General features: G+C 37.6%; 7 protein-coding genes, 3 long non-coding RNA genes, 1 other non-coding gene and 1 pseudogene across 12 annotated transcripts in view; 9 read left to right on the top strand and 3 right to left on the bottom strand.

Annotated features, from left to right (window-relative positions):
* LOC145110883 (uncharacterized) overlaps window positions 1-581 on the top strand; it is a 1,307-nt gene extending 726 nt beyond the window's left edge. The window contains exons 3-4 of the long non-coding RNA XR_013710084.1: window positions 1-68; window positions 354-581. The exon at window positions 1-68 is cut by the window's left edge and continues 26 nt beyond it. This is a non-coding gene — a long non-coding RNA (uncharacterized LOC145110883). The remainder of the gene's footprint in view (window positions 69-353) is intronic.
* Window positions 582-2,338: 1,757 nt separating this feature from the next.
* Window positions 2,339-4,114, bottom strand: LOC145112092 (glutamine synthetase leaf isozyme, chloroplastic-like). Its single transcript, XM_079048307.1, has 6 exons — window positions 4,067-4,114; window positions 3,945-3,999; window positions 3,724-3,819; window positions 2,766-2,819; window positions 2,634-2,671; window positions 2,339-2,489 (listed from the first exon to the last, which is right to left on the bottom strand). The coding sequence occupies exons 3-6, from the start codon at window positions 3,775-3,777 to the stop codon at window positions 2,339-2,341; spliced, it is 297 nt and encodes a 98-aa protein (XP_078904433.1). The 5' UTR covers window positions 3,778-3,819; window positions 3,945-3,999; window positions 4,067-4,114.
* A 19,022-nt stretch (window positions 4,115-23,136) lies between these two features.
* LOC145114546 (uncharacterized) lies at window positions 23,137-23,721 on the top strand. Its single transcript, XR_013711072.1, has 3 exons — window positions 23,137-23,359; window positions 23,449-23,580; window positions 23,663-23,721. It is a non-coding gene; the product is annotated as an uncharacterized LOC145114546 (long non-coding RNA).
* A 67,641-nt stretch (window positions 23,722-91,362) lies between these two features.
* On the top strand, window positions 91,363-107,650 carry EMB2799 (NAD(P)-binding Rossmann-fold superfamily protein). Of its 2 annotated transcripts, none has more exons than XM_079053265.1 (9): window positions 91,363-91,632; window positions 92,117-92,229; window positions 92,488-92,660; window positions 92,773-92,866; window positions 92,965-93,076; window positions 93,418-93,506; window positions 94,483-94,568; window positions 94,661-94,725; window positions 107,538-107,650. In XM_079053265.1, the coding sequence occupies exons 1-9, from the start codon at window positions 91,428-91,430 to the stop codon at window positions 107,645-107,647; spliced, it is 1,047 nt and encodes a 348-aa protein (XP_078909391.1). In that variant the 5' UTR covers window positions 91,363-91,427; the 3' UTR covers window positions 107,648-107,650. The 2 variants fall into 2 exon arrangements, with proteins under 2 accessions (XP_078909391.1, XP_078909390.1); XM_079053264.1 differs by lacking the exon at window positions 107,538-107,650 and adding an exon at window positions 95,093-95,448 and having other exon boundaries at window positions 91,366-91,632.
* Window positions 107,651-110,959: 3,309 nt separating this feature from the next.
* LOC145112090 (uncharacterized) lies at window positions 110,960-184,656 on the bottom strand (annotated as a pseudogene).
* A 2,240-nt stretch (window positions 184,657-186,896) lies between these two features.
* On the top strand, window positions 186,897-190,132 carry LOC145117655 (ABC subfamily C protein). Its single transcript, XM_079053960.1, has 4 exons — window positions 186,897-187,983; window positions 188,053-188,225; window positions 188,373-188,579; window positions 189,768-190,132. Exons 1-4 carry the CDS (start codon window positions 186,957-186,959, stop codon window positions 189,903-189,905), a joined length of 1,545 nt encoding a protein of 514 aa, XP_078910086.1. The 5' UTR covers window positions 186,897-186,956; the 3' UTR covers window positions 189,906-190,132.
* Window positions 190,133-191,135: 1,003 nt separating this feature from the next.
* LOC145112429 (uncharacterized) lies at window positions 191,136-191,909 on the top strand. Its single transcript, XR_013710526.1, has 2 exons — window positions 191,136-191,326; window positions 191,440-191,909. It is a non-coding gene; the product is annotated as an uncharacterized LOC145112429 (long non-coding RNA).
* A 2,255-nt stretch (window positions 191,910-194,164) lies between these two features.
* On the top strand, window positions 194,165-195,436 carry LOC145112089 (uncharacterized). The gene has a single exon (XM_079048304.1). It carries the CDS (start codon window positions 194,165-194,167, stop codon window positions 195,434-195,436), a length of 1,272 nt encoding a protein of 423 aa, XP_078904430.1.
* Window positions 195,437-196,714: 1,278 nt separating this feature from the next.
* Window positions 196,715-198,523, bottom strand: LOC145112578 (ARM repeat superfamily protein). Its single transcript, XM_079048728.1, has 5 exons — window positions 198,026-198,523; window positions 197,713-197,819; window positions 197,471-197,618; window positions 197,184-197,378; window positions 196,715-197,105 (listed from the first exon to the last, which is right to left on the bottom strand). Exons 1-5 carry the CDS (start codon window positions 198,260-198,262, stop codon window positions 196,854-196,856), a joined length of 939 nt encoding a protein of 312 aa, XP_078904854.1. The 5' UTR covers window positions 198,263-198,523; the 3' UTR covers window positions 196,715-196,853.
* Window positions 198,524-226,430: 27,907 nt separating this feature from the next.
* On the top strand, window positions 226,431-229,038 carry LOC145112088 (uncharacterized). Its single transcript, XM_079048303.1, has 5 exons — window positions 226,431-226,446; window positions 226,530-227,258; window positions 227,361-228,142; window positions 228,260-228,337; window positions 228,607-229,038. Exons 1-5 carry the CDS (start codon window positions 226,431-226,433, stop codon window positions 229,036-229,038), a joined length of 2,037 nt encoding a protein of 678 aa, XP_078904429.1.
* A 15,172-nt stretch (window positions 229,039-244,210) lies between these two features.
* On the top strand, window positions 244,211-246,236 carry LOC145112085 (uncharacterized). Its single transcript, XM_079048300.1, has 4 exons — window positions 244,211-244,499; window positions 244,779-245,091; window positions 245,658-245,947; window positions 246,055-246,236. The coding sequence occupies exons 1-4, from the start codon at window positions 244,211-244,213 to the stop codon at window positions 246,234-246,236; spliced, it is 1,074 nt and encodes a 357-aa protein (XP_078904426.1).
* Window positions 246,237-261,337: 15,101 nt separating this feature from the next.
* Window positions 261,338-261,444, top strand: LOC145117858 (small nucleolar RNA R71). Its single transcript, XR_013712852.1, has one exon. It is a non-coding gene; the product is annotated as a small nucleolar RNA R71 (small nucleolar RNA).
* The last annotated feature ends 26,914 nt before the right edge of the window (window positions 261,445-288,358 follow it).

Genomic DNA, 288,358 nt, shown 5'->3' with positions numbered 1-288,358 from the left:
TCTTCCTGCTTGTAAAATGGGTAGATGGATCAAGGGAGTTGAGTCTTATGGTGCTTGCATTTCTGCAGGTACTTACCTCATCCTGTTATCTTTTTGCTTTCCAAAAAATAAAAAAGAAATGTTTTTTTTAATCTCCTGTCGGTCATAAACAAAAGTACGTTGCTTTTATGGTTAAAAGTTAGATAGTTTGTTGATAATATTGATTTAATTGATAATAAACATAATTACGTTGTTGTTATTGTTAAAAGTTAAGTATATTGCTATAAGTATTCTAAACAAAAATGCATTGCTTTAATAAACTAAAGTACATTGTTAATATTGTTTAAGTATTGAATTGTGTTGCCATTTTTTAGGTTGATAGGTTGAATGCATAAGTTTCTACCATGGAACAACAACAACAAATGAAAGAACAAATGGAAATGGTTATGAGGATGATGAATATGTCTGGACAATTGATAAGTATTTTGGAACAATTGAATTTGTAAACATTTGGTATTGTTTGTTTTGTTAATTAGTGCTTACTTTTGTATGATATTTTGGAACAATGGAATGGAATGTGTCAAATTTGGTATTAGCGACATTTTTTGGTGTATTTTTTATGGTATTTGGGATAAATGTGAACTGAATGTGACATTTGACAAAAAATTGGAAATTTTTAATTTTTTAATTTTTTTTTTAAATAAAACGAAGTTAGCTACGGAATAGCTACCGATTTCTGTAGCTATTTAGTTCCATAGTTATTTTGTAACTATTCATTTCCGTAGCTATTCCGTAGCTATTCAATTTCGTAGCTATTCTGTAGGAAATCCGTAGCAATTTATTTCCGTAGCTATGATAGTAGCTAATCCGTAGCTATAATTTAGCCACGGGCCATTATGCTACAGACATTTTTCCGTAGCTATCCGTTTGTAGCTACGGAATAACTACAGATTGTGCTGTAGCTATTGCACTAGTTTTCTAGTAGTGAAGAGCATCTATATATTATATTTTATTGGTGAGGAGACAATATACACCACCCCACAATACTATAGTCGAAGTTTAGCACATGCCACTTTTATAATACCCTCATCCAAGCTGGCACCTCCGCTAGTCGAAGTTTTGCACATGATACTTTTATATAATACTCATGTTGCAAGCTGGCAGCTCCTGATTTTTGAAATAAACCACCAACCACGTAATGAGGAGAGAGAGAGCGGGAAGAGAGTTGACTAACATTTAAGCTCTATTATATTAATACACTACTAGAAACATGGGTTTTTGCGACGGTTGAATCCGCCGTCATTCCGTCACTAAAGGTCATTTGCGACGGATCTGTGACAGAGTTACTCCATAGCCAAATAAAACGTGGCTAATGACTTAGATAGAGATTTAGCGACAGACAAATTTTTCCTTGCGACGATTTTAGCAACGGAATATCCATCGCAAATTGGTCCCATAATACCGTTATTTAGGACATCAACAACAAAAATATTCTGTCGCTAATCCCTTGCAAAGCTCTATATTTGTCTTTTTATATTCCGTAGCTGATCACTAGCAAATTTTAGATGTGATTTTTTTGTTTCCGTCGTTGATCCCTCGCAAATGTATAATATTAATTTTTTTATTACAAAAAATACTAAAAACATCAAATAATTATACAATCCCAAACTAAACAATAACAAATTAATACCAAAGGAATCAAATAATTATACAATCCAAAACCAAACACTAATATTAAAATGCCAATATCAAATATCAAAGTTTAACAAAACATCCAAAAACATCAAATATCAATGTTTACCATATTCTCAATTTCGTCTCATATTTTGCATTTCCACATACATATACTCCATTGCTTCATAATGGAATTGGATTCCGATTCCCATGGAATTAGGCGAACTAAATACAGGACAAGAATGGAATTGAATTCCGATTCCGACCAAAAAATATATAAAAAAACAAGGTATTTCTGAGCAGCAAGTGCTTCAGCCTCAAGAGTAGGCTCCCACAGGAGAGTATTTTATGCAAGTAATCCAGTCACTGTGTATGGATCCATGTTTGATGCTGGACGCCTGTCTTCCAAATAACCTACACACAACAAACCATGAAAAAACATTCATTAAGTCGTTCTCAATTTAATTACTAAGCTATATATAAATGTGTTTCTTTTTGACTTAATACAGAAAGAACAACTTAATAAAGAAGATTGAGTAAAATTATATTTTACCTTTGCCTGCCTTCTTAGTGTCACGCCCCACACGGATTAAGCAACCATGGTTAGCAACACCCTGTCAGATGAATGATATTTAAAAGAATGAATTTTTATTGGTTTTATATTTTTTGAATTTGGTATAAATTTTTATTTTATGGTTTTAGATACCCATGAAAATGTGTTGATGTTGGCAGTTTCGTGTTTTCCTGTCAATCTTCTTTCATTTCCTTCACCATAAGCGCTGATGTGGTCTGAGTGGCGAAGGGAAAGGTTGAGAATCGCCTTTTTGCTTAGTGTGCTGTAAAAATTGAAATGAAAATGGAAGTGAATTTTAATGTAAGAAAAATGGTAGTGTTTGGTATATGATGGAATCAGGGAAGGAATGGAATGGAAAGGTTCATTCCATTCCATCCAACCAAAAATAAATTTAAAAAACAAATACCTGTAGTTAGTGTGGTATCCTGCTCCATTCCAGTCTCCCTGCCAACATAAAAAATAAATAAATAAATAAAATGTAAATTATAATATCTGATAAAAAAAAAAGTCAACACACAAAAACTCGATTACTGATTACCTCAATTGGCTTAGGGTCAAGTGTCAAAACAACACCAGCTTGTTCAGTAATTCTCTGTTTAAAAAAAAAGAATATTCAAAAAACTACTCTCCTGTGAAAGAAGCCCAAAAATTATACTATATTAATAGGGAAACATCAAAAATTTCTGCAAAGGGCATCCCATTATTTTAATTATCATATTTAAAGATAATAGTCATCATAGTCAAACCAATAATTTGACTACTTTCTTGTGTCTTTTTTTATTTCTATTATGCCTAATTACTTTTTGTTTGTATTGAACAGAAAGTTGATATGGAATGCTAACAAATTACTCCCTTTGAGTGTGAAATTTGTATGCATACATGGAACTTTTAAATAGCAGGAGGACTGAAAATGTAGTTAACATGAAAAGATAAAGACAACATGGTTAATTGGTTATATAAGTAAAGGGTGCCTTGAAGAACTTACTTTTGCTTTAGTTTGATCAAGAAAAAAGTTGCAAATGGTATAACAACAAGAATCCCTTCGAACATTGCATACAACATCAAGGAGGGGTGAATGAATCAATGAATAACAAATTCATCATAAAGTTTTATAATAAAGATAAATTGTTCGATATACAAATGAAGAAGTTCAATTTGCATTGAATGATTTTAAAATGTGCCCTAGAACAGATAAGGTTAATACAAGGTACTCCCAAATATACAAGATTATGCATGTGAACTATATATTTGGAATTAAAAGATGAAAGAAAGCTATGCTAATATAGAGCATAACATAATAAATTCAAAAGTCCAACAATCCCAAAATTAAAAGCAGATAACTTTATGAAACTAAAAAAATTCAGTAATTATTGAAAGAAAACAACCACTCAACATATGGAGCACATTGGAAACCATAATAATCATAAAAATATTTGTATAACTAATTGCATGAAGTTACTAATGATCCTAAGAATACAAAATAGCATTTAGCTTACCTTTCCGAGTATAATTCCAAGAAAATGGAAAAAATGAAGATGTTCATGTATCATTCCTTATCCAGGATTAGGATAGAGTAGGTGGTCAATCCTCTCCTAGTTATATCAAAAACAAAAAACATTAGACTATTAGTACTAAAACATAAAGAATCCCAAAAAGGGTAAACTGGGAAAAACTAAAAATTAATGAATACGAATTTTACAATCTTTAATGGAATTACCAGCAATTGCAAAAGTAATGAAACCAATTCCACAATGCCCTTTGGTACTTGGATCCTAAAGAAATAAAATATTAAGTTCCTATAAAACAAATTAACAGAAGAAAATATAAAAAATTTTGTACCTTGGGCATGTACAAATCCGTAATTTCACCAAATTTATCAAAATGGCTGGAAAAGAAAACAATTTAATAACAATTAAGGTCATAGGATTGCAATGTACTTTTTTGATTTGTCCTACCTTTTTTCATACGTACTAAGTCATTGTACTTACAGGAATGTTACAAGTAGGTCACTTCTTAACAGGTATACAACTAAGTTTTGCTGACATGGCGTCTATGTGGCATGTAAGTGTAATGACTAGCATCTACAATATGGGAACTACACAATAATTAAAAAAGCTCATTGCAAGAGCTTGTTAATTAACAAGTTCTTTGAAAAAGCTCGTCCAATAGCTTTTTCATTTCTCAAGAGCTTTTTGGTTTGCAAAAGCTTTATAAAGCTACTATTGTGGTTTCTCTAGTAAGTAATATTCTGTGATCTTAACCCATTTGTATACTCAATATGTATACTCAATATGACAGTATGTAAAAGCATCATACCTGGTAGACTCTTTCAAACAGTTGTCTGTAAGTTAATGAGCCATCAACATCAGGCTCATTTCCTTCCTAATGAAGTGCAACTTTATCGCAATTCCCAGACTCTGTTTTTATCCAAGCAGTTATAACAGATGTTGGTGATGCCACCCTTGAACCACTGAGTAGATAGATAGGAATGACCAATGGCTGATTAGGTGTGTGATACAAGATGAAAGAGGCAGATGTTAGAAAGATAAAAGTATTGTTTACCTCAATTTTGATGTTCCCTTTTGTAACATCAAGATTCTCTGAGTAAACCTGTTGACCACATTTCTCTTTCCAATAGAATTCTGATGCAATATCAGACCAAAAGCCACCAGGATCTTCAATTGATCTGTTGTACACCTCCAAGTACTGAAATGGTGCCCCAAATCATCGATTATATGATGGAAATGTTTATTAAAAAGAACAGCGAATAGGACCTGTTTCCTTCTTGTGATTAAAGTTCACTTCGTATTTTGAAAATCCAAAGTAGAAGACTTCAAATTGAAATAGGAATTCTGTCCTCTTTGTTCTTGTTAGGTCAAAATATTTTCTCATTGAAATAATAGTTCTACATGTTTATGTAGCCATCAATCATTTCTCAATAATCAAAACTAGACTATCCCCTTTATAGTTCAAAACTTATGTATTTGACTCGACACCGACTCTATTTTTCCGTCGAAATGAAACAATGTATGCAGATGATCTGCTATTGATCATTTTTGAGGATGATACCTTTTGAAGAGAGGGTATGCGTGCCTGTTGGGAGAAATTGTGTGTAACACCCCGTTTCCAAGAGAAACCCTAAAATCCGAAGATGTGTTTTAAGTATTATTTTATTCTGGTTCATGTTTATATTTTTTTTTTAAAATAGGAATAAGTGTGTGTCTGGCATTATATTTGGTTTTGGAGGTGTAAGGAGTACCTTCGGGATTCGTAGTGGAAAGAATATTTGAACGCATGGCTAAAGGATAATCAATTGGGATCGTTTTGTAGTTTTTGGACTTATATCGAAATTGCTTTGTAGAGGAGGGACTATTTGGGTAAACTTGGATGTAATTTGAAAGGAAAAAGAGGAGGGAGGACTAAACATGTCATAATTGAGAGTTTGGGGTTAAAAAAGGTAATTTCTGGATTTGTAAAATGAAAAAGATCTTGAAGAGAGGGGTTGTTTGGTAACTATTATACTTGATTTGTAATGAATTTTAAGGCTAAGGGCTGAAAGGGTAAATTAAGGGGTTAGTTTCAAAAATTATTCTGAAGTGAGGGGCCATTTGCGTCATTATGGCAATAAGTTTGGAAGTGTCGGGTATTTAAAAGCACACGAAACCCTAACCCTAAGGGAACCATATCAGCCGCCATCTCCCCACCCTTATGCCTCCCACCAGCCGCCGCCTTCCCTTCTCTTATTTTTCGGCTTCACCACCACCGTGTCGATCTTGCTAGCCGTCGAGCCAAGTGCCGTCGTCGCCCTTTTTCCATTGTGACTGAAGATGAAGACCGGCGGAGGACATTGTGCAGTCCGTCGTGGAGAGGGCCGAATCACAGCCACCATGCCGATGTGGTTGCTGCTGCTGGAATACGCGCCCACCGCTGGACGCCGTGACCTTCCTTGCCGTAGAAACGAGCCATGGAGGAGTCGCTGCCACCATTTCTTCTTCTTCTTCTTCTTTTTCTGTCGTGGTTCACAGCCACACCCGACTGTTGTCGGTGCCGTTCCAACCAGCGCCCGCTTCGGAGCTCATCCCGCAGCAGCTAGCTGCCGCCGCCACCGCTAGTTCAACCTATGTTCCGATTATCCGGTCGAGATCCACCACCGAGAGGAGGGACCAGCAGCGGTTACGTTCACGTGAAGGTGTTTTGGTATGTGTGCTTGTATTAGTGCGCGTTGTGTGTGTTGGTCTAGCCGGAAAAATCAAGATCAGCCACCACCACCACCGTGAGGTGGGGGCTGCCGCCATGCGCCACCGCCGGCCACCATTAGGTGGCTGTGTGTATGTGTGTGTGTGTTTCGTAGGGTGTGTGTTGATTTTTGGGAATTTCATTGTAATATGGTAACCGGTAAAAGAATAATGAAAAGAAACTCAAACCACCACCGTAGGGTGGTGGCTGCCGCCTCCTACCGCCACCAACTGTCGTGTTGGGTGGCGGTGTGTTTTAGCTTGTGTGTAGTTGATTTTATGATGCTTGGACAAAATGGACTAGAAACCCTAACCACCACCGTGGGGTGGTGGCCGCCGCCGTTGACCACAACTACCTGAGGTGGTAGTAGGTGGTGCCCGACTAGTGAAACCCTAATGGGCCTAGCAAAACCCTAATTGACCTAAGGAAACCCTAATGGGCTTAAGGACTTGGTTTTGGGCCTATTGGGCTATGAATGGGTTGGAAACCCTAATTAGGGTTGAGAAAACCCTAATTTTGGACATATGGGCTTTGGACCTATCGGGACCCACATTTGGGCCATTGGAAAGGGATTGGAAATTATACCCATTCACACCATATGACTTATCTAGTAGAGTAATGGACTTAATGGATTAAGTCCTTAATGGGTTAAGTGAGAAACACTTAACCCTAATTATCATTTTATGCGAAACCCTAATTTCACTTGGGCTTTGTGTTGGGCCTTTCTATTGGGCTTTGGTAATTGGATTATTAATGGGCCATCCAAGAATAATCATATGGACTAGAATATGTTGATAGGCTTTAGGGTGAGGCTCATATAAGGGTTTGGGTCTAATTTGGAAAATTGGGTCATAGATGGGCCATAGTTTGGGCCTTAATGATTATATGATATTGGGCCATTAGAATGTCAAATGTTGGATTGGAATAAATGGTTAGGCCTTAGAATGAGACCATGTGAAGCTTTGGGCCCAATTTGGAAAATTGGGCCATATGTTGGGCTTTGATTCACAGTTTGACCTTTGGGCCTTTGGATTAGGCTTTGGACCTGAATCAAGCTAAGTTAGGGGTAAAGTAGTCTTTTACCCCAAGCATGGACTTATGGATATGAGTTGGGACCTAACTATTAATTGGATGTTATTTTGATTTTGACAGATTCGGGAATCTGTCAGCCAGCTGTAATGCCCGCGTTTCGGGGCTAAGCATTATTACATGATGTAATAGTCTAGGTCAACTATTGTAACTCTTTTTGAGGTACTAAAGATGATTTATTTGAGTATTATGTGAATTATATGCATTTATGTGCTTATTACTTATTTATAAATATCTAATAAATAAAGAATAAAAATAAGCGTCAAAATTAAAGTGTGAGATAAACCCGATGTCTTCACATAAAGTTGTAGTGGTCGAAACAAGGATTCTGGATATATAAAGAACGCCGAAATCCGAGTTATAACGAAGAAGTTATGACCCGTCGAAGTTTCGCGACGGAACCGGCGCGACACCGGGAAGCGTAAATAGTGAATTTACGAAAGAGCAACTTTTACCCTTAGTGATCTAAACGAAAGTCGTAGAATACGTTAAACCGAGAGCGTCCATAAAAAGAACGCCCAAATCTGACTTCGTATGAGGAAGTTATGATTTTTCGAAGTTTCGGCTTAGCAGTGTACAGCCCGAAGTTCGAATATTAGATCGAGCGGTTTTAGCCGACACAACCTAAATGAGAATCGAAGATCTCGTTAATAGTAGCGTAACGATAAAAAGACAGACGAAAACGGACGTCGGATGAAGGAGTTATGAGATTTTAACGGACCAATCCTGTCCCGGCCTATTAATAATATAACTTTTAAAATAAATTCAAAATTAGCCGACGGAGTCTAAACGAAAGTTGTAGAGTACGTTCCCGCCTACGCGTGGATATAAAGAACGTCGAAAACGGAGCCCGTATGAGGAAGATACGAATTTTTGAAGTTGGAACTCAAATTTGCGAAGCTTGTGCGAATAGTGATGACGTGGCTCGATCTGGGCCGTCCATTGCTGATCGGAGGCTCGCTTCGGATTGCGACACGTCGCCTCGCAAATTACGCCACGCGTCCGAGGTCGAGTACGCCCAGCGTACCTCGGTCTTATCCGGTTCCGAGACAAGCCACCGAAACCATGACACGTGCGAGGATAGCTGGAAGTCTTATCCGAACTACACCCAACGTAGCCTTCCGAACGCCCAGCGTAGTCCGAGATCAGGCCCTATATAAAGAGTACGAAGTTGCTCGGATTTCCACACCATTCTCACTTCTCTCTCTAACTTCTTTCTCTCTCTAACCCATTCCAACCCCTCTAAACCCTAGGGAACCCCCCCCCCCTAGCACCCGAAGGAAGCCCCGAGGCTCCCGGAGTCCCAATAAAAAGGGTCTTTCGGTTCAGAAACGCTGCTCCGAGCGAAGCCTGGTTTTCTATAAAACCCGCTGTAAGTTAGCTACGCCTACGCTATTTTTAATATAGCTTTTATTTAATTATAGTAATGTTATTAGGTCCTTAGAATAATTAATTGAGCTATTATTATGGGTTATATAATGTCGTTATAATATCTTTTTAACCACTCGCGGTACGGGGAATCTGGTTTGGAGGGCCGGTTGGGTTGCTGGATTTCAGAAGTGCTTTAATGCCAAAATGATCCTGCCCTCCGGTGTTCCATGTCTGGCCCCTGTCTGTACATAGTGGGTGAAAAGTATTGTGTCGCGCTTATATAATAGTAGTAATAGCTAGACTATTAATTAGTCGCGGTTAACGTTAGACTAAACCCTAGTGATATTAATACTAGGTTTTGTCGAGGGAAAAATTGTTTTGAGATAACGAAGCGTTGTTCGAGTGCAGAGTCACCACCTTTCAGGTGAGTGCATAGTCTCTTTCATCTTACACATAGATATGAAGTATTTATTATAAACTACGTGCTATGTGTGCATATTGTCTGAATACTTGTTGTCTATGCTGATGAAAGATTTTTATACATGATTTAAATGATTTAAACTGTATATGTATTTTATATCTACAAAATGTTTTGGGTAAAACATGGGTAGATGTAATAGTCGCTGTGTGACAAAATAAAATGATGAGAGGCCTTGATATAGATGTTATTGATGATCCAGTCATCTAGCGGAGTATAGATGACGACCACGGACTATTCTAGACAGTCTAGTGGAACGCTAGCAGGCTCGTAACCTGTAGGTGTTTATTTGAACTGTGTGCTCACCAACAGTACTCCATCCCCCACATGGTTGCCTTATTTGACATGAATTGCTGAGGAACCCCCGAAGCATGTGTTGTCGCCCCGATGAAAATCCTTAGACTAGTTCCCTTGTGTTAGATGTTTTAGGGACGTAAAGTGAGGATAACGGGAACGGGTAATCGGGTTTGTTTGATAAAGTTAATAAACTTATTTATTATGGGTTGAAAACCCTATGTGCTCACCAGGCTCCCAAGCCTGACCCACTCAGTTTCTTGTATTACAGGTAGTGGCGCATGAGCATAGATGTTTGGATGAGAGATAAGGGATTGTAGGCCTGTAAATATGAAATAATGTAGTAAGACTTACTTTGTACTGTTTATGCTTATGATCTGTATCGAACATGGCATCTTGAGTCTTTTTAATGAAATACATTTCTATGGAAATGCTTTGATAAATCTTTATCATATTTTGTTTTGGGAACAAATTCCGCAACTCTTTTAATTCAAAATGTTACTCTGATTTTCAAACAAAGCATAAACAAAATCGGTCTTTTCTGGCCGTAAAAATGGGGATGTCACACTAGCAGCCACAGCTTTATCCGCGGGACTTCAGCCGTGTGAGATGAGTCTCCTCACTGGTTGTATGGGTCTAAGGCACCAATGCCGGCCCATTTAGTTTATGTATGATAGGAAGACCCGGGGGTTAGCCCTAGGCATTATGCATGAAAGACCAGGAGGCGGCTCCTGGCACACAGTATGTTATTATGTATGGTAGGAAGACCTGGGGTTTAGCCCTAGGCAAACTGTATGAAAGACCAGGAGGTGGCTCCTGGCACACTATATGCTGATTAGCTAAGTAGAGTAGTATGTATGCTAGTTGTCTTTGTGATGCTTGCATGGAAGACCAGGAGGTGGCTCTTGGCACTTGTCTGTGAGGCCGAGGGGGTGGCCCCCGGCTTGGCAAGAAAGACCATGTGGCGGCCCGTGGCATAATGGCAAGACTATGTTTGGCACATAGCATTTTTACTGATTATGATATATGTATGGCTCATGGTTATGTATGACAGTATGCGAGTATGTGCTTATATGCTAGACTGTATCCTGTTGAAAGAGACCGAAGGGGTAGGCCAGCACCCAGATATGCTAGGCAGTATGTTTATATGTATGGTATGTGGTATGATGGGGGAACTCACTAAGTTTCGTGCTTACGGTTTTCAGTTTTGGTTTCAGGTACTTTGTTTTTAAAGGAAAGGAGTCGGCTCGATCGCAGCGCATCACACTATGTTTTCCGCACATGAGATCTTTGGGATTACACTTTGATATTATTTTATGATAACACATTGACTATTGATAATTTGGTTTTGACATTAGATGTTAATATGGATGTTTTTATAATAACTTATTTAAAAATGAAATTTTTGGCCTTGAATTTTGGGATGTTACAAGTTGGTATCAGAACCTTGGTTTGAGGGATTCGGGCACACTCACGGGGGTGTCTGGAATCAAACTAAGGACTTGGTATGAAAATTCTCAAAAGAAAAATAATTAAAAAAAATAATTCGAAAAGAATTTGAAAAGAGAAAAGAACTTTGAAAAGAACAAAGTGTGTGATGCGTGCAATCAGCCGAGCTCAAGTAAGTTTTCCCCAAGATACCCATACATGTTATGTTATGATATGATATGTTTATAAGAACTGCATGCTAGATTAGGGCTAAGGATCTATGAAGGATGCCTTATATGCCTATTGTATGTACTTGTAGACCTGCATGCTAGTACTTATCAGTCAGTGATAGGATAGCTTGTTTAGGTTATGCCTGATTGTATGAGCCTTAGAATCTCATGCCAGTATAGATTCCTGATAAGAGGATAGAATGATTGATAGGAATATGTTGGTTAGATTTTCCATTGTCTGAATGCTGCTTGATTTGTGCTTTGTGGGTCTCTTAGTAATGTGAGCTAGCTATTAAGTGAATATGCTAAGTCACATGTGGCACAAGCTGGATAATCTCAGAGTGATGGATTGGACCCTATTGCGCAGCTCTCGTTTGAGTCTAACCGTTCTAGGGATGAGTCTTTTACTCGAAGGATTATCTGATCTTTGTTGCATGTGGCTATATTCATGAGGTAGCCAGTTGACATTACTGGGAATCTTTCAGCAGCTGAGGACTGGGCGGGTTCGGGAACCTAGGAAAGCCTAGGATACATTTCAGTGGGTTAGTAGTGAGGTTCAGTGAGACTTAGGTGTACCAGTTTGAGGAAGTGACTTGGAGGATTCGGGAGGATTGCTGAGGAAAGTACGGATACGTGTGGAAGGTAGTATTGAGCCCGTACTACTGAAAGCACAGGATCCATACTCAAATCGGTGAGAGTCTTGGAGAATCTGAGAAGCTTCGGGGAGAAGTTTGTGACCCGGTTGGGGACAGTGGACGTTCCAGTTGTTGCAGCTTAGCCATTGGCAAGTGAGCTAGTGAGCGTGGTAGGGTGTCAGACCCTGACGGATATGATTTCCAAGAGGTTGCAAATGCAAGATCGATTTGGAGCACTTTAAGAAGAGAGGTTCGTGCTAGGTGCGTATAGTAGAGGGTCCCGGGAAGAGACCCATAACTTCTGATCATCGGGTGAAAGGCCAGCAGAGCCGGAGTCAGTGCAGTACGTATGAGAAAGTGCACAAGGGAGTTTGACATTCCAAGGGTTTAGGTTGCTACAAGTGTAGCATGGTCGGTTATGTCGGCAGAAGGTGATCAGGATTTCTCCAGATGTTACAGGTATGTCATCTTCTACTACTATTAGGTGGATGTTGGGAATATGTATCGCTTTGGAATTGTGAGTGCGTTTGGATAAGTCAGATCTCGGGTCGGTTTTCTGCTAGTGTTTGGGTTATCAAGGATCATATATACCATCCTGCATGCCGAAAAGCCTTGATGAACCCACAGAGGGACGGATCTTCTTTGTCGGGATCTGTGCAGGAGGATTATTTAGAGGATACTCGGTCGGGATTAGAGGGATAGTTCTTCAGTGAATTCAGCGTTCAGTGGTTCTATCATGGTTCAGGTGTGGTCGACAATTGTCTGTGGATGAACTTTGGAGTTCAAGGCACTACCGTTGCTAGGACAGGACTGGTAACATGAACAGGGTAGTGTCAGTTGCGGGTGTTAGATGCATAAGTGGTTGGTCATCGGATGTTCAAGAGAATTGTATTTTCGCATAGGTTATGTTGGTTAGAGTTCAGTGATGCTGCGAGATTGGAAGTGGGAACGGGAACTTGACAGCCAGAGTGAAGATTAAGGCCTCTAGTTGCCAGCATGGGAGGTGGATTGAGGTGTCAGACTAGACCAGATTTCAAGAGTACTCATCAATATTTTCGAGGATGGGCGATCTTAGGGTTTAACCGGTAAGTGATCGCTAACAATGGTAAGCATAGGTTGTCATCAGGGGATTATTAGAAGGCAAGAAGGATTAGGAATCCTTCAATTCTCACGTGTTGTGCAGACTTAGTCGAATGTAAGTGGGGGAGAACCGACCAGGTATTCAGGAGCAGAAATAGGTATGGAATTAGGATGAGTTTCACATCCCCGTTAGAGATGAAGACGGTTGAGTGGCCGTCTAGGTTGGGTATTCGGTGAGTCGGGAGTTTAGAAAACGTTCCAATTTTTGGTTCGTGCTTTTCCTTGGCATCAGATAGTAGGTTTCGGAAACCGGGTTAGAGCTCCAGTTAGGACTCAGGTTTAGTTGAGTGTTAGGTCGTGTTCGACCAGTATGGAAAGTGTTATAAGACTACGGGGGTAGCCGTAGCATTCACTGACAATCAGATAGTATGGAAAGTGTTGTAAGGCTGCAGGGTAGCCGTAACATTCACTAGTTGTCAGATGGTGATAGAGTGGCGTAGGTATGTGGGTGTAGCCGCAGCATTCACTAGGTTGGTAGATAGAATTAGCGTGTTGTTAGGACGCAGAAAGAATCATAGTACCCGCTAATTCGGGTGTAACGGTGAGAATATGGGAATCCACGGATTAGATTTCGGAATTACCCATATGGATTAGATTTGGTTGAGCAAGTGACGAGACTGTAGGAGCGCCACTACAGTTACGAGATCAGGGAAGCAATGGACTGCTCAAAGTCGTTTGTGATATAAGGCTACCATTGGTCAGGTAGCAATCAGTTTTAGCTTTGGATTTGGTAACGCCCGAACTCGAAGTATGGGACCGATCAGGTAGACCAGGAGGTTGTTAGAGCCACAATGGCATGATAACTAGTGGCAACTAGTTCTAGAGGAGGATTTCGTTCAGAAGTCGCATGGAGAGACCGTGTGTGAGTCTTTTGGCTCCGTAGTTGGGTTGGAACCCGATATTTCAGATGATTGTCGAACGAATTGAGACCAGGAAGGCCTCGGTAGATTTTGGAAAGCAATCATGTAGCAGCATGCTGTTTCAGGCAATTTCAACGATTGGGCAGTATTAGTAATGGTGTTTTAAGGTACATATACGAACGGAATAGTTGGTTGACTGGGAAGTGACAAGTCACTCACAGCGGGATTATCTGAGCCTTGGCCAAGTATAAGTGATCTGCAGTGATAATTAGGTCTGTGAACCTGTTTTGAAGTGGGAACATCGAGCTATTAGAAGTTGAGTAGTCAGTTGAGAGATAAATGGACTGGACTCAACGATAATGAGTCAGTATGAGCGGTCTGTCAGGTATTCAGACCATCTCGAGACAGCAGATTTCAGACGGAGTAAATGTGAACTTGTTGCGAGGAATTTGTTCACCTGTGGATCTTAGGGCCTTGCGAAGGTTGGCCACGGTTACCCTGAAAAGGCTAGGCGTACCCAGGATTGTAACCATGTTACTTGAGTGGTTTGGCGTATAAGAAATGGTAAGGAATGATTTCGAGGACGAAATCTAATTTAAGTGGGGGAGAGTTGTAACACCCCGTTTCGAAGAGAAACCCTAAAATCGAAAGATGTGTTTTAAGTATTATTTTATTCTGGTTTATGTTTATATTTTAAAAAAATTAGGAATAAGTGCATATCTGGCATTATATTTGGTTTTGGAGGTGTAAGGAGTACCTTCGGGATTCGTAGTGGAAAAAATATTTGAACGCATGGCTAAAGGATAATCAATTGGGATCGTTTTGTAGTTTTTGGACTTATATCGAAATTGCTTTGTAGAGGAGGGACTATTTGGGTAAACTTGGATGTAATTTAAAAGGAAAAAGAGGAGGGAGGACTAAACATGTCATAATTGAGAGTTTGGGGTTAAAAAAGATAATTTATGGATTTGTAAAATGAAAAAGATATTGAAGAGAGGGGTTGTTTGGTAAGTATTATACTTGATTTGTAGTGAATTTTAAGGCTAAGGGCTGAAAGGGTAAATTAGGGGGTTAGTTTCGAAAATAATTCTGAAGTGAGGGGCCATTTGCGTCATTATGGCAATAATTTTGGAAGTGTCGGGTATTTAAAAGCAGACGAAACCCTAACCCTAAGGGAACCATATCAGCCGCCATCTCCCAATCCTTATGCCTCCCACCAGCTGTCGCCTTCCCTTCTCCTATTTTCCGGCGTCGCCACCACTGTGTCGAGGTCGCTAGCCGCCGAGCCAAGTGCCATCGTCGCCCTTTTTCCATTGTGACTGAAGATGAAGACCGGCGGAGGACATTGTGCAGTCCGTCGTGGAGAGGGTTGAGTCACAGCCACCATGCCGCTGTGGTTGCTGCTGTTGGAATACGCGCCCACCGTCGGACGCCGTGACCTTCCTTGCCGGAGAAACGAGCCATGGAGGAGCCGATGCCCTCGATTGAAGCCGCTGCCACCATTTCTTCTTCTTCTTCTTTTTTTGTCGTCGTTCACAGCCACACCCGACTGTTTCCGGTTCCGTTCCAACCACCGCCCGCTTCGGAGCTCATCCCGCAGCAGCTAGTTGCCGCCGTCACCACTAGTTCAACCTACATTCCGATTATCTGATCGATATCCACCACCGAGAGGAGGGGCCAACAGCGGTTACGTTCACGTGGAGGTGTTTTAGTGTGTGTGCTTGTATTAGTGTGTGTTGTGTATGTTGGTCTGGCCGGAAAAATCTAGATCAGCCACCACCGTGAGGTGGTGGCTGCCGCCATGTGCCACTGTCGACCACCATTAGGTGGTTATGTGTGTGTGTTTATTTTTGGGAATTGCATTGTAATATTGTAACCGGTAAAAGAATAATGAAAAGAAACTCAAACCACCACCGTAGGGTGGTGGCTGCCGCCTCCTGCCACCACCAACCGCCGTGTTGGGTGGAGGTGTGCTTTTGCTTGCGTGTAGTTGATTTTAGGATGCTTGGACAAAATGGACTAGAAACCATAACCACCACCGTGGGTCGTGGCCGCCGCCATGAGCCGCCGTTGACCACCACTACCCGAGGTAGTAGTGGGTGGTGCCCGACTAGTGAAACCCTAATGGGCCTAGCAAAACCCTAATTGGCCTAAGGAAACCCTAATGGGCTTAAGGACTTGGTTTTGGGCCTATTGGGCTATGAATGGGTTGGAAACCCTAATTAGGATTTAGAAACCCTAATTTTGGACATATGGGCTTTCGACCTATCAGGACCCACATTTGGGCCATTGGAATGGGATTGGAATATATACCCAATCACACCATATGACTTATCTAGTAGAGTAATGGACTTAATGGGTTAAGTGAGAAACACTAAACCCTAATTGTCATTTTATGTGAAACCCTGATTTCAATTGGGCTTTGTGTTGGGCTTTGGTAATTGGATTATTAATGGGCCGTACAAGAATAATCATATGGACTAGAATATGTTGATGGGCTTTAGGGTGAGGCCATATGAGGGTTTGGGCCTAATTTGGAAAATTGGGCCATAAATGGGCCACAGTTTGGGCCTTAATGATTATATGATATTGGGCCATTAGAATGTCAAATGTTGGATTTGAATAAATGATTGGGCCTTAGAATGAGACCATGTGAAGCTTTGGGCCCAATTTGGAAAATTGGGCCATATGTTGGGCTTTGATTCACAGTTGACCTTTGGGCCTTTGGATTAGGCTTTGGGCTTTAATCAAGCTAAGTTAGGGGTAAAGTAGTCTTTTACCCCAAGCATGGACTTATGGATATGTGTTGGGACCCAATTATTAATTGGGTGTTATTTTGATTTTGACAGATTCGGGAATCTGTCAGCCAGTAGCCACAACTTTATCTGCGGGACTTCAGCAGTATGAGGTGAGTCTCCTCACTGGTTGTATGGGTCTAAGGCACCAATGCCGGCCCATTTAGTTTATGTATGATAGGAAGATCTAGGGGTTAGCCCTAGGCATTATGCATGAAAGACCAGGAGGCGGCTCCTGGCACACAGTATGTTATTATGTATGGTAGGAAGACCCGGGGGTTAGCCCTAGGCAATATGTATGAAAGATCAGGAGGTGGCTCCTGGCACACTGTATGTTATTATGTATGAAAGACCAGGAGGTGGCTCCTGCCACACTATATGCTGATTAGCTAAGTAGAGTAGTATGTATGCTAGTTGTCTTTGTGATGCTTGCATGGAAGACCAGAAGGTGGCTCTTGGCACTTGTCTGTGAGACCAAGGGGATGGCCCCCGGCTTGGCAAGAAAGACCACGTGGCGGCCCGTGGCATAATGGCAAGACTATGTTTGGCACATAGCATCTTTACTAATTATGATATATATATATATATATATATATATATATATATATATATATATATATATATATATATATATATATGGTTATGTATGACAGTCTGCGAGTATGTGCTTATATGCTAGACTGTATCCTGTTGAAAGAGACTGAAGGGGTAGGCTAGCACCCAGATATGCTAGGCAGTATGTTGATATGTATGGTATGTGGTATAATGGGGGAACTCACAAAGCTTCGTGCCTACGGTTTTCATTTTTGGTTTCAGGTACTTCGTTTTTAAAGGAAAGGAGTCGGCTCGATCGTAGCGCATCACACTATGTTATCCGCACATGAGATCTTTGGGATTACACTTTGATATTATTTTATGATAACACATTGACTATTGATACTTTGGTTTTGACATTAGATGTTAATATGGATGTTTTTATACTTATGGTTTTATAATAACTTATTTAAAAATGAAATTTTTGGCCTTGAATTTTGGGATGTTACATCGTGACTGGGAAAAACGAGATCGTCCTCCTCGGATGCAAGAGAGTCGCCAAGTATCACCACATTCAGCTTTGGTATCTTGTCGGCACCCGACGGGCGAGTCGCCATTGATTCCAAATGACGGAGGTGATTAGTTGTAGTCAGATTTTCCTAATTGCCATGATCGGAAACGTGACTCGAACGGATTTGAGAGTCAACTGTCCTTCCTTTTTGGTTGGAGATTGCTGAGCAGTTATACTAGGAGATCTGATGAGACAATACAGGATTGAACGGCGCTGGCTGGGAAACGATGAGTCAATGAGGGATGGAGACGAATCGATAGGGAAGCCAAAGAGGATGTGAGAGGGATTTGAGTCAACATAGGGTCAATTACGGCTTTGGGAAAGAAATCTGTGGGAATGAAAATAAACCAGGGAACGAGAAAAGAAGAAAAGCGGGGAATGAAAAAATGAGGCGTCAATTTTCTGCGAGCGATTTGCGAGGGCCAGGCTGTGATTTTTAGCAATCCATCGTTATTCCCTCGCTAAGAGGTTTTAATTTGAGACGGATTAACGATGAAATGTTTTTGTCAATAAATTATTAGCAATCAGTCGATGATCCCTCGTTAATACCTCTCTAAAATTATATAAGTATGTTAGTCGAAATTTTTGTGCATTCCATCGTTGATCCCTTGGTAAGTCGCCGTTGATTAGCTACGGATAGAATCCGCAGCTGATTCCGTCGCTAAAGGTCAAGTTTCTAGTAATGACTGCACCAGAATGCCAATGCTACTCGAGCCACCACGTCCAACTAGTCCACCACCAAAGATCATCAACTGTGCCTGCCATCTCTTATATATAACTATGCCAAAGCTATAGCAATTGCTTCTCTCACTACTACAAAAAAGAGCATTACCGACGGCCAAAACCGTTGGTAATCCATCGCTAATGCTCTTTACCGGCGGAATTGTAACACGCCGAAATCCGTTGCTATATTCTTGTCGCTAATTGTTTGTAACGGATTTCCGACGGCTATGGCTAATTTTTAGTAACAGATTTTTCCGTCAGAAATAGTAAAGGATCACCAACAGAATATAGTTGAAATTCTCCCATTTTTTTATAATGCCAAAATCCGTCGCTAATCTGTTACAAAAAAATATGTAGTCATTTCGGGACTCCGTCGGTAATCTGTTAGTAAGTTATTCCAAATTCCGTCGGTAATCCGTTAGTAAGTTATTTAAGATTCCGTTGTTAATCTGTTAGTAAATTTTTCCGTTGCAAAATATATTCTGTCTAAAAAAATTTACTAGTTAATGAAGAAATTAAAAACTAAAAATAATTACATATTCAACACAAATTTTTTAAACATACATTAAATTTATATTTTAAAACCAACAAATATAAAAGTAAATCCAGAAATTTCAATCATTTGACATACATTAAATCTATAAGTTTCAATCCATATTGTCAAATACCATAAATCTCGATCCATATTGTCAACAACCAATAGAGAATTCCTTCTTGATTAGCTTGTTGATTCCACACCTATCATTGAGATTGAGAGTTGTTAGGTAGAGAGATATTTATATATTGTCAAATACCATAAATGTCCTCAAATATTACCTTTTATCTTCGGGTGAATTGCTTCAAAAGATGATTCATTTTTCCAAGAAGACGGCTTTCAATGTCCTCTCATAACTTCACCTCACTATCAAAAAAGCTTATAAAATAAAGACAAAAAATTATAACAGTAGTAAATGTTTGTTTCATTTAATCCTCAAATATCGTAGTCTGCATGTAGTAGCAATCACCAACAAATAACAAATGTTCTAAAGAACCTTGATGGCATGAGCAAAATACTATACGATATACTTTTAGAAAAGTAAAAAGGTAATATGAATGTACATATATATATATATATATATATATATATATATATATATATATATATATATATATATATATATATATATATATATATATATATATATATATATATATATAAGAAGACTTACACTTCAAAATTTAACCCATATCATATAATATCCATATAGTCAAAGCCTGATTAACCTATTTGATTCAATCATACCATACTTAACTGAACTAAAAAGATCTTCATAACGTGTTTTCAATGATGACCCATTCTACAGTTTTTCATTGCAAACTCTCGTGCACCTTGTTCCCTTTGAGGAGCTGTAAAACCTGCATGCATATACACCATTGTATTGTATTTCTCAAATGGGTAAAATTATAAAACTAGAAAGATTCTTAAATGAGCAAACAAAGGAAACATGCCTGGTTTATATCAGACCTTTGAATGGATGATTGCTGTGTACATAAAGATGCAGCCAACACCATTTGATGCAATTCTTGTTTATTGCAATTCTCAGCAATTGTTCTTCCTCAACAATGGTTTCGCCTGTTGAAGGAAATCAAACAACTAAATGCAAGAAATACCAATGTACTTTTAATCCTTTCCTTATTAAGAAATTCTATTATTATGTCAATTTTTCAAAGTAGAAAGTTGTAATAGGAACAAATCAATGTTGCATACCCATAAAACAAGACTTTGTGCGAGTAATCTAGAGCTCTATCCCGAAAACATCAATCATTTCATTGACAACCTCGTGAATCAAATACTCTTGAGCTAAATGTCTATAAAAAATATGATAAAATTTAAGCCATTTATGATTATGAGTAACAAAACTAGTATTATGCACGTATTGGAGTTTTAAAAACAATAATAAAAGCATACAAACATGAAAGTTCCTTCAAATCTTGAAAATGTGTGGCGAGTCCAGTGCTCCGGAAGCAAGCCTAAAATCACAAATCTGAGTTGAAAATGGTTTACCTTAAAAAGTTGCATATTTTTCTACTTTAAACTTATATTTTGTGATTTTCTTCCAACAATTCCATACGATTATATAAGTATTATATGATCCATTAAAATCATAATCATTCAAAACTAATAACTAATTTCAAGAAACTAAATTAGGGCTTACTTGAGGTTCAAAGTCTTGTGTAAGCAATATATTTGCAGCCTTGATGTCTCTATGAATGATTCTCCTTTAACATACTTCATGAAGGTAAAGCAAGCCTTCTGTTGTTCCTAAAGCAACCTTGTACCTAATACCCCAATCTAATTTCTCCTTCAAAGCTGTAACAAAAAATGTAAAATTCAAGAACTTTTTAAACCTTTCGATTCAAGAAAACAATAAGATTACTGACAGGGCTAAATGCAACAAGTAAATCTGACACAGAGGAATTATCATCACCATTATCACTGATCATGGCTTCTCATGTAACACAACATCTTTAGAAGCCTAAAATATATTACAAAAAATGACAACAATTTCAAATCCTAGTGTGTAAATGAAAGAATTCCAGCAAAGAGTTTTAACCAGGAATACAAAAGGGAATGCATATCAAACAAGTCACTGATATCAGCCACACGCAAAAATGGACTAATTTTTCTAGAAACACATAGAAGATCAAAGCATTTCAATGCTATAAACTCATATCTAAGTGCTAATGGCATATTCGAAAACATAGAACCGCCAAAATACTACTAATTCTACCATATAGAGGTTAGAAACTTTTTATAGATTAAAAAAAAAAAAAGAAAAAAAAAAACTGTCTGAAGCACAATGTAACATTTGCTTAGCAAAAAGACAAGTAAAAGAAAACTTATGCACACACAATAACACCTCAACTAAGCAGATAGACTCGTGACAGTATTTGGAATTTTAATCGATGAATTTGAGTGAACAACATCAACACCAATCCATATAAGAAATCAAACATACCTGAGGTGAGGTAAGGTCGATTGAGGTCGAAGATTGAACTATGAATGTCGGAGATTGAACTATAGATGCCGGAAGTCGAAGCTGGAGATGGAAAGATCGAACACGATGGGGTCGATTGAGGTCTGAGAAGATCAAAGGATTGAACAGGATCGAAGGTCAAACTCTCTACATCTGGAACAAATGTAATTACTGGACACAACATCTCTACACGATAAAGACGCTACAGCTCCGATAGCTTCGGGGCGGCGACGACGAGAGAGAGCGGGGCCGTCTGAAAAAAGTTATTGTGTTGCTAATACGTCGCTAGACCGTCACCAACATCTTACTAATTATGTTTTCTTAGTCCGTCGGAAATCTGTTGTATTCCGTCACTGTTTCCGACAGGTTTTTTCCATTGCTAAAAATATGTCGGTAATACTCAATTTTCTAGTAGTGTCTGTTAATATTGTTGTCATCCACATGCAAGGTCAAAACTTGTGCATTTGCATCTTTCCATTGACCAGTAAGCATGTTCCTATGGGAGAGAAGCACTACTAGAAAACAATTTGTTTTGCTACAAAAAATAGCTACGGAAACAACTCTTTTTGGACATCTTGTTCTTTTAAACATTTCTTTTGTCATGACTTATTAATCTTATATTATATATCTAACCATTCTTGTTCTATTAAATGCAGCATGTCGGGTAATGGACGCAAGGATAAAGGCCACAGTAACAACTCTTTTTCTGGTAGTGGGAGGCATAGGGTGGGGAGGGCATCCCCTAATTCTACCGACGATCCACGTTATAGGATGTCGCTCATACCGATCGACATGCCGATAGTGACAGGAGTTGCAGGCTCCAACAGTCAGTGTGCTATTAGTCAGCAAACCAGCATGGCTGATCCTCTAGCAGACTTGGCTAAGATTCTTCGCCGTCGGGCTCGAGAGACAGGTCATATGCCCCAGCTCCAACAGACGGATTATAGGCCTCAGCTCCCACAAACGGATTATAGGCCTCAATCCCCACAAATGTTTTTGAGGATAGGTGGTAATGATGGGTTTGAGGACTATTGTTTTGAGGATGCAGATGCAGAGGTAACCTTTCGGTCACCACATACCCCACACACACCAATGGCACCGAACACGCCATTGACGTCGCATGGCTCCGCCTCTAGAGGTATTTCAGGAGGTCACGACTCACTCAAATGCGAGTGATTTTCACGCCTCGTCGTTACCCCTGATCAGCCGAGATGGGGAAAAGTTAGTGTTTTCATCATTTAAAACTTAATTTCTTGATGTTATAATTATACTTATATAGTTTTTTCAATACTGTAGGTTTGGGGATCAAAAATCCACAGCGCGTGTATTCGTCTCTTTTGGGAGAATTTGGATCGTCCGTGGGTCCAATTCAGTGATATTCCAAATGAGGCTCTTATACAGATGTTTTCTCGTTTCGGGGTAATATATTAAATACTTGTTATTGTATCTTATACTCATTTGTTTTTAGTTTGTATTTTTAAATTTATTTTTTATTTTTTACAGACCAAGTACAGGTGGCATTCACAAGAGAATGAGAACATATTTGATGCATTCAAGTGTGTCCTCAAGGATAGATACAGAGATAGGATGAAAGGTATCATGAGACAATCTGCCAACATGGCACGAAATGATGGGAAACCCCTCCCCCTAAAGTTTTATAGCTACTATGATGGGATGCATAACTACCGCCCCGAACGCGTACCGGAGACTGTGTGGCAACGTTTGTGTGATGTAACGGATACGATACATTATTATTTTTTGTTAAGTTTTTTATTTCTTATTATATTATTGTACTTATATATTTTTTTTTCTTTTCAAAGCATTCGTCCACAGAGAAGTGGCAAAAGAATTCAAAAATCGCTCAGCAGAACCGCAACACTGCAGATTCTAATGGGTCAACAGCAAGACACACTGCGGGTAGTATAGGATTTGACCAGCACCGTAGGAAATTAGTAAGTATCACAATAATAAATTTTATTATTCATATTTTGTTATAACACTGACTACATTAATTGTACGTTGACTTTTATGTAGGAAAAATTGATGGGTAAACCACCCACACATTATGATGTTTTCATGTAGACGCATGGCACTGTTGAATCGAAGAAAAAATATTTTGAGGGAAATCATGAAAATCTCGAATATTGCTCACAAACGGCTAAAGAAGCACAAGTAACTTATCTTTATCATTTATGTATATTGATTATCTCATTTTTATATATGGCAATCGTGTTGTTTTGGTAATTTGTAGGAGGCATATCTGTAGGGGTTGGTCAAAAAATATGGTGAAGATCCTGCAAACCATAAGGATGATGTAGATGTATGGGACGAAAGCCAGCTTAGAAGAAAAGGAAAAAAAAAAGGTGCTACCTATGGGATAGGAGCATCAGATATATATTTTTTCGTTTAGGGACTCCATCTTCCCAATCTACCTAGTCCACCCAGTCGGATAGCACGCAACAAGAGGTATGTTGAGAATATTGATTAAATTGATAATAAACAAAAGTATGTTGCTATTATGGTTAAGAGTTATGTAGTTTGTTGATAATATTGATTAAATTGATAATAAGCAAAAGTACGTTGCTATTATGGTTAAAAGTTATGTAGTTTGTTGATAATATTGATTAAATTGATAATAAACAAAAGTACGTTGCTATTATGGTTAAAAGTTATGTAGTTTGTTGATAATATAGATTAAACTGATAATAAACAAAAGTACATTGCTATAATGGTTAAAAGTTAGGTAGTTTGTTGATAATATTGATTAAACTGATAATAAACAAAAGTATGTTGCTATAATGGTTAAAAGTTAGGTAGTTCGTTGATAATATTGATTAAATTGATAATAAACAAAAGTATGTTGCTATTATGGTTAAAAGTTAGGTAGTTTGGTGATAATATTGATTAAATTGATAATAAACAAAAGTACGTTGCTATTATGGTTAAAGGTTATGTAGTTTGTTGATAATATTGATTAAATTGATAATAAATAAATATATTTTGCTATTATGGTTTAAAAGTTAAGTGTATTGCTATAATTATAAACTAAAATGCATTGTTACAATAAACTAAAATACATTGCTATTATTGTTTAAGTATTGAATTGTGTTACCATTTTTTTGGTTGATAGGTTGCGTGCGCAAGTTTCTATCATGGAACAACAACAACAACAAATGAAAGAACAAATGGAGATGGTTATAAGGATGATAAATATGTCTGGAAATCAACCCCGTGGTCCCCCCGATAATCCACCCGAGGACAATTGATAAGTATTTTGGAACAATTGATAAGTATTTTGGAACAATTGAATTTGTAAACACTTGTATTGTTTGCTTGTTTTGTTATGCTTAATTTGTATGGTATTTGAGACAATGGAATGGAATGTGTCAAAGTTGGTATTAGGGACATTTTTTTGGTGTATTTTGGACAAATTGAATTGATATGGTATTTGACAAAAAATGGAAAATTTTAAATTTTTAAAATTTTTTTTTTTTTCATAAAATGAAATTAGCTACGGACTAGATACGGAAATCCGTTGCTAAATAGGTCTGTAGGTATTCCGTAGGAAGAAAGTCAATTTTAGTCAAACTTGAGTTATGTCGTTAATTCGTAGGAAATCCGTAGCTAAACGGTTTCATAGCTATTCCGTAGCAAAATACTTGCGTGGGCAATCCGTAGAAAATCCGTAGTCATATGATTCCATAGCTATTCCGTAGGAAAATAGTCAATTTTAGTCAAACTTCACACCCGTCGACAACCCGTACGTATTCCGTAGTAATTCGTGTCCGTAGCTATTCCGTGGGTATTATACCTACGGAAAAATCCGTAGCTATTCTCTAGTTAGTCCATAGCAATTCCGTAGGTAAAAATTTCCCACGGGCATTTATGCTACAGGGCTTTTTCGTAGCAAATCCGTAGGTATCGCCTTATACCTACTAAATAACTACAGATTGTGCCGTAGCTGTTGTCCTAGTTTTCTAGTAGTGAAGTGGGATAAAGGTTAAAAACCATGAGAATTCGAGGAGTTATTGAGTTAAAAAAAAAAAAAAAAAAAAAAAAAAAAAAAAAAAAAACGGATGAAACCCGCAATCGAGAAAAATTGGAGCCAAAACCAATTGAACATACTAATATCCAAGTTATTTTTAATTAGATCATCTCAAACCATGACTTGGTCCAAACCATCGGAATTTGGAAGTAGAAAGTATGAAGTGATTCCTCAAATTAATTCATTCTATTGCATGTGGAGTGCATATATAATAATTGTTTTTAAGGCTGTTATGTGCCGATAGGTCCAATCCAGGTAATCTTCTTATAAAGAATTCATGAATGGTCTTACCCTCTCTTAAAAGCATTTTTTTATTACACTTGCCTTGAAAGATGAAATGCTTCGAGAATCATTCCAATTTAAACCAACCCCATGAAATTGTAATCACTTCGTGCAAAATGTGAACAAAAACGCTTGTTGTATCTCTAAATCGTACCCATCATCATTCGATTCTAAACTACCACATCTTTTCAAAAATTCTCATCAAAATTTCCACAGAAGAAAGATAATGTCTTGCTGGCTAAATAATAAGCCATAATAACAGACGTGGAAATGGGCAGATGAGCACGATAAGCAACCATGAATGCTAGAACATGGAACTTCACAGCATTTCTTACACTAGGTCTCACCTTACAAAACTCTGCAAGATCAAGAACATTGAAAAAAAAAAACAATAGCTCAAGGACCTATATAGAGTTCTTTAAGGCATTTCCTCGAACATTTAATATTATTATTTTACAAGTATTATACATTCATCAGCCATTTGTTTGTGAGTGACTGCTTTTCTCATTTCGAGATTCCATCACCAGATTCTAGCTAGCACTTCCTTCTAGCTTGAGATTGCCCTCAAAAAGTATAAAGAGTCGATACTTGAAAGTCAGTTGTATACTTGTATTGTATTCCCGTAACAAATTGATTCAACGTGGATACCCAATGACCATTGGAATAAAAGACGATTTCTACCATATCTTTGACATATTAATAATATTTAAGACAATACAACCCAAGAATAATGAACATGCCTTTTTCTTTTAAACCAAGATTTAACTCTAGAATTTTGAAAAACTATTAAAATCGAAGACAAAACCGTAAAAAAATCAACGTTCATTGTTTAACCGAGTGGAAAATAGTAAAATTTTCAAATTCAAACATGAGACCAGACTATACAGCACTTACTGCAGATCACAACCGGATATTCATTATTTTTTGAAAAAAATACATAAATGGTTCCTATGATTTTCCATATTTTTGTTTTTTTTGGTTTTCATTCCCAACTTCTTTTCGTTACATGGACGGTCCTTGTGGTTTAAAGTCCTTGTTTACTTTTCTACTTAGTCCCTACCCACCTTATTATTATCATTTATCGTTCTGATTTTACAAAATTACGATTTATACTAACTTTTACATTATTATCACAAAATTGCAAAAATAGTCCATATGGTATGCATTTTTTTTCAAGGTTTAGTCCAAACGTCGATTTATTTTGGCTTTATAGTTCTTTTAGCCTAGTTTTGCCGTTAAGTTCAACCCCCTCATGAGGGTATATTTGTCTTTTCACGTTTTATGACCATTTTTTACACCTGAGGGTAAATCTAAAGAAAAATTAAATTGGTTCCTACTTTTTATGGTTACAAATGTTGCTACCCAATAAAATTATGACAAGTGTCATCATTTCATATTTTTTTAACTAACTCATTAAGGCTGTATTAGGAATATGTCAAATACAATTAAATTGAATGGTGATTTGTTATAATTTTATTGGGTAGGAATAATTGTAGGTATAAAAGGTAGGAAGTAATTTAATTTCTCAAATCTAAATAGAGGGGCCCACCTCCCCCCCCCCCCCCTTCTCTTTCCACATAAGCATTCTTCCCTGTCATCTTTCTTACTCTGGACCTCCATTAATACCCGAACAAAAAACCTGCAACGAATCTAAGAAAATGCAACAACCTATAGCTTGGATGGTTAACATTTCCCTTGTCTCCTACACCTACGTCTATAATCACACGCTAACACCAGTGTGCTGAAAACATTAGACTCGAAGTACCCTCTCTATCTTTTTTTGGAATCTTTCAACTTCCACAGCCATTGTTGCCTGGAGAAATTCACAATCGATTATTTGAGCTTTCTAATGGCCTCTTAAGTTCTTAACCTCCCAGCGCTGTAATCACATATGTTCCAAGATAATGGAGAGTACAACTTACAGAATAGAAAGTACTACTTATTCTTTTTCTTTCCTTTTACCTTATTTCTGTTTGATATTCGATCCATCATTCCATCTTAAACCCAATTCTCAGTTGTCATATTGGATTCAACATTAATTTTGATTTCAACTAGAAGTGAAAACAAAGTCTAATTGTGTATTCCTTAATGCGCACACCAACTGCTCGTAGAAATGCTCCAAGACAAATCTTCCATGAATTTGTATCTATTCTGTTTTTCACGACGACTTCAAACCACTAGAAGACAACTGTAACACCACCCTTCTTTCTCCGTTGTAAGAGCCTCATCAAACCATAAACCACTGCCCCTGTTCATTTTTTTAACATAACTTGGAAAATCAATAAAAATGTCTCCTGCGTGACAGAGAGAAGAGAATGCAAAAACCTTTTTTCCCTTTTCCTAATTTCTTACCAACGATTGAAGAAAAAAGGGGGAGCCAAACGAGTGATGGGGTGTACCGGCGATTACTCACGTCAGAAACTCTTGTGAGCGTTGACGATGGTTGAGTGACGAGGGGCCAATCGAGCCTTAACATTGTACCAGATGAAATCAAACATATGTGGAAGTGGTTTTTGTTGCTTGTTTTCTGGTATCAGGCGTGAGTTCAAGAAGATTAAATGAGGGTGTTTTTTTTCCTATAATATTTTGTTTAGAGATGAGAGGTAGGGGTGAGTGGTGATTCTCGTATGTGTGTGTGAGAGAAAGAGAGAGATAGGTGGGGCCCCGTCTTATTAAATAAGTATTTTGATTTATCCTCGGGTGCAAAAATGGTCCCTAAAAGGTGAAAAAACAAATATACCCTCACGTGGGAGACACATGAGGGGGTTAACAACAACAACAACTTAATGGGAGTTAAGTCGGGGGACCATTTCCACGTACAAACTAGGCCAAAAGGACTATGAAGCCAAAAAAGTCAACGTTTGGACTAAACCTTGGAAAAAATGCATACCATAGGGATCATTTTTGCAGTTTTGTCTATTATTATTAACCTAGAAATGAACCCACCATATCAACTATCACAACTAGCATTTGGGCTAGGAAATTTTGTCTATATGTAATCAACTCTTGTTGTAGCTTGTAACTCTAAGTTGATGTTATACATAATATTCATTCAAAAACAACTATTCAAATCAAAACTCATTCGTGTAACCCTAATGTCCCGGTTCAAACTCAGATTGGACCAGGATCCTCTTATTGGGCCTAATGGGCCAATAAACCCATCAATTTGATTTTTGGGTCAAGGAACTTCATTTGGGCCCTAAGTGGACCCACATTCATTAAACTATAGCATTTTGGGCCATATTGGGCCTAAAATGTCTCACTTTGTTTTCATGGACCTTATTGGGCTGAAAATCACATAATTAATTGTGATGGGCCGAAAACCCATTCTTTTTGTCATATTAGGCCGTAAACACATAGGTGAGCCACATGGATCAAAACTCCCTAATGGGTCAATGCAAGAACAAGCCCAAGGTCCATATTTTTCTTTATTTCCCTTAAATTCTCGGCCCTATACAAAAAATAAATAAATAAATAAAAAGAGAGAAGATGGGATAATTCTAATGGAGACACCTCATCTTTACTTGGTGGTAATCCATGTGATATATCTCACATGTATCTAAGCACCTACACTCTAAACCACCATGTATTAACCAAGCCTAATCACCTCTCTTTCTTCTCTTCATAACTCTCGACCATAAGCATCCTCACCACCACCTTCATTTCGCTCTCAAACTCACCAAAAATTCTCTCTAAAACTCTCAAGAAAATCTCATTTTCCATCTCCAAATTCGTGTGTGTGAGTTCAAGAGCACTTCATTAAATCCATTCATTTTGGTAAGCTACTTCCACTCAAGAAGTTTAACTTCATATTCATGCTAACTTATCACTCTTAATCACTCCATTTTATGATTTTTGCTTCTTAGAACCCCATAAGTTCGAGATCTACTCAAAGGAACTTGCTAAATCGCAAACTCCTTCCAACTTCTTCCAAAAATCGAATCCATCAACCAAAGTGAGTTCATACCCCATATTTTCGGTTTTATTTTATTTTTGGGGGAGGATACAAGTTGATTTGTGTTAGATCTATGTGTTTATGCATGTATATGTGTGTTTTATGTTATGTGTTGTGATTTATACCATGAAAACTTGTTGAAACATCATAAAACTCGAAATATTTACTTAACATGGTGATATTTACAAACTAAAAACCATTACATGCAACTTACCATGAAGTGAAAGGAGAAAACATGTTGAAGAACACTAGAAAACTAAATAAATTCATGTGAAGGGTCATTTTTGACAAAATAAACAAAAAGTGAGGTTCTTATGTTAACTCACGGTTTTAAGAGGTCCAAAAAGGGTCATTTTTAAATAAAAATGGATCTTTATGATATTCATTGTTTAAAAGGGCCAAAAGTGTAAATTTTCACAAATTGGGCCTTCACGGTTCATGGGCTAAATATGTAAAATTTTGACTTTTGTGGGTTAAATTTTCATTTTAAACAAATTTTAGCCAAAAATATAAATTTTTGGTTAAATGGGCTGAAAATGACAATTTTATTTAACTTGGGCCAAAAAGGTTAATTTCTATGCATTTGGGCCGAAAATGTCAATTTTCATACAACTGGGCCGAAAATGTCAATTTTCATAAAATTGGGCCGAAAATGATATTTTTAACAAAAATGGGCTAAAAATGTTATTTTAAATGAAACAAGCTCTTAAACGTAAACTTTTGGTCTTAAGGGACCTCAAGTGTCATTTTTACCAAAAATGTGCCTAAATTGTAAACTTTCGGTCCAATAGACCAAAAATGTCATTATTACAAAACGTAGGTTTTTTATGTCATTTTGGTAAATAATTGAGCTAGAACAAACAATACATGTTTAGTGGGCCTTAGTAGTCAATTTACATGCTTATTGGGCCTGGAATATAATTTACATGTTTAGTGGGCCTAAGTTGTCCTTTTACATGTTTATTGGGCCTCGAATATACAATACATGTTTAGTGGGCATTAGTTGTCCATTTACATGCTTATTGGGCCTGGAATATAATTTACATGTTTAGTGGGCCTTAGTTGTCCTTTTACATGTTTGTTGGGCCTGGATTATACCTTACATGTTTATTGGGCCTTAATAGTCCATTTACATGCTTATTGGGCCTGGAATATATCTTTCATGTTTAGTGAGCCTTAGTAGTCCTTTTACATGCTTATTGGGTCTGGAATATACCTTACATGTTTATTGGGCCTTAGTAGTCCATTTACATGCTTGTTGGGCCTTATAAACTTTAAACATACACGGAAACATTATTTACCACGTCACATAATGTTATTCACGTAAATTCAGGTAAGACTCTTGTGAGACATTTAATTTGTTCGTACCTATCTAGTGTGCAACAGTAGTCTGTAGTTATAACCAGAGTCTCCTGGAGGGAGACCGAGAGTTTGTGTATAGATCTATACGGGGGTGACACCCCACACCTGAGCTGTTCGCTACAGTTAGACTAGGCCGGTCTAGGGTGACAAACCTTACCTTAAAAAAGTCGGCGTCTGAAAAACGTGATGACAGGCGGATCAGTCATTATCAAGTATGGTTATAACCACTCACATAGAGATTAACTCCATTATAAATTTACGGAATACACATACGGTTTTAACGATACAAAAACATACACACACTGGTACTCGGTCTTAGGGTTATTAAGACCACAACATTTTTATAAACAGAAAATATCGGATTTTCTGGGAAAACATACAATTATACCAAACCTTCTACTTACAACAGAATATATATAGGATTTTCTGGAATACTCACTTTATACATTGTCAAACAGTAACACACATGCATTAATACAAGATTTGACACAAAACTTTCAAACCATTTTTACAGAAAATATCGGATTTTCTGGTGTTCACAAAGCGATACAAACTTTTTATTCAAGCATGCTTATGAACTCACCAACATTATATATATTGACGTTTTCAAAATAAATTGTATTCTCAGGGAATCCTTAAGCAGGTGGCTTCAAGAACATGTGGATTTTTGTTGCATTTGTTTGCTATCGTACACTTTATGTTTTTGGGATGTAACTTTTATAAACAATTACAATGATGTAAACCATGTATTGTTGTATTATTGTATGTGTGATGATGATGTTGTCTTGTTTCAATTATGCACTGTGATGATATTACAAGATGAAGTCACCCAACCCCCGAACGTTCCAGCCGTTTTCTTCGGTTCGGGGGTGTGACAGATTGGTATCAGAGCAATGATTATAGTGAACTGGCATATCTAATCATACAAGATATGCAACTATAAACACATTGGGACTAAAATACTCTGAAAAAAATAAAAATCCATACCTATGTGTGCATTTTACGGTACTGTCACAACAAAAACAGTAAAAGTCTTTGGAGGATTTAAACATCGCGGTTAAACCCGGGCAGTCATGTGGTCGTATTGGTGATAAATAGAGCATGGTCAACTATATTTATTCAAAATACGACCAACATGTGTTTGGGAATGATCGTGGTGGGCAATCAATCTAGAAACTTACCATCTAATCATCCAAAGAATTATAAAATCAAACCTAAATAATTAAAAACACTATAGGAGAATTTTTTTGTATGCTATCTGTTTTCTGGTATTTATACACTTTTGTGCAGACGCTATGGCCAGGTTTCACTTGCCAGGAGACCCATATTTCCCCAATCTGGGGAATGCAGGGTGGCTTGACCCAGAGGAAGACCCCAAAGAGGACCCAGAGGAAGACCCAGAGGAAGAACCAGAGGAACACCCAGAAGAGGAACAGGAAGTGGAACTTAAAGATGGACCTGCCGAGCCAGTGGTGGACTTCGAAGCAGAAGAGCTCGAGGATAGTGACGAGGATGATTCGGATGTAGAGTCTGAGTTCATTGATCCTCCGTACATGGCCAGGGTGTCGGCTTATCGGATGGGCCCCGATGACCCCACGCCCCCGTGGGCACACGAGATTTGGAGGTGGAGCCGGCATCAGGGGATGCGGTGTAACGCCCGTAGATCCGGGCTAGTCAATTTAGAGGTAATAAGCATCAAAAATGAGTTTTTGATGGAAGATTATTTAAAAGGATTAATCTTAACTAAGTTATTATATATGCTACAAGGGTTCCGAACATATAAAGAACGCCGAAATCCGAGTTATAACGAAGAAGTTATGGCCCGTCGAAGTTTTTCGGCAAAATCAGCACGACACAGCGCGACGTAAATAGTGAATTTATGATAGAAGACTTTTTAGCCTTAGCAATCTAAACAAAAGTCGTAGTATATGTTAAACCGAGAGTGTACATAAAAAGAATGCCCAAATCTGACTTCGTATGAGGAAGTTATGATTTTTCTAAGATTTGACATAGTAGTGCACGGCCCGAAACTCGAATATTAGATCGAGCAGTTTTTGGCCAACGTGACCTAAATGAGAATTGAAGATCTCATTAATAAGAACTCAATGACAAAAGGACAGACGAAAACGGAGTCCGTATGTAAAATTTATGAATTTTACGCGGATATTTAACAGTGTAATCACCTCCTACTGTTAAATTTAAGATCGGTCGAGAATTAGCCGACATAGTCAAAAGGAAAGTTGTAAATCTTGTTTTTACCTACGCGTGGATATAAATAACGTCAAAAACAGGGCTCGTATGCGAAAGTTACATATTTTAGAAGGCGGAAGTGTGCTATGCGAAAATGGGTGACGTGGCACAATCTTGGCCATTGCTTTCTCCCCAAGTCTTGCCACCAGATGGTGACATGTGGCACCAAGTTCAGCCATATTTCACCCTATAAATAGAACCTCTCCCACCCTCATTTTCTTCACACATTTCCCATTCTTTCTTCTCTCTACACTCTCTCTAAACCTCCCAACCCCCCCCCCCCCCCAAAGCCCTAGGGAACTCCCCTAGCGCTAGAAGAAAGCCCCGGAGCGCTCGACGGCTCCGAGAAGAATAGATTTCGGCTCGGAAGTTCTGCCCCTGCAGAGCCTGGCTTCTAACCAAACCCCCTTGTAGGTAAGATACGCCTACCTTATTTTAAATATAGCTTTTATTTAAATATAGTAACGTTATTAGTGTTGGATTAGTGTCTAAGTCCATAACTATTTTGGTATGTACTTGACCCGATTTTGAGCATGGTCCTTTTGGGTTGCCTTCACCATAGCAACTTGTAGGATGAATTATGGAGAGAGAGGATTAATTATGATTTATTAATATATTATGAGAATAATATATTAAAAAAGAAATCATATTGTTTGATTAATATTGATCAATAATTAATTAAGAATTAATTTTGTGGTCAGAAGATATTAATTAAACTTAGGGTATTGGAATTGTAATTATAAGATAATTGCAATTGGGCTATGGATCATCTTGGAATATAGGTTGGACGAATTCTATAGGAAGCCCATAAGGAATTCGTCCAAGGGATATTCTAAAGGAGTCCATGGGCTGCTTGGGGCCTAAGCAGTCAGATTAGGGTTTCCTAGTTGAAAATGTTGGATTAATGTCTAAGTCCATAACTATATTTGGTATGTACTTGACCCGACCCAGCATGGTCCATTTGGGTTGCACTTCACCGGCACAATTTATATGGATAGTCTTTTGAGAATAGTATATTTATGATTTATATTAATATATTATAAGTTATAATATATTAATATGGAATCATATTATTTAATTAGTATTGATCAAGAATTAATTTAGAATTAATTAAGTGATCAAAAAGAACTAATTAAATATGGACTCTTATATATATGGAATGGGCCAAGTTCATTTAGGTTGGGCTAAGCTTTCATGGATGGTCCATGGAGCTTTTAACCCATGGATCCTATGTAAATGAAAGGTCATGGGTATTAGGGTTTACATGGATGTAACCCTAATCCTCCATAATATATAAAGGGGTCTTTGGCTCACAAAATTGGCACAAGTGTGTGAAAATAAGAGTGGGCCGATTTTAGTGTGCATACATATTCTCTCAAGTTCTTCCAAGGTGTTTTGGTGATTTGTGATTCCATTTGAGGCTTCCACACTATTGGGGCTAAGCTCTTAAAGCTTGAAGACATCAAGCTACATCAAAAGGTATGTCATCTAACTAGAACTTTGTAGTATAGGTGCTTCATAATATGCTAGTTAGGATGAAACCTTGGAATAGTTAATATTTGCATGTATAATAGAGAAAACATAGATCCAAGGTTTATAGGGTTGCATGTACACCATAGGAGTGTTAGAATGCTCAAAACCCAACAGTGGTATCAGAGCCATGGGTTGTTTTCTGTTATATTGATGCAAATGTTTTATTTTCAAGTTGAAAAAAAAAAAGAAAAAAAAACATGACGTTTGTCAAATTTTAAGATAAGTACTTGTTTTATAAAAAACGAATTATTTGTAAAATTTGAATCATTTGTTATATGAGTTGAATTAGGTCAAATTTAGTAAAAGATAAAATGATATGATTATTTTATTAGTTTTAAAAGTTTGATCTAAATGTTTTAAGGAGTTACATATTTTGTCATAAAATTTTGGAGCTCAAAAGTTTTTTTTAAAGTTGTGATCTTAAGGGTTTTTGAAACTTCCATAAGTTATGGATATGAAAGTTTTTTTTTTAAAAAAAAAATTTTGATTCAAAGTTTTTATGGAGTTACAAAATTTGGTGTTAATGTTTTAAAGAATTCCATAACTTATTCTTAAGTTATGGAACATGAAAAGTTTCATCATAAAACACCATTAATTCCATAAGTTGTGGAATCCAAAGGTTTTCAAGAATTACAAAACTTGCCCTCAAGTTTTGGAATTTGAGAAAAGTTTTTTATGGAAAAAAAATTGAATTCTAAAACTCTTGGGTTCATAACTTAAACAATTAATTAAATGGTTTTAATTTTGAGTTTAATAATTGGAATTATGATGTTTTGTTGAATAGTTCAAATTAACTCTTATGGACTTTATTAATAGTTAATTAAAGCGTTTAATTAAAAGAGTATTATTAATCCATAAATATATGGTTTGAGTTTAATTAAATTAAAAGTCTAGTTTAATTAATAGATTAAACCACCAAGTATTTTAAATGTCTAAAATACACCCTTATACTATTATAATATTAAAAGTTTAATATATTATATGTATAAGAGCAAGTCGTCTTACCATTAGTAGGCCTCATTCACGAAGCCGGTCTATAAGGGGGGTATAAGGTTACTGCCTATAAAATGGCAGTTTAATGGATGTCCACTCTCACTCACCGCTTCCTTGACCGGTGGAGGGTCGTTAGCCGAACAGGTAGGACAAGGACTATAATTCTCCCTTCATTATAAGTATAATGATAAATACTAAGTAACTAAACACTTATAAATTCCTAATCTTAGTTACTTAGGAAAATGTGAATAAGGTGCTAATCCATGAAATTACACTTTGCACTTTGTTTAAGCTGTTAGTGGAGCGTGTGTGGTTAACCGGCACACTAACCTGGACTTAACAAGGTAGGCAAAGGGTAACTTAATGTTTATCATAGTATCGTTGGAGCGTGTGTGGTTAACCGGCACATCGATTGAGGGGTAAATATTAAGGGTACCAAGTATATTTGCATGGTTACTTCACACCTTGTTTTGTGATCCTCGGCATCCCAGTCACAAAACCTGAAGGGCACACTCGAGATTGAAACATGCCATTGAAAAGTTCAATGAATCTCAAAAGAATCTAGGAGTTTCAAAACCAATTAAAACCTAATAATACATTTCGTTTATCTTGGTGGAAATTGGTGAATCGTCATTCACCTACCTTCAAATATTTTATAGCTTGGATTACGGCATCCCTCTTCCAAGTTATAAAATAGTTTGTTGGGTCCTAGCCTTAATATATCATATTGGGTGTTATATTAAGGACTTAAATCAACTTTACGTGAATTTCTCCCATTGTTGATGTCTGGTTTAGACAACAATTATCTTCCCAAATCAAGCTTTCCTAATGAATATGACTTCCCGAGTTTGGCTCATGGAAGTCATACTTCTCTTCCTCCACCTCCTCCAATTATTTTCCCTAACCCACAAGTTCAAGGTCACTCAAGCCCTAATGGCAAGCAAGGTCTATGTGTGATCACATCTTAGAGATGAAGTCATATATTGACAAGCCGAGAGAGTTGGGTGTCAAAGTCTTGAGAAAGTTGGATGTTCAATCACTTTTTAAGTCACATAGTGAGTTCCTTTGGGACTACTATGAAACAGACTATGACATGAACCTTAATGATCATATCTATTTGCTTGGTGCTGCTGAATCAGCAATGATTTGGAACGATAGTAAAGCAAATTTGATTAGAAGATCAACTTCCCAAAAACTTTATGGACAGTGACAATGGTGACATTGGAAATCCAGAAAAAGCATTCTCTTCCCAATGGAAAGGGATTGGCCATAGTGAACCCGGTTGACCAAATGGTAAAGAGAAAGGCTAAGTCTGAGATAGTCCCATTACCAAAGGGTCCATATGTTTATTTTGCCAAAGGAAGGGGCGTTGATTGCAAAGCTGCCAAATTTACCTAAGGATGTTAAAGTCAATAAGTTTGACTCTACATCAGGTAGAGCCCATTATCTAACTCTGTTAAGTTCTATTCTGAGATCCTCATTACATGATGTGACTGGGTCACATGTTGATGTTTTAAGAATCAAAGAATAGAGAGAAATCTTAAAGGAAGTATATGCTGATTCTGATCGCTAAGGTGGATTTCGATCGCATCAGAATTTTGAGCAGTTGCTTAAGAAGTTATGATATATTGCTAAGGAATAGATAACAACAATTTTCCATGTGGATTGTAAGGATAAGTTTTTCCGCAAAGTTTTAAAATAAAAGAAAATTGTTTAATTTTATTTATTTGAAGTATCTTTACAATGGCATTTGTCGAAAATTGTTGCTTATATGATTCCACTGACAGCAATATTGGAAAATGGATTTGATTCTTTCATTTGTGGTAGTGTCTAAATTTACCAAATCAGGAAAGTTCCTCATCGTCCAAGTTTCAATTGGACCGAAACTTGGAATCATGAAAGTTGAATAGTATGATGAATGAGAACTTTCAAGCATTGGAAAATCAAGACTAATTACTTGTTCACATGGATGTGTGAGTCAAGTGAAGGACTAAAGGGATCGAGTACACATTCTTGTGCACTGGTCATGTCCACCACAAAGCTCGTTAAGACTATTTGATTTACTAAAGTTTAGTAAATATGGTTATACTTACAAGTTTAAGTATAATTCTGAAACATTGGAAAAGTCTCAATGTATGGCAGAACGAATGGGAAGAATCAAATTAGGCAGAAAGATAAAAGTTTCTCAAATCTGAAAAGATGGGAGAGTACTTTAGTATCATGTTTGTGATCATCTTAATGATTTAGAAATCATATCACAATTAGTCCTCTAAAGGTCATCTTAGTGCATTCTTATGACTAAGAAGAGGAGTCATGAATTGTTGAAATGGTTAGATTAGGAAGATGAGTCATACTTCGTTCCAAAACAATTCTTAGAGTCATACTCCAAGATTGTAACTTGAGTGACATATCTTAAAGAAAGGTTTAAAACACTTGTCAAAAATGTAAGAGTAAAAGTGTCCTACTCTTGTACATTTGAAATTGGTAAGTTGTGATGTTTTGGATAAAACAAAGACCAACTAAGGCCAATTGTGTGAAGTGTTTGTCTTGATAAAGAATCTGCACTATCTCTTGAATATTTGGCAAGATAGTCTTATATGTCAAGAGGATAGTGGGAGTCTTAAAGATCCTAAAAAGAATTTCAAGAACTAATCAAGAATAAAACCTGAGGTTCTTCACTAGCACACGACTTGAGGTTTATAACCTATCGTGTTGACATATTTTGTGCCCATTCCAGTTAAAGTTGGCTTTGCATAGGAGTTCTGAAAGTTCTCAATTGGTTGCATAATAACTTGGAAGCAATGGCAGGCCCTATACTGCCAGGTGGCAAGAAGTTAAGATTGCATAAGTTCAGTCCATATGAGTTTGGATTTGTCATTATCCTTGTCTTGTGACTATGGTTTTGACGATTCACATGGATAAGAACACATACACCATAAAATCTAAGGGTCATAAGGTTTCTCTCCGATTCATGAAAATGATGGTGAGGAAACACTTCCACCAAGTAGATTTGAAGCAGATGGCAAAAGGTCTAAACAATTGAGACTATGATTACGACATCCCTTTTCATAGTTCTGAAATTGTTTAGACACACATGCATGCTATCTAAGGAAAGGTGTATGATTTTGATAAAGTTTTATCAAAGCATCTCATATCAGAAATCTGAACTTTGGTAAGAAAGTCAATAAAGTATTGATTTCTAGAAGTCCAGCTGATTTCTGAGTACATGTCAAAGCTAGTGGGAGCATAAGTGTTATGCTAATAATCATCATGTTAGTGGGAGCATGATAATTATTGTTAGTGTTGCAAGTTAGCAATGTTAATTATAGAAAACAAAAGTTTCAATTTGTGAGGCTGCAGGGATTGAAAAAGTTGTTTTGCTATAATTAAGGGAGAGGATATACTTCATTTCAGTTCTAAAGGCTTAGATTGAGACCTTAATCATCTTTAGTCAAGAATATATATATGAATTTCATGTTAGCTTGGTTCAACTTAAGGAAATTCTATATATTGCATTCTCAAAATTCGATTATGATTACGGCATCCCTCTTCATAGTCAAATTTTGAAAACATGGCAAATAAAAATATTGTAGCAAAAGACTGGTCTAGAATCATGTCTTTATGTGAGACATCATGAATCCTGTACCATTTGCTTTGGGTACAGGATCGATTGCATGTGCTATAATATTTGTCGTTTTCTAAATTTTTCCAAATGCCCAGCGGCATTAAGAAGGGAAAAGGTCTAGAATTGGATATGACTAAAATGATTAAGCAATTGTCGAGGACAATCTGAGGTTTACCAAAGATTGGTTGCTCAGGGACAGTTGGAAGTATAGTGCTAATTTTGGAAGGACCATATTGACATATTCTGAAAAGAGGCATCTCTTATTCAGAAGTGATAGTCAAAATGAGAATATGGAGTTCTCTCCATAGGTGGAAGTTATCTGTGTAAGATTAGAAAACTTAATGCAAGAAGCATGTCCAAAGCAATGTACTTTGAATATGAGACTTAGTTTCCATGGAGTTGATCTCCATTGGAATACCTTATAATGACTGTTGACAAGTCTTTGTGACTTTGTACATATTCATTACAGGAGGGTCAGTGCATATAAGTTTAAGATCTAAACAGATTTCGATAAATGATAGGAATTTGAAATTCTCACATTTTTCGATAAGGATTTAGGAGTGTGAAATTGGAATCATTGAAATTATGTTCAATTGGTTTATTTCACAAAGTAAGGATCATAGACAAACATAGAGTGCATACTTGGTGTATGGCAAAGCTATTGCTTAAGAAAAACATAGTGTACATGCTTGGAGCATGGGACAACTAGTGTTTTTAATTCAAGTATAAAGTTGATAAAACCGAAACAATGAATAATGAGTAATCAGTATGGTGATAAATAAAAGTGTTTATTTATATTCATAGGGTTTGATACCATATTTGATTCATTTATTCTTGTGTTTCACTTTGCATGTTTTGACTTCCAGAATAACTAAGTCGCTCTTCCTAAATGATTTAGTTATTCAAACTATCCACAGTCGGTCATATGTTGGAAGTAGATATGAATCAAGACTGTCATGGGTTGGTTTGTAGAGGTCCAAGTTGGTGGACAAAGTGGTGCTACAACACTCATGAGTGCTCATAAGTTCTGAGTATTGGACTCAACTCGCGCTCATTTGAATCACTTCATGGATTTTATCACGAGTGATCATGAGACGATAATATCTTATATTCTTCAAACCTAGAGATATGAGTTGTTACTATGAGTTGGTTATACATTGATTGCACGAAAACGCATTTGGTAACTCGATGTTATAAAACGTGCCTTTGTGTATGATTCAACAAGTAGTAGAACAAGCCATATGAGTCAAAGTTTATCCATTCCTTTTACCTTCGTTGTGGGCCCCTCGATGATTTAGCGATGACACATGTGAGTGCTTGGCCAAGACAGGACTGATTTGATTTGTTCAATCAGTCAGTCATCATAAATCGAAAATCGGGAAACAACAAATGGACAGAGAGAATGATTATAATCCATGTCTCAGTCCATATGATATCTAGAATGGAGGAATATATGATCCCTTATCTAATGGACAAGTCATTGACAAGGTCAGAGTTCGACAGCGGCTTTAAGAGCTACGATTGCCAGTTAGGTTTTGAAGTCATACTCAATAATAGTTTTAGACTTATCCAAGTGGGAGACTGTTGGATTAATGTCTAAGTCCATAACTATATTTGGTATGTACTTGACCCGACCCGGCATGGTCCATTTGGGTTGCACTTCACCGGCACAATTTATATGGATAGTCTTTTGAGAATAGTATATTTGTGATTTATATTAATATATTATAAGTTCTAATATATTAATATGGAATCATATTATTTAATTAGTATTGATCAAGAATTAATTTAGAATTAATTAAGTGATCAAAAAGAACTAATTAAATATGGACTCTTATATATATGGAATGAGCCAAGTTCATTTAGGTTGGGCTAAGCTTTCATGGATGGTCCATGGAGCTTTTAACCCATGGATCCTATGTAAATGAAAGGTCATGGGTATTAGGGTTTACATGGATGTAACCCTAATCCTCCATAATATATAAAGGGGTCCTTGACTCACAAAATTGGCACAAGTGTGTGAAAATAAGAGTGGGCCGATTTTAGTGTGCATACATATTCTCTCAAGTTCTTGCAAGGTGTTTTGGTGATTTGTGATTCCATTTGAGGCTTCCACACTATTGGGGCTAAGCTCTTAAAGCTTGAAGACATCAAGCTACATCAAAAGGTATGTCATCTAACTAGAACTTTGTAGTATAGGTGCTTCATAATATGCTAGTTAGGATGAAACCTTGGAATAGTTAATATTTGCATGTATAATAGAGAAAACATAGATCCAAGGTTTATAGGGTTGCATGTACACCATAGGAGTGTTAGAATGCTCAAAACCCAACAGAAAACCCTAATAGCCTACCTATATAAAGGACCCCTATGGCCCCAAAAACGTGGCTGAGCTTCTAAGGAAACCCTAGAACGTTTTTTGTGCCTCTTCTCCTCCTTCTTCTTCACCCTTATTGCTAGTGGTGTTTGTGACTCCATTAGAGGTGCAACATTTGAGGCACTAAGCTTTCTAAAGCCAATCGCAAGAAGGAATAGATTGTTATTTCTACATAACAATCAAAGGTAAGATCTAAACTCTTTTATATGATAATATTGATTATTGTATGCTAGATCTAGGGTTTATGGATTTCGATGATTATGGCACGTTCGTTAGATAAACTAGATCCAAAGCTTTAGGGTTTACATGTACACCATAGGATTGATGTAGTGCTCAAAACCCATCAGTGGTATCAGAGCCTAGGCTGTTTGTATAATGTATTTGATGCTCCCATGACCGTTCAAGGCTGAAAAATGCGAAAATTCACATTATGGAGCCTGAACTCGCCGAGTCCACTGGGTGACTCGACGAGTCCACTGTGAACTCGACGAGTCCATCCCTGACTCAACGAGTCAGCTGGTCAGAAAGAGGGATTTTCGGGTTTCTTGCCTATTTTGTTGTGGGATAATTACCAAAAACGTTTTTTATTAATAAAATCCGAATTTTATCAATATTTGGTGATTATCCTTACCAAAATAGAAGATAAGTGTCAAAATTTAGATAATCATTTGTTTTATTAGATAAAGATTGATTATTTGTAATTTAGATTTGAATTATCTTGTGAAAAATAAAATCTAGGTCAAAATTAGATAACCACCAATTAATTGTTTAATTGAATTATTTGAATTTTGATCTAGAATGTTCTTGATAAAGTTTTGAAAAGTTTCAATACTTGCCCTCAAGTTTTGGAATTTAAATTTTGATTAAAAGTTAATTTTGAAAGATTTAAATTCTAAAACCCTAATGTTTTGAAAGGTTTCAAAATTTTTCAAGTTTTGGAATTTAAAATTTGATTAAAAGTTTAATTATGAAATATTAAATTCTAAGACCCTTGTACTTTGAATAGTTCAAATTACACCCTTATGGTTTTATTAAGTTAATTAAAAGTTTAATTAAAGGAGAAATTAATAAAATGACCTAGTATTTTAAAAGTGTAAAATACACCATTGTACTATATATATATATATATATATATATATATATATATATACCATTAAAAGTCTAATATTATGTATGTATGAGTAAAAAGTATGTGTTACTGTTAGTAGGCCTCATTCACGAAGCTGGTCTATAAGGGGTGTTTAAGGAAATTGCCTATAAAATGGCGATTGAATGGGTATCCACTCTTACCCACCGCACTCTTGACCAGTGGAGGGTTGTTAGCCGAACGGGTAGGATAGGACGCAACCTTCCATTATAAGTACAATGAATACAAAGTAACAAAATGCCTTTTACAAATTCCCAAATCATAGTTACTTTAAGCAAAATGTGAAAGTGTATGCTAATCCATGGAATTACACTTTGTACCCTTGCTGAGACATTAGTGGAGCGTGTGTGGTTAACCGGCACACTAATTTGGGATTGGCATTGGTAGCGAAGGGTAACTCGATGTTTGTCATAGATCGATGGAGCTTGTGTGGCTAACCGGCACATTGATTAGGTGATGGTAACATGAGGGTACCACGTATATTTGCATGGTTATTCACGCCTTATTTGTGATCCTCAGCATCCCAGTCACAAATGAAGGGCATAATCGAGATTAAACATGTCATTGAAAAGTTCAATGAATCTCAAAAGGTCTAGGAGTTTCAATTCATTTAAAACTTAAACTTCTTTTCGTTTTTCACGGTGGAAATTGGTAAATTGTCATTTACCTACCTTCAAATATTCTGCAACTAGATTACGGCATCCCTCTTCTAGGTTGTAGAGTATTGTGTTGGATCCTAGCCTTGATATTTCATTTGGGTGCTATATCAAGGACTCTTATCAACTAACTTGAATTTTCTCCCATTTTGTAGATGTCAAACAACTATGGTCTTCCTGAATCCTTTGAAGATGATGTTCCACGATTCGATCGAGGAATAAGAGATCATGCTTCACTTCCTCCACCTCCTCCTATTGTTCTCCCTGAACCACGAGTTCGAAGGCTTGAAAAGTTCAAGCTCACTTAAGCCCTATTGGCAAGTAAACACGAAGATGGAAATTCTGTGTGTGCACACGTCTTAGAGATGAAGTCACACATTGACAGGTTAGGTATGTTGGGTGTTGTTGTCTCCAAGGAGCTGGTTGTTGACTAGGTTCTTCAGTCGCTTCCTGAATCATATAGTGAGTTCGTTAGAGAGTACTATATGATGGAGCATGACGTGACTCTCATTGATCTCACCTATTTGCTTATAGCTGCTGAATCAGCAATGATTTGGCGTGCTGGTCAAGCAAATTTGTCTGGTGGATCAACGTCCCAAGCTTCCATGGACATTGAAAATGGCAACATTGGAAATCCAGATAAGGCTATATCTGAGATAGTTCCTTGTGTCATTCCCAAAGAGTCCATTTGTTTTTACTGCCAAAAGAAGGGGTATTGGTTATGAAGCTTCCTTGACTACCTGAGAGATCAAAGAGATGGGAGAGTCAAGATGTATGGCTCTACTTCACGTAAAATCCACTATCTAACTCCTTTTAAGTTCCTATTTTAGATTCTTAATACAAGATGTGATAAGATTACATTTTGATGTTTTGTAGGATCGAAGAAAATAGAGGAAGCTTAAAGGAAGAAGTGAGCTGAATCTGATCGTCAAGAAATGGATTTCGATCGCATTGGTTGAAGATTGGATTCTTGAGCTGCTACTTTGGAGTTAGAATAGATTGCTTAGGAATATTTAATAGCATAGTTTTCATTTGAATTGCATTGTAAGGATAAGTTTTTCCGCAATAAAATAAATTTTGAGTTTTATCTTATTTATTTATCCTTGCAATGGCATGTGTGAAATTTGATGTTTGAGTATTTCTATTCTTAGCAACGTTGAATTGGATGTGATTCTTTATTATGTTATTTGTGGCAATGTCAAAGGTTTACCAAATAGGGAGAGTTTCTCATCACCCAAGTTTCAATTGGATAGAAACTTGGAATCATGCAACCTGTATTATATGATGAATGAAAAATTTTCATATTTGGGAAATTGAGACTAATTCCTTGACTGAGAGTCAAGTGAAGGACTAGGAGATCGGGTACACTTGGTTGTGCGTTGGTCAAGTCCACCACAATGAGAGATAAAATATTCGTCATTATTTACTAAAGTTTAGTAAATATGGTTATACTTAAAAGATTAAGTGTAATTCTGAGTTGATTGAAAGAGTTTCAGTGAATAGCAGAACGAATAAGAAAAATCAAGTAGGCAGAAAGATAAAAAGTTTCTCTAATCTGAAAAGATGGGAGAGTACTTTTGTATTGTGTTTTATGATCGTCTTAATGATTAAGAACCATATCACAATTAATCATCTAACGACATCTTAGTGCATTTGTATGGCTAAGAAGAGGAATCATGAATTGTTGAAAATGGTTAAGTCAAAAGGTGAATCATACTTTGTTCCAAAAATCAAGTCTTAGAGTTATACTCCAAGATTGTGACATTGAGTGACACGTCTTTAATAGGTTTATAACACTCATCAAATGTGGAATTTGAAAAAAATTTCTTATTCCTGCACATTTGAAATTGGTAAGTTGTGATGTCTTGAAGAAGACAAAGACCAACTAGGACCAATTGTGTGAAGTGTTAAACTTGATTAAAGGCTACACTAACTCTTGAATGTTTGTTTGTCAAGGAATGTTTCTTGACAAGAGAACCTTATATGTCAAGAGGTCAGTGGGAGTCTTAATGATCTTGAAAAGTTTCAAGAACAAATCAAAAATAAACCTAGTTGATCATCGCTAGCACACGACTTGAGGTTTACAACCTATCGTGGCTGACATACTCTTTTCTGTGCCATTCTAGTTGAGTTAACTATGCATGTGAGTTCTATGAGTTCTCATTTGACTACATAAAGGCAAAGCATCCTGATCAATGCAAAGTGGATTGATAGGTAGGGGTGAGCTGCCTAACTACCTGGAAGCAATGGTGGGCATTCGTGCTACCATGAGGCAGGAAATCAAGATTGAACAAGTTCAATCCATATGAGTTGGATTTGTCACGAACATTGTCTTATGATTATGGTCATGACAAATTCACATGGATAGGAACACATACACCATAAAATCTAAGTGTCATAAGGTTCCTCTCCTTCATGAAAATGATTGTGAGGAAATGCTTTCACTAAGAGAGATTTTAAGAAGATAGCAATTGTGAAAAATTGTATTCTCAAATTCGATTATGATTACGGCATCCCTTTTTACAGTTCGAATTGTGATATTTGGCAATTGGTCTGAACATTTGGGACTTATTGATATAAGTTTTGAATTAGTTTAGACACACATGTGAGCTATTTAAGGGAAGGTGTATGAGTTTGAGAAGCTTGGATAAAGTTTTATCGAAGAATCTAGTATTAGAAAATAGAAATATGAACTTAAGAAATTCAACAAGCATTGTTTTCTAGAAGTTCAGCTGATTTCTGAATACATGTCAAAGCTAGTGGGAGCATAAATGTTATGCTGGTAAGGAAATAATCATCATGTTAGTGGGAGTATGATTATTATGGTAAGTATTGTAAGTTAGCAATATTAATTACAGAAAAAAAAAGAGTTTTCCTTTGCAAAGTCGCAAGGGTTGAAAAGTTGTTTTGCTATAATTAAGGGAGAGAATATTATACTTCATTTCAAATCTAAAAGCTTAGATTGTGAGATTTTAGTCAAATTTAGTCAAATATATATGAATGTTATGTTGGAATGGTTCAACATAAGGAAATTCTATATATGGAAAGGATAATTGCGTTCTCAAAATTTTGGTTATGATTACGGCATCCTTTTTCACAATCAAAATTGGGAGAACATGGCAATTAAAAACATTATAGCAAATGACTGGTCTAGTGTCATGTCTTTATGAAAGACATTATGAATCGTGTCCCATACCTTTGGGTATAGGATCGATTGCATATGCTATAATATCCGACCGTTCTGATTTTCCAAATGCCTAGGGCATTAAGAGGGAAAAGGACCAGAACTGGATTTGACTAAATTAACTAAACAACTGTCAAAGGACAATCTGAGGTTCGCTAAGGATTTGTCACTTGTGAGTAGTTGGAAGTATAGTATTAGATGGACCATATCGACATTATTATGAATAGATAAGAATCTATTAAGAATGAGTTGTCATATGGCAAACATGGAAATGTTTTCATAAATGGGAGTTGGATATTAGGAATCTATGTAGATTAGAAACTTTTATGCAAAGAAGGATGTTCAAAGGAATGTACTTTGAATGTGAGACTTCAAGCACTTTGTAATTTCATTGGCCGAGTCTTGGTGACTTTTGTGCTGTGACATTACGAAAGGATCGTTGCATAAAATGTTAGAATCTAACATATTCTGATAGTGACAAGAATTTTGCATTCTTACACTAACAATAAGGATTAGGAATTGTGAAATGAGCATCATTGGAAAAGTTTTCAATTGATCTATTTCACAAAGTAAGGACCATAGGCGAACAGAGTGTGCATGCTTGAAGCATGGGACAACTGTTGTTATAATTTAAGTAATAAGTTGATTATCCGAAACATTATACAATGAATAATAAGTAATCAATATGGTGACTAAATAAAAGGTGTTTTATTTACACTCAAAAGTTTTGGGGCCATATAGGATTAAGTATTATTATTGTGTTTCACTTTGCATGTTTTGACTTCCAGAATAACAAGGTTATTCAAACCTCCATAGTCGGTCATACATTGGAAGTAGGTATGAAGCAAGGCTGTCATGAATATGTCTGTAGATTGTCTAAAGTGTTTAGACATAGCAAAAGTTTGCTGCAGAGTTCATGAGTGCTTTAATAAGATTAAAGTATTGGATTAAACCCACACTCACTTGAATCAGTTCATGGATTTTATCACGAGCGATTAGTGAGACGATAATATTATATATTCTTGAAACCAAGACGTGTGAGTTGTTATTTACTGGTCGGTTGCACATTGATAATTAGTAAACACACCAGTAACTTGGTGTTATAAAACTTATTGTTGTGTGTGATTTGATGAGTAAATGCAAGAGAGCATTTGAGTTGAAGTTTATCCATTCCTTTTACCCAAAGTTGGATAAAAGCGATATCTGTGGGCCCCTCGATGGTTTAATGATGACAACCCAAAGTGTTTGGCCAAGTCAGGACTGATTTGATTTGTTCAATTAGTCATGGTCGTCATAAATCGAAAATCGGGAAACAGAATATAGACAGAGAGAATGATTAAAATCCATGTCTCGTGTCTATACGATATCTTGAGAACGGAGGAATATATGATCCCTTATCTAAAGGACGCGTTTCTGATAAGATCAGAGTTGACAGCGGCTTTTGAAAACTACGATTGCTGATCAGGTTCTGAAGTCATGCAAAATAGTTATTAGACTTATCCAGGTGGGAGACTGTTGGATTAGTGTCTAAGTCCATAACTATTTTGGTATGTACTTGACCCGATTATGAGCATGGTCCTTTTGGGTTGCCTTCACCATAGCAACTTGTAGGATGAATTATGGAGAGAGAGGATTAATTATGATTTATTAATATATTATGAGAATAATATATTAAAAGAGAAATCATATTGTTTGATTAATATTGATCAAGAATTAATTTTGTGGTCAAAAGAGATTAATTAAACTTAGGGTATTGGAATTGTAGTTATAAGATAATTGCAATTGGGCTATGGATCATCTTGGAATATAGGTTGGACGAATTCTATGGGAAGCCTATAAGGAATTCGTCCAAGGGATATTCTAAAGGAGTCCATGGACTGCTTGGGGCCTAAGTAGTCAGATTAGGGTTTCCTAGTTGAAAACCCTAATAGCCTACCTATATAAAGGACCCCTATGGCCCCAAAAACGTGGTTGCGCTTCTAAGGAAAGCCTAGAACATTTTTGGTGCCTATTCTCCTCCTTCTTCTTCATCCTTATTGCTAGTGGTGTTTGTGACTCCATTAGAGGTGCAACATTTGAGGCACTAAGCTTTCTGAAGCCAATCACAAGAAAGAATAGATTGTTATTGCTACATAACAATCAAAGGTAAGATCTAAACTCTTTTATATGATAATATTGATTATTGTATGCTAGATCTAGGGTTTATGGCTTTGGATGATTATTGCACGTTCGTTAGACAAACTAGATCCAAAGCTTTAGGGTTTGCATGTACACCATAGGATTGATGTAGTGCTCAAAACCCATCAATTAGGACCTTACAATAATTATTTGGGCTATTATTATGGGTTATATAAGTGTCGTTATAATATCTTTTTAAGCACTCGCGGTACGAGGAATCCGGTTTGAAGGGCCGCTTGGCTTGCTGGATTCAGAAGTGCTATATGCCAAAATGATCCTACCCTCCGGTGTTTCATGTCATGCCCTTGTCTGTACATAGTGGGTGAAGAGTATTGTTTAACGCTTATCTAATAGTAATAATAGCTAGACTATTAATTAGTCTCGGTGAATATTAGACTAAACCCTACTGGTAATGATACTAGGTTTTGTCCGAGGAAAATTGTTTTAAGATTAATGAAGTGCTGTCCGAGTGCCGAGTCACCACCTTTATAGGTGAGTGTATAGTTACCTTCATCTTACACATAGATATGAAGTATTTTATATAAACTACGTGCTACACGTGCATATTATCTGTATACTTGCTATCTATGATGGATGAACGATTTTATACAAGTTTTAAATGATTTAAACTGTATGTGTGTTTATATCTACATAATATGTTGGGTAAAACATGGGTACATGAAATATTAGTTGGATGATGAGTTGATAGGTGATATAGACCATGAGATAAGGGTGAGAGGTGAATAATGAGGGAATCCTTTTACCCAAGCGTCGGACCCGTTATCTAGCAGAGTGTGGATGACAACCACGGACTATTCTAGACAGTCCAGTAGAACACTAGCAGGCTTGCAACCTGTAGGTGTTATGAACGATGTGTTCACCGGTGTACTCTAAAAACCCATTAACATGTATTGTGAGTGGAATTTCGAAATGATACTGTCAATAAATGAGATAAACCCTGGTGACTATGAGACTTAGTGCCTAAATGTTGGCGACTATGCGACTTAGTGCCTGTTGTATAAACCCTGGCGACTATGAGACTTAGTGCCTAAACCCTGGCGACTATGCGATGTAGTGCCTGTCGAGTAAACCCTGGCAACGATGGATTTCGTGTTGACTCCTTAGGATGATCCTTAGGAATGAATGAACAAGGGATGGCTAATTCTTAGGGTAGAACCTTAAGAGTAAAGAAGATAATGGGGATGGGTAATTGGGTTGATTGTTTGATGTTTAAACATAATAATTATATTATTGTGGGTTGAAAACCCTATGTACTCACCAGGTTTCCCAACCTGACCCACTCAAGCTTATTTGTACAACAGGTGTCGATACGAAGCTATTTTACACTGAGAGATTTAAAAGAGATGTAGATCACTAGTGTAAATGAATGTAAGTTCTGTTTATGCTTATGTTTTTGTATTGACGATGACATCCCAAATATTTTAAAATGAATAAAAATACATTTGTTCGGAAATGCTTTGATAATGTATTTATCATGTTTTTTCTGGGAACAAATTCCACAACACTTTTATTTAAAATGTTACTCTGATTTTCAAACAAAGCATAAACAAAATCGGTCTTTTCTGGCCGTGAAAATGGGGATGTCACATGCGGCCACCCTTTAGTATGAACCGAGGTTTGTATGATCTTAGTCATGGAGGACCAGCTGACCAGTCCCTTCCAGTCATGGTCCGGCGTACCCGAGACATTGGCAACCAAGCTTAGGACACTGCCAATCAAATGGACCAAATGTGGGCTGCTGTTGAGAGAGCTGAGAGACAAACACAAGAAGTAATCAGGGACTTCCTAGGGAGATAGGCAGTTTGGGAGGCACGACTACGAGACACTGAGCGACAGTTAGCTCGTCTCCAGGGTGCATCCACTTCGTCTGCACCACCACCAGACACTTCTCGCCGCGACTAGGATCAGCTCCACCCATCACCACTATTGTTATGGTTCTTATATATGTACTACTGTATGTGGGATCGGCTTTATGATTAATTGATTACACTACTCATAAAGCCGTAATGCTGTCGGATTATAGATTTTCTCAATGTACTGTATGCCTTTTTAAGGCAAATTTTCATGTACTAAGATGATTATTACTAGTGAAACAATTATGTGTTTTATCGTGATGTTGTTATCTGCTATGTGTTCTATTTTCCTTATTTCATTTTATTGTATGAACTCATTTATATGCACAACCAAATCACCGAAACCGTTAGATACTCAAGCAATGGCGGAGCCAACAGGGGGGCTGTCGGATGCTCTGCCCCCTCAACATCTTTTAAACCTTCAGCCCATAAATAATTTATAGCCCAAATCGTTTATATAATATTGTTGAGCCTCTTCCATATATTTTAAGAGAAACAATTATTGTATAAAAAACAAGGGGTATAAGATGGACACCAAAAATTGAGCCATGATTTGACTTAAAATACTCCGCCTCTTCCCTTATTTTATTTTTTTTTGCCTCCACCCAATATTTTTTAGTTTAATCAACTTAATACCCTCATTTATGTCAATTTTTTTGGTATCAATTGATTATACCAACATTTGTTCATAAATAACTTTCGTTAATTGATGAGTCACCAAAATAAAGTATGTAGCTATTTTTATTCATTTTAACGATGTTTATTTTCAATTAAAAATTGTCTCCCGCTACATTGTTATATTTACAAGATTTCAATTCTTTAATCAATAAAAAATTTAATCAATTAATATTAGTTAATGTTTATAATAGTTATGAAAACTTTTTAAAATTGATATTAATAGATGAATATGAATAAATGCTTATGGTCTTTTCAAAACTTTTTAATATTGATTTCTTATACAGATTGATGTAACATTTACTACTGAAGATTTTTTCTTGTGAAATTTTAGACTCTACATCATTTGGATATAACATTATATTTTAATATGTTAAAATTACGACGCAAGGCTGTCAGCCCTCCTTATTCTCAAATCTTGGCTCCGTCCCTGTACTCAAGGATCTTGAAACCAAAATAACCTATGTGCTCACCATCTTTCTATTCCATGACAGAAGATGCCTCGAAGACCGCCACGTAGGAACAACAACACAGCCGCACCACCACCACCTCCACAGCCATAGCCAGAGATGAACTCTGCCACTTTTCAAGCAGCAGTTTCAGCTTCCGTCACAACAGCTCTGGCACACATTCACAACGGGAATAACGGTGGCAGTAACCGGCAAGGAACTGGAAGCTCGAATCAAGGAATGAACCAAGGACCTGCAAAGTTCAGTACCTACAAAGACTTCACAAATGCAAAGCCTCGAACATTTAATGGAACTGGAGGCGTGATAACTTTAAAGCGGTGGATGGAAAAGATCGAATCAGTTTTTGAGATCTGCGGATGTCCTGAGGAATGCAATGTGAAATTTGCAGCTTGCACGTTTGTCGACCAAGCACTGTCATGGTGGAATGGTCATGTGGAAGCCATGACACTCCCAGTGACAAATGCTATGACATGGGAGGAGCTCAAAAAAATGATGATGGCAGAGTACTGTCCCCGTGGAGAAGTATAGAAATTGGAACAAGAACTGTGGAATCTCACAGTACAAAATTCAGACATCGATGCTTACATCTCAAGATTCAGTGAGTTAGCACTTCTGTGCCCGGGTATGATTACCTCAGAAGGGAAGAAGATTGAGTGGTTCGTCTAGGAATTAACTTCTCCAATCCAAGGAAACATTATTGCAACGAACCCGGAGACTTTTGACAGTGCAAAACGGCTAGTTAAGAAACTATATGATCATGGCAACAAGAGAGGTGCTAAAGTTGTAGAAAATGAGGGTAAGAAGGAGGGGAATAACAAAAAGAGTTAGGAGAACAAGAGAAAAGGGCGACAGAACCAGGGATCCTCTAAAAAGAAGCAAACCGTAGCAGTCCATGCTGCTACTGCTCAGGTTGCTGCAACACCATCTGCTCCAGCTTCATCTGTGCAAACAACTACCAAACCATATGCTGGAAATTTCCTGAAGTGTAACAAATTCAATTGCCACCACTATGGCGAGTGCAAGGACATGCAGTATACCAACTGCAATCGCAAGGGTCACATCGCCAGATATTGCAGATCCCAACCTCAACCAAACCCACAACCCAAAAACAACAACAACAACAATGTTGGGGCTAATTATACTTGTTATGGATGTGGAAGAACTGGTCATTTCAGACGCAACTTCCCTAAGGCCAATGCTCAAGGTGCCAGAGGATCGGGCAGGGTCCTCACAATAGGGCAGGGAGAAGTGGTTCAGGAACCGACCGTTGTCACTGGTACGTTTCCACTCAACAACACTTATGTTTGCTTCATGTTTGATAGTGGGGCTAAACGAAGCTTTGTGAGTAATAAATTCAAACACTTACTAAACTAACAACCCCAGAAGCTAAGCGAAGCCTTCACGGTGGAGATGGCTAATGGGAAAATAGAAACAACAAAAGATATATACATAGGGTGCAATCTCACGTTAAATAATCATTCATTCCCAATCAATTTGATTCCAGTAGATATTAGGAGCTTTGATGTGATTATAGGCACGGATTGGTTAAGCCCCCACCATGCTTACATTATGTGCCACGAGAAGGCCATTCGCCTTCACCTCCCTAACAAGAAACCCTAATCATCTACGGCGACAAGCCTGACATCAATCTTTATCTTATCTCGTACATCAAGGCACAAAATTGCCTGCACAAAAAGAATCATGCATTTCTCGCTCACGTGGTGGATAAGCAAAAAGAAGAGACGAACATCAATGATATCCCGAAAGTGCGGGACTTTCCTGATGTATTCCCTGAAGATCTCCCAGGAATACCTCCCGATAGGCAGGTTGAATTCCGAATTGATCTTGTACCTGGGACAATGCCAATTGCCAAATCACCCTACAGGTTAGCCCCCGCCAAAATGCAAGAGTTATCGAGCCAGCTAAGCGAGCTTCTGGATAAAGGATTCATCAGGCCGAGTTTCTCACCATGGGGAGCTCTGGTTTTGTTTTTCAAGAAGAAAGACGGATCCTTCAGAATGTGCATCGACTAAAGGGAATTGAACAAACTTACCATTAAGAACCGGTATCCACTTCCACGAATTGACGATCTATTTGACCAGCTCCAAGGAGCCAGTTATTTCTCAAAAATAGATCTAAGATCCGATTATCATCAGCTCCGAGTCCGGAAAGAGGACATTCCAAAAACTGCTTTCCAAACTCGATATGGCCATTTCGAATTCGTTGTTATGTCATTCGGTCTGACGAATGCCCCCGCACATTCATGGACCTCATGAACCGAGTTTGCCGCCCATTCCTTGATAATTTCGTAATCGTATTCATTGACGACATACTCGTATATTATCGAAGCAAGGAAGAGAATGGTCAACACCTGCGACAAATTTTGGAAACACTCAGAGCAGAGAAGTTGTATGCGAAACTCTCCAAGTGCGAATTATGGATTCGCTAGGTAAACTTTTTGGGTCATGTGGTTAGTAAAGAGGGGATACATGTGGATCCTGCAAAGATCAAAGCTATTGAAGGTTGGGCAACTCCGAAGACGCCAATGGAGATCCGACAATTCTTGGGTCTTGCAGGCTACTGCAGAAGGTTTATTCAGAATTTCTCCAAGATAGCCAAACCTCTCACCACTCTAACCCTGAAAGGTGTACTTTTCAACTGGAGTGACAAGCAAGAAATGGCTTTTCAGACTTTAAAGCAAGCTCTCTGCAGTGCTCCGGTGTTGTCTCTGCAGGAGGGAACAGAAGACTTCGTGGTGTATTGTGATGCATCGAACCAAGGGCTAGGTTCTGTTTTGATGCAGCGCGGAAAGGTGATTACATACGCATCCATGCATCTAAAAACCCACAAGGTAAATTATACTACGCATGATCTCGAGCTGGGAGTTGTGGTCTTTGCTCTTAAAATATGGAGGCACTACCTTTATGGTACTAAGTGCACCATTTTCACATACCACAAGAGCCTTCATCATATCTTGAACCAAAAGGAACAGAACATGAGGCAGCGAAGATGGGTTGAGCTGCTAAATGATTATGCATACGAGATCAAGTATCACCCGGGCAAGGCTAACGTGGTAGCCGATGCATTAAGTAGGAAAGAGTACTCGGGCCGCCGAGTGAGAACACTAGCAATGACCATCCATTACCACATGACCTTACAAATCAAGGAAGCTCAATTAGAGGCATTGAATCTGGAGAATGCTACGAATGAAACACTGCATGGGATGGATAAGAACCTTGAAGCCAACGAGAACGGAGCCTACTACTTCATGAGCCGAATCTGGGTCCCAAAATTTAGGGGATTTAGAGACATAGTCATGAATGAAGCTCATAAGTCACAATATTTTGTCCTTCCAGGTTCCGATAAAATGTACCTGGACATCAAACAACATTATTGGTGGCCAAACATGAAGGCAGAAATTGCCACTTACGTGGGCAAGTGTCTCACTTGTGCCAAACTCAAAGTGGAAAACCAGAGGCCCTCGGGATTACTGCAACAACCTGAAATTCCCGAGTGGAAATCGGAAAGGATTACAATGGATTTCATAACCAAATTACCAAAGACAACAGACAGATTGGATGCTATCTGGGTGATTATCGATAGGTTGACAAAATTCGCCCATTTTCTGCCAATAAAGGAGACATATAAAATGGAAAGGTTAACACGAATCTATATAAAAGAGATCGTGAGACTCCATGGGGTACCGATATCTATCATCTCAGATCGAGATAGTAGATTTACTTCAAGATTTTGGCAGTCGCTCCAGAAAGCTATGGGAACACAACTAGACATGAGCACTGCCTACCACCCCCAGACTGACGGCCAAAGTGAGCGGACCATTCAAACACTAAAAGACATGCTCCGAGCCTGCGTGATTGATTTTGGAAAGGTATGGGATACCCACTTGCCCTTAATCGAATTCTCGTACAACAACAACTATCATACGAGCATTAAGGTGGCTCCTTTCGAGGCCTTATATAGCAGAAAATGCAGATCGCCTCTTTGTTGGACTGAGGTGGGAGACACTTAGTTGGCAAGAGGACAAACACCAAACAACACTCTCACAGGACCCGAGATCATTCGGGAAACGACGGAGAAAATAATTCAAATCAAGGCACGACTCCAAGCATCGCGTGACCGAAAAAAAAACTATGCTGACAAATGGTGAAAGCCTCTGGAATTTAAAGTCGGAGATCGGGTGTTGTTGAAGGTCTCTCCCTGGAAAGGGATGATTCGTTTCGGGAAGCGGGGTAAACTAAATCCGCGATACATCGGACCCTTCGGGATTCTTGCCCGGATTGGTCCGATGGCATATAAGTTGCAGCTACCTGCGGAGCTCAGCAACGTGCACCCCGTGTTATACGTGTCGAATCTGAAAAAGTGCTTATCAGATGAAACCCGCGTCGTTCCCCTAGATGAGATCGAAGTAAACGAGAATCTACTATTCGTCGAAGAGCCTGTTGAGATAATGGACAGGGAAGTGAAGCGTACTAAACAAAGTCGTATTCCGATTGTGAAGGTTCGATGGAATTCTAAGCATGTGTCACAACTGCATTTTTGCTAAGAAATTTTGTACTCATGTAAACATCATCCATTGTAATACTTGTGACTCTAATTCGATATCATGCATTATGCTCATCCAATGACAACAAATTCAATCAAGGTTCACACGTAAAGTTCAAAACCTTATACAAAACATTTCAAATAGTTAAATATGGGTTGAAAACCCTAAAAATCCCGGTTCAAGTTTATTATGGGCTAGGATTCTCTTATTGGGCCTAATGGGCCAATAAACCTCACTTTGACTATTTTGGGCCTAAAAACCCTAAGTGAGCTCTAATTGAGCCCATGTTCTTGAAACTTTAGCATGTTGGGCCATGTAGGCCTAGAATAATGCATCCTATCCATAATGGGCGATGGTGGGCCATAAATGGTTTCATTAGCCCTAATAGGCCATAAACTCCAATTCTTTTATACTATTGGGCCGTGAAACATCATAAGGGCCCAATGGGCCGAAAAATATTATTGGGCTTTATGAGATTCGAACAAAGCCAAGAATGGGCCCAAAACCATTTCATCTTCATTTCATTAAGCCCATTCTCGGCCTAATGTATCTATACATATAAAAAAGGGATTTTGTACATATGACACCTCATGTTTGCATGGTGGATATCTATGCAAACATCACCTCAAACTTCTTCTCTCCTCTCTTCTTATTATCTCTCGGACGAAACTCCATCACACCACCATCTTTATTTTTTTTCAAACACTTTCAAGAACTCACTCAAGAACCTTGTTTTCCTCTCAAAATTTTCGTGAGTTTGGAGTAAGATTCCAAGGGTTTTTCATCAAGGTCTCAACCTTTTGGTAAGACACCATCATATACTAGTTGTTATCTTCTATTTTTATGCTAAAAACTCTTTCTCACATAGCTTTATTTCGTGTTCTAACTTCCTAGAACCCTTCTAAGCTCAAGACTCCTTCTAAAGAAGCATCCAAGGCTGAAAACACCTTTAAATCTCCTTCATTTCTTCCTCAAGACCGAATCCATCATCATTGTGAGTTCATACCCCTTTTTTTGGTTTTCATATGATTTAGGGGAGAGTACAAGTTACATATGTGATAGATCTAAGTATTGTGCATGTTTTGTGTATTTTTCTTGTGAAAATGTGATAAAACATTATAGATCTCGAAAACTCTAACAAGAATGGGTGAGATTTGGAAACTGATGAAAGTGTTAAACATGTTTAGATGTTGAAAGAATTAACAAAACCGTGTATAAGGACCATATTTGCCAAATAAACAAAAAGTTGAGACCCTTATGACATTCACGGTTTCCATAAGGACTAAAAGGGGTCATTTATTTTAAAAATGAGCTTTTATGATATTCTTGATGTTAAAAGGACCAAAAATGTAAATTTGTACATAATGGGCCTTACCTTACGGTTTCTTGGGCCTAAATTGCAAAAATATCAATTTTATGGACCAAAATGTTATTTAATACATACTTGAGCCAAAAATGAAAACTCACGGTTTTAGGGGCTGAAAATGACACTTTATTCAAATTTGAGCCTAAAATGTTATTTTCACAAAATTTGGGCCGAAAATGTCATTTTTATCAAATAAGGGATGAAAATGTAAATTCCTACCAAAATGGGCTGAAAACATCAATATATGTATTTTTGGACCAAATTTGTCAGTTATTAGATATTTGGGCCGAAAATATAAATTTTCATAAATTAATGGACTAAAATGTTATTTTAACCAAAGTGGGCCAAAAATGTCATTTTATTTGAAATAAGTCCATAAATGTATATTTTAGGTCTTGAGGGGCCTAAAGTGTCGATTTTATTAAAAATGAGCCCAAATTGTAAAGTTACGGCTTAATGGGCCAAAAATATCATTATGTCATTTCGATAAGCGTTCAAACTAAAGTGAACAATGCCATAACAGACAAACAAAATACATTGATTTTATGCTTAGTAAGCCAATTTATCCATTTACATGATTATTGGGCCCAATTCATTCATTACATGTTTATTGGGCCTTAGTGGTCCATTTACATGCTTAGTGGGCCAATTCATTCATTACATGTTTATTAGGCCTTAGTGGTCCATTTACATGCTTAGTGGGCCAATTCATTCATTACATGTTTATTGGGCCTTAGTAGTCCATTTACATGTTGATTGGGCTTGGACTATTCATTATATGCTTAATGGGCCTTAGGTGTCCTTTTGCATACTTATCGAGCCTGGAAATAACTTACATGTCTAATGGGCCACAGTTGTCCTTTTCCATGTTTGTTGGGCTTCATCCATTCATATTCATACTTTATTCGGTACTTGCAATTCTAAATACATAGACCTTCGGCTGATCGTACACCCTACATCCTCCTTTACTTATTTTGAAAACCATTTAAGAAACCATTTTGAAAACCCTTCCTTGATTTGAGACTGGATTCACACGAATTTTCCTCCAATTCACTGAAACCAAGGCTCTGATACCAACTTGTAACACCCAAAAATTCAAGTCAATTTAAACTTTTAAAAACATTTCAAATCCATTAACTATTACAAACTTGTTTTCAAAATGTATCATATCAGAGTATCCCAGAAACAAAGTCATAAAAAGTGAGGAGTTGTACGATCACACCTTTGCCTTGCCACGATTCCCTGGTGTACCTGAAACAATAAACTAAAAGTGTAAGCCCGAAAGCTTAGTGAGTTACCCCCCAAAATACCGATACACATACAGTCCACATAACCATGTCAGCAATAACATAACAAACTGAACAGCATGTAACGGGTCCACAGCTTTACAGACTGGATTACCCCTGGGCCCACAGTGTGAGTCTGGATTGCCTACCGGGCCCACAGCTCACATCTGGATTGCCATCGATCCCACAGTACGAGTCTCCCTTAGCCCGTAACTGGAATGCTCCCGAGCCCACAATACAAGTCTCCCATAGCCCGTAACTGGAATGCTCCTAGGGTTTTTTGGCTACCGCACGAAGCAGTACAACCTCAACCCATCCCACATAACATATAACATATAATATATAACATAACTACTGAGCATGCGATAATCATATAACATCACAGGTAGTCCTATAGATCTACCTAACTGGCATAACCACTAGCATGCAACACTAACTCATACTCAACATCTAACACTGATAGGATACCATATCCAATGGGCCGGCCTTAGTGCTTTAGACCCCTTAGTATAGTGAGGATAACTCACCTGACACTGCTGAAGTCCCGCAGATACACTCCAGCTGCTGGTTGACAGATTCTCGAACTGTCAACATCAAACAATACCCAATTAATAATTGGGTTCCAAGCCGAAGGTCCAACTCACACTAGAAAAGTCCAAAAGTCAATAATGGGCCAAAGCCCAACATATGGACCAACTTTCTAAATTGGGCCCAAACCTCTACATGGTCTTTCCTTAAGGCCCATCCAATTATTCCAATCCAATTCCCATGGCCCAATATCACATAATCATAAAGGTCCAATTATGGCCCATCTATTGTCCAATTTTCCAAATTGGGCCCAAATCCTTACATGGGCCTTATCCTAAAGCCCATTTAATTTCTTTGCTCCATTAATTTGTTCTTGGATGGCCCACCAATAGTCCAATCGCTAAAGCCCAATAGAAAAGCCCAATTCAAGGCCCAAGTGAGATTAGGGCTTTCACATGAAATGATGATTAGGGTTAAGTGTTTCTTACTTAACCCATTAAGGACTTAATCCATTAAGTCCATTATTGCCTTAAGCTAGTTTGCCAATGATTATTAATTATTATTTTAGGTTTAATAATTAATTCTCGTGTGTGTCCCAAACGATTCCCACCATTAGGGTTTTCCAAACCCTAATTAGGGTTTTCCAACCCAATACTAGCCCATTAGTCCATTGGTTGGGCTTTTAAGTCACAATGGGCCTTATTGGCCCATTAGGGTTCCATTGGGCCCACTAGGGTTTCTTTGGGCCCATTAGGGTTTCATTGGTCCCACAATGTCCAAACATCCCCCAAACGAGGTCCAAACGCAATCAAAACACACCGCCACCCGACACGGCGGCCGGTGGCGGCAACCACCACCCTACGGTGGTGGTTTGAGCTTTTCTTTTCATTATTCCTATTCTATTACATTTTTACAATGCAATTTCAGTAACACCCACACACTAAGCTACACACACAATAATAAAATTACACACACACACAACCACCTTGAGGTGGTCGTCAGTGGCACGTGGTGGTGGTGGCTTTTTCCGGCCAAATAAACACCCAACGCCGCTTCACTCTAATGAACACACGTATACACACGAAAATAACACCATACAGCAACATGCACACCCTACCATGGCTGTCTTGAGGCGGCAGCCACCATGGCCGGCAGCCATGGTGGTTTTTCTTGGGTTTTCCGGCAGCAGCAACCCAAGATTCCCACAAGCTTACGAGACACGACTGAAGCACACACATTACCCACACCCACACTTAACAGCGTCGGTAAACGGCGTCGAAGAATGCAGGTCACCGCGGGACAGCCTTGTGGCGGCAACGGCCACATCAATCCGACGATGGCAGGTCCGATCAATCCCTCCTATGGCCACAACACCGGCTCAACACTCTTCCGATGGTCTCCGGTGTATAGCGACTCGTGAGCAACAGCAGCGACGGCTGGACGACGATGCCCTAACGGTGGTTCTCCGACTCCAACAATTAAGGAAATGGCGGCTGGAAGTGTTTGACGATGGGGCACAACGGCGACAGCAACACACGTATGTCGTTTCCTTGGCGTTTGATGGCGTTTCTCTTGGTGGCCATCGCTGATCGAAATGGCGAGATGGGAGTGAAAGGGTGGCAGCGGCGGCGGTGGGGAGACATAAGGTGGTGATTGCGGCTGATAAAGGATCCATAGGGTTAAGGTTATAATGCATGCATAATGCATTTATATGCACCATCCCTTCTCAAACTTTGTCCCACTTGACACTTCCAGTCCCTCCTTATCCTTCTTCTTTCAAGTTAAATCCCAAAATTTACCATTTCTACCTTGGCTTCAAGAATCCTTTTCAAAATAAGCCCGCTATTTACTCTTTAAGCCTTGCTTCCATAAATTCTTTTATATTAGGTCCAAATGATACCAAATAGCCCCTCCTCTTACAAAACCTTTTCAAAATAAGTCCCTCAATTACACTTTAACCCCCGAAGCTAACATCCTGGTAATTATTATTTGTTTTTGGGCTATAATAATCTAAAATAATAATAAAATTACCTCTCGGGGTTCCGGCTTTATTCTTTAATTATTATATTTTAAACGGGATGTTACAACTCTCCCCCACTTAAATTTGATTTCGTCCTCGAAATCGTTTCTTATCATTCCTTACACGCCAAACAACTTGAACTACTGGGCTACAACCCCGAGTGAAACTCTAGCCTCCCCAAGGCAACCATGTCCAACCCTTGCAGGGTTCTAAAACCATTAAAATAAACGAATCCCTTACAATATGATCACATTTACTCAATCCAAAATTTGGAGTCTCGAAATGGTCTGGTGTCTTGACAGACCGCCCACCCTGGATTATTGTCGAGTTCATGGCACTTATCTCCCAACTAGCTACTTAACTGCTAAAACCCTGGGGTTCCCACCCGAAAACAGAATCACAATCCCACACTGCTACCTGTAATTCTCTTTTCACAAGAGATTAGGTACTCCTTCAAGAGAAATTTGTCTTGATAACTAATTCCTAGTGATATAATAAACAACAAGATGTAAACTGGGAGATGAACCCTTTTGGATTAACATAACAATGTTTCCTTTGGTTCCTGAATCACAAACATATAATGACCGGCTCATAAGCTCAAACACTCATACCTGGCCTAATCAGCATCGGGCTGGAATACCAGGCATGCCCACGACGGGTCTAGTCATCCTCAGGATGGAATACCCTCGTATCATGCACATGTTTGGCCCAATCAACCTTCGGGTTGGCATACCAAACATATCAGGTCCAATCAATCATAGGGTCCGGTCATCCTCGGGATGGAATACCCTAGATCAGATTACCACTATATATGAACTCAAGTCTAAACTCACAACTTGGGGTTCAGGGACCTACCCTTGTATTTCACACAAAATCTTCTGATTCCTCGCAGCCGATTACGGCTCGCTCGAGCCTCAACAATGTGTCCATTCCGAAAGCGCTCCAACAGATGAATGGACTACTAGGATCACTATGTCCACAACCTATGACCGGAATGCTCCTGATAAACTATCAACCTTGTCCAAAAGAACAACCTAACCAACGTCCTTCACAACACCAACCAGCGCCACAATGCTGAAATCCCACTATGCACGATCTACCTGTAGAACAAATTGCTTATCCAAGCAAAATCCTACAAACCATGGTCGCACACGACCCCAGAATAGAATGATAGCCGAACTCTAGATCCAATTTGCAGACTATAAGCCAGACTTGATCACACGTAAGCCGAACCAACCCTATTGCCACCTTAAATACCCACCGATACACACAAAGAATCACTACCATGTACATATTTTGGAATCTCTAACTCCACAATCCCTCGCCACAAAGCCCATACTGGATCGAGACTGGTCCGATTCTACTAATACCAACTAGTCCGAGAAGACTTCTACAATTATTCCCAAGGTACCGAAATCCGAATCCGATATGAATCAAAAGTCTATTCCACTATTGAGGGGAAACATACCCCAGAGACTTAGGAAATGTAAGCACACTGCACAAGGAAATTGGTGACGTGTTCCTAGCTTCTTAACTGTCGCCTCTTGGATTCCTTCGGAGAATTTCCCGCTTCCTGGGAGGTTCACCGATTAACGCCTGTCCGACTCTTCTTGAAACCGCAATCTGAATAGCAACAGACAGAACTTTCAATGGCTGACGAACTCGTAATGCCCATAACGAGTCCTGAATGCTGTCTTCTGGATATCCTCCTCACGCACTCTCATCTGATGATATCCAGACCTCAGATCAATCTTGGAGAACCAAGACGCTCCCTGCAACTGATCGAACAAATTGTCGATCCTCGGTAAGGGGTAACAGTTCTTGACCGTCAGCTTGTTCAACTCCCGGTAATCAATGCACATCCGGTGTGAACCATCCTTTTTCTTGACAAAAAGGATCGGCGCTCCCCACGGCGAGCTACTCGGCCGAATAAACCCCTTCCGCAGCAGCTCCTGTAGCTGTGAGGATAAATAGGTGAAAGAACACATACCAGCCACAACATCTGGCGCTGCGCGGACCTCCTCCGCTGTCAACTGGAAGGCTCTCCCTCGTGCCTTCGGTGCCTCGGCCTTCACCCGCTGACTCTCGGTAGCTCGTACAGTAGCAGGGGCAGATCCCTGCGATGCTCCATGTGCTGACCCCCGCAGCTGCGGACACTCGGCCTTCCGGTGTCCGGTCTGGTTGCAGTGGAAACAGACTGCAAACCCCTTGGGGCAATCCTTGGCCATGTGCCCCTCTTTTCCACACTTGTAGCAAGACCCTGCTCTACAAATCCCCTCATGACCCTTGCCGCACTTGCCACAAGTGCGGCCCTTCTGGTTCCCTGATCTCGAATCGGCGGGCTTGGCCCGCTTGGCTGCCGGCTGGGACTGTGCCGGTCGCCGATCCCTCCCCTGAGACTCCGCCTCCTCCCTGGCCTGAGTCTCGAGCTCAATCTCCCTCTTCCGGGCATTTGCCTGAAGCTCGGCAAATGTCCGGTACGACGAGTTCGCCACGAACTCGCGGATGTCTCTCCTCAAAATGCTCAAATACCGACTCATGCGTGCCTGCTCGGAAGACACGTGCTCAGGGCAGAACATCGACCTCTCATGGAACATCCTGGTGATCACTGTAACAGACTAGGTACCCTGCTTGAGGGTCAAGAACTCCTGGGCCAAACGTTCCCTTTCCACCGGGGGAACGTACTCATCACGAAACATAGCGGTGAACCTCTCCCAGGTCACCACGGCAAGCTCTGCAGAAGAGTAGTGCGTTGTCACAAACTTCCACCAGTCCTTTGCTCCCAAGCGAAGCTGGTTCAGCGCGAACCAAACTCTCAGATGCTCCGGGCAAGAACACGTATAGGAGCATCCCTCAATATCAGAAATCCATCTCATCGCAGCGATCGGATCCTGCGTCCCATCAAACTCTGGTGGCTTCGTGTTCCTGAACTCTCGGTACAGCAACGAGTCACCCCCCTGCGGCCTCGCAGCAGCGACGGCTGCGGTGGCTGCAGCAACAGCAGCATCAGTAAGAGCAGCATAACGCTCGTCAAAAGTCTCGATCAAGGTGGTCTTGATAGACCCAAACATCTCTGGTATCTCAGCTCGGATGGCAGCAGCCACCTCCTCATGAATCAACCTGCGGATCTCCTCATCACTAACACCACTGCTCTCCGGTGTGTGGCGTGTCCCAACCATGATGTCTCTTTGAAATACAACACAAAATATCAGAGACTCACTCGAGTGTGCACACACTCGATATCCCATTCCTACTCGATCCCTGGTACCCTAAGGATTCTTACTTGGGCTGCGCACTGATCCGGTGTCTTCGGTAGTACGGGCCCAATACTTCCGTCTGCACCGCATCAGTGTTCATCCCAAGTCCTCCTCCTAGGATCCCAAATCCCAAGTACTCTACTCTTACTATGCATAGTCTACTCTCTAGCAGATCTCTCATAAGCTCCTCGCTGCTATCTACTCACTCTCAAGCATCTCCTAGCAGCAAAACCCCTAGGCTAATGCATCACAAATTAGGCCACTCTAGTCCTAATAAGAATACCTAGCCTACTCTAGCATGCATAACATATTATCTCATATCTCATAACACATAATATAAGGGTATTTTGGGAAATCACCGTTCGGGCGCTGGCTGATCGTACACACTGCTCTGCTCTGCTCTTTTCAAAATCTTTTTACTCTTTTAGAAAAATTTTGTTTTATTTCGAAAAAATCCTCAAATCCTCAGTTTGAGTTCAAATGCGCTCGAAGATGCATCCGAATCCCTCAAACCAAGGCTCTGATACCAACTTGTAACACCGAAATTTTAAACAATTTTTCACATTTTCAAAAAAACATACTTTCATTCATAAATATTATAAAAATGTCATTGTATCACATATCAATCCATAGAAACACAATCCCAAGATCATAATGTATAAAACTCCTCGTGTGTGAACTGATCATGCCGGCGCCTTCCCGCGATCCTCATTGGTACCTGAAACACATAACACAACGCTGTAAGCATAAATGCTTAGTGAGTTCCCCAAAATACCACATATAGCACATATAAGCCACTCGAGGCTGTAACTCTGTGGACCCTCCGGTCCTAACTCTGTTAACCTTCCGGTTCTAACTCTGTAAACTCTGAACATACACGGCATGAATCACATAGAAATAATGCAGTGTATCACAATCACATAAATAGCATACAAGATACTCTGTCACATAACTCTAATTACCACTCTAGGTAAAGTATAGTGAGAAGACTCACCTCGGGTAACTCGGTAAATCTCTAGCTCGGTAAAATCTGGTCTAGCCCCCGCCTAATCACATAGAATAAGCACTCTAATCAATACAACCCTCAAGGCTAGACTAATCCCTCTCTTAGCACTCTCAGAAAGGTAAAAGGCCATTTTACCCCTCTCATGGCTCAAAGACCCTAACATTGACCAAACCCTAAAAGTCAACAAAAGTCAACGGTCAAACTTTGACCAGACTCGCCGAGTGCACTCGTGTGACTCGGCGAGTACATGCATGTCCTCTTCGCCCCTGGTCCTCACTCGACTCGCTGAGTCAACCCTACACTCAACGGGTCATCAGAGGTCGCGAATCGCGGGGCAACCCGACTCGACTCGTCGAGTCCCTTATGGGCTCGGCGAGTTCCTTCCATGAAAACACTCAAACGATCATTTGAGGTCAGATCTGCTTCACCAACCAGTAGATCCAACCTTCTAACACTCAAAAGTCACGTAAAGGTTCAAACTTTACGTTCATGCAATGCTTATAAGACCAAAAATGAAGAAATAACCTTTAAAATGGGGTTCTACTCTCAAGGCTCACATGAAACCTCATAAAGCTGGAAGCTTGGGACCTTTTGGACCTCTCAAGGTCTAGATCTATCATCTATACCCAAAGGGACCTCATATGCTTCACAATCTAACTCAAAATTGTGCAAAGGAAACCCTAGATTCAAGGAATCTATCAAATACACGAAATGGGAAGGAACTTGTACCTCAAAATGTGAATCTTAGTGTGAACACCACAGATCCAAGCTCCACAATCGATCTAGCTAGGATTTTCCCACTCCTTCTTGCAAGTTCACACCAAAGGATGAAGAATTAGACTCCAAATGCCCTCTAAGCTCTCTTTTCTCTCTAGGGTTTTCACAGGGGAGTAGTGGCCGCAAATGATGGCCATAAGGGCCTTTAAATAGGGCTTAGGCCCTGAGATTTAGGGTTTCACTTTACAGCGCGGACTCGCCGAGTCCACGCATTGACTCGTCGAGTCCGATCATTAATCCAGACAAGAATTCGCGATCCTACTTGGCGAGTCTGAGCGCCTACTCGCCGAGTCCCTCCCTAAAACTCAAGATAAATACTTAAAATAAGATACCTGGGAATCCGGATGTTACAATTCTCCCCCACTAGAATCAGACTTCGCCCTCGAAGTCTTACTCTGCAAACAACTCTGGATGCTGCTCCCGCATCTCTACCTCCGGCTCCCAAGTCAGCTCGGACCCTCTCTGATGTTGCCACTGGACCTGAACCAGGGGCACCTCCTTGTTCCTCAGAACCTTGACCTTTCGATCCCGGATCGCGATCGGTCTCTCAACATAATTCAGGCTCGCATCCACCTGAATATCCTCCAGCGGGACCACCGCCGACTCGTCGGCTATACACTTCCTCAACTGAGAGACGTGGAAGGTATCATGTATCAGGCTCAACTCCGCAGGAGCTCCAAACGGTACGCTACACTGCGCACCCTCGCGGTCACCCGGAACGGACCAATGTACCGGGGCCCCAGCTTGCCCCTCTTCCTGAATCGGATCACTCCTTTCCAAGGAGACACCTTTAGGAGTACGAAGTCTCCCACCTGGAACTCCAGTTCGGATCGTCGCCTATCCGCATAACTCTTCTGGCGGCTCTGAGCTGTCAACAACCTCTGTCTAACCTGTTGTATCTGCTCGGTCGTCTGAAGCACTATCTCAGTGCTGCCCATCACACAATGCCCTACCTCTCCCCAGCAAATGGGAGTCCGACAACTCCTCCCATACAACAACTCGAAGGGAGGCATACCAATACTCGAATGGTGGTTGTTATAGGAAAACTTAGCCAATGGTAGGTATGTGTCCCAGCTTCCTCCGAAGTCCAACACACACGCTCGAAGCATGTCCTCGAGCGTCTGAATCGTCCGCTCACTCTGTCCGTCCGTCTGTGGGTGGTATGCGGTACTGAAATGCAGCCTCGTACCCAACTCCTCATGGAATTTCTTCCAGAACCTGGAAGTGAAACGCACATCTCGGTCCGACACGATCGAGATCGGTACTCCATGCCGCGATACCACCTCTCACACATACAACTCTGCCAGCCTCTCCGCAGAAGAGCTTTCACTGATAGCAAGAGAATGAGCGCTCTGCGTCAGCCGGTCAACGATCACCCAAATTGCATCGACACCTCTCGAAGTCCTCGGCAGTTTGGTGATAAAATCCATGGAAATCTGTTCCCACTTCCACTGGGGAACCTCAAGTGGCTGCAACTTGCCATGCGGTCGCTGGTGCTCGGCCTTAACCCTGCGACAGGTCAAGCACCTCTCAACAAACCATGCAACATCCCTCTTCATACAGGGCCACCAATAATCTTTCTTCAGATCCAAATACATCTTAGTGGCCCCGGGATGGATCGAGAACCTCGATCTGTGCGCCTCCTCCATCAAGGTGGTACGTGTCCCGCCTGCGTATGGCACCCAAATCCGACCCTGAAAGGTCATAAGCCCTCGGCTATCGGTCACGAACTCAGATACCTGCCCAATCACCCGCTCTCTCTTGCGGTTCTCCGGTCTCACGGCCTCTGCCTGGGCCTCCTGAATGGTGTTCAACACCGAAGTCATCACCGTCAACCGCATACAAATGTCTCGAATCGGGGCACTCTCCGCCCTGCGGTTCAGGGCATCAGCTACAACATAGCTTTGCCCGGGTGGTACAGGATCTCACAATCGTAATCCTTTACCACATCCAACCATCTCCTCTGGCGCATATTCAGGTTGGGCTGATCCATCAGATACTTCAAGCTCTTGTGATCCGTGTATATGGTACACCGAACCCCATACAAATAGTGACGCCAGATCTTGAGGGTGAACACCACATTCCACAATTCCAGATCGTGAGTAGGATACCTCGTATCATGAGGCTTCAGCTGTCTCGATGCGTATGCTGCCACATGCCCTCTCTGCATCAGCACCGCACCCAATCCCGATATCGACGTGTCACAATATACCACAAAATCCTCCATCCCCTCCGGGAGGGCTAACACCGGGGCTTCGCAAAATCTCTGGCGAAGTGTCTTAAACGATGTCTGCTGCTCCGGACCCCATGAAAAAGCAACACCCTTTTGGGTCAACCTGGTGAGAGGCACGGCGATCTTGGAGAAATCCCTGATAAATCTCTGATAATAGCCGGCCAATCCTAGAAAACTCCTGATCTCGATGGGTGATCTCGGCACCTCCCAACTCATCACCGCCTCAATCTTGGCCGGATCGACCAATATCCCATTCTGGTTGACGAGGTGTCCTAAGAACTGGACCTCTCGTAACCAGAAATCGCACTTGGAGAATTTGGTGTAAAGCCTCTCCGATCTCAGAACTCCGAGGATCTCCCTCAAATGCTCCTCATGCTGCTCTCTGGATCTCGAATACACCAATATGTCATCGATGAACACGATCACTGAACGATCCAGCATCGGCCTGCACACTCTGTTCATGAGATCCATGAACGCCGCTGGTGCATTGGTGAGTCCGAAAGGCATCACCACGAACTCGTAATGCCCATAACGAGTCCTGAATGCTGTCTTCTGGATATCCTCCTCACACACTCTCATCTGATGATATCCAGACCTCAGATCAATCTTGGAGAACCAAGACGCTCCCTGCAACTGATCGAACAAATTGTCGATCCTCGGTAAGGGGTAACAGTTCTTGACCGTCAGCTTGTTCAACTCCCGGTAATCAATGCACATCCGGTGTGAACCATCCTTTTTCTTGACAAAAAGGATCGGCGCTCCCCACGGCGAGCTACTCGGCCGAATAAACCCCTTCCGCAGCAGCTCCTACAGCTGTGAGGATAACTCCTGCATCTCTGGTGGCGCAAGGCGATAGGGCGCCTTGGCGATAGGCGCTGCCCCCGGAACCAAATCGATACGGAACTCTACCTGCCTCTCGGGAGGCACACCCGGCAACTCCTCGGGGAAAACATCCGGGAACTCACGCACAATCGGGACCTCATCGACCGACCTCGGTCTCTCTGCATCTACTCTCGTATCCACCACATAAGCCACAAACCCACTACAGCCCTGCTGTAGTCTCTGCCTCGCTCTAGCGGCCGAACAAAATGCTGACCCAGAACGGGTACCCTCGCCATAAACCGTAAGAACTCTCCCGGTAAGGTCTCGTATGGTCACCAACTGTCGCTCGCAGTCGATAACCGCTCCAAACCTACTCAACCAGTCCATGTCAACGATGACACAGACATCTCCCATCGTAATCGGGACCAAATCGATCGGGAACTCAACGCCGAAGATCTCGAGTACACATCCTCGAATCACATCAGTGGCATACACCGCTCTCTCGTCAGCTATGGAAACTCGCAAAGGTCGACTCAACGCCTCTCGACAAATACTGATGTGCTGACTAAAGGCTAACGACACAAAAGACCGACTCGCACCCGAGTCAAATAACACTAAAGCAGGTACAGAACTCACAAGAAATGTACCTACGCATATCATAATATAAGCATAACACCATAAACTCAAAATAAATAGGTGAAAGAACACATACCAGCCACAACATCTGGCGCTGCGCGGACCTCCTCCGCTGTCAACTGGAAGGCTCTCCCTCGTGCCTTCGGTGCCTCGGCCTTCACCCGCTGACTCTCGGTAGCTCGTACAGTAGCAGGGGCAGATCCCTGCGATGCTCCATGTGCTGACCCCCGCAGCTGCGGACACTCGGCCTTCCGGTGTCCGGTCTGGTTGCAGTGGAAACAGACTGCAAACCCCTTGGGGCAATCCTTGGCCATGTGCCCCTCTTTTCCACACTTGTAGCAAGACCCTGCTCTACAAATCCCCTCATGACCCTTGCCGCACTTGCCACAAGTGCGGCCCTTCTGGTTCCCTGATCTCGAATCGGCGGGCTTGGCCCGCTTGGCTGCCGGCTGGGACTGTGCCGGTCGCCGATCCCTCCCCTGAGACTCCGCCTCCTCCCTGGCCTGAGTCTCGAGCTCAATCTCCCTCTTCCGGGCATTTGCCTGAAGCTCGGCAAATGTCCGGTACGACGAGTTCGCCACGAACTCGCGGATGTCTCTCCTCAAAATGCTCAAATACCGACTCATGCGTGCCTGCTCGGAAGACACGTGCTCAGGGCAGAACATCGACCTCTCATGGAACATCCTGGTGATCACTGTAACAGACTAGGTACCCTGCTTGAGGGTCAAGAACTCCTGGGCCAAACGTTCCCTTTCCACCGGGGGAACGTACTCATCACGAAACATAGCGGTGAACCTCTCCCAGGTCACCACGGCAAGCTCTGCAGAAGAGTAGTGCGCTGTCACAAACTTCCACCAGTCCTTCGCTCCCAAGCGAAGCTGGTTCAGCACGAACCAAACTCTCAGATGCTCCGGGCAAGAACACGTATAGGAGCATCCCTCAATATCAGAAATCCATCTCATCGCAGCGATCGGATCCTGCGTCCCATCAAACTCTGGTGGCTTCGTGTTCCTGAACTCTCGGTACAGCAACGAGTCACCCCCCTGCGGCCTCGCAGCAGCGACGGCTGCGGTGGCTGCAGCAACAGCAGCATCAGTAAGAGCAGCATAACGCTCGTCAAAAGTCTCGATCAAGGTGGTCTTGATAGACCCAAACATCTCTGGTATCTCAGCTCGGATGGCAGCAGCCACCTCCTCATGAATCAACCTGCGGATCTCCTCATCACTAACACCACTGCTCTCCGGTGTGTGGCGTGTCCCAACCATGATGTCTCTTTGAAATACAACACAAAATATCAGAGACTCACTCGAGTGTGCACACACTCGATATCCCATTCCTACTCGATCCCTGGTACCCTAAGGATTCTTACTTGGGCTGCGCACTGATCCGGTGTCTTCGGTAGTACGGGCCCAATACTTCCGTCTGCACCGCATCAGTGTTCATCCCAAGTCCTCCTCCTAGGATCCCAAATCCCAAGTACTCTACTCTTACTATGCATAGTCTACTCTCTAGCAGATCTCTCATAAGCTCCTCGCTGCTATCTACTCACTCTCAAGCATCTCCTAACAGCAAAACCCCTAGGCTAATGCATCACAAATCAGGCCACTCTAGTCCTAATAAGAATACCTAGCCTACTCTAGCATGCATAACATATTATCTCATATCTCATAACACATAATATAAGGGTATTTTGGGAAATCACCGTTCGGGCGCTGGCTGATAGTACACACTGCTCTGCTCTGCTCTTTTCAAAATCTTTTTACTCTTTTAGAAAAATTTTGTTTTATTTCGAAAAAATCCTCAAATCCTCAGTTTGAGTTCAAATGCGCTCGAAGATGCATCTGAATCCCTCAAACCAAGGCTCTGATACCAACTTGTAACACCGAAATTTTAAACAATTTTTCACATTTTCAAAAAAACATACTTTCATTCATAAATATTATAAAAATGTCATTGTATCACATATCAATCCATAGAAACACAATCCCAAGATCATAATGTATAAAACTCCTCGTGTGTGAACTGATCATGTCGGCGCCTTCCCGCGATCCTCACTGGTACCTGAAACACATAACACAACGCTGTAAGCATAAATGCTTAGTGAGTTCCCCAAAATACCACATATAGCACATATAAGCCACTCGAGGCTGTAACTCTGTGGACCCTCCGGTCCTAACTCTGTGGACCCTCTGGTCCTAACTCTGTTAACCTTCCGGTTCTAACTCTGTAAACTCTGAACATACACGGCATGAATCACATAGAAATAATGCAGTGTATCACAATCACATAAATAGCATACAAGATACTCTGTCACATAACTCTAATTACCACTCTAGGTAAAGTATAGTGAGAAGACTCACCTCGGGTAACTCGGTAAATCTCTAGCTCGGTAAAATCTGGTCTAGCCCCCGCCTAATCACATAGAATAAGCACTCTAATCAATACAACCCTCAAGGCTAGACTAATCCCTCTCTTAGCACTCTCAGAAGGGTAAAAGGCCATTTTACCCCTCTCATGGCTCAAAGACCCTAACATTGACCAAACCCTAAAAGTCAACAAAAGTCAACGGTCAAACTTTGACCAGACTCGCCGAGTGCACTCGTGTGACTCGGCGAGTACATGCATGTCCTCTTCGCCCTTGGTCCTCACTCGACTCGCTGAGTCAACCCTACACTCAACGGGTCATCAGAGGTCGCGAATCGCGGGGCAACCCGACTCGACTCGTCGAGTCCCTTATGGGCTCGGCGAGTTCCTTCCATGAAAACACTCAAACGATCATTTGAGGTCAGATCTGCTTCACCAACCAGTAGATCCAACCTTCTAACACTCAAAAGTCACGTAAAGGTTCAAACTTTACGTTCATGCAATGCTTATAAGACCAAAAATGAAGAAATAACCTTTAAAATGGGGTTCTACTCTCAAGGCTCACATGAAACCTCATAAAACTGGAAGCTTGGGACCTTTTGGACCTCTCAATGTCCAGATCTATCATCTATACCCAAAGGGGCCTCATATGCTTCACAATCTAACTCAAAATTGTGCAAAGGAAACCCTAGATTCAAGGAATCTATCAAATACACGAAATGGGAAGGAACTTGTACCTCAAAATGTGAATCTTAGTGTGAACACCACAGATCCAAGCTCCACAATCGATCTAGCTAGGATTTTCCCACTCCTTCTTGCAAGATCACACCAAAGGATGAAGAATTAGCCTCCAAATGCCCTCTAAGCTCTCTTTTTCTCTCTAGGGTTTTCACAGGGGAGTAGTGGCCGCAAATGACGGCCATAAGGGCCTTTAAATAGGGCTTAGGCCCTGAGATTTAGGGTTTCACTTTACAGCGCGGACTCGCCGAGTCCACGCATTGACTCGTCGAGTCCGATAATTAATCCAGACAAGAATTCGCGATCCTACTTGGCGAGTCTGAGCGCCTACTTGCCGAGTCCCTCCCTAAAACTCAAGATAAATACTTAAAATAAGATACCTAGGAATCCGGATGTTACAATCCTGGGCCCCAAACCTACTCAATCCTTCCAGCTCGAAAAGCTGAAAGGGCACAATCCTTGCCTTGGAAAACGACATTCATATCCATCAATTAACCATTCTACTTCCAGTTGCAAAACCCCAGCTGAACATAATCACCACTCCTTTCTGGAGTTCCTACAACTCGCATTCCGATCCCGAGCAAAACCCGAAACCTCAAATCTAGAAACTTGGCACCATCATTTCCCGCTCACCCGCGGAATGCATCGAGTACAGGACATCTCCCTGATCCCAAGTAACTACAGCCCTCTGCTAATCAGAATATGTCCCAGTGACAAGTCCCGGTACTGGAAGCTCGACCAGCTCATCCCCTTGCCGTCGTTACAACTGCTATAGCTTCCGCGACAACTGTCCATACAATAGTTGCATAGCGCTCGTCGAAATACTCAACCATGGCGGTCTTAATAGACCAAAAACATCCCCGGAAACTGTTCCCGGACAACCCCGATCACCTCCTCCCGGATGATCTCACTAACACGGTCCTCTGACAATACTGGCCTATCCTGGCTGCCAGCTCTCGATCCTGACCTGGATCCAGTCTCAGGACGTCTCGTAACCACCATTCTGGTAATACACCAGAAAGATCTCTGATAGCCCATATAACGACAGGGAACCTACTCCCAACCAAACCCTAGGGGTTGTGACTTCCTTGATAAGCGTATGGGTCATGTGCTTTCAGTAGTACGGGCCCATACTACCTTCCACACCTACCCATATTTGTCTCAAGTATCACCACAACATCCTAACTGTATACATAACCTGGCGAGCACTCAATCCTTACTCCAAGAGGAAGGCTAACTGTCTCACAACTCACCTACCGGTCCCATACAATCCATCCATCCATGAAACTTCCACCAACCCTGTAGCACCAGTGTATGCTAGCCATACATAACGCTAGACCCTATAGACTTTCGAATATCCAATCCTACCCTAAGCTCCCAATCAAACAAGAACAGAACATAAGGCCAAATCAAACATTCTGAGGCTATAAGATCTTAATTATGTATAACCGTGGTGCATACACCAAGCAACTACAATAATGATGTCAATCTCATATAAAGGAAACCCTAGGCTAGCAGGCATCATGTAATCAGGCAATTCTATCATATAATTCTTGAAGATCCCTACCCTAGTACTAGCATGCTGTTCTAACATATCACAATATCAATAACTGTATGGTATTTTAGGGTCTACTTACGGGCTTCGGCTAATCGTACACCTTCCATCCTCTTTTACTTATTTTGAAAACCATTTAAGAAACCATTTTGAAAACCCTTCCTTGATTTGAGACTGGATTCACACGAATGTTCCTCCAATTCACTCAAACCAAGGCTCTGATACCAACTTGTAACACCCAAAAATTCAAGCCAATTTAAACTTTTAAAAACATTTCAAATCCATTAACTATTACAAACTTGTTTTCAAAATGTATCATATGAGAGTATCCCAGAAACAAAGTCATAAAATGTGACGAGCTATACGATCACGCCTTTGCCTTGCCACGATTCCCTGGTGTACCTGAAACAATAAACTGAAACTGTAAGCCCGAAAGCTTAGTGAGTTACCCCCAAAATACTGATACACATACAGTCCACATAACCATGTCAGCAATAACATAACAAACTGAACAACATGTAACGGGTCCACAGCTTTACCGACTGGATTACCCCTGGGCCCACAGGGTGAGTCTGGATTGCCTACCGGGCCCACAGCTCACATCTGGATTGCCATCGAGCCCACAATACGAGTCTCCCTTAGCCCGTAACTGGAATGCTCCCGAGCCCACAGTACGAGTCTCCCTTAGCCCGTAACTGGAATGCTCCTAAGGTTTGTTGGCTACCGCATGGAGCAGTACAACCTCAACCCATCCCACATAACATATAACATATAACATATAATATATAACATAACTACTGAGCATGCGATAATCATATAACTACTGAACATATAATACATGGTCTTTCCTTAAGGCCCATCCAATTATTCCAATCCAATTCCCATGGCCCAATATCATATAATCATAAACGTCCAATTATGGCCCGTCTATGGCCCAATTTTCCAAATTGGGCCCAAATCCTTACATGGGCCTTATCCTAAAGCCCATCTAATTACTCTGGTCCATTAATTTGTTCTTGGATGGCCCACCAATATTCCAACCGCCAAAGCCCAATAGAAAGGCCCAATTCAAGGCCCAAGTGAGATTAGGGCTTTCACATGAAATGGTGATTAGGGTTAAGTGTTTCTTACTTAACCCATTAAGAACTTAATCCATTAAGTCCATTATTGCCTTAAGCTAGTTTGCCAATGATTATTAATTATTATTTTAGGTTTAATAATTAATTCTCGTGTGTGTCCCAAACGATTCCCACCATTAGGGTTTTCCAAACCCTAATTAGGGTTTTCCAACCCAATACTAGCCCATTAGTCCATTGGTTGGGCTTTTAAGTCACAATGGGCCTTATTGGCCCATTAGGGTTCCATTGGGCCCACTAGGGTTTCTTTGGGCCCATTAGGGTTTCATTGGTCCCACAATGTCCAAACATCCCCCAAACGAGGTCCAAACGCAATCAAAACACACCGCCACCCGACACGGCGGCCGGTGGCGGCAAGAGGCGGCAACCACCACCCTACGGTGGTGGTTTGAACTTTTCTTTTCATTATTCCTACTCTATTACATTTTTACAATGCAATTTCAGTAACACCCACACACTAAGCTACACACACAATAATAAAATTACACACACACACAACCACCTTGAGGTGGTCGTCAGTGGCACGTGGTGGCAGCCACCACCTCACGGTGGTGGTGGTGGCTTTTTCCGGCCAAATAAACACCCAACGCCGCTTCACTCTAATGAACACACGTATACACACGAAAATAACACCATACAGCAACATGCACACCCTACCATGGCTGTCTTGAGGCGGCAGCCATGGTGGTTTTTCTTGGGTTTTCCGGCAGCAGCAACCCGAGACTCCTACAAGCTTACGAGACACGACTGAAGCACACAGATTACCCACACCCGCACTTAACAGCGGCGGTAAACGGCGTCGAAGAATGCAGGTCACCGCGGGACAGCCTTGTGGCGGCAACGACCACATCAATCTGACGACGGCAGGTCCGATCAGTCTCTCCCATGGCCACAACACCGGCTCAACACTCTTCCGATGGTCTCCGGTGTATAGCGACTCGTGAGCAACAGCAGCGACGGCTGGACGACGACGCCCTAACGGTGGTTCTCCGACTCCAACAATTAAGGGAACGACGGCTGTAAGTCTTTGACGATGGGGCACAGCGGCGGCAGTAACACACGTACGTTGTTTCCTTGGCGGTTGAAGGCGTTTCTCTTGGTGGCCATCGCTGATCGGAATGGCGAGATGGGAGTGAAAGGGTGGCAGCGTCGCCGGTGGGGAGACATAAGGTGGTGATTGCGGCTGATAAAGGATCCCTAGGGTTAGGGTTACAATGCATGCGTAATGCATTTATATGCACCATCCCTTCTCAAACTTTGTCCCACTTGACACTTCCTCTCCCTCTTTTTCCTTCTTCTTTCAAGTTAAATCCCAAAATTTACCATTTCTACCTTGGCTTCAAGAATCCTTTTCAGAATAAGCCCGCTATTTACTCTTTAACCCTTGCTTCCATAAACTCTTTTATATTAGGTCCAAATGATACCAAATAGCCCCTCCTCTTACAAAACCTTTTCAAAATAAGTCCTTCAATTACACTTTAACCCCCGTAGCTAACATCCCGGTAATTATTATTTGTTTTTGGGCAATATAATCTAAAATAATAATAAAATTACCTCTCGGGGTTCCGGCTTTATTCTTTAATTATTATATTTTAAACGGGATGTTACAACCTCTTACCTACAACAGAAAAATACAAAAAAATTATGGATTACAAACTTATACATATTTTCTACTATAGAAATCACACATGCATTTATACTTGATTTATACATCATTTTCAAACTATTTTACAGAAAATATCGGATTTTCTGGGTTTTATGAATAATACAAAGTCTTTCATTTAAATATACTTGTGAGCTCACCAACATTATATATGTTGACCGTTTTTCAAAATAACATGTATTCTCAGGGATTCGTTAAGCATGAAGGTTATCAAGAATTTGTGGAAGTTGTTTTATTTTGTTATCATCGTACACTTAACATTTTGGCATGTAATTTGTGATACTATGATGGATGTAAAACAATGACAGTTATTATATTATATGCATGGTGATGATGATGTTATGTTTCATTTATATTCATTGTGATGATATTCTAAAGAAAAGTCACTTAAGCCCCCAGACGTTTCCGCCGTCTGGTTTCGGGGGTGTGACAGCGTGGACCCGAATTCACATGGGAACGCGAAGACCAGATGAAGCAGGAGTACCCTCACCTATTCTCTAGTTCTTAGAATTATCATTCAAAAGAATTTCGGGACGAAATTTTGTCTATATGTAATCAACTCTTATTGTAGCTTGTAACTCTAAGTTGATGTTATACATAATACTCATTCAAAAACATCTATTCAAATCAAAACTCATTCATGTAACCCTAATGTCTCGGTTCAAACTCAGATTGGACCAGGATCCTCTTATTGGGCCTAATAGGCCAATAAACCCATCATTTGATTTTTGGGTCAAGGAACCTCATTTGGGCCCTAAGTGGACCCACATTCATTAAACTATAGCATTTTGGGCCATATTGGGCCTAAAATGTCTCACTTTGTTTTCATGGATCTTATTGGGCCGAAAATCACATAATTAATTGTGATGGGCTGAAAACCCATTATTTTTGTTATATTAGGCCGTAAAACACATAGGTGGGCCACATGGATCAAAACTCCCTAATGGGACAATGCAAGAACAAGCCCAAGGTCCATATTTTTCTTTCTTTCCCTCAAATTCTCGGCCCTATACAAAAGAGAGAGAGAGAGAGAGAGAGAGAGAGAGAGAGAGAGAGAAAAGATGGGATAATTTTAATAAGACACCTCATCTTTACTTAGTGGTAATCCATGTGATATATCTCACATGTATCTAAGCACCTACACTCTAAACCACCATGTATTAACCAAGCCTAATCACCTCTCTCTCTTCTCTTCATAACTCTCGACCATAAGGATCCTCACCACCACCTTCATTCCACTCTCAAACACACCAAAAATTCTCTCTAAAACTCTCAAGAAAATCTCATTTTCCTTCTCCAAATTCGTGTATGCTAGTATGTGAGTTCAAGAGCACTTCATCAAATCCATTCATTTTGGTAAGCTACTTCCACTCAAGAAGTTTAACTTCATATTCATGCTAACTTATTATTCTTAATCACTCCATTTTATGATTCTTGCTTCTTAGAACCCCTTAAGTTCGAGATCTACTCAAAGGAACTTGCTAGATCGAAAACTCCTTCAAACTTCTTCCAAAAACCGAATCCATCAACCAAAGTGAGTTCATACCCCCTATTTTCGGTTTTATTTTGTTTTTGGGGGAGGATACAAGTTGCGTTGTGTTAGATCTATGTGTTTATGCATGTATATGTGTGTTTTATGTTATGTGTTGTGATTTATACCATGAAAACTTGTTGAAACATCATAAAACTCGAAATATTTACTAAACATGGTGATATTTACAAACTAAAAACCATTAAATGCAACTTACCATGAAGCGAAAGGAGAAAACATGTTGAAGAACACTAGAAAACTAAATAAATTTGTGTGAAGGTCCATTTTTGACAAAATAAACAAAAAGTGAGGTTCTTATGTTAACTCATGGTTTTATGAGGTCCAAAAATGGTCATTTTTAAATAAAAATGGAGCTTTATGATATTCATGGTTTAAAAAGGGCCAAAAGTGTAAATTTTCACAAAATGGGCCTTCACGGTTCATGGGCTAAATGTGTAAAATTTTGACTTTTATGGGTTAAATTTTCATTTTAAACAAATTTGAGCCAAAAATGTAAACTTTTGGTTAAATGGGCTGAAAATGACAATTTTATTAAACTTGGGTCAAAAAGGTTAATTTCTATGCATTTGGGCCGAAAATGTCAATTTTCATAAAATTGGGCCGAAAATGATATTTTTAACAAAAGTGGGCTAAAAATGTTATTTTATTTGAAACAAGCCCTTAAATGTAAACTTTTGGTCTTAAGGGACCTAAAGTGTCATTTTTACCAAAAATGTGCCTAAATTGTAAACTTTCGGTCCAATAGACCAAAAATGTCATTATTACAAAACGTGGGTTTTTTATGTCATTTTGGTAAATAATTGAGCTAGAACAAACAATACATGTTTAGTGGGCCATAATGGTCCATTTACATGCTTATTGGGCCTGGAATATAATTTACATGTTTAGTGGGCCTTAGTTGTCCTTTTACATGTTTATTGGGCCTGGAATATACCTTACATGTTTATTGGGCCTTAGTAGTCCATTTACATGCTTATTGGGCCTGGAATATACAATACATGTTTAGTGGGCCTTAGTGGTCCTTTTACATGCTTATTGGGCCTGGAATATATCTTTCATGTTTAGTGGGCCTTAGTGGTCCTTTTACATGCTTATTGGGCCTGGAATATACCTTACATGTGTTATTGGGCCTTAGTAGTCCATTTACATGCTTGTTGGGCCTTATAAACTTAAAACATACACAGAAACATTATTTACCACGTCACATAATGTTATTCGCGTAAATTCAGTTAAGACTCTTATGAGACATTTAATTTGTCCGTACCTATCTACTGTGCAACAGTAGCCTGTAATTATAACCAGAGTCTCCTGGAGGGAGACCGAGAGTTTGTGTATAGATCTATATGGGGGTGACACCCCACACCTAAGCTGTTCGCTACAGTTAGACTAGGCCGGTTCAGGGTGACAAAACTTACCTTAAACAAGTCGGCGTCTGAAGAACTTCATGACAGGCGGATCAGTCATTATCAAGTATGGTTATAACGACTCACATAGAGATTAACTCCATTATAAATTCACGGAATACACATACGGTTTTAACAATACAAAAACATACACACACTGGTACTCGGTCTTAGGGTTATTAAGACCACAACATTTTTATAAATAGAAAATATCGGATTTTCTGGGAAAACATATAATTATACCAAACCTTCTACTTACAACAGAAAATATAGGATTTCCTGGAATACTCACTTTATACATTTTCAAACAGTAACACACATTCATTAATACAAGATTTGACACAAAACTTTCAAACCATTTTTACAGAAAATATCGGATTTTCTGGTGTTCACAAAGCGATACAAAATTTTTATTCAAGCATGCTTATGAACTCACCAACATTATATATGTTGACGTTTTCAAAATAACTTGTATTCTCAGGGAATCGTTAAGCAGCTGGCTTCAAGAACATGTGGATTTTTGTTGCATTTGTTTGCTATCGTACACTTTATGTTTTTGGGATGTAACTTTTATAAACAAATACAATGATGTAAACCCTGTATTGTTGTATTATTGTATGTGTGATGATGATGTTGTCTTGTTTCAATTATACACATTGTGATGATATTACAAGATGAAGTCACCCAACCCCCGAACGTTTCCGCCGTTTTCTTCGGTTCGGGGGTGTGACATCCACCCCCTTTCCCCTCCCTACTTCCATCATCCACCCCTACCACCTGCACCGTCACCACTGTCCACCACCAATTATAACATCACTGATATGTTTTTGCAAGTGCTTTCAGAAGATAATAAATATTAAACCCATAAATAAAGCAAATGAACAAACCCAGAGGAAACTCAACTACAAGTATATGATCTAGGAAACAGAAACAATAAGTAGAAACCAAATGGTGATTTTTCCTTCATCGTTCCTATTGGAATATGGTCGTTGCTAATTGTATTCACGTATAATGTATATATAGATACAAATATTACAGTTTGGTACCTTAACTATTATAAACATGACAATATATAATCCCTAGTTTAATATACCCCCTCAGTCTAAGGAGGATGATTTAGAATGCTTAGATTGGATCTAAAGTTGTTAAATAAAACTCGTGGTAATCCTTTTGTGAAAAATATCAGCAAACTGGTAATGTGATGGGACATGCAAAACCCTTATGTGGCCACACAAAACTTTCTCTTCGGAAAAATGAATGTCGATTTCAATATGTTTAGTGCATTGATATTGAATGAGATCTGAATGTGATGCGACATGCAAAACCCTTATGTAGCCACATTGAACTTTCTCTTTGAAAAAATGAATGTCGATTTTAATATGTTTAGTGCATTGATGTTGAATGGGATTTTAACGTGATGGGACATGCAAAACCCTTTTTTGGCCACACTAAACTTTCTCTCTGAAAAAATGAATGTCAATTTCAATATGTTTAGTAAGTTGATGTTGAATGGGATTTTCCGACATGCATATGAAACTAACATTATCGCAATATACTAGAGAATTACGCTTCGGTGGACAACCCAACTCTAGAAGAAAATTTTGAATCCAACAAATTTCTACAACAACATTGGCAACACCTGTGTACTCAGCGACAACACTAGATCGAGAGACTGTATGCTTCCGTTTGGAAGTCCATGAGAGTAAGTTATAACCTACGAAGACACAATACCCAAACATGAAATGATGATTGTCTAGGCAACCCGTGCAATCATCATTAGGGTACGAGATAAAGGTGGATGTATGGTGAACAGTGGTGCATGTATAAACCCATATCAATAGTGACTTTAATGTACCAGTCAATGAGTTTAAGAGCATTCATGTGAGTCGTGCACGGTGCATGCATATACATGAAAACTTGTTGAACAATATATGAAATGTTGGAATGGGTAAATGCCAAGTATTGTAGGGCACCAGCTAAACTCCAGTAAGTGGTGGGATCATTTATCAATTCTCTGGCATAAGAACTGAGTTTACCCTCAGTATCAACGAGTGTTTGAACTGGATTATACTCTTTCATCTTGGCACGTAAAATAATGTCAGAAACATACGTCTGCTGGGAGAGAAACATGTTGTTACAATCTCTAATGACAGAGATTCCCAAGAAGTAATGTAATGGGCCTAAATCTTTCATTGCAAACTCACATGATAGTTGAGACATGATGCTTTGTTTTAAAATTGACAACGATGTGGTATGAATGATGTCGTCAACATAAAGTAGTAGATATTTCGTCTCTTGTCCCTGTCTATAGATAAATAATGAATGGTCACAAGCATTATGATGAAATCCGGGTGTGGTGACAACATTTGTGAAATGTTGGTACCATGTCTTGGGTGCCTATTTGAGACCATATAAAGATCTTATCAAGCGACATACATGATGAGGATAGGATGGGTGTCAAAATCCCATAAGTTAATGCACGTAAATAGTTTTAGCTAGATGTCCATATAAGAATGTGTTTTTGAAATCTAACTGGTTAATCTCCCACCAATGAAATAAAGCAATGCTAAGCACTATGCACCTTATTAAGTTCATGTAGGGTCGGATAGGCACTAATTCCCAAGTGTTATTATCAATAAGGGCATTAAACTCATTAGTCATGGCACGATTCCAAATTGGATTATGTAGGGCTTTTATGTGGTTTCGGGGAATAGGCTTAGAAGGAACAGTAGTGTGTAGGTTTAGTAGGTGTTTGGTTTTAAAATTACCCGTCATACTATGGGTTTGCATGGTTCTATTGGTTGGGGGTGGTAGAGCTGGTATAAGTGATGGTGATGGTGTAATAGGCCGTGGTGGGGTAGTGGATGTTTTAAATCAGATATAAATAGTATGAGTGATAGTTTTCGGTTAATGGTTGTAGGTTTTGATATTGGTAGGGTGTTTGGTTGTGGCAGTAGGTGAGGTAGGCAGGTTTTGGGTTGGCTACGGATATACTGTTAGGGGTGGGGTCGGTTTCAGTTTGGATTAGGGTAGGCGATATGGTGGTAGATGGTGGTTAGGCGGTGGATGAGGTTGTTGTAACAAAATACCAAATAGACGGGTGTAGATCGGTAAAATGTGGTGGAATGAAGGAAATCATAAGACGGAGGAGAAGAGTGTAGCTTAGAAAAGGGAAGACATATTTATCGAAGACGACATGTCGAGATATGATGATCTTACGAGCAAAAAGCTCATAATATTTGTACCCCTATGGTTGATAGGGTATCCCAAGAATACGCATGGGGTTGAACGGTTTACGGTTTTCCGTAGGGGTGAGAAAACCGAACCCGAAAACCCAAAAATCGAAAAAAACCAACAAAACCGAAACCATAATGAAACTGACGGTTTGGGTTTGGGTTTGAGTTTTTAAAAAATCGAAAATTTTGGTTTCGGTTCGGTTTTGAAATTTTCAAAAACCGAAAAAACCAAAACCGAAATGAAATTATTGAATAATATAACATTATACGGTTTATATATGTATTATATTATAATATTGCGAAAAATATACAAAACAACTTGGTTGTCCAAGCGGTGCTTTTCCTTTATCCATTCAAAAAAAAAATTCTTATACTTCTAAACTTGTCCCACATCGGACACAAATATAAGCAACACCAACTAAACAATTCTACATAAGTTCAAGTTTCGAATGGGTTTGGGTTTAAACTCGAAACCGAATTTGAAAAACCAAAAAACCAAGTAACCGAACCCATCGGTTTGGGTTTAGGGTTCAGTTTTAAAAATATCAAAACCGATATCATCGGTTTGGGTTCGCTTTTGGGTCAAAACCGACCCAAACCGATCCATGCTCAGCCCTAGTTTTGCTTTTGGGTCAAAACCGACCCAAGTCGACCCATGCTCGGCCCTAGTTTTCAGTTTATGTTTTAGGTACTTTTTGTTCCAAAGGGAAGAATTCGGGATGATTGTAGAGCACACATCACCTCATTCCACGTTTTGTGATTTACTCTGATTTCATATGAGGATTGATACACTTGTATTATTTTGATTTATTGATAATGTTTTTGGAATACTGATTTTATTAAATTAAAAATAAAATATGTCGTCGGACCACCACCGTCGCCATCTTTATCATCAAACCCTAGCCCATCATCGCCTTTGTTTCTCTCAATTTCCGAGATTTCATCGTTCACAGGAGTTCAGATCAATTCGTCGGACTTTCTCGTAAGGTCACTTTTATCGAACAATGGTGTCGCTACCTTCCTTAGTCTCGTCGTCCTTATGTTGTGTTCATCTTGAAACCGTCGTCAACTATGGCCTTCCTCCCTAAGGATCTGCAACACCTACCAAATCGTCATCGGAATCGAAGGTTTTGCCGAGGAAGATGGTCGCCAGAGAAGGTGACGTGAAATGGGTTTGCTGAGGAAGATGGCGGCAACGTTCTGATTCTTCGGCGATGGTCGGGAGATGTAACCTAGATCGATGGTGGGGTTGAAGGCGGTGATTGTACTGATTGGTGATCATGGTGGCGTTTATAACTCCGGTTGGTGGTGGTATTTTCTCTATTTGAAAGTTAGATGAGAGAGAGAGAGAGAGAGAGAGAGAGAGACTTGTATTTTTTTTCAATTTCTTTAATCAAAAAATTAAAAGAACATAATAAAATAATTAAAAAGGGGGGGGGGGTATTGTCTAAAAGTAGTGTCTAGGATGTGAAATAAAGTGTATAACCCTCAATAGTCTAGGGGGCTATATTGTAAATATGTATGTCGTATTGCAATCAAACGATTGCAACTCAATTATGTAACCGACTCTCTTGAGCCTATAAATAGGGCCTTTGCCATATGGAATAAACAAGCTAAATTTGAGTGTTTAAGATTTGAGTTGATCTCAATCTTCTTCTGTTGAAATAGCTCGTCTATTTCTGAATAGCAGAACCCTATCCAAACATATCCATATATTCATATAAACATATCAAACCCAGACAATCAATCCATCGTCAATCCATTCCGACGCATCATTCAGGTATATTCTGTCTTAATTTCATTAATTCCGCCATGTTTTTCAATTTGGTATCAGAGCATGTTTATAAAAATTTGGTATCAAAGCTACGCACTTACTTTTTCAATTTGGTATCAGAGCATGTTTTCTTTTATAATTATTATTGTCTAAAAGTAGTGTCTAGGATGTGAAATAAAGTGTATAACCCTCAATAGTCTAGGGGGCTATATTGTAAATATGTATGTCGTATTGCAATCAAACGATTGCAACTCAAATGTAACCGGCTCTCTTGAGCCTATAAATAGGGCCTTTGCCATATGGAATAAACAAGCTAAAATTGAGTGTTTAAGATTTGAGTTGTTCTCAATCTTCTTCTGTTGAAATAGATTTTCTATTTCTGAATAGCAGAACCCTATCCAAACATATCCATATATTCATATAAACATATCAAACCCAGACAATCCATCCATCGTCAATCCATTCCGACGCATCATTCAGGTATATTCTATCTTAATTTTATTAATTCCGCCATGTTTTTCAATTTGGTATCAGAGCATGTTTATAAAAATTTTGTATCAGAGCATGTTTATAAAAATTTGGTATCAAAAACATGCTCTGATACCAAATTGAAAAACATGGCAGAATTAATGAAATTAAGACAGAATATACCTGAATGATGCGTCGGAATGGATTGACGATGGATTGATTGTCTGGGTTTGATATGTTTATATGAATATATGGATATGTTTGGATAGGGTTCTGCTATTCAGAAATAGACGAGCTATTTCAACAGAAGAAGATTGAGAACAACTCAAATCTTATAATCACAAATCACTCTGCTTTATTCACTATGGGCAAAGCCCTTTATATAGGCTCCGAAGAGCCGTTTACACACGGTATCTTTACATTATTGCAATTGTATGATTGCAAGAAGACAAACTACTTTACATAAGACTTTATGTCACATTATAATAATGCTACACACTTATCGATACTTTACATGATTATAAAAGACAAAATAGAATTATTGCCGTCTATAATGCATCGTTATCTTCAATAATGTCTTCTTCTTTAATAATTCTTTCTTTTGTCATGCCTTACGTCATTCCTCCCGCCTTCGAAAATACATGTTTTTGAATAATGTTTGCTTGTGTCATGGCTGACGTTAATGGTGTTCACAATGTTTCTTTCATGAATGAATGCTTTTTTGAACTGTTGTTGTTCTTGGGGAATGCAAAATACCAAGGGCAAATCTGTCTTTAAAAAAAATTAAAAATTTTAGACCAAACTCGCAACAAAATGAAAATTTTAAACCTGTGGTGCTAGTCCAAACCTTTTTTTTGACCAAAATGATAATTTTGAGCAAACCACAAGGACCATTTGTGCAGTTTACTCTAAAATGAATTATCTTTGATAAGTTCTAAAGCCAGCCACAATGCTTCAAAAAAAAATTGTGTGTTTCTTGACTTCGATCAATAATGCTTTATGGTTTTTCTTATTTCTCGAACGCTTCTATCGATTTCTCCAACAAGAATGCTTCGATCGATTTGTATTTTAAAGTTTGTTTCATTTGAAGTTTTGCTTTATGGGTTCTTTGTTTTGATGAAATACGTAATTAGATGTACAAAAGTATAAACTTAGTAATAAAAAAAAAAAACAAATAACACTTGCATTAATTCATATCATTTTTCGAACACACTACACGATTTACAATCCACTCTACCTAACACTTCATGACACATACTCTACCTACAAATCAATTGCTAATTTTGTCATTAATAAAAACTAAGAATACAATCGACATACAAAAGACCAATGTTTCATTCCAAAAACCTTCAAACAATAACCATCTCCTTCAATAAAACCTTTCTTAATCCGATTTTCCACAATCTCAAATGGCATAACACAATTCCACTCATTACCCTTTCCAACAAGCCGATTTCTCCAACTTCTATCATGCTTATAACCCATGTGATTCTCAACAAGCCACACTGGATTACCCATACCCCGATCACTACCTCCAAATCTAACAATTTCTTGTTGTATAAACCGACATCTTTGCAACAAGAATTCACCCATGGATTCATGATCATTAGAACACGCATGAGTAAGGGAAATGATACAATTTCTCCACACTGAAGACCCAAGTGAGCTTGTAATTAGCCTTAATAGATGTGAATCATTATGGTCTATTGTGTACATGTCTAACCTATCAACATAAAGCACAACATCTGGGGAGTGTTCTTGAATGAATCTTTTTATGTTTGAGAGAATTTTTAGGTTATAAGATCTTTCATAAGGGGAACATCTAAAACCTGGTGTGTCAATGATTTTGAGATGAATGTCATCTATGTTGCCAAGTATTTCTTGAACAGAAGATGTACATGGATTGAATGGATCTGTTGTGGCTTTGGTTTCTCCAAAAATGGAGTTTATAGTTGCTGTTTTGCCTACTCCGGTTTTTCCTATGACTAAAATGGTCAAATTTGAGTCAAACTTGGTGTTTCTGAGGGTAAGTCTGTGGAGAAAAGTTGAATCTTGTTTTGATAAACCAAGAAGATGAATGAGATTTAGTAACTTTGATTTTATCGGTTGGATTACTACCTCTGTTTCTTCTTCCTTTTCACTTAGGGCTTTCTTGGATTCAGTTCTGTGATCGCTAATGGTTTTGATTTCAGTTTCATTTTCTGAATTTGAGAGAATCTCTGCATCGATTCTCTGTGAATCTTCAATTTCAATTTCAGTTTCTGAATTTGGGAGAATCTCTGCATCGATTCTCTGTGAATCTTCAATTTCAGTTTCGTTTTCTGAATTTGGGAGAATCTCTGCATCAATTCTCTGTGAATCTTCGATTTCAATTTCATTTACTGAATTTGAGAGAATGTCTGCATCAATTCTCTGTGAATCAACCACATTCAAGCAATCAACTTTATGTTCCTCCTCTTCAATTGATTCTACTAAAATAGAATCCTTCATGGCAGTGATTAATCCATGGATACTATTGATACTATCATCAGAAAACATACCTTCAAACTGCGACTCTTTATCTACTTCATCCTCCTCTTCATCACCCCTAAAGGTTCGAACTTTAGGGGACATAGTAACCTTCTGAGCAATCCCATCAGCCGGAATCTCGCCTGAATCAAACCACCGGCCACTTTCCACGGAATCAATGTCGCTGTCACAGTCTCTGGTAAGAGGTGCAACAGGCACACCCAAATTGATACGAAGATCAGCAACACTGCTACTTTCTTCACATGGGGTTTTCACAAGCGGCCTAAAAATGGCGGATTCTTCAAAATTACTACGCTCGCTAAGATGATTTCCATCTGGGTATTTCACGAAAGGGGTCGTAAATGAATATTCTTTAACACGACAAGTTTCTATCGAAATTTCTTCATCTGAGTACGCTACAAAAGTTTCATATTCTTCGTCATGAACAGTGGTATGCTCATCGCCATAACTACTGATATCAATACTGCTAGTGCTATTAAAGCTGCTAGTTCGTGAGTAAATCTGATCGTTATTGGATAAATAGAACTCAGAATCTGAATCAATAGTAAGGGGAGCTCTAATGGGTACAGAAGAACCTGGTAATGAACTCGAAATATAAATCTTCGGGGGTGGGAATGGGGCCTCTTCTATTGAATCTTCTTCCATGAGCTTCGAAATGGAAAATAAGGTAAATCGGAGAAGATAAAAAGATACAATTTTGGAGAGTAGTGGTTGTAAAACTATGATTTAGGGTTTTGTTTTTTGGGTTTTACAAGGAGTTTGGTGGTGTTTGCTAGGGGTTTTGTTTTATCTTTTTCAGATTACGAAGCAAAGGGTGTGGGGACGTGGGGTCTTTTGGCAGTAACGATGACACGATGTCGATAACCTTTTTGGTCCTATATGAATACGTACGAACATAGTACACCACTGATTGCTAGTTGAAAAATGAAAATAAATTAATATATCACGGTTATTTTGAGTATATTTTATAACAATACGTTTATAACTTTAAAATAACAACATCAACCACCCATATCACATAATGGGATTAGAATGAGGTAACGAGTAGCTCCTTTAATGCAAAATAATAGCTTGTAAACGGAAGTGAGCATCACACAATAAAAATATATGATATGAAATGAAATTAAGACGATATTGAAATTAAAATTTATGTTTGAGTTCAAGATTCAACACATAATTAATACGATATTAACATGTGGATGTTGTGTTCATCATGTTTCCCACGTTTGTCGTGTTTCGTAAGAGTATTGAATAAAATAAACTGAATGTTTATTTTATTTTATATTTATCACATTTGTGTTGTTGGTTGTTTTTATTATGTTTTAATTGAGTTGTTTCCGTATTAGCAAAAGAAAACACAACATCGTATTGTGTCAGCTAAAACCAAGACACGACTATTCAATTTGTCACCCTTAGTCAAAGCAAGGAGAAAGAACATGGTTTGGTGTGGTTTATGTCATAATGTCAAACTAAGCCTTTTGTGATTTCATGTTCATTTGGTTAAAGTTTGAAAAAATGACTCGGTTTGGACATGCCAAAGACTCGAACCATAGACCTTTTATGCAAAATTTTACACTTCAACCGTCAGGTTGCTGTGACTAAGTTTTTTATACTACCATACTACCTCAAAATATATAATTACTTTTCCAAGTGGATGAATCTAATAATTGAGATGTAAAATTTCATATATAACTAGGTGTGAGACTCATATGTTATACGAGTTTGATAAAACAAAAAATTAAATATGAAAGTTTAAACAATAATTTATGAGTATTAATATTGTAATTTATTGGTTATTTTCAATTAAGGCAATTATTAATTGAGGTGTAAATATGTTGTGTTAATTAAGAAAAGATAAAAAAAAATGAAAAAATGACAAATGGAAAAAAACATTTATTCAAAATGTGTCCAAGTTAATGAAAAAATAATATAACAAAATTATTTTTATTTATTAGGAAGGATGTTGAATGTTTGAACATTGACATGATTAAAATATTACTACTTTTTACAATTAACCTGGTGTGTAATAAGTAGATCCTAAGAGGAATTCAACTTGGATCACTCAAACAATATTATTGACCAATTTTTCAAAATTTAGGAAATAACTTAACACAAAAATCTTCTAAATGTATTAAAAAAAAAAGGCTTAAAGAGGGAGTAGGGGACAAATGGGTAACCCAAGAATCCGACCCGAGAATCCTGTATCTGCCAAGTGCCAACATCAAAGGAAGCGTGCAAGCCACCATATCTTCCTAATCCAAACCAAACACCAACCAACAAATGGGATCAACTGTTTGTATATCTCCGGCAGCCTTCACCGCAGTCGCTCGCATTAAACCCTCTTTATCACGGACCAGAACCCTTAATACATCAATCTCCTTCTCTACGAACCCCAATCGGAATTTCACCTTCAAACACATCTTTTCTTTATCATCATCATCGATGGCTTCCTCTACTCTCCATGTCATGGCTTCCTCTTCCACTGGTACGTCATATACTCTCTCTCTCTCTCTCTCTATTGTTATTGTTCTATCTATTTAGTAGCAAATCTTTCTATCTCGCTGTAGCTTCGTGGATTTATGATTGATGAAGAGATGCAATGATAATTTGATTAGAATTGTCGTACGCACATTTCAGTGTAATATACCTCATCGTTGTGAAATTGTTAGGTAATTTCTTTGCAATGTGATGATCAATTTCTGTAATTGAGATTCCTGTGGTGAGACCAACTCTTCAAAAGAATCCGATTCCATGATCAGTAGGTCTAAACACACATTGAATTTTTGCGTCAAATACACCGATTAAAACCTTAGGGTTTGTTGTACCTTATCCCATTTTACTGAATTGTATCCACTTATCAGCTTATCTCCTAGCTATCGTGTATGTGCAAGTCTACTAATCTTTCACTTATAATTTTACTTTTGATGCTCACACTTCAACTTCCATAAACAAACTTGATGATCATGTAGGTGCTGCAAGTGAAGAACTAGATACTTCATCTTCTACCTCTGTTGGAGCAAATGATTTGCTTATTGTTGGACCAGGTGTTCTTGGTCGCCTAGTTGCAGAAAAATGGCGGGAGGTGAGAATGAGATCAAGAAATGTTAAAATTTACTATACAATCTAGCATAGATCATACTATACTTGTTGCTTCTCTTTTTCACATTTTTCTATGTTGATTAAAATCTCAAATTGTTTAAGAAACTTGGCGTTCTTTGGGACTGATGTCAATGGGACAAAAATTGAAATCCTTTCTCTCACCCAAAACTATGTAACATTTCATTGTCTGTTAAAAGACGTAAATGCCCTCCCCATCCTAAACGTTAGATTCTGATGACAGGAACACCCAGGATGCCAAATCACTGGAGAGACAGTTACTACTGATCACCATGAAGAGCTTATTAAAATTGGGATCAATCCAACATTGAAGGGAGTTAAATGGGAGAATAAGTTTCCTTATGTGATCTTTTGTGCCCCACCTTCTAGAAGCTCAGACTATGCTAGTGATGTTGGGTAATGAATGACAACTTTACCCCTTCAATATCCGTATCAATTGTAACATTTCCTTTTTGTTTATGATCAAAGTATTGAAAATTACTAAAAACTTGGATGTTAAACAAAACAGGGAAGCTGCATCACTTTGGAATGGAGAAGGTTCTTTCTTGTTTACTTCAAGCTCAGCACCATATGATAGATACGATAATGGACAATGCTATGAGGTGCTTACTTTACTTCTCTTATTTTTTTTAATTTTATATTTTCATATAAAAATATTTTAATTGATTAATAACTTTCTTGATGTTTTTTTTTTATATAGGATAGTCCAGTAGTACCAATAGGGAGGAGTCCAAGGACAGATGTTCTTTTGAAAGCAGAGAAGATTGTTTTAGATGCTGGTGGTTGTGTTGTTAGGTTGGCTGGACTTTACATATCCTTTTGCTAAAAAGTAACAATTTACTTTCATTTATTCGTGTATTATATATAGCATCCTACTTTCATTTCTTTCTCAGATATCATCGTATCTTTAAAATACTTTTTTTTTCTTATTAAAGCATTGTACTTTGAAAAATCTATCTAATTATAGCAGGAAAAATTGTTTTGTATTTGGTTGACAACTTGACATTGCTATAATTGGTAGATTTTTCAAAGTAAAAATGTTGTAATAGGAAGAAATGAAAGTACATTGCTGTTTGTAGCATTTAATTTTTTTTTTTTTTTTCCAAAATGCATTTATGAATCTGTAAAACTTAATCTTAACTCCTTTAGCACAAAGCAGATAGAGGAATGCATTTGTATTACTTAAAACAAGGAACCATTGAAGCTAATCCTCATCACCTTGTCAATCTCATCCATTATGAGGTTCCTCTCACCTTTATTTCTTCTTATTACAACATAGGGTTTTATGCATAAAAGTCCCATTATTTTGGGAAATTTTTTGATAAAGTCATAATTTTTTTTAACAGAAAAGTCCCGGTTATTTAATAATTTGCCCAAATTAACGAAAAAAATACTTATTTGTATTTTGGGTTTTATGCAGAAAAGTCCGATTATTTTGGGAAATTTTTTGATAAAGTCATAATTTTTTTTAACAGAAAAGTCCCGATTGTTTAATATTTTGCCCAAAAACAAAAAAAATACTTATTTTTATTTTGGGTTTTATGCAGAAAAGTCCAATTATTTTGGGAATTTTTTTTATAAAGTCCTACTTTTTATATATTTTTTTTAAGCAGAATAGTCCCAATTATTTAATATTTTGTGCAAATTAACGAAAAAATACTTATTTTTATTTTGGGTTTTATGCAGAAAAGTCTCATTATTTTGGAAATTTTTTGATAAAGTCCTAAATGTTTTTTTTAGCAGAAAAGTCCCATTATTTTGGGAAAATCACATAATCTGTCATTTCATGTTAAAATATAAAAAAAGACTTTTTCGTTAATTTGGGCAAAATGTTAAATAATCGGGACTTTTCTGTTAAAAAAATGATTAGGACTTTGTCAAAAAATTTCCCAAAATAATGAGACTTCTCTGCATAAAACCCTTCTTATTTTAAAAGGAAACGACAGATTATCGTGTAAAATTAAATAATCGGGACTTTTCTGTTAAAAAAAAAATTAGGACTTTATCAAAAAATTTCCCAAACAGTAGGACTTTTCTGTATAAAACCCTTACAACATAATACATAGAAAAATCTATCGGATTATAGCAATGTCATCCGCATAAAAAGTATAATATCCTAATAAGAAAAACAAATGAAAATACAATGCTATAATTGGGTAGATTTCACAAAGTACAATGAGTTATAAAAAAAGAAATTGAAGTCGTTTGTATGATACAGGATGCCGCCTCTCTCTCGGTTGCAATTCTAAAAAAGAAATTACGCAGTCGGCTATTTTTGGGGTGTGACAATCATCCTGTTTCAAGGTTTTGGTTTATTAACTTTTAATCAAGTTTCCATATTCATACATCGAATGATGGAATCCATCTTTAACATGATAAAATTTGATTTTGTTTAGACAACAAGTGATGGACTTGGTTGCTAAGAGTGGGAAATTTGATCCAACGTTTGTGGGCTTTACTGGTAAGTTTAGCTGATAGATGAAAAGCTAACTGCTAACTGATAAAAACTACTGACGTTTGGTAAAGCTAGTTGAAATATGTAAAATAACATAAAAGGGCATGTAGAAGATTGAGTTGTTTTTTTTTTAATAATTAATAAATACAATGACCATATTGATAAAAAGAGCAAACTACATTGCTATTCCCACAATTTGCCCCAAAAAATAATGGCAATTTTGTAAAAATGCTAGGACTTCCCTTGTTCCATAAATGATGATTGTCTGGACAAAGATTGTTTCTTCTTTGGACTCAGTTAACCCATATTGTAAGTAAATGACCATTTTACCCTTTTTGTCTGAAAACATGATGTGTGATGTTTGGTTGTATAGGCACAGATGGTCCTTTGGGTAAGAAATTGGACAACTCAAAGACAAGGGAGGAGTTAGGATGGGAGCCTACATACAAAAGCTTTGCTCATTTTCTTGGGGTAGCTTCTTGATTGATCTCTTTTTATGTGTTTTCTTTATGGGGATTAATTTGATTGGTTGAAAAGGAAAAATGGGATATTTTATTAGGAATATTTTTTGCTTACACCTGAGAGGATGTATAAAAAAATGATTGTGGTTATTTGTGCAACATGACATATATTTAGTGCTACGAACTTGAACTAAGTTCTTGATCTGTATTCGTTTACATTGAATATACAAATAATTGGCAATGAAATCAGGAAACTCCCTTTCCACCAGTTCTAATGATCAAGATTTGCTTCAAAATTCTCAAGAACCATTTGTAGATTTTGTGTAATCATCAAAACAAACACGTGTGTGTGTGTGTGTGTGTTTATTCTCAAGATGTTTATAATTTTGTCAAAATGTGAGTAAACACTGGGTACGGATGATGATGATGATGATGTAATAATAAAAAAGAGAAGTAAATTATCAAAACATTTTATTGATTCTATTAACTAAATAAAATATCATAAAAAATAAGTTCATTATTGAATATGATAAAAGAAATTGCTAGTTTTATAAGAAACACTTATTGTGTTGCTCAACTTTATGAGAAGACTACACCAATAACTCAATTATCACTTTATCAGTTATCAGAAGAATGATATAGACGGCATGAACTTCTTTTATGACATTCGTATCAGTTATCTTTTTGTTGTCAGTCAGACCCACTCGCCATTTTTATCTGGTTTTGGGATATCATTCAGGGTAGAGGATGATGCCAAGTTCACATTTCTTCCTTCCTAAGAACACCAACCAAAAGCGAGTTACAAGATCATCAATAATTTGAGTTAGATAGTTGTTTCCAACCATTATATTATTTGTATCGGTTTGTTTTTTTCCTGCGAAAAAAATTACTGATATAAGTAAGAGTAATAGAACATACTTGGTATTCGAGTGCAGTTTGAAGCTTTGCTCACAACAAAATCCATAGACGGGCGATGTTTTGGGTCTCTTTCCAAACACTGATAAGCAAGTTTTACAAATGTCTCGAAACAATTATCTTCGATTTGTAGCCTTAGATTAACATTGATAATCGTATCTAGTGTTTGTTCTCGATAGCACCTCTTTACAAGTATGGGTAGAGATCGGCGTTCATCTTTATAACTCAAATCAACACAAAGCCTTGAGCACAAAACTTCAAACAGCACTACGCCAAAAGAGTAGACGTCTGATTCTTTTGTCAATAATCCAGTCTCTATATAGATGGGGTCACAATACCCAAGAGTGCCTTTGGGATCAGAGAAAAGAAGGGAGTGTTCTTGATTGGCTGGACCATATTTGGATAAACCAAAATCTGCAACTTTGGCATTCCAGTTTTCGTCCAACAAGATGTTGCCACTTTTAATATCGCGATGCAGGAGTCTTTGTTTTGTCCCCTTGGGATCATGAAGATACTGCAAGCCACATGCAGCCCCGAGACAAATCTTGAGATGTTGAATCCACGTGAAGTTGGGGTCATGTAGATGAAAATCAAGGCTTTTATTAGAAGCATACTTGTAAACAATGATCTTTTCCTCACACTCATCACAGAATCCGAGGAGTTGGATGAGATTTTTATGTTTATAAGTGGAAAGAAACGTAATCTCTCTCCCAAATGAAACATCAGCTTGACCATTCAAACGCTTTACAGCACGTATTTTACTATTTGATTTGGAGAATTCTCCTCTATATACCTCCCCAAATCCACCTTTTGCAATGAAGTTTTCAACATCAAAGAAGTTGGTGGCTTGGTTTATCAATTCAAGTGGAATTCTCAGGTGCTCAAACTCCTTCATGAAAGGGGACGATGTGTTTCTCGCCTTCTACAATTGTGAAGGAAAAAATAAAAGTTTTCTAGATATTAGAATTGGAGAGACTGAAGAATTAAGCTATTGACAATTTTATTGTCACTATCACTAACCATATAACCCTGACAGACTGAAATGTATTCCTTTTTAGTTTTTGTGTGATATAGATTAAGTTCTTTTACCAACACATCTTTCTAATTTTCTTAAAATTAATTATAATGAAGAAAAAGATTAGCATGATTATATTAGGAATGGATGAATAGAAAGGAAAGCAACAACTTACTTGATATGCGAGTGCAGTTTCAAGTCTTCTCACGATCTCGTTCATTGATGGACGTTTTTTAGGATCTCTATTTAAACATTGATAAGCAATCCTAGTAAACACTCCTAAGGAACCAGGAGTTATTTCATCCTTTATATCAACATACATTATTTCGTTTATCTTGTTCTTCTCGAAATACTCTTGTACCATTTTGGTAAAAGACTGAGGCTTATTGTTGTTGTCAATACACAACCTACCACAAAAGACCTCAAATAACACCACGCCGAATGAGTAAACGTCTTACTCCCTTGTTAGTAGAGCAGATGCAAAATATTGTGGATCACGATACATCATCGTCCCTAAAAAATTATTGAACATAAGGTGTTGTTCATTATTAGCACCAAACATGGATAGATCCAAATCTGCGATCTTGGCATTCCAGTTTTCATCTAATAAGATGTTGCCACTATTAACATCACGGTGCAACAATCTTTCTTGATGCAGATATGCTAGTCCGCGAGCTGCCCCAAAGCATATGTGAAGGCGTCGAGCCCATGTTAGTTCGTTGCTTGTGAGATACAAGTCAAGGCCTCCCTTGGATACATACTCATATACGAGGATATTTTGGTCACTCTCAGCACAAAAACCCAAGAGGAAGAGAATATTATCATGCTTGCAGGAGCAAAGCATAATAACTTGTTTCCAAAACTCAGTATCTACTCTATAATTTAAACATTTTATAGCAACCATGGTATGCCCCTCCGAATGGACAAGTTCTCCCTTGTACAAGTTCCCGCGTCCTCCAATGTAGTTTTCTTGAGCAAAGTTGTTGGTTGCTGATCTGATAGTTGTAAGTTGTATTTTGATGTTTCGGAACTTCTCTACGAGAGACATTATGATCAATCAAAAACAGGAATTAGGGCTAAAATTTCCGAAGAATTATAATGTTGAAGTATTTGAGAGAGTTGATATTGCAAGTGGCAACTATTGTTGATGTGTTATATGTATATATTCAACATATATTTAATATAATTATATATAGACCTTTATATTTAATATAATTATATATAGACCTTGAGGTCTTAGTCAACTCTCTCTCTTTCACACAGATGCCACATCATCCATGATCCATGATGTTATAACACCATGGTAGGAAATGGTGTGCATGTTATAACACACACTTATTATTATTATTATTCTTTTTTAAAATCATTCACATTCAATAGTAAAAAAAATAAAAGCCAATCACATTTCTTGTTATTGCTCGTCTTCGTTACTACGAGTTGTGCTTTAACACCCCCTTAACGAGAAAAGGGGTGATGTTCCTCGTGTTATGACCGTGTTATGAGGTGTCACCTCAACAATAACATCACTTTTCCTTGCCCACACCACATCCTCTATGTCACACCCCCGAACCGGAACGGCGGAAACGTTCGGGGGTTGGGTGACTTCATCTTGTAATATCATCACAGTGTAAATAATTGAATCAAGACAAAATCATCATCACATATACAATAATACAACCGTCATTGTTTACATCAGTGTGTTGGATTACAAATTACATTCCCAAAATATAAGTGTATGATGATAACAAATATACAACAAAATCCATGAGTTCTTGAAGACCAACCCGCTTAACGATTTCCTGAGAATACAAGTTATTTTGAAAATGGTCAACATATATAATGTTGGTGAGTTCATAAGCATATTTCTATGAAAAGTTTGTATCACTTTGTAAACACCAGAAAATCCGATATTTTCTGTAAAAATGGTTTGAACGTTTTGTATCAAATCTTGTATTAAAGCATGTGTGTTTTGTCTTTTGAAAATATATAAAGAGAGTATTCAAGAAACATCCTTTATTTTCTGTTGTAAGTAGAAGGTAATGTATAATGTAAGTTTCCCAGAAAATCCGATATTTTCTGTTGGTAAAAGTGTTGTAGTCTTAAAACCCTAAGACCGTAAAATGGTATTTGTATAGTATTGTAACTGATGGGTTTTGAGGAAAAGAACATCTTATGTGCACATGCAAAACCCTAAAGCTTTGGATCTAGGTTTCTCTATTGTACATGCAAATTTATCCAAATCTTGCAAACCCTAATCTAGCATACTATGAAAACGAGATCTATAATAAAACAAGTTTAGATGATACCTTTCAATAGTTGCAAGAATCTTCAATCTTCAAGAGCTTAGTATCACAAGTGTAATACCTCTAATGGCTCACAAACACCAAAGCAAGAAGATGATCTAGAAGAGAGGGAGGAGGAGGCACAATTTCAGCTATAGTAACACTAGGGTTTCTCAAGTGGCCGAAATCTGTAGCCCTAGGGGTCCTTAAATAGCTGAGCTGCTAGGTTTCAGTCAAAACCCTAATTGGATAACTTAGGCCCTAAGCAGCTTCAAGAACCTTCTGGAATAAGGCCCCTTGGACGAAATTAGAGTGGGCTTACTCTAAATTTCGTCCCCCCTTATGTCCATAAGGATTCACAGCCCAAAATCAATTATCTTATAATTGACAGTTCCGGTCCCCCTTATTTAATTAATCTCTTTCAGTCATAGAATTAATTCTCAAATAATTCTTGACCAATATTAATTAAACTGTATGATTTCTCTTTTAATATATTATTCATATAATATATTAATAAACCATAATAACTCTCTCTCTCTCTCTCTCCATAAATCATCATGTCCAGTTGCTTTGGTGAAGGCAACCCAAAAGGACCATGCACAATCGGGTCAAGTACATACCAAATATAGTTACGGGCTTAGACACTAATCCAACAGTCTCCCACTTGGATAAGTCTAGTAACTATAAATGCAAGTACGACTTTAGGATCCGATTAGCAATCGTAGCTCTCAAAGACATTGTCGAACTCTGGTCTTATCAGTAACCTGTCCTTTAGATAAGGGATCGTATAATCCGCCATTCTAGATATCGTGCAGACAAATACATGGAACATAGTCATACTTATTGTCCATCAGTTTGTTTCTCGATCTCTGATTCGTCTGACATAGAAATTAATTGAACACATCAATTCAGTCCTAACTGGGCCCGACACATAAGCCAAACCATATCATCGAGGGGCCAAGATATCGCTTTTACCCTCTTAGGATAAAAGGAACAGATGAACTTCGACTTATATGCATTTACTGTTCACTCATCAAATCATACACAACAATGCGTTTTATAACATCAAGTTACTGATGCGTTTACGCATTATCAATGCACAACCAACTTGCAAACAATAAACCATATATCTAGGTTTAAAGACTATATGATATTATTGTCTTGCAATCACTCGTGATAAATTCCATGAAGTGATACCAGCAAGCGTGGGTTTATTCCAATGCTCAAATCTTAGTTCATAAGCACTCATGAACGTTGTAGCAAACTTTTGCTATGTCTAATACACTTTAGACAGTCTACAAACCAATTCATGACAATCTTTTTTCATACCTACTTCCAAAGTATGAGCGACTGTGGACTATTCGAATAATCTTATTATTCAGGAAGTCAAAACATGCAAAGTGAAACAATAGGTAAATGATTAACACAAGACAGTAACTTTACTTATAAATAATACACCTTTATTTAATCATCAAATGTTAATTACAATTTATCTATTACATGTTTCGAAGCTATCTAATATAAACTAATATCGTCCTTCAGCCCAATGCTGCTAGCGTGCTGCAAGTGCTTAACCCTACTCAGTCCCTCCGTAAGGGGATCTGTTGGGTTATCCTCTGAAGATACCCTCTTTACTACGAGGAGTCCCTCTTCTACCCGATGTCTAATAAAGTGATATTTCCTGTCGATATGTCGAGATCTGCCATGATCCCTCGGTTCCTTGGTCAAGGCAACCGCTCCTTCATTATCGCAGAAAATCTCCATAGGCTCCTTTATGGCTGGCACAACTCCAAGGTCTCCAATGAAGTTCTTCAACCATATCGCCATCGAATTTGATCCCCATGGTTTTTCTGTGAAGGAGTACAAGAGTGGGACGATCCTCTCCCGCCACAATAGCTGTAACATCCAAAAACTATGGTCCCAAAAATTTCATTTATAATAACAGATAAAATAGTATTTTCCTAATATCATCCAAACATTCAAATAAAGACCAATGTATCAATTTCCATAAAATCAGAGTAAAACATCATAAGCGGAATCTCAATGGTGTGTGCGATGCAGTCATCCCGAGCTATTCCCTTTGCAACTGGAAGTACCTGAAACATACACTGAAAACCGTAAGCACAAAGCTTAGTGAGTTCCCCAAACTACCACATAGCATATATAACACACAATAATGAGATACGGGCCCCGCCCACACTCGAATAACGGGCCCCTCCTAATGAGATACGAGCCCCGCCCACACTCGGATAGTAATGAGATACGGGCCCTGCCTACACTCATGTAACGGTCCACGCCCAATAAACATACATATACAAGTACATACAAGTATCACATAGACAACAGGTATAATAACATAACCAATGAGGGTCGACCTTGGTGCCTTAGACCCGTTAACTGGTGAGGAAACTCACCTCAAAGAGTTGAATCTCACAGAAAGAAATCTCTAACTGTTGTCCTGACGACTCCCAAGCTATTAGAGCAAAATAACATCCAATCAAAATACAATAATCCATCTCAGGTTAAAATGACCATTTTACCCCCGACATAATTTGGCTAATGACTAAGGCCCAAAATCATAACATAAAGGTCCATCACTAGATAATCTTCCAAAGCCTACCAATGGCCCACTTATGGCCCAATTTTCCAAATTGAGCCCAAATTCCTCTAATAGGCTTTACCCTAAAGCCCAAACAAAAACATAGCCCAAAACTTGATTTATTATGGTCGACTAAAGTCCAAAGCATCAAAGTCCAAGAAGATGGCCCAAAAGAAAGCCCACTGTTGATCGAACGTTGGGCGTCCCCCTTGTGGAACGCTGGGCATTCATCAACAGCCAACAGATTGCAAGCCCCATGCTGAATGTTGGGTGTTCCTCGACCCAGCGCAGGGCGTTTGCACCCAGAAGCCCAAAAGTGCTTATTAAGCACTTAATGCCTAAAGCCACATGACTAGAAACTAGATCCAAGTCCTAAAGATCACCTAGAACCATAAAGTCACTGACTTGGTGACTTTTCATGCCCAAAAGGTCCCAACTTCAAGATATAGCATCCAACTTCCATAAAAAGGGCTTAATTTCATGCATGGGACTTTTAAAGCTCTAAAAATGCAAACTTTCTGAATCTAAAGCACCATAAACACCAAGAGAGCAACTCAAAGCTTCTGGAGTGATCATAACTTCAAGATCTCAACCATGGGACCAAAAAAAAGGACCAAAATCTATAAAAACTTAGATCTAAGGTTTGAGCTTTATACCTTAGATGAACTAAAAATGGAGCAGAGAACCAAGATCTAGAAGCTCGAACTTGAACCGCCATCTTGCATCAAGCTTCTCTTCCTTGAACGAGCTTAGAACACACACCAAAACACACATAATGAGCTCACAACACACAAAGAGGCTCTAGGGTTTCAAGAGTTAGGGCTTGAGGCTATGGAAGCTGGAAATGAGGCCAACACCTAGGACTTAAGGTGTTTAAATAGGTTTTAAACCCTAAAAATTAGGGTTTGAGCTCTGCGTGTGAACACCCTGCGTTCCCCAAGGGAACGCCCCGCATTCGAGCTCCGCCTCCAAAAGTCCAATCTTGGCAAGAATGGTCCCTCCTTCCCCACAAACTTGCAAAACAAGGCCAAAAAGCAACGACTTAATATATAAGGGGCCAAAAATGAATAATACCTAGATCGAGCGTTACAATAGCTCAAGTCAACTCTATCCCATCACCTATCCAGTTTCAGAATCCACTGTTTGACTTCCAGTTTTCAAGATTTTTGGCATGATCGTTTGGGACATCCCGGCTTACCGTTTTTTGATTTTCTAGTTTGCAATAAAATTATTCCTTGTAATAAACGTGCTAGAACCTTGGTTTGTAATTCTTGTCAACTTTCTAAGAATAAATGATTGCCATTTTCTATTTCTCAATCTACTTCTTTATTACCGTTTGATATTGTGCATTGTGATCCTTGGACTTCACCGGTTACAAGCAAAAATGTTACCTCATTCTTGTTGATAAATTTTCTCAATATACTTGGCTTTTCACCTGAAATTTAAATCTGAAACTTTTACTAAGTTCTCCAGTTTTCATGCTTATATCAAAACACAATTCAACACCCCTATTAAATCCTTTCAATGTGACTTAGGGGGTGATTTTGACAATAACTCCTTCAAATCCTTTGCTTCAACAAACGGCCTTCAATTTCGGTTCTCATGCCCACACACGTCGCAACAAAATGGTAAATCGAAACGTATGATTCGTCGCCTAAATGAAATATTTCTCACCTTACTAACCCATGCATCCTTACCCATTAATTTTTGGGTTGAGACGCTTCACACTGCCTGCTACTTGCACAATATTTTACCTACTCAATTGCTCAAATTCCACACCCCTACTTCTGCACTATATCGTCGAAACCCCACCTATGACCACCTTCGTGTTTTTGGTTGCACTTGTTATCCCAACATTTCTTCCACTCGACCTCATAAGCTCGCCACTCGCTCCGTTCGTTACATTTTCCTCAGCTACCCTGCTGATTTTCGTGGGTACCGTTGCCTTGACATCTCCTCCGGACGTATCATTTTATCTCAGCTACTCAAATTCCACCCCATCCCCTCCTACTCCCTCAAATAATTCCCCACCCTCTTCTCCTCCCTCGCCCACTGTCCCTTATCGGACTCCCATTACCTACCAGCGGCGACAACACCAAACCTCTACCTATCCCTTGCCAACCCCCACCCCTCCCTCTCCACCACTAAATTCCAGTGATCATGACTTAAACCCACCATATCCTTCCGCTCCTGCCCCATCCCATTCCATGACCACTCGCTCCAAAGTGGGAACAATTAAACCCAATCTTTCTTTTAACCTTTTTTTCACCTCATCCTCACCCGTGTCCCCCCTCCCCACCTCCCACCTTAAAGCCCTGTATGTTCCAAATTAGAACGCAATAATGTCCGATGAATTTCGATCCTTGACAGATAATAAAACTTGGGTCTTAGTACCTCGGTTACAACGTTACAAAGCTTGGTTGGTTATTAATGGAAAAAGTCAATAGGTTGGAATAGATTGTGACGAGACTTTTATCCCGGTTGTCCAACCAACCACTATACGTACAGTTTTGAGCTTGGCCGTATCCCGTGGTTGGCCGATTCACCAACTTGATGTGAAAACGCTTTCCTTCACGGGGACCTCCATGAGACAGTCTACATGTTTCAACCACCCGACTTCACCGATCCACACCATCCTAATCATGTATGCCTCCTTAAAAAATCTCTATATGGTTTGAAATAGGCACCCCGCGCTTGGTACGATCGATTTGCTACATACATTACCAAGTGTGATTTTCGCAGCACTATTAGTAATAGCTCACTGTTCGTTTACACCAATGGTTCTAAGATGGCTTATTTGTTACTTTGTGTAGACGACATTATTCTGACAGCATCGGACATCACTCTTGTCATCAGATCATTCAATCTTTATCCACATAATTTGCTATGTCCGATCTTGGCAGGCTTCACCACTTTCTCGGCATTAATGTCACCAACCAGAATAATGGATTATTTCTTTCTCAAGCCACTTATGCCACTGACATACTTTCCCGTGCTCACATGTCCGACTGCAAACCTTCATCTATTCCTGTGGATATCGGTTCCAAACTCAGTGAAACGAGTGGAAACCTTTTACCAGACAACTCTCTTTATCGCAGCTTCGCCGAGGCGCTACAATATCTCACCGTTACCCGGCCGGATCTTACATACTCAATGCAACAAATCTGTCTTTTCATGCATGCACCACGGGAACCACATCTTCAGTTCTTGAAACGGGTCTTGCGTTATCTTAAAAGAACTCTTAGTTATGGTCTCACCATCTCTCCCTCCAAGTTGAACAACCTTGTTGCCTATTCAGATGCCGAATGGGGGGGGGGGGGGTGTTCGGACTCTCGCCGCTCAACATCCGGATATTTTGTTTTTTTTGGGTAACAACCTTGTTTCATGGTCTCAAAGCGACAACCCACAATTTCCCGTTTTAGCGCCGAGGCTCAGTACCAGGGCGTTGCTAACGATGTTGCAGGAACTAGTTGGTTGCGCAAACTATTGTTGGAATTATTTGTGCCTACTCGCAAAGCCACATTAATCTATTGCGATAATATTTCGCATTGGTGCTGTTCGTGTACTCCACATACCGGCAGACTACCAATACGCAGACATCTTTACCAAAGGCCTGTCACGCCAGCTTTTCACTCATTTTCGATATAGTCTATGCATGCGTCCTTCTCCGGCCAGGGGGTGTATTAGTTGTATATATTATTTATATAATAATATTCTGTTGTATCTTAGATTAGAATAGTTTGTTTCCTGTTTTTTAGATTTCCTTTGTATATATTCGGTATTCAATGAAATCTTTGACCTTTTCTAAAGAGTTTACAGTGCTTACTTTACTTCTCTTATCTTTGACCTTTCCCGTTCTACCGCCAATAAGGAGGAGTCCTAATTGTTTTAGATGTTGGTGGATGTGTTGTTAGGTTGGCTGGACTTTACATATCCTTTTTCTAACAAGTATCATTATAATGTTTTTTTCCTTTTTCTTATTAAAGCATATTACTTTGAAAAATCTATCAAATTATAGTCTTGTACTTTTAGATATTTTTCTTATTAAGACATTTCAAAAAATCTACCTAATTGTCGCAGTGGAAATTGCTTTGTATGAGGATGATAATTGATATCGCGATTAGTGTTAGATTTTTCAAAATAATATGTTGTAACAGGAAAAAGAATTGAAGGATGATGCTATAATACACAAAATTAAGGAAAATACATTGCTGTTTCTTGCATGTAACCCTTTCCAAAAATGCAAGAAATAGCAATGCATTTGACTATTTTCATTTATTTTGTGTATTATAGCATCCTACTTTTGTTTCTTTTAATTACAACATTGCACTTCTAATCTTTTTCTTATTAAAGCATGGTACTTTGTAAAATCTACCAAATTATAGCATTGTACTTTTAATTTTTTTTATTCTTATTAAGACATTATACTTTGAAAAATCTACTAAATTATAGCATTGTACTTTTAATTTTTTTTATTCTTATTAAAACATTATACTTTGAAAAATCTATCTAGTTATAGCAGTAAAAATTGTTTTGTATTTGGATTGCATTGCTATAATTGGTACATTTTAAAAGTAGGAAATGAAAGTAGGACACTATAATAAACAATCTAATGAAAGTCGATTGTTGTTTCTTGCATTTAACCTTTCCAACATGTAAGAAATAGCAATGTACTTTCATTTAGTCGTGTATTATATAATCCTACTTTTGTTTTTTTTTATTACAACATTGTACTAATCTTTTTCTTCTTAAAGCATTGTACTTTGAAAAATCTACCAAATTATAGCAATTTATTTATAATTTTTTTTATTAAGACATTATACTCTGAAAAAGTTATGTACTTATAACAGTGAAAGTTGCTTTGTATTTGGGTGGCATTGCTATAATTGGTAAATTTCTCAAAGTAAAATGTTGTAATAGAAAGAAATGAAAGTAGGAAGCTTTAATAAACAAGTTAATGAAAGTACATTGTTTTTTCTTGCATTAAACACTTTCCAAAATGCATCTATGAATCTGTAAAACTTAATCTTAACTCCTTTAGCACAAAGCAGATAGAGGAATGCATTTGTATTACTTAAAACAAGGAACTATTGAAGCTAATCCTCATCACCTTGTCAATCTCATTCATTATGAGGTCCCTCTCACGTTATTTGATAATTTTATAGTGTTAATTACAAAGAATACTTTCATTCTGATTTTTTGTTCATTATGCTTATTACAGGATGCTGCATCCCTCTCAGTTGCAATTTTGAAAAAGAAACTAAAAAATCGGCTATTTTTGGGTTGTGATAATCATCCTGTTTCAAGGTTTGTTCTATAATAAAGTTTCCATATTTGTAGATGGAATTGGAATCTTTTTTAACCTAAAAAACTTGATTTCTCAGACAAGAAATAATGGACTTGGTTGCTAAGAGTGGAAAATTCGATCCCACCTTTATGGGCTTTACTGGTAAGTTAACAAATATGATTGCTTGCATCTAAGGTTTTTTTTTTTTTTTTTCTGTTAAAGTAAATGACCATTTTACCCTTTTGAGCTGAAAACATAGGCACGGATGGTCCTTTGGGGAAGAAACTGGACAACTCAAAGACAAGGGAGGAGTTAGGATGGGAGCCAAAATATAAAAGTTTTGCTCATTTTCTTGGGGTAGCTTCTTGATTTTTTTTTCTTTATGGGGATTATTATTTTTTATTTGTGGTTGGTTGAAAAAGAAAAACGGGATATTTTATTAGGAAGATATTTTTGCTTACACCTGAGGGATGTACAAAAAATTGATTATGGTTATTTCTGTAACATGACGTATATTTAATGCGACTAAATTGAGCTAAACTTGAAGTAAGTTCTTGATTTATTTCCCTTAATAAATTCGTTTACATTGAATATACAAATAATTGTCAATGAAATCAAGAACTCCATTCCACCAGTTCTAATCATCAAATTTTGCTTGAAACAAACACGTGTGTGTGTGTGTGTGTTTAGTCTCAAGATGTTTGTAACTTTGTCAAAGTGTGAGTAAACATTGGGTACAGATGATGATGTAATACTCAAAGAAACAAGTAAATTATCAAAACATTGTATTGATTCTATTATCTAAATAAAATATCATAAAAAATAAGTTCATTATTGAAGATGATAAAAGGAATTGCTAGTTTTATAAGAAACAATTATTGTGTTGGTCAACTTTACAAGAAGGCTACACCAATAACTCAATTATCCATTTGTTGATAAAGACGATATGAACTCCTTTTATGACATTCCTATCAGTTATCTGTTTTTTTTTTTTTCTGGTTTTGGGATGTCATTCAGGGTAGAGGATGGTCTGAAGGTGATGCAAGTTCACATTATTTTTTATAGCTTAATATTTAATACACTTAATGGTATGCATACATGATTATCTAACTAGGAGGTGATTATTCCATTTAACATATAAAATTCATGTTTCGTTGACTTATAAGATAGTTGCAAGGTTTGAAATCTTTCAAAATCTTGCCCCCCGCGATAGAAGTCTAGTTGTTGAGGAGTGAAACTCCACATAAAAGGTCAATGGTTCAAACTCTGCACGGCCAAAATATTGATAGTGTTCAGCAATTGACCTTCCACGTAGGACTTGGGGTGGGTTGACATGGGCCATCCAGATGGTGCAGTTTACCATTTTTTTAAGATAGTTGCAAGGATCTTGTAGCTTGTCTGGATGAATCAATTTTTTAAATGGAAGAATCGCCTCCCTAGAGAGAAATCGGACAAAAAAAAACTGCTAATTTTTCTTATTGCTTAATATTTAACATACTTAATGGTAATACAAGGACTCTTGTAACACAATCATGCGTTCTTAGAGAATTTAATGGTACCGAAATGTTATATTGGAAAGCTAACCATTTTTATCAATTGTTTTCTCGATATTTACTTCATAGTGTTGTTTAGATTTTTTGATATAGAGATCTGCTTTATTATAAAGAGATATACCCAATAGCTTACCTAGCTACCCAATGTTGTGTTCGAGTCTTGGATTTTTCAATTAGGAAATGGCCACTAGAGGGCATGCGACGTATTTCGGAGTCATAACATATCGTCCAAAAGACAAACCCACTCCCCTAATTCTTGCAAATGCGGGGAGTCGCAGTGGGTGGTCAGGAACCCATTGGTTAAATGCTATTATTTTTTAGATCGTTTAAATTGACAAAAAAATTTGGTTATCTGAATCTATATCCAAAATTTTGAATATAGATTTGGATAGTAAAATTCACTATCCAAAATTTCCAGATATCAGGTTTGAATACCCATATTCAATCGTCTATCTTTCACACGCACGCACACACACATAGAATGAGGAGTTATTTCAAAATAACAAGTTGCCATCTTTAAATAATGTATATTAATAACGCAGGTGCTCTATCATTTTCCAACTTGCAAATTGTAAAGTTGGAGTATTTGAAAGAGTTGATATTGCAACTATCGTTCATGTGGTATATTGAAAATACGTGTATTGCGACATTTACAAGACATTGAACTTTATCGAGTTTAATAGATTTTTATATTATTATTTTATTTTTTATACAACTTTTTAATTTTTTCCCTTATAATACATACAAAATTTCAATGAAATGTTTATTTATAATATTGTTTTATCATGGGTTTAACTCAACAAACCATTAAGGTGAATTCATGGTAAATTCATTCAGGAACTCCATTAAGTCAAATCACTTCGACCATGAAATTACATCCTCTGATGGAATAATTCGGTCCTGCTAAAGATTAACATTTCCTCTGGAGAGCAACACTAAAGGCATCACTTTCAAGAAGAGGGATTTGTTCTAAATTCAATTGTATGTGTTTTCTGTAGGGATGTAGAAGAATCTATGCAGTGGCCTAGCCAGAATTTTGTTTTTGGATAGGTAAAATAATTTACAAAATATGAACAAATAGCAAAATACTTCAAATGATAATAAAATGTAACAATGTATGATTTTAATGTAATTGTTCGTTTAAGTTGTAATAATTGATTAATTAAGATAATAAAAAATAGTAATATACGAACTTTATGAACGAGGGATTCACCGTGAAGATTAAAATGCAATTTGAATTTGATATATTCAAAAAACTGTTGCCGCAATTCTTTAATCGACGTGCCTCAACATGTAAATAATTTCCTTCATTATGAATTTAAGTTTTAAATGGGATGGGTCACGTCATAATTCACAAGCCTTTAACATTTTTTTATTCAAATGAAATATAAATTCTATATATAATATATATTTCACTTCAAATTTGTGTGGGGTGGGCCAAGACCCACAGTTGCACTCATATAGCTAAGCCTTTGAATCTATGGACCATCTTTATGTTGCCTACAGTTTAACGAGATTAATTTGGAACTGCGTAAACATTTGGTGCAAGCTACAACCATTCTCATGCTCCCATAAAATTATAGAAATCATCTCAATTCCAAAGTCGACCTGAAAACTTCCTACACCCATAAAACTACTACTATAGACAATTATCTCTCATCTTGCATGTGCATTTGGCGAGTCGAGAATGAAAGGTATTTAACAACAAACCAAAATCTTTTCACAAAGTCATAAGACTACCTTCGTTAGCAACCCAACCCAACCTAACTTTTTTAATAAAAAACTAATTTCTCTCTCTTCCACCTATGCAATCCAGTCAAATCTAATTTTTTACACCCATTAGCAACCCAATCCAACCTCATTTTTATTTAAAAAATATAACTTAATTTTATTTTTCTTTTACTAAAAACTATTAGAAATATTAAAAATAAATATTTTATTTTGAAACAAATAAATTATTTATTTTAAACATAAAATTAAATAAAAATAGATAAAGAAAATATTTTACATTCATGAAATAAAATAAACAGAAGATGCAAACTACTAAATTATTCTTCAATGCTGAATTTTTTCCATATATGCTCAATCAAATCGTTTTTAGAGCGTTATGAGTTTCTCTATTGCGAACTTATGCCCTATTGGTCATATAATTGGATAGATCTCCAATTCGTTGAGTAGAGTATTCAAAAGATTCTTCGTCTTCTGTAGTTATAAATTCTGATGGATCATAATAATGAAGGTATGTGTGTCGTCCATCCTCAACTATCATATTATGAATAATGATACATGCAATCATAATTTTCCCCATCATATCTTTGTCCCACACAAGACAAGGGCGATGAAGAAATGCAAAATGAGCTTGTAAAACTCCAAATGCTCGTTCAACATCTTTTCTAGCAGCCTCTTGATGTTCAGCGAACAACTTGTGTTTTCGAAGTTGTGGAGAACTTATTGACTTGACAAAGGCAGCCATGAAGGATATATGTCATCAGTGAGATAATAAGCCATATTATTTTCTCGATCATTCACAATGTAACTCACCTTTGGTGCTCGACCTGCCAAGACATCATCAAAAAGAGGAAATCTTTGGAGGACGTTAATGTCATTGTACGAACCTGGTGTTCCGAAGAATGCATGCCATATCCATAAGTCATACGATGCAACAACTTCCAAAATTATTGTTTTCTTACCGCTTCTACCTGCATATTGTCCAGCCCAAGCGGTGGGGCAGTTTTTCCATTCCCATTGCATGCAATCAATACTGCCTACCATACCTGGAAATCCACGTTCTTCTCCAACATGGAGCAGTCGTGCCAAATCATCTTGATTGGGACTTCTAAGGTACTCTTCACGAAAGCATGAAATGACACCTTCCACAAACTTTACAAGAGCATCCCTAATCACAGTCTCACTCATTCTCAAATAGTCATCAAGTGCATCTGTTGATGTCCCATATGCCAACACCTTCATAGCTTGTAACACCCATATTTCCAATAATAATTGACTATATTTATTTTAAAACGTTAGTTAGCGAATATTGTATTTTGGTAGGTCATAAAATAATATCTATTATATTTTGGAAATATCACCAATTCAGATTTGATATAAATTTGGAATTTTATGGTAATTATATTTTATGTATTTAACAAAATGGATTTGTTATCTCAAATGAAAACAATTATATATAGTTAAGTTTTAAAATCTTACACATTTATATTGTTGAGGGGTAATATATGTAAAAGATTTAACAAATGTAATTGTCCAATTAATATATACACATCCAATTAATATATGCATACGTAACATATATACGTGTCGATTGGCTATGCATACATTCCTATTTTTGTGAAAATTATAAAGGATTACTTAATAACAAAGGTAAAATAAATAGTCACCATAATACGTGTTATAAAATTGTGAAGTTAGTACATTTATAATTAATATGGAGGCATAGGTGTTAGTTTATGAGATGAGTAAGCTTTAATATTATACAGAAGAGTGATCAAAATTGTAGTATAAATAACAGATATTTCGGAAGAAGACGCTTTCACTTTCATATAGCAAAAAGTATTATTTTTATATTACCGGATATTTATAATAATTTGTTTATTTCGTTAATTATAAGAGTTTTTTTTATAATCCGATTAACGTTATATTTTTGGTCGCATAGCTTTCATCCGTTTAAACCTTCTTTTTGGAAATATGTTATTATACAAGGTAAATGGCACAAAAAACACTCTTTTTACACCGTGTTTTTTTTGTGTCAATTTTGACACTGTGTTTTCCAATTTGTTACAATTCTGACCACTTGACCGGTTAACCAGGTTACATGCTGACATGATATGCTGACGTGTCAAAATTGAATTTTTTTCTCACAAAAAACACTAAGTTTTCATTTTTTTTTCGATTTTGACACTAAGTTTAATTTTTTCTTTCAACTTTGACACTATGTTTTTTTGTTCCAAATCGAACATCATTTTTTCCAATTTTGTTCAATGTTGACAATATTCTATTTGAAACCCTATAAATATTTTTTTAATACATTTAAACCGTATAAATATGTTTTTTTTTTTCATTTAAAAACCATAGTTTTGTATAAATACAATTTTTTTTTTACACTCAAACCATATTTTTATGTATAAATATGTATTAGTTATATAAAAATTGTATTTTATATTAAATATGCAACTTTAAAATGTGTTTAGAGGTTTGGAGGCGTGTAGTCGATCAGAACTCGGATATCAAGTTTGCAACCCATCAAATTTTTACATCTTATTAGAAGCTTATGGTTAGTTTGATTCTCATGATATAACTAATGCTTTGAATGTAAGAAAAAAAAACACCTTGTATTTAAATAAAAATGTGGTTTTTAAACGAAAAAATATGTTTATACGGTTTAAAATGTAATAAAAAAATATATTTATACGGTTTCAAATGGAAAATAGACAAAATTGAACAAAATTTGATAAATGATGTTCGATTGGAACAAAAAAAACATAGTGTCAAAATTTAAATAAAAAATTAAACTTAGTGTCAAAATCGAAAAAAAATGAAAACTTAGTGTTTTTTGTGGAAAAAAAATCAATTTTGACACGTCAGCATATCATGTCAGCATGCCACGTCATCAAAACTGACACGTCATCATGCCACATCAGCATGTAACCTGGTTAACCGGTCAAGTGGTCAGAATTGTAACAAATTGGAAAACACAGTGTCAAAATTGTCACAAAAAAAACACGGTGTCAAAATCGAATTTCTGTGTAAAAAAAGTGTTTTTTGTGCCATTTACCCTATTATATAACTAATATATTATTAGTTATATTTTAACTTACGTTTATTCGGGTAGTAATTATTTTTATATTAGACAAACGAGGTTACATAAAATAATTAACAAGACGTTATTATATAAATAAAATATTATTATTGATTATATTATAGCTTATGATTACTAGGTTGGTAACATTAGACAATTTAACCATTTAGATCAAAGAATCGTATTGGGAACTATTAGATGTGAGACATACATTCGATGTGAGGTGAGTTATCTCACTATACTATGTATTACAATATATATCCATGTATGTTAGGATAGAAAGCTAGTAAAGCAAAAATATAGTCTTTATGTGCTTTATGATTTTATACATGAGTTATTGAGTAGAGCCGAAAGTATAGTCTCTATGTGCTTATTGTTACTGTACTTGAACTAGTAGAATAGTGTTGAAAATGTAATCTCTATGTGTTTAAATGTTATTATATTTAAGTTATTACGGTTAAGTTAGGGGTTGACGGCGGAACGGCGACAGGTCGGGAGCCTATAGACCCGTCTGTTGAGGACGAAATGGCAGGTAGGCCGTAAGTCTAGATACACATATTATTGGTGGATCGACGAAAGGTCGTGAGCCAATTGGTGGATCGACGAAAGTTCGTGAGTCATTGTTTGTATGCATGTATATGTATTGTGATATATGGTATCCTGAGAAACTCACTAAGCCTCGGTTTACAGTTATTGAATAACTATTTTTCAGGATTGTTCTTCTAACCATGGAAAGTAGGGTGAGCGCGGCGCGGTTCGGTACGGTTACTAGCCAAAACCTCACCACTAACCGCACATGCGGTTAATCCATTTTCAAAACCGCTTGGTGCGGTTATTTTTACGGTGCGGTTAGGTGGTTATTTTTGCGGTGCGGTTTTGTTTTTGTGTTGCGGTTATTAACCGCATGGATTTGTTGCGGTTATTTTGTGTGATTTTTCACCACAATTTAGAGCTCAAACGGTTTTAAGAGTTCAAACATATTAGTTGTAATAAAAAAAACAATAATGTGTAAGACAATTAACTTAAATCACAAACAATTAATATCTTCAAAACGTCAAATCAATAGTAATTAACAATAAATTTCTTAAAATTGTCTAATTTCACATAACAAAAAACCATACTTTTGTCTTCTAGTATTTTATTCATCTTTCATTCATGAAACTTGTCTTATTTTTAATATTTAATATATTAATAATTAAGAAAAAAAGTTGTATATAATATATGCGGTGCGGTGCGGTTTTTTTGCGGTTTTTGAAAACTAATAACCGCACCGTACCGCAAATTTGCGGTTTTTGAAAAACAGAAAACCTCACCATCGGTTTTTATTGCGGTTGCGGTTTATCGGTTGCAGTTTATGCGGTTTTTGCGGTTAGTTTTAGTTGTGGTGCGGTTTTTTGTTCACCCCTAATGGAAAGGCTCTAACGTGACTGTACTCGCATCGAAGAAATTAATAATGTTTTTAGATTTCCGCTAAAACTCTCTTATATATTTAAAAAATGAAAAAAATGAGTTGAAAATCGAGACGTAACAAGTTGGTATTAGAGCCCTGGTTTGAGAGAATTTGATGAACATTCGTGTGATTCCAGACTCAAACCGAGGATCTAAATATCCTAACAAATCTTTTTAAGAAAAAAAAACTTTATTCAAACAAAAAAATGTGGTGCGTACAGTCAGTCGGAGCTCAGAAAGGAAAGTGAATCCCAAAATATCCATATTTGTTATGTCTGTTGATATATGAGATGGTAGAAATGCATGCTAGTATGTAGGCTAGGGATATTTTCAGGAATTATCTGTTAGAATTGCCTGATACTTAAGATGCCTTATAGTCTAAGGATTTAATTATTAATTTCTACTTAGAACCTATATTAATATTAATTAGTTATGTGACAAATACAATAAGTTGCATGCTCCCAAAATTAAATAGATTTAGATTGCCTGATTTGGCGTTATTGCGCAGATCTTGTCTGAGTCCAACCCTTGTAGTGCCGGATTATTCAGTCGACGGACTGTTTGATTTTAGAGGCATGCAATCGTATTCATCAAATAATTAGTTACTATTAGTAAAAGTTCTTCCTCAGCAAGTAGTAGGGTAAAATGGAAGTAATCCTAGAAAGAGAGTCTAGAAAACATAATATTTGCTTGATATGGCATATATTCATGCGGTAGGGCATCAGTAAAGATGCAAAATCTTACTTGAGTCTAACATGATATTTTGTAGACACATGCATATATCTTTAGTGATCATCATGTGTAGTGTTGGAAAGTGACTTGGAAACTTCGGGACAATTTGTGACAACCCGGAAAAACTTTTGATTTTAAAGCCCAGTCAATCAACTCAACTGAGTGTCAAACTCAATAGTTCTGAGTTCTAGCCCAGTTAAAGGTCATTCTGAGGGGTTTTGAGCCTTGTACACTTAAGGAATAAGTGTTGGGGTTTATCTGCTGAAGCTATAGCACAAAGATCAAGCCTAAAACACCTTGACCATGAGTTCACGGCCACCACAATGGAGTTTACGGCCGTAAACTCCATGTGGGCCGTAAACTCACCCCATATGATCAAGTTTTGGCCATTTGTTTCATTCCTTCACTTCCTTGGCTAATTTTCCTTCAAATCCTCTCACCTATCATCCCGATCTTCACCTTAGATCTTCAAAGCTAGTAAGTATTCTTCCTTGATTAGTTGATACACCTCTTAATCTAGCATTCTCTCATGATTTCATCCATGAAATTCATGTTTTCATAGATCTTCAAGAAACACCAAGAACACACACTAGTGTTCTTGGCCAAAACCGACCATTCAAGCCCCTAGATCGTAAGTACTCTTGTTCTAACTTATTATGTACTAGATTTAACATGTTTAGGTCTTAGAAACATCAAGAATCAAGGGTTGGAAGAGAGTTTACGGCCAAGGATCTCCCAAGGCCGTAAACTCCCTATAAGGGTGCAATGTTGCCCTAATTTCCTTCCTTATGCCTAGAACCTAGCCTAGATCACATCCTTGAAGTGTTAAAGACCTTAAACATCAAAGAAAACATATCCACATAGAGTTTACGGCCTTAAACTCCTAAGGAAATGGTCCTTAGGCCGTAAACTCTATAAAGGGGTGATATTGTGCCCCTAATGATTCCTAAGGCTGAGACTTGATCATTGGATGATCAATGTTGACTTATAAGACCTCAAAACACCCAATGACACTTAGTACCATGAGTTTACGACCGTAAACTCATGGGGGAATTGACCTTAGGCCGTAAACTTCATAAGGAGTGGTCCTTGGGCCATAAACTCCAATGCCGTGCCATACAACCTTTCGATGCAACCCTTCGGTGCCTATAGCACTTGAATCAAAGTGTTTCCTAGTCCCGGAAGGTGTTTCCTCTCATATAGTTGTTTATAAACACTATATTAATGCCAATATATGTCATTTAGGACTTATTGTGTCTCGGGACTTCATTCGTGGAACTTCTCATCCTTACACGCATACCCGTTTGAATCACCCACATCAGGTGAGTTCATACCCCGTAATGAATCTTTTAGCTATTTTAACTGTTTTAAGGGGGGGGATATAAGTTGAACACAATGATAATTGTGTAAATGTTTGTTATAAACATCTTTCAAAATGTTACTTATGTAACTTATAAGTTATCAAAACATTTCAAAACTCTTTTAAAGTTGTGTTACTTTTTAGTTATACAAAACTCTGTTTTTAAAGTACAAGCATAACTTAGTAGATAAATGAGTCTTTTCAATAACAGTCCAAGTAGAACATTAGTAAGCTATAATAGGTATAGTTTAGGAGAATGCTATTCATTACTTCTAGTACAATGAAGCACACAAAGAGTCAATACCATAACAGAACATACAGTGAAGAGAATCAAACAATACCATACAGAGAGAACACATAATAAAGAGAAACAAACAGAACAAACAAGTAAGGTTGTTATAGCATGAGAACACACATACATGATCTAATTATACCAATGAATCACTAACTCATTGTTTTAAACAAAAGGTGATAGTTATATTGGGTATACATGATCATATACTTTAATGTGAATTACACGGCTTGCAAGAATTTGCAGGGGTCGCGTTTAGTACCCTTAATCTCTTGACAGGGAGAGCGTATAGTAGGGGTTCTAGCCTTCACATTATAACTGTAATAAAACAAATACGTTTTTAGGCTATTAGTACATCCGCATGTCATTATAAACGACAACTGTGTACTTACATTTCCCATTACTTTCATAAAGTGACAGTACCGCTTGAAAGTCGAACTCAATCTATTTTAGAGTTATAAACTAGGGAAAATATACATTTTTACAAATGACAAATGGAACAGTCGAGTCTAGCACATAACAGAAGATGCCTTGGTAGAAGGCTACGATTAAAAGATAGGACCATAATGCTAGTCTTATGATTCCTTAATATATACATCACAGGATACATATATACCAATAGGGTCCGACAGCTAATAGGATGTGTGCTCTCCGCTTCATTTCCTGTTCCTCGTTGGGTTGTGGGCTTGGAACGGATTCACCCAATCTATTATCTACCCGATTCTATATATATGTATGCTTAGTATACATTAAGTCATCATAAGGGTACCAGGTATGGGTCAGGTTATAGGACACAGAGTCAAGCACAATTTTTTCTAGTACAAAACATACTTTCCAAAATCAGTACTTTTGGTATACAAAAATAGAAACTTCCCAGTAAAGGGTTTAATCCATTTTATTAGACCAGTACAATTTAAAAGACCTTAGGTGAGTAACTCTATAATACCTTAGTTTATACACCATGTTTATATATAAAACTAATACCCAATAGGTAGTTAGATGTGTGTTTTCCGCCTTACTTCCTGTTCCTCGTTGGGTTGTGGGCTTAGGGCAGATTCACTCAATTAACTTTCTATCCGATATTAGATTATATATAGCAGTATAAACTAAGCTATTATAAAAGTAGTCACTGTGGTCACCATTTTTACTATAAGAAATATAGGTTTTCTTAAAGAACTTTTCATTAGATATAAAGGAACTATTACAATTAACTCCATGAGTAACAAGTGAATACACCAGGGTTATATATGACAATGATCTAACAACCAATGGGACGTGTGCTATCCGCCTTAACTTCTGTTCCTCGTTGGGTTGTGAGCTTAGGGCAGATGCGCACAATCGATTGTTTGTTTACTCTGAGTCTTATATAACTTGTACCCACTTAGTACCCATAGAAGGGCTTGTAGTGACATTTTACTTAACTTTCATCAAAGTAGGAAATATAGGATTTTCTAGAGGAACAGGCGAACTTTTCAAAACAGAACATACAATGCACAACATTTTCAACACTACTTTACAACTTACTTACATCACTAAACTCTTATGAACTCACCAGCTTAATTGCTGATCAACTCTTTCAAATAACTTGTATTCTCAGGAGACTATTAGACAGGTGCTCGTGCTGGGGATTTAGAAGATGAAGCAATTATAGCTTCAAGTCTTGTTTTGTTATTTGTGTATGAATTCTATGTTTTGTGAACACACACATTGTAAACACTTTCTTTCGAAATGAAATGGTTGTTCATTACTTGCTTACCATATACATATCTCGTTATACTAAACATGACGTCCTCCACCCCTGAACGTTTCCGCCGTTCCGGTTTTGGGGTGTGACACAATTTTTAGGACAAGTATGAGTAGGTGTGAAAGGTAGTAGAGGCCTATACTACCAGAAGCACAAGACTCGCACTTGGATCAGGAAGAGTCACAAATTTACTAAGGCACTGGTAGATAGTATAGCTAACACTATAAGATTCCTTTGTGTAGTCATTACTTGTTGTACGGTGATGTTTAGAAGAGTGAATCTAAGTTCGGGCCCAAGTAGGGCATAAAAGATATAGTTTGAATAAAAAACAATTTGCTTAAGAGAGTGGGTTCTGAGAACCTTGTTCGACATAGTGCCAACTTTAGTGTAACGACGTAAATTTTCAAATAAAATTTTCATTTAAATTCGCATAATTCTCATAGCACACTTCACGAAAATCTCATTTATTTAATTTTACAAATCGCAACTCCAAAATTATTTGATTCAAATCCAGGATCCTCAAAACATAACTCTTTCACTGGTGTGTACAATCAAGCCGGTGCCTTCCCGCGATCCTGAGAAAACCTGAAACACATAACACATAACACGGTAAGCACGAAGCTTAGTGAGTTCCCCATAATACCACGTACACATAATTAGCCACTCGAGGCTATAACTCTATGAGACCTTCCGGTCAATGTGTCTCAGTGGAGCCTTCCGGTCCCACAACTCTGGTAGACCTTCCGGTCCTACCCATGATGACCTTCCGGTCCTAAATCTGTAGACCTTCTGGTCCTAAATCTGTAGACCTTCCGGTCCTACTCTGTTGACCTTCCAGTCCCAACTGTGTTGACCTTCCGGTCCAAACTCTATTGACCTTCCGGTCCAAACCATAACATATACATATCACATAAAATCATATATCACATAACCCTTATAAGCACATAATACCTTCCGGTCACACATAATTACCACTCTAGGTAAGGTATAGTGAAAAGACCCGCCTCGTAAGTTAGCTAGTAAAATCTCGTGCTCAGAATCCTCGATCTAGCCTCCGTCTGTCACAAGGGTAATACTTCTAATTAATACATCCTTAATCTCTTATTCCTAGAGAATGGGTACAAGACCATTCTACCCCTCCCTGACCTCTCTTACTCATTTTGACCAAACCCTAAGGTCAACAGAAGTCAACTCTAGTCAACAGTCCAATTTTGACCAGACTCGCCGAGTGCACTCTTGTGACTTGCCGAGTCCACTTGTGTCCTCTGAATTCTTTCACGGGTCTCACACAGCTCGTCGAGTTAACCCCCTAACTCGACAGGTTATCACTGGGTCACGAGTACTGGGTCGAACTCGCTCCGGCTCGTCGAGTCGTCTCATAGACTCGGCGAGTTGACCCAATTGGATTTCTCATTTGATCGTCTGGGGTCAGATCTGTAACTCTAACTCATAGATCTAGCCTCCTAATATCCAAAAGTCACGTAAAGGTCCGATCTTGGTGTCCATGCATGGTGTATATTGCTTTATATATTATTAAAACTCCATTAATGCTTCCTAGCTTCAAAGCTCTATGGTTGCACAACTATGGTTTCACACTTTCAGACTCTCTGGACCTAACAAGGTCCAGATCTGTAATACAAGCTCACAAAAGGGGGTTTGATGCACTCAAAACTCCATCAAGAAGGTAATTCAAGCCCTAATCCTCAAGAGATGAGATCTACACAATAAGGAAGAAAGGTTTCGAATTGATACCTCCAACTGAAGTTCCTTCCTTGAATAACATAGATCTACAATCTTCTCTGGCCCCCCTCCCCCTTTAGCTTGAACCTTCTTCTTTCTTGCCAAAATCACACCAACTTGCTCAAGATAGTTTTCTCTCTCACTTTACACGCTCAAGGCTCTTTAGGGTTGCTCTCTGGAAGGTGTGGCCGCAATAGGAGGCCATAAGTGCCTTTAAATAGGTCCCAAACCCGGGAAATTAGAGTTTCTCTGCCCAACACCTACTCGGCGAGTCCCTCCTCTGACTCGTCGAGTCCACCCATTAAATCTACGCGAGCAACTCGACTCGACTCGGCGAGTTGGACCCTCAACTCGTCGAGTCTCTCCTTCGACCTCAAGATTAACATACACAATAATATCCCTGAAAATCCGGATGTTACAATTCTCCCCCACTTGAATTAGATTTCGCCCTCGAAATCGCTCCTCAACAACATATAGATCTAATCCAATAACCGAACAGCACCATTGAAAGGATCTCATACCGCACAACTATCTTCCTCTCAGGACACCTGGATCCAAACAGGAACTCCTCCTTGAAAAAAGGACAGACCCATCTTCCACTACGCTACCCCTTCTGACTCTCCAGAATATGGAAACTCTAGTGGCCTATCACACAGCTAGACCGCCCTCTCAAGATGCTTCTCGAATAACAAACCCCGATAACTCACTGCCCCTCTGATTCTCTAGTTGGGACCGATAAAAACATGTACTTGCCCAAAACTGGCTACCGATCACTCATCCCCGACATGATAAACAATCCAGATCATATACCAAGGAATGAAAGGATCACATCACACCAGGGACCCATCCACTGTACTGCAATCAAAACCCATCTAAACAACGAATCCTTAACACCCTGACCTCAGACACAGAAAATGATCATGCTTGTTCAGAAGCGTCCTCCGACATCTAACAAACATAAACCTCAGCTCCCTTCTCAAAACTGAGCACCGATTCATCTCCCGACCCAGCAGCTAAACCTCCAAAGGCTACCCATTGCATGTCCCAAAACGTCTCGCCTACTTCCTTTTCACAGCAAGTATCTCGGCCCAGTGTGACACACACAAGTCATGGAGTTCGCTTTACTTCAAGCGAATACGAAAGTCGTCTCACCCTCGACCTATGTCGTCTACTACTCATTAGTTCCATGCGTCTTGCGGTTTTCCCATACCAAAGAATTGACCCACTCAGATCTAAGACACCAGATGAAATCAATACCCCCTTCAAAAATGAAATTCATCTTTGAATCTGGAATCTCTTTCCGCCTACTCAATACACTACTAAAATCGAACTCAACTCGAGAGTCTGGTCCGGCACAGAATTAGAACCACTCGTCCCAACGAAACACTCAACACGCGACCCATGACCCGCAACCCCCGCATACATCACTCCCCCAATTCCCTTCGACTGCGATAACCACAACTCCACTCAGAATATAATGATTCCCGACAAATATGGAGACCCCAGTCTCGCCCCTGGTTCGACCACCAGGATCCTACAAACTCGAAGGATGAGGCTACTCAAGCCTAGGAACTCCCCTGAGTCATGCCCTGACTAGTGAATACTACGGCTCCCCGTAGATTCACAATGCCTCTCGCCTGGTGAATACTACGCCCCCCCCCCCCCCCCCCGCAGTATCACTACACCCTCTCGCTGACTGGTGGATACTATGGCTCCCCCGCAGTATCACAACACCCTCTCACTGACTGGTGGATACTATGGCTCCCCCGCAGTATCACAACACCCTCTCACTGACTGGTGAATACTACGGCTCCCCGCAGTATCACAACACCCTCTCGCTGACTGGTGACTACTACGTCTCCCCGTAGTATCACAACACCCGCTCAATCTCATCCTCATGTCGACACCACCCGCGTTCGCTAACTCATGCTCCGCGGACCAACATAGATAGATGTATACACTTACCCAAATTATGCATCACTATTCCTGATAACAACTGTCATAACAAAACACTTTTCCTTGCTGCACTGCAGATTCTTAAATAATCTCGCTTGATGTCAATAAGACGAAGGGCTCCCACTGGAACCGTAGACACGCGATGCACCACTTGCCATCTCATAACCTAAGTCTCAAAATAATCCGAAATTCAGGGCATTATACTCGGATACCTCGGTACACCATCACAGAACGTCGCGATGTCTTGCCTCAGCCACTGATCTCCTACTTACGGCGTCATACTCAGATATAGCCACGCATCCTTTCAGAATTTCACAACTGATCCTCCTCTCACACAACTCGTAACTTCGGAGTATCCTAACTCTCAATTGAAACACGGAGGAATCGTCAATGACTCAGAACATGTTGACGACCATCCGAAACTCCCTCCTCTATTGCTCAAAACCCATGCAAGAATACACATACCGACCCTGAAGTTGGTTACCCAATCAACTTCTCCCCTTCCCAGAGTCCATATAACAACCCATACATTGAACCAGAAATTATCAACCGCCGAGACTATCCTTACGAGCCAACCACCTCGAATTTACCATTACGTCCTCGAAGACTTCATATCCACCACAAGGTCTCTGACCAACGGCCACATGCCGTGGGGACACTTATCCCTTCCTGAACACGTATAACATGCACTATCTCGCTCTGCACCTCGCCTCGACCACCAATAATCCTGGTCTCACGTAACCGTACCGTAGGTCACCATATCCAGTCCTCTAACCGCTGTTGAACAATTCTCTGATATCCTCAACAAAATACCCGATTCTCCCCCACTCAGGGCTCGAACCATCACCATTTGGCACACCAGCCATCCATTCTACAGACTGTTTCACCAGGTACATCACACCTACTCTTGGAAAATATCACAGAACACCCGATGATCTTCCCGATAGGGACAAAGAAACTCCAAACATCCCGAATCTCAGATAAAATCCTCGAAAACTTCCCAACGTGACTGCCCCTAGTCATGTTGAATGCCTTAGATTGACACACCGCCAGATACTCCAACTGTCCCGACACAGTCCTGACTCTCACTCTGGAAATAATGCACTATTACGCACCTTGTTTATGATTCCTCGACCAGTCTCCCAACGTCATTCAAATCTCATACTGACACACTACCAGACATCTCAACAGTCACGTAGTAGTCATAACTCTTATTCTGAAATTTAATGAACTATCACACTCCTCATCTTCGACTCCCCAACCAACGTATCATCATGAGAATTATTAAGAGAGCAGAAACCTTACTCCCACACTCGATATCCATCATAGACAATGAGGGCCACCGCCCCAATATACTCCTATTGATCACCCGACACTTTTGCTAACATATGCCCTATTATCCTCAAATAGGGTATATCATTGTCCTTGGCCATCTCAGTCATCACTGATTACCCTCTCATACTATAATATTACCTTGCGGCAGACATACTGCCCAGATACTCGGGTGAAAGATCGCAACCCATGCTACCCCACATGGTTTACCTCCAAGCTCAGAAACCGAAAGTCCCAATATCTCTTTTGCTTCTCGCAGAAAACGGAAATAGCACAACTCTGGTCACAGAAAGTTACATCTCCTCTATCGGCCGATTGCTCAATTCAGACCGTAATCCTCCATAAATCACCATCTTCTACTCACCCCTGAGTCTTGCGACTCCAACTGGCATCTCACCAAAAATCCCTCGGAAACTAACTCGATTTCCCTCTCAAGGTAAGCTCATTTGAAACTCGTTCAACATGGCCCTCTGGCCCCATACTCTTTCACATCCGATCTCAGACTAACCAATCACCACGGAATAACTGGTAAAACCAGAAGCACTAACCGCCACGAGTTATGGTATTCAAACCATGTGGCCACCTCTCGATCTGCTATGAATCATGGTACCCGAACCATGTTATCTCTTCTCAATTCGCTATGAATCATGGTACTCGAACCATGTTCTCTCTTCTCAATCCGCTACGAATAATGGTACTCGAACCATTCTCTCTCTTCTCAATCCACTACAAATCATGGTACTCGAACCATGTTCTCTCTTCTCAATCCGCTACTTAGAACTTATGGAATTCTCCCTGTTTCGAGTATAGGTCCTCTGCTTTCAGTAGTACGGGCCCATACTACCTGCCACATCTACCCATATTTTCCACACAGGTCGTCCCAGATTTCCTAAGTAGTTGTTCAACCTTCTCGATTACTAATCCCGATATGCAAGTTCTCCCTCCAGCGAATACTCTCCTCCGTCAGCGTACTCATCTGCTAAGTTCACTCCCTAGGCTCTTCCTAGGTTCTCTCACTTCTCTGCCATCAGATGCTGAAGAACCCCTTATGATGCCAACCATCTACCTCTTGAATATCGTCATATTCACTTAGTAGCTGACTCCCATCAACAAGAGTTCCACAAAACACGAAACAAGCAGCATTCGGGCATCGAATGATCTCTACCAACACGTACAACCACTTTAGGTTACAACTCCACTTGTTATGCTCATACTCAAAAGGATATCACCGAACTCAAGCAACTTTACCCCACGCAGGCATCTGACTACTCTTTCAGTAGACTCCTCAAATGCTCATCTAGGTATCTCTCCTAGATTACTCCTCTACTCCATCCCTCTCTAAAAAGGATTCCTGCTAGATACTCTTACTCCACACATACACAAAAGCAATTCATAGATAGCACAATTCCTAGGCTAAGGCATCACAAATCAAGCCACTCTAGTCCTAACTTATTAAATACCTAGCCTATCTCTAGCATGCGTAATATCTCATAAAATATCTCATAAATATCTCATAACACAAAAGTAAGGGTATTTTTGGAAATCACCGTTCGGGTTCTGGCTAATTGTACACACTACTCCAACTTGTTTTCTCTTAAACTCTTTCTTATTTTTAGAAAAAATTTATCTCTTTTAAAAATCTTTCTCAAATCCTCAGTTTGAGTTCAAACACACCCAGAGGTGCATCCGAATCCCTCAAACCAAGGCTCTGATACCAACTTGTAACGACGTAAATTTTCAAATAAAATTTTCATTTAAATTCGCATAATTCTCGTAACACATTTCACGAAAATCTCATCTATTTAATTTTAAAAATCGCAACTCCAAAATTATTTGATTCAAATTCAGGATCCTCAAAACATAACACTTTCACTGGTGTGTACAATCAAGCCGGTGCCTTCCGGTCAATGTGTCTCAGTGGAGCCTTCCGGTCCCACAACTCTGGTAGACCTTCCGGTCCTACCCATGATGACCTTCCGGTCCTAAATCTATACACCTTCCGGTCCTACTCTGTTGACCTTCCGGTCCCAACTCTGTTGACCTTCCGGTCCAAACTCTATTGACCTTCCGGTCCAAACCATAACATATACATATCACATAAAAACATATATCACATAACCCTTATAAGCACATAAGACCTTCCGGTCACACATAGTTACCACTCTAGGTAAGGTATAGTGAGAAGACTCACCTCGTAAGTTAGCTAGTAAAATCTCGTGCTCGGAATCCTCGATCTAGCCTCCGTCTGTCACAAGGGTAATACTTCTAGTTAATATACTCCTTACTCTCTTATTCCTAGAGAATGGGTAAAAGACCATTCTACCCCTCCCTGACCTCTTTTACTCATTTTGACCAAACCCTAAGGTCAACAGAAGTCAACTCTAGTCAACAGTCCAATTTTGACCAGACTCGCCGAGTGTACTCGTGTGACTCGCCGAGTCCACTTGTATCCTCTGAATTCTTTCACGGGTCTCACACAGCTCGTCGAGTTAACCCCAAACTCGACAGGTTATCACTGGGTCACGAGTATTGGGTCGAACTCGCTCCGGCTCGTCGAGTCGTCTCATAGACTCGGCGAGTTGACCCAATTGGATTTCTCATTTGATCGTCTGAGGTCAGATCTGTAACTCTAGCTCATAGATCTAGCCTCCTAATATCCAAAAGTCACGTAAAGGTCCGATCTTGGTGTCCATGCATGGTGTATATTTCTTTATATATTATTAAAACTCCATTAATGCTTCCTAGCTTCAAAGATCTATGGTTGCATAACTATGGCTTCACACTTTTGGACTCTCTGGACCTAACAAGGTCCAGATCTATAATACAAGCTTACAAAAGGGGGTTTGATGCACTCAAAACCCCATCAAGAAGGTAATTCAAGCCCTAATCCTCAAGAGATGAGATCTACATAATAAGGAAGAAAGGTTTTGAATTGATACCTGCAACTGAAGCTCCTTGCTTGAATAACACAGATCTACAATCTTCTCTGCCCCCCCCCCCCCTATAGCTTGAAGCTTCTTCTTTCTTGCCAAAATCACACCAAATTGCACAAGATAGTTTTCTCTCTCACTTTACACGCTCAAGGCTCTTTAGGGTTGCTCTCTGGAAGGTGTGGCCGCAATAGGAGGCCATAAGTGCCTTTAAATAGTTCCCAAACCCGGGAAATTAGGGTTTCTCTGCCCAGCACCTACTCGGCGAGTCCCTCCTCTGACTCGTCGAGTCCACCCATTAAATCCACGCGAGCAACTCGACTCGACTCGGCGAGTTGGACCCTCAACTCGTCGAGTCTCTCCTTCGACTTCAAGATTAAAATACACAATAATATCCTTGAAAATCCAGATGTTACATTTAGTCACGAGATTTAAGTAAGATATGATCACGATGATCGATAGAAGAATTACAGCCTTCATGATTGGCGGCTAGAGTTGCTACTTCTTATGGTGCGGTTGTATGTCGACCTCTCATAACCCAAGGGAGAAGGATCAAGCTTTTGACACAGGAAGAATAAGAGAGAAGGAAGGTGTCTTCCGTACCAGGGTTTATCTCGTAGAGACAAGAATGCAACTTGTTATGAATCTTTTTGTAACAAAAGGTTATTAGTTTATGATCGCTAAGTTTGTTACTGTAGCTAAGATAGATTCCACTTCATAAGACGAGTTAGGAAGGATTGTGTGTGCTCATTGGAAGTTGAGTCTACGACTCAAAAGTTGGGACTAGAGTTCCATCATAGGATAAAAGAACATGTGCAGGTTCAGGCACATCGATTGGGAAATAGGTTCATAACAATAGATTCTCGCTCGAGAGATTAAGGAAGTGCGTTCATTTTAGAGAGTATAAAAAGACACATACGAGTGTATTCCGTACTTTTGCATCCAGGTGTTCCGGAAAACGGGTGAGATGACCATTACGAGAGGGTCAGTGGGAAGACGACATGTCGATTGGTCCAGATAATAACAGGAGGGTATTAGATTTTGCAACCATTGTTTTTATTAGTATTTTGACTAAGTTTCCCATATCCTCCTATACCATTCGTTATGCGTGTGAATCGGTGTGTTTCTTAACGATCTTGTGCTTGGAAAAGCTTTGAACTGTTTTGGTCCGTGATACGAGGAGATCACTTACGCTGAATACAAGTACTAATACTATGATGGAAATATCAAAGGTCATTGGATATGACAAACATGAGTTTCTTCAAAGTCAAAAGGACATACATATAGCATTGGAAGAGCTAGTTTGGATCGGTAATGAGCAACAGTGGACGATGGGTCAAACCCAAGTGGTGGAGAATCGATCTCTGAAGCGAAAGTGCAAAAGGAAGTTCGACTTTTGGTTTCAACGACAAAGTTCTAGGAGAGTTGCGACACAAATAGGTGGAAATTATTCACTTCAGTTTAATTAGTACTGGTAAAAGAAGAAGGGAGTCTTCTACAATAATACCCATAGGATTATATGTTTCTCAAAGTGGTTATCGAGGAATGGTTGGATTTTACTTTTAAGCGTTAGGTAGAGTCTAGGAGTTACCAAATCCCCAGGTTCGGCTCAGATGGCCAAGAAAACCATATAGGTTCATGCATTCAAGGATATGGGATTTATCCCCGCAACATAGGAGCCATTTGACTAGAAATTCATTAGGTCACATAGTTCACTATAATGTGCGTCAAATACTTTCGTATAGAAAAGGATGGATAATTCAAGACATATACCAGACTCAGATAGTTTGGGTTAAGCCACAATAAGGATCTAGTAAACCTATATCAAGGATTATCAGTAGTAGAAGCGGCGGCAGAGGTGAGCACATTTTATTTACGACATTTGAGGTACGTATAAGTAAGACAAGAGATGCCTAGGAAGAGATCGTTTGATAAGGGTTGTTCCCATTAAAAGAGGTAGTAATACCTTCCGAATTTTGCTAATGTATCAGCAGTATACATGATAGGATCAGTGAAGAAAGTCATTTCCTCATCTTCGACCAGTTGATCTTGAATTTAGAAGTTGAAGTTAAGGTTAACTAAGAGTCCATAGCATTAGTAGTAAGGAAACAATATCTAAGCCTTGTTAAAACCTTCATAAGCAGTTGTAGTTGCTAGAGATTCGGCTATGGAGGCACCTCGCCAGTTCAAGTGTTGTTGTAGTAGTAAAATTTTAACCTGAAAAGCAGCAAGAGGATCCAAGGACTTCCTCTGGAAGTTTTAGTAAGGAGAAGGACATCATTAGAGACTTGTTTAAGCTCTCAAAGTTTTCTTGTATGCAAAAGTTCGATTGACAATAAAGGACATCTAAGATCAAAAGAAATTAGAGTAAGTTCCAATGTACGTATGTTTAATTGAAGGTCACAGTTGAGTACGACTACGTATGCATCTAGTGATGTGTTAGTGTTATTTTAGACTTCAGGGTATACTGTGTGTTTGGTTTAGTTATTCCTTTTATTGATAAATGAGTAAGATATTATAAAACTATAATCGAATCTCTAAAATGTGTATGTTAATATAGGTCAAAAATAAGACTTTAGCATCCGTGTTGCATAAGGTAAGTGTCTCGAATCGGTTGTAGCCTCAAGAGGCCAAGTAGAGGATGCATTTTGTGATTTATAGACATAAAAAGGTATGATGAATGGGTTCTTCTAGAATAGTGAGGTAGCGGTTGTGAGTCTACAGACCACCAAGGTGTTGATCATGAATCTTTAGGCCCAATAGGGGATGATAACAACAATGATCTAGTATCTGTCCAAGTACTTGGATAGTGTCACGACCTATTGTCACACCCCCAAACCGAGATGGCAGAAACATTCGGGGGCGGAGGACGTCATGTACAGTATCATAACAATGCAAAATAGTAAAGCAAGCAACAACATCCATTGCATTAATAGTATAGTTTATACAAGTGTGTTCTGTGAGTAGATGTAAGAAACCAAAAATATATCAAAATAAAAGACGAGTCTTGAACATGCTCCGTCTTCTCAAAAAGTTGGTCCAGTATACCTGTCTACTAGTGACCTGCGAATACAAGTTATTTTGAAAGAGAGTATCAACATTTAAGTTGGTGAATTCATAAGTTTTTAATGTTAAAGGTTTGTATTTATTTCATGAAAATGTTTGTGTTTGTATGTATGTTCTATACACAAACTCACACTCTCCCTCCAGGAGACTCTGGTTACAAAACGTGACATAACAAATATATTTCTATATCATGAAATAGTATCTCACATTTTAGTTATCTTGTTCTTGTTATAGTATGTATGTTCCTTCTTATTTTTGTTATAGTATGTATGTATTGACTCATGTATGTTTCTCTGATCTAGAAATAGTGTGTAGTGATCCTCTTAACTATACCTATTATAGTTTACTAGTATGTTTTTTTAAACTGATGTTGATTCGTAGAAAAGACTCAATTGTTCAACATAAGCAATTGAGTTAAGTATGTTCCTTAAAAATGGGGGTTTAAGTATTCATGTATATATTTAGCAAGTATAACTATGATTTATCCGACAGTCGAACTAGTGATCTTACCCTAAGACCACAACCAAACAAGGAACATGAGTCAAGGTATTTTGCAATAGTCCTAAGTCCGTTAAAGCATACTTATACATAAATAGATACACGAACATGATTATGATAAAACAAAAATCTAAGAATAGTTTTAAAATGGTTTTAACAAGTGTTTGAGTATAAGAAATCCTTTTTTTTGATGTTTTTCCCATGTAAGTGTTTAACACAATTATATTGTGTTCTACTTGTATATCTCCCCCTAAAAAGCATTTAAAAGCATTTAAAACTGTAATTTGTAGGGGTATGAACTCACCTTATGTGAGTGATACAATTGAATGTTCAATATAGGATAATTGATTCACAAGCTAGTTCCCGGGACAAAACAAGTCCTAAATAGCAATTTATGCAATATATTGGCATGAAGTTAGTGAATATAACCTCAAAGGCATTATAAAAAAAACAACCTAGGATGTAAGAAACACTTACAGAAGAAGTGTTAGAACCAAAATCAAGAAACTGTTTGTTGTTCACGGCTAGACCTCGGTGTTCACGACCGTAAAGGGTTCACAACTTTTGAAGATTTGAAGGGTTCACGGTTGAAAACTCAGAAATGAAGAACACTTGATTGCTGAAAGGATGAAATTTTGATGATTCTCAACAGATCCGAAGGTGGATTAAGGATCCTCGCATGATATATGAGAGAAAAGAGGGTTTACGGTTGATGATCTTTTGGAGAGAATTGGAGTGTTTACGGTCAGAAGTGTAGAAGTGAGTCATATATTAGTCAACACTAATATATATAGGGGATGAGTTCACAGCCATAAACCGAGGTTCACGGCCCGAAGGCTGTTCACGGACCGAAGGCTCGGTTCCACATGATTTTCCTCACTACACACACAACACCTTAGAATACTAGGTTTAAACACATTCATCTCATTAAACCAATCTAACCATAAGATAATGTTAGAAATAAGTTTGACCTTTATTGGATAAGTTTGAATTTCGTTGACCAAGTTTGACTTTTACAAGATAGAAACTTCGGGTTGTCACATCATCCCCCTGTTAAAGGGAATTTCGTACCGAAATTAGAATTAAGAAAATACACATGGACTAAGGTAAAAGATGAGGATACTTATGTTTCATTTGATCCTCCTGCTCCCAAGTGAATTCGGGTCCCCGTTTTGCATTCCAACGAACCTTCACTATCGGAATACGGCTTTGTTTCGTTTGCTTGACGTCCCTATCCATGATTTCTACTGGTTCTTCCACGAAGTTGAAGTTCTCATTGATCTCGATTTTATCGAGTGGGATAACAAGAGTCTCATAAGAAAGGCACTTCTTTAGGTTCGATACGTGGAAGGTAGGATGTACGTTACTAAGTTCTTGAGGTAGTTTGAGTTTGTAAGCTACTGGGCGGATTCTTGCGAGAATCTCAAAAGGCCCACTGTACCTTGGATTTAGCTTACCACACTTTCCGAAGCGTATCAAGCCCTTCCAGGGTGAGACCTTCAATAGAACGAGGTCACTAACCTGAAATTCCAAAGGTTTACGTGTTTTATCAGCGTAGCTTTTCTGTTGGTCTCTAGAGGCTTTCAATCGTTCGCGAATCTGAACGATCTTCTCTGTCGTTTACCGAATGATTTCCGGATCCGTGAGAGTGCTGTCAGTGACTTGTCCCTTAACTAGTTGCGTGTCACCCACTTCATCCTAGCACAGAGGGGATCTGCACTTCCGGCCATAGAGGGCTTCAAATGGAGCAACTTTGATACTAGAATGGTAGCTGTTGTTGTATGAAAACTCGACCAATGGCAAATGGATATCCCATGCTTTACCAAATTTGATCACACAAGCTCTCAGCATGTCTTCCAATGTTTGTATCGTCCTCTCACTCTGTCCATGATTTTGTGGGTGGTAGGCTGTACTCATGTCCAGCCTAGTTCCCAGGGACTTTTGTAGTGACTGCCAGAATCTTGAAGTGAATTTACTGTCTCTATTGGAGATAATAGAGATGGGCACACCATGCAGTCGTACGATCTCCCTAATGTAAGTTCTGGTCAGTTTCTCCATCTTATCAATTTCTTTGATTGGCAGGAAGTGTGCGGACTTGGTTAATCTGTCTACGATTACCCAAATGGTATCAAGTCCACCCGTTGTCTTGGGCAACTTGGTTATGAAGTCCATTGTAATCCGCTCCCACTTCCACTCAGGTATCTATGGTTGTTGTAGTAAACCTGAGGGCTTTTGATATTCTACTTTAACTTTGGTGCAAGTAAGGCACTTGCCCACAAAGGTAGCAATATCTGCTTTCATGTTAGGCCACCAATATAACTTTTTGAGATCCAGATACATCTTATCTGAACCTGGATGAACGGAGTATCGTGTATTGTGCACTTCGTTCATGACAACGTCTCTGAAGCCACCGAACTTCAGTGTCCAGATCTGATCCATGAGGTATAAGACTCCGTCACCCTTGACTACTAAGTTTTTATCCATCCCTCTTAGGGTTTCACCTTCCACATTTTCCGGTTTCAAGGCTTCCTGCTGAGCCTCCTTAATTTGTGTGGACAGATGTGAATGGATTGTCATAGTCAATGCCTTGACTCTACGACCTGAGTATTCTTTCTGACTAAGGGCGTCAGCTACTACTTTGGCTTTACCGGGATGATAACGAATTTCGCATTCGTAGTCATTTAGTAGCTCGACCCACCGTCGTTGTCTCATGTTGATCTCCTTCTGGTCGAATATATGTTGAAGGCTTTTGTGGTCTGTAAAGATAGTGTTTTTCGTACAATACAAGTAGTGTCTCCAAATCTTCAGAGCAAATGCCACTGCTCCTAACTCAAAATCATATGTAGTGTAGTTGACTTCGTGTGTCTTAAGCTGTCTTGAGGCATAGGCGATGACCTTTCCTCGTTGCATAAGAACACAGCCATGCCCTTGGTTGGATGCATCGCAGTAAACCACGAAATCTTCTATCCCTTCTGGGAGGGATAATATCGGTGCGCTGCACAAGGCTTGCTTCAGCGTTTGGGACGCCTTTTCTTGTTTCTCTTCCCAGTCAAAGGTCACACCTTTCTGGGTCAATGTGGTAAGGGGTTTCGGAATCTTTGAAAAGTTCTGAATAAACCTACGATAGTAGCCAGCGAGGCCTAGAAATTGACGAATTTCTGTAGGCGTCTTTGGTGCTGACCAGTTCTCAATGGCCTTTATTTTGGAAGGGTCCACGTGAATTCCCTCTTCGCTAACCACGTAACCCAAGAATTCGACTTTTCGAATCCAAAATTCGCATAAAGCTTCTCTGCTCGTAGTGTTTCTAAGCTTTGTCGTAGGTATTGACTATGTTCCTCCTTACTGCAAGAATAGATGAGTATGTCGTCAATGAATACGACCACAAATTTATCTAAGTAAGGACGGCACACTCGGTTCATTAAGTCCATGAACACTGCGGGCGCATTGGTTAATCCGAAGGGCATCACTACAAACTCGTAGTGACCATAACGAGTTCGGAAAGCTGTTTTGGGAACATCTTCCTGTAAAACTCGTAACTGGTGATACCCGGATCTTAAGTCAATCTTTGAAAAGTAGTTCGCTCCTTGGAGTTGGTCGAACAAGTCGTCTATCCGTGGTAGGGGTATCGGTTCTTAACGGTTAGTTTGTTTAGCTCGCGATAGTCGATGCACATAAGGAACGATCCATCCTTTTTCTTCAAGAATAAGACTAGTGCTCCCCAGGGTGAGAAGCTTGGTCTAATGAACCCTTTGCTTATCAGTTCATTCAGTTGACTGGATAGTTCCTGCATCTCATCTGGTGCTAGTCGATAAGGCAATTTGGCTGCAGGGGTAGCTCCTGGAATTAAGTCGATTCTGAACTCGACTTGACCTTGTGGTGGTAATCCTAGAAGTTCTTCGGGAAAAATGTCGGGAAAGTTGCGTACGTCTGGGATGTTATTGATGTTGTTCAACTTTTAGCTCATATCAACCACGTGAGCAAGAAACGCGTGATATTATTTTCGTAAATACTTCTGGGCTTGAATACTCGAGATGATTCGAAGGTTTGTGCCTGGTTTGTCGCCATAGATAACTAGGGTTTTGCTATTCGGTAGATTAAGACGAACGACTTTTTCAAAACACATGATGTCAGCACGATGGAGACTCAACCAATCCATGCCGATAATGACGTCGAAACTTTTAATTGAGACTGGCATGAGGTCGATTTGAAATGAATAGTTATCTAGAGAGAGAGTGCATCCTATGTATATGTCGTAACTGCTCTCAGTCTTCCCGTTAGCCATTTCTACGGTGAACGTTTCTTTTAGTGCTCGTGATGTTTGTTTAAGTAAGTATGCAAATTTTTGGTTCACGAAACTCCTCTCCGCTTCACTATCAAATAGTATGCATGCATAAGAGTTATCGAGGAGAAACGTACTCGTGACCACCGTAGGGTCTGAAGGGTTTTGAGCATTCTAACACTCCTAAAGTGTACATGAAACCCTAGAAACCTTGGATCTATGTTTTACTAAGATACATGAAAATTTGATTTTTGCAAGGTTCTTAACCTAACTAGCATGACATGGGGAACTTGAAACATAAAAGCTAGTAGAAGAACTTACCTTTCTTGTTGGTTGGATTCCTTAAGAACTTTGTGAGCCCAACACCCCAAATGTGATGCCTCAAGTGTTTCACACAACACCACAACTCTTGGAATAACTTTGAGAGAAGTACACAAACACTCAAAATCGGCTAGCCCTCTTGTTCTTCACTTAGTGCCGATTTTGGTAGTCCATGGGGTCCTTTTATAGTGTGTCACAAGTAGGGTTGCACCATGTAAATCCTAATTGACATGACTTTTCATTTCCTCCATGATCCATGGGTTTTAGCCTCCATGGAGCATCCATGGAGCACCCTATGGATTTAGCCCAATCCAATAAACCATGGATCATTAGAACACTATATATGAATGGATGATTTACACAATCAACCCCATATATTTAATTAGTCTTAATTTTGATCACAAAATTAATTCCAAATTAATTCTTGATCAATACTAGTTAAATAATCTGATTTCATATTAATATATTATAACTTATAATATATTAACAAATCATAAGTGTCCTTCTTCTCATTTTGTCTATCCAATTATCATGATGCCATGCAACCCAAATGGACCATGTCAATCGGGTCAAGTACATGTTGGGTCAAAATTATGGTTTATACTTTGCTTTTCTAGGAAAATGTACTTTTATGTCTAGGACCGTAAACAACTCAGTGTTTACGACCATATATGTGTTTACGGTCAGTGTTTACGACCGAAAACAGGTTTACGGCCGTAAACCCATTCACGGCCCATGTCTACTATATATAGGGTGAGGAGTGCATAATTGCCATAGAATAGAGGAGCTTAAGTGTGTGCATTTGAAGGTGTTCTAGAGAGAGAGAAAAGAGAGTGTGTGTAAGTGTGTGTGAATCTTGTATCCGGATCTTCATTCATATCAATACATACAAGATTCATCACCTTCTTCTTCTCCTTCTCTTCTATTTGATCTGACATCATCCGTTTGATTGGGATTCCACACCATCAAACGGATCTGATTGATACTCAATTATTTAGGGACTTACAGTACATACCAGAAATTGTTATGAACTTAAACACCTAATCCAACAGTCTCCCACTTGGATAAGTCGAATAACTATAACTGCAAGTATGACTTCAGGAACCGATCAGCAATCAAAGCTCTTTCAAAGTCTCGCGGAACTAAGATGACGTGCCATTTAAGATAAGTGATCATATAATCCTCTGCTCTCAAGATATCAGCCGGACAAATACATGGAACAATGTCGTACTTATTGTCCAGCAGTTTGTTTCCCGATTTCCGATTTGTTTGACATAGAACTTATTCGAACACATCAATTTAGTTCTGACCGGGCCCGACACATAGGTCAAAAAGGAACACATCAATTTAGTTCTGACTGAACACATCATCGAGGGGCCCAGATATCGCTTTTAATCCTCCGACGACTAAAAGGAACAGATAAACTTCGACTCATATGCTTGTTCTACTACTTGTTGAATCATACACAAAGGCATGTTTTATATGTAACATCCGGATTTTTCAGGGATATTATTGTGTATATTAATCTTGAGGTTGAAGGAGAGACTCGACGAGTTGAGGGTCCAACTCGCCGAGTCGATTCGAGTTGCTCGCGTGGATTTAATGAGTGGACTCGACGAGTCAGAGGAGGGACTCGCTGAGTAGGTGTTGGGCAGAGAAACCCTAATTTCCCAGGTTTGGTACCTATTTAAAGGCACTTATAGCCTCATTTGCGGCTACCTTCCCCTGAGAGCAAACCATAATTGCTAATGGAGCTAGAGAGTGAGAGAGAAGCTCATATTGTGGTTCTTGTGCATCATTTGAGGAAGAGGAGGAGGTTATCAATCAGGGAGTTGGAGGTGAGGCTGTAGGATCCAATGATTTCCTGTCCAGAGCTCCTGAGAAAGGTAAGAAGTCTTTACCTTTCTTCTTATTTTGGATAGATCTCATATCTATGGAGTTTTAGGGCTTTTTGCCATCTTTTGTTTGGGTTTTTGAGTAGCATGAGTTACTAAGAAGTCTAGACCTCAGATATGGACCTTGTGAGGTCCTTAGAGTCTAGGTGTCCCAACTTTATTCATCCACATGAGGGTTTTTGGTCTTAATCATTCATGAAGGGCATGTATTAGCATTTTGGAGCAATAACATCATGCATGAACGTAAAGATTGAAGCTTTACGTGACTATTGATCCTTGAGAGGACAGATCTAGTGTTTGGAGTGATAGATCTATTTTAAATCGTCTGAATGAGCTTTGGGTCTGAATGAACTCGCCGAGTCAATGAGCCGACTCGACGAGTTGATTAGGGTTTGTCCCGTAGAGCTGAATCATGCGATCACTCGGGGAGTTGGGAGTCAACTCGATGAGCTGAGTCAACCTTCACGAGATTTATGTGGAAAACGATAGGACTCGACGAGTCATAAGGGTGCACTCGGCGAGTTGGGTCAAACATGGACTGTTGACTCGAGTTTGACTTCTGTTGACTTTGGGGTTTTGGTCAACATGAGTAATAGAGACCATGGAGGAGTAAAATGGTCTTTTACCCACTTCAAAGAGTTAGAGAGAGAAATAATAGCCTTCGGTTATATGCGTCGTGAAAAGAGTATTAATTAGAGATGTTCATCCTTGTGTTAGGCGGAGGCTAGTTCGAGATCCGAGCGCGAGGTTATTTGCTCACCTGCTTGCGAGGTGAGTCTTCTCACTATACTTTACCTAGAGTGGGACTTATGTGTGACCAGAGGGTCTTATGTGCTTACATTGAGTACTATGTTATCCTACCTTATGTTTTATGTTGTGCATTATGTCTTTGTGATTTATGCTATGCAGAGCTTTACAGACCGGACCACAGGGTCCAACGAGCCATGAGACCGGACCGAAGGGTCCAACGAGTAGTGAGACCAGAGGGTCCTCACAGAGACCGGACCAGAGGGTCCAACGAGCCGTGAGACTGGAGGGTCCCACTGAGACACATTGACCGGAGGGTCTTACAGAGCTGTAGCCTCGAGTGGCTAATTATTTTGTGTGTTGTATTTTGGAGAACTCACTAAGCTTCGTGCTTACCGTGTTATGTGTTATGTGTTTCAGGTTCTTATCAGGATCGCGGGAAGGCGCCGGCTTGATTGTACACACTTCCAAGTTAGAGATATGTCTTTGGAGGATCTTGGATTTGTGATAAACGATTTTTAAAATGTGTTGATAATTTGTTACTTGTGAGTTTTAAGAAAATGTTACATGTGGTTTATTGTGTTTTTAAAAATGAAAATTTGGTTGAAATTTTACGTCGTTACAACTTGGTATCAGAGCCTTGGTTTGAGGGATTCGGATGCACCTCCGGGTGTGTTTGAACTCAAACTGAGGATTTGAGAAAGATTTTCAAAAGAGATAAATTTTTCTAAAAATGAGAGAGAGTTTAAGAGAAAACGAGTTGGAGAAATAACATGGTTTGAGTACCATGATTCATAGAGGATCGAGAGGTGGCCACATGGTTCGAGTAGCATGACTCGTGACGGTTAGTGCTTCTGGTTTTACCAGTTATTCTGTTGTGATTGGTTAGAATGAGATGAGATGTGAAAGAGTATGGGGCCAGAGGGCCATATGGAACGAGTTTCAATGGAGCATACCTTGAGAGAAAAAAATCGAGTTAGTTTCCGAGGGATTTTTGGTGAAATGCCAGTTGGAGTCGCAAGACTCAGCGATGAGTAGAAGATGGTGATTTATGGAGGATTATGGTCTGAATCTAGCAATCGGCCGATAGAGGATATGTCACTTTTTGTGACCAGAGTTGTGCTATTTCGGTTTCCTGTGATGGGCAGAAGAGATATTGAGCTTCCGGTTTCAAAGTTGGAGGTAAACCCTGTGGGGTAGCATATGGTTGTGATCTTTTCACCAGAGTATTTGAGCAGCATGTCTACTGCGAAGTATGTCCCATTCCATGAGAGAGTTATTAGTGGGGACTGAGATGTAGGAGAACAAGGAAGTACCTTTCTGGGTGAGGCATACTTTTTGGCAGCAGTTCCAGGAGATTTCGAGGAGTATACCGGGGCGGTGGCCGTCGTTGCTTATGTTGTGTATCGGTTGTGAGAGCGGAGTCTCCTGTTTCTATGATTATCCACACGATGGGACATTAGGGGAAGGATTGGAGACGAGAGGTATGATAGTGGATTATTTCCAGATTGAGAGACGAGACTAATTAGGGACAGATGGGATATCCGGCGGTGTGTTGGTCTGAGATTTCGAGATGGTTGGAGGCAGTCACGTGAGGAGGTTTATGAGATTGTTGGATTTCGGGATAATTGGAGTTATGTGGTTATTATCCGGAAGATCATCGAGCGCGGTGTGGTATATCCCATGAGGCGGAATTGGTGCATCTGGCGAGCCAGTCTGTGGAGTAGACTGCGGTATACCAAATGGTGATGGTTCGAACCCTGAGTGGGGGAGAACTGGATTATTTACTGAGAGAATCAGATAATTGTTCTAGTGCGGTTAGAGAGCTGGATATGGAGACCTGCGTTGCGGATTCCTGAGATCATGGTTATTGGTGATCAAGGCGAGGTGCAGGGCGAGATAATGCGTGTTGTACGTGCTCAGGGAAAGAGGAGTGTCTCCACAACGAGTAGCCATTGGGCAGGCGACTTAGGGTGATGAGAAACTCTTCGAGGTTGTAATGGTCGAATTCGAGGTGGTTGGCTCGTAAGGATAGTTTCGACGGTGGAGAATTTCCAGTTCGATGTATGGGTTGTTATGTCCACTTTGGGAAGGGCAACAGTTGTTGGCAGTCAGCTTCAGAGTCAGTATGAGTATTCTCGCATAGGTTTGAGCCATAGAGGATGGGGTTTCGGATGGTTGTCAACGTGTTCTTGACATTGACGATTCCTCCATGTTTCAAGTTGTGAGTTGGAGTATTTCGAGGTTGCGAGCTGTGCTAGTGGAAGATCAGTGGATGAGGGAAGACGTCGTGAGGTTTTGTGATGATGTACCAAGGTATCCGAGTATGATGTCCTAAATTTCGGATCATTTTGAGACTTGAGTTATGAGATGGCGAGTGGTATATCAGGTGTCTATGGTTCCGGTAGGAGCCGTTTCAGCTAATTGACATCAAGCGGGATTATCTGAGAATGTGAATTGCAACGAGAAAAAGTGTTTTTGTCGACGTCGGTCGTCAGGAGTAGTGATGCTTAGCCTGGGTGGGTGTGTGCACCTATCTATGTTGGGCCGCAAAGTGTGATTTAGTGAACGCAGTAAGGTAATGACATGAGGATGAGATTGTGGGGCGATAAGAGAGGGTGTTGTGATAGTGCGGGGAGCCGTAGTACTCACTAGTCAGAGAGAGGGTGTTGTGATACTGCAGGGAGCCGTAGTACTCACTAGTCAGAGAGAGGGTGTTGTGATATTGCAGGGAGCCGTAGTACTCACTACTCAGAGAGAGGGTGTTGTGATACTGCGGGGAGCCGTAGTACTTACTAGTCAGTGAGAGGGTGTTGTGATACTGCGGGGAGCCGTAGTACTCACTAGTCAGAGAGAGGGTGGTGTGATACTGCGTGGAGCTGTAGTACTCACTAGTCAGAGAGAGGGTGTTGTGATACTGCGGGGAGCTGTAGTACTCACCAGCCATTGGGGGAGTGTTATGATACTGCGGGGAGCCGTAGTACTCACCAGTCATTGGGGGAGTGTTGTGATACTGCAGGGGGTCGTAGTATTCACTAGCCAGCGAGAGAGTGTCGTGGTGCTACGGGGAGCCGTATTATTCGCTAGTTAGAGCATGACGCAGAAGAGTTTTTAGGCATGGGTAGCCTTAATCTTTGAGTTCGGGAACCTGGTGGTCGGACCAGGGGCGAGACTGGGGTCTCCATATGTTTTGGGAATCGTTATATTCTGAGTTAAGTTGTGGTTATCACAATCGAAAGGACTTGGAGAAATGATGTACGCGTGAGTTGCGGGTCATTGGTCATGAGTTGGGTGCTCCATTGGGACGAGTGGTTCCAATTCTGTATCGGACCAGACTCTCGAGTATGAGTTTGGCTTTGGTGGTGTATTGAGTAGGCGAATGAGATTCCAGATTCAGAGAAGGGTTTCATTTTTCGGGGTATTGTGTGTCTTATGCTGTCTTAGACCTGAGTGGGTCAGTTCGGTTGTATGGGAAGGACCGCAAGATGCATGGAACTAATGAGTAGTAGACGACAGAGGTCGAGGGTGAGACGATTTCAGTTGGGATTGTAGTATTCGCTTGGGATAAAGAGAACTCCATGACTTGTGTGTGTCACACTGGGCCGAAATAGTTGTTATGAAAGGAAGTCGGCGAGACGTTTTGGGACATGCAATGGGTAACCTTTGGAGGTTCAACTGCTGGTTCGGGAGATAACCTAGTGCTCAGTTTTGAGAAGGGAGCAGAGATTTATGTATGTTAGATGTCGGAGGACGCTTCTGAACAAGCATGATCATTTTCCGTGTCTGAGGTCAGGGTGTTGAGGATTCGTTATTCAGATGGATTTTTATTGCAGTACAGTGGATGGGACCCTGGTGTGATGTGACCCTTTCATTCCTTGGTATATGATCTGGATTGGTTATCATGTTTGGGATGAGTGATCGGTAGCCAGTTTTGGGCATGAACTTGTTTTATCGGTCCCAACTAGAGAATCAGAGGGGCAGTGAGTTATCGGGGTTTGTTATTCGAGGAGCATCTTGAGAGGGTGGTCTGGCTGTGTGACAGGCCACTAGAGTTTCCAGATTCTGGAGAGTCAGAAGGGGTAGCATATTGGCAGACGAGTCTGTCCTTTTTCCAGGGAGGAGTTCCTGTTTGGATTCAGGTGTCCAGAGAGGAAGATAGTTGTGGGGTATGAGATCCTATCAATTGTGCTGTTCGGTTATTGGATTAGATCTATATGTTGTTGAGGAGCGATTTCGAGGGCGAAATCTAATTCAAGTGGGGGAGAATTGTAACATCCGGATTTTTTAGGGATATTATTGTGTATGTTAATCTTGAGGTTGAAGGAGAGACTCGACGAGTTGAGGGTCCAACTCGCCGAGTCGATTCGAGTTGCTCGCATGGATTTAATGAGTGGACTCGATGAGTCAGAGGAGGGACTCGCCGAGTAGGTGCTGGGCAGAGAAACCCTAATTTCCCGGGTTTGGGACCTATTTAAAGGCACTTATAGCCTCATTTGCGGCTACCATCCCCTGAGAGCAAACCCTAATTGCTAATGGAGCTAGAAAGTGAGAGAGAAGCTCATATTATGGTTCGTGTGCATCATTTGAGGAAGAGGAGGAGGTTATCAATCAGGGAGCTGGAGGTGAGGCTGTTGGATTCAACGATTTCCTGTCCAGAGCTCCTGAGAAAGGTAAGAAGTCTTTACCTTTCTTCTTATTTTGGATAGATCTCATATTTATGGAGTTTTAGGGCTTTTTGCCATCTTTTGTATGGGTTTTTGAGTAGCATGAGTTATTAAGAAGTCTAGACCTCAGATCTGGACCTTGTGAGGTCCTTAGAGTCTACGTGTCCCAGCTTTATTCATCCACATGAGGGTTTTTGGGCTTAATCATTCATGAAGGGCATGTATTAGCATTTTGGAGCAATAACATCATGCATGAAAGTAAAGATTGAAGGTTTACGTGACTATTGAGCCTTGAGAGGACATCTCTAGTGTTTTGAGTGATAGATCTGTTTTAAATCGTCTGAATGAGCTTTGGGTCTGAATGAACTCGCCGAGTCAATGAGCCAACTCGACGAGTTGATTAGGGTTTGTCCCGTAGAGCTGAGTCATGCGATCACTCGGGGAGTTAGGAGTCAACTCGATGAGCTGAGTCAACCTTCACGAGATTTATGTGGAAAACGATGGGACTCGACGAGTCATAAGGGTGCACTCGGCGAGTTGGGTCAAACATGGACTGTTGACTCGAGTTTGACTTCTGTTGACTTTGGGGTTTTGGTCAACATGAGTAATAGAGACCATGGAGGGGTAAAAATGTCTTTTACCCACTTCAAAGAGTTAGAGAGAGAAAGAATAACCTGCGGTTATCTGAGTCGTGAAAAGAGTATTAATTAGAGATGTTCATCCTTGTGTTAGGCGGAGGCTAGTTCGAGATCCGAGCGCGAGGTTATTTGCTCACCTGCTTGCGAGGTGAGTCTTCTCACTATACTTTACATAGAGTGGTACTTATGCGTGACCGGAGGGTCGTATGTGCTTACATTGAGTATTATGTTATCCTGCCTTATGTTTTATGATGTGCATTATGTCTTTGTGATTTATGCTATGCGGAGCTTTACAGACCGGACCAGAGGGTCCAACGAGCCATGAGACCGGAAGGTCCTCACTGAGACCAGACCGAAGGGTCCAACGAGCAGTGAGACCAGAGGGTCCTCACAGAGACCAGACCAGAGGGTCCAACGAGCCGTGGGACTGGAGGGTCCCACTGAGACACATTGACCGGGGGGTTTTACAGAGCTATAGCCTCAAGTGGCTAATTATTTTGTATGTGGTATTTTGGAGAACTCACTAAGCTTCATGCTTACCGTGTTATGTGTTATGTGTTTCAGGTTCTTATCAGGATCATGGGAAGGTGCCGGCTTGATTGTACACACATCCGAGTTAGAGATAAGTCTTTGGAGGATCCTGGATTTGTGGTAAACGATTTTTAAAATGTGTTGATAATTTGTTACTTGTGAGTTTTAAGAAAATTTGACATGTGGTTTATTGGGTTTTTAAAAAACGAAAATTTGGTTGAAAATTTACGTCGTTACATTATAACATCGAGTTACCAATGCGTTTTCGTACAATCAATGTATAACCAACTCATAGTCAACAACTCATATCTCTAGGTTTGAAGACTTATATGATATTACCGTCTCACGATTACTCGAGATAAATTCCATGAAGTGATACAAGTGAGCATGGGTTGAATCCAATACTCGAATCGCTATTCCAGGAGTACTCATGAACACTGCAGCCACTTTGTCCCAAACAAACTGCAGACCCTTCATGACAATCTTGCCTCATTACCTACTTCCAAAGTATGATTGACTGTGGATGGTTTGAATAATATGATATACCATAACATAATTATTCTGGAAGTCAAAACATGCAAAATTGAAATGATAGTAAATGATTGACAGAAGATAGCAACACTTTACTTATAAATAAATAACAACTTTTATTTATCATCAAATGTCAATTACACTTTACAAATTTCAAAATCTATCTAATTTCTAAAACTAATATCATCCTTTAGCCCAATGTGCCTCGCATGCTGAAGATGCTTAACCCTACTCGGTCCCTTCGTGAGGGTGACGAATCAATGAATCGAGTAATGAATTAATCAGAGTATGAATTAAAGTAAAAATATGAGATTTGAACACGATGTAAATATGATCTTGTTATGCTCTATTATGCTTTCGAATTCTTTACAGAGAATAGTAGACAAGTCTGTAAAAGTTCTTTTCTAACTCTAGTAAATAACCCTATTTAAAGGGAACTGAAAGCATACAAAAAATATACTAAGGCATTGACTCTAAAGCTTCGAATAAAAGCGCCCTAGTAAAATACATTACAAAATATTCGAAGAGTTCAAAACATACTTCGACTAATTACAATAATTCGACCCTTACAATCTCCCCCTTTGTAATCATAGTCGAAGTCTTCAATTTGTAAGAAGTATGATGGAATACAGTAATAATCTTCGAATCTCCGTGTACCAGGAGATAATCTTCTTCATCTCTTTCTTGTCGCCTTCATTGTTCTTCTTGCAATGATTCATATGAACAATCAAGTTCGTATATTGAGATGTTGAATATCTCTCGACTTCACTTGCTTGGAATAAGAATCGTTTAGACTTTCCAGCTTTGTCTTTTCCTGCGAAGACAATTCCAAAAGGCTTCAGGCAAATTTCACCATCAGCATACTTCTTCAATTCAACCTGAGTCTTCGTAGGAGCCATCGGAGCTTTAATTTCCATTCCTTTAGCAGTAGCTAATTCAACATCTGTTAGTGCCAAGCACTCATAATAGTTTTCAATAAAAATCTTGATGTGAGCTACTCCAAGCTTGAATTCATCTGGTTCTGTGTTTTGAAGGTATGAGAATGATTTGTCTTTCAAAATTAATGCAACTTGTATAAGATCATACAAGTTCATTAATGGAAAATCTGCAACAGTGAATTCGCAAATATTTCCATTTGCACTGGCAACCACATACTTAACATTTTGGACTGTGTTTTCGAAAACCACATCCTTTTTCATACTTATGACCTTCTTGATTTTTTTTAAAGACCAAACTTCCTCAGGGGCTTTTCCAAGAACAGCATGAAAACGAATTTTCATGTGTGTACCTTCATCTTTATTTTTAAAATTCCCTTCTGCTTTGAACTGAGGCATGATAAACATCATTTCGTTTATGGGAAAATCCAATTGGCATGCATCAGTATTTGTGACTAAATAACTCTGCTTTGGTTTCTTCTCAAATGAACACATGTGATTGAATGCAACCTTGGCCTCGATTGTTTCGTAGTTATAGTGTTTAGTTGGATCCCCTTTATCCATTCCCTTCGGATCATTTGCTCGCTGAGCCATAATGCTTTGAACTATTCTGAGCTTTTCGATTTCAGCATCAACTTCAGCCTTCTTTTCTTCTTTTGATTTTTCCACAACAATTGATTTCCCTTCATCTTTCAATGCTTGAATGTCAGTTGTCTCTTTTGGTTTTGAACCACTCCCACCAGTCTCCGAAGATTTACCAATCACAATTCCTTTCGAAATTGGTCTTGCAATTAGAATTGTTGTTACGACTGTTGAAGTCACCTGTTCAGCAGAAACAATTATTGATTTTGTTGTAGGGATTTTCGAAGAAAAGACTTTTCCCACAACTTTCGCATCTTCTCCACTAGTCTTCGACTCACTAGTTTTTCTTTCTCCCCCTTGCACCCCTGTGAAAACAGGTGGGGCATTTGTGGTTGGAAGAAGACTTGATATGCGAAAGAGAGGAGCAAGTTGCTTGTTGAGAATGGCTTCGAATTGTATAAACTTCTGAGATAAAAATTCAGGAGTAATCAATAGAGAAGAAACCGGCCTATCAGAAATCTCTTTTAACTCCTTAAGCAACTTAAGCACTTCTTCAAAGCTTGCACTTTCGGATGTTGAAAGTTGAGTAATTTGAGGAATCAAATTTTCATACAACTTAACAAATCGAGTGACTGCGTAACAAATGATATCAACCTTTTGATGCAATGATGCATAGTCATGTTGAATAGTTGCTATTTCTCTTTTCATATCTTCACGAAGTTCGTGAATTTGCAAGTTGACATCCTCTCGAACTTTCTTCACATCTTGAATAAAAAGAACATGTCGTTCCTTTGCAACATTCTTCAATTCTTTCAGATTACCAGCAAACTTTGAAATCTGAGAATTGATCCGAATTTCATTGTTTTGATCATTATGATCAAGCTTCTCCAAGACTCGAGATTCAGAATCTTTAAGCATCCCCGATACTTTACTTATGATTCTGGATTCAAACACCTTCAGCAATGAATCAACTTCAATACTTGAAACAGACGAGCCAACCCCTAGATCTGCTTGGGATTGAATGACAGAATTCAACTTTTGATTTAAAATCTTAAAATGCTTCATGGTCATCAGCATGTGATCTGGAAACTGCTCTTCTTCTTCATGAAACTCCAAGTCGTCAAACATACCGCCAAACCCCTCACTATCAGTCTCTGTTTCCATATAAACAGTATCTTGAATAGGTGAAGTTGTTTTGGGTGGCCCAGTAGATTGAGAAGAAAAAATATACGTAAAGGGTTGATCAAGAATGTGTTCGAATGTTGGGGAATCTGTTGTTGAAGTAAGAGGAGTAGAAGATAACGGTAAAGAAACAATACTTGCAAAAGGAGCAGAAGTAGATGGACCTGTAGCTTCATTCTTCGAACCTCCTTCACCCATATGGACATTTGCATCCGTATCAGATACGTGTGCAGGGATGCCTGAAGTTCGAACCTCCTCAGGAACTGATTTGGCAATCGAAACTTCGGATGGTATGACAACTGTCTTCTCAGGAGTGAAACTTTCGGTGATAAGAGTAAACTCTGGAGTTTCAGGAATTCTTTCACTATCATCATCTGTTGACTCAGTAGAGATTACAAGTTTTCGAGTCTTCTTCTTCTTTTTCTTTGACAAATGCTTTGCCATGTCTTCAGCCCTTCGTTTCTTGGACACCGGTGAAACAGGTGCGGGCACTTCTCTAATTAGAATCCCTTGATGAGTTATTTGAGGTTTTCGAACCACTTTGTGCGTTGGAGACTTGCTTTTGTGAGTGGACTTCATTTTAATTCTTCGAAACATGCCAGTCTTCGAAGGAAGGACTACATGTTCTCGTGTTTCTTCAATAATGGGCTCAATTACTGGAGTCTCAGCAACAGTCACTTCAACTGTTTCGGGCTTCTTCTTTGGAGATTTCGAAGATCTGGACTCAGTTTCATGCTTTCTCGACTTCTTGGTTTTCTTATCATCTCCTCCCAGTAAAACACCAGTTTTAATTGAAGAATCAATTGTCATCAAATAGGCTACCAATACAGGGTTCGAAGAATCAACTCTTTTAAGCATCGCATCTGGAATACGAGCAACTATAGGAAAAACATCAGCATTATCGGTAACCTCCTTCGGATAGTGGTAAGATTGAAAAACTGCTTTGTCTTCATCAGTGGGTACCAAAATCCCTTCCTTATTGTAAAAGTGTTGCAGAATCAAACTCCAGTATCTTGCACACGAAATACCATGAATAGCAGTCGTGTGTTCTACACCCTTTTGGAATTCCTTCCACAACTGTGTAGAATAATCTACTTGAAGATCATAGTAGATTCCAGCAACTATGGCATAAACCTCCATTCTTCCTTTATCAAGGCCAGCTGATCTCCCAGTCAAACAGCGTAGAAAAATACCAAATAAGAAATTCCAGATTCGTGGAAGACTAGATTTCTTAAAATCACTAATCTTGGACAATGGTGGCTAATATCCCATCTCATTAAACATGTGAACAATTTGTGGAAAAGTAAATGAGACATATGGAGGCAAATTCGGAATATCAAGAATTTGGCAAAATAGTTTCTTGGTTAGCCTGACCTTTTTGTCATTCACCAGATGAAAAGTACTCGTATCAGTTGCTTTGTTATATGTCGCAGTTGATCCTACTTGAGAAAGCCAGGACAATGGAACAGAGAAAGAGTTGAACATCGCTTTGGCCAAACCGAGTTCTTCAAAGCAACTATGAGCATCTTTAATTCTTCCGGGTTCTGAGAAACGTCACCCTCCAAGTAGTAGTTTGTTGCTTGAATCTTCATTATTGGTAATGAAGAGGCATCTTCAGTGGTATGAGAATCAACATGAGCAGAAGTCGCCATTGTTAGGGTTTGAAGATGATGATGAACTGAGAATTTTGGGAAATTTGCTTTTTGATCGCGTAAACTGACAATGAACCCCTGAAATTCCCTTTTATATGTAACCCTTAAATTTGAATTTGAAGCGGGATATGTATTTAATGATATCCAACGTGGCACCTTGAAAACCGGACCATTACTGTGTAAAAGTAGCCATGCGTCAAAAAGTAGCTGTCACATCGCCTTGAGAAACGGACAGAATACCATACGTCATTTATAAACAGCCTGTCTTGTAATCCCCAAGAAAATTGTAACCGTCAGAACCCTTCGAAAGGAAGCAAGGCTCTTTCACTTTTGGGATGAAAAGCGAAGTCATACTCCAGAAGTTCGAAATCATCAGCCTGAGTTGGTATTACTCAGAACCTCAAGGATTTCGTGAGTGTTGTGTTCCAAAGAATAGAGACGAGAAACAAATATAATAAAAACATGGGATATTGTGATGTCAAACCATTGACACAAAAGCAGATGAAATCCCGGGCAAAGATTACTTCATTAATCATTAAGAGAAATGATCAATAGCTTGTGTGGGTTCCCGTGAATTACAATCGAATACTTGTTGATAAGTATCAAAGGGATTCTTTTATAATGCTTCGAGGATGGTATAAAATTTCGTTAGATGTCATCCTAAACATAAGGTGAGAAATTGTAACAGAAATTACTTGTTTGACCAGTGTAGTCAGTGACAAGTTGGCTTTGAAAATTTTTGAAATGACTAGGACATTCGAATGAAACTCACACGGAAATCATATTCAAGAAGAAAATTTGTGTGCTGGATCTTGTTGGGTAACAAACATCGTGGGTTTCGAATGTTTGATCAAGACTAGTCATTCGAAATGAATATGATTTGGAGTTTCGAATTTTGGTACAGAAATAAAAGTTTCGTGAAAATCTGGAACTTAGTGCCCCGTCAATTCCTTAAAAGTTAATGAAAATTGGGTTTCACTTTCATCACGGTCTCATGATGTCAGATCATAAACACAGAGTTTTGATATATCTAAGTCTCGATGGGCTTGATCAGAGACCTCTCGGACATATGTCTTCGTGTGTGATAGTGAAAATTTTTTATGGATGAAAAAGATTGATGTAAGACACGAAAAGTACCTCTGTTGTGTTTGGACCAAACAATAAACTCTTAACTCATTTTGAGAAGAGTAAGTTAGCTCAAAGACTAATGTGAATACAAGCCTGATTGGGAAGAAATCTTCGTATGAATAATTTCATTAAGGCTTTCTTACACACACATTGAGTCATGGAGACTTTGGTCAACATACATCAGCATGCTTCTAGGGACATCCTAACTAGTTCGAATGATGAAAAATTTATCGATTCATACGAAAAATGTACCGTACTTCGAGTACTGCAAGCATAATATCCGTTGTATCTTTATGAGAATCTGCAACAAAATACTAAAAAGAAATAGGAATCAAAATATTTTTGATGTTTTGATTTTTCAAAAATAAAGACAGAACAAACGAAAATCTTTTTGAATTTTTAAATTTTTCGAAAAATAAATGACAAAATAAACGAAAATCTTTTTGAATTTTGAAATTTTCTGAAAATTAAATGACAAAACAAACGAAAATCTTTTTGAATTTTGGAATTTTCTGAAAATTAAATGACAAAACAAACGAAAATCTTTTTGAATTTTGAAATTTTCTGAAAATTAAATGACAAAACAAACGAAAATCTTTTTGAATTTTGGAATTTTCTGAAAATTAAATGACAAAACAAACGAAAATCTTTTTGGATTTTGGAATTTTCGAAAATTGAAATAGTACTTGATGCAAATATGCAAAATTTTATCATCCCCTTATAAGTAACAAATGTACGAATGCGAAGAGGTCGAAGCGTTGACTATGAACAGTAACAACTAAATCAACCCTTAAAATAAGTAACAAATGTGCGAATTCGAAGGGGTCGAAGCGTTGACTATGAACAGTAACCTCTGAATCAACCCTTAGAATAAGTAACAAATGTACGAATGCAAAGAGGTCGAAGCGTTGACTATGAACAGTAACAACTAAATCAACCCTTAAAATAAGTAACAAATGTGCGAATTCGAAGGGGTCGAAGCGTTGACTATGAACAGTAACCTCTGAATGCTGAATGATTTTGCATTATCTTTTAGTCAGCGCCTCTGAATCATTCTTTATCATGCATCATTCTTCCTTTTCGCATGGAACAGAATTTCCATCGATCATTCCAAGTCTTTCTATAATCTTCACAAGAGATTTTTCATCCAAAGCTTTCGTGAAAATGTCAGCTAACTGATCAGTTGTTTTCACGAAATGTACTTCAATATTTCCATCTTCCACGTGATCTTTGATGAAATGATAACGAAGAGCTATATGTTTAGTCTTCGAATGCTGCACAGGGTTATGACAAATTCTTATCGCACTTTGAGAATCACAATATAATGGAATCTTTTTCATATTAATTGCATAATCACGCAATTGACTTTGGATCCATATTATTTGTGAAGTGAAAACAGCAGCAGCCACATATTCTGCTTCAGCTGTTGAAATTGATACACATGTTTGCTTTTTCGACTGCCAGCTCACCAATTTGCCATCAAGAAATTGACATCCACCACTTGTGCTTTTTCGATCAAGATTACAACCACCCAGGTCTGCATCCGAGTATGCTTGTACAAAGAACCCAGTGTTCGAAGGATACCACAATCCTAACGAAATTGTTCCTTTAAGATAACGAAAGATATTCTTCACAGCAGTAAGATGTGGTTCTCGTGGATTAGACTGATACCTAGCACAATTACACACAGAAAACATGATATCAGGTCTACTAGCTGTAAGATAAAGTAATGAACCAATCATGCTCTTATATAAAGTTATGTCAACGGCAGGTTTATCTAACGAAGATGTAAGCCTTATGCCCGTTGCCATTAGAACTCGTAATTTCGTGCTATTCGTCAATCCAAACTTTTCCAACAGATTCTTCGTATATTTTTCTTGATTAATAAAAATTCCTTTTCTGTTTTGACGAATATTCAAACCAAGAAAATTATTGATTTTTTCCATCATGCTCATTTTGAACTTACTTTTCATCAAATCTTCAAATTCTCTAGACAAAGCAGGGTCAGTCGAGCCAAAAATAATATCATCAACATAAATTTGAACAAGCATTAGATGATTCCCCACTTTCTTTTTAAATAATGTGGGATCAACTGATCCTTGTTTAAATTTAGATTTTTTCAAAAATGAGGTAAGAGTTGCATACCATGCTCGTGGTGCTTGTTTCAAACCATAAACTGCCTTATCTAAAATATAAACATGATTTGGAAATTCTTCGTTAATAAAACCTGGGGGTTGTTCCACGTAAACAGTTTCTTCAAGCTCTCCATTTAGAAATGCACATTTCACGTCCATTTGATAAACATCAAAATCTTTGTGAGCTGCATAAGCCAGAAATATACGAACCGCCTCGAGTCTTACGACAGGGGCAAAAGTTTCTTCATAGTCGATTCCTTCTTGTTGTGAATATCCTTTAACAACAAGTCTGGCTTTGTTTCGAACAATATTTCCATCTTTGTCGGTTTAATTTTTGAAAATCCATTTTAACCCGACAATCGAAACATTTTCAGGTTTAGGAATTAACCTCCAAACTTTGTTTCGTTCAAATTCAGACAATTCAGATTGCATTGCAACAACCCAATCTCAGTGTTCCATTGCAATCTTAACTGTTTTTGGTTCAATCTTAGATATGAAAACATTGAACATGCAAAATTCTTGATGAGTACTCAATACCTCATTCTTTGCACGAATTTGAGCTCTTGTTAAAACTCCCTCTTGTGGATTCCCAATTACTTGATCCTTCGGATGATCTTTTGTCTACTTTTCCATTGGCGGATATGCTGGATCAAATTCCAAAGGTGCATCTTCGTATATATCATCGTTTTCTGAGCCTACAATCGAACAAGCATCATCAAAATCATTATTATCTTCAATATTTTCAGAATGCTCCCCCTCAACATTATGCTCCCCCTCAACATCATGCTCCCCCTCAACATCATCATTCATCCTTTCTTTTTCCCCCTCGAAAGAATGTTGTTCGTCATCTAATGTATTCGAATCCAAGTGCTCCCCCTCCACTGGATTGTTTTGCATACTTTCGCCATTTTCTGGAGAATTTGATGTTGAAGTATCATTAAGCTTTGTTAGTTCAGAGATATGATTATCACTTGCATTGATTTCAGCATCAACAACATGATCTGAAATTCCAAAAATTAAATCATAATCAATATCTAATGTTTGTGAGGATTCAGATTCATCTTGTATGTTTTTCAGAATTGGATGATTTTCAAACTAAGTTGTTGTTTGTTTAATGTAGTAATCATCAAATGTAAGATTAAAAGTTTCTTCAACTTTTCGTGTTCTTTTATTCAACACACGATATGCAATTGAATTATGCGAATATCCCAAGAAAATCCCTTCATCTGCTTTTGCTTGAAATTTCGTAAGATTATCCTTGAGATTCATAATGAAGCACCTGCATCCGAAAACATGAAAAAATTTGACATTAGGTTTTCGATTGTTGAGAATTTCATATGGAGTAATGTTGAAACGACGATGAATGAACGATCTGTTTTGAGTGAAACATGCGGTTGATACTGCTTTAGCCCAAAGATATTGTGGAAGATTCGCATATGCCAACATAGTACTTGCCGCTTTGCATAGAGACCTATTTCTTCGTTCAACAACACCGTTTTGTTGTGGTGTGTATGGAGATGAAAAATTATGTGAAATCCCTTTGTCCACCAAAAATGAATCAAGAACATTATTCTTAAATTCAGTTCCATGATCACTCTTAATTTTTCGAACAATCTTCTTCAATGTTGTTTCCATCTTTTTGATAAAGTCAATCATGATTTGTGCAACTTCAGATTTAAGCCTGAGAAAATAAACCCACGTAAATCTGGAGAAATCATCAACAATCACTAAAATGTACCGTTTCTTGTTAAGAGTTGAAACAGTCGAAGGACCACACAAATCAATATGTAAGAGCTCCAAAGGTGCAACTATTTTCGAATCAATCGTAATTGGATGACCTTGTTTATGTTGCTTGCCAACTTCACAAGCTGCACATAAAGAATCATTGTCAAATTTTAGTACAGGTAAACCTCTTACCAGATCTTGTACCACAAGTTTATTGATGTTTCGAAAATTGAGATGAGATAGTCTTCGATGCCAAAGCCAACTTAAGTCTGATGTTGCCTTCGAAAGAAGACATATAGCAGGTTTCCCTACTATCGGATTGATGTCCAAAGTGAACATGTCACCTTTCCTTTTGGATTTCAGTAACACCTCTTTTGTTGTGACATTCGAAATAATACTTCCTTCTTCGTTAAAAAGAACTTGATTGCCAGTGCCCACAACAATTTGAGAAACACTTATCAAGTTATGTTGAAGACCTTCAACATATGCCACCCGATTCACTGTGAATTGACCATTCGTGATCTTCCCATATCCTTTGACTTGACATTTTTGATTGTTCCCAAACTTCACTACTCCAGCATTTTTGAGACTTCGAAAATCACGTAAATTCTCCTTCTTCCCAGTCATGTGACGAGAGCAACCACTATCGATGTACCACTTGTTATCATATTGCTCATCACATAGTACCTACATTCAATGGAAAATTTTAGGTACCCAAGGCTTTTTGGGTCCTTGGAAATTAGATTTCAATTTCGAATGTAATGAAGAACTTTTAACCCAATCACAAACTTTTGTTTTGAGACTATCAATTAAGTTCATTTCTTCATTTAAAGGAACTGAAACATAAGATTTTGATGGTTTCGAATGTTCACTGACATCACCCTTCGAATTGTGAGTTTGTAAATGAACATTCTTTGCTTTTATAACTGGTTTCCATGCTTTAACTGATATGTTCGAATCCTTAGACGATGAACTGCCATTTGATGAATTATTCATATACTTTTCATATGCTTCGTGAATTTGCTCCTTTGAAAATGTATTTGACTTATACATCTTTCCTTTTCCTTCAAGCCAATGATCAATGTTCTTCCTTGACGTTATTCCTTTCTCTCGTGAAGTTTTCATAGTTTCTTTCTTCGTTTGATTTGGAAAATTTGGCTTTATAGGAACAAAATCAACTTTTGGTTTTGTTAGAAAAGATTTAGCATATGATGTATCAACTGTTGATTTAAAATGTTGACGTTGAAAGAATTTTTGATTTGATTTTGAGTTATTTGAAAATTTTCTTGGAATATTAGTTTCTGAAACTTTCGAAAACCTTGGTTGTTTATTCACTTCAGACTTTGAATGATTTGATTGAGATGAATATTGAGGTTTTGTTGAAAAAGATGAATTTTTAGCTTTGAAAACATTTTTGGGTGATTGTGATTCAGACATTTTTTGAGACTCAACATTTTGCCAAAATATTTTCTTTCTTGCTTGTCTTTTTGAAATGTTGTTTTCCTTCGAAAATTTGTCAATTTGATCTTTGAATTCCTTGGAGTTTAATTTGACAACTTTTTCACATTCCTTTTCAACTTGTTTTGAATTCTCTTTTTCAATTTCTGATTTTTCAACCCATTTTCTTTGTGGTTTTTGACGTTGGAAAACATACGAATTCTTTGTTAAGTTGTTTTCAACTGTGCTTTGATTTGCGAAAAAACCTTCATCAGTTGTTTTTGAATTATCCTCTGCAACTAACTTCTTTAATTCTGGTTTGATTTTCTCAACATTTCCAGTAGTTACGAAAACTTGATTTGCAAAAATGACATTATCTGTACATTTGAAATTTGGATAAACCACTGAATTCGTTTCAAGATAGTGTTCACCTTTTTCATTCATCACTTTTTCGAACTTTTGTGTATCACCATACACCTTATCAACCACAATTCAAGGACTTTCTTCTTCCTTTGAAGATTTATTTTCCTTCGAAATGTTCACTTCATCTTCATCATCACTATCATCAGTTTGGCTGTCTTTGAGATCCACGAAGTTCATATCATAAACTTTCGAAGTTGAGGGTATATCAGTTTCATTTTCAACCATCAAATCCTTAACTTTTTCTTTTCCTTTAGATGTTGAAGCAACATTAACAACAGACAACTGAGAACAATCAACATCTTCAAGTTCACTAATTTCACTAATATTGTCAGAATTATCTTCAATATCAGCAAAATTAGATTGAGAATCAGATGTTGAATTCTCAGTCTTTTTCAAAATTTGAATTTGTTCAGATTTAGTCAAAGTATCATTCACTATGTTAACTAATTCATTCGCATCAAGACATTCATCAATTTTGACAATTCCATATTTATATCTATCATCAGGGACTCTGTCAAAATCAGCTATTATTTGCTCACAATCATACGAAATATTATCTACCTTGGCTCTTTCGAATGCTAGGAAAGGTAGTAATTTTCTATGTTGCTCTTTACTTATATCACATGAATGATGTAAATCAGTTAATTTGCTATAAAGTCGTTTAGCAGAATTACAATAGATGTTTCTTTGTGCTAGCAAAAGTTTAACATCACTCGATAACCTATCCCTATCACACATTATATTTGTCATTTGTAATTCCAAACATTCAATTTTGCTTATTTTCATGTCTAATCTCTTTTTGACCTCTAACAACTCCATTGACAACTTGTTGGCCTCATTGCTAGCAGACACAACAATTGAATCAAAATAAGTAACCGTCTCATCAAAAGAAATTAGTTCAGAATCATAAGCATGTGTAGGAATATTAAAAGATTCGAGAATTTTACGTACCTTTGTTGTCATTGGAGATTTGTCAGCTGCTTTGGATACGAAGCATCGTCCCCTCACTTCGAATTCCTCATCATCTGAGTCCTTCTCCATTTTCGCATACAACGCCCCATGCGTTGGATTCCTCATTTCCTCATCGTCTGACCCGGATGACCAGATTTGATAAGTTTCATCTTCATCCTCATGCTCACCCTTTGCAACCAATGACAAATTCTTTGCTTTAGCACGAACCACCTCAAGCTTTTCTGCATAATATGCCTCATCTTTGACTTTATTCTTCCTCTCATCCTTCTTTCGAAGCATACAGTCATTTGCAAGATGATTCGCACCGTTGCAATAATGACAATCTATTCCTGCATCACCTTTCAGCTTCTTCTCACCCTTTCCATCAGCTATCTTCGAATCTTGCTTCTCAACTTTCTTTTTCTCCTCAACCACATTTTTACTCACAGAATTTCCTTTCACCTCAGCAAGCTTAGTCTTCGAATTGAACGGCTTTTTGAAAACTTTCTTGACACGATTATTCGAGTAAAATGCTATTGCTTCATAATCACCATTTCCAGCTTCTTTCTCAGAAATCTTTGATACAAGAGCTAATGGACCTCCAAAATTCAACTTCGATTCCTCAGCAATTTCATTTACCTCAATTTCGTGTGTTTTCAATTGATTATACAAATCATTGAGAGTTGATGTATCAAAACTTTGTTGATTCTTCACCATCATACTCACACTTCTCCATTCTTTTCGAAGCCCCATTACAAAGATGAGATTGAATTCCATTGAAGTTCTGGTAATTCCATAGCGATTGCACCGATAGATTAACTCGTTCAGACAATCATAGTAAACTTCAATTGTTTCTCCTTCTTTTTGTTTGAAATCTTTCAACTCAACCAAACACTGTTTAACTGAATTGATTTTTGTCTTCTCACTTCCTTGAAATTTATCTTTCAGATTGTTCCAGACTTCCTTTGCAGTTGTACAACTCCTAACGTAATTGTACACAACTGGAGGTAATGCACCTCGCAGTTCCCTCATACACCTCTTCTCCAGTTTCTTCAGACGATCAGTTTGATTATCAACTCCAGAATTTGTAGAAGATGATCTAATTGGTTGAACATTCACTGGAACATTGACATTTCCAGTGATACATGACCATAATTCTTCATCCAGACCATTCAGATAATCCTGCATACGATCAGCCCACTGATCATAGTATTCAGGGATTAGCATTGGAATTTTGGTTGATGAACCTAGCAGATGAGAAAACAAGGTCATCGAATTGAGATTGAAACTCGCCATTGTTGTACGGAAGAAGATTTTGAGAAGTTTGAAAAGATTTCAGAATTTGAAAACAAACTAGATGAATCAAATCAAATTGATGAGAATAACACTCGATTCAACAATTCAAATGCAGAATCGATTCACAGACTAAGATCTAGACAATTTTTCACTTTCAAAAAGTGCGGAAACTTTTGAATCAAAAAGTTGATTCAAAAACTTTTTGAACAGCGTGAAAATCAGATCAGAGATATGATTCCTGCTTTGATACCAATTGATGAATCAATGAATCGAGTAATGAATTAATCAGAGTATGAATTCAAGTAAGAATATGAGATTTGAACACGATGTAAATATGATCTTGTTATGCTCTATTATGCTTTCGAATTCTTTTACAGAGAATAGTAGACAAGTCTGTAAAAGTTCTTTTCTAACTCTAGTAAATAACCCTATTTAAAGGGAACTGAAAGCATACAAAAAATATACTAAGGCATTGACTCTAAAGCTTCGAATAAAAGCGCCCTAGTAAAATACATTACAAAATATTCGAAGAGTTCAAAACATTCTTCGACTAATTACAATAATTCGACCCTTACAGAGGGGATCTGTTGGGTTCTCAACCGATGATACCCTCATTGCCACGAGGAGTCCTTCTATTCGATGTCTAATGAAATGGTATTTTTTGTCGATGTGTCTGGATCTCCCGTGATCCCTTGGTTCCTTAGCTAAGGCAACTTCACTTTCACTATCACAGAAAATCTCCATAGGCTCCTTTATAGATGGTACTACTCCAAGGTCTCCAATGAAGTTCTTCAGCCATATCGGCTCCTTTGCTGCATCGCTTGCTGCTATATACTCTGATTCGCAAGTTGAATTAGCCACTGTCTCCTGCTTGGAACTTTTCCAAGTAATTGCTCCTCCGATTTAGGTAAAGACCCAGCCTGACTGAGAGCGGAAATTATCCCTATCAGTCTGGACGCTAGCATCAGTATACCCCACTACTCTCAAGTCATCACTCCCACCGAGGGTAAGGACTCAGTCCATAGTCTTCTGTAGGTACTTGAGAATGTTCTTTACCACAGTCCAGTGAGCCGTGCCAGGGTTCCCCTGATATCTGCTAACCATGCTCAAAGCAAAGGCCACATCAGGACGAGTACAAAGTTATAGCATACATGATTGAGCCTACAGCGGAAGCATACAGTACTCGACTCATCTCAGCTATCTCAACCTCTATACACAAGCTCTGAGTCTTACTCAGTCTGGAGTTACTCTGGATCGGTAACTCTCCTTTCTTGGAATCCTGCATTTTAAACCTATTCAGCACCTTATCCAAGTAGGTACTTTGACTAAGTCCAATTAGTCTCTTACTCCTGTCTCTCAAAATCCTTATCCCTAGAATATATGCATCTTCTCCAAGGTCCTTCATAGCGAAACACTTCCTAAGCCAGGACTTTACTTCCTGCAGAGTTGGGATGTCATTTCCTATGAGTAGTATGTCATCCACATACAGTACCAAAAAGCTAACTATACTCCCACTAGCCTTGACATATACACAGGACTCATCTTCGCTCCTCGAAAAACCAAACTCTTTGACTTTCTCATTGAAACAAAGATTCCATCTGCGAGGTGCTTGCTTCAATCCATAGATGGATTTCTCAAGCTTACACACTCTATTAGGGTACTCTATACTGACAAAACCCTCTGGCTGACTAATGTAAACATCCTCAGCCAACTTTCCATTAAGGAAAGCGGTTTTGACATCCATTTGCCATATTTCATAGTCATGAAATGCAGCTTTGGCTAGCATAGCCCTAATAGACGTAATCTTCGCTACTGGTGAAAAGGTCTCATCATTGTCAACTCCCGGAGTTTGAGAAAAGCCCTTTGCAACCAGTCACGCCTTATAAGTGTGTATATTCCCATCCATGTCGGTCTTCTTCGTGAAGATCCATTTGCACCCGACTGTCTTACGACCTGGTACATTGTCAACCAAGTTCCAAACTTGATTGTCATACATGGACTGTATCTCGCTGTCCATAGCCTCTTTCCATTTAGCAGACTCGGGGCCTGCCATGGCTTCCGTGTAGCTGGTAGGTTCATCCAAACTTACCAGTATATTATCACTGATAAGTGTATCACCTTCCGCAATAATATGGAAACCATAGTAATGCTCAGGTGCATTCCTAACTCTCGTGGAACGCATCAGAGATACAGACTCGTCAGTTGGATCAACAGGAGTTTCCTCCTCGGGTTGATTGTTAGGGTTTGAGGTTCCTTCACCACTCGACTCTTGAATTTCTTCAAGGTTAATTTACCTCCCACTGTCTCCTTGGCTTATGAACTCTCTCTCACGAAAGACTCCTCTCCTTGCCACAAAGACCACATGATCACTGGGTCTATAGAAGAGGTAACCAAAGGTTTTTTGTGGGTAACCGATGAAATACACCGCTCACTCCGATGTTTGAGCTTATCGTGAGTCTCGCGCCTCACGAAAGCCTCGTAACCCCAAATCTTGATGTGGTCCAAATTGGGAACTTTTCCAGTCCACATCTCGTGAGGTTTTTTGGCAACCTTTTTGGTAGGGACTAGATTAAGAATATGGGCGGCGGACTCTAAGGCATACCCCCAAAATGAGATTGGTAGCGAAACTTGACTCATCATGGAACAAACCATGTCCAACAAGGTTCGATTACGCCTCTCAGCCACGCCATTAACCTGTGGTGTTCTGGGAGGTGTCAATTGTGAGACAATCCCACATTCCTTAAGATAGTCAAGGAACTCTGTACTAAGATACTCACCACCTCGATCGGATCGAAGCATCTTAATGTTCCTGCCCAGCTGATTCTCCACTTCCTGTTTAAACTCTTTGAACTTTTCAAAGTTTTCTGACTTATGCTTGATTAAGTAGACATAACCATATCTACTGTAATCATCAGTAAAACTCACATAGAAGCGGTTAGCATCTCTTGTGGCGGTTCAGAAGGGTCCACACACATCTGTGTGTACAAGATCCAACAAACCTTCACCCCTAGCACAAGTACCAGTGAAGGGTGACTTTTTCATTTTTCCAAGTAAACAAGATTCACAACTATCATCTGACTTTAGGTCAAATGACTCCAATACTCCATCCTTTTGGAGTTGGCCTATGCGTTTCTTGCTAACATGTCCAAGACGACAATGCCATAATGACGCTTTATCCAAGCTAGTGGAAAAATCGATACACAACACATTATTTCCTAGGTTATCTACAACCGACACAGTTTTATATACACCATCATAAGGTAATGCTTTAAAATAAAGAACATTATTAAAGAAAGCATTAATACCACCACATTCATTATCAAACGAAAAGGTAAACCCTTGTTTGTACAAACCATGAAAGGAAATAATATTTCTCGCCATTTCAAACGAGTAACAACATTTATTCAAATCTAAAGTTAACCCATTACTTAGCAACAATGAATAAACTCCAATCTTGGTGACAGGTGTAACTTTCCTATTCCCCATGATCAAGTTTATCTTCACATGCTCCACATTCTCACTTCTTCTTAGTCCCTGCAAATCAGAACATATGTGAATACCACAACCTGTATCAAGGACCCAAGAATTAGAATATGATGAGTTATTAGACAATATAGTGTAAATACCTGCATGGTTGGGTTTCACTTTCCCATCCTTAACATCTTGCAAGTACTTTGGGAAGTTTCGCTTCCAGTGCACCTTTTCATGGAAACAGAAGCATTCAGCCTCTTTAGGGTTGGCAAAAGGAGTGACAGAACCACTTTTGGTTCTACTTGAAGAGGAGCCATCAAGAGACTTTCCCTTGGTACCCTTCGAAGGGCTCTTCCTCTTCTTCCATTTACCTTTCCCGATAGCCAGAACAGGGGAGGTGGTAGGAGTAGAAGTAGTAACAACCGATTTCCCTTTAAGACCACTTTAGACGGTCTTCAGAAGTCCTTGAAGTTTGCTGAGTGTGACCTCCTCCTTGTTCATATGATAGGTCATTCGAAATTGATCATAACAAGAAGGTAAGGAGTGCAATATGATATCAATTGCCAAATCCTCGGGGAAGTTCACATTCAACTTCATCAGCAGTCCACAAACCTTTGCATTTTCTGCATGTGGCCCGTGATGGGTTCACCATCTTTCATCCGGGTTGTTATCATGGAGGAGATTATTTCATATCGCTCTTGACGAGCACTCTGATGGTATCTTTCCATTAGATCTTGGTGCATCTCAAAAGGATAAAAGTCCTCATAGGACTTTTGGAGCTTGGCTGTCATCGTGGCCAGCATGATACATGCCACTTTAGTGGCATCTCTCTCATGAGTCCTGAAGTCAGCGATCTCCTCGGGAGTAGCAGAAGACTCATCAAGTTCCCTCAGATCCTTGTCGAGGACATATTCCTTGTCCTCATAGCGAGTGACCATCCTTATGTTCCTAATCCAATCATTGAAATTAGTCCCATCAAAGATGACTCACCCACAAAGGTTCATGAGAGAGAAGGAGCCGGTAGGGTTTGAGCCAGAAGTAGCATTGTTGGAAGACATCTGAAAAAGAAGAAAGACAATTTTAGATTAAATATAAAGATAGTCCTTAATAAGACACCCAAATGTAATATTAAGGCTAGGACCCAATATTTTATAACTTAGAAGAGGGATGTCGTAATCCAAGCTATAAAATATTTTAAGGTAGGTGAATGACGATTCACCAATTTCCACCATGAAAACGAAATGTATTATTAGGTTTTAATTGGTTTTGAAACTCCTAGATTCTTTTGATATTCATTGAACTTTTCAATGGCATGTTTCAATCTCGATTGTGCCCTTCAAGTTTTGTGACTGTGATGCTGAGGATCACAAAACAAGGTGTGAATAACCATGCAAATATACTTGGTACTCTTGATGTTTATCACCTAATCGATATGACGGTTAACCACACGCACTCCACCAATCTATGATAAACCTTAAGGCACCCTTTTCCAACCTTGTTAAATCCAAGTTAGTTGCCGGTTAACCACACACGCTCCACTAACGACTTAAGCAAGGTGCAAAGTGTAATTTCATGGGTTAGCACCAAATTCACATTTTCCTAAAGTAACTAACATTGGGAATTTATAAAACATTTAGTTACTTTATTATAATCATTATACTTTTTAATGAGAATTTAAAGTCATTGTCCTACTCGTTCGGCTAACGACCCTCCACCAGTCAAGGAAGCGGTGGGTGAGAGTGGACACCCATTAAGCTGCCATTTTATAGGCAACAACCTTATACCCCCCTTATAGACCAGCTTCGTGAATGAGGCCTACTAACGGTAAAACGACTTGTTCTTATACATATGAATATATATATATATATATATATATATATATATATATATATATATATTAACTTATAATATTATAAAGTATAAGGGTTGAATTTTAACTTTTAAAATTCTAGGGGTTGGAACTAAAGTTTTCTAAAGTGACTTTACATGTTCCAAAACTTGAGGGCAAGTTTTGTAACTATTCAAAACTTTTCAACTTCATAACTTATGAGTTAATGGTTTATTAAAATGAAGACTCTTCATTTTATGTAACCTATGTGTTCTTTAAAGGACTTTAAAAGAAAGACTTTTGGTAATCCATAACTTGAGGACAAATTATGGATTCCATTAAAACATTTAAATCAAGAATTAAACTAACAAACAATTTGCAAATAATTTCTATGATCTACCAAACTCATAAGTGTATGAACATTCATATCAATAATTTCAAGAATCATATAAACACATATAAAACTTGAAATTTTGATAATAACTATTGTAAATGGATTAGCATAATCATTATCAGATCAAAAACAGGTTTTATAAGTCCAAAATAGTTTAGGGTAATGATTCTAGTCCATTTCCAGCAGCGAAACTCGAAAAACTGCACTCCGGGCCTCCTACTCGTCGAGTGCATGAACCTACTCGACGAGTAGGATGAATATATGCATGGACTCGTCGAGTCCCCCCATGGACTCGGCGAATTCACTCACCAGAATGCAGAAATTTTGACTTTCTTCAACAATTTGCATCAAGTATAAAGAAAACAAGCCTAGGCTCTGATACCACTAGAGGGTTTTGAGCATTCTAACACTCCTAAAGTGTACATGCAACCCTAGAAACCTTGGATCTATGTTTTACTAAGATACATGCAAATTTGATTTTTCCAAGGTTCTTAACCTAACTAGCATGTCATGGGGAACTTGAAACATAAAAGCTAGTAGAAGAACATACCTTTCTTGTTGCTTGGATTCCTTAAGAACTTTGTGAGCCTAGCACCCCAAATGTGATGCCTCAAGTGTTTCACACAACACCACAACTCTTGGAATAACTTTGAGAGGAGTGCACAAACACTCAAAATCGGCTAGCCCTCTTGTTCTTCACTTAGTGCTGATTTTGGTAGTCCATGGGGTCCTTTTATAGTGTGTTACAAGTAGGGTTGCACCATGTAAACCCTAATTGACATGGCTTTTCATTTCCTCCATGATCCATGGATTTTAGCCTCCATGGAGCACCCTATGGATTTAGCCCAATCCAATAAACCATGGATCATTAACCCACTATATAAGAATGAATGATTTACACAATCAACCCCATATATTTAATTAGTCTCAATTTTGATCACAAAATTAATTCCAAATTAATTCTTGATCAATACTAATTAACTAATATGATTTCATATTAATATATTATAACTTATAATATATTAACAAATCATAAGTGTCCTTCTTCTCATTTTGTCTATCCAATTATCATGATGTCATGCAACCCAAATGGACCATGCCAACCGGGTCAAGTACATACCAAAAATAGTTATGAACTTAGACACCTAATCCAACAGGGTCTACCACAGCCTCATCATGGCCTATCGCCAGAACTCTCCCTACTCCACCAGGGTTCCCTGCTTTCGGGCAGTTCCTCTTGTAGTGTCCAACCTCGCCACACCCGTAGCAGGCCTGGTCTGCTCCAGCACCAGGGACCTAGGTGATTGGCCTTGTCGGAGCCTTACATAAACGGGTTGTGTGCCCTTTCCTGTTGCAGTTAGCACACTGCATCTCCCGGCAGGAGCCGTTGTGGTGGAAGTTTCACTTGTTGCACTTAGGCAAACTCCCAGCATACTGCTTTGTCGGCGCAGAGGCAGCAAGGGTTGTCGCGGAATGAACAGCCACCATTTGCTGTTTCTTGGCGGCGTTCTGCATCTATTTTTTCTTCTTTCCGTCCCAAAACTTCCTCTTGTTGTCGTTTGTTTTGACCGGTTCTGGGACAGCAGAGGTCGTTGGTGGCGTGTGGACTCCATGGGCAATGAGTCGCTGTGCCAATCGTTTGGCACTGTCGAATGTAGCGGGGTTTAAAGACAATACATTCCCCTAAAATGGAGGTACAGGTCCCAGATGTACCTCTCAACCTTCTTGGCCTCAGTGGGGACCATCTCTGGACACAGAGCCACCAGGTCGCTACACCTAGTTGTGTAGGCTACTATGTTAGAGCCTTTCATGGTCAGGCTCCAAAGCTCCTATTCGAGCTTCTGAACTTCACCCCTCGGGCAGTATTATCCGATCATCAGTTCCTTCAGATCTTCCCGGCCGATCGAGTTAGCCACTATCAGAGTAAGTGACTTGACATGGCTATTCCACCATGTGAGGGCCCTGTCTGAGAAGGTGCAGGCAGCAAATTTTACTTTGCTTCCTTCCGGGCAGGAGCATATTCGAAGACAGAATCCGTCTTCTCGAACCACTACGAGAGGGCAATGATTCCACCGCTGCCATTAAAGGCTTTGGGTTTGCAGTTGGTGAAGTCTTTGTACGAACACTCCCTAGGGTGCTCGTGACTTTCACCTTGGGTGGAGTTAGTACCCATTCCACCTCCGCTAGTACCGCTAGCGTTGACCTGAGCTAAGGATGTCGTTACAGCTGCAGTCACTACAGCTTGAAAAACTACATGATCGAATTGTGGAGGAGGTGGTGGTTGAGTTGGAGTTATGGGTGTATTGCGTCGGTTTGATCTACAAGGAGTATATTTCAACTATAAGTTTACAAAGATGAAGATAATTGTAAGTATTCAACAGCAAAAATAATGAGAGTGATCCTTGAAGTAAGTCACCATAGTTCAGCATGTAATCGATGAAGTGTTGTCAATAGAGAGTTACCACTGGAAATATGAAAGTATTCGAATAAAGATTTTCTAAGAGGATTGGATGCCTGTCAATATCATTGGTATTATAGATGTATAGAGTTCAGGAAAATTTGACCTTGTAAAAGGTCTACAACATACCAATGTAAGGAAACTTTTGACAGTATAAAGACCTAAAGAAACTGCAAGTTCAAAGTCTAACCATAACAGGAAATAATACTAGAGTCTATAAGTAGACATAAGCTATATCCAAAAGAGTGAGTAGAGTATGCTCTACTTGCGAGGAGTGTTGTTCTGGTTGGTACTAGATTATGCCCTGGACACAGCCAGTTGTTGTTCTGTTTCCCACACACGCCTTTCCAATGCAACTTAATCCTGACGAAGTTCCCTAACTTCGGATCGACTGGCATCCAGTTCCATCTGTAGTGCGTCAGTGTGAGTCCTGGTTAACTCTTGGTCATCAGACAGGTGGCGGAGACGAACTGTGTTGAATCTTGAGTTAGCCCTGATTTCCATGACCTGGTCGATGGTTGTCCTTCCTTGCTCAGCATTGCAAGCAACACAACGAACCAAGATAGGGAGGGCTCTGTCAGCAGATCCTCCCTCGCTTAAGTTGTAGAAGCTTCGGTCTCCATTATAGGGAGGTGGTTGTCCCTGTTCATTGCTCCACCTTCCCAAGTTCACTGCCCACAGAGGCGTAGGGCCTTGAAATCCTGGTCGAGGGTTAGGATTTTGGGCAATTTGAGGTGGATTATAGACCTCAGGTTCTAATTCAGAGTCCTCCTGCTCATCCTCTTCGTTATCTTCCTTAGAACTCTCCTTGGGGTCTTCTTCTACTGGGACCATCGGGTTCTCTTCTTCGGGTTCAGCTTCAAGCCATCCACCGTTCCCTTGATTGGGAAAGTATGGGTCGTCAGGTAGATGGAATCCAGCCATGTTATCTAAGCGAGAAAATAAGTGTAAGAGACGTATAGTAGACGTATTACTAAAGATATTTATAGGATGATCCTTACCAGTTACTTCAATACTTACATAGTGCATACCATCTATATATAACCACGATAGAATAGACCTTCGAATAAGTGATCCAACTCTAAGACCACAACCAAACAAGGAACTGGAAGTAAAGCGAAGATCATATATTCTAAGTCTATGACATCTTAGTCACATATAACCTTAGCGTATCCACTCAGTAACCATTGACCTACTAGTAAAGACCCTTTTTAGTTTTCACATAAGTAATTATAGTACCACAAAATACTCCTATAGTATTTTAAGTTTATGTTATGTTCTAGAGTTTCATTATAGTAGAGTTGGTAAGTTATTAGACGTGTTGCAACACCACAACCATTCCTAGGCGCATGTTAATCACTTCTCGGATGGATATAGTTGATCAGGTTATATCAATCCCAGACCTGATTATATGTCCCCAAGCCTACTTGTGCTGTTCAAAAAACGCAATACTTTTGTTCTGTTCTAGTATGACACTGTTCTTAGTATGAATGCATGTATGCATTCTTTTAGTAAAATATTTTATTATTTAAAAAGTATATTCTCTTGGTCAGAGTGTTTTAATCCCGATGTGTATAGTTGTATATCTTTTATGGGTTGATATACTCAGTTCACTATAAACAATGCTTTGATACCAATCTGCCACACCCCCAAACCGAGATGGCGAAAACATTCGGGGGCAGAGGACATCATGTACAATATCATAACAATGCAAAATAGTAAATCAAGCAACAACATCCATTGCATTAATAGTATAGTCAGGGTCGGCCTAATACCCGGGCGACTTGGGCTTAGGCCCAAGGCATCAATTTTTTAGGGACATAAAATAAATCTGTTATACATATAGTATATGGCCCAAACAAATTATCCTTATGTTTCATGTGATCTGATTTGGGAGGCGAGAAAGCAGGCAAGGCAACGAAAAGTTAGGCACCAAACAACCATCTATCGTTTCTTCAATTGCACATGGAAAATTGAAATGTCTGTTGGCACTCTGAAATAGGTAGGTTATTGTCGATTGGATGCTTAGAATCACGTCGCGTCTCTATTAAATAAAAGTAAGAAGGATTTATTTTTCACTTTCACTCGATAATGCATAGCTCTCAATTCCCAATTTCTTAGTTATCACTGATTACATTCTATAACTGATTACATATCATAATTTCTCTGGTTTTTGGTTTCTAAATACTCCAATTTTTGTATTGTTTTTCAAGTTCTAGTTTGTGATTTCTGATTTCTCTAATCTTGTTTGGTGGTTAAAGATCGTGGTTTAAGCCTTGTAGGTCCCTAATATAGTGATTCTATTATAATGATTATGATTTGCGTGTGAATATGATTTGGGTGAGTTCAACTTCTTTTATTATGATTTCCTTTCCTTGTTGGCATTCTAAATTTTGATATGATCTATGTTTAGTGTTTTTGTTGTCAGTTGAAGTGCAAGGTCTCTTCAAGTAAAATTTCTCCTCTCTTTGAGCTCGAAATCTGCTGATATCTGTGGTTTGCTTTAGCCTTCATGTAAAATTTCTTACTATTTGTCATCTGTGTTTGCTTCTTATACAAATTTTTGAAGATCCTTTCTAAACTTTTATGTTTTTGTTGCTGTGATGTGAACCACGAGGCATATTTCTGAATTCTGACTTTTGTTTATTTTAAATATCAGAACATCTAGTGGAGCAGGAGGTATAAATTTATTTTATTGTTTCTATTAGATAGTAACTTTAAAAATAGATTACAATTTCTAATTATATGATTTATGGTTCAGATCTCTTTAAGTCTTGAAAGTGGAAACAAAAAGTCACAAGCACAAAAGACCTTTTAGCTTAAAAAGTGATGTTGTATCTCAAAAGTATTTTAAAATTGAAGCTTTTGAAATCGTGTCTCCAAATTACCCATGACTCAAGAAGATTGAGTGGATTATCATGTTTAAGTATCCAAAGTGATTTTTTACAAAATGTTGATTATTGTAAAATAGACATGTTTATGCTTCAAAATTACACAAGACATTGTCTAATGTGACTTTTGTATGTTCTTGTTTGTATTATTTGTTTCAATATAAATTTGTTGTTTTTTTTTAATTTTGTTTATTTATACGCCTTGTCAAACGTTTGGTACATATATAAGGGCATAAAAAGTGTGTTCATTTAAAAATCTTTCTCAAATCCTCAGTTTGAGTTCAAACACACCCGGAGGTGCATCCGAATCCCTCAAACGAAGGCTCTAATACCAACTTGTAACGACATAAATTTTCAAAAAAAAATTTCATTTAAATTCGCATAATTCTCATAACACATTTCATGAAAATCTCATCTATTTAATTTTACAAATCGCAACTCCAAAATTATTTGATTCAAATCCAGGATCCTCAAAACATAACTCTTTCACTGGTGTGTACAATCAAGCCGGTGCCTTCCCGCAATCCTGAGAAAACCTGAAACACATAACACATAAGACGGTAAGCACGAAGCTTAGTGAGTTCCTCAAAATACCACGTACACATAATTAACCACTCGAGGCTATAGCTCTAGGAGACCTTCCGGTCAATGTGTTTCAGTGGAGCGTTCCGGTCCCACAACTCTGGTAGACCTTTCGGTCCTACCCATGATGACCTTCCTTTTGGATTAATTTCTAAGTCCATAACTATAATTGGTAAGACTTGACCCGACCCGACATGGTCCATTTGGGTTGCATGGCATCATGCATTTGGATAGACTATAATGAGAGAAATAACACTTAAGGTTGGTTAATATATTATAAGTTCTAATATATTAATAAGGTTATTTAATTAGTATTGATCAAGAATTAATTTGGAATTAATTAAGTGATCAAAAGGAGACTAATTAAATATATGGGTTGATTGTGTAAATCATTCATTCTTATATATGTGGGCTTGTGATCCAAGATTCCTTATGTTGGACTAAGTCTATGGGGTGACCCATGGATACTCCATGGAGGTTAAAATCCATGGAGCATAAGGAATGGGTAAAGTTATGAGTTACATGGTGTAACCCTAATAGCCACCATATAAAAGAATCCCATGGCTCAAGAAATCGTGCACTAATGTGTGAGTGTGAGGGCTAGACGATTTCAAGGAGTGTTCAAGTTTCTCTCAAGTTATTCCAAGTGTATTTGGTGTTGTGTGAACCATTTGAGGTGTCACACTTGGGGCACTAGGCACTCAAGCTTCATGAAGACATTCTACATCAAAGAGGTATGTATTCTATCTTGTTATATTTATTATTTTGTATGCTAGATTAGGATAATACCTTGGATGTTCATAATTGTATGTATAATAGAGAAAACATAGATCCAAGGTATTTAGGGTTGGATGTACACTTAGGAGTGTTAGAATGCTCATAACCCAATAGTGGTGTCAGAGCCTAGGCTTGTTTTCTTGTTATACTTGCAAAAGTAGCTGAAAAATCGAGTTGGATGCATATATTCGATTGTTTTGGCTAGAATTGGACTAGGAACATTACCCTAAGATGTTTTTGGACTTATAAACTTGTTTTTGATGTGGTAATGTTCATGCTAATCCAATTTCTAAGATAATTGTCATAATTTCAAGATTTGTATTAGTTTGTATGTTCATGCTAATTTCTTGAAGATTGATGATTTGAATTATCTTGTTCGTATGAGGTTCTTAGATTAATAGAAAAGTTGTGTGAAATAGTTGTTTTCAATCCATTTTAATCTAAGAGTTGATTCCAAAGTGTGTTTTTGTAACTTGTCCTCAAGTTATATGAAAAGTCACATTTAAGAATCATAAAACTCATAAAAGTTGGCAAAGGTTACAAAATGAAGAGTCTAGTTCTAATTAAATGGTTTTATGACTCCATAACTTGTCCTCAAGTTATGGAGGTTCAAGAGTCTCTTCATTAAATTAAAAAAAAAAGTGTAACCTTAATTAGTTCCATAAGTTACAATAAAAAAAAGTTATTTTTTTTTATTAATTAGTTTAAAGTCTTCCATAACTTGTCCTCAAGTTATGGAACTTGAAGAGTTTTTTTTTTAATTAAAACTACTTTAAACTCATAAGTTATGGAATTAATTAGTTTTGAATTGTTTCAAAACTTGCCCTCAAGTTTTGGAATTTGAAAATTTTTTCACTTATGAATACTTTAATTCCAAGTTAGCCCTTAGAATTTTAAAAGTTAAAATTCAACCCTTATACTTTATAATATTATAAGTTAATAATATTTATATATATATGTATAAGAGTAAAGTCAGTCTTACCGTTAGTAGGCCTCATTCACGAAGCCGGTCTATAAGGGGGGTATAAGGTTACTGCCTATAAAATGGCAGTTTAATGGGTGTCCACTCTCACCCACCGCTTCCTTGACTGGTGGAGGGTCGTTAGCCGAACGGGTAGGACAAGGACTATAATTCTCCTTTCATTAAAAGTATTAATGATAAATACTAAGTAACTAAACTCTTATTAATACCCAATCTTAGTTACTTAGGAAAATGTGAATTTGGTACTAACCCATGAAATTTCACTTTGCACTTTGCTTAAGTCGTTAGTGGAGCGTGTGTGGTTAGCCGGCACACTAACCTGGACTTAACAAGGTAGGCAAAGGGTAACTTAATATTTATCATAGTATCGGTGGAGCGTGTGTGGTTAACCGGCACACTGATTAAGGGGTAAATATTAAGGGTACCAAGTATATTTGCATGGTTATTCACACCTTGTTTTGTGATCCTCGGCATCCCAGTCACAAAACCTGAAGGGCACACTCGAGATTGAAACATGCCTTTGAACAGTTCAATGAATCTCAAAGATCTAGGACTTTCAAATCCAATTAAAACCTAATAAATTATTTCGTTTTTCATGGTGGAAATTGGTGAATCGTCATTCATCTACCTTCAAATATTTTATAGCTTGGATTACGGCATCCCTCTTCTAAGTTATAAAATAGTTTGTTGGGTCCTAGCCTTAATATTTCATATTGGGTGTCATATTAAGGACTTTAAATCAACTATCTTGAATATCTCCCAAAAAGATGTCTGGTCTAGACATTTATGATCTTCCCAAATCTCTTGAAACAAGCTTTCCTAAATGAAGATGATGTCCCATGGATATCATACTTCTTTCACCTCCTCCAATTATTCTCCCTAACCTACAAGTTCCTAAAAAGTTTAAGGTCACTCAAGCCCTATTGGCAAGGCAAGGTCTAGGTGTGATCACATCTTGGAGATGTAGTCACATATTGACAAGCCGGGAGAGTTGGGTGTCAAAGTCTTGAGAAAGTTGGTGGCTCAACTACTTTCTAAGTCACATAGTGAGTTCTTTTGGGAATCCTATGAAACAGACTAAGACAAGACCCTTAATGATCTTATCTATTTGCTAAGATCAACTTCCTAAAACGCTATGGACATTGACAATGATGACATTGGATATCCAGTAAAGCTCTCTCTTCCCAATGGAAAGGGATCGGCCATAGTCAACTCGGTTGACCCAATGGTAAAGAGAGAGGCGAAGTCTGAGATAGTCCCATTATCAAGGGTCCATAGGTAACTATTGCCAAAGGAATGGGCATTGGTTACGAAGCTGCCAAATTTACCTAAGGATGTTAAAGTCAATAAGTTTGGCTCTACTTCAGGTAAAGTCCATTGTCTAACTCTATTAAGTACATGCTGATTCTGATCGCGAAGATGGATTTCAATCGCATGGTTCGGTGATCAGAATTTTGGGCTATTACTTAAGAGTTATGATATTTATATTGCTTAGGAATAGATAACAACAAGGTTTTCATATGGATTGTAAGGATAAGTTTTTCCGCAAAGTTTTAAAATAAAAGAAAAAGGTTTTGATTTTATTTATTTTAAGTATACTTACAATGGCATTTGTGAAAAGTTGTTGCTTATAAGATTCCATTGATAGCAATATTGGAAAAATGGATTTGATTCTTTCGGTTGTGGTAGTGTCTAATATTACCAAATAAGGAAAGATTCTCATCACCCAAGGTTCAATTGGACCGAAACTTGGAATCATGCGAGTTGTATAGTATGATGAATGAGAACTTTCAGCTTGGAAAATTAAGACTAATTCCTTATGTGAATAAGGAAAGGACTAAGGGATCGAGTACACATTCTTGTGCACTGGTCAAGTCCACCACAAAAGATCAAGAAGACTATTCGTCATGATTTACTTAAGTTAAGTAAATATGGTTATACTTATAAGTTTAAGTATAAGTCTGTAGCATTGGAGAAGTTTCAATGTGAGACAGAACGAATAAGAAGAATCAAAGTATGGCAGAAAGATAAAAGTTTCTCAAATCTGAAAAGATGGGAGAGTACTTTAGTATCATGTTTATGATCATCTTAATGATTAAGATACCATATCACAATTGGTCCTCTAAAGTCATCTTAGTGCATTCTTATGACTAAGAAGAGGAGTCATGAATTGTTGAAATGGTTAAATCAAAAAGATGAGTCATACTTCGTTCCAAAACAATTCTTAGAGTTATACTCCAAGATTGTAACTTGAGTGACATATCTTAAAGAGGGTTTGTTAACACTAGTCAAATGTAAGAGTAAAAGGTTATCTACTCTTGTACATTTGAAATTGGTAAGTTGTGATGTTTTGGATAAAACAGAGACCAACTTAGGCCAATTGTGTAAAGTGTTAGTCTTGATAAAGAATTCGTACTATCTCTTGAATATTTGACAAGGGAGTCTTATATGTCAAGAGGACAGTGGGAGTCTTAAAGCTCTTGAAAGTTTCAAGACTTAATCAAGAATAAAACCTAAAGTCCTTCACTAGCACACGACTTGAGGTTTATAACCTATCGTGTTGAAATTTTTGTGCCTATTCAAGTTGGCTTTGCATAGGAGTTCTGAGAGTTCTCAATTGGTTGCACAACTACTTGGAAGCAATGGCAGGCACCTGAGCTGCCAAATGGCAAGAATTTAAGATTGCACATGTTTAATCAATATGAGTTTGGATTTGTCACTAACCTTGTCTTGTAATTATGGTTTTGACAAATTCACATGGATAAGAACACATACACTATTAAATCTAAGTGTCATAAGGTTTCTCTCCGATTCATGAAAATGATGGTGAGGAAACACTTTCACTAAGTAGATTTTAGCTAGATAACAATTGTGATATTTGCATTCTCAAAGTCGTTAGTGGAGCGTGTGTGGTTTACCGGCACACTAACATGGACTTGTGAGAAGTGGCAAAGGTCTAAACAATTGATACTATGATTACGGCATCCCTTTTCATAGTTCTAAAATTGTTTAGACACACATGTGAGCTATCTAAGAGAGGTGTATGATTTTGATAAAGTTTTATCAAAACAATCTAGTATCAGAAATCTGAACTTTGGTAAGAATGTCAGCTGATTTCTGAGTACATGTCAAAGCTAGTGGGAGCATAAGTGTTATGCTAATAATCATCATGTTAGTGGGAGCATGATAATTATGAAAAAGGTTGCAAGTTAGCAATGTTAATTATAGAAAACAAAAGTTTCAATTCGTGAGGTTGTAGGGGTTGAAAAAGTTGTTTTGCTATAATTAAGGGAGAGGAAATTATACTTTATTTCAATTCTAAAAGCTTAGATTGAGATTTTAATCGTATTTAATCAAGGATATATATATATATGAATTTCATGTTGGAATGGCTCAACATAAGGAAATTCTATATATGGGTCCATTATTTGCGTTCTAAAATTCGATTATGATTACGGCATCCCTTTTCATAATCTGAATTTTGAGAACTTGGCAAATTGAAATGGAAATATTATAGCAAAAGACTGGTTTAGTCTTTATGTGAGACATCATGAATCGTGTCCCATATGCTTCGGATATAGGATCGATTACATGTGCTATATTCATCCTTTCTAAAATTTTCCAAATGCCTGGGGCATTATGAAGGGAAAAGGTCTAGAATTGGATATGACTAAAATGATTAAGCAATTGTCGAGGACAATCTAAGGTTTACCAAAGATTGGTTGCTCAAGGACAGTTGGAAGTATAATGTTAATTCTGGAAGGACCATATTGACATAATCTGTAAGGAGGCAACTCTTGTTCAGAAGTGATAGTCAAAATGGAATATGGAAATGTTTCAAAGTTAGAAATTATTCAATCTGTGTAAGATTAGGAAACTTAATGAAAGAATGATGTTTCCAAGGAGCTGATCTCCTTTGGAATGCTCTGTAATGATTGTTGTCAAGTCTTTCTGACTTCGTGCATAATCATTAAGAGGATCAATGCATATAAGTTTAGAATCTAACAGATTTCAGTAAATGGCATGAATTTGGAATTCTTGCATTTGCAGTAAGGATTTGGCACTGTGAAAAGAGGATCATTGGAGTGATGTTCGATTGATCTATTTTACAAAGTAAAGATCATAGACAAACATAGTATGCATACTTGGTGTATGCATGACTAGTGTTTAGAAAACATAGTGTACATGCTTGGAGCATGGGACAACTATTGTTTTAAATTCAAGTATAAAGTTGATAAAACCGAAACAATGAATAATGAGTAATCAGTATGGTGATAAATAAAAGTGTTTATTTATATTCATAGGGTTTGATACCATATTTGATTCATTTATTCTTGTGTTTCACTTTGCATGTTTTGACTTCCATAATAACTAAGTCGCTCTTCCTGAATGATTAAGTTATTCAAACCATCCACAGTCGGTCATATGTTGGAAGTAGATATGAATCAAGACTGTCATGGGTTGGTTTGTAGAGGTCCAAGTTGGTGGACAAAGTGGTGCTACAACACTTATGAGTGCTCATAAGTTCTGAGTATTGGATTCAACCCGCGCTCATTTGAATCACTTCATGGGTTTTATCACGAGTGATCATGAGACGATAATATCTTATATTCTTCAAACCTAGAGATATGAGTTGTTACTATGAGTTGGTTGTACATTGATTGCACAAAAACGCATTCGGTAACTCGATGTTATAAAACGTGCCTTTGTGTATGATTCAACAAGTAGTAGAACAAGCCATATGAGTCGAAGTTTATCCATTCCTTTTACCTTCGGGATAAAAGCGATATATGTGGGCCCCTCGATGATTTAAAGATGATACATGTGAGTGCTTGGCCAAGCCAGGACTGATTTGATTTGTTCAATCAGTCAGTCATCATGAATCGGAAATCGGGAAACAACAAATGGACAGAGAGAGATTGATAATCCATGTCTCAGTCCATATGATATCTAGAATGGAGGAATATATGATCCCTTATCTAATGGACAAGTCATTGACAAAGGTCAGAGTTCATCGACAAGGTCAGAGTTCGACAGAAGCTTTTGAGAGCTACGATTGCTGATCGGTTCCTGAAGTCATACGCAATAATAGTTTTAGACTTATCCAAGTGAGAGACTGTTGGATTAATGTCTAAGTCCATAACTATAATTGGTAAGACTTGACCCGACCCGGCATGGTCCATTTGGGTTGCATGGCATCATGCATTTGGATAGACTATAATGAGAGAAATAACACTTAAGGTTGGTTAATATATTATAAGTTCTAATATATTAATAAGGTTATTTAATTAGTATTGATCAAGAATTAATTTGGAATTAATTAAGTGATCAAAAGGAGACTAATTAAATATATGGGTTGATTGTGTAAATCATTCATTCTTATATATGTGGGCTTGTGATCCAAGATTCCTTATGTTGGACTAAGTCCATGGGGTGACCCATGGATACTCCATGGAGGTTAAAATCCATGGAGCATAAGGAATGGGTAAAGTTATGAGTTACATGGTGTAACCCTAATAGCCACCATATAAAAGAATCTCATGGCTCAAGAAATCGTGCACTAATGTGTGAGTGTGAGGGCTAGATGATTTCAAGGAGTGTTCAAGTTTCTCTCAAGTTATTCCAAGTGTATTTGGTGTTGTGTGAACCATTTGAGGTGTCACACTTGGGGCACTAGGCACTCAAGCTTCATGAAGACATTCTACATCAAAGAGATATGTATTCTATCTTGTTATATTTATTATTTTGTATGCTAGATTAGGATAATACCTTGGATGTTCATAATTGTATGTATAATAGAGAAAACATAGATCCAAGGTATTTAGGGTTGCATGTACACTTAGGAGTGTTAGAATGCTCATAACCCAACACTTCCAGTCCTAAATTTGTAGACCTTCCGGTCCTACTCTGTTGACCTTCCGGTCCCAACTTTGTTGACCTTCCGGTCCAAACTCTATTGACCTTCCGGTCCAAACCATAACATATACATATCACATAAAAACACATATCACATAACCCTTATAAGCACATAAGACCTTCCGGTCACACACAATTACCACTCTAGGTAAGGTATAGTGAGAAGACTCACCTCGTAAGTTAGCTAGTAAAATCTCGTGCTCGGAATCCTCGATCTAGCCTCCGTCTGTCACAAGGGTAATACTTCTAGTTAATACACTCCTTACACTCTTATTCCTAGAGAATGGGTAAAAGACCATTCTACCCCTCCCCGAACTCTCTTACTCATTTTGACCAAACCCTAAGGTCAACAGAAGTCAACTCTAGTCAACAGTCCAATTTTGACCAGACTCGCCGAGTGCACTCGTGTGACTCGCCGAGTCCACTTGTATCCTCTGAATTCTTTCACGGGTCTCACACAGCTCGTCGAGTTAACCCCAAACTCGACAGGTTATCACTGGGTCACGAGTATTGGTTCGAACTCGCTCCGGCTCGTCGAGTCGTCTCATAGACTCGGCGAGTTGACCCAATTGGATTTCTCATTTGATCGTCTGAGGTCAGATCTGTAACTCTAGCTCATAGATCTAGCCTCCTAATATCCAAAAGTCATGTAAAGGTCCGATCTTGGTGTCCATGCATGGTGTATATTGCTTTATATATTATTAAAACTCCATTAATGCTTCCTAGCTTCAAAGATCTATGGTTGCACAACTATGGCTTCACACTTTCGGACTCTCTGGACCTAACAAGGTCCAGATCTATAATACAAGCTCACAAAAGCAGGTTTGATGCACTCAAAACCCCATCAAGAAGGTAATTCAAGCCCTAATCCTCAAGAGATGAGATCTACACAATAAGGAAGAAAGGTTTTAAAATTGATACCTCCAACTGAAGCTCCTTGCTTGAATAACACATATCTACAATCTTCTCTGCCCCCCCCCTTTAGCTTGAACCCTCTTCTTTCTTGCCAAAATAACACCAACTTGCTCAAGATAGTTTTCTCTCTCACTTTACACGCTCAAGGCTCTTTAGGGTTGCTCTCTCGAAGGTGTGGCCGCAAAAAAGGAGGCCATAAGTGCCTTTAAATAATTCCCAAACCCGGGAAATTAGGGTTTCTCTGCCCAGCACCTACTCGGTGAGTCCCTCTTCTGACTCGTCGAGTCCACCCATTAAATCCACGCGAGCAACTCGACTCGACTCGGCGAGTTGGACCCTTAACTCGTCGAGTCTCTCCTTCGACCTCAAGATTAACATACACAATAATATCCCTGAAAATCCAGATGTTACATTTAGTCACGAGATTTAAGTAAGATATGATCACGATGATCGATAGAAGAATTGCAGCCTTCGTTATTGGCGGCTAGAGTTGCTACTTCTTATGGTGTGGTTGTATGTCGACCTGTCATAACCCAAGGGAGAAGGATCAAGCTTTTGACACAGGAAGAATAAGAGAGAAGGAAGGTGTCTTCCGTACCAGGGTTTATCTCGTAGAGACAAGAATGCAACTCGTTATGAATCTTTTTGTAACAAAAGGTTATTAGTTTATGATCGCTAAGTTTGTTACTGTAGCTAAGATAGATTCCACTTCATAAGACGAGTTAGGAAGGACTGTGTGTGCTCATTGGAAGTTGAGTCTACGACTCAAAAGTTGGGACTAGAGTTCCATCAGAGGATAAAAGAACATGTGCAGGTTCAGGAACATCGATTGGCAAATAGGTTCAAAACAATAGATTCTCACTCGAGAGATTAAGGAAGTGCATTCATTGTAGAGAGTATAAAAAGACACATACGAGTGTCTTCCGTACTTTTGCATCCAGGTGTTCCGAAAAACGGGTGAGATGACCATTACGAGAGGGTCAGTGGGAAGACGACATGTCGATTGGTCCAGATAATAACAGGAGGGCATTAGATTTTGCAACCATTGTTTTTATTAGTATTTTGACTAAGTTTCCCATATCCTCCTATACCATTAGTTATGCGTGTGAATCAATGTGTTTCTTAACGATCTTGTGCTTAGAAAAGCTTTGAACTGTTTTGGTCCACGATACTAGGAGATCACTTACGCTGAATACAAGTAGTAATATTATGATGGAAATATCAAAGGTCATTGGATATGACAAACATGAGTTTCTTCAAAGTCAAAAGGACATACATATAGCATTGGAAGAGCTAGTTTGGATCGGTAATGAGCAACAGTGGACGATGGGTTAATCCCAAGTGGGGGAGAATCGATCTCTGAAGCGAGAGTGCAAAAGGAAGTTCGACTTTTGGTTTCAACGACAAAGTTCTAGGAGAGTTACAACACAAATAGGTGGAAATTATTCACTTCAGTTTAATTAGTACGGGTAAAAGAAGAAGGGAGTCTTCTACAATAATACCCATAGGATTATATGTTTCTCAAAGTGGTTATCGAGGAATGGTTGGATTTTACTTTTAAGCGTTAGGTAGAGTCTAGGAGTTATCAAATCCCCAGGTTCGGCTCAGATGGCCAAGAAAACCATATAGGTTCATGCATTCAAGGATATGGGATTTATCCCCGCAACATAGGAGCCATTTGACTAGAAATTCATTAGGTCACATAGTTCACTATAATGTGCGTCAAATACTTTCGTATAGAAAAGGATGGATAATTCAAGACATATACCAGACTCAGATAGTTTGGGTTAAGCCACAATAAGGATCTAGTAAACCTATATCAAGGATTATCGGTAGCAGAAGCGGCGGAAGAGGTGAGCACATTTTATTTACAACATTTTAGGTGCGTATAAGTAAGACAAGAGATGCCTAGGAAGAGATCGTTTGATAAGGGTTGTTCCCATTAAAAGATAAGAATACCTTCCGAATTTTGCTAATGTATCAGCAGTATACATGATAGGATCAGTGAAGAAAGTCATTTCCTCATCTTCGACCAGTTGATCTTGAATTTAGAAGTAGAAGTTAAGGTTAAATAAGAGTCCATAGCATTAGTAGTAAGGAAACAGTATCTAAGCCTTGTTAAAACCTTCATAAGCAGTTGTAGTTGCTAGAGATTTGGCTATGGAGGCACCTCGCGCAGTTCAAGTGTTGTTGTAGTAGTAAAAGTTTAACCTGAAAAGCAGCAAAAGGATCCAAGGACTTCCTCTGGAAGTTTTAGTAAGGAGAAGGACATCGTCAAAGACTTGTTTAAGCTCTCAAAGTTTTCTTGTATGCAAAAGTTCGATTGACAACAAAGGACACCTAAGATCAAAAGAAATTAGAGTAAGTTCCAAGGTACGTATGTTTAATTGAAGGTCACAGTCGAGTACGACTACGTATGCATCTAGTGATGTGTTAGTGTTATTTTAGACTTCAGGGTATACTGCGTGTTTGGTTTAGTTATTCCTTTTATTGATAAATGAGTAAGATATTATAAAACTATAATCGAATCTATAAAATGTGTAAGTTAATATAGGTCAAAAATAAGACTTTAGCATCTGTGTTGCATAAGTTAAGTGTCTCGAATCGGTTGTAGCCTCAAGAGGCCAAGTAGAGGATGCATTTTGTGATTTATAGACATAAAAAGGTATGATGAATAGGTTCTTCTAGAATAGTGAGGTAGCGGTTGTGAGTCTACAGACCACCAAGGTTTAACTTTTGTTGACCAAGTTTGACTTTTACAAGATAGAAACTTCGGGTTGTCACACCTATCCTGAACGCATGTGTGTGAGATCGCTTGAATGTCAATTATTTTCCAATGTAGGTAGAGTAGTTAGAGCCTTGCAAGAAGGATATTGGTGACCTAGTGTTCATTATAATCTAGTAGGTTGGAAGCCTTATGATGAGTCTGTTAAAAATATTAGAGTATTGATTCCAAAGTTTCGAACCAGTAAATCCGTTATAGTAGCTTTGGTTAAATTCCAGGTTGTTACAACACCTGAAATTTAATAATTCGGTAGTGTTCTGTTGGAGTGTCATAAATAAATTTCCCTTGTTATTCATCTCTTAACGAGTCGGCAGTGATCCTAGTTAGAGGAACAAATCGACATTTTAAGTCAGAAGGCGATCATTAGTCGTAGGGTATAAATTTGGGAGGTCTAGATCATTGAGTTCCTAGTTTTTGAAAGCTTCGCGGGGAGTTCGAGTGTACATCTAAGGGAGAGAACGAAATTATACGACCTAATTATCATAAAGGATCATAATTGATGAGGAGATGTTGGCTAGATCCTGAATTGACCTCAAGAACCCCAATAAGATGACATGTAGGAATTTTCTTAAAGTGCATTAGGAGTTCGATTTCGAGGACGAAATCAATATAAGTGGAGGAGAGTTGTAACACCCATATTTCCGATAATAATTGACTATATTTATTTTAAAACGTTAGTTAGCGAGTATTGTATTTTGGTAGGTCATAAAATAATATCTATTATATTTTGGTAGGTCATAAACTGTTTTAAATGCTTTTAAAGGGGAGAATACAAGTTGAACACAATGATAATTGTTTAAATGTTTCTTATAAACATCTTTCAAAAGGTTGCTTATGTCTTTTATAAGTGATCAAAACATTTCAAAAACTCTTTTAAGTTATGTTACTTTATAGTTTATAAAACTCCGTTTTTAAAGTACAATCATAACTTAGTAGAAAAATGAGTCTTTTCAGTAACAGTTCAAGTAAAACACTAGTAAACTATAAGGGGTATAGTTTAGAGGTTCAATTCATACTAGATACTAGAGCATACAATAAAGAGAAACAGGGAGGTAGAAACAATACACGATAACATAGAGATCACACTATAAAGAGAAACAGGGAGGTAGATACAATACATCATAGAGACATACTATACACTATACAAAGAGAACATACTAAGATACTATAACAGAAGAACAAATCATGATTAACATAATTATACTAATGATTCCCATTAACTTAGGAAGGGAACGTATCACTAACTCATTGTTCTAAACAAAAGGTGATAATAAAAGTAGTATAATGGATATATATATATATATGGTGCATCTACAATATGCCATGATTTATATATATATATATATATATATATATATATATATATATATATATATATATATGGGGTACATCTACAAAGTACCGGAGTTATATATGGGGTACACTTACAAAGTACCGGATTTATTTATAAAGGGGTACATCTACAAATTACCGGACATTAATAAATAAATCACATAAATATATACAAAAATCATAGCATACTAGTAACATGAACAAGTACTTCAGTATGTCAATTCAAAAGACAACTGCATACTTTCATTTTCCCATTACTTTCATATTGTGACAGTTCCACTAGAAAGTTAATACAAACTATTTTCGAGTTAAGATAGTTATAAACTAGGGAAAACTTACATCTTTTCAAGCGACAAACAGAACAGTCGGGTCTAGTACATTCAGTACAAAGGGACCTATAATGCTAACTTTATGATTCCTTAGTCTATACATCAGGGATATATATTAACCGGATCCGACAGGTAGTAGGATGTGTGCTTTCCGCTTCATTTCCTGTTCCTTGTTTAGTTGTGGGCTTAGAGCAGATTCACCCAACCTACCATCTATCCGATCTTACCTATGTATATATTCTGTATACACCAAGTAATCATAAGGAGTACCATGTATGGGTCAGGTCATAGGACACTAATTCAATGCACTGTTTTCTAGTACAAAACATACTTTTCAAATAGAACATTTGGTAGTCAAAACTAGAAACATACCAGTAAAGGTTTAATCCATTTTATTAAACCAGTATAACTTAAAGGACCTTAAGTGGTTAATTCCATAATACCTTAGTTTATATATCAGTGTTATATATAATTAATATCCGATAGGTAGTTGGATGTGTGCTTTCCGCCTTACTTCCTGTTCCTTGTTTGGTTGTGGGCTTAGGGCAAATTCACACAATTAACTATCTGTTCGATATTAGATTATATATAGCTAGTATGAACTAAGTGATTATAGAAGGAACTATTGTTGTTACCATTTTTACTAAAGGAAATAAGGGTTTTCTTAAAGGATCTTTTCATCAAATATAAAGGAACTATTACAGTTAACTCCATGAGTACCAAGTGAATACACCAGAGTTATATACAACGATGATCTAACAAACAACGGGATGTGTGCCTTCCGCCTCATTTCCTGTTCCTTGTTTGGTTGTGGGCTTAGGGCAAATACACACAACCGATTGTTTGTTTACTCTGGGTTTTATATAACTTGTATCGATTTAGTAGTCATAGAAAGGATTGTAGAGTCATTTTTACTTAGCTTTCATCAAAGCAGGAAATATAGGATTTTCTGGAGGAACAGGCGAACTTTTTTTAAACAAAACTTACAACTTACTACAACTTTCTTACAACTTACATTACATCACTAAAATCTTATGAACTCGCCAGCTTAAATGCTGATCTACTCTTTCAAAATAACTTGTATTCTCAGGAGACCAGTAGACAGGTACGCGCACTGGGATTCAAAAGATGGAGCAGTATAGCTTCCTGTCTTTTTGTTATTTGCTACGTATTCTATATTATGTGAATCACATACTTTGTAAACACTTTCTTTCTAATGAAATGGTTGTTTATTACTTTGCTTACTATGATGCATGACTTGTGATACTAAACATGACGTCCTCCGCCCCCGAACGTTTCCGTCGTTCCGGTTTTGGGGTGTAACAATTATCTCACTATACTGTGTATTACAATATATATATCCATGTATGTTAGGATAGAAAGCTAGTAAAGCAAAAATATAGTCTTTATGTGCTTTATGATTTTATACATGAGTTATTGAGTAGAGCCGAAAGTATAGTCTCTATGTGCTTATTGTTATTGTACTTGAACTAGTAGAATAGTGTTGAAAGTGTAATCTCTATGTGTTTAAATGTTATTATATTTAAGTTATTACGGTTAAGTTAGGGGTTGACGGTGGACTGGAGATAGGTCGGGAGCCTATGGACCCGTGTGTTGATGACGAAATGGCAGGTAGACCGTAAGTCTAGATACACATATTATTGGCGGATCGACGAAAGTTCGTGAGCCAATTGGTGGATCGGCGAAAGGTCGTGAGCCATTTTTTGTATGCATGTATATGTATTGTGATATATGGTATCCTGGGAAACTCACTAAGCCTCGGCTTACAGTTGTTGAATAATTATTTTTCATGATTGTTCTTCTAACCATGGAAAGGCTCCAACGTGACTGTACTCGCATCGAAGAAATTAATAATGTTTTTAGACTTCCGCTAAAACTCTCTTATATATTTAAAAATGAAAAAAAAATTGAGTTGAAAATCGAGACGTAACATAGCTGCAGTACATTTCTGTATTGGTGAAAAACCTTGTCTGCATGTGGCATTGCGTCTTTGTTGAAAATATCGGTCATTTGCTGTAACAGCTTCCACTATGCGGAGAAATAATGATTTTCGCATTCGAAATTTACCACGGAATTTTGCTTCACCATACGTTGGGTTGTCAACAAAGTAGTCTTTCATCAAATGTGCCTCACCCTACTCACGTTCCCGATCACAATACCTCCTTCTTGCTCTAGGATGATCTCTTACGCTCATGTTTGGCATGCCTATGAGTAACTCAGTCATGATAACATCAAGTTGTCGATTCTGTTGAACAACTCGTGCTTCCCATTCATCATATTCGTTCACATTCGATGAACTGGAACCATCTGATGAGTTTGCATTATGAGACATTTTCAAAGAGATTAGAAATGAAGAGTGAAATGAATAATTAGAGGTGGATATGAAAATATGTAAGTGTTATACTCTATTAATATAGGAAGAATATTTATTTTTGTTTGTTTTTTTTCAAATTTTAAATAAAGATAATGTTATAATAGTTTATCTAGATAAAATCCAAGGATCCTATAAAAAGACGACACATCAAAGAATCTTATACACATTAGATAATGACGGATTTTCTAGATGATAAGATTATACTGACAACTCTGCATTCAATAAAGATGATAATGACAACTTTGTATTCAATAAAAGCATACTGGAAATGACTGGTGTCTCTGAAAGATGATAATGACAACTATGCATTAAGTAAAGATGATAATGACAACTCTACATTCAATAAAATATATTACAAATACATTAAAAGCATGAGATACAAATACATAATAAAATATCTTACAAATACATTAAAAGCATGAGATACAAATACAAAATAAAATATCTTACAAACACACTAAAAGCATACTGAAATTAAAACATACACTAAATTGCAATTAGTTTCCATAAAATTTAGACATTAGAAAACGTTTCATGTTTTCTTCTTCAGATGACAAGTGCTCCTTTTGTAGGAGTGTGTTCAAATGCAAACTTTGCATCTTCACTAGCTCCCTTTCATCTGTTTTTTGCTCCCTTTGTTGATCAAAGTCGAGTCTTTTTTCATGACTTCTACTTCACTATCTCTACTAAGCTTCATTGCACGAAGTTCTGCAACAACTTCATTAGAAGACTTACTTTTTTCTTTTCTTTTAGCCACATCTCTACCCGTCAGACGTTTAATTGTTGAACCAACAATATTTGCCCCTTCTGTGTTGGATTGGACACAATACTCCCCTTCTTCAGTAGACCTTGATCTTTTTGTGCTACCACCACTTTCTTCATCACCCACTTCATATTCAGGATGTGATCGTGTTGCATCATGATCTAGCTGTAAATCCCATTTTCGATGTTTACGCATAACCTCATTAAAAACAATTGTGTCATTGAACTTGCTTCCACTTGTCTTATACAATTTATGAGCTTCATTCTTAACATCTTTCATACTCATTCCACTTTTTCTTTTTCTATATGCTTCTCGGTAAACACCAACCCATTTGCCGGCACTTTCAATAAGTCATTTATAACGACCTTTCATTTGAGTTATGTTCCTGTTACCAAGCTTTCCTGGGTTTTCCGCCTGATTTGCATCATATAGCTCCTTCACTCGTGCCCATATTGATGTTTTCTTTTGGTTTTTTCCACGTCTCTCATCTTCACTAACGATACAATATGCTGACATTAAAGCGATATCTTCATCAGCATCCCATTTATCACCCCTTGGATTTTTTCCGGTATTTTGTAAGGTTTGAACATTTTCCGTGATGAGAAATTGATTGGGATTCGCGAAAAACTGTGAGGTTTCATAACTTTGAAAGTTTTGATAATCTTGAGAATCATCAAGATTTAAGATGAAATTTGGATTCATCTTATTAAAGAAATCAAAAGGGTTTAGAAATGAAAAGTTGAGATGAGATATGAAGTAAATCAATATTATACTCTATTTATAGAGAAAAAAAATAGAAATTTTAGTATTTTTAAATTTTTTTTTTGATTGAGATAATATTAGATTTTTAGTAGATAATGATTTTTATCCTAAAATACATAATCTTATCAAAAAAAAATATGGCGGAAGGTTTCATTGATCAACACGTGTTAAAGTAAAATGAGTGTAATCGTTAAAGTAAAATGAGAGTAATCTTTTGTGAGTGGGTTGTTTTGCCGGCCTAGTTCACCAAATTAATTCATTTTTTTTTATTAAATCTACCGTAAGCGCTCACAAAACCCCCCACTGGGGTAGTCTAAAAGAGATCAAGAACAATTCCTTTCTTAGGTTCAAGAATCAATAGAGTAAAACTCACCTTAACCGATTGCTCAAATACTAAATAACTATTCTATAATTTTTTTTTAATATAATATAATATTATTATTATTCAATAAAAGACAATCATTATAAAAGTGGCCAATGAAAACATTTAAATGATAGTAAAACTTGTTCCACAACTAAAACAAGACTCAAACTACAAGTAACCTTTTATTCGTGGGGAACAAAAAAAATTCAAATAATCAATGGCGGGTGCACACGGTGCCACCATGGCCGCCGCCGCTGCCATAACTTCTTCCTCCCTCCCACCGACCACCTCGGCAGCTCCAATCCCCGGAAAGTCGCTCGTATTACTTTCTTCTCTCCCCTCGTCGTTTCCATCAAGACGAAGAAGAACTAACCATCTCCGAAAGAAAATCCTCAAAACCCTAGAAAACAAGCCTTATCCGGACAATTCTCATCCCGAATTTCCCCGCAAAACCCCACCAATTGTCATAGAAGAAACCGTGCAGCAACAGAATACTGAAACTGACCAGCTTTCTCTCTCCCAAACCACTGGATTCCTCGATGGCATTGCGGGTGAGTTTTCAACTAGGTCATTTGTTAAAATCGGATTGTATTTAGTTGGGGCTTTTGTTTTTCAAACGATCTGCGCCGTGTTGATATTTGGATGGAATGATTTAGAGGGTGAAGATCGAAACTTGAATAGTGATGAGTACAAGAAACCTAGGGCTTTAGAATCAAAAGAGAATCCGAATTTAATGGAAACCAAAGAGGGTGGAATACTATTAGTTGATAAATCTGAAATGGATAACAGAATTGTAGAAATTCAAGAAATGGCAAGGGAAGCTCGGCAACAAGAAAGGGTAGAAGCAAAGAGAAAAGGCTTAGTGGAAGAAGAAGATGATGATGATGATGATATTGATCATGATCATGATTTGATTGATAAATCTTTGAAGGAGAAAGAGGTGGATAGTCGATTAATGAAGTTAAGAAAAAGTTTAGAAGGTAATTATGAAAAGTTGCCCCCTAAGTTTCCAATAAAAGAAGATTCACCTCCATTGATGTTCAAAAAGAAGTATAAATATAAAAGTCCCTCAATTGATTCTGGGGAAAAGCCAAAGGGATTTGATAACACTAAAGATCTTCATGTTGTTAATAAAGATCAAGAACAAGTAGATGAATCTATTCCCATTATAGAGCCTATAAATAAGTTGGTGAATGGAAGTGAAAAATCAAAACAAAGAGCAACTAAGACTGAATCAATAAAAGGTATGTTCAAAATCGATTTATTTACAAATGAATTTTATACTTTTTTTTAATCATTTGTTTAATACATAGGTGCCTCAAAGGAGATAAGGAAACCTCGAGGCTTTGGTCAAGAAAGTCAAAGTAATACTTCATTATCTTCCAAACATGATGATTCTTATAGTAATGGAAGTTTAAAGGGCAAAAAGGGTAGAAACAAGAAATCTGTGAGAGACTTTTGGTGGACTAATCTCCCTTATGTTTTGGTATGTAAAATTATTACATATGACTATATATTGATGTATAGTTGACTTTTTATATTTTAACAAGGGTCAAAGTCAAATGCAAGAAATATGAAGTACAATTATATATAAAAGTACATTGCTATTTCTTATCAACTTTTCATTTATCAGGCTGTTCTTATGCAAAGAGGGGGTGAAAGTGAAGAATCTGAAGGATTATTTACTTTAAGGAGTAATTTTAAAAGTAAGAATGGTGGATTATCTCACACTGTTGCTTTTGAAGATCGAGGTGATGCCACAAATTTCTGTTATCTTTTGGAATCTTTTTTTCAAGATTTAGAAGATTTCACCACTAATATCATACCAATTCCAACAAATGTAAGTATTAGTATCCTACTTTTTTTTAGGGCTAATTTCAAGATATAGTAATGTACTTTTATTTATTTGTATATTTTAATATCCTACTTTCCTTTCTTCTTATCACAAGTTTGAAACATTATAATATTTCTTTTAAGGGTTAATCTCATAAAAGAACTTATATTTTGTGTTTTTTCTGGATTAAACCTCAACTTTAGTTTTTTTCCTCAAAAGAATCTTGTATTTTTTTCATTTTTTTTCGATCCGGACCTTTTCGTCATTTTTTTCCAAAAAGAAATTGTAAATGTGAGGTTTTTTTTTGAGAAAACTAAAAAAGTTGAGGGTTTATTTGGAAGCAGTTAGAAGGTTGAGGGTTTTTTTGGAAAAATGAAAAAATACAAGGTCTTTTTCAGGCAAAAGATAAAGTTGAGGTTTAATTTGGAAAAAACACAAAATATCAGGCTTTTTATCAGATTAACCCTTCTTATTACAAATATCTATTCTAATAAATAAAAATCTTTTTTGTCAGATGTCACACTCATTCATTTTGCCACATGTCATTTTGTGGTTATTTCAAATTAAGTTTTTTCTACATGTCATTTTATGGGTTTTTTTCCATTTTATTAAATTTCACATAATATTTAAATGTAATAATTGCAATAACAAATGGATATCAATTTCATTAATGCAGACTTTCTTTATAGTTTAAAAATTCTTAAATTAAAACCCAAATTATTTCCTTTGTTTATTTATCTAAACTATTTGTTTAAATTTAAAAGAGAAAGAAGCACTTCAACTTCAATTTCAATAATTCATTATTTTTTTCTCACTTTCCTTACAAATTCAAACTTCTCAAATGTTTAGAGTTTCGTATATAATTTTTTTTATAAATAAACCCGTATAATACATGGGTCACACAACTAGATTACAACATTATACTTCCAAATTTTTATTTCTTATAAAGCATTGTAATATAAAAATCTACCAAATTATAGCATTGTAGTTTCTTTTTTTTTTCTTCGCATTTGCATATTATACTTTGAGAAATCTACCGATTATAACAATGAAAATTGCAATGTATCTTGATGAAATTACTATAATCAAGTGGATTAAAAAAAAAAAAACTTAATGTTTATTATTAAGATAACATTTTTGGTAGAGTTATGATTTTTCAAAATATGGATAAAAGTAGATTGCTATTTGTTTCAGGAGCTTGAAGAGGCAGTTAAATCAGAGATTATGAAAGTAGTTGTGGTGAAGAAAGGTCAACTTGAGCTCTATGTTGGTCAACCACTTACACATGTTGAGTCAGCTTTACGCACATTGATTCAACAACAAACCGATTGATTTTTTATTCTGTTTTTAAGATTTAGGAAGATTGTTCATTGAAATGCCTTTATTGAGCTATTTATGTTCTGTTGTTTTTTTTTTTTTTTTTTTTTTTTTTTTCAAGATTTAGGTAGAGTTTGTTTATTGAAATTTGTAATTTGTAATCTTTTTTTTGGCTCTTTAGCCCATGTTGTACTAAGTACGTACTTTTTTTAGATTAATAATAAATAATAGATTAGAGAACACTTATCTTTTAGAAAAAAAAATGTTTTAATATACTTTTTTTTTCCTTGAAGAGCAAACCGAATAAGACCATTAGTTTAATGATTTTAAAATTTGTTTTTATAAATTAATTATTTTGAGGCCTAACTAATGTTTTATTTGAATTAAATACGTTTAAATTGTTTAAGAAGGTAGGGTCAAGAAGTTCAGATATATATTGTTTTTTTTATTATTATTCAAAACTAAAACATGTTTGATTTTTTTATTTCATGAAACTTATGTACAAAAGATCTAGACATAAAAAGCTCATAGTGGTAAACATTTAAGAAATAGTAATAGTATCCCTTGGATGCAATTAGTAAGCTAAAAAAATGTCTCTTTGGTTCTAAAGTTTTTCTGGTGATAATTCTGTTTTTGCAAACCTATTAAGACTATTAATTCTAAAGTTTTTACAAACATTTAAGAAGTAAATAATTGCTATCTAGTTTCTTAATTTGTGAATGAAAATCATTTAGCATAAAACACATGGAACTTTAACTTAATAACCTAAAAGGCTAAAACTGAATAATCTGAAACCGATTCTTGTTGGTTATAGTTAAATTATAATTGTTAAAAAAAAACCTATTAAACCAAATGGAATAAACAAAACCCGATTTAATCAACCGAATAGATACTATTGAAATTTATTCAAGTTGCCAACAAACAAAAGAAGTTTTTATTAGGTGCCCGGGGTTGCAGTGACAACACCTGTTTTTCATGCATGCAGTAGAAATTTTTTCATTTTTTTACCTATAGTACCATTTAGTAAAAAAAAATTATGCAACTACTAAAAAAAATGACACTCTGGATCAACCAAACCCAAAAATATAATTAAAACTTAGAATTAGAAGCTCAATATTCTAAATTTTAATCCACTATTATCTGTAGTAAAAAAAAATCGCCAATGGCTAATGGCTTAATTGGTCATTTGTAGTTGTGTTGGGTCCCATCGGATTTTAGAAGCACAAGAAAAAGAAAAAAGAAAAATGGAATACAAGAACTCAGCTCGACAACAGTGACCTCCGACTCCTCCTGTTCGACTGTTCCTGTCGCAATTGCCTGTTCGAGGCTTCCTTCTTCTGTTCGAAAATTTCAATTGTTGCTGCAATCGGTTGTTTCTTCAATCCTTCTCATCTTCTGTGGTTCGAAAATCTACTCCAAGCCCTAGAATGAAGCAAGTAAGTTTGATTGATACTTTGAAATTTTATCAATTATTTTAGGAATTCGACATTACTATGTTTTTATTGAAGTTATTGTTTGATTTGGTGTAATTGCTATGTTTTTATTGAAGTTATTGGACGATTTGGTGAAATTCGTAGTTCTTATCAAAAGACCAAGGTTTAATTCTAATGAAAGTGATGAAGAATCTTCCCAAACAACAATCACCAATCAATCCATCCCTTCGGTTTCTAATGCAATTCCACAAACATGCTCTAATGAATCTAACGAATCTAACGATAACGGAGATCTCATGCAACAAAGAGTAGGTAGTGTTGATAGTTTTCACAACAAAGCAAAAGAAAAGTGTGAATTATTAATGAGAGAAAAACAAGCTATTAGTGTAGTCTTGAAGAGGCAAACCGAAGCGGAGGACCATAAATATAAAGCTCGATTACTTGTTTCTATTAGTGTTTGTAGACTTTTATTGAAAACCGGTTTTCCTTTTCATAGTCATGACGAGTCGGTTAACTCGCAAAATAGAGAGCTTTACATTGAAGTGTTAAAAACCATTCGAGAGAACAATGAAGATATTTTCAACAATACTTTGGAAAAGGCTCCTAAAAACAATCAAATGATTTGCCCTAAAACTCAAAAAGAACTTGTGCAATGTTTTGCACAAGAGGTTCTTTTGAGTATTCGCCAAGAGATTGGTTAAGATGTGTTTGCTTTATTGGTTGATGAATCTAATGATGTTTCGAAAAAAGAACAAATGGCTATTATTTTGCGATATGTGGATAGTCTTGGCTTTGTGAAGGAAAGATTCATTGGAGTTGTACACGTGAATGATACATCCTCTTCGACACTCAAAAACGCCATAAGTGAAGTACTTACAAATAATAAGTTGAGTTTTAGTCAGATAATTTATTCTTTATTTTTTTGTTATTTGAATTTAATTTAATTCGCTTTATGTGTAATATTATATATATATATATATATATATATATATATATATAATAGATAAGAGGACAATGTTATGATGGGGTTAGCCAGGGCCGGTCCATAGTTTTTCAATGCCCTGGGCAAAAAGATTAATAATGCCCCTCTTTTATACCTTAAAATGCACAATAGACTTAACTCATATACATCTATACTTATAAAAGAAAGGTGAAACCAATTTTTTATTAAAAAAGTCACGTATATACAGACACTATAACTTCCAAACATTATATAAACAATATCTATATATAGTCTTTGTAGCAAAAAATCAATTACCCATAACAAAAACTCCATTGTATGCAAGAAGTACGGAAAATCAATATATGTATAAAAAAAACACTTGACTGTTTTTACTTATCATAAAAGCTCATTGGTTTCAGGCCTGTATCATAAACAATGTGACTAGAAATATGCATAATTTACAGAATAAATCAATAGGCACTACTTATGGCATCCAAATATGGAACAAAATGGTAAAATCTCTGAAGTATATTTATGAACTTCTTAATACCCCATAGGATCTCTCTCATGTTCTCTTACACAACCTGCCAATTACAAAAGGAATGCATTAAAACAACTGAATAAACAAAAAATAAGGTATGATGTTCTCTTTCTAACCATATATTGAGTAAAAATAAATGGTACTAAAAGAAACAAAAGTCAACATCTCAACTATCTCATTGATATATTTGGTAAAAATCAATAGTAATCAATGATTTGGAGGGTAATAACATAATTCTCCTCGAATGACACAATCATACAATCAAAATAACTAAACAAAACAAAGAGATTTAACTATGTTGGATTCTAATTGAATGACAAGCAAATCATTAGAATAAAAATCACCTGCAGGAAGATGGAAAAGAGAACAAACACAAGACTACTACCAACAAGACTACAAACCAGGGAGGGAAGCTACACAGAAGCAACATAACACTAAAAATAAATGATTTCAAATGCAGGGATAAAAGCGTCAAAATCCCAGTAACAACAACACAACAGTAAGACAAAGCAAATGCATCATGCCAAAAAAACCATGTGGACCTTCAAAATAGTTGTAGACTTGAAAGAGCCTATGGGCAAAACTGTCAAAAACCCAAAAAACTTTCACGAACATGGAGAATCCGACTCTAAGAAATTGACTGATTATAAAGGATGTTTTTACATAAATTTAACTTTAAGTTTTAGTTCCTAAAAAGAAAAATTGATTACACTCTATTTAAATTACAAAAAAAAAAAAAAACATTTAATTATAATCAGTTACTAATTGAATATAACAATAATAACAGAATCGGAAATTGCAAAACCATTTAAAAGAAATAACAAAAATTTATTACACTCCATAGAGCTCACATAACTAAAAAAGAAATAACTTACAACAATCGAAAACTGCCTCCATTAACCAGATTTGTAGAGAGAAGACAAGAACAAATATAACCAGATTTATAGAAAAAAAAAAAAAAAAAATGTAGAGCACAGACCAAAATTGTGAGAGTTGTTGTGAGAGGAGATCAGAGCTGTTGATTTGCGATTTATACTGCCAAAAGACAACTCGGAATTCGCATCGCTCTAGTGAATCTCCTATTGTCGATTGGTTAAGGGCGTGAAGAACGAATTGACATGTCTCCTCGTCTTCAGTTCTACCATACGCGCCATTCCTCCTAGTTTTTTTTGCTTGCCGCCTTCAACTCAAGCTCCCCTATGAAATTATGATACGAGATCCACAAAATTAAAAGAACGAGATGAATTTTTAACATATACTCACACTAACCGGGATTAGAATTATGCCCAAAAAAAATTGATGCCCTGGGGCTGCCGCCCAAGCCGCCCATGCATTGGGCCGGTCCTGGGCTAGCAATATGCGAGGGGGATTCAATGGTTTGAAACCTTTGATATTACAAGAGAATGACACAGTTTTTTATGTGCATTGCTTTGCACACCAACTTCAATTAGTGGTTGTGGCTGTAGTAAAAAAACATGATGGTGTTAGTGACTTTTTTGAGCAAATTTCGTTGGTAGTTAATGTTGTTTGTGCCTCGTGTAAAAGAAAAGACTTACTACGAGAACAAGCAAGAGAAAGGATGCAAAAAGGTTTGTGTATTGGTGAACTTCAAAGCGGAAGAGGGTTAAATCAAGAGACTACACTTGATCGAATGGAAGATACAAGATCTGGGTCATATTTCAACACACTCACAAGTTTGATGAAGTTGTTTGCAGACGTTCTTGTAGTTTTAGATTTTGTGAAAGAGGAAGGAGGGTCATTGGGAAACCGTCAACAAGCATCTGGAATCTTATCATATTTTAAATCATATGAGTTTGTGTTTTACTTATATATGATGTATGACATTTTATGCCTCACGGGTACATTGTCAAAGCAACTTCAAAAAAAAGATCTAGACATTTTAGAAGCGGCTTCGATGGTTAGAGGGACACTGGAGGCATTGAAATCTTTAAGAAACACAAGGTTTGATAGCATTTTGCTAAATGTATCATCTTTTTGTCAAACACACAATATTGATACTTTGGATATGGAAGATTTGTATGTTGGTGCGAGAAACCGTAAGACCTCAAAGACTAATAGATTTCATTTTAAAGTTGAAATCTTCAATACAGTGGTGGATATGCAACTTACAGAATATCAAGATCGATTTAGTGAAAGAAGCACACAGTTACTAGAATACATGGGTGCTTTGAGCCCTTGTGATTCATTTGCACAGTTTGACAAATCAAAGTCGTTGAAGTTGGGTAAGTTGTATAAGTATGACTTTGATGATTCAGATATGATAGAACTTGAAGGACAACTTGAGATATTTTATCACACTTGCATCAAAGATGAGCGCTTCACTAGTTTGAAAGGAATTTCCGACCTTTCTCGTTTGATGGTTAGTACAAGAAAACATCGATCTTATCCTTTGGTTTATAAGCTTTTAAAGTTGGCTTTAATTTTACCCGTAGCAACTGCAAGTGTCAAAAGATGTTTTTCGAAGATAAAGCTCTTAAAGACCGACTTGCGCAACAAAATTGGCGATGACTTTTTGAACGATGCGTTGCTTTGCAATGTTGAGAACGAAGCACTTGTGAAAGTTGAGACTGAAAAAATAATGGAGCGTTTTCAAAAGATGTCTAAATGAAGATGACAAATTTAAATTATAATAGATTGTTCTTATGTTTTTAACTTTTTATATAATGGATCGCTTTTTTGTATTAGACGTAATGAATTATTTTTATGTTTTATATTATATTTGTGACCGGAAAAAATGTGCAGCACCTAGTATGAATTTCTATGTCTGGCCGTGCCAACAAACTCAAAATATTTTTTCAAAAGATAATGAACTCATGAATTTTGTATTTCCATATAGCTATGCTATACAATGTATAATGATATAGGAGGTCATGTTTTAATCTTAAATTTTTGGCCTGAGTTTAAACTTTGTTACCAATGTGGCCTAATTATTTTATTATTTTATTATTTTATTATTATTATTTTATTTTTTGTTTTTACAAATTCTCCTCAATATTAGTTTTATTTACATTTTACCACCTTCTTAAACCTTTAATAAGACTTCTTTTAAACTTCTTATAAATTTTTACAACTTTTCTTATACTTATTTAAAAACAAAAGTTCTAACTTTTTTTTACAATTTCCTTGAAACTTTTTTTAATACTTTCATATAACATTTTTTAAACAAAATTATTTCTAAATGTTGTAAAAGAGTATAATATATCTACATATTTTATACAACATTTTTTACAACCTCTTCTAAACCTTTTTTTTTTTAGAAAATTCTTTAAACTTTTTTATACGTTCATACAACATTATTTTAATGGTTTTTTTAGGTTGTAAAAAATGTTGTAATTTAAAAATAAAAAAATAAAATAAAAAAAGTGGTAAAAAACTCTTTAAAAAAAGTTTTTTATACTTATTTATAAAAAAATTATAAATTTTCTTAACATAGTTGTAAAAAGTCTTTTAAATGTTTAAAAAGGTTGTAAAAAAAGTTGCAAAAAATAAATTTGTACAGAAAAAAAAAAAAAACAGCCTACAGTTGGGACAAATTTGTTAAGAAAAAAGTTTGGACAATATTTGAAAATTTGGATCAAATTCATAACAAAGTTAAAACTAAAATATGACATTTTATGGAAATACAAAAACCATGAAATTGTTAGCTTCTAATAACATTTTTTGGGGTTTATTGGCAACTTATCTTTTCATTGTTTACTAAAAAACAAATTTCATGATATTCATCAATTTTAATGACATTCATCGATTCAAATGTTATAAAATAGGTAAAGAATTGGTGCCATTAAACCAATCTTTTTTGGCTTACCACATTAATTCTTTTTGACTTCATGGATAAGAGCTCTTTTTTACTTGATGCAAAAATAACTCAAAAGAGAAGATCCATCAATTTAGGCTTCTAAAGATCATTTTATTCACACAAAACTTGATAGGAACAAAAAAACAACAAACCCTAAAAGACCATTTCATCAGCATCATGATCTTCCTAAACATTAAAACCACACATACAAAAAAAAAAAAAAAAAAATCTATTGAGATGCAACAAGTTTAACCATAGCCAATGCATCAATAGCAGACAAATTCTCTTGGCAAAAGTTTTGCCATTTTTCCTTTTCCTTTTCTTCTTCTTCTTCACTCCCTTCCTCCTCCATAACCACCTTATGAATCACCACCACCACACCTCTAGCCGCCTCTCTTGCTTCCGGAAGCCTGTCTTTCAACAACTCAGCCGCCATTTGCACCAACAACACAACCCCATAATCCCTCATCTCTCCAACATCCTAAAACAATACAAAACAAATTAATTAATTACAAAACAACCAATTAAAAGAAAGTGATTTTGAATTATTATCGCATACCATCTTTGAGACACAATGAGAGATTGAAACTGCAGCTTTTGCCCTGACTCTCATGTTTCCATGGCTGACATAGCCTTTGAGCTTGTGGAGGAGAGGGATTGGAGCTATAAAAGCCACCATTGTTTTCAGTGTTCTCTCTGCTTCTTCACACACAAACTTTTTATCCTGTGAAGCTTTTAACAGAAGCTGCAGCATCTGTGAATAAGGAGTTTAAAGGGTTTAAAATGGAGTTAAATGCAAAAAAAAAAAAAAAAAAAAGACTTCCATTTCCATCATCTAACTCATACCATATGGTCAACAGCATCACAGGTTGTGGACTCAAGCAACTTATCGCCATATGATTTGAAAAGATCAGAAGCAGCCATGATTGAAGTTTTGCACAAAGCGCTTCTTGGATTCTTCATTGCCTTCACTAAAATCAACAAAACCTTTTCCCTGTATTCATATAAAAACCCCACATATTAGTAAACTCGACAAAATCATTTTCTGATGTTTAATACATAAAAAAAAACTGTTGGATTCTACATACAAGATCGGGAGCAACAAAGTGGAGTGAAACAATGCCATCCGCCTAACATCATTTAACGAATCACAAATCTTCAGCCAATCCTTGGACTCGAGTCCTTCAATTAGGCCCTGAGTTCACAGCAATTAGAAAAAAAAAATGAATCAAATTACACAAAATCACGAACTGGGTTCTTGATATAGATCTAGTTTTCATGGAACCAAGACGCATGTGTAACTGGAACTTAACATCACGATCAGAAATGGAATTTAGATGTTCAGATGAGATATAACTGAAACGGGTTTCAAAGTAATCACTCAAACGGAAAGATATTTACCTGGAACTTGACATCGGGGTCAGAAAGGGGTTTTAGATCTTCAGAGGAGACGTAATCAACAGAATCAACAGCAGGGGCAACGGGATCAAGAGGAGCTATGTTTTCGTCATTAACATTCGGATCTACAGGCTGTTTAGGTTTAGGGTTAGGTTTTGCAATGGAATTCGAAACTTTAATAGACTTTTTAGGGCGTTCAGGGGTTAAGGGCATTGTATTATCGAGAGATCTAAGCGCCATTGGAGCAGAGTGAAGTTGTGGACTGTAAATTTGAGAGAGAAATTTTGAAGGGTTTCTTTGAGGAGGTGAGATTGAATGGAAAGAAAGAATGGTGGAGGGTTGAGATTTTGTTGATGGGATTTGGTGCAACGGCTTAAAATTTTGAAATGCGTTGGAAGGAAAAAGGTGCTGATGATTTTGTAACGGTCGTATTTCATTATTCACAGGCCTGGTTCAATCATATATTGATTGGGCCTCAAAAATAATAAAAAAAAACCCTTCAAATTCATAAAATAATAAAAATTCAAAAACCAAACATACCATTTACAAAAATAACTAATAATACTATTTACATCAATTTTATCTAATATATTATTATTTTTCTTCGTTCGAATTAGTTTCATGTTTATTTAAACTAACATTATGTTCATTTAAAATCAATGTTTTAAATAACATGAGGAGTGAGCTTGATGGTAAAGCCTAAGTCATGACGAACTTTGACGAGTCATGACGTTTTTCAAGGGGTGATAATTTTATATACATTAACAAATATAAATCCTAGAATTATATCAAATATATCAAGTTTTTAGATGTGATATATTATCATTTAATATAAAAAGTTTAACAAAAACTCAATTGGTTTACGCCCGATTAGGAAAACAAAAACAAAAAATAAAAAAAAACCCGCATTGAACGTTTTCGTGACGGCTATACCAACCCTCACGTCATGACAGGCCTTGGGACACGCCATAACATGCCTTTCAGAACCATGTTTAAAATAGTATTTTCTTCATTCAAGTTAGTGACATCTTCATTTAAATTAGAAGTCAATGCTTTTTAAAACTTATCCATATATCATTTTTAGGTTTATATATAAGTTTAATATTGCAAAATAAAATCAGCAACTAAAATGAAGTAAAAAACAAACATCATAAAATCTGGAACATAAAACTTTGGATTATACAATTACATACAAAAATCTACAAAAATATTGCATTATTGAGTAAAAAATCGGCAACATTTCAGCCTGAAAGAATGGAGTTTAGATTTCAGAAATCTGATATACAAACAAAAGCATAAAACCAAAATTAGAAAGTTTGATACTTTATTTGAGTCTTTGATCATAATAGAGAGCGTGAAACAAAAAAAAACAATCACAAATAAAAAAGCTTTGAATAATCAAGCCATACCTCAAATACACACCTGATGCGTGTATAATCTCATAAATTGAAAATCAGAAGCTTTGATCAAAATCTTGTACAGTATCATAAATCCAAAATAATTCAGGCCCTAAAAGAATGGAGTTCGGATTTTTGTAGTGATATGCAAAAAAAAATTATAAATAAAAATTAGAAGGTTTGAGACTTTCCATGAATCTTTGATTAGAACAGAGAATGAGAAACAAACAAAAAATCATAAATAAAAAACTTTGATCAAACAATACATCAAATTCGTGCCGGATGCTTGTCAAGAACACAAACAAAAAATCATAAGCTTTAATCATACGCTTGTAAAACAAAAACCAATCAGAAAGTATGTGTAATAAAAAATCAATTGAAGGAGGAAACAAGAGAATCGAAAGATTAACAAAGTGATCATGATACTTTAATGTGTCTCTTGATGTATATAAGGCAACAAGGCATGATTTGGATAATTGATTCACATGATTCATGAGGTGTCTTTCGCACACGCATTGTGTGTAATTATCAATTTGTGACCCTAAATCCCGCTCACTGTTATGCTTAATTGCATGATGTGCTCCTAGTAGCATTCCATTTAGTTTCTTGGGTTGATCTAAAATTGAGTTAACTTGGTTAGGCCCTTAAGAAACATATGCATGAATTGATTTTTTATATAACCCATAAATTTTGGGCCCCTTCGAGATGTAGGCCCTAGGCGGTTGCCTAGGTCACCCACCATATGGACCGACCGTCATTATACATCAATAGTTCTTTTTGGTATTACAAGTATCTTTATCTTTATCTTTACTATTATATAAAGCATATTAGACATTTCTTGAAATTTAAGAGGTATAACTATTTGGACATCATGTACAATCATACTAAGCTTGCAATCTAAATGAACGTGCCCCTAAATGTATAATGTATTACGGTATTACCTTGTACATGTAGCATCCCAAAATTCAAGACCAAAAATTTCATTTTAATTAAGTTATTATAAAACCAACTGTATAAGAAAACATCCATAATAACATCTCATGTCAAAACCAAAGTGTCAGTAATCAAAACATGTTATAATAAAACAATATCAGAGTATAATCCCAAGGATTTCATGTGTGGAAAACATAGTGTGATGCGCTGCGATTGAGCCGACTCCTTTCCTTTGAGAATGAAATATCTGAAACCAAAACTGAAAACCGTAAGGACGAAGCTTAGTGAGTTCCCCCATCATACCACATACCATACAATACACATATTGCCTAACATATCTGGGTGCTGGCCTCCCCTTCGGTCTCTTTCAACCGGATAACTGCCTAGCATATCTGGGTGCTGGCCTCCCCTTCGGTCTGTTTCAACTGGATAACGGAGACTATTTCACCCCGTACCACTACCACATCATAACATAGCATAAGATACATGAATATACTGTTAGGCATATCTGGGTGCCCGACCTACCCCTTCGGTATCTTTCAACCGGTATCTGGGGACTATTTCACCCCCTACCACTACCACATAATAACATAGCATACTAACATATAAAGCATACAGATAGTGACATACCAGATAATTATCACAAAGACAATCATTTAACAAACAACTCCTACTATTGGGCCAACATTATGGCCTTAGACCCACTTCTACTGGAAGGTAACTCACCTCACACTATTGAAGTCCCGTAGACAAAACTCTAGCTGCTGGATGACAGGTTTTCGAACTGTCAATCATCAAAATAACACCCAATTAATAATTGGGTTCCAACACATAACCATAAGTACATACTTGGGGTAAGTACTACTCTACCCCTAACTTGGCTTGATTCAAGCCCAAGGACCAATCCAAAGGCCCAAAAGTCCAACTATGGCTCAAAGCCCAACATATAGCCCAATTTTCCAAATTGGGCCCAAACCTTTACATGGTTTTATTCTAAGGCCCAACTACTTAGTCCAGTTCAAACATTTGGCATTTCTAATGGCCCAATATCTCATAATCATAAATGCCCAATTATGGCCCAATTTTCCAAATTGGGCCCGAACCTCACATATGGGCCTTACCCTAAAGCCCATCTAAATATTCTAGTCCATATGATTATTCTTGGATGGATCATCAATATCCCAATCACCAAAGTCCAATAGAAGGGCCCAACTCAAAGCCCAAGTGAAACTAGGGTTTCACATAAAATGATAATTAGGGTTAAATGTTTCTCACGTAACCCATTAAGGATTTAATCCATTAAGTCCATCAATCTATTGGGTAAATCATATGGTGTGATTGGGGGTAATTCACAATTCCATTCCAATGGCCCAAATGTGGGTCCCGATAAGTCCAAGGCCCATAATTCCAAAATTAGGGCTTTCTAAACCCTAATTAGGGTTTCCAACCCGATCATAGCCCAATAGGCCCAAAACTAAGTCTTTGGATCAATTAGGGTTTCATTAGGCCCATTAGGGTTTCATAAGTCAGGCACCACCCACTACCACCTCGGGTAGTGGTGGTCAATGGCGGCTCACGGCGGCGGCCACCACCTCACGGTGGTGGTTAGGGTTCTAGTCCAATCGAGTCCAAGCATCCTAAAAGCCATCCAAACACAAACTAAGCACACCGCCACCCAACACGGCGGCCGGTGGTGGTTATGAGTTTCTTTCCATTATTCTACTTTCCAGTTACATTTTACAATGCTTAACCCAAAAAAATAAACACACACTAACTAGATAAACACACACACAACCATCTTGTGGTGGCCGGTGGTGGTTCATGGTGGCAGCCACCATGACTGGCGGCCATGGTGGCAGCCACCATGACTGGCGGCCATGGTGGTTATCTCCTCAGTTTCCGCCCTACAGAAAAACACACACACACTCCAAACAAGAGGTCGGACCCCAAGAGAATACACACCAACACAACCTCCGCGTGGCGGCATAAGGCAGTCGGAGCAGGTGCGTCCGAGAATGGCGGCACACAGCTTGACGTCATCTTCAACGGCTTGGCGTCGTCCATAGAGATTCTTCCGTCCGCTCACGACATCACCGACAGTTAGGGTAACGTTGGCGCTTCAAGGGCAAGGAAGCAGTCGGTGGTTGGTCTTTGCGTTTTACAGCCTTGCTGGTCGCTTGAAGCAACACGGTGGCAGCGGCGGCGACTAGTCGTTGTGGAATGGAGGCGGAGGCGAAGGCAGTTGGGACGGTACCGACAATCATCTCGGCGGCTACGGGTGGTGAACGAAAGAAGGAGAAGGAGAACGGTGGAGGTGTAACGGTAATGACGGCTGAGTTCCGGTGGTTCGCAACAGCAACTAATCCTCCGACCGTCGTGCTCTCTTTCCGACGTAGAAAGGATGGACTCCGGCGACTGGCTTCAATGGTGGCTAGGAGGCTGCGGCGGCTGGAAGGAAACAGGAGGCATAAAGGTGGAGTGGCGGCTGCTATCTATTAGGGTTAGGGTTTTAGCATGGTAACGAGTTCATATACCCGGTCTTCATTCCAAACTTATTGCCATACTGACATAAATAGTCCCTCCCTTCAGAATTGTTTTCGAAACTAACCCATAATTTACCCTTTCAGCCCTCAACATTAAAACCCATTACAATTTAGGTACAATATTTACCATTTACACCCCTGCTTCCATAATTCCTCTCAAATTCAATCCCTAATTTACCAAACAACCACTTAGCCTCCAAAATCTCTTCAAATGAAGTCCCAATAACTTACCAAGTAGTCCCTGCCTTCATAATTATTTACGAAACCAATCCAAAACATACACTTTTAACCCCGCCTTCTAAAATTATGACAGTTAGCTCCTCGAGACCAACACCTTGCTATGTAATTATTGATTTTAGGGCTACTATTTATTTATTTATTTAATAAACGGGGTGCTATAGTACATGTTGAAAGCCCTAATCTCCTCTACACACCAAGATACAGCTGTTACCACCACTAGCGCCCATCACCCCTATCTCGCTGCCCCTCTCTCTACCCACACTACCATAGCACCAGCAGCAAATCACAATCCACTCTCCAACGTCCACCACCCACCGTATCTGACCGTCATCTCTACCATCTCTCTGCCTTCACACCACTTTTTCTGTAACGATTCCACACGATGATCCATCGTTTCCTCTCTCTTTATCTCTACCCAAACTCACTCTCCAATCCTACCACCACTCATCGTCACTGGCACCACCATCGTCGCTGCCCCCACTTCTGCCACCAACTGGTGCCCAAGCGTTGAGCATCCCTACTACGATCCTCACTGAAAAACGTAATGCATTTCTTTTAAACCTGATTGTTTTGCTTTAAAAGTAAATGGATATGAGTGTGAATGATTTTGATTGTTCAGTTAGATCCGTACTAGATCCGTACTGTGGTTTTTTCTAATTTATGGGTTTGATTTGAAAGAGATATCAAAGAAAACGCCTTAACCACTAGGTTTTAGTTTTTTGGTGATTCTATTCATCAGACTGTTTACAAATTCAGTGGAAGAAATGCATAAAGTGATAGACATATTGTTCTATAATAGAGAGAATGTAATTTTCAACTAACATTCCAGGTATCCAGTTTCTTTTTCTTTTTTTAATGTTTGTATTGTTTGACATAAATGGATGCATGTTATGTAAATTGATGCCTTGAAGGCCTAATATGATAAAAGTAGATTATTGCTTCAAGTTTTGTGTTATCATCCAATACATTTGTTATGTACTTGAAGGGCTAATATGATGTAACTGCATGCGGTGAGAACTTATCTGGTTGGAAAGTTAGAGATCAGGTGAGTTACAACTCAATTCGTTATATTTATTAATATGTTAAATAAACTATAGATTTCATAGCTGATAAAGAAATTTGTATCGTTAGAGCTAGCTATTAGTATGCGGGTTTTAAAATAATTCTATTTTATTCTTACTTTATGAAGACACATGGGAAGGTGAGTCAAAGGAAGTGGAATAAGTTTCATCGAATTTTGTTTGAAAGGCATAAAAATTATGTATGTTTTTTCCTTTCTTAATTGATATCCTTGCATATTCACCTTAATTTTGTTGTTTTTGATGTTTGGAAGAATGTACTAGGTAGGTATCACTTAGTCATCATTTTTATTACTTTTTTTGTTTCTAAAAGTTTTTTGGTTAGAGACACTTATGTTGAGGTCATGCCCATGGAAATCACCTCACTGGAAGATAAGGGTATGAATTATGATAACTTTCATATATTATTGTTTAATAGCCCACTATTAACTATTTATGTTTTCAGATAGTTCATATATTGAATTTCTTTTGTGTAAAATTTGTTGTAAGGTGTCACACCCCCGGCCAAGACGAAACATACCGGGAATGCGACTAAGTTCATGGATCACAGATAAACTGATTATATAGTACAAATACAACGATAAACAAAACAACATTTGTATTCCATCATTAAGTTTGAATACATGGTTCTTACATATAATAATAGTACAATAGTTGCCTTAAATAGGTAGGAAGATAACAAAAACTAGATAGTTAGGTCGTCTGCACTCCACAACTAATCTCTTGTCTGAAAGCCTATCTAATGATCCCCTGAGAATACATGTAAGTTTGAGGGTCAACACAAAGGTTGGTGAGAGTCACAAGTTTTCTGAAATAAGAATATTTTTAATATGATCCAAAAAGTATTATCTTTATTGCAAGTAAAACTGTATTTGGAATTGCTTGATAAAGATAGAAATCTAAACTGTGGTTTCTAGATAATGAAATCTAGTTAGAGTTTATAGTGACAAAGTTATACGGATAACGGATAAACAGAGATACGGATATACGAATAAAGTTATCTGTCAAGGTTGTACTTAGCAACCGCAAATACGGATAAATGGATGAATAACAAGTATATTTGATAAGCGTAAACGTAAAAGTGTACGATACTTGTTTAAACAGTTGATAAAACTTAGGATAATGTACACAAGAACATATAGAGCCTAAAATACAAGTTCTATAACTTGTATAAATATATAAAATTATATATTTTTATGTATGTATGAGGTATATTGAAACTACTAAGTTCATAACCGTCTATACAGTCATAGCACATTTGTAGTCGGAATGTATATGTTATTTTTATTAGTTGTATTATTTTAGCAACATAACATATGTAAATATTGATGTTTAAAATGATTTTTGTTTACTTATAACATATAAGTATTTAAACAAATATTTCACAAGCTAGAAATGTGTTTACACAAAATAATGATAATTCATGTGTATTTTGTATGATAAATATTACTTTGTACATATACTACCATGTACAGACGAGGGTCAGACATGAAATACCAGGACTATTTTAGCATTTAAGAGTTCTGAAATCTAACAACCCTATGCGGCCCTTCAAACCAAATTCCCCGTATCGTAAGTAGTAGAGTAGTAAATAATACTTTTGTGTGATTTATATTGCATAAAAATGATAATGTTATTTGTATAAACAAAGCATTTAGGCAGATGTATATATAATATAGTAGAAGTAGTACATGTACCCCCCCTCCCCCCCCCCCCCCCCCCCCGAAAATATGCAAAAGTGGGGCCGAACAGTCACCTTATTGAGTTGTTTTGAAAATTGAGAAGTATTGTCGAGAGGCCGTGATCTCCGAAATTAATTCGATTTCCTAGAAAATTTCGATATATATATATATATATATATATATATATATATATATATATATATATATATATATATATATATATATATTTGGACGTGATTTGGTATTTTGATTAAGTATAATTATTTAGATAGATTTCTCAAGTTTTATAAATTCCAAATCTATCTAAATAATTTATTTAAATAAATTTAATTTATTATTTTCCAAAATTTTAAATAAATACAAAATTTATTTAAATCAAAATATAATTAATAATTTCTAAAATTTTAATTAGTCTAAGGTTTATTAAAATAATTCAATATTATTTAAAAATAAATTTATTAAATTTTGAATTAACATTTTGGATTCATTTGAAAGGATTTTCCTAGATAGGGTAGATTTTGAAACTTTTATTCAAAGTTTGGAGGCTAGGGACTTCCTTTGAAAATATTTTTGAGAGTTGGGTAAGAACCGTTTATTTTAAATGCATGTTTGTCTTTTTTTTTTCTTGTTCCAGTTTGATAACAGGAGGGAACCCTCCTGTTCTTCTTCGTCTTCGTAACATAAACAAAAAAAATTCACGATGGCCTGTGATCGGTTGTTTGATCGACGAAAAAGCCAACACAAGTTAAACGAAGGTGGTGGAGGTCTTACCGCAACAATGGAGGTGGTACTGTTGGTACAAGTCCTTGAAAACACACACAATCACACACACTTAGACTAACGTAATGTAGATTTGTGTTTACTACCTGAACACTTTTTATTGATCTCACAGTTAACGTTTAAATAAGAAATAAACAAACTTAATCCTAAAGAAAAGGTAGCTAACCTACTTCTACGTGAACTTCCTAAAAGCCAGGAGAAATAAGCCCATAACTTTTGACCTGGTAGACTCTAATAAAACTTCTAATATACAAGAATAAACAACTCAGTTACAATATGCTAAACTATTGTAAACCCATGAACTGATCCACAACTTCGACCCATGACCCGGATGATCCGTGAACACACCGATTAACCCAACAGGTACTCGGTGGAAGGGAAGGTGGCAGTTGGACCACCGGTAAAGGCAGGAAGGCGACGGGGGCTTGCTGCCTCGTTTTTCCGGTAGCTACACGACAGTAGGGAGAGATGAGAAGGTGGGGAAGAGGTTCAACAACAGCCTAGTAGCACCGCAACACATCAGTTGATGGTGGTGGCGACAGTTTTGAGCTGCGACAGTGGTGACGGAGGTGGCAGAAGGCCACTCCGGTGGGCTTCTGTTGCCTCCTTCTTCCTTCTTTCGGTGGTTTCCGGTGTAGGGAAGGTGGAGAGGGTCTTTGGTGATTGAAACAACAACAACCGAAGGATGGGGGTGGTTCTTCACGGTGGTGGCAGTGGGTGGTGGAGTGGTGGCCGACAGCCTCCTACTGCCGGTTTCTTCTTGTGTTTCCGGCGAAAATGAAGGTTGAGATGGCTGGGGAATGTGAGGGGGGGGGGGGGGTTGGTTGATCAAGATCTTCAAGGGAATGGTGGTTGGTGGTGTTTTTAGGTGGTTTAGGGTGGTGGTGTTATGTGTTTAAAGTGGTACACCGAGAGAGAGAGATAGAGACTGTTTTAGAGAGAGATATGAAGATCTTAGAGATGGAGAAGAAATCTGGAGGTTGAGGTGTGATTTTGGAGGTGATCTAAGCTTCCTTTTATAGCCAAGAATGCCCACACACAAGCTTGATGAAGCCATACCTCCAACTCACTCTTCTACCACTTTGATGAAGCTTGCACACAAAGGAGAGTGAAAGGATAGAAAACGTGTGGAAGGCTCCAAAGAATGAAAAATCAGATTTTTTTAGCCCATGAGTCACATGTGGGCCCCACATGGGGTCATACCCCCATTAAATGCCCAAAAACACACAAAACCGGGTGCGTTGAGATCCGTGCATCGAGAATTTTTTTTGAAAAGACCGTTAGATAGAGTTTAATTCAAGGATTCCGGAACATCAAACGGATTAATTTTTGGAGTTACGGATCTTCGGGAAATTGCGTTTGAAGTTTCGCGTCTTAACGGCTCGCGGTGTCCGTTTTCGCGATTTGTAAATATTTTTGTAAAAAATATTTCGAGTGTGAAATTAAATAATAGAGTATAACCTGAGTCCAAAAACGCTCTCGGAAATCCTGTTGGCAAAGCTTAAGTACCTCAACAGATCTATTCGGTTTTACGCGATTAAAGAAAAACAATGTTTTACCGCTTGTTTTCTTAAAACTGTCGTATCTTTTGCATACGAACTCCGTTTTGGACGTTCTTTATATTTTCGGAAATAGGGAAACATGTACTATAATAATTTGAGTAAATTACACGAATCGTCCCTCGTGCAGGTGCCAAAAGGCACGCCGGGTCCCTATTTTCAAAAATTAACTCGGATCATCACTCGTTTGGTTTAAACTTGCACGCTTCATCCCTCCTTAGTTTAAATATACATATTCTTCCTTTACCATACATGAAAGGACTATATTACCCTTACTAGTTCATTTTGTATTTATAAAAAAGGGAAAATAAATTCTAACCCTTATTTTCATATTTATTTATATCTTTTAAACAATTAAACATATAAACTCTACCCAACCCTACCCATTTACCAAGAACTTGTAGAACTACCCTAACTCCTCCGTTCTCGTTTCTCCACGTTCTCACCTCTCCCTTGATGTCAAAATATGGCCACCGGAAGTCTTTGCCTCCAATCCACCACCGTCCTCCCCGCAAGACCCTGACTTCACAGGTTTCAGGCGAAGGTTTCTCTCTCATAACGATGGTTATTTGCGTCGCTGAACTTCGCCATCACCACATTTGAACCTGGCGTCGATGGCTACTCCTTCTGGTGAACCTTCGCTCTTCATCCATCACCGTCTCCAGCCCACTCTCTCACATTCTCACTCACAAATTTGCTCAATTTATACACAATCGTCGCTCGATTTGTGGTTCGATTTTTAGATTTATGGTTTTTCAGGTTTCAAGTTTCTTCTTTTCAGATTTGATTTGGTTTGGTTTAGTGTTGATTATAGGCAGTTTTCGTTAGTATAGCATGGTCATTTTCATGGAGGGCAGAAGGAAAAGGGGAAAAGGAAGGGGGAGAAGTGGGTTGGGTGTGGTGAGTGAGGGTTTGATAGTGTCGCCGGAGATGTGTTAGAGTGGCCGGAGTTGTATTGGTGTCATCGGAGTATTGGGTCGGCTGATGTGGGTGGTAACGGTAGATCGGAGATGTACCGAAGAAGAAAGAGGAGGGGGGGGGGGGGGGACGAGCTATTGCTTAGGGTTTGGGCCCATTTTTTTATAAAGCAATAATAAATATTTTTCATAATACATAAATCAATAATTAACAACTAAGTAGAAAATAAATCAAAAAAGAAATAAATTAGGGTAAAATGGTCATTTTATGTCCAGAGGGTTGAAGCGTGTAAATTTTTAATTAATGAGGGACGATCCGAGTTAATTTTTAAAAATAGGGACTAAACGTGCATTTTGACACCTACACGATGGACGATTCATGTAATTTACTCTAATAATTTAATGTTTGTTTTGCTCAAAACTACATAATGCAAAATTTATGTTTTTCAAATGCATTAATAAGCGTTGTCGTTTAAGCGGTTTGATTCGGTTGACAGTTTATGCATTTGGAAGTAAGGTATCATCTGACATCATATAATAATTGAAATAAAATTATTTATTTTATTTTAGATACACTAAAACTCAATAAGTCAGATTATCACAAGATTCACGGTGAAATGGCTGGTTATAATTTTTGCCCTAAATTCTGGGATGTCACATAAAGATTTAAATCTGTGTTTTTTGATGATTTTTTACAGTAGAAAATCAAATATCATATCATTATTTTGCTATTCTGAACATACAAGGAATAATTACACATATCTTATCATTTATGCAACATTTTAATTAAAGTTTCATAAAGAAACGCTTCTCCTTGGTATTAACAAAGGTATGATGGTTGATGACAAGTCTTAAACGATACAGATACCTATCATAGATGTCTATTTTACAGATTTAATCAAATTTTTTGTTTATCATTTTCAGTTGATGAGTTTCTATGAATGTACAACTAATGCATTGTTATTAGCTACCCAATTGTAGAAGTGATCGCATGACGTCGCATGTCCTGTGAGGTAGATCGTTCTATTTTTACCATAAACATGACCTTATAACAACTGTTTCCCTTAATGGATCCATTATTTGTGGTAACTTTCACTAAGCACTCATATTTGACTTCCACCGCCCAAATAGTTTTTACGCCCAAGCCTTCCAAAATTTTAAGGTTAAAATATAGTTTCTATGTTGGATTGAAGTACATGTGATGATGACGATATGAATATAAAAAGTGTTAAAAGTTATCAGTTGTTAATCCTTGATAAAAAATATTTATTATTTACCCTTATAAATTTCACGGGAAGTTGTATATGATGTTGCTTGGGACTAATGTTCCTTACCTTGGGAGGTAATTCTAACATACCAAGAAATAAAAGACCGACAGTTGTAAATGGTTGATTTCACTATGAAAGGTAAGAAGGATATTATCTATTTTACCCGGTTTTCTAGACAGTAAGGTAAATCTTCAATCGTCAAAGAAATGTAAGATAGGAATCTATATAGTTGATTCCCTTATTAAAAAGAGATTGGATTAATCATTAAATTTCTGAATTTTATTAACAATTCAATATTCAAAGTAAAAATGGCTGGAGTTACAAGAGACCCTCATTTCAAGGTAAAAAAACGGTTCATTCATTATGTCTTCCTTTCCAATTCCTTAAACACAAGCTGTTAAATTCGCAAATCACAACTAATTTATGTTATATCTACACACGATAAACAATCTCTATGTATGTAATCATGTAAATCTAATGTTTTAATTCAAGCTATATATGCATAAGCTCTTGTAATGAACATACAATTGGGTCTATTCCTTATATGCATCTCTCTATTATCATCACCACTAAGCAAGAAACATTGTAAAGACATTATCTTATAGGTCCTAATGGATTATCTGTCATTTATACCTTTTATGGCATGGCCCATTTAGCATGGTCCAGACCTCAAGATCTGGAGTGACAGCCTTGTCTAACGACCTTCGGGCGTTCGCCTGACGATTCGTGTAGGCCTGGCCCAGCTCCTTGCTAGTTGGGCCTGAATTAGATGGGCCCAAGGCCTGACCTAATCTCCCTTTGACCTGATTCCAAGAGGAAAAGACATAACTACCCTTCTGACCTAATGGTCCCCTATAAATAGAACATGTCCTTCACCTTTTGGAGGAATCTTCTCTCTCCTAAAAGAAACCCTAAGGGACTTCTCCTTTATATTCTAGAATCTAATCAGCCGCCATGGCTAAACACATCCCCACAACATCAAGATGTTTCACTTCGACCAGGAAGAACCATCTCTTCTCTACCATCAGGACTTACTTGATTGTTGGAGCTTGCTCCTGGGGCAAGGCTAACGACTTTGCTGTGATGTTTGCTCAGGTATCTCGCCGGAAGCTCGCTGACGGCACCACCTCCAACCCTCCGATTCGGAACCAACACAGAAGACCCGGTGGCCTGACGACATATCACAACAGTTGGCGCCATCCGTGGGACCAAGAATGAATAGCTATCGTCACTTGGTCTTAACCTCAGTTTCACTTACGATTTGTTCAGATCTGTTGTTCTTCACATCAGATCCGCTCAGATCTGTTCCTTTTGAACCATTATTTGTTCAGATATGTTTGGCTCTCGCCAAGATCTATTCAGATCTGCTTCCCAAACATTCAGATATCTAGATCTGATTTGTTTCTTCCCCCAGGTCTCTAGATCTGCTCCATTTCTTGCTCATCTGAACACTTTCCAAGCATGCAAAGATCTTCTCATATCTATTTTCGTTTATGCTTTGGTGGTTTGTTCAGTAAGATGGGAAGACAATAAGTTTCTACAAGTTTTTACCCATTCTTTATTGACATTTTGGTGTTTTATCCAAATAATATGAGAAGTACATAAGTTTTCATAAGTTCTCACACCATTTTCAGTTCATATGACCAACAAAACTCATTTTTAGCTCATCAAAACGTTTTTTAAGCATAAGAAAAACTTCTCAGATTATTTTTCATTCATGTTTTGGTGATCTATTAAAAAAAAGGTTTTATGAGTTTTTTAAACTCTTATAAGTTCATACTACAAGAAAATCACTTTTAGTTGGTGATTTTATATGGACAAAATCATTCTCTGAAGTTGTTAATTGTACACACAACTTAAATGCTTGTACAATTCATCAAACCCCAAAAGAATAGTTTATTCTTTCAACAAAACATTTTCAGATCGGTTTTCGTTTGTATTTTGGTGACTTATCCTCCAACAATGTTTTCGGGCGACGAATTAACTCATTTCGTTGAATAGTTTCCTTGCGGAAATGAAACATCCCAAAAATATGTTTAAAAAAATCGTTTTTAATTATTAAAAAACCATAGTCATCGATCATCATATAAAAATCATAAGTAGTGTATCACAAAATATCATAACATCTGTTAAACATATATCAGAGTATAACATCCCAGGCTAAACAAATGGTGTGTGCACTGCAATCATCCCGAGCTCTTCCCCTTGCTAGTGGAAGTACCTGAAACCAAAACTGAAAATTGTAAGAACGAAGCTTAGTGAGTCTACCCAAACTACTACATACCATACATATAATCACATAATAACTTATGCCTTGCCCACTACACCGGGACCCGCCCGACTTCGGACGAATCAGGCATCGGGCCCCGCTCGGCATCGGACCGAAGTCCAGCATTGGGCCCCGCCTGGCATCGGACCGAAGTCCAGTGTACATATAACATATCAACAAGCATATAACATAAACACATAACATAAACATATAAACATTCCTCGGGCTTGCCTCGACATCGGACCGAAGCCCAGAACATATAACACATAACGTATAAGCTAAACATTCCTCGAGCTTGCCCCAGAATCGGACCGAAGCCTGAAACATATAACACATAACATATAAGCTATACATGATGGGTTTTGATCATTCTAACACTCCTAAGGTGTATATGCAACCCTAAATACCTTGGATCTATGTTTTCTCTATTATACATGCAAACTTTCATTTTCCAAGGTATTACCCTAACTAGCATACAAAACTTTGATACTTGGGTAATAAAACAAGTTAGATAACATACCTTTTGTTGTAGCTTGTTGCCCTTGATGTATTTGTCCTTTAATAACTTAGCACCAATAGTGTGAATGCCTCAAATGGAATCACAACACACCTAGGACAAATGATGACATTTTGAGAGAGAATCTTGAACCCAAACTCGTCCATGAACTCCAAGAACTAGTAGTCTATGATTTTGGCTATGGAGTCACATATTTATATGTGGGATTCCAAGGGTCATGGGTTAACCCTAATCCATACCCATGGGTTTATGATCCATGGTTCATGTGGCCTAACTCTTTATGTATCCATACATAAACTTAGTCCAACATGGATCATAAGCCCAACATATAAATATAACTAATTTACACAATTAGTCCCCATTGATTTAATTAGTCTCTTTTGATCACTAAATTAATTCCAAACCAATTCTTGATCAATACTAATTAAACCATATGATTTCATATTAATATATTAGAACTTATAATATATTAATAAATCATAAATAACCTCTTCTCAAAAGTCCATCCTAACAAATTGTCCTGATGATGTGCAACCCAAATGGACCATGCTACTCTCGGGTCTAGTACATACCAATTATAGTTATGGGCTTAGACACCTAATCCAACAGTCTCCCACTTGGATAAGTCTAATAACTATTATTTCAAGTACGACTCCACAACCCGACTAGCAATCGTAGCTCTTAAAAGCCGTTGTCAAACTCTGATCTAGTTAATGACGCGTCCATTAGATAAGGGATCATATATTCCTCCATTCTACAAGATATTATATGGACTGAGACATGGATTATGATCATTCTCTCTATCCATCTGTTGTTTTCCGATTTCCTATTTATGACAACCGACTAATTGAACAAATCAAATATGTCTAGGCTCGGCCGAGCGCTTAGGGTTGTCATCTCTAAATCATCGATGGGCCCACAGATATCACTTTTATCCCTCCAAGGGTAAAAGGAATGGATAAAATTTGACTCAAATGCTTGCTTGTACTTACTCATCAAATCGCACGCAATGATATGTTTTATAACACCAAGTTACTTGTGCGTTTACATATGTCAATGTGCAACCGACTTGTAAATTACAACTCACAAGAATTGGTTTCAAGAATATAAGATATTATCGTCTCACTAATCACTCGTGATAAAATCCATGAAGTGATTCAGATGAGCGTGGGTTGAATCCAATACTCGAATCCTATTTCAGGAGTACTCATGAACACTGCAGCTATGTCTAAAACACCTAAACAAACAACAGACCCATTCATGGCAGTCTTGACTCAATACCTACTTCCAAAGTATGATCGACTGTGGATGGTTTGAATAACCTAGTTATTCGGGAAGTCAAAACATGCAAAGTGAAACACAATAATAATACTAATCCTATATGGCCCAAAAACTTTTGAGTCATATTGATTACTCATTGTATAATGTTTAGAATAATCAACTTAATACTTGAATTAAAACAATAGCTATGCCATGCTCCAAGCATGCACACTATGTTTGTCTAAACAATAGTTATGTCATGCTCCAAGCATGCACACTATGTTTGTCTACGGTACTTACTTTGTGAAATAGATCAGTTGAACACATCTTCAATGAAACTCATTTCACAATTCCAAATCTTTATCACCAGTGTAAGAATTCCAAATTCTTGTCACTGCCAGAATGTGTTAGATTCTAAACTATCATGCAATGATTCCTTTGTAATGTCTAGGTACCAAAAGTCACAGAGACTTGACCAACGATATTACAAATTATTCCTTTGGAGATTGTTGCAAGACAATTCCATGGAAGTGAAGTCTCAAATTCAAAGTACATTTCTTTGAACATCCTTCTTGCATTAAGTTTTCTAATCTTTCACAGATTAAAGAATAACTTCCAGTTATGGAAACATTTCCATATTCCTATTTTGACTAACACTTCTGAACAAGAGTTACCTTTTCTCAGAGTATGTCAATATGGTCCTTTCCAAAATTTAAAATATACTTCCAACTATCCATGAGCCACCAATCTTTGGTAAACCTCTGATTGTCCTCGACAATTGCTTAACCATTTTAGTCATATCTGGTTCTATACCTTTTCCCTCTTAATGCCGTAGGCATTTGGAAAATTTTCGAACGGATGAATATTATAGCACATGTAATCACTCCTATACCCCGAAGCATATAGGACACGATTCATGATGTCTTACATAAAGACATGATACTTGACAAGTCTTTTGCTATACTATTTATATTTGCCATGTTCTCATCATTCGAATTATGAAAAGGAATGCCATAATCATAGTCGAATTTTGAGAACGCAATTAACACATCCATATATATAATTTCCTTATGTTGAACCATTCCAACATAACATTCATATATATATATATATATATATATATATATATATATATATATATATATATATATATATATATATATATTTGACTAAATTTGATTAAAATCTCAATCTAAGCTTTTAGATTTGAAATGAAGTATGAATTCCTCTCCCTTAATTATAGCAAAACAACTTTTCAAACCTTGCAACTTGCGAATTGAAACTTTTGTTTTCTATAATTAACATTGCTAACTTGCAACATAATTGATTATGCTCCTACTAGCATAATAATCATTACTTTTACTAGCATGACATTTATGCTCCCACTAGCTACGACATGTACCCAGAAATCAGCTGAAATTCTAGAAATCAATACTTATTGACTTTCATTACCAAAGTTTAGATTTCTGATTCGAGATGCTTTGATAAGACTTTATCTAGGCTTCTCAAAATCATACACCTTTCCTTAGATATCTCATATGTGTGTCTAAACAATTTAAGAACTTCTAGCAATAAGTCTCAAATTTTTAGACTTTTTTCCATTCCTCACAATTCGAATTATGAAAAGGTATGCCGTAATCATAATCAAATTTGAGAATGCAAATATCACAACTGCTATCTCCTTAAAATCTACTTAGTGAAAGCGTTTCCTCACCATCATTTTCATGAATCGGAGATAAACCTTATGACACTTAGATTTTATGGTGTATGTGTTCCTATCCATGTGAATTTGTCAAACCATAATCATAAGACAAGGCTAGTGACAAATCCAAACTCATATGGATTGAACTTGTTCAATCTTCATTTCTTGACACTTGGCAGCACAACGGCCTACCATTGCTTCCAGGTTGTTATGCAAACAATTGAGAACTCATAGAACTCATGTGTATAGTCAACTTTAACTGGAATATGCACATAAATAAGAATATGTCAACACAACAGGTTACAAACCTCAAGTTGTGTGCTAGTGTTTAACAATAGGTTTACTCTTGATTAGTTCTTGAAACTTTCAAGATCTTTAAGACTCCCACTGACCTCTTGACATATAAGGTTCTCTGTCAAGAACCATTCCTTGACAAAACAAATATTCAAGAGTTAGTGCGCATTCTTATCAAGACAAACACTTCACACAATTGGCCTTAGTTGGTTTTTGTTTTATCCAAAACATCACAACTTACCAATTTCAAATGTACAAGAGTAAAAAAACTTTTACTCTACATTTGATAAGTGATTTAAACCTTTCTTAAGATTATGTCACTCAAAGTTACAATCTTGGAGTATGACTCTAAGACTTGTTTTGGGAACGAAGTATGAATCATCTTCTAGATTTAACCATTTCACCAATTCACGATTCCTCTTCTTAGCTATACAAATGCACTAAGATATGATTAGAGGATCAATTGTGACATGGTTTTCATAATCATTAAGATGATCATAAAACACGATACTCAAGTACTCTCCCATCTTTTCAGATTGGAGAAACTTTTATCTTTCTGCCCAATTTGATTCTTCTCATTCGTTCTGCCATACATTGAAACTTTTTCCAATGTTTCAGAATTATACTTAAACTTGTAAGCATAATCATATTTACTAAACTTTAGTAAATCATGACGAATAGTCTTATCATTATCTGTGGTGGACCTGACTAGTGCACACCCAGTATACCTGATCCCCTATTCATTCACTTGACTCACATATATATGTGAACAAGGAATTAGTCTTAATTTCCCAAAGATGAAGGTTCTCATTCATCACACAATACAATTTGCATGATTCCAAGTTTCTATCCAACTGAAACTTGGGTGATGAGAATCTTTCCGTATTTGGCAAATTCTCGACACTACCACAAACGAAAGAATCAAATCCATTTTCCTAATATTGCTTTCAATGATATAAACAACAATTTTTCACAAAAGCCATTGTAAGGAAATTTTAAAAATAAGATAAATTTTAAAATTTTCTTTATTTATAAAAATTATGGAAAACTTATCCTTACAATGCAAAACAAGTGAAAATATGTTGTTATCTATTCCTAAGCAATCTATCATAACTCTTAACCAGCAGCTCACAAATCTGATCATCGAACCATGCGATCAAAATCCATCTCTTCGCGATCAGACTCAACATACTCTTCCTTTAAGCTTCCTTTCAATTCTTCGATTCTTCAAAAACATCAAAATGTAATTACATTACATCATGTATTAAGAATCTCCAAATAGGAACTTAATAGAGTTAGATAGTGGACGTACTTGAAGCAGAGTCATTCACTCTGACTTTACCATCCTTGTGGCCCTTCAGGTATATACAGCAGCTTCGCAACCAATGCCCCTTCTCTTGGCAATACAAACATATGGACTATTTGGAATGGTACACGAGACTATCTCAGAATTAGTCTTTCTCTTTACCATTTGGTCAAATGACTTGACCATGGCCGATCCCTTTCCATTGGGAAGAGAAAGCTTTTTCTGGACTTCCAATGTTACCATTGTCAATGTCCATGGAAGTTTGGGAAGTAGACCTTCCAATCAAATTTGCTTTACCAGTGCGCCAACTCATTGCTGATTCAGTAGCAACAAGCAAATATGTTAGATCAATAAGGGTCATGTCGTGGTCTCCCATATAATAGTCCTTAAGGGAACCCACTATATGACTTAAGAAGTGATTGAAGAACCCAGTCAACCGCCAACTTCCTTGAGACTTCGACACCCAACTCTCCCAACTTGTCAATATGTAACTTCATCTCCAAGACGTGAGCACATACAAACTTTCCTTCCTGCCAATAGGGCTTTGAGTGACCTAGAACTTGTGGGTTGGGGAGAATTATTGGAGGAGGTAAAGGAAGTGTAGTTCCACTAAAGCACAAAGAAAGGATTAATCTTTCACCTTGATTGCCTTGTGGAAAATCACCTTTATAAAGAAAGTTTTTTCAAAAGATTCGGGAAGACCATAGTTGTCTGAACTTAGACATTTATGAGAGAGAAATTCAAGTTTAGTTGATTTTAGTCCTTAATTGTGACAACCCGATACTTTCCGGTCAACAAATGTCATTTCCGTTAAATAAAAATTTTGAATTTTATTTATTTTGTCAAGCTCGTAAGGGTCGAAAACAACTTAGATTATAAAAATTAAATTTATAGAAGTGTCGGGACCAAAATCACACGAAAAATCAAGTTTTACTTCAAAATATGCCAAGTCTCGTTCATCATTGTGTTTACGGCCGCAAACCCGTTCACGGCCGTAAACCTGTTCCCGGTCGTAAACTCACCCGTTATATATATTTTCCCGGAGAGATTTCTCATTTTTCAGCATGTTCACTCAAAAATCCTCTCAAATCTCTCCCAAGAACATCCCAAGAACATTCAAACCTTCAAGATCCAACCTTCAAATCTTCAAGATTTTCATCAAGAACACCAAGAACACCAAGAACAGCTTCAAATCTTCAAAGGTCGAAAACCATTCAAAGGCCAAAAACCATTCACGGCCGCAATCAGTTCACGACCGAAAACCATTCACGGCCGGAAACAGCCCCGAATCGTGAATCTTGGCTGCAAACCCTCGTTTTCCACAAATACAAGTCTCGGCCGGAAAAGCAAATGTTTTCTAACACTTTAATTAATGGTTTTGCTAATTAAAATACAATTATGTGTTTAATTATTATTAGGATTCCGTTAATTTTGCGTACAACAACTTGAGGGTCCTCATTCCAGTCTCGTTGTCCGGCACATACACGCAACCAACTATGAGTTCATACCCCTACACTTTTGCTGTTTTTAACGTTTTCAAGGGGGGGGGGAATACAAACAAGGCACAAAGAAATTTTATGATTTTATATAAAGGATTTAAATAGGATTAAAACTTATGCTATTGATTTAATCAAAAGATTATTATATTTTATAAAACACTTAGATATTTTATCCCTTTTGTAAAATACTAAGCATAAGGGAAGTTTTCAACATACAACCATAATTACAAGATTTTCAGAATAATTCATGAATTGAATACATTAACAGGAATATAAACTATAATAGATATAGTTTATGGAACAATTACCTTATCAATGCACGAAACATAGATTCAATGCGAACAAATACATAAACTATATAGGGTATAGTTTATGGGTCATACAAACAGTCATTTAATTTAAAGGATTCATTTTATTTTACACTTAATCGTTAGTATAGAGTTTTATGAGTGAGCATCTTAGCGTACTTACCTAAGTACTAACAAAAGTCCTGAGATTATAACCAGACTCTCCTGGAGGGAGAACGTGAGTTTGTGTATAGATCTATATGGGATTGACAATCCCGCACCGCAACTATTAGCTACAGTTAGGCCGACAGGCCTGGGTGACAAAGTCATTTCAATTCCGACGCCTAAAGAACGTCGTTCAGGAAATTCAATGGTCAAGTATGGTTATAACAACTCATAAATTTGGTACTAAATAATACGATTAATGTATGAATGGTAACAACTTCAATTAGTTTTGTTTATAAAATAATAGAACTACTATACATACCGGAGGATTCCAGGGTTTTTATACAAGAACATACTATACATTACTGGTGATAGCCAGGGATTTCATACCATAGTTTTCATGCAAAACAATACTATACAATACCACTGGTGGTATCCAGAAATATAAACTAACACTTTCATATACAATTATAGAACACTGTAACGAACATACACTTCAGTCTTAGGGTTAAGACTACTTTTCAAAACTAAAGAGAATATTGGATTTTCTTGAGAACATGTAAACATTTTACAGATTCACATACATGTTTTCATTACAAAAACGTACTTATGAACTCACCAGCTTTAATGCTGATACTCTTTCAAAACCGCTTGTATTCTCAGGAAATCAGTAGACAGGTACGTCCTCAGGCTTTTGAGAAGACGGAGCTTATAGTGTCTCGTCTTTTATACTTTTGGTTATATATTTTTGCTGTATACAAACTATGTATCTAACATATGTAAATACTTTACTTATTTAATGTAATGGTTGTTTTTACTTTGATTACTATGATGCAATTGTTGTGATACTGTACATGACGTCCTCCACCCCCGAACGTTTCCGCCGTTTCGGTTTGGGGGTGTGACATTAATATAACACCCAACATGAAATATTAAGGTTAGGACCCAACACAATACTTTACAATTCGGAAGAGGGATGCCGTAATCCAAATTGCAAAATATTTGAAGGTAGGTAAATGACGATTTACCGATTTCCACCATGAAAAACGAAAAAGAATTTTAGGTTTTAAGTGAATTGAAAATCCTAGATCCTTTGAGATTCATTGAACTTTTCAATGGCATGTTTAAATCTCTATTGTGCCCTTCAAGTTTGTGACTGGGATGCCGAGGATCACAAACAAGGTGTGAATAACCATGCAAATTAGCTTGGTACACCCAATGTTACAACCACCTAATCAATGTGCCGGTTAACCACACACGCTCCATTGATCTATGAATAACATCAAGCTACCCTTTGCCACACACTGTCAGTCCCAGATTAGTGTGCCAGTTAGCCACACACGCTCCATTAACGACTTAACAAGGTGCAAAGTGCAATTTCAAGGGTTAGCACCAAATTCACATTTTCCTAAGTAACTAAGATTGGGAATTTATAAGTGTTTAGTTACTTAGTATTTCATTATACTTTTAATGAGAATTTAAATGTCCTGTCAAACCCGTTCGGCTAACGACCCTCCACCAGTCAAGGAAGCGGTGGGTGAGAGTGGACACCCATTAAACTGCCATTTTATAGGCAGTAACCTTGTACCCCCCTTATAGACCGGCTTCGTGAATGAGGCCTACTAACGGTAAGACTGACTTTACTTGTATACATATATATAAATATTAAACTTATAATATTATAATAGTATAAGGGTTAAATTTTAAACTTTTAAAATTCTAGGGTTTGGAACTAAATGTGTCAAAAGAAGACTCTACATTTACAAATTCCAAAACTTGAGGGCAAGTTTTGAACTATTCAAAAACCTTTGGAATCCATAACATATGAGTTTAATATAGGCTTTAATGAAAAGACTCTTGGAAATCCATAACTTGAGGACAAGTTATGGAGTTCATAAAAAAATTTATGGAAAAAACTCTTCAAGACCATAACCTATGAGTTTAATGAAGTCTTTTAAAAGAAAAACTTTTCATTTTCCATAACTTGAGGACAAGTTATGGAGTACATTAAAGGCCATAAAGATCATCAAATAAACTAACAAGCATGTCAAATGATGTCCATGATCTAGATCAAACTCATATGAACAAGATAATTCATATCAAACAAATTTCATGTAATTAGCATAATCATATAAACTAATACAAAACATGAAACTTTGACAATTATCTTCTAAATTGGATAAGCATGATCATTACCACATCAAAAACAAGTTTATAAGTTCAAAAACAGTTTAGGGTAATGATCCTAGTCTAATTCCAGCCTTAAAAGTTAAAAATCTACACTCTGAAGCATCAACTCGTCGAGTGTAAGAACAAACTCGGCGAGTTGGTCAGATTTGTGCTGGGACTCGGCGAGTCCCCCAGTGGACTCGGTGAGTCCACTGTCCAGAACAGCAGAAAATCGATTTTTCAAGCTTAAACAACAAGTAGCATCAAGTATAATTGAAAACAACCCTAGGCTCTAATACCACTGATGGGTTTTGAGCATTCTAACACTCCTAAGGTGTACATGCAAACCTAAATACCTTGGATCTATGTTTTCTCTATTATACATGCAAACTTTCATTTTCCAAGGTATTACCCTAACTAGCATACAAAACTTTGATACTTGGGTAATAAAACAAGTTAGATAACATACCTTTTATTGTAGCTTGTTGCCCTTGATGTATTTGGCCTTTAAGAACTTAGCACCAATAGTATGAAATGCCTCAAATGGAATCACAACACATCTAGGACAAATGATGACATTTTGAGAGAGAATCTTGAACCCAAAATCGTCCATGAACTCCAAGAACTAGTAGTCTACGATTTTGCCTATGGAGTCGCATATTTATATGTGGGATTCCAAGGGTCATGGGTTAACCCAAATTCATACCCATGGGTTTATGATCCATGGTTCATGTGGCCCAACTCTTTATGTATCCATACATAAACTTAGTCCAACATGGATCATAAGCCCAACATATAAATATAACTAATTTACACAATTAGTCCCTATTGATTTAATTAGTCTCTTTTGATCACTAAATTAATTCCAAACCAATTCTTGATCAATAGTAATCAAATCATATGATTTCATATTAATATATTAGAACTTATAATATATTAATAAATCATAAATAACCTCTTCTCAAAAGTCCATCCTAACAAATTGTCCTGATGATATGCAACCCAAATGGACCATGCTACTCTCGGGTCAACTCCGGCATACACTAACATACATAAACGGGCCGGCATTGGTGCCTTTGAACCGTTCCTATTGGAGGAAAACTCACCTCAAATGTCGAGGGAAGTAGTTGAATGTCTCTGCTTCTACAACCGACTCTACTCACGCCCTATACAAAACAAACCCTTAGATAGCATTCCTTACTTCAAGACCCGTTCACGGGTCAACCTTGGTTAAAGTCAATGTCCAAGTCAAAGTCAACGCTCAGTCAAAATCAAAGTCAACAAACCGAGTTGACTCAAGTCGTCGAGTCATCCCCCTGACTCACCTAGTTCCCTTGCTACTCATAGTCGTGATAACACGAGCCAACTCGTTGAGTCCCTTCACAGACTCCTCAAGTTCTACCTTTTACAGAATCAGCACAAATCTACTCAACTCGTCGAGTCCCTCACTGGACTCGCCGAGTTCCTTTGTCTGTTTGGGCCATCTTAATAGATTAAGCCTCAACTCATCAGATCTAAGCTTCATACTCCTCATATACCCTGAAAATGTCATTTTAAGGGTAAAGTTTCCAACTTTACCCGTTAATACATTTTCTTAATGGGTTTAGCTCAAACCCTAACTTCTTAGGACCTAGATCTTGGTCCACAAGTGTAACAATTAGCAAAAATATGAATGTTTGTACGATATTATATACTGATCGTAAACAATATAAGCATTTTATTTAAAACGGCATATGGATTTAACATATTTTGTTTAGAAAAGGTCTAGTGAAAATAAAACCGGTAATTTTACGTTAATATATGTTGACAACGAGTTATTTCTGAATTATAAATCAATTCGTGAAATCTACCAATTAAAGTCATCTGAACGAAAATTTTAAATTACCGTCTCGACACGGCTCCGGTTGAGGAGTAACTTAAATGTTCATCAATGAACTTGTATTCAAAAAGTTTAAAGTAGTCAAATGGACGATATTACAGACCAAAACGACGCAAGATGGGTAATATTATTATTATTCGTTTACAAATACATAATTATACATAAAATTACCAATCTCAAACATGTATAAAATCTAATAGGAATATATATTACGAACAATTAAACATACAATAATGATAAATGATATATTATTGTATAAATATTAAGCTACAAAATACGTGAGAATATATATATATATATATATATATATATATATATATATATATATATATATATATATATATATATATATATATATATATATATATATAAAGGACAAGGAATAATGTATAAGGCACCTGACACATTAAAATTCTCATACCCCTACACATGTGCTGAGAAATTTGCAAAGAGACACATCAAGTTATCTACCTAAATCTTCTAACTCCATAGACTCACGTACGCAGATGGCATTTGTCTCCTATTATTAAACTAAATTCATTTTAAAACTCAAGTCTCAAACTAGACTAGTTCGTTAATGACTTACATGTAACTAAATCAATTGAAGCAATTCGTAAAATTTAAATCAAATCTATTGAGGTATTATAGCAATCCTACTTCTTTCCTCTTCTATAAATATCGACCATCCATCCCTCATTCCTTTCCATCGTTTTCCAACAAACCCTCCCAAATATTACATTCCAACTCCATCACCTTTCAACCCCTTTTTGGTGACTCATCGTGAACCCAAGAAGGAACTAGGTAAATTCTTGATTATTATGTTTCTTTTTCTATCATAAAACTAACATGTAGTAACTAAAATAAAACGTAATGGATGTCTAAGTTATTATTAATTTATGTATTAAGACCACCCAAAAAGCATTCAAATCTCAAGCCTCGGTGGAACCGGAAACATCCCGACTTCCTCGAACCAAATACTGTCACGCGACAAAAGTGAGTATCTACAGCCCCATTTTATCTTTTAAATAATTTCTGCGGGAGAATACACATGACAAATTATTCTATTTAAACTTATTAACACATATTTAAGTTTATTTGCATTTTATGTTATACTTGGGTTTATATTCCATTTTATGCTAATATTTGAAACTGTATTCTCAAACACGTCACAAAGAAATACCATAATTTAGTTCATGTTAGAATTTACATGAAATGATTTATAAAGATATACATGTATTATTATTATTATTATTATTATTATTATTATTATTATTATTTTCAAGTGCATAGATCATTGGCGTATAAAATAAATAACTCTAAACTCCTTACACAAATGGATGTTAGTTAAGGGTCCATATATCCTATTGGTCATGAAATGAACATAGATTATTCATATACAGTTTAGGGGAATTAAAAGAAATGGAAACCTATAGGATTCATTTTGTAAAACGAAGTCCAATATATATAGATGTATGTGCTATTACTATAAATTGACACGATATAATCACGTGCAGTGCCGGTGATAAGGGGGGCAAGAAGGACCTCTGCACAGGGCCTTTTATTTTCAGGGCCCAATTTTTTTTACTTATATTATATGTAATAAAAAATTAAATCAGATTTAGGCCCAGCTTTCATTAGAAGTCCAACTCCAGCGATCCACATAGGCAGAATGCTGTCCGGTTTTATGTGATCGTGAGCGTGAGCGACAAGGAGTGAGCGAACAGCAGCGTGCAGAGAGTGTGAGGAAGGGACGATTGAGTTTTTTTTGCTATTATAGAGTATTCTTTATTCATTCAGATTTCAGAAATCAAAAGGCTTAAAGGGCAACAGCGGTATTTTCAATTTATCAGTCGTTATTTTTCTTTTTTTTTTTGTTCCAGAATCCACTTCCAATCGATCATTCTTTAAGTTTTGTCACTGCACACTTTTCAGAAACAACTTATCAGAATTAGTGAATTACTTAATAATACTTATGATTAATTGAATGTGAATGTTACCAGATTATATATTATCAAAAATCAAGGCTCAGAATGTTATCATTGACCATCTACACAAAATTCATTATAATGCATAGTCCTTAAGATTTTGATATGTGATGGAAACCTATGAGGGACTAACTGCCAGATACCCTTTCTCATGCTATACACCTCAACTTTGTAATCAACAGTTTCTGTACCAACATCGATTTCAAGTGTTGGATATGGAGATAAGGGTGGTTGGGGATCTCGTGTAAACTTAACAACTTTATAGTCATCTGATTTGGGATCAAATCCAAACCGTGGAGGAATTCTGTTGTAGTCAATATCATGGGAGGGAAATAAACTTGGAGGGAGAGTTAACACGAAAGATTCCATATGTAAAAACACTTATCAGATTAATAATGAACTTGAATATTTTCTACTTTTTCTAAATGTTGAACAGTTGAACTAATGAACTTGGATCTGAATCACATAATAAGATTAATAATATTATAATTTATCAAAAACTGAATGTTGAAATAAGAAATAAGATTTTGATAATTGAGAAATTAGAATATGTTAATGTATGTTGAAAGCAGAAATCATATTATGAGAAATTAGAATAAGTTAAGTGTTAACTTTTTATTGGAAATTGAAATTAGATTATGAGATTATCAATTATGTTTATCGGTTGATGTAACTTGAATGTTGAAAGTTGAAAGTTTGAAACTATTGAACTTGTAGTGATGAAGTCTAAATAACCATCCGACTTTCAAAAACGTAAAAAGAGAAAACTTGATGAAGAAAAGAGAAAGGCTGAAGTTGGTTCTCTAGATAAGTTTATCCATATAAAACCTATTGAAGAGCATGTTGAAGAGCACGTTGAAGACCATGTTGAAGAGCACGTTGAAGAGCATGTTAAAGATCATGAAGAGCAAGAGCATGTAGTAGTAGTAGTAGAAGAGACAGAAGAGGTAGAGCCCGTTAAAGAGCTTGTTGATAAATGTGATCCAAGAAGGTGGGAAAAACTTAATCATGAGGAGATAAAACTTTTGGTCGAGAGATGTCCTAAAAGAGATACTAGTATTATGTATGGTCCCTACGATAAAAATGGTAGACGATTTTCTGCAGCATTATATACAAGAACTTTACCAAATTTGGAGAAGTGTGATAGAGAGTGGCTAGTATATTCGAAAGAGCTTGACAGGGTATTTTGTTTCTGTTGTAAAATGTTTAGAAAAGGGATTTCTAAAGGTAAATTGGGTGATGAAGGTTATTCAGATTGGCACCATGTTACCACTAGAGATAAAGAACATGGAACTTCCTTGGATCATCTTACAAATAGGAATAAGTGGTTTGATATGCGTAAACGATTGAACTTGAACGAAACAATTGATAAAGTTCAATACGAGCAATTCAAGAAAGAAAGAGATTACTGGAAACAAGTCCTTTTGAGAATCATTGCAGTAGTGAAGTTTCTTGCTAAACATAATTTAGCATTTCGTGGATCAAATGAAAAGTTGTATGATAAAGGTAATTATAAATTGTATATTTTTTTTATCCAATTCCACCAAATACCTTTTTGTTAATTATTATGACTGATTCCACTTCTTATTTGTTAATTGTACTTAATAGATAATGGAAATTTTTTGGGTGTCATTGAAATGTTGGAAGAGTTTGATCCGGTTATCAAAGAGCATGTGCGGCGGATCACAAGTGACGAACTTCATGTGCATTATCTTGGGCACACGATCCAAAACAAACTAATAATTTTGATAGCTCAAGAAATTAAAAAAGAACTTATCAAGAAGATAAAGGAAGCAAAGTACTACTCAATCATACTTGATTGTACTCCCGATTCAAGTCACCAAGAACAGATGACTATAATAGTGAGGTATTTAAAGTTATCATATAATTCTGTTACTGTGGAGGAGCCCTTTTTAGGTATTTTGAATGTTGATGACACCACCGGAAAAGGACTATTTGATATTACACTTAAGGAGTTAAAGTCTCTTGGTCTTGAAATTGATGATATGCATGGTCAAGGCTATGATAATGGAGCAAACATGAATGGAAAGCACCAAGGAGTGCAAAAGAGATTTTTAGATCTAAATCCTAGAGCATTTTACACTCCTTGTGGTTGCCATTCTCTTAATCTAACATTATGTGATATGTCTAACAAGTGCGTTAAAGGAAAGAACTATTTTGGACTCATCCAATGTATTTATACTATCTTTGTAAATTCTACTAAGAGGTGGGAAATTTTGAAAGATAATGTTAAAGCTTCGAGTCTTAAGTCAATGTGTCAAACTCGTTGGGAAAGTCGGGTTGAGAGTGTAAAGGCTATTAAACTGCAACTTGTTGATGTACGAGAAGCTTTACTTGAAGTTGGAGAAAAGGATAATGATGTTGCAGTTGCAAGTTAAGCAACTTCATTGGCAGAAAAAGAACTTGGTGACTTTGAATTTTTGGTATCAACAGTTATCTGGTATCAAGTATTAAACCATGTGAATATTGTGAGTAAAAAGTTATAGTCAAAGGATGTGCATGTTGATAATGCTATTAAAGAAATAAACAAATTGATTGAGTACTTCAAAGATATAGAGAAACTGGTTTTTCAAAAGCGATTATTGAAGCTAAGGAGATTGCTATTTAATTGGGTATCGATCCAATATTTCCACAAAAGCGTTTGATTCAAAGGAAAAGAAGGTTTGATGAGAGTTCAAGTAGCGAAGAAGTTTCATTTACAGCCGAAGAGAATTTTAGAGTCAATTATTTCTTATACATTGTTGATCAAGCTAGTTCTTCTCTTGAGACAAGATTTGAAAAATTCAAAGAGTATGACAAATTATTTGGTTTTTTATTTCCACATAATTTGAAGGGAATGGAAGATAAAGATCTTAAGTCCTCTTGTCATTGTCTTGAAAAAGCACTCAAGTTTGAAGAAAGATCGGATATTGATGCCGAGGAACTTTATACAGACTTGAAATTATTTGAGACATTGGACACCAATGAATTTAGCAACCCTATAGATGTTTTGAAGTTTTTGAAAGAACTTGATTATTTCCCAAATTCAAACATTGTATATAGAATATTGTTGACTATTCCAGTAACAGTGGCATCTGCAGAAAGGAGTTTTTTGAAATTGAAGTTGTTGAAGTCTTACTTACGCTCAACAATGAACCAACAAAGACTTAGCGGTTTGGCCACGATATCTATTGATAACGAAATCTTAGAGAGTATAGAGTACGATGAGTTGATCAACCAATTTGCTATCAAGAATGCTAGGAGAGCTTCACGGATCGTCGGTTAGCTGTTACAATATGCAATTACTCATTAAAATACTATGTTTTTGCTTTGTTTATTGCTATAAAGTTTATAGTCGTTTTTAAAAAATAGTTTATTTATTCTTAGTCGTTACACGGTAGGGCTTATGGCCTTTTTTTTCCAGTTTGTCCTGGGCATTTGAATCCTCAGGACCCGTGGGTGTTTTATGAATAAAAGTGAATATATTAACATACCACTATATATATTTATAATTATGCCAGGACATAAACTAGGCTTTAGCAAAACTATATAAATACATTTACGGTTATGTTTATACCCGATAATAAATTTTAAAAAGGGTTATTATTCGTTAATAATAATATGTACATTATCTTTCTTATGATCAAGACATTATAATGTTAGGGAAACGGTATTAACTTTCCTTTAAAGTTGGTAAGCGTACGATATTATGTTTCCAAATATCGTCAATAGTAGAACGGTAACTAAACTTGGGATTGTTGGGGGAGTCTCTTATTCATCAAACTAAGAAAACCAACTTAGTAAAGTCCTATGTTATAACCGTTAATCTTTTGTGAGCGAAGAACGGTGTGTATAGATCTATACGGGTTGACACCCCCGTCTGTGTGGTTGCTAGCTAAAACCTTCGTATGACGAGACAAATCAGACGATAACTTCTTGTTTTCTTTATCTTATTGTTTTATCACGACGTTGATAAAGCGTCGTTGGGACAAGAAGCACCTTTTTGTGCTTCGCTGAGGCTTGAACAAGTCATAGATCGGTTATTTACTCCACAAAATCCTGAATACATAAATACTTATACAAACTTCGGCAAGGTTGTATGTAGCATAAAGTGATGATTTATTTATTTAAATAAAATAAATATTTTATATTGCAACTCATGAAAAGATGTTGGTCATCACTTATGTATTGTAAGTAAATTAACATAAATAATTAGATCGGTTTACAATTGTACAATCCATGATAATTACACCAGTAACATTCTAGGATTAAACATTTTTTTTGCAAATACTCCAAATTTTATCTGTCTATCTTATACAAAATTCACGGAGTCAAAACCTGTGGAACTCACCAACAAATTTTGTTAACGTATTTTAAATGTGTATTCTCAGGTAACTAAGAAGTTGGAGGTAAACCATCGGTTTTAAGGAGATTGTAGTTCCCTTTATTATTATGAATTTGGTCTATTTTAATGTTTCGTATTTGAATAATTACTATATTGTAGTAATGTTTAAAAAACCAAAGTTCGTAATATATTAATTTATGAATGTTCGATATATGTGGTTGACTGTGGTTCCAATTGTAAACGTCGCAACCCCGGCGTTTCCGCCGTCGGTCGAGGTGTGACAGATTGGTATCAGAGCTAACGACTATAGAGAACTAAGTATTTTCCTAAAAATACAACTATAGTCTAAGGCTTACTCTAATAGACATAGATATACCGCTATCCTACAAAAATTAAAAAAATATAGTTTTATTAAACATAAATGAATATTTATTTATTTTATAAAAACTCATCTATGTGTATAACGAATTATATAAAAACTTAAAACACAATAATTTAGATCAATCAATCAAATAGGTTTCATAATACATAGGCTTTATCACAACTAGACCTAACTTGCGCACCTAAGTTTTATTATGATCGAGCCTTGTGCATTATCCAACCTAAATGAAATAATTGATAAACTAAAAACTTGGAATTTTAAGGAAACTAAAACCAGTCAACAGACATGAATAACTGATAGAACCAAATAATATATAAGTATAATAATTTTATGTTTATCGATGTACCTTGGATTATAATATTTTCTTTAAAATCCATTTTATATGGACGAACTATGGATGTTGGTTCAACCCCCAGCAAACCAACCCATGCTTCCTGTAATCCTTGGAGATCCATAGTACCCCGAGCTCCCTGTGGCATACAACCCTATCCCACCAATCGAGGAGGCACCAATGCAGCATGATGAGATCGAGATCGAGGAAGATCCTGAGGAGGACATGGAAGAGGATCCCAAGGAAGATATGGATGAGGAAGATAATGACGAAGTGATCATGATAACTTAATCAAAATCATCTATCACACCTCCATCCACCCCAATTCACTCTTTCACTACAGCTCCAAGTCGATGTCCCAGGAAAACTGCCAGGATATCAATCCCAGATCGAAGACCCACAACGTTGAGGCAAAGCAAGAGGTTTTCCTACACCCAAAAGAGAGTAGATCGACCTGCCTGGGAGAGAAACAAGGTGAACAAGTGGATATCCGAAAGGAAGGCCGCGGGGACTTTCGAGAAAGGTCAAGCGTCGGGAACGACACCTCAATCTTCTGTGGACATTGACGACTTGTCTTTCCTATTCGAAGAAAATACCCGCTTGCATGGACAAGTCTGGCACATCAGTGATGAACTAAGCACCATGCAGGGACAGGTAGCACATACAAGAGGAAGAATTGCTCGTATGGAGAGACAGCAAGAACAATATCAGATTAAGCTTGATAACCTCCACCAAAGGATGAACTAGCACCATAGCAACTAGATAAACTGCAATGCAAGGATGACTGCTATGGAGAATCAAAACGATATTACTCTCTCTCTCTCTCACATGGAATAGAAGAAAGGCATGTAGCACTCGAAGAAAGCCATGAAACACTCGAAGAAAGGCATGCAGCTCTCGCAGCAGACCACACAGAACTGCTTGCAAGGCACACCGAGTTGTCTAATGCGGTGGCCCAATGGATGAATTTCTGGTGATAAGAAGTATCGGGTTTTAGCAGGGCAAGTTGTTAAACTTGCAAATTTTGAGTAACCCTTTGAATATGTTAGGTTATTTGAGCATATGTTAGTTTTGTTTGTTTCACTTGTACTATAGAAAAATTTAGGGCTTTTGTACCCCTAAAACTTAGGTCTTTACATTTTGTACAAGTACGGACCGATGTAAACGAATACTAATGTTTAAAATGAAATATATGATGTATTTAGTTTCAAAACCTTGTCGACCTATCATATGAACCATTTTGTGAACAATAATTGCTATGAAAAAGTTACAAACAAAAATAACCGTTCAAAATAAAAATCTTAAAATGACTAACACTAACATCGCAAACTTACTGACTGTTATAAGACGTTAATATGCCGCCAAGAAAGAGTACTAGTTTAAACCCAGGTGTACCAACTCCACAACAAAAAGTTGGGCATCCCAAAAAGAGTCAAACAAATCCAGCAATGAACCCAGTAGCAGAAACACCATCTTCTAACACACCAATGCCACCACCCCTAAGTTAGGGCTTCCCAAACCACTGCAGAATTGGAACAACTTATATCTGAACGCCTCTCAATCGCATTGGTAACTGCTAGGAACCTGGACTCTGGAAGACCTATCGTGGAAGTGAATGGGCTCAGGAACGGACTCGGAAGCACTCTCAACTCAAATCCTGAAGAACCTCAAAGGACTTGTTCATACAATGACTTCATCAATTGCAAACCAAAGAACTTTTACGGAAATGAGGGAGTCATCGGTCTAACTCGTTGGATCGAAAATATGGAAGGAGTCTTCGAGATCTCCTATTGACCTGAGGGTAGCAAAGTGCGGTTTTCTGCATGTACCCTGATGGATGGAGCCTTAACTGCTGGATTAGGTGTCTAAGCCCATAACTATAATTGGTATGTACTTGACCCGAGAGTAGCATGGTCCATTTGGGTTGCATATCATCATGACAACTTGTTAGGATGGACTTTTGAGAAGAGGTTATATATGGTTTATTAATATATTATAAGTTCTAATATATTAATATGAAATCATATGATTTAATTAGTATTGATCAAGAATTAGTTTGGAATTAATTTAGTGATCAAAAGAGACTAATTAAATCAATGGGGACTAACTGTGTAAATTAGTTATATTTATATGTTGGGCTTATGATCCATGTTGGACTAAGTTTATGTATGAATACATAAAGAGTTGGGCCACATGAACCATGGATCATAAACCCATGGGTTTGGGTTAGGGTTAACCCATGACCTTTGGAATCCCACATATAAATATGTTACTCCATAGCCAAAATCGTGACTACTAGTTCTTGGAGTATATGGAAGGTTTTGGTGGATGAAGATTCTCTCTCAAAATGACATCCTTTGTCCATGGTGTGTTGTGATTCCATTTGAGGCATTTCATACTATTGGTGCTAAGTTCTTAAAGGCCAAATACAACATGTTCTACAAGCTAAATAAAGAGGTAACCTCCTAACTAGTATTTTATGTTGTTTATATAATTTGTATGCTAGTTGTAGGCTTAAAGCTTTGGAAACAATATTGCATGTATAATTAGAGAAAACATAGATCCAAAGCTTTTAGGGTTGTATATCCACCATAGGATGTAGTATACTAAAACCCATCAGTGGTATCAGAGCCTAGGGTTGGTTTCTATTATACTTGATGCTTATTGTTTTTTATGCAAGAAAAAATTGGTTTTTTGGATCTGACTGTTCACCACGAGGTGGTAAAAATTACCACGAGGTGGTGACTGTTCAGCAAAAAAAGAAAAAATTCGAGTTTTTTTGGCCATTTTGGATTAGGATTATTACCAGAAAATATTTTTGTTCATAAAGTTTGATTTTGTTGCTATGGTAATCATCATCCTCATCCAAATAAAAGATAATTGTCAAATTTCAAGACTTGTATTAGTTTATATGATTAGGCTAATTTCTTAAAATTTGTTTGATATTAATTATCTTAATTTATGAGTTTGTTTTTGATCAATAGAAAGTTGTATGATAATAGTTATTGTTCAAAATTTGATCTAAAATATTCTTGATATGAGCTTTGTAACTTGTCCTCAAGTTACATTAAAAGTCTCATTCAAGAATTTTAAAACTCATAAAGTTCCATAGGTTATGAAAATGAAGAGTCTTATTTTCTTAAATGATTTAAAGTCTTCCATAACTTGTCCTCAAGTTATGGAACTTGAAGAGTTTTTTCATTAAACCACTTTAAACTCATAAGTTATGGATTTGAAAAGTTTTGACAAGTTTCAAAACTTGCCCTCAAGGTTTGGAATTTGTAAAGTCTCTCTCATGATTACTTTAATTCCAAACCCTAGAATTTTAAAATTCAAACCTTATGGACTTTATTAAATTAATTAAAGTGTCTAATTAAAAGAAAGTTAATAACTCCATAATGACACGGTTTAAGTTTAATTAAATTAAGTGTATAGTTTAATTAAGACTAAACTGCATGGTCCCTGTGGTTTGCTGAAAATTGCCACTTTGGTCCAAAAAGGTTTGGACTAGCACCAGAGGTCCAAAGTTTTCATTTTGTTGCTTGTTTGGTCCAATCTGTTCTGATTTTTTTCAAAATGACGGATTTGCCCCTGTTTATATGATCTTTTTTTCTTATTTGTTCTTCTGATTTTCAGATTTAAAAAAAAAAAAAAAAAAAAAATCTCTCTCTCTCTCTCTCTCTCTCTCTCTCTCTTTCTCTCTTTCTCTCTCTCTCTCTCTCTTAAATTAATAAAAAATAAAAATAAATCTCTCTCTCTCTCTCTCTCTCTCTCTCTCTCTCTCTCTTCTTCCCTCTTCATTTGTTCTTCATGGTTCTCAAGAACCCCTCATCGTCGAATACACCACCGTCCATCTTCAGCCACCCCTCATCCTCACTCCCTTCATAATCCGAACATGGACCCAACACCGTTTTACCACCCTCACCATTCATCACCTTCACCAACCTTCAACCTCAACTGGACCTTTCATCATCTATCACCACCCTCATTTATCCATCACAGCCTACACTACCCACCATTAGCCACCACCGACCCTACAACCCATCATTTTCTCCATCAGATCATCACACCACCATTGAAACACCATTGACTGTCATCAACACAAAATGATCGCCAAACCACCAGCAACACCAAATCTGCGAAAAAATAAGAAAAAGAAATTAACCAGCAGATATGTTCATCACCTGATCTGTTCGTCACCCTCTTTCTCTTTTTTCTCGTCGGATTTGGAAACACGAAGGTAAGGGCGTCATACAACACATACCAGCGCTAGGGTTTCCTGATGAAGATGACAGAGCTAGGGTTTTCAGTGGATGCTAGCGGCGCTGAAATAAGAATAGCCGCTTAGGGTTTTCTGAAAACCCTAACTCGTCGCCGCCCTTAATCTTCTCTGGAACGTCGTCACCAAATCGCTAGGGTTTGCTGATGAAGAAAGCAGAGAAACATGGAGATAGACGAGGCTCGCCGGAAGAACGATAATTTACAGATCTAGAGCTTCGTCGAGTTGCAACGGAGTTTTTCAGATCGCCGAAAAAACGAAGGTTTATAGATATAAACGACGGCGACGAGATCGGAGAAAGGGTTTACATATGGATGACGACGGCAAGATGGTGGTCCATGACAGGTGGTGGCTGAAGGCGGTGGTGACTGAGGGCGACGAAGGTGGTGGAGTCGACGATGAGGGGTTCTTAAGAACCTTGAAGAACAAATGAAGAATGAAGGAGAAATAGTGGGGGATAGAGAGAGAGAGAGAGAGAGAGAGAGAGAGATTTATTTTTATTTTATTTTATTTTTTATTTTTTTAAATCTGAAAATCAGAAAAACAAAATGAAAACTTTGGACCTCTGGTGCTAGTCCAAACCTTTTTGGACCAAAGTGACAATTTTGAGTAAACCACAGGGACCATTTGTGCAGTTTAGTCTTTAATTAATAGATTAAATCACCAAGTATTTTAAATGTGTAAAATACACCCTTATACTATTATAATATTAAAAGTTAATACTTATATATATATATATATATATATATATATATATATATATATATATATATGTGTGTGTGTGTGTATCAGACAAGTCAGTCTTACCGTTAATAGGCCTCATTCACGAAGCCGATCTATAAGGGTATATATATATATATATATATATATATATATATATATATATATATATATATATATATATATATATATATATATATATATATATATATATATATATATGTATGTATCAGACAAGCTAGTCTTACCGTTAGTAGGCCTCATTCACGAAGCCGATCTATAAGGGGGTATAAGGTTACTGCCTATAAAATGATAGTTTAATGGGTGTCCACTCTCACCTACCGCTTCCTTGACTGGTGGAGGGTCATTAGCCGAACGGGTAGGACAGGACATTAATTCTCCCTTCATTAAAAGTATAATGATAAATATAATGTAACTAAACTTTATTAAATTCCCAATCTTAGTTAATTTAGGAAAATGTTAATTTGGTGCTAACCCATAAAATTGCACTTTGCACCTTGTTAATTCGTTAGTGGAGTGTGTGTGGTTAACCGACACACTAATCTGGGACTGACAATGTGTCGCAAAGTGTATCTTGATGTTAATCATAGATCAATGGAGCTGTGTGGTTAACCGGCACATTGATTAGGTGGTTGTAACATTAAGTGTACCAAGTTAATTTGCATGGTTATTCACTCATTGTTTGTGATCCTCGGCATCCCAGTCACAAACTTGAAGGGCACAATCGAGATTTAAACATGCCATTGAATAGTTCAATGAATCTCAAAAGATCTAGGAGTTTCAATTCATTTAAAACCTAATGTTAAATTTCGTTTTTCATGGTGGAAATTGGTAAATCGTCATTTACCTACCTTCAAATATTTTGTAGCTTGGATTACGGCATCCCTCTTCCAAGTTATAAAATATTTTGTTGGGTCCTAGCCTTAATATTTCATATTGGGTGTTATATTAAGGACTTAATCAACTAAACTTGAATTTCTCCCTCATAGATGTATAGTTATGACAACTATGGTCTTCCTTATCCTTTTGGATAAAGCTTTCCTAATGAAGATGATATCCCAAATAGCGATCAAGGTGAAATATTAATCCCATTGTTGAGCATTAATGGGACTGGAAATCATACTTCACCTCCTCCAATTCCTCTCCCTAACCCACAAGTTCTTGAATAGTTCAAGGTCACTCAATCCCTATTGGCAAGCAGTGTCTATATGTACTCACATCTTGGAGATGAAGTCTCATATTGACAAGCTGGGAGAGTTGGGTGTCAAAGTCTCAAGGAAGTTGACTATTGACTGGGTTCTTCAATCGCTTTTCGAGTCATATAGTGAGTTCATTAAGGACTACTATGTGACAGATCATGACATGAACCTTATCGATCTTACCTATTTGCTTGTTGCTGCTGAATCAGCAATGATTTGGTGCACTGGTAAAGCAAATTTGATTGGAAGATCTACTTCCCAAACTTTCATGGACATTGACAATGGGAACATTGGAAGTCCAGAAAAGTCTTGTCTTCCCAATGGAAAGGGATCGACCATAGTCAACCCGATTGACCAAATGGTAAAGAGAAAGGCTAAGTCTGAGATAGTCCCATGTACCATTACCAAAGGAAGGGGCATTGGTTGCGAAGCTGCCTTATTTACGTGAAAGTTCACTAGGATGGTAAAAGTCAAAAGTTCGACTATGCTTCAGGTAAAGTCCGCTATCTAACTCTATTAAGTTCCTATTTGGAGATTCTTATTACATGATGTGACTAGGTCGCATTTTTATGTTTTGTTGAATCGAAAAAGGAGAGGAAGCTTAGAAGAAGAGTATGTTGAATCTGATCGCGAAGATGGATTTTGATCGCATGATTCGAAGATCAAAATTTTGAGCTGCTGCTTAAGAGTTATGATAGATTGCTTAGGAATAGATAACGACATAATTTTCATATGTGTTTGCATTGTAAGGATAAGTTTTTCCTCAATTTTTTAAATAAAAGAAAAATTTTTAATTTTATTTATTTTAAGTATCCTTACAATGGCATTTGTGAAAATTGTTGTTTACATGTTTCCATTGATAGCAATATTGGAAAATAGATTTGATTCTTTCGTTTGTGGTAGTGTCATAATTTACCAAATAAGGAAAGATTCTCATCAACCAAGTTTCAGTTGGATAGAAACTTGGGATCATGCAACTTGTATTGTATGATGAATGAGAATTTTCATATTTGGGAAATTAAGACTAATTCCTTGTTTGCATGTATATGTGAGTCAAGTGAAGGACTAGGAGATCGGGTACACTTGGTCGTGCGCTGATCAGGTCCACCACAAAGAACGATAAGGCTATTCGTCATAATTTACTAAAGTTTAGTAAATATGGTTGTGCTTACAAGTTTAAGTATAATTCTGAAACATTGGAAAAGTTTCAATGTATGGCAGGACGAATGAGAATAATCAAATTAGGCAGAAAGATAAAAGTTTCTCCAATCTGATAAGGTGGGAGAGTACTTCACTATCATGTTTTATGATCATCTTAATGATTATGAAAAACCATATCATAATTGATCCTCTAAGGACATCTTAGTGCATTTATTTGGCTAAGAAGAGGAATCGTGAATTGTTGAAATGGTTAAATCAAGAAGATGAGTCATACTTCGTTCCAAAACAAGTCTTAGAGTCATACTCCAAGATTGTAACTCGAGTGACATAATGTTAAGAAGGTTTAAAACACTTATCAAATGTAGAGTAAAATGTTTTCTACTCTTGTACATTTGAAATTGGTGAGTTGTGATGTTTTGGATAAAAAAAAGACCAACTAAGGCCAATTGTGTGAAGTGTTTGTCTTGATAAGAATCCACACTAACTCTTGAATATTTGCTTTGTCAAGGAATGGTTCTTGACAAGAGAATCTTATATGTCAAGAGGTCAGTGGGAGTCTTAATGATCTTGAAAAGGGTCTCAAGAACTAATCAAGAATAAAACCTGTTGTTTATCACTAGCACACGACTTGAGGTTTTTAACCTATCGTGTTGACATATTCTTGTTTTTGTGCCCATTCCAGTTAAAGTTGACCACGAATGTGAGTTCTATGAGTTCTCAATTGTTTGCATGACAACTTGGAAGTCATGGTAGGCCCTTGTGCTACCAAGTGGCAAGAAGTTAAGATTGAACAAGTTCAGTCCATATGAGTTTGGATTTGTCACTAACCTTGTCTTATGATTATGGTTTTGACAAATTCACACAGATAGAAACACATACACCATAAAATCTAAGTGTCATAAGGTTTCTCTTCGATTCATGAAAATGATGGTGAGGAAACGCTTTCACTAAGTAGATTTTAAGCAGATAGAAATTGTGATATTTTCATTCTCAAATTCAATTATGATTACGACATCCCTTTTCATAATTCGAATTGTGAGCAATGGCAAAGGTCTAAACATTTGAGACTATGATTACGGCATCCCTTTTCATAGTTCTAAAATTGTTTAGACACACATGTGAGCTATATAAGGAAAGGTGTATGATTTTGGGAAGCTTAGATAAAGTCTTATCGAAGCATCTCGTATCAGAAACCTAAAGTTTGGTAATGAAAGTCAAGAAAGTATTGATTTCTAGAAGTCCAGCTGATTTCTGGATACGTGTCAAAGCTAGTGGGAGCATAAGTGTTATGCTGATAAGAATATAATTATCATGTTACTGGGAGCATGGTTATTATGTTAAGTGTTGCAAGTTAGCAATGTTAATTATATAAAACAAAAGTTTCAATTTGCAAAGTTGCAGGGTTTGAAAAGTTGTTTTGCTATAATTAAGGGAGAGGAAATTATACTTCATTCCAATTCTAAAAGCTTAAATTGAGATTTTAATCAAATTTAGTCAAGTATATATATGAATGTTATGCTGGAATGGTTCAACATAAGGAAATTCTATACATGGAAATATTAATTACGTTCTCAATATTCGATTATGATTACGAAATCCCTCTTCATAGTCTGAATTTTGAGAACATGGCTAATAGAAAAAATTATAGCAAAAGACTGGTCTAGGATCATGTCTTTATGTGAGACATCATGAATCGTATCCCATATGCTTCGGGTATAGGATCGATTGCATATGCTATAATATTTCTATGTGTTCTGAATTTTCCAAATGCCTAAGGTATTAAGAGGGAAAAAGGACCAGAACTGTATATGACTAAAATGATTAAGCAATTGTCGAGGACAATATAAGGCTTACCAAAGATTGGTTGCTCATGGACAGTTGGAAGTATAGTGTTAATTTTGGAAGGACCATATTGACATATTCTGAAAAGAGGTAACTCTTGTTCAGAAGTGATAGTCAAAACGAGAATATGGAAATGTTTCCATAAGCGGAAGTTATTCTTTAAATTTGTGTAAGATTAGAAAACTTAATGCAAGAAGGATGTTCAAAGGAATGTACTTTGAATGTGAGACTTCGTTTCCATGTAATTTCTCTCCATTGGAATACTTTGTAATGTCTGTTGCCAAGTCTTTGTGACTTTTGTGCATAGTCATTACAAGATGATCATTGCATATAAGTTTAGAATCTAACAGATTTTAGTAAATGGAAAAGAATCTTGTATTCTTACATTTATCATAACGATTTGGAATTTTGAAATGAACATCATTGAAATGTTTTCAATTGATCTATTCTACAAAGAAAGGACCATAGGTAAACATAATGTGAATGCTTGTAGCATGGGACAGCTATTGTTTTAGTTCAAGTATTAAGTTGATTATTTGAAACATTATACAATGAATAATGAGTAATCAATATGAGTCAAAAGTTTTGGGGCAATATAGGATTAGTATTATTCTTGTGTTTCAGTTTGCATGTTTTGACTTCTCGAATAACTAGGTTATTCAAACCGTCCACAGTCGATCATACTTTGGAAGTAGGTATTGAGGCAAGACTGTCATGAATGGGTCTGTAATATGTCTAGGTGTTTTAGACATAGCCGCAGTATTCATGAGTGCTCCTGGAATAAGATTCGAGTATTGGATTAAACCCACACTCATTTGAATCATTTCATGGATTTTATCACGAGTGATCATGAGACGATGATATTTTATATTCTTCAAACGGAGACGTGTGAGTTGTAGTTGCGAGTCGGTTGCACATTGACATATGTAAACGCACCAGTAACTTGGATGTTATAAAACATATCATTATGTGTAATTTGATAAGTGAGTACAAGCGAGCATTTGGGTCGAAGTTTATCCATTCCTTTTACCCCATGTGGATAAAAGCGATATCTGTGGGCCCTTCGATGATTTAGTGATGATAACCCTAAGTGTTCGGCCGAGCCTGGGCTGATTTGATTTGTTCAATTAGTCGGTCGTCATAAATCGGAAATCGGGAAACAACAGATGGACAGAGAGAATGATTATAATCCATGTCTCAGTCCATATGATATCTAGAATGGAGGAATATATGATCCCTTATCTAATGGACGCGTTATTGACTAGGTTAGAGTTCGACAACGGCTTTTAAGAGCTACGATTGCTAGTCGGGATTTTGGAGTTGTACTTGCAATAATAGTTATTAGACTTATCCAAGTGGGAGACTATTGGATTAGGTGTCTAAGCCCATAACTATAATTGGTATGTACTTGACCCGAGAGTAGCATAGTCCATTTGGGTTGCATATCATCATGACAATTTGTTAGGATGGACTTTTGAGAAGAGGTTATTTATGGTTTATTAATATATTATAAGTTCTAATATATTAATATGAAATCATATGATTTAATTAGTATTGATCAAGAATTAGTTTTGAATTAATTTAGTGATCAAAAGAGACTAATTAAATCAGTGGGGACTAATTGTGTAAATTAGTTATATTTATATGTTGGGCTTATGATCCATGTTGGACTAAGTTTATGTATGGATACATAAAGAGTTGGGCCACATGAACCACGAATCATAAACCCATGGGTATGGGTTAGGGTTAACTCATGACCTTTGGAATCCCACATATAAATATGTTACTCCATAGCAAAAATCGTGACTACTAGTTCTTAGAGTATATGGACGGTTTTGGTGGATGAAGATTCTCTCTCAAAATGTCATCCTTTGTCCATGGTGTGTTGTGATTCCATTTGAGGCATTTCATACTATTGGTGCTAAGTTCTTAAAGGCCAAATACAACAAGTTCTACAAGCTACATAAAGAGGTAAACTCCTAACTAGTATTTTATGTTGTTTATATCATTTGTATGCTAGTTGTAGGCTTAAAGCTTTGGAAACAATATTGCATGTATAATTAGAGAAAACATAGATCCAAATCTTTTAGATTTGTATGTGTACCATAGGATGTTGTAGTATACTAAAAGCCATCATTAACTTGGTGGAACGATCACGTAAAAACTGTAGGAGTTTCAATTGCAAAACTCTATGTCTTGGGAGAACTTTAAGGCTATGTTAATTGAAGAATACTGTCCACGAGATGAGGTGTAGATGTTAGAACATGAACTATGGAACTTGAAAATGAAAGGTGCTAAAGTCAAAGCATATACAACTAGGTTTAATGACCTTGCACTTCTCTGCCAAGGAATGGTGACCCCCGAAAGCAAGAAAGTGGAACGCTACATTTGGGGCCTAGCACCTCAAATTAAGGGGATGCTTCTTTCATCAAAACCTACAACCTATCTAAGTGCTAAGTAGTCTGGCATTTCAATTGACTAAGAATGAAATTGATCAAGGGACGATGATAGCTAAGGTTGAAACCCCAAAAGTTGGAAATAATCACCACAAACGCAAGTTCAATGGAAGAAGCCAGGGTCAACAGAAGAAAAAACAGATTGAAAAGGTGTACGTTGTGACTCCGGCCCCAATTCATACCCAACATAAGAGTTATGCTGGAAACAAACCATTATGCACCAAATTCAACCGACACCATGTTGGAGAATGTTTCCACTGTACTGCATGCAAAAAGAAAGGGCATATTGCAAACTTTTGTCGAGGCACGACACTTGATGCAGCAGTACAAGATAGGGGCACTGGATCAGGGTCAGGAGGAGGAGTAACTTGTTTCGAATGTGGAGAGAAAGGGCATGTCAAGCGGAATTGCTCGAAACTGAAGAAAGGCGATGGTCAGGCTCGTGGTCGAGCTTTTGTGATTGGGAATAGGGATGCGATACAAGATCCCTCGGTGGATACTGGTACGTTTCTCATCAATAACTTATATGCTACGATTCTCTTTGACTCCGGTGCTGATAGAAGTTTTATAACCCCATCATTTAAAAAACTATTAAATCACGAGTCTAGTAAATTAGACGTAGCATATGAAGTAGAAGTAGAAAACGGTCAGGTTGAAAGCACCACCAAAATCCTACGTGATTGTATCCTAACTCTAAACGACCATACATTTCCTGTTAATCTAATGCCAATGCCAATTGGGAGCTTCAACATTATTATCGGTATGGATTGGTTGTCTCCTCACCATGCCGAGATTTTATGTTTTGAAAAGGCAATACGTGTAACTCTAAGTAACAGGGAGACCATGATGATCTACGGTGACAAGTCAGTCAGAATTTAAAGCTTTTTTCTTGCACCAAAGCTCAAAAATATCTATACAAGAAGTACTATGCCTTCTTGGCACATGTAATAGATAAGAAAAACAAAAAAAAAGAAAAGAAATCAAAGACATACCTCAAGTATGTGACTATCCCGACGTGTTTCCAGAAGATCTTCCTGGATTACCACCAGACTGCAGTGTCGAATTCAAAATCGACTTAATTCCAGGAGCAGCACCAGTAGCAAAATCCCCTTACAGATTGGCCCCTTCTGAGATGCAAGAACTTTCAAGTCAACTGCACGAACTTCTTGATAAAGGTTTCATTAGACCGATCTTCTCGCCTTGGGGAGCACCGGTCTTATTTGCAAGAAGAAGGATGGGTCTTTCAGGATGTGTATCGACTATCGGGAGTTGAACAAGTTAACAATCAAGAATCGTTATCCACTCCCCAGAATAGACGACCTATTTGATCAACTTCAGGGATCCAATTACTATTCAAAGATAGATCTTAGATCTGGATATCATCAACTGAAGGTGGTAGAGGAGGATGTTCCGAAGACGACATTTAGGACTCGATATGGACACTACGAGTTCCTAGTTATGCCTTTCGGATTAACCAATGCCCCAGCAATATTCATGGACCTCATGAACCGTGTGTGCAAGCAATACTAAGATAACTTCGTGATAGTATTCATCGATGACGTTCTAATCTATTCTCGCACCAAAGAAGAACACGGCCAACACCTGAAATTAATCTTGGAACTGCTGAGGAAAGAAAAATTGTACGCCAAACTCTCCAAATGCGAGTTTTGGATCAGAGAAGTAAATTTCCTAGGGCATGTGGTGAGTAACAAAGGAATACACATGGATCCTGTAAAAATCGAAGCAATTAAGAATTGGGATGCACCAAAGAAGCCAACAGAAGTGCGCCAATTCTTAGGCCTTGCAGGTTACTACAGGAGATTTATTGAAAACTTCTCCAAGATAGCAAAGCCTCTAACTGCACTAACACAGAAAGAAACTAAATTTGACTCGGGAGACAAGCAGGAAGATGAATTCCAGAAGTTAAAACAGAGATTGTGTAGTGCACCATTCCTATCCTTACCTGAAGGAACTGAAGATTTTGTAGTATACTGCGATGCGTCAATTCAAGGTTTGGGGTGCGTATTAATGCAGAGAGACAAGGTAATTGCATATGCCTCTTGTCAACTCAAAATCCATGAAAAGAACTACACAACCCATGACCTTGAATTGGGAGCAGTAGTCTTTGCCCTGAAGATTTGGAGACACTACCTCTATGGAACCAAGTGCACTATTTACACTAATCATAAAAGTATCCAACACATCTTCAATCAAAAAGAACTAAATATGAGGCAAAGAAGATGGATCGAGTTAATGAACGATTACGAATGCGAGATTCAATATCATCCAGGAAAAAAAAATGTTGTAGCAGATGCTCTAAGTCGTAAGGAACGTGTGAAACCCCGACGGGTAAAAGCACAGACTATGACCACCCATTCCAACCTCAATGCAAAAATTTGTGAAGCTCAACTGGAAGCCCTAAAAGATGAGAATGTTTGGGGAGAAGCTTTACGAGGAATGGATAAAAGTTTTGAGCTTAAGGATGATGGAACTCGTTATTTCATGAACATAATCTGGATACCAAAGTTTGGTGACATTAGGAGCTTAGTCTTGGAGCAAGCTCACCGATCAAGATATTCAATACATCCTGGCTCTGACAAGATGTATTTGGATATGAAGAAATTGTATTGGTGGCCTAATATGAAAGTTGAGATTGCCACTTATGTGGGCAATGCCTGACATGTTCCAAAGTCAAGGCAGAGCATCCAAAGCCCTCAGGATTACTACAACAACCCAAGATTCCTGAGTGGAAATGGGAACAAATTTCAATGAACTTTATCACCAAACTACCCATGACCCCTAGCAGTTATGACACTATTTGGGTGGTGGTTGACAGGTTAACGAAGTTTGCCCATTTCCTACCAATCAAAGAAACTGAGAAAATGGAAAAGCTGACAAGAACGTATCTCAGGGAAATTGTCAAACTTCACGAAGTGCCAATTTCTATTATCTCTGATAGAGATAGTAGGTTCACTTCTAGGTTCTGGCAATCACTACAAAAATCCCTGGGAACCCGCTTAGATATGAGTACAGCTTACCATCCCCAGACCGATGATCAAAGTGAATGAACCATTCAAACACTGGAAAATATGCTTAGGTCATGTGTGATAGATTTTGGAAACTCTTGGGATACTCATCTACCATTGATTGAGTTCTCCTATAATAATAGCTATCACACCAGCATCAAAGCTGCACCGTTTGAAGCTTTGTACGGACGCAAGTGTCGATTGCCTATATATTGTACAGAGGTCGGAGATACACAATTGGCTCGAGAACACATAGGTGACACTCTACGCACTGGGCCAGAGATAATTCACGAAACGACCGAAAATATAGTTCAGACTAAAGATCGACTTAAGGCCGCACGTGATCGTCAGAAAAGTTATGCTGATGTGAGATGTAAACCTCTAGAATTCCAGGTCGGAGACCGAGTGATGTTAAAAGTCTCACCCCGGAAAGGTATGATTCGGTTTGGCAAGAGAGGCAAGTTAAATCCAAGATACATTGGACCTTTTAAAATTCTCGACATAATTGGTCCTATTGCTTACCGACTAAAGCTGCCTCAGGAACTAGACAAGCTGCACAACGTCTTTCACATATCAAACCTGAAAAGTGTCTTTCAGATGATACCAATGTAATACCTCTCGATGAGATTGAACTGAACACAAAACTCCACCTTGTCGAAGAACCAGTGGAGATTATGGACCGAGAAGTCAAACGTCTAAACAAAGTCGTATCCCTATCGTGAAGGTGCGTTGGAACTCTCAACGAGGACCAGAATTCACCTGGGAACGCGAAGACCAGATGAAACAAAAATACCCTAAATTGTTTAATGATACCCCATATACAAGTTGAATTTCGGGACATAATTCTTTTAACGAGGGGAGAATGTGACAATTAGCAAAAATATGAATGTTTGTACGATATTATATATTGATCGTAAACAATATAAGCATTTTATTCAAAACGGCAAATGGATTTAACATATTTTGTTTAGAAAAGGTCTAGTGAAAATAAAACCGGTAATTTTACGTTAAAATATGTTGACAACGAGTTATTTCTGAATTATAAATCGATTCGTGAAATCTACCAATTAAATTCATTTGAACGAAAAATTTAAATTACCGTCTCGACACGGCGCCGGTTGAGGAGTAACTTAAATGTTCATCAATGAACTTGTATTCAAAAAGTTTAAAGTAGTCAAACGGACGATATTACAGACCAAAACGACGGAAGATGGGTATTATTATTATTATTCGTTTACAAATACATAATTATACATAAAATTACCAATCTCAAACATGTATAAAATATAATAGGAATATATATTACGAACAATTAAACACACAATAATGATAAATGATATATTATTGTATAAATATTAAGTTAAAAAATACGCGAGAATATATATATATATATATATATATATATATATATATATATATATATATATATATATATATATATATATATATATAAAAGGATAAGGAATAATGTATAAGGCACCTGACACAATAAAATTCTCATACCCCTACACATGTGCTGAGAAATTTGCAAAGAGACACATCAAGTTATCTACCTAAACCTTCTAGCTCCATAGACTCACGTACGCATATGACATTTTTCTCCTATTATTAAATTAAATTCATTTTAAAACTCAAGTCTCAAACTCTTCTATAAATATCGACCATCCATCCCTCATTCCTTTCCCTCGTTTTCCAACAAACCCTCCCAAATATTACACTCAAACTCCATCACCTTTCAACCCCTTTTTGGTGACTCATCGTGAACCCAAGAAGGAACTAGGTAAATTCTTGATTATTATCTTTACTTTTCTATCATAAAACTAACTTGTAGTAACTAAAATAAAACGTAATGGATGTCTAACTTATTATTAATTTATGTATCAAGACCACCCAAAAAGCATTCAAATCTCAAGCCTCGGTGGAACCGGAAACATCCCGACTTCCTCGAACCAAATACCGTCATGCGACAAAAGTGAGTATCTACGGACCCATTTTATCTTTTAAATAATTTCTGGGGGAGAATATACATGACAAATTATTCTATTTAAACTTATTAACACATATTTAAGTTTATTTGCATTTTATGTTATACTTGGGTTTATATTCCATTTTATGCTAATATTTGAAACTGTATTCTCAAACACGTCACAAAGAAATACCATAATTGATGTCATGTTAGAATTTACATGAACTGATTTATAAAGATATACATGTATTATTATTATTATTATTATTATTATTATTATTATTATTATTATTTTCAAGTGCATAGATCATTGGCGTATAAAATAAATAACTCTAAACTCCTTACACAAATGGATGTTAGTTAAGGGTCCATATGTCCTATTGGTCATGACATGAACATAGATTATTCATATACAGTTTAGGGGAATTAAAAAATGGACACCTATAGGATTCATTTTGTAAAACAAAGTCCAATATATATAGATGTATGTGCTGTTACTATAAATTGACACGATATAATCATTGTTGGATTAGGTGTCTAAGCTCATAACTATTTTGGTATGTACTTGACCCGATTATTAGCATGGTCCTTTTAGGTTGCCTTCACTCATGCGACTTGATAGGATGACAAGAGGAGAGAGAGTAGAATTTATTATATGAATAATAAATTCGTACTCAAAATGATTTTATTAATATATTACAAGATTAATATATTATTTGGAAATCAAATTATTTAATTAGTATTGATCAGAAATTAATTTGGAATTAATTTGGTGGTTAAAAGAGACTGATTAAATAACTGGGGATTGTTATGCAAATCATTGATAGTTGCATAAATCGGCTGATGGACTCCATAGAGTGGAGTGGACGAAATCTATGGGGAAGCCTAATAAGATCTCGTCCAAAGGGCTCTAAGGAAGGAGTCCATGGGCTGCTTAAGGCTTAAGCAGTCATATTAGGGTTTCCACCTAAAACCCTAGCAGCCACAAGTATAAATAGACCCCATGATTAAGGGATTTTCGGCCAATGCTTCTAAGAGACCCTAAGGGTCGAAAATCTTCCCTCTCCTAAAGTCATCCTCTTGCTTGAGTGTTTGTGAATCCATTAGAGGTGCAACACTTGAGGCACTAAGCTTTCAGAAGTCAAGATCAAGAAGGATTGTGATTGTTATTGCTACATAACAATCAAGGCAAAGTTTCTAACCCTAATCTTATGTCAATTTCGATAATAGCATGTTAGATCTAGGGTTTATTATTTGGTATTCAATGTTGTTGTGTTCATAGTAGAAAAACCTAGAACAAAGCATTAGGGTTGCATGAACACCATAGGATTGATATTATGCTCATAACCCAACACTGGTATCAGAGCCTAGGTCGTTTTTCTATTGAATAGATGCAAAAGTGAACCATCAAAGATCTTGAAAATCAATTTTTTTTGGTTTCTGACTGGCAGACTCGCCGAGTCCATGTATGGACTCGACGAGTAGGTCCTACTCGACGAGTTCCATAGTGGACTCGACGAGTCCAAGGGTTTGGTGCCGGGAATTTCGATTTTCTAGCCAAATTTTGTTGAGGATAATTGCCAAAACTCGTTTTTCTTGCCAAAATCCGATTTTTTAAGTTTTGAATGGTTATCCTCATTAAAATTGATGGATTTGGTTAAATATGGATAATATAGGATTATTATTTTGTCAAATATTTGACCTAGTAAGTTTGAATAGTTTCAATTTACACCCTTTAGGTTTTATAGTTTAAATTTGAACTTAAAAATTTTAGTTTTTGAAATTTAAATAGTTAAACCCTAATATTTTGAACGGTTTCAAAATTTTTCCTCATGTTTTGGAATTTAAAATTTAATTAAAACGTATTAATTTTGAAATATTAAATTCTAAGACCCTAGTTTTGAAAAGTTCAAATTACACCCTTATGGTTTTATTAATTTAATTAAGAGTTTAATTAAAAGTGATAGTTAATAAATCCATAATTATATGGTTTAAGTTAATCAAATTAAAAGTCTAATTTATTAATAGATTAAACCACATAGTATTTTAAAAGTGTAAAATACACCCTTATACTATATAGAATTAAAAGTTTAATATTATATATTTATAAGTAAAGAGTCAGTCTTACAGTTAGTAGGCCGCATTCACGAAGCTGGTCTATAAGGGGTGTTTAAGGAAGCAGCCTGTAAAATGATCGCCATTGGGTATCCACTCTTACCCACCGCAGTCTTGAGTAGTGGAGGGTTGTTAACCGAACGGGTAGGATAGGACACAACCTTCCATTATAAGTATAATGAAGTACGAAGTAACTAAACACTTTTATAAATTCCCAAAATCTTAGTTACTTTAGGAAAAATATGGAGTTGGTGCTAATCCATGAAATTGCACATTGCACCTTGTTGGTCGTTAGTGGAGCGTGTGTGGTTAACCGGCACACTAATATGGGACCAATGAAGGATGACAATGGGTGGCTCGTAGATTATCATAGATCAATGGAGCGTGTGTGATTAACCGACACATTGATTAGGTGATATACATATTCGAGAGTACCAAGGTAATTTGCATGGTTATCCACACCTTGTTTGTGATCCTCGGCATCCCAGTCGCAAATATGAAGGGCACAATCGAGATTTAAACATGCCATTGAAAATTTCAATGAATCTCAAAAGATGTAGGAGTTTTAATTCATTTAAAACCTAATTTTCAATTTGCGTTTTTCATGGTGGAAATTGGTAAATCGTCATTTACCTACCTTCAAATGTTCTGCAATTTGGATTACTGCATCCCTCTTCCAAATTTTAGAATATTGTGTTGGATCCTAGCCTTAATATTTCATTTGGGTGCTATATTGAGGATTCTTATCAACTAACTTGAATTTCTCCCGTTTTGTAGATGTCAAAATCTAACTATGGTCTTACTGAATCATTTGGAAAAAGTTTTCCACACGAAGATGATGTTCCACGATTGGATTATGGAAATGGAAATCATGTTTCACTTCCTCCACCTCCTCCAATAATTCTCCCTGACCCACGTGTTCGAAGACTTGAAAAGTTCAAGGTCACTCAAGCCCTATTGACAAACAAACATGAATATGGAAAGTCTGTATGTGCTCATGTCTTGGACATGAAGTTGCATATTGATCGATTGGGAATATTGGGCGTCGATGTCTCAAGGAAGTTGGCTGTTGACTTGGTTCTTCAGTCACTTCCCAAATCATATAGTGAGTTCATTAGAGAGTACTATATGATGGACCACGGCGTGACCCTCATTGATTTGACTTATTTGCTTATTGCTGCTGAATCAGAAATGATTTGGCGCACTGGTCAAGCAAATTTGTCTGGTAAATCAATGTCCCAACCTTCTATGGACAATGGCAACATTGGAAGTCCATAAAAGTTTTCTCTACGCAAGAGAAAGGCCAAGTCTGAGATAGTCCCTTGTGTCATTCCCAAAGAGTCTGTGTGTTTCTACTGCCAAGAGAAGGGGCATTGGTTACGAAGCTGCCCTGACTACCTGAGAAATGTAAGAGATGGGAGAGTCAAGATGTATGACTCTGCTTCAGGTAAAATCCACTATCTAACTCTATTAAGTTCCTGTTTGTAGATTCTTAATACATGATGTGATAAAGATTACATTTTGATGTTTTGTAGGATCGAAGAAAAAAAAGGAAGCTTAAAGGAAGAAGTAAGTTGAGTCTGATCGCGAAGAAATGGATTTCGATCGCATGATTCGATGATCGGATTTTTGAGCTGCTGCTTAGAGTTATGATAGATTGCTTAGGAATGTGTAGTAGCATAGTTTTCATTCGAATTTGCATTGTAAGGACAAGTTTTTCGTACCTTTTATAAATAAAATAAATTTTGAGTTTTGTCTTATTTATATCTCCTTGCAATGTCATTTGTGAAAATTGATGCTTGTGTGTTTCTATTATAAGCAATATTAAGTGGATGTGATTCTTAGTTATGTTATTTGTGGTAGTGTCGAAAATTTACCAAATAAGAAATGATTCTCATCACCCAAGTTTCAATTCGACAGAAACTTGGAATCATGCAACTGGTATTGTATGATGAATGAGAACCTTCGCATTTGGGAAATTGAGACTAATTCCTTGTTCATATATAGATGTGAGTCAAGTGAAGGACTAGGGGATCTAGTACACATAGTTGTGCACTAGTCAAGTCCACCACAAAGAAAAATAATACTTTTCGTCATGATTTGCTAAAAGTCTAGTAAATGTGGTTATACTTACAAGATTAAGTGTAATTTTGAATCATTAAAAAGTGTCAATGTATGGCAGAACGAATAAGAAGAATCAATAAGGCAGAAAGATAAAAGTTTCTCCAATCTGAAAAGATGGGAGAGTACTTTAGTATCATGTTATATGATCGTCTCATTGATTATGAAACCATATCACAATTGATCCTCTAAGGACACCTTAGTGCACTAGTATGGCAAAGAAGAGGAATCAGAAATTGTTGAAATGGTTAAGTCGAAAGGTGAATCATACTTCATTCCAAAGTCAAGTCTTAGAGTCATACTCCAAGATTGTGACTTGAGTGACACATCTTAAGAAGTTTTTAACACACTCATCAAATGTGAAGTAGAAAAATGTTTTTCTTACTCTTACACGTTTGAAATTAGTAAGTTGTGATGTCTTGGATAAGACAAAGACCAACTAAGACCAATTGTGTGTAGTGTTTGTCTTGATAAGAATCCGCACTAACTCTTGAATATTTGTTTGTCAAGAAATTTTTCTAGACAAGAGAGTCTTATATGTCAAGAGGTCAGTGGGAGTCTAAATGATCTTGAAAATTTTCAAGAACTAATCAAGAGTAAACCTATTATTAAACACTAGAACACGACTTGAGGTTTGTAACCTATCGTGTTGACATATTCTTGTTTCTGTGCCATGCCAGGTTGGTTGATGTGCACATAAGTACCCACTAATTTTAATATTTATAACCTAACAAACTTAGACTAACTATGCACCTATAGGCAGTGTACCTAGTCAGATTATAGTATAGCTTGGGTAAGTCGGGTGTCGATCACAGGGAACGGTGTTATTAATTGATTTATTTACTACTAAATTAACCTAATTATTAACAAGTTTAAAAAGGGTTTTTATCTGATTTTACAAGATCAGAGTAACTTAACTCAAATTCAATCAATAACTAAAAATACTCTTATCTAGTTCGAATCCACTTCGTCTTTATGGCTAGCTAATAATTATGGATTATCAAGTCGGTTATTATTATATTAGTAATTTAAGTCTAAATTTACCAATAATTAATTAATTCATGTAAAACTATGTACGGACACACACAATTAAACACATAACCAATTTATGATTATGAATATGCAATGTAAGATTTATTATGCAAACACAATTATGGTCGTAATCTATGTTCTCTAGCACAGCTAAATTAATTACTTCAATTACTAACTAAGATTTTGGTCGATCCTAGATCTAGCAATTCAATGTTCACTAAATTACTAGGTTATCAAGTTCATGCAGTTAATGGTCAATAAGCTACACAGAACATGAGTTTAAGCAACTAAAGAAACAAACATAAGCATGCTAGGTAACAATAAATCAAACACAAGAAATTCACCAACTAAATAAATCCATGTAAAACTAGGCTATTCATAAGTTAGAAGCTTCATCTAGCTAGATAAGAGTAGCTAGATTCAGCTGCTCATAATAGCAACTAACAAACAAACACAAATCAGAGTATAAGAAAACATGTTCATAAATATCAAATAAATAAACTAATTATGGCCCTTCACTCTTTTGGTGTTGAAACCCTATATCCAGAACCTTTCTTCTGCTAAAAATCGCCTTCTGGAACCTCTTTCTTCAACCAAAAGTTCTCCAATTCGTAATGGCCAAGAGTTTATATAGTTTCTGGAAAGTCATGTTCCACGTCGTGGCAGGAACCTCCACGTCGTGATCTCGAAGTTATCCGTATCGGGCAAGGATTCCTTCTTCACGTAAACTTATCTTCCAGAATACTCGTGCCACGTCGTGGCCACCTAGTTCACGTCGTGACTTCGGTAAATTCCGTGGTTTTCTTCAACTTTTGTATTCCAAGCCTCCAATGTTCCAAATATTATTAATTTTGGTCCCTTTCTTCATAAATGCTTCTAATTGGCTGCAAACAATAATTTAAGCTCATAAGTACCATTATTCTATGCATATAACCAAATTATTAATAAAAATGCAGATAAATATTGCCTAAAAATATGTATAAATATGGCAATATCATTGGTCAACTATGCATGTGAGTTCTATGAGTTCTCAACCGATTGCATAGAGACAAAGCACCTTGATCAATGGAAAGTACATTGATATGTAGGGGTGAGATACTCAATAACTTAGAAGCAATGGTGAGACCCTTGAGGGCAAGAAATTAAGAATGAACAAGTTCTGTCCATAAGAGTTTGGATTTGTCACAAACATTATCTTATGATTATGGTTATGACAAATTCACATGGATAGGAACACATACACCATAAAATCTAAGTGTCATAAGGTTTCTCTCCGTTTCATGAAAATGATTATGAAGAAACGCTTTCACTAAGAGAGTTTTTAAGGAGATAGAAATTGTGATATTTGCGTTCTGAAATTCGATTATGATTACGGCATCCCTCTTCATAGTCCGAATTGTGAGATTTGGCAATTAGTTTAAACATTTAAGACTTATTGATATAAGTGCTGAAATTGTTTAGACATACACATGTGAGCTATATAAGGAAAGGTGTATGAGTTTGAGAAACTTAGATAAAGGCTTATCGAAGCATATCGTATTAGAAATATGAATTGATTTCTAGAAGTCCAACTGTTTTCTGAATACGTGTCAAAGCTAGTGGGAGCATAAATGTTATGCTGGTATGGATATAATTATCATGTTAGTGGGAGCATGATTCTTATTTTATGTGTTGCAAGTTAACAATATTAATTATAAGAAAACAAAAGTTTCACTTTGCAAAGGTGCAGGGGTTGAAAAGTTGTTTTGCTATAATTAAGGGAGAGAATATTATACTTTGTTTCAAATCTAAAAGCTTAGATCGAGAAATTTTAATTAAATTTAGTCAAAGGACATATATGAATGTTATGTTGAAAAGATTTAACATAGGGGCATTCTATATATGGCAATATTATAGCGAGAAACTGGTAAAATATCACGTTTTTCATTATGAATCGTGTCTCATACGCTTCGGGTATAGGATCGATTGCATATGCTGTAATATTCGACCGTTCTAAATTTTCCAAATGCCTAGGGCATTAAGAGGGAAAAGGACTAGAACCGGATTTGACTAAAATAATTAAACAACTGTCAAGGACAATCTATGGTTCGCCAAGGATTGGTCACTTGTGGGCAGTTGGAAGTATAGTAACGACTGGACCATAATGGGATTATTATGATTAGATATGATTCTATTAATAATGAGTTGTCGTATGGCAGATATGGAAATGTTTCCATATATGGGAGTTGGATATCAAGAATCTATGTCTAGATTAGAAACTTTTAGGCAAGAAGGATATTCAAAGGAATGTACTTTGAATGTGAGACTTCACATCTATGGAATTGCCTTGTAACAATCTCCAATAGAGCAGTTTGTAATATCATTGGCAAAGTCTTGGTGGCTTTGGCACTATGACATTACGAAAGGATCGTTGCACAAAATGTTAGAATCTAACATATTCTAACAGTGGGAAGAATTTGTATTCTTACACAAAGGATAAGGAATAGGAATTATGAAATGAGCATCATTGGAAATGTGATTCAATTGATATATTTCACAAAGTAAGGACCATAGGTAAACATAGTGTGCATGCTTAGAGCATGGGACAACTATTGTTATAATTCAAGTAGTAAGTTGATTATCCGAAACATTATACAATGAATAATGAGTAATCAATATGGTGACAAAATAAAGGTGTTTTATTTATACTCAAAAGGTTGGGGCCATATATGATTAGTATTATTCTTGTGTTTCACTTTGGATTTTTTGACTTCCCGAATAGTAAGATTATTCAAACCATCCACAGTCACATAAAACAGTCCAACTCCAGCTCAACCATTATGCCAAGACCTCAACGCATGCATTTGTGTCTAAATTTTTCCTAAAGGACCCCCCATACATTAATTACTCACAATCTTCATAAACACGTGCCCACTTCTTTTGAACAATGCTCATTTTATGCAACCCTCCGAATCTATCCCCAGAAATCTTACTTAACCTCAAAGTATTTTTGTAAAGCTACCCAAGCATACATAAACTAGAGAATTACAACTTTAAGATACCATTACTTAAAGCTCTTGAATTCTTCACTTTCTTTGAAAATTGATCTTTAACCTCTTTGAATTCACTTTTTTCATGATCTTTGGCATCTTTAACTTTTGATTCTTAAGAATTTTGATCTTTTGATCTTCAAACTTGATAGCTCCAAAATTCTTCAATTTTTACTTTTCGGTAATTTCTCTCTTTTTTTTACATGTATAACTCACATTTTTCACTCAAAACCCTACATGCTTAAGCAGGGGCGCTTAACTTCAACCTTTTTTGGTTAAGACATAGCTTTCCTGGATAGATTTCTGGTTTAGGCTGCTAAACATATTGCATTCCTCAAACTAAGCGGGGTTATGTTTTTGTTCCATGATTTCACTAAAAAAAGGGAGGCCACAAATGCACTATAACGTGTATTGGCTCAACTAAACATTTGAGCTCTTATCGGATTATCTCATATAACACTAGCAACTACAGTTCAAATTATTATTACTAGATCCAATTATTAAAATTTTAAAATTTACCCAATTGTCTAGCAATTTACTTTTTCTACCCCCTACCCCACACTTATTACATACAATGCCCTCATTGTTTGCATGAAATAAATCAAAACTAAGAAAAGGGAGAAAAAGGAACAGACTCCCTTGGGATAGTGGCGTGATCATCTCCAAAAGTGCGGCTAAAATGTGCATCTCGGATATGGACCTCTTCAAAATATGAACTTGGGCTTGAACTCGATAGATATGTAAGTGAGCCACGAGCAACGAATCGAAACTTCAATCTTCAATAAAAGTGGATGCAAATAGGTAGAAGAATGTGGGAAAGCATACGCCACATTATATGGAAGAAGAAACGATCCATAACAATCTTTAGAATGATCCCAAGAAGAATCGTGGCAAGCCATAGGGTAGAACGTGCCAATGAACTTCAGAATTTAGAAAAATCAGAAATCACGTCGTGATGGTGTATTAAAACGCGAGCAGAACATCTCATTTATAACAATCCACGACGTGAAAAAGGGTGCCACGTCGTGGAAGCTGGGTCCTGAGAAAATAAAATTGCTTCACTTCTTCATGCAACCTAGCACCTTGACCAATGTCTTAATGTGTTAAGACTCTTCTAATGTAGTACTTTAAAGACCCTTTTTGACTCTATCCTCTCTCCTTGACGCACCCCACACTTATTTCGAATTGTGGATTTCGACTCATGATTTTAGACTTTTAACGACACTTGACTAGACGAACACGATTCTTGACTTGATCTCACTCCCTTCCGAAGACTCCAATGCTAATCTGGAAAAGAAAACAACCAAAAGAAATAAAAGAGTAACATAATAGTTTAACAAAGTCTTACATCAACAAACCAAGTTCAAAAATTAAATAACACCACACAAAATAAAACAAACTAAAAACTAAAATAGGAAAGGGATCAATCATCATCCTTTCGTCCCTGCACTCCACTCGGTCCTTCTCCATCGTTTCTCTGGTTCCAAAGCTCCTCCCATGTCGGGAAATAAGGATAATGAGGTGGCATGGATGGTGGTCGGGTCACACCCAAATGGGAATAAATACCCTCAACAAGCTGGGTATGACAAATAGCATTCCCACGGATATTATCCAAATAAGTTCCCACCCGACTCTGAAAAGGGTCGGTGGGAATTCCTCCCACATGTTGCTGAGCAGCACGTTCTCTCTCAATCTCCCCCCGAGCTCCAACATTCCTTCGCCGAGGCCTTGCTGGAGGTTGTTGTTCCGGTTGATCCCCCTCTTGCTCTTCATCTTCCGGGGGTATAACAAAACCGCCCCCGACATTAACCACTACCCGTATAACTCCCAACACTGGAATGGTCAAATCATTGTCCGGGAATCGGGTAAGATTCCTAATAAAGTCAGGAGTTTAAATATTGTATGACCGGGCAAGGCGGGTAACCAAATGTCCTCCCGTAATCGGACTCCCTTGCCTAGAGCCGGCCGCTTTCTTCCCCATGAACCTCGTAAGCATATATGGTAAATCACAGCAAACCCCGGGAGTAATGATACTCCACAGATAGAACAAATTCTGAATAGAAACTTTATCACCATGATGCTTGTGATTAATAGAAAAGGTGACAAGGCGATGAAGGAAACGGTACACGCGGTTCCGAATCTGCGACTCATTAGAATCACGAGTATTGTACTCGTGGTTGGAGATAGTTCGCCAAAATTGAACATCCATAGTGCCGGGAGTAAAATCCCGAACACACCCAAGCAAAAATGGTACGAAGAACGGAGATTGAGTCTCCACTTCCGTATAACGCCCCATGCGCCAAGCAAACTCCCGAAGACTACACTCCCTATATACGCCGCCCAACCAGAAAACAAGTGCCCGGTTATAAGCAAAGTCAATGGTGCCTTCTTCAAAGATTACGGTAGAGAAAAATTCCACCGATAATTCCCGATAAACGGGTTCTTGGATCGCAAACAAATTCCTCCACCCATGGCAAGTAAAAGAAAAATCCAACCCCTCATACACCTTTGTCCAGTAGCGTTCCAACTCAGCAACCATACCCACACCGCGCAACCATCCCCAATCTACTATGGGCGCGATTGCAAACTCTCTATTATATAGCCACCCCAATCGGTTTTCATATGTGGTCAATAACTCCCGCGAAATGTTTTGAGGAAACCGATACAATGGATGAATTAGTGCCACATCAATGGGGTTATTCTCCTGTGGAACAGCACGTCTAGGAGCCATACCTGAAAAGAAAATTAAACCAAAGCAAACAAAACACCCAAAGCAAAAAAAAACGAAGCAGTATTCTGTTTACCCAAGAACCACGTCGTGGTTTTGCACGCCACGTCGTGGTTTCGTAATCGGGACGTGGGCACAGATCGAACACAAAACAGTTGAAATCCAACGAATTTTGTACTTGGGGTTTGTTCCTTCAGCTAATCTAAGGGCTTTCAAAGTGAAAATACTAACCAATATAATCAATTTGGGAAATTTTAATTTCTATAGAAACCCTAACCAACTAAATGCATAAAATTGGGATAAATAGCAACTACTATAGCATGAAATACATACCAGATTGAGTGAAATGACAAGAGAATGCAAGAGATTTGGAAGAAAAACTGAAAAAAACGGCTGTGGGGACTCTTGCTTCCATTCGCGTGACAATAAACAAATGGGGAACAACTTGTGGTCAAAGGGTTTAAGGACTGGTCCCCGTATTGTACCTAAAACCACGATGTGGCGCGTCTGACCACGACGTGGATGATGTCTGGTCACAAAAAATAAGTTTAGCTAATAATTTTTTTATTTTCATTGTGTTCCATTTATTACCAAAGCACCTCACAGCTAATTTTTACCAAGTAATAGTTCTTAGATGATGACTTGCTATCTTTCCTAAACAAAGACTAAAAAAACTAAAAGAAAAGAAAAGAAAATGCAAACCAAACTCGGGTTGCCTCCCGAGAAGCGCTTCTTTTTGAGGAGTCTTGAGCTGGACTCCGTGCATCCTACGTTGACTCGTCAGAAGAGTCGACCACTTGGATCTTTTGTTCCTTGAAACGCCTCTTGTAAGCTTGAACTCGTCGAATATATGCCTTTTTAGAATTCTCCTTTTTAGCCTTGACTTCGTCTCCATCGAGCTTGCGTTTTATCCCTTTAGTCTCTAATGTATCTTCATACTTAAGTTCCATAGTATCCTTTTCTTCCTTTACCACTGGACTTGTTACTTTTGAAGTAATTTCTTCTTCGTCACTCGACATCTCATCATCTTCCTTGCTTACCCAAGAAGTTGGATTCATGTAGGCAATGACTTCAACTAAAATCGGAACGGATGCTCTCGGTTTTGTTCTTTTAACTTGTTGAATTGTTTTGATTTCTTCCTCAATGAGCTTCTCTAATTCTTCAAGTTCATTCTCTTCATCAATGTTGAAAACCTCTTCTTGAACATCGTTCCCTTGGAAACCATCTTCTATCCCAAAAATTTCCTTTTCATCTCCGACTCTCAAAGTAAGCTTGGACTCGCGTATATCAACCAAGGCTCCAGCAGTATTAAGTAACGGGCGACCAAGAATAATTGGTACATTGGGATCTTCTTTCATATCCAATACTACAAAATCTATTGGAAAAACGAATTTCCCAATTTTAACTAGAATATCTTCCACAATGCCCCGGGGTTGTGTCACTGAACGGTTTGCCATGTGAATAGTCATCTTTGTAGCCTTTAATTTATGAATATTAAATTTCTGATAAAGCGAATAAGGCATCAAATTTATGCTAGCCCCAGAATCGGCTAAAGCATAAACCTTCATATTATTCCCAAACTCACATGGAAGAGTGAGTCGTCCAGGATCCCCCATCTTCTTAGGTATCTCTCCGAACACAGCTTTTGAGCTTTGCTCACTTAGAATCACCTTAGAATTCTTCTTTAGTTGTTGACGAGTATCTAACAAGTCTTGTAAGAACTTTGCGTATTCTGGAATTTTCGTAAGTGAATCAATAAAAGGAGTATTAATAGGAATACCCTTTATTTGTTGAATAAACTCCAGATGTTCCCTTTCCAGTGGACTGAGATGTGCTCGAGACGGGAATGGTAAAGGTGGTCGATAAGCCGAGACAGTTTCTGGAATTTTCTGTTCAGACAGGGGCCACGACGTGGACAGATAAGGCCCACGTCGTGAATCAGGTGTTTTAGCAACATTTTCAATTTCGAGCTTCGACTCCTTTGGCTTTGGATCGGGCTGCTGTGGCTCCACTTCTAGTGCCTCTAAAAACTCATAGATTCCCTCTTCTTCAGTATCAATGGCCATCACTTGAGGTTGAGTCTTCTTTTCGGAAAATTGTGGGGATAATTTTTTGTTCACCAAAGTAGTGAGCTGACCAACTTGGACTTCTAAATTATGAATCAATGCTTGATGATTTCTTAATGAACCATGCTTGTCAATCATCATTTTGTGCTGTTCTTTCATAATATTCATGTGTTCCTTTAGCACTGCATCGGTATCATCATGTCTTTTTTCAGAAACTTCCATAAATCGGGTCAACACGCTTTCCAAATCTACTTTCTTCTCGGGTGGTGGCTGCTCTTTTTGGTAGAAGCCTCGGCTTGTCTGCTTAAATTTCTCTTCCTTTTGCTTCTTGTATTCATTAAAAGGCAGCCACTCCTTCCTTGGTCTTCTCCAAACTTCATCATATTTATCCCCACTTGAATAGCAAACTTGAGCTTTCTTGTTCCCATATTCATCCAAATTGCAATCTTTTGTCAAATGAGGGCCGCTACATCTCTCGCAACCAACTCGAATTGCATGAATTGATTGGTCCATTTGAGTCAATCAGCTATCCATAGTGTTGAGCATTTCCATCACAGCCGCCATCTCTTCAGTTTGTGCACCTCCACTGCCTTTGATTCCATCTCGCCTTGGGTTGTGGTACTCACGAGAGTGCTTTGCAAATTCTTCTATTAGCTCCTTGACTTGTCTTGGATTCCTCTTCGTAAGTGGCCCTTGCGAGTCAAGAAGTTGACGTGTCATGACATTCACCCCATCATAAAATATTGACACTTCTTGTTGGATGTTGAGGTCATGCTGAGGATAATTCCTTAACAACCCCTTGTAGCGTTCCCATGCCTCGTATAACGACTCTCCTGGTTGTTGTTCAAAGTTAGCTATCGCCTTCTTTAGTTTAGCTATTTTGGATGGTGGGCAAAACTGATCTAGAAATTTCTCACGCATTTGAGCCCAAGTAGTTATTGTACCAGGAGGTAGTGCTTTCAACCAGTCTTTTGCAGCTCCTTTGAAAGTAACTGGTAGCATCCTCAGCAATACAGTGTTTCTATTAACATTTGGGACATTGAAATAATCCGCAATGTCATTGACCTCATCGAGATGCTTAAAAGCATCTTCATGATCTTTTCCATAAAATGGAATATTTTTCAGTGCAGTCAAGATATGTCCCTTCAGCTCGAATGAGGCAGTGGCAGGAATTGCGGGTTGAACTAAACCGGGACCTACATCCTCTCGGATCCGCATCTTGTAGTCTCCCATGGCCATCTCATCTATGTTCGCCATCTCGTTCTCCGGCTCGTTCTCGGGTTCACTTATAAAAAGTCCAAATTCCGGGTCTGACTCGTATTCTGATTCGTGTGGATTAGGAATTGGACCAAATTCTTCGACTTTGCTCTTATCCTTTGAGGCTGAACTCGATTCTCCTGTCTTCTTTCCCGACTTCCTCGAAAATGCAGACTTTAGTTCTTGCAAAGGCGTCTTCTTCGGTGTGTGATCTTCCTTCGCGTTCTTGTTCTTATTTTTGTGAAGGGCTGACTCCGGATCTTCAAGTGGTGGCACCAAAGGTGTGTTAGAGCCTCTGGTCATGAACTCCTGCACACTAATCAAAATAAAAACATAAAACTGAACTAAAAGAGAAAAATAAACTGAAAGATAAAAAAAACTGGAATTCACAAGATTCACGTCGTGGACTCTGTAACACAAAAATCTATGCTAGAAAAATAACTTTTTGCAAATAACCCTAAATACTAATTAATAACCCTAAATACTAGAAAAATAACTTTTTGTAAGTTTTACCCCACAAAAAGGATCGATTAATCTAAAGCAAATAAATAAACAAAAAAAAAAAACTAAGCCGTTCCCCAGCAACGGCGCCAAAAACTTGATGTGCACAAAAGTACCCACTAATTTTAATATTTATGACCTAACAAACTTAGACTAACTATGCACCTATAGGCAGTGTACCTAGTCAGATTATAGTATAGCTTGGGTAAGTCGGGTGTCGATCACAGGGAACGGTGTTATTAATTGATTTATTTACTACTAAATTAACCTAATTATTAACAAGTTTAAAAAGGGTTTTTATCTGATTTTACAAGATCAGACTAACTTAACTCAAATTCAATCAATAACTAAAAACACTCTTATCTAGTTCGAATCCACTTCGTCTTTATCGCTAGCTAATAATTATGGATTATCAAGTCGGTTATTATTATATTAGTAATTTAAGTCTATATTTACCAATAATTAATTAATTCATGTAAAACTATGTACGGACACACACAATTAAACACATAACCAATTTATGATTATGAATATGCAATGTAAGATTTATTATGCAAACACAATTATGGTCGTAATCTATGTTCTCTAGCACAGCTAAATTAATTACTTCAATTACTAACTAAGATTTTGGTCGATCCTAGATCTAGCAATTCAATGTTCACTAAATTACTAGGTTATCAAGTTCATGCAGTTAATGGTCAATAAGCTACACAGAACATGAGTTTAAGCAACTAAAGAAACAAACATAAGCATGCTAGGTAACAATAAATCAAACACAAGAAATTCACCAACTAAATAAATCCATGTAAAACTAGGCTATTCATAAGTTAGAAGCTTCATCTAGCTAGATAAGAGTAGCTAGATTCAGCTGCTCATAATAGCAACTAACAAACAAACACAAATCCGAGTATAAGAAAACATGTTCATCAATATCAAATAAATAAACTAATTATGGCCCTTCACTCTTTTGGTGTTGAAACCCTTTTTCCAGAACCTTTCTTCTGCTAAAAATCGCCTTCTGGAACCTCTTTCTTCAGCCAAAAGTTCTCCAAGTCGTAATGGCCAAGAGTTTATATAGTTTCTGGAAAGTCATGTTCCACGTCGTGGCAGGAACCTCCACGTCGTGATCTCGAAGTTATCCGTATCGGGCAAGGATTCCTTCTTCACGTAAACTTATCTTCCAGAATACTCGTGCCACGTCGTGGCCACCTAGTTCACGTCGTGACTTCGGTAAATTCCGTGGTTTTCTTCAATTTTTGTATTCCAAGCCTCCAATGTTCCAAATATTATTAATTTTGGTCCCTTTCTTCATAAATGCTTCTAATTGGCTGCAAACAACAATTTAAGCTCATAAGTACCATTATTCTATGCATATAACCAAATTATTAATAAAAATGTAGATAAATATTGCCTAAAAATATGTATAAATATGGCAATATCATTGGTCAACTAGGCATGTGAGTTCTATGAGTTCTCAACCGATTGCATAGAGACAAAGCACCTTGATCAATGGAAAGTACATTGATATGTAGGGGTGAGATACTCAATAACTTAGAAGCAATGGTGAGACCCTTGAGGGCAAGAAATTAAGAATGAACAAGTTCTGTCCATAAGAGTTTGGATTTGTCACAAACATTATCTTATGATTATGGTTATGACAAATTCACATGGATAGGAACACATACACCATAAAATCTAAGTGTCATAAGGTTTCTCTCCGTTTCATGAAAATGATTATGAGGAAACGCTTTCACTAAGAGAGTTTTTAAGGAGATAGAAATTGTGATATTTGCGTTCTCAAATTCGATTATGATTACGACATCCCTCTTCATAGTTCGAATTGTGAGATTTAGCAATTAGTTTAAACATTTAAGACTTATTGCTATAAGTGCTGAAATTGTTTAGACATACACATGTGAGCTATCTAAGGAAAGGTGTATGAGTTTGAGAAGCTTAGATAAAGGCTTATCGAAGCATATCGTATTAGAAATATGAATTGATTTCTAGAAGTCCAACTGTTTTCTGAATACGTGTCAAAGCTAGTGGGAGCATAAATGTTATGCTGGTATGGATATAATTATCATGTTAGTGGGAGCATGATTCTTATTTTATGTGTTGCAAGTTAACAATATTAATTATAAGAAAACAAAAGTTTCACTTTGCAAAGTTGTAGGGGTTGAAAAGTTGTTTTGCTATAATTAAGGGAGAGAATATTATACTTTGTTTCAAATCTAAAAGCTTAGATCGAGAAATTTTAAATAAATTTAGTCAAAGGACATATATGAATGTTATGTTGAAAAGATTTAACATAGGGGCATTCTATATATGGCAATATTATAGCGAGAAACTGGTAAAATATCACGTTTTTCATTATGAATCGTGTCTCATACGCTTCGGGTATAGGATCGATTGCATATGCTGTAATATTCGACCGTTCTAAATTTTCCAAATGCCTAGGGCATTAAGAGGGAAAAGGACTAGAACCGGATTTGACTAAAATAATTAAACAACTGTCAAGGACAATCTATGGTTCGCCAAGGATTGGTCACTTGTGGGCAGTTGGAAGTATAGTAACGACTGGACCATAATGGCATTATTATGATTAGATATGATTCTATTAATAATGAGTTGTCGTATGGCAGATATGGAAATGTTTCCATATATAGGAGTTGGATATCAAGAATCTATGTCTAGATTAGAAACTTTTAGGCAAGAAGGATGTTCAAAGGAATGTACTTTGAATGTGAGACTTCACATCTATGGAATTGCCTTGTAACAATCTCCAATAGAGCACTTTGTAATATCATTGGCAAAGTCTTGGTGGCGTTGGCACTATGACATTACGAAAGGATCGTTGCACAAAATGTTAGAATCTAACATATTCTAACAGTGGGAAGAATTTGTATTCTTACACAAATGATAAGGAATAGGAATTGTGAAATGAGCATCATTGGAAATGTGATTCAATTGATCTATTTCACAAAGTAAGGACCATAGGTAAACATAGTGTGCATGCTTAGAGCATGGGACAACTATTGTTATAATTCAAGTAGTAAGTTGATTATCCGAAACATTATACAATGAATAATGAGTAATCAATATGGTGACAAAATAAAGTTGTTTTATTTATACTCAAAAGTTTGGGGCCATATAGGATTAGTATTATTCTTGTGTTTCACTTTGCATTTTTTGACTTCCCGAATAATAAGATTATTCAAACCATCCACAGTCGATAAATACTTTGGAAGTAGGTATTAAAGCTACACTATCATGAATCTGACTGTAGATTGTCTAAAGCGTTTAGACATACCAAAAGTCTGTTGAAGTGTTCATGAGTGCTGCTGTAATAAGATTAGAGTATTGGATTAAACCCACGCTCACTTGGATCGCTTCATGAATTTTATCACGAGTGATTGGTGAGACGATAATATCTCATATTCTTGAAACGGAGACATGTGAGTTGTAATTTACAAGTAAGTTGCACATTGATAATATGTAAACGCACCAGTAACTTGGTGTTATAACACATATTGTTGTGTGTGATTTGATGAGTAAATACAAGCGAGCATTTGAGTCGAAGTTTATCCATTCCTTTTACCCAATGTGGGATAAAAGCGATATATGTGGGCCTCTCGATGATTTAGTGATGACACCCTAAGCGCTTGGCCAAGCCTGGACTAAGTTGATGTGTTCAATTGTACTCTGTTGTCAGTCGTCATAAATCGGAAATCGGGAAACAACACATGAACATAGAGTATGATTAAAATCCATGTCTCAGTTCATACAATATTTAGAATGGAGGAATATATGATCCCTTATCTAAAGGACGCGTTACTGATAAGATCATAGTAGACATCGGCTTTTGAAAGCTACGATTGCTGATCAGGTTCTGAAGTCATACTTAATAGTTATTAGACTTATCCAAGTGGGAGACTATTGGATTAGGTGTCTAAGCCCATAACTATTTTGGTATGTACTTGACCTGATTATGAGCATGGTCCTTTTGGGTTGCCTTCACTCATACGACTTGATAGGATGACAAGAGGAGAGAGAGTAGAATTTATTATATGAATAATAAATTCGTACTCAAAATGATTTTATTAATATATTACAAGATTAATATATTATTTGGAAATCATATTATTTAATTAGTATCGATCAGAACTTAATTTGGAATTCATTTGGTGGTCAAAAGAGACTGATTAAATAATTGGGGACTGTTATGCAAATCATTGATAGTTGCATAAATGGGTTGATGGACTCCATAGACTGGAGTGGACGAAATCTATGGGGAACCCCAATAAGATCTCGTCCAAAGGGCTCTAAGGAAGGAGTCCATGGGATGCTTAAGGCTTAAGCAGTCATATTAGGGTTTCCACCTAAAACCCTAGCACCCACAAGTATAAATAGACCCCATGATTAAGGGATTTTCGGCCAATGCTTCTAAGAGACCCTAAGGGCTGAAAATCTTCCCTCTCCTAAAGTCATCCTGTTGCTTGAGTGTTTGTGACTCCATTAGAGGTGCAACACTTGAGGGACTAAGCTTTCAGAAGTCAAGATCAAGAAGGATTGTGATTGTTATTCCTACATAACAATCAAGGTAAAGTTTCTAACCCTAATCTTATGTCAATTTCGATAATAGCATGTTAGATCTAGGGTTTATGCTTTGGTATTCAATGTTGTTGTGTTTATAGTAGAAAAACCTAGATTAAAGCATTAGGGTTGCATGAACACCATAGGATTGATGTTATGCTCATAACCCAACAATCACGTGGGTGTTTTATGAATAAAAGTGAATATATTAGCATACCACTATATATATTTATAATTATGCCAGGACATAAACTAGGCTTTAGCAAAACTATATAAATACATTTACGGTTATGTTTATACCCGATAATAAATTTTAAAAAGGGTTCTTATTCGTTAATAATAATATGTACATTATCTTTCGTATGATCAAGACATTATAATGTCAGGGAAACGGTATTAACTTACCTTTAAAGTTGGTAAACGTACGATATTATGTTTCCAAATATCGTCAATAGTAGAACGGTAACTAAACTTGGGATTGTTGGGGGAATCTCTTATTCATCAAACTAAGAAAACCAACTTAGTAAAGTCCTCTGTTATAACCGTTAATCCTTTGTGAGCGAAGAACGTTGTGTATAGATATATACGGGTTGACACCCCATTCTGTGTGGTTGCTAGCTACAACCTTCGTGTGACGAGACAAATCAGACGATAACTTCTTGTTTTCTTTATCTTATTGTTTTATCACGACGTCGATGAAGCGCCGTTGGGACAACAAGCACCTTTTTGTGCTTCGCAGAGGCTTGAACAAGTCATAGCTCGGTTATTTACTCCACAAAATCCTGAATACATAAATACTTATACAAACTTCGGCAAGGTTGTATGTAGCATAAAGTGATGATTTATTTATTTAAATAAAATAAATATTTTATATTGCAACTCATGAAAAGATGTTGGTCATCACTTATGTATTGTAAGTAAATTAACATAAATAATTATATCGGTTTACAATTGTATAATTCATGATAATTACACCAGTAACATTTTTGGATTAAACATTTTTTTTTGCAAATACTCCAAATTTTATCTGTCTATTTTATAAAAAATTCACGGAGTCATAACCTGTGGAACTCACCAACAAATTTTGTTGACGTATTTTAAATGTGTATTCTCAGGTAACTAAGAAGTTGGAGGTAAACCATCAGTTTCAAGGAGATCGTAGTTCCCTTCATTATTATGAATTTGCTATATTTTAATGTTTCGTATTTGAGAAATTACTATATTGTAATAATGTTTAAAAAACCAAAGTTCGTAATATATTAATTTATGAATGTTCGATATATATGGTTGATTGTGGTTCCAATTGTAAACGTTGCAACCTCGGCGTTACCGTCATCGGTCGGGGTGTGACAACAAGCCATCCATACTCCAAACTAAAGCTTACAAACAAAGATCAAGACCCTAACCACTTCATGGACACGTAAAGCTTCCAACTTTCACTCCATGCATGGCTTTTTGGAGCTTAAAAGGCCAAATTAATGACATCCTATGGCTTGCATGGGGCTTCAATGGCCATAAAGTTTTCACCTTTTATGCCATGAAAGCCCTCTATAATCCCAAATATGAAGGTATACTCACTTGGGACGTCCATATCCCAAGGATCAAGCTTCTTGGATCAAAAACCCAATAAAGTGAAAATAAGGAGATCTAAGAAACTACTAAGCAAGTTAGAGACTTGATTACCACAAAATGATGAGGATGAAAGAAAGTCTCTGGATCTACTATCTTCTCCTTGAATCCTCTAGCTTCTTCTTCTTCCACAAGCTTCAAAACACATAAAGTTCACTCAAAAATGGCTCACAAGCTCACAAATGCATTAGGGTTTCTGAAACTAGGGTTTGGGACTTGGAGGCTGGAAATGAGGCCAGCAAGTGGGGATTAGGATGCTTAAATAGGGTGCAAAACCCAGAAATTAGGGTTTCATTTTGGCAGCCCTACTCGTCGAGTTGAGGCTTCCAACTCGTCGAGTAGACTTCAAAACCGCGTCCAAATCCATTTCCCACTCGACGAGTTTGGGGCCTCCAACTCGTCGAGTTCATGCCTAAAAGTGAATAAAATTATAATTTAAAAACATACCAGGAACCCGGTGTTACAATTCTCCCCCACTTGTCTTAGACTTCATCCTCGAAGTTTGCTGCGTCTGGAAACAACTCCGGGTAATGCTCCATCATCTCCTCCTCGGGCTCCCAAGTCCACTCTGAGCCATTGCGGTGCTGCCAATGCACCTTCACTATCTCAACTCGTGTTCCTCAGCTCCTTCGTCTTTTTGTCGAGAATAGTTACTGGTCTCTCGATGTAGTTTGGGCTGTCATCAACCTGTATATCCTCTAGATGCACAACTGCGGAGTCATCCACTAAGCACTTCCGCAACTGGGAAACATGAAAAGTGTTGTGGATCTGGATGAACTCTGCTGGAAGATCCAATCGATATGCCACCTTGCTCACCCGAGCTATAACCTTGAAAGGACCGATGTACCTGGGGCCCAACTTGCCTCGTTTCCTGAACCGGATGACACCTTTCCAAGGTGACACCTTCAGGAGGACCATGTCGCCCACATGAAATTCCAAGACTGAACGACGCTTGTCGGCATCGCTTTTCTGCCGACTCTAAGCAGTCTGGAGCCTGTTCCGGACTTGTAGGATCCTCTCAATGGTCTTAAATACTACCTCCATACTCCCCATGACCCTCTGAATGACCTCGCCCCAACAGATTGGGTTCATACACTTTCTCCCGTAGAGCATCTCGAAGGGTGGTCGATCTATGCTAGAATGCTAGCTGTTATACGAAAATTCCGCTAACGGAAGATACGTATCCCAACTGCCCCCGAAATCCAATAAACATGTATGTAGCATGTTCTTGAGATTTTGAATCATCCTCTCGCTCTGTCAGTGCGTCTGAGGGTGGAAAGCGGTGCTAAAGTGGAGACGAGTACACATCTCATCATGAAACCGCTTCCAAAATCGAGAAGTGAAACGAACATCCTAGTCTGACACCACCGAGACAGGCACTCCGTGTCGTGCCACTATCTCACGCACATAGATCTCAGCCAGCTTCTCGGCCGATATACTCTCCTAGATTGGGATAAAATGAGCACTCTTGGTCAACCGATCCACGATGACCCATATCGAATCTACTCCACGTGCGGTCCTGGTAAGCGTCGTGATGAAGTCCATGGTGATATCTTCCCATTTCCACACGGGAATGTCTAGCGGCTGCATCTTGCCATCTGGTCTCTGGTGCTCGGCCTTGACCTTCCTACAGGTCAAGCACCGCTCTACATACCATGCTACATCCCGCTTCATGCAGGGCCACCAGTAATCAGGGAGAAGATCCCGATACATCTTCGTCGCCCCGGGATGGATGGAGAACCTCGACTTGGGGGCCTCATCCATCAGAACCTATCGTACTCTGCCCCAGTACGGAACCCGGACCCTCCCATGCAAGGTCAACAACCCACGCTGTCATAATCAAATGAGGCCACCTGACCTATGATCCGCTCGCACTTCCGGCACTCTTCCTTCAGGCCCTCGACCTGCGCCTCTCTAATACGCTCCAGCAATGGAGAAATCATTGTTATCCTCAGACATATGTCTCGAATCGGAGCCGCCACTGCCTTGCGGCTCAGGGCATCAGCCACCATGTTGGCCTTGCCCGGGTGGTAAAGGATCTTACAGTCATAATCCTTAACCACATCTAACCACCGACGCTGCCTCATGTTCAGATTCAACTGGTCCATGAGGTAACTCAAGCTCTTGTGGTCCATGTAAATGGTATAACGAACCCCATAGAGGTAATGCCGCCAAATCTTGAAGGCGAAAACCACAGCCCCCTGCTCTAGATCATGCGTCTGATTGTTCGCCACGTGAGGCTTCAACTGCCTCGAAGCGTAAGCTATCACGTGACCCCGCTGCATCAATATCGCACCCATGCCCGTAATCGAAGCGTCATAATAAAACACGAAGTCATTGACGCCCTCCGACAAGGTCAAAATCGGTGCCTCGCATAACCGCTGTCTGAGAGTCTCAAAGGCTGCCTGCTGCTCAGGCCCCCAACGGAATGTCACCGACTTCTTGGTCAGTTGGGTCAAAGGAACAGTGATCTTGGAGAAATCCTGGATGAATTTCCGGTAATAACCCGCTAGACCAAGAAAACTTCGAATCTCAGTTGGAGAACTCGGAACCTCCCACTGCATCACAACCTCTATCTTGGCCGAATCGACCAGAATGCCTTTCTGGTTGACAAGGTCCCCCAGAAACTGCAACTAGCGCAACCAGAACTCACACTTGGAGAAATTTGTGAAAAGTCTCTCCCTCCTCAGTGTCTCTAGCACCTCCCTCCAGTTCTCCTCGTGCTGCTCCTGAGTCTTGGAGTAAACCAAGATGTCATCGATGAAGACTATCACAGACCGGTCCAACATCGGTCTACACACGTGGTTCATGAGGTCCATGAACGCGGCTGGAGCATTAGTGAGCCCAAACAGCATCACCACAAACTCATAGTGACCATAGCGAGTCCTAAAAGTTGTCTTTTGCACATCCTCGTCTCTGACTCACATCTGGTGATAACTCGATCGCAGATCAATCTTAGAGAACCAAGATGCACCATGCAGCTGGTCAAACAAATCATCAATCCTCGGGAGAGGATAACGGTTCTTCACCGTTACCTTATTCAGCTCCTGGTAGTCTATGCACATCTGATGTGACCCGTCCTTCTTCTTCACAAACAGGATCGGGGATCCCCATGGCGAACTACTCGGCCTGATAAATCCCTTGTCTAGCAGCTCTTGCAGCTGCGTCGACAACTCCTGCATCTCGGGAGGAGCCAACCGATATGGTGCCTTGGCTATCGGAGCCGCACCAGGGACTAGGTCAATCCTGAACTCAACCAGTCTCTGTGAGGACAAGATCGATGCGCAGGGACAAGGTTTAATAAACTCAAACCTTGAGTGAATGCGTGAGATCAATGTCTGCTTGCTAATGGTTGAAATACCATGGTAAATTCAAACCAACTATAATCTAATCTTATGGATTCAAAGGACAGCCACTCAAGCTCTGATACCAATTGTGAGGACAAGATCAATGCGCAGGGACAAGGTTTAATAAACTCAAACCTTGAGTGAATGCGTGAGATCAATGTTTTTCTTGCTAATGGATGTTCAAGTCTAGACTGGAAAGACCAGTCAAGTCTTAGATAAATTGTTCAATAAATGATCAAGACATTAAATGAAGATGAGAGTAAATGATCAAGGTAAGGTTAATAAATGAAGAACAAGAAGAATGTTTCAAATAAGAGTAAATGCCAAAAAGTGAGTGAAAGATCCGTTGTTTTACTTGTATTGAATGCTCCTTTATATAGGAGAAAATATTACAGAGATTTAACCAAGTAACTTACATAGGACCAGACAATAGAACTATTTCTGACATTCTGATTGTCTAATACAACAAAAAGCTAAGTCCTATGAAACGTTACATCAATACAAGGATAATTAATGACTAAAGACAAAATAGCATTCTTCCGGATCAGCATACATTCCGAACGTGAAAGTCACTCCGGAATGTGTTCTTCTTCTTAACACTCCTCCTTTTCTTCTCTTCAGCTCCGGACAGGTTCCTGAACACTTTTCCCTTCGGAACCAACATACTTCGGAATATGTACTTAGGATTGCTAGAGGTTCACTTTCAGGTTCCAACAATCTCCCCCTAAGTGAACTTAGCAATCCAATCAAGCTTAGAAATTTTCTTCCTTGATGAAGGTATAGGCTCGGAACAACCATTCGCCGACTTCAATGTACCAAGCTAGCTGACTCACAAACTTCGCCTTAACATGTTACGGAGCATCAGACTTGGATGCACGTAAAATAAACTTCTTTAGAGCTTTGGTAGGAACCAGGTGTTTGTCAAGAACTCGAAAGCAGTCATTCATGTTGGTTTTTCTGGTAGTGTAGACAAATCCTAGAACAGGCTCCTCAATAGGACCATCAGCAAGGAGTTCAGCTTCCGGAAGGATGAAATCGATTTTAGGAACAAATTGCTCAGTTCCGTAAAGATGTGCAAGCTCAAGATCTCTTCGGATGAATTCTGCAACATAATCTTTCAAGAAGCTTAGTGCAGCATGATAGGCTCCCATACTCAGACCACTCTTCTGATTTTCTCTGAAGTAGGCGGCCAAGGTGAGAATGTCGTTTGGATTTATAGAAGGGAAATCTGCATCAGTGACAGTTCGTGGAGTAGGCTTATTCCGGAGGATGTGAAACCGGAACAATGGACAGTTAACCTCAAACTTTGTCAGAATTTTTCTTCCGAAACCCTTGACCTGAGTAATCTTCTTCTTCGACCATACTTCCTTGAAATACAGAGCGTTCTTAGAGTAGAAGGTATCAAGTATTTCTCTTTCTGTTCGGATGATCATTTGCGGAGAATCTGTGGGATTAAGTGGAGCGAACTTGGTGTAATATTTGTTGAAAGGAGAAAGAGGAAGATCAAGTTGATCGTGGTCACCAGTGGGAAGATCATAGTACATGGCTGGGACGATTTCATGACTTTGGAGAATGCCTTCATGGCAAATAGGAGATATCCCACGCATTGGGCCAGGATTATCTTTTAGAGCCTGAATTCGGATGCTTTCTTCAAGAGCTTGATCGATTTCCTCCTGAGACCAACCATGTTTTTGTTTGAGTGGAGGTCCGGAGTGCAGAGCTTGTTATTCGGTTGTCATTGGTTTCTTCCCTTTTGCTCCATGGAGCGCAGCAATGGCACGCTTCATGTTCTCATCGATCGAGAATTCCGGAGTGAGATTTGGAAGTGGTTCTTTCGGAATGTCATCAGGGGTCTGGAGAGGAGAGCCCTGGTCGATCGGAGCAATTTTTGGTTCCAGAATGGGAGTGGGAGACAGCATAGAAGGAGTGGCTCGGAAGGCTTGAGCAGTAAGAAATGATTTTGCCTTAGCCATCTTGACGGCCATATCAAAGGCTTCCGGAAGGGAGGATGGCCAAGAGACTGCAGACCAGATCCTCTTTTGTTCTTCAGTTGGTTCCTTCGGAATGGTCAACTTTGGAGCTAAGAGACTAAGAACACCTTTGGGAGCTTCATCCGGGATATACAGGTCATCATCTTCACTTCCTTCAGTGATTCCCAGGATTCCGGAGACGATTTGAACGTCTTCATCTTCGGAATCCACGTTCTCATCCCGGAGGATGAATTCCGAGGCTGGTTTCCACCTTCTGCTTGGGCCTTCTCCCCCTCTTGCATCGGGGAATCTTGAGACCGGTGCAAGCATCAAGTCTTCCTTGATATCATCAAGTTTGGAGAAAACCTTCTGAAGACCTGTGGAAAGTTGAAGAGTGAGAGTGTCATAGGCTTCGGCAGTGGGAGCTGGATCGGAGAGATGCTTGAATGTGCTGCTGAGGATGGAAATCATCTCATCAAACTTCCTGTTCGGAACATCAACAAGGTTCCAAGTTGAGCGCAGGAGTTTGATGAGGACTTGTTGAATAATCATGTTCATCTCATCCTTTTGTTTAATTTCCTTTTCAAGCCTCTGGATTTGTTTCTCATGGCTAACATGGGTCTGCTTAATCAGGTCGTTTGTAGCAGCCACCAAGTCGTCATGGACTTTGACCATGGAAGTAATGGTGTTGAGGTAGTGATCAACCAGAATGTCGTATTTTGTGTCGACTTCTTCCATAGAGTGCTTGAGCTGGAGTGAGATTAATTGATCTAGCTGAGCTTCTCGTTCAGCAACCGATGGTCCGGACTGTTGGGAGAGAGATTGGAGAATAACATCAAGTTTGGCATCAAGTCCGGAGACTTTTTGATCCAATTTAGAATTGAGCTCAGTAGCGGATGATTCCACGGAGGACACCTTCTTGATGGTGTCAGAGACATTGTTTCGGATCTCCAGAAGAGCAAAGGGGTCAACGTAATCACCAGCAGAGGATTCTGAATCGGAATCAGATTGATGCGGAGGTGCCTGGTGTGAGAGAGGATTAATGGAAGGACCCGGTTTGGTGGTAGCATCGTCTTCTTGAAGTCTGTGGGTTGAGCCTTCATTTGGAGAAGTGGAGGACGAGGATCCAAAGTCATAGGCAGACTTAGAAGCGGATGGCTTTGATTGAAAGTGAGCAGAAGCCTTGAAGGTAAATTCCGGAATGATCCTTGCTTCATCGTCTAACATTACTTCTTCAAAGATTTTGGGGTCTGGATCAGTTGTGAAAACTCCTTGATGAGTAGTTATAGGAGGTTATTCAGAGGAGAGCTCAATATCTGCATCTGTTTCAGTGGGAGGAACATAGGGCATGTTGCTTTGAATGGGATCATCAGTTCCTGGTCGCCTGGTACTCTTTCCGGGTATCAGACCAATTGTGGCATTGGAAGTTGGAGAGACTGCTCCTACTTCTGGATGCTTGGGGTCCAGAACAATGGTTCCGGAGTGTGTGCGTGTGGAAGAGACAATGGGAATATCAAATTTGACACGTGAGTTTGTTCCAGGGGGCTGCAAGGAACTTTGTTCAACACCGGCATCATTCTTTTGGGAGGCTGAGGGTGGATTATGAGGAGACTCCCCGTGAGTGTGTGCTTGTGATGTTGAAACATTGAGGGGTACCTCAGATGAGTGGGTAGGAGGGGTGTGCGGTCGGCCAGAATCAGCCAAAATGTCATGAGTCCCAACCTGTTGAGAGGGGGCACTGACTTTGGGTTTCTTTTTGGTTTTGGGCTTGGTAGGTGAAGTCTTCCGCTTGGCTGTTCTCTTGATTTTAGGTCCGGACTTAGCAGGATTGGCCTCTTCCGAAGTAGGCTCGACAGAGACCGAGGTAGGTTGTGTTGGGCTGAACACAACCGAAGTCTCAAGATGGTGTTTTAAATAAGGAGAGTCGGAAGGAATGATGGCCAACATATTGTCCGAAAGGCGTCTGACCGGACCAAAAGATGATTGGTCTGAAATTCTATAGGCCTTAACTATTTTAAAAGAGCACATACCTCCGGAGGAATGGTACTAACCGGAGTTCGTTCCTTGAGCTCCAAGAAGATTTGTTGAATTGTCAGAGCCCAAAATCTAGGGCTTGAAATTTCGTTTGGTTTCCTCTTGATGGCAAACTTGCAGAAGTCTTGCCACAATACTTCAGGAAGATCTACAACGTTATTGCGTCCTGAGTAGATACTGAAGACAATGTTCAGCCAATCCTTACTCAAGGTATCAGTACCTCCGTGCTTGCCAGATAACCCACGGATAATGAGATGCATAAGAACAGTCCAGAGCCCAGAAACAGCAGTTTTCTTGAAATCCTTGGCCCTGAAATCTTGAGTGTAGCCAATGTATGTTAAGAACGTCTGAAACTCTTCAGTCGTCGGTTCAACAACTTCGAAACCTATAGGATTTGGTTTGATGCCAATCGCCTTGAGAAATGTCGATTTGTAGACAGGAGCGGTTCGATCACCAACAATGGTGGTTATCAGAACTCCATCTTCGAGTTTGATCCTTGTGAATGCACGATGAAGATGACTGAGTGGCAGTGGAGGATCAGGAATTTTGGTAAGTGGAGTGGAGATAGGATGATTGGCTATGAATTCAATCATTATCCTAATCGATTCATCGTAGTCTAGAGGATTTAGGGAGAACAGTTGAGTTGTATCTATGAGAAAGGGTTCTTGATCGGCAGAAGAGGATGAGCCCTTGGATCCTTTTGATGATTTCTTCCTTGTGATTGATTTCTTGGGAGTTGATGCAGTTTGAGTAGGGTTCTTTGAAGACTCCATTGTTGAAGAGTGATGAACGTTTGATGAACACGAAGAACAGTGAGCGATTCTGGGAGTTTGAGAGTTAAGAGAGCGGAAAGAAGTAAAGGTGGATTTGAGAGAGTATTTATAGGTAAGGGAAGATGGGTCGGGTTAAAAAAATGATGATGAGGATCCGAGAACAAATGGGTCGCATTGAATGAATTTGCAGCTTTTTAGGGTTGAGGTGATAGGGAGGTGAAAGGTTGAATGGATCGAAGCTCAAAATGGAAATGTTAACCGGTGATTCGATGTTTGCTTTTAGGAGACGTGCAATTCGTGGCACGGGAATCAAGGTTGACATGATAAGGATCCCCAAAAGTAACCGTTGTGGACGGTTCATCTTAGAACCCTTTGCTATTCCGGATGAGTGAGTCCGGAATGGCTATGATCTGGTCGGTATATTGGAGAGTTCTGAATATCTTCTTTTGAGACAGTTCCGGAGAGAGAGAAATAGTCCGGAGCAAGTTTGTGATTCCGGAGCAAAGGAGTCGATGTGGTGGAACAAAAGCGTTTTAGAATTTCCGGAGCAAGATTTAGTAATTTCCGGAGCATTTTTGGAGAATTCCGGAGCATATGAGAAATTCCGGAGCACTTTTGAAAATTTCGAAGCACTTGAAAATTCCGGAGCACTTTTGAAAATTCCGGAGCACCTTTGAAAAATTCCGGAGCACCTTTGAAAAATTCTGGAGCACCTTTGAAAAATTCCCGAGAAGATGATTCAGGTACCAATGGGAACTTAAATTGGCAAACAATCATGATGATCCGTACGACTTAAAATCTCAAAGCAAAGGTCAGAAACAAAGGTAAGTAAAACGATCCTAAGTATTCCGAGAGAAAGTAGTTCCGAGATTAAAAAAATGAGATCGGAACTAGATTTCTTTCGAATACGTCTTTCAAAGAGAACAAGTCTCTTGAAAGAACTGAGGATCCGGTACCATCATACCCATTTTGTTGAGAAAACCATTGAATTTGGTTTCGTCCAATGATTTGGTAAAGACATCAGCGATCTCATCGTCAGATGGAACAAAAATGAGTTCGATGTTGCCATTAAGTACATGATTTTAATGAAATGGTACCTGATATCAATGTGCTTGGTCATAGAGTGCTGAATCGGATTGTGAGAAATAGGAATAGCACTTTGAGAGTCACAGTAGATAGGAATGCGTTGAAATCGGTAACCATAATCCAGGAGTTGAGATTTCATCTAGAGAACTGGAGAGGTACAGCTGGCAGCAGCAATATATTCAGCTTCAGTTGTAGAGAGAGCAATGCAGTTCTGTTTCTTGGATGACCAACTGACCAAACGACCACCTAAGAATTGACAGCTACCTGAAGTGCTTTTTCCATCGAGTTGAAGACCACCATAGTTTGAATCCGAGTAAGCTTGGAGAAGGAAACTTTCATTTGCTGGATACCAGATTCCGAGATTCTTTGTACCTTTGAGGTATTGGAATATTTGTTTCACAGCCAAAAGATGAGACATCTTTAGGTTGACTTGAAATCTGGCACACAAACATGTTGAGAACATAATATCCGGACGACTTGCAGTGAGATAGAGTAAGGATCCAATCATTCCACGGTACTTCTTTTCATCAACAGAAACATCTGAAGGGTCGGCAAAAATCTTATGTCCGAAGCCCATAGGTACCTTGGCGGAGGCACAGGTGTCCATCGAGTATTTCTTGAGAAGTTCCGAAATGTACTTCTCTTGGTGAATGAAGATACCTCTGTTAGTCTGTTTGACTTGTAAGCCAAGAAAGAAGCTTAATTCTTGATTCATGCTCATTTGGAATCGACTGATCATAAGTTTGGCAAAATCAGCAACCATAGATGAATCTGTAGATCCAAAAATGATGTCATCCACATAAATTTGTACCAGCATGAGATGCTTTCCATTTGATCTTCGGAATAGAGTGGGATCAAGTATTCCTCTTTGAAAACCGGAGCGTTTGAGAAAATTGGTGAGAGTTTCATACCATGCCTGAGGAGCTTGCTTGAGTCCGTAGACAGCCTTCCGGAGTTTATGACAGTAGTTTGGAAAGGAGAGATTAATAAATCCGGGGGGTTGTTGAAGGTATACTTCAGTGTCAAGTTCACCATTAAGAAAAGCACTCTTAACATCCATTTGGTAAACTTTGAAGCCTTTGTGGGTGGCATAAGCAAGAAAGATTCTGATAGCTTCGAGTCGTGCAACATGAGCAAATGTCTCGTCGTAGTCAAGACCTTCAATTTGAGTGAAACCTTTAGCTACCAATCTTGCCTTATTTCGGATGATAACTCCTGCATCGTCTAGCTTGTTGCGAAATACCCATCTTGTACCGACAACGGGATGATTCTGAGGAGAAGGAACGAGAGTCCAGACTTCATTTTGGTCAAATTTTGCCAGTTCTTCTTGCATGGCTGTAATCTCAGCATGCTCTAATGCTTCCTTGATGGATTTGGGTTCAACCATGGATATAAATGCTGAAAAATGACATTCATTTTGGATGTTGGTAGATGAGCGAGTTTGTACACCAACATTAGGATTACTGATCACTTGGTTTGGAGGATGATCCTTTGTCAAAACATGTAATCGTGGGAGTTCTTGTGCAGCCGTAGATCCTATATCAATAGCGGAATTGATTTGCTCCCTATGAATGATTTGAATATTGGGATGATGCTCCCCCTGAACTTCTGAACCAGAGAGGTTAACATCATCATCAGACGGGAACTCAAAGAAGTTTTCATTTTCATCAATGTTGAGAGGATTAGAGTCATCGAAATCAGCAGCTGCATCTTGGAAGCCATCCACATTTGATTCAAGAGAGGGATTTGCATTATTCTCCCCCTCAACCTGAGAAGGTTGAAACGGTTCAGAATCAAATGGAGGGAGGCTTGGAATCGGACCGGAGAGGTTTTGAGAAACTGGAGCTTCCGAAGGAGGAGTTGGAATTCGAGATGATCTTTATCGAGATTCCGAATCAAGAGCAGTTTCGGAAGGACCAAAGAGAGTTTCAAAATCAACCTCAAGAATTTTTGAGGGTTCGGACATCCTGGTGGAGGAGCATCAGACTCCATGATGTGAGTTGTGATGTGAGTGGGGCCAAAATTCCGAACGTAGTTGTCATCAAAGGTAATGTCAAAACTTTCTTCCAGAACACGAGTTCTCCGGTTGAGAACTCTGTAAGCTTTTGATTTGGAAGAGTACCCAAGGAAGATGGCTTCATCTATTTTAGGTTGGAACTTTGTAAGCTGATCACGGTTGTTTTTGATGAAGCATCTACATCCGAAGACATGCAAAAATGAGATTGTTGGCTTCCGACCATTCATTGCTTCGTACTGTGTCATGTTGAGGCGACAGTTGATGATACTTCGATTTTGAGTGAAGCAAGCAGTGGATACAACTTCAGCCCAAAGATAGAGTGGTAGATTTTCATAGTTCAGCATAGATCGAGCGGCTTCAACAAGGGTTCTATTGTGTCTTTCAACTACCCCGTTTTGTTGTGGAGTGTAGGGAGCTGAGAAGTTGTGGTCGATTCCTTTTTTGGTGAGACATTTCTCAATGGTGGAATTAACAAATTCCGAACCATTATCACTTCGGATTCTCCTGACCGGAAGTTTGATAAGAACTTTTATTCCTTTGATAAAGTTTATGAGCTCAGAGGCTGTTTCGGATTTCAGCCTTAGGAAGAAGACCCAAGTGAACCTTGTGAAGTCATCAACAATCACAAGAATGTATTTCTTATGATGAAGACTTTCTACAGTGGATGGTCCACAAAGATCAATGTGTAGAAGTTCCAATGGTTCCGAGATGGACTTTTCTATGATAACAGGATGACCCTTTTTTGATTGCTTACCACACTCATATGCAGCACATAAATGATCATTTTCGAACTTGAGAAGAAGTAAACCTCTTACCATTTCGCATGATACAAGATCATTCATGTACCGAAAGTTCAGATGGGCGAGCCTTCGGTGCCATAACCAACTAACGTCAGGAACAGCTTTGGTAAGAAGGCAGAGTTGCGGTTTGCTAATAATCATGTTGATGTCAAGCGGGTACATGTTCTTGTTGCGAAGTGACTTTATCAAACATTCTTGTCGGTCTTCAGTCATCACATAGCTATATTTCTTGCAAAATTCCACACAACGACTTGAGTCAGTGAGCTGAGCAACACTTATCAAATTATGTTTCAAATCAGCTACATAAGCAACATGTGAAATAGAGAAGTTTCCATTGGTGAGAGTTCCATAACCACGAATTTGAGAATTGGAGTTGTTGCCATATGTCACGTAACCAACATTTGGAGAAAGCTTTAGATCTCGCAGAAAATCTTTCTGCCCCGTCATGTGACAACCGTCAAAATTCGAGTCAGTTCTAGATTTGATAAACTTAGTTGCACGTGTAGGCACGACACATACTAGACTTAGTAACTATAAGCTAAGCTGTAACCTAATAGAAACTTGGAAACAATTAGAAACAATGGATAGTGTACTTAGATTTCACATTGATATGTGAATTCTACAACTACTTAACTTAGTGAATATCCATATTTAGGTCACTGTTTGACTCGAACACCTTTTCATGAATCATATACACACATCATGCATTTGACCTAGTAGTAGAAAATTAGGTCCGAGTCTCGTAGGAACTTAAGGCAAAGTTGAAAACTAAGACTAGTATACTTGATTCTTCAATTTCGCGTGAATCTCGAAACCACTACATAGAATGCCAATAAACCGATAAAATAAATTACAAACATTATTTTTAACTAGAAAAGAGTTATGAAACTCTAACATAAATTGGAATCTCAAATAATTCAATTTATTTTGATATCCAAATATTTACAAACTCTCAAAAACCCTAAATGCCCTAAAAACCTAAATTTATTAAAATGACCTCTAAAATTCAATTAAAATAATTATGAACCTTACAAGATCAATTTAAAATAACTACATTCAATGAAATATAATCAAGGAAAATAAAAATTGAAGTCATTAACATTTAACCTTGTTTTATATTTTAAAAACCAAGGGTTTTTATAACCAAAATTCAATAAATGTGCATTTTATAGAAATTAGATTTTATAAAATTGGAAGCATACTTTATAAAATCTAAAATTTTTATAAAAAAAAAGAGTGAGAGAGGGCATCATGCCTCATAAATTTCGTTCCCCCTCTCTCCTCCTTCAAAAGTTGTCTTTCCAACACATTAAATCATTTTCCTTTCTTCTACACTCAATCATCTTCTCTCATTCTCTCTCACACTCTTCATCACCATCACATTTTCTCTCTTCCCCTCACCCTAACCACGAAATGTTACAGAAAAATGGCCCCAAGAACACACCTTAAACTCTAAATATTCATCATTTGAAGTAATCTTGAAGGTAATTCCGAATTTTCTTTCATTCTTCTTCACTTTTCCTTCAAGTTTTGGTATTTTCTTACACTTTCTCCTTCTTCATCTTCTTCAAACTTGTTTTCTTTTTTGTTAAAATGGTTTTTAGAACATCATGGATGTGTTTTAACACCATGCATGTATGATAAACAAGGTTGCATGTTCATGATCTTAGTGCAAAAATCGATTTTAAGGATTAAAACATCATACTCAAGTTAAGAGTTTTTGAGAAACAAAATTTTGTTCATAAATGCATGTATACATTTTGATAAGTTTTAATCTTTTGATCTCTGGAAACATGACTGAAATATGAGTTTATCGTGATATATATTAAAAATATTTCAAAAGATTTACTCAAGGAAATGATGAAAACTCACTTTTCTAACCAATCATCATGCATGCAATCTGCCATATTTCTTTACCTGACTTTAAACTGCCATATTTCACTCATTTCTTAACCAAAATTCGTGATTCTTTTTCTGAAATATAATATTTTGAGTTATCTTTCAAACCATCTGACCTCACTGGAAAATTCCAATATTTCGATTTTTAACAATTTTTACAAAACTGTTGCTCAAACAGCACTTTCCTTATGAACATTTGTTTTGTGTTGCATGTTCAAAGGACTTATTCATCACTAAAAATCATTCAAAAATTATTTTGAACTCTTAACATCATGTATTAATAGGTACAAAACGATCTTGATTCAAAAGTCTTTGGACATGTTACAAAAATTCTCAAAGTAACATCAATAATCTTTACCAAAATCACAAGAACTAAGTTTTCTCTGAAATTTATTCAGCCTTTAGGCATGTTTTTCGACATCAAAAATAAGAAAACAATTTTTCATTGTTATTAAATTGTATGAAGATGCATTCTGTAAATTTTCAGCTCAATATATATTTCCTTTATTTTTACATGAAAATAATAAGAAAATAGAGTGTTAAATCATATAAAATACTTACACTAGTAAATAAATTCTGGAAAAATTCTTGGATAATCCTTTAAGTTAAGAAACATCACCCATGAAGTTTCAATGACTTTTGTTACTGTTTATTATGGTTTTGAATTTTCTTTTTGTTTAGCTCTAATAAATAATAAAAACACATTAGGGAATATAAAAAGGGTATCTAATAATTTTCGCAGCTTCTACCCTATGTGGAAGACTCAGGAAAATATTTTGGAAATTTTACAAAGTGTATATCTATTTTTCATGATTTTTTGTGTTTATAATGGACTAAAAACAGGAAAACTAGTTTTACTCATCAAAAATTAAGGAAAGTTTACCAGAACACCTTATACTATATTAGGATGCTACATAAAAATTTTGATAATTTTTCTCTTCTGTATGCTATTTTTCTTCGATTTTCCCAAGATTTAATACACTTAAATGCACAAAAATCATAAATTTGGGTTAAACAGTTTAAAAATCCATTTTTATATTTTTCCCAGATTAAGTATGTGTAATAACACTTGTAAAAAACGTTTGGTGAATTTTTGAAACAATTATCTATTTATTTCTATTTTTATAGAATAAATACACAAAAATTAGAAAAATTGTGTTAAACTTTTTGAAAACACATATTAATATTTTTCCCAGATTATGTACACTGTAAAACAGTTACACAAAAATTATAAGAATTTTTCATGATAATTTACTATTTTTCCATGATTTTATGATTATTCATGGAATTAAATGGTGAAAAATAGTTAGACAAATCAAAAATTCAAGAAAATTTATCTTAAGGTCTTTGACTTCAATTAAAACCGAAATGCAAAGTTTGGAAAAGTTTAGAACTAAATTGATTTAGTTTTTGAATATTTAATCATTGGAACACCTCTAAAATGTTAAATATTAACATTTCAATAATGAGAATTTTCCACTTAAATTGTTATATAACAATTGATTCTTTGAAATTTAGTTTCCGCAGAAATATGTTTGTAATTTATCAATATTAAATTTTGACACAATATTGGCATAATTCTATTGTAGTAGTATGTATACTAGTGTTAGATTTCGATTAGAGACTCATTAGTGTGTAACATCGTTGTAGGAAAACGATAGTGATACGAGTGGAGCGTAGTTCAAGACACCATTTGCATCATCTCAATGCATAGTGAGTATTCACGCATTCCCCTATTTTCGGTTTTTAAATGTTTTGGGGTGGAAAAGCATGTCCTAAACTATTTATGTTCGTTGTAATTATTTGACTAGTATAAACTTGGTTGCTATATTTTGCATATTGTGAGTATTCACGACTCCCCTGTTTTCGGTTTTTATGTTTTGGGGTGGAAAAGCATGTCCGAAAAACTATTATTTGTTCGTTGTATTTAAATTGAGTTGTATCAAACTTGATTGCTATATTTTGCTATATTTCTCTATGTATGTCTATGCAACACGAAACATGAGGCCTTATCGTCTTAAGTCCCTTCTCTTACACTTTAATCCAATCATTAACTCTTCGAGCCAATGGTCATTATGGATAGCGCTATTAGGAATTGACAACTCCTCACTCGCCCGATTGCTTGAGTGCATGATACCATATAATCTATGAAACGATAAGCATAGATCTTGATAGGGCATCAGTCATAGGCTTGGTTGGGAACTCATTGTTTGCTCATATACATACAACCTTTCTTATTAATTATAGCAATGAACTTTGTTTCTCATTATAGCAATAAACTTTGTTTCTCACTATAACAACGAACTTTTGTTACTAAATACTTATTTACTTGTTTTAGCAACGAACTTGGTTGCTTCTTATAGTAACAAACTTGTTTGCTCCTTGTAGCAATGAAACTTGTTTACTCATTTTAGTAACAAACTTTATTTCCCATGAGGATATGAACGTTGCATCTCTTTTGGGCAACATACTTTATTTCTCATGATGACAATGAGCTTTGTTTATACAAACTTATTTACTCATTTTAGCAATATATTTTTATCTTTGGAAACTTATATCAAGATTTTGATTTCGATTCATGAAACCAATATTATTTTTAACTTGTGAACTCACCAACTATTTTATAGTTGACGCTCGTTTTACATGCCTTTTCAGGAATCATCGAGTAAGTGGCACTTAGGGACACTTCACTTTTAGCAGCATTCACATGTGTTGTATTTCAATATACATTGTAATTTCTTTTAAAAGTTTTTCAAACCCATTGTAAATTTCTAATGATAGTTAATACTATGGTTGGTGTTGTCTTTTAACTTTTGCTATGAAACCCTTTATACTGCCACGCCTCGTGTTTCCGCTTTAGCGGGGTGTGACATGTCATGTGCATGGAGCAAGCACTATCAATATGCCATATTGTTTCTTGCTTCGAAGCACAAAGTGCATGCAAAGATTAGTGAGTGATGGAGTTTTTAGGCTCCGAATTAGATTTTGGGACATATGCACGAGCTTTGGACTTAGATTGTGTATTGGAAACAACTTTGTGTTGCTGGGTGACATTATTTTTGATTTTTGGGAACAGACAGAAAGCCAACGTTTTTTCGTCTATTCAGTAGTCATATTCAACTACTTGAGGGTTCGGAACTGGCTTCTTCGGACCTTTGGCATCCGGAGGACTTGTAACTTTTGTTACCTACGGAATTTGTGTTTCAGTGACAGATGACTTGACTTTCCACACAAGATTTTTCTTTGAAGATTTTGAAACTGTTTTAGTTTTGGCACTTGTGTGTTTGTTTGATGATGCATTTGAAATTTTGGGTTTAAAAATTGTGCCATCAGATTTTGCAATAAAGACAGATGAAACATTTCGAGGTTCCAGTGAGGTGTTCCGAAAGGTTTTAACATTGACACGAGCTTGAGATGAATTGGAACTAATAACTTTCTTAGGTTCCGGACGAGCAAGAGGTTCGGATGGTCTTTTTAGGATCCTAGTAGGAGGGAAGGAGTTCTTATGATGAGTTGGTGCTTTGACACTACGGGATGAATTTGATTTGTTAAGAAATCTGGAATTTTGTCTAATCATAACCTCCTTTTTGTAAGCATTTCGAGCTTCTACCTTAGGATCTACAACATCCTTCCTATTCAACATTGGTTTTGTCTTAGGATGAAATGAGGATTTAGAAGTTTGTCCTATGGATGGATTCCTAAATTCAGGAGTAATGGGAACCAATTTGGTCTTTGAAAGTACTAGGGAATCTGATTCACATGAATCAGAGGACACATGGCTTGAGACCTCAATATTATCATCTAAAGATGCCCATACAACCTCAGAGGGATTGGTTTCAGTTGTCTCCGGAATAATTTCCTCAATCACACAGTTGTTCACGTGATTACTTTTAGAGACATAGTCTACACAATTTGGAAGACTATAATGAAATTCCGTGGTCTGATTCAGGTCCAGGTTTATTAGAGACGGAAGAGGCGTGGAATCAGGACACTTGACAACTATAGGTTTAAACTCAGGAATCAGAGACTCAAAATGGTTTTCAGTCTCCGGAAGCGGTGACAAGGGAGATACAGGGGTGTCCGAATGTTTGGTGTTCGGAACTTCTCCCATAAATGTCAAATTTTGCAATTCCTTCAGGGAACTAACAATTGGTTTCGGAAACTCGCTTCCGAGACCAGGAGATTTAGACCATGGGTGACGAAAATTATGAGTCATCCGAATGTCAGCTTCAAGAATGTCTACAGAGTTATGCAAAGCATCTATCTTAGCATTAAGATGTTTATTATCAGAAATCAAAATATTGTGTTCAGAATAAGTGATTTCACATTTATCTTTCAAAATGATACATTCATCTTTTGACATTACAAGTTCATGCTCTAAAGACTCGATTTTCAATTTCTTATCCTCAAAACGTAACCTTAGACGACTTAGCTCACAGTCCTTCTTCTTACTGGCTTCTATGGCAGACTCATAGGCTTTATAGATGGTGTTCATATCTGTTTGGATCTGGTTCAGATAAGGTTCACATAGAGTCAAATCAAAATTATTGTTAGAGATCATAGATTTTACCTGCTGAATGATGCTTCGACCTGGCGGATCGTTGGTGGCCATGTACCAGTAATGAGGTTCAGCAACATCATCTTCATCTTCGGACCCAGAAGACCAATAACCTTCATCACATTCAACCGTTTGTCTTGCCATAAGACACATATTTCTTCCAGTCACCATGTCATCATCATCTCCAGATGACCAATATCCTTCGACATCTCTTGAAACCGTAGTAACAAAGGCTTTCTCACTTTCAGCCATTTCTTGTGCCCTTCGGACATAGTAAGCTGAGTCTTTGACTTTTGGTTTTTGTGGAGCATCAGCTAGACAATCTTTGGCAAAGTGGTTTGCATGTCCACATTTATGACATAAGATCTTTGGTTTGTCCGATTTGGAATTTTGAGAGGATTCCGGAGCGGAGTTTGGTTAAGTGAGGTTAGGCCTGTATGCAGGAGGATTTTCGGAAGTTGGTTTCGATTCCGTAGGGGAATATGGTTGAGGATTGGTTTGGTGAGGAGCACCGAATCTGTTTTGGTATGGTTTGTAAGAGGGATTGAAAGGACGTTTGTATTTCATTGAGAGTAAAGCGAACTCTTGTTGAAAGCGGAGTTCAGAATCCATGGTTTCGGAATCATGAGCAAGATAGATATGTGTGGGTAAGGTAGGTAAGGACGACTGAGTCAATGAAACTGTGGGTTTGTAAGATTCTGGAGCAGATGAGTTCGGAATGGTTGGTTCAAAGGAACTGACAAGGGCAAGAGGACCTCCGGAAAGTTCCCTTATGGTTTGAGCAACGTTTGATTCATGTCCTTGAAGCTCATCAAAAAGTTGATAGAGTTTTAACTTTTTTTAGGAGCCATTGCTTTGAAGACAAGACTTTACATTTCCCCATCCTTTGCCAAGACTGTTTATGAACTTAAGATTGTACTCCAGAGGAGTTCGAACATCATCTTCATCTTCGGACCCAGAAGACCAATAACCTTCATCACATTCAACCGTTTGTCTTGCCATAAGACACATATTTCTTCCAGTCACCATGTCATCATCATCTCCAGATGACCAATATCCTTCGACATCTCTTGAAACCGTAGTAACAAAGGCTTCTCACTTTCAGCCATTTCTTGTGCCCTTCGGACATAGTAAGCTGAGTCTTTGACTTTTGGTTTTTGTGGAGCATCAGCTAGACAATCTTTGGCAAAGTGGTTTGCATGTCCACATTTATGACATAAGATCTTTGGTTTGTCCGATTTGGAATTTTGAGAGGATTCTGGAGCGGAGTTTGGTTTAGTGAGGTTAGGCTTGTATGCAGGAGGATTTTCGGAAGTTGGTTTC

This window comes from Lactuca virosa, chromosome 5 (assembly GCF_052849685.1).
Source record: "Lactuca virosa cultivar CGN04683 chromosome 5, Lactuca_virosa_CGN04683_v6, whole genome shotgun sequence".
NCBI classification, from domain to species: domain Eukaryota; kingdom Viridiplantae; phylum Streptophyta; class Magnoliopsida; order Asterales; family Asteraceae; genus Lactuca; species Lactuca virosa.
This window is presented reverse-complemented; position numbering and strand designations above follow the sequence as displayed.

What these genes read in the sequence shown, in the direction of transcription:
- LOC145112092 (XM_079048307.1), bottom strand. Translation starts at nt 3,777, where the DNA reads ATGATACATGAACATCTTCATTTTTTCCATTTTCTTGGAATTATACTC. An exon ending in TTGGAATTATACTCGGAAAG is followed by an intron (nt 2,820 to 3,723) that starts GTAAGCTAAATG and finishes TTTTTTAAACAG; the next exon opens with AGAATTACTGAACAAGCTGG. An exon ending in TTGACCCTAAGCCAATTGAG is followed by an intron (nt 2,672 to 2,765) that starts GTAATCAGTAAT and finishes TTATGTTGGCAG; the next exon opens with GGAGACTGGAATGGAGCAGG.
- EMB2799 (XM_079053265.1), top strand. Translation starts at nt 91,428, where the DNA reads ATGGGATCAACTGTTTGTATATCTCCGGCAGCCTTCACCGCAGTCGCT. An exon ending in CATGGCTTCCTCTTCCACTG is followed by an intron (nt 91,633 to 92,116) that starts GTACGTCATATA and finishes ATGATCATGTAG; the next exon opens with GTGCTGCAAGTGAAGAACTA. An exon ending in ATAATGGACAATGCTATGAG is followed by an intron (nt 92,867 to 92,964) that starts GTGCTTACTTTA and finishes TTTTTTATATAG; the next exon opens with GATAGTCCAGTAGTACCAAT.
- LOC145117655 (XM_079053960.1), top strand. Translation starts at nt 186,957, where the DNA reads ATGGCGGGTGCACACGGTGCCACCATGGCCGCCGCCGCTGCCATAACT. An exon ending in TAAGACTGAATCAATAAAAG is followed by an intron (nt 187,984 to 188,052) that starts GTATGTTCAAAA and finishes TTTAATACATAG; the next exon opens with GTGCCTCAAAGGAGATAAGG. An exon ending in TCATACCAATTCCAACAAAT is followed by an intron (nt 188,580 to 189,767) that starts GTAAGTATTAGT and finishes TATTTGTTTCAG; the next exon opens with GAGCTTGAAGAGGCAGTTAA.
- LOC145112089 (XM_079048304.1), top strand. Translation starts at nt 194,165, where the DNA reads ATGCGAGGGGGATTCAATGGTTTGAAACCTTTGATATTACAAGAGAAT.
- LOC145112578 (XM_079048728.1), bottom strand. Translation starts at nt 198,262, where the DNA reads ATGGCGCTTAGATCTCTCGATAATACAATGCCCTTAACCCCTGAACGC. An exon ending in GTGATGCTGTTGACCATATG is followed by an intron (nt 197,379 to 197,470) that starts GTATGAGTTAGA and finishes CCTTATTCACAG; the next exon opens with ATGCTGCAGCTTCTGTTAAA. An exon ending in CTCATTGTGTCTCAAAGATG is followed by an intron (nt 197,106 to 197,183) that starts GTATGCGATAAT and finishes GTATTGTTTTAG; the next exon opens with GATGTTGGAGAGATGAGGGA.
- LOC145112088 (XM_079048303.1), top strand. An exon ending in TGAAAAGTTGTATGATAAAG is followed by an intron (nt 227,259 to 227,360) that starts GTAATTATAAAT and finishes TGTACTTAATAG; the next exon opens with ATAATGGAAATTTTTTGGGT. An exon ending in TCAAAGATATAGAGAAACTG is followed by an intron (nt 228,338 to 228,606) that starts GTTTTTCAAAAG and finishes CATAATTTGAAG; the next exon opens with GGAATGGAAGATAAAGATCT.
- LOC145112085 (XM_079048300.1), top strand. Translation starts at nt 244,211, where the DNA reads ATGGATCCTGTAAAAATCGAAGCAATTAAGAATTGGGATGCACCAAAG. An exon ending in CATCCTGGCTCTGACAAGAT is followed by an intron (nt 245,092 to 245,657) that starts GTATTTGGATAT and finishes CTATAATAATAG; the next exon opens with CTATCACACCAGCATCAAAG. An exon ending in AAAAGTCTCACCCCGGAAAG is followed by an intron (nt 245,948 to 246,054) that starts GTATGATTCGGT and finishes AAGCTGCCTCAG; the next exon opens with GAACTAGACAAGCTGCACAA.